Raw genomic sequence first — 269856 nt, 5'->3', positions numbered from 1 at the left:
AATCGAGGGGCTCCCCCAGATCTTCTCCATCTTCCCCGGGTTTCACTCAATCTTGAGAGCAGCCGCACTGGGGTCGGAAAGAATTGACAAGATTGCTTTGTGGCATGCCATCTCCCGAAGCGCCTGATTCGTTGAGTGCCACGACCTGGTGAGTTGACCGCGCGCAAGTCTGGTGATCCACTGGAGGAGGGGCCGGGGGGCGCGGAGAAAAACGCCTGTTTTGGAGACGAGGTCATTCGCGCCGACGGCTGGACGGGCGACGAAGCCGCGCGCAAAGAGCCTCAGTATGGCTGAGAGTGATGGCGATGGCTTCTTTGGTGGCAGTTGATGAGAGCAATTGAGTTGAGAGAGACTCAATTGAGAGACGTGGGCGCGGCTGCTGGATGCCGGATGATGAGTGGCAGAAACTTCGGGCGAGAAAGACCGGCTGACCGTTTCTCAGTGAGCAGTGTCGTGAACAGCATCTGCGATGTGATCGCGTACTGCCCGTGTGCGGGCGGTGCCTGATGACGGGAAGAGAGTGCAAGAAAGGGTACAAGTTTCGGGCACCCAAGCATGCGGTCTTCAAGGAGAGCCACAAGTGGCCAGCGCCGCCGAAGAAGCTCAAGTTCATCGATGAGACGCGCGGGGTAGAGCTCGGCGAGACGGCGGACGGCGATGAGCCCATCGAAACCAACTCATCGCGAGGTGATGAGGAGCGAGGCGATGAAGAGACGACAGCGACTTCGCCCGAAGCAGCGACCGTGGGAGACTCGGTCGTTTCTGAAGAGCAGCAGCTACGGCCGTCGCTCCAAGCAGCAAAGGCCGCCAGCTGGCCTCTTCCCGACGAGAGCCTTCATGGCAGCAGCGTCGTTGATGAGCCTTTGTTGTCTCAGCGAGGCTCACTGAGTACGCCCGGCGGCGATCACACCAGTCAACATGACAGCCAGCATGGCAGTCTTCGCGAGCATTCCAAATCCGTCGACATACTGCCGCCGCTGGAGCCTCTCGTGCCGCCAACGGGAGGCATCTACACTGACCGTCCCATCTGGCCGATCCAAGGACGCCAGGAAGCTACACTGTTTCGTCACTACGTGGACAAGTTGGGCTTTTGGGTATGTTGAAATGAATGCAATCGCTTACTGGAAAGACGCTTTTCTGACAATGTGCCAGCTCGACGCGTGCGACCAGTCAAGAAGCTTTGAGACGGAGGTGCCGCAACGCGCCGGCTCATGTCCCATCCTGCTCAACGCCATCTTCGCGCTGGCAGCACGGCATCTCAGCCTGACGAGCGCGTACGACTCGCTCGCGTCAAACAGATATCATGACGAGTGCCTCAACTACTTGATCCCGCTGCTGGACCACGCGGCAACGGTGTCGGACGAGAACTTGTTCGCGGCAACAATCATCCTCCGCGTCCTGGAAGAAATCGACGTAAACACAGTCGGCCAAGACACGCACGGCCATCTCCTTGGGATTCACGCCTTCGTCAACGCCGGCGACCGCTTCCTTATGCCGGGCACGCTGACGGCCGCCTGCTTCTGGGCGGGCCTGCGTCAGGAGATCTACAGCGCCGTCATCAACCAGCAGGTCGTCCGGATGAACTTGGGTCATGCCATTGTCGACCGATCAACCACCCCGGCAGACGACTTCGTCTGGGCGAATCGTGCCATAGTCCACTGCGCCGACGTCCTCAATTTCTGCTTCGGGGCCGAGGCGGGGTCGGTGCTGCGATGGGGCCAGCTGGAAATGGCAAACAGAGAGTGGAAGAACGCCCTGCCGCCCTCGTACACGCCCATCTTCTACCGCGAGAGGACAGAAACGGAGGCTTTTCCCGAAGTATGGTATCAAAAAGCGTGTCACAGTGAGTCTGCCTACCTACCTACCTGCACCTGACGCCCGCCGGTTTCCGGCCCGGCATTCTCGACGCACTCGGTGTCCGAAGGCATCGTCATGTCATTTGGCTTTGTTTGTCATCGTGTTTGGAGATGACTAACTACGGTGGCAGTCATCGCCGTCCAACACCACATTCTCGCCGAAATGTACCTCGTCTTGTTCAACCCGAGCATCCCGCGTGTCGGGGGAACGCGCAAAGCGGCGGAAAGGCGATTAACAGAGCAGATCCAAGTACTATTACGCAGTCTCTGCGGCATTGGCATGTGCAATCAGGGGTCACCTCCAGCCATGTTCACGGCATGTATGGGGATAGCAATTGGTAAGTTCTTTCTTTTTCCCCCTTTCGTTGCTTTTTCCCTTATCTGCAACACGGTTCTTGCAGGGTTTCAGCAACTGACTTTTCTGCCCCCTTTCAAGCTGGTGATCGCTTCGACGAGAGAGCCGACCAGGAGGCTCTTCTCAACATGCTCAGCATCACCGAAAAGGCCCACGCACGACCCACGACAGCGGTAAAAGATCAGCTGATGCACGCATGGGGGTGGATGGACGGGGAGGCGATGAGCGAGGGGTGAAGCGAGGTTGGCGCCCCCGGGGAAAAAAGGACTTTGTTGCCACGCCTGGACTGGCGGGCCAGTTGTCGTGAAGGCGTTTGATGAAAGCCCTCATGATTGGGCCGCGATAATGATTTGTTGGCAGGCTTGTTTTCCCACTTGGACGGATCTGGATCACGATAGACGGGCTGGAAGGGCCCCGGACTTTGGATTCCCTTTGGTTTAGCATCTGTGGATACCCGACATGATGGTGTAGGTAGTATAGATTTTCGTGTTTTGTGACGGCAGGATCTGGCCTCGCTTGGCTCTCATGCAATGCAGGGCCGAAGAATCGGACATATTTCGCGATTCCAGCTCCTTGGCTGAGGCTATCTATTTCAGAGTCTACGGCGTATTGTGTCTCTCATCCCCGCATGCCGCGTTCCGGAACACACTCGGGACCTGCGGTCTGGCGTCAGACAACGCATTCCGAGTCCTACGTTAGGTGTGCCCCGTGGCCTGAGCGTTGAATATGACAGCTATTCCAGAGTGTTGGTTGGCAAGACATTATCGCGGGGATGTCTGGGGCGGGCGGCGTGGGGTTGGGCTGGCTCGCTCGCCCTCAACTTCCACGAAGAGCGATATTGGGAAGGAGGCCCCGATGAGATGACCCAGAGTTGATGTCAGACTCTGCCCGTATTGGAGACGCAGTTGGCCTGGAAGAGATTGCAGACGTCTGGGACGGTGAGGGGCGTCTTGGCAAGGGTCCCTTCGGCAAGTGTGAAGTGTTCGTGAACGCCCAATCAGTGGGAAGCCATTACTGAATCCAGGAGGGGATCCCGCGGGGATGGAGATGCGCTGCATGGGATCCCGGGAGGCGTGCCTTGGAGGCACTTCGAAAGAGGGAATTTCAAAAATAGTCTGCGAATCCCATGATGATGCGGCGGGGCGTGAATTAAGCTTCGCCGCAGGGAGAGACGCAAGGTGCCGTCACATTGCATTCAGAGGCCTTCCCGGATGGCGGCTGGCGTGGAGGAGAAGCGGGATGATGGTGTGGAGGAAGCGTTGGAGTTGCAGGGATGTGGTTGAGGAATTTCGGGAATAATTTCCCAGAACTGCGAGCGCGGGATACTTGGTGTTTTCCAGCGGTCCCAAAGAGGCATGGCTTGGCAGACAAAAGCTGCGGCCACGTCACGTGATACTCGAAAGAGGGAATTCGTGAAGAGTTCTAGAAAAATTGGAGACGCTCTCGAAAAAAAGGATGTGCCTCATTCAGGAAATCTACCGGCGATTTTGCCCCTGTTTGTCCATCCAAAACCTGAAATTCCCAATTACTCGACGCCTCCATCGCAACGCTCTCCACAGATCTGAATCTCGCCCCGTCTTTCCTGCTCCACGGGCATCACCACGATGATCCACGAGGCACGGCCAAGCGGGAACATGGCCGTGGCGGGAAATGGTAGGTTTTCGGATTGCTTAGCCAAGTTGGCTTGACAGGTACGAAACTTCACGTCAAACCGGCATGAGGAGGTACCTGTCTCCCCCGCCATGCGTGCCCCGCGACACATGTCACTCGCTCTCTCCGAGATTTTCCAGTCTGCTATGGCGTTTCCGGGACTGCTCCTCCATCGTTTTGTCGTCCTCCATACTAATCTCTCATCTCTATCTGCCGGTCTTGTCTTGCCATCAACAACATATTTAAAGACTGCCTCCAGAAGAGCCTCTCCAGATCTTCTTGTTCATCACCAAGTCAGTCTTCTCATTTTCAGTGATACCATTTGAGAGGAAACCCAAATCTTCTTCATCTTCAGGGTATTGCTTTTTCTAGTCAATTTTCCATCTCCTTTCACATCATTCACAATGGCCGCTGCCGTCGCTCAGCCCTTTGTCAGGCCCACCAACGGCCACGACTTGGAGGAGACCACCGACTTCGTCGAGGAGGTCAACATTCTCAAGGACCAGCTTAACAAGCAGTCCGACGACACCACCTACGAGGACTCCAAGTTCGACTCCGAGAAGGACAAGACCGCCTTCCGCCAGTACGAGGACGCCTGCGACCGCGTCAAGAACTTCTACAAGGAGCAGCATGAGAAGCAGACCGTCGAGTACAACCTTGCCGCCCGCGAGAAGTTCGCCATCGACCTCACCGGCAAGAAGCCCTGCCGCGACGAGATGACCATCTGGGAGGCCATGGAGAAGCTCAACACCCTCATCGACAACTCCGACCCCGACACCGAGCTCTCCCAGATCCAGCACCTGCTGCAGACCGCTGAGGCCATGCGCCGCGACGGCAAGCCCCGCTGGATGCAACTCACCGGCCTGATCCACGATCTCGGCAAGCTCCTCTTCTTCTACGGCGCTGAGGGCCAGTGGGACGTCGTCGGCGACACCTTCCCCGTCGGCTGCGCTTTCGACAACCGCATCGTCCTCCCCACCACCTTCGAGGGCAACCCCGACATCCACCACCCCGTCTACAGCACCAAGCACGGCATCTACAAGCCCGGCTGCGGTATCGAGAACCTCATGATCTCTTGGGGCCACGACGAGTACATGTACACCGTCTGCAAGGAGCAGTCCAAGCTCCCCCGCGAGGCTCTTGCCATGATCCGCTACCACTCCTTCTACCCCTGGCACCGCGAGGGCGCCTACCGCGAGTTCATGAAGGAGGGCGATGAGGAACTCCTCAAGGCCGTCCTTGCCTTCAACCCCTACGACTTGTACAGCAAGAGCGACGATGCTCCCTCCGTCGAGGAGCTCAAGGCACGTGGTCCAAATTCTCATCTCTTACATGCATCACATACTAACATGCTTCTAGCCTTACTACATGGAGCTCATTGATGAGTACTTCCCCTCCAGGGTCATCAAGTGGTAGACAACCAAAATTGTCACATTACGACTGGGTATGATATCAGATGGGCTAGGCATTCCGCCCTGGGACACAATCAGTTGCCAGAGGCACGGCGTTTGGGATATACTGTGATGGATACACTTTGTGTGAATGAGCGGTCATTTTTTGAATAGTTAAAACAGGCCAAGAGGCCTTTGGAGAGTCTCAACGAGACTACTCGAGTTCGGAAAGTCTAGACATATCCAATGGTAGACCAGCGCTCAGAAGAAATTGCTTTGAAGCGCATGAAGCTCACACCTTGGCCCGTGTTCGTGTTCGTGTCTCCACTGTGACGTGCGTGTCCGGGATGTTAAGTGAGGGGGTTGAGATTACTACGCAGGAATGGCCAACCAACGTTGCTCGATTACTCTAGTAGTGAAGAGAGCCAATTGACTTTTGCGCTATGAACTTCGGCTCCGGTCTGATTGGGCTAAGCTGGAAGCGACGTGCTACAGTCGGCATGTTGCCGAGTATATGCTCAATGAACCCCAACTTCAGACGCAAAGGCCGTTGCTGTTCTTATACGTAAGCAAAGTCGATCTGAAAAGTTAAGGCTTAGTTCAAGCTCGATGTTATGCATCGACATAGCCACAACTCTTATTAAAGTTCGGGGTGCCACCTTGACCTTGTGCTCGTTAAGGACTGGTCTCGGTCCCTTCTGATCCCGCCCAAATTTCAGTAATGCGCCGTGTTCAGCTTTGAAGACCGCAGATATCTTGCAAATCCGAGCTACAGGTCATTCCTTTGGGCCTTTCCGTCGTGTCTGCGATCGATCAAGAATTCGCTCGCCAGTTGGCTTACTGTTTCATCTGTGAGGCAATCTATCAAGTCAAAATCGTTTTCAAAGAGAGAATGATCGTACAGAAATCAACAAAACCAAGCACAACCTATCGGACGAAGTGTAATCTTATTAAAGCGAAAGATCTCGCGGCCGATTCCAACCAGCTTGCAGCAATCGTTATGTCCTCGTGCGGCCCCTAGGCGAGAGTGCTGTCTCCTGTCTGTATTGATTGGGGTCTTTCCGGTTAACGTAGTGCAGAATGATACCATCAAAGATTCTAACGTTCCAAGAAGCGGCACGCTATCGTATCCGGGCGTGATATCAAATTGATAACTAGTAAATATAGATTCTCTCACATGTATTCGCGTATGTGATATGTCACTGAGTCCGCGTGAGCCCTAGACGGGAGTGTGTTGCTCTACCGTGTAGCAGATGTGTTTTCTGGGAATCTTGGCATCCGTCAACAGATGAGTGTGAGTAGCAGAGCGGGATAATGCAGCAAGCGATTGAGTGCATAGTAGCAATGAAAGCGTCATGGGTGGGGAACCAAAAGTGCTTTTCTAACTAGAGATTTTCGTACCACCTCTTCCACGCATTCCCGATATATTAGAGTGTCAGAACTGGAGGTGGGGCATCTAGAGTGGACAGATATCCAGATAGATGAAAGATATAATCGTAGTTGCTCGTGATCAGTTGACCATAGGCTCACAGCTCGCTCCAGGTTCATAAAATGGCAGAGCACGTCGTGTTTCACAGCGGCCAGCTTCCAAGATCGGGATACAGATTCTGAAGGGAGATATCACAAGCTTAATTCATCTGCCATTACTTTGCCTGGTTAAGTCTTTCCCTTCTAACTTTGTTTTCACAGTTTGCCGCCTGTCGGCGCACCTTTTTGACTGCCGTATGACTTTGCCTGATTGCATCAAAGGGTAGGCGGTCTACAAGGAAATCTGGTCCACAGAATAACAGAGCACGTTAAGTTCCACGGTAGCCAGCATTTAAGATCGGAATACAGATCCCGAAGGGAGACACCAAAAGCTTCATTTATCTGATATTACTTTGCCTGATAATGTCAAAAGGTAGGCGGTCCGAAAGGAAATCCACCTGGCATTGTTTTCGCTAATGCCGTCCACCTTAGCTTGGTGAGTTCCCGGTGAGATACTTCGCGAAAGATCGTCAACAATACTCTGCATGATGAGCAATTGAATGATGTACTTTCGTTGAAATTCCTCTATATTGAGTAAAGATACTCTTCTAGATACTTGACTTGAACCCCCCAGTCACTAGAGGAGCATTGTAGGGGCAACAAAGCAGGCGTTAGAGACTTGAAAATTGCCAAAGGCATTCCGTTAATGGAAAATTTTTACTTAGATGATAGCTCGTAGTTCTCACTCACTCGAAGCCTTTATCAAGCGCATGGGGAGGCATCTCCTTTCATGACAAACCTACTCCTGCAGATGCAAGATCATACATCCGACGCGCGTGAGGACCGGACAGAACTCTCAAGTTGTTCCAAAGCATACCTTGTCCAATAATGAGAAGCCCTTCGATCTGTAGAGCAGATTGATTACCTCGTGTTCAACAAGCGGAAACTATCGCCAAGATGACTGAGCATTTCCACGTTCTCGATAATCGGCTTTTCAGCCTGTGATGAGATCAGGGCTGGCATGGGTAGAGAAAGGTATATCCCGTAATTATGCGGTATTTGTCCGGATCAAGAAGACTAGACATGTGAGAACTACGGAGCGAGCTTCTTCATGGGGACGACCAGTATTTCGAGGGGAGATGGAAAGCTTGAGCAGTGGGCCTCTACCTCATGAACTGGGCAACGTGGGCTTAATTACCGATGGCTTAAGGTTCGGGATGATAGGGGCGGCTCTTCAGTTGGCAGCTGTCGGTCCCGATATCGCGGAACTCCAGTTGAACCATTGCACCCAATCCCAAGAACACATGACTCCTGGTTTCACCTAAAGCGCCAGAAATGCCATGGATAATGGCGCGAGATACAGGCATTCAAATGACTCTTGGCGCCGACACCCATTATTTTGTCTGCGGGATTTCCTAAAACGACATAGCGCTCCCGAAATTCGAAGATCGTCGGCACCTTATTACGTCCCGAACCGATTCGGTCTCAATCCAAATGTCCACGCCGTGCGAGGCCCACCTCCACCGTGGCCCGCCCCACAAGACCGGCGATGGCATCAACATGGCCCAGGTTGCTAGGGAGGATCAATGAGCCGGATAGAGACAGAAGGGACAGGGTTATGAGACATATAAGTCCCATGGAGCGCCTACTATTGATCACGACCTCTCGTTATCTGCACTGACATCCTCGACTTTTTCTCGTCCGCCATGACTGTCAAGAACTACGACGCTCCCAAACCAACCCACGACAGTGTTGTTGTTGATGGGGTTCTGCAGTGGCCTTCTACCGGGATCAACGTTCTGATCGTCGGCGGTGGCCCAGCAGGCTACTTGACGGCCCTTGAGTGTTGGAGAAAGGGACACAACGTTAGCATTCTAGAGAAGAGCGAGCAGAACTCGACAATCGGTCAGTTTTCTAAGTAACCGGGGTTTCACTCGCCGTGCTAACATCCTTACCTGAAGGTGACGTATTATTCATTGGACCTTCAGCATGGACCACGTTGAAATACTACCCGACCCTGCTGAAGGACTACCACGATCATTCATGGGACAACTTCTGCTCCTTCCGCAGACTTGATGGTAGTCTCATTGCGCCGCCACAAGAATTCGAGTACAACAGGTCTGATGTGCCGCACCATGCCGCCTGGCCCCTGAGAGTGAGAGGCATGGTCAGCCGTCCAGGGCTGAATGAGATCTTTTACCAGCAGTGTCGACGTCTAGGCATCCCCGTAACATTCGGTGTGAACATCGTTGACTACACGGAAGACTCCAATGGCGGAGTTGCCAGCACTGTCGCTGATGATGGCCGCACATTTACAGCGGATGTTGTCGTTGCTGCTGATGGCCTGGGCACCAAGTCGCACAAAGCCGTTATGGGAGAGGTGATCCGGGCTGTGTCGACTGGTTTCGTAATTTGCCGAATCTTCTACCGCCTGGACCCAGAGAAGAACACTGCTCTGCATCAAACGCTCGCGGCACTCAAGAGGCCTGACATGAGAGCCTACTCGGGGTAAGCAGTCTGTATGTTTATGCCGAAGAATGAAATTAACCAGATGTGTTCAACGTCTCAGCGATACGTTTCACTGTGTTGTTACAGCCGCTAGTGACGGCATAGTTGTAGGCGTCACGATGCCAGTAAGCTATCCTTATCCCCTTAAAGTTCCATATAGGTGGGCAACGTGGCTGACCTGGCTTCCAGGATGATGGTACGGCACAAGAGTCTTGGTCTGAGACCATCACTAGTGAGGACTTTATCAAGCAGCTTCCTAAAGCTTCCGACACAGAGCATTGGGACCCCTTGATCATTGAGGCCATCCAAAACATTCCCGAGAATAGCATCGTCAAGTGGAAATTGTGCTGGCGAGACCCTCAGACCAGGTGGACATCCCCTGAGGGACGCATCATACAGCTTGGAGATAGTGCTCACGCCTTCATTCCGTCTTCGACCTCCGGGGCTACTACTGCACTGGAAGATGCCCAGTCGCTGCCCGAATGTCTTCGGCTGGCAGGAAAGGCCAATGTTGACATCGGGACCAAGATTCATGAACTCTTACGGTATGTGTCTTGCTATAACCTTTTGGTATCTGGTGATAATGACTGACACTACGATAACAGTCTTCGCCGCGCATCAATCCTGCAACGCCTGGGTCATGAAAACAGGCGCGAGATGCATCGCTTTGGAGGCATGGAGGAAGTCATGAAGCACGCACCGCCTGGTGGACCAATGGGTCTTGGAAAATGGATCTGGACGCACAATGCCGAAGAATACGCAACCAAGAAGTTTGCGGAAGCGCGCGCTCACCTGCAAAACGGTGCGCCGTTTGAACACACCAACCTTCCTGAAGGGCACAAGTGGGAGCCGTGGTCTATGCAGGAAGAACTTGAGAAGGAGAAGCAGGGAATCAACACGCCCGAGTTGAAGTTGAATGGAGATTGGGGTATTTACTAGAGGGAGTCATAGCGAAACAGGTTAATAGATAGAAAGATCTTGTAACATAGATAGACTTCTCCATTCTGCTGTAATTCCTCTTCTTACAGTTTACATAACTCACTTGAGATCAGCAAGTTGCGCATGTCGGGCTCGTTCTTTTGGACCCTGATTCAAGAGAAATTGTACCTAGACCACTAGCCCCCTCCCGGCTGCTAATTGCTAAAGCGCATAGGTCTCAAACCTGCCTAACTCAGAGCAAAGACGCCCCTCGGCACTTTCAAGCCAATCGCATCTTCCCTCTTCATTCTGTTGATGAAGATTCTTAAGGCCGACTCGAAGAAGGTACGAGTAGCTTGGGGCTATAGTGAAGAAGGAGAACGCAGAAGAGCTTGCATTTCCATGTGCTTGAGCAATTTCGACAACCATCTTCGTCGCAGCACGAAGGGCAGCGCGTGATTGCATCTGCCAAGTCCCGAGCACTGATTCGTCGTCATTACAGTCGTTGGGGATTTGATGGAGTATGTGATCATGCAATTTGAATAACATTCTGTTTCCTTTTTCAGTATTGAGAAATGCGCAGGCCATACATATACTTCTTGCTTACCTCAAAGTGATTGAAATAGCTTCGCACATGATACCCCCGCTTCCTGGATGTTGTTGTAGAAGCTGAGCAAGAAACCCTTGAGATATTGCGTCAAGATCCCGAAGTTGAGTCAGGCGAGAAGTTGTATTGGATATTTTGAAAGCCATGAGAACCTTGTTCACTAGCCATATTGCTTGAGCAACTCGACCGAAGCCCTCAATACTGTTCACGGACAAACTCGAAACTGGGCATTGACTTTTGACATCGGACCAATTTGAACACCGGATCTCCACTGGAAGGTTGCTGTCATCTTTAGGCATGAGAGTGACAAGTGGCTGCTCATCTACTGTCACTTCACAAAAGATTGATCTACAAGGGCCTCGAAGTCAGCAAGTATGGCACTCCGAGATGCATTGAAACTTACCGCTCGCAAATCACAAGCGCCCACCATGTGTTGAAAATCTCTTGAGATTCTCCATGACGATCAGTCGTTTGATGGCTTGCATGGATAGTTGATATAGGCCCAGTCGATCTCAATGATGCTTGAGGCTGGCATTGATGAAGACGAGCAGCATATGCTAGTCGAGCACAGCCAGCTAGGGTCGCAAATGCTTGATCTGGACGCCCATCTGCATACTCGTATACAGATACCAGAAGTTTTGACTGAACCAAACGAAGTGAGCAAGGATAATGACTTTGGACCTGGGCCAGGAGTGATTTCGTAACCATGTAGAGGCTCTGAAGGTCAGTAGGCTTGACGGAGGGACTATGGCTGATGCGTTTCCCCAACTTTGGTGTAGATGTAACCAAGCACATACTCAAAAGAAGGACTGAGAGTTCTGCAGGTGGTGACACCCCTGAAAACATCAGGCTATCTTCAAAATGAGATCTGGAGATGAATGGCAGATACCGATGAAGGCCCTCGAAATAGCGCACACTGATCCCGTCCACATATTGACCAGTGTCCCGTATTAGGCCTTGGATTCGCACGAACAAGTGCAATTCTGAAGATGGAATATCCGTGAGGATCACATTCGCTGAGTTGCGGTTGCAGTGCGCCTCGACGAGCTTTGATTTGTGGGCTGGGGATGGCTCTCGACGGACATAACGGCATCTCAGCCCTTTCCTTTGTGGCGCGTTATTACTCGGAAATGTAGAATCTGTCGATCGAGCTTACCTTCCGCAATATCCACAACTGGGTAGTAATTTGTCACATTTCTTTTTCCGAGATTTGCAAGTCAGGCATACCTGGGCGGCGAAGGTAGCCCTGCGTGTGCCGCTGTCGGCCGCCATGATCAGAGGCAGTGCTGAGGACATCTCTTACCTTGATCGATCGAGCTTGGCCCATGCATCGAGAAGATATTCATGATGCGAAGAGGAGTGATGGATTCACATCATATGCTCTAAACTGCTGGCTTGATTTGTAACCGCTGGTCTAACCAATTGCAGCGGCGCCGCCGTCGGCCGTCGTCGGAGCTTGCAGCCGCCGCTAAGGTTCTGATGTAAGATCTATTCAGAGGCAAAAGATTTGATTGGTCAATCGCCCCTTGATCCTGTGTAACCTAGTCTACAGCTGAAGTCCGGCCATTGTCTTGAACATGTGGCTTCGGGTACCTGGGAAACGTCCGTTTCAATGATTAGCTCGTTGGGATGAGGGGGAACGGGTATATAACTGCCAGTGATTCTCGTCTTCGAGCGTGCAGTCAACAAAGGAACACAGAACAGACATCACCTCAACATACCCATCGGAACACCGGAAGCAATGGATTCAAGCACCCTTTTTCGCGTTGACGGCATGGTCGCCGTCATCACTGGCGGAGGCAGTGGTGAGTCCCAGCCACCTCAGCCACAACCCCCGCAGCCCCTTGTTGAATCATCATCGCAGGTATCGGTCTCACTATGGCGAAGGCACTGGCTGCCAACGGAGCCCAGAAGGTCTACATCCTAGGTCGCCGCCTGGATGTTCTGCAGGCGGCAGCCAAGGACAATGCAGCCTTTGTTCCGATTCAATGCGACGTCAGTTCCAAAAGTGACCTCCAAGCCGCTGTCGACCAGGTTACCACGGAGGTCGGCTATGTCAATCTTGTGATTGCCAACTCTGGTGTTTTGGGCCCTCCGGTCCGTTTCAACCCGGATGAGAACATCTCGGAGACGCGCAAGACAATGTTCGACAATTTCAACATGCAAGACATGAACGATGTGCTGAACATCAACGTGACGGGCGCGTACTTCACGATGACTGCTTTCCTTGAGCTGCTTGACGCTGGCAACAAAAACGCGCTCAAGGGTGGTTTTGGAAAGCCCGCTCCTGGTGGGAAAGTCCCGACTGTCCAAAGCCAGGTCATCTTCACTTCCAGCATTTCAGCCTTCAGTCGTCATCGGGTCTCGACGCCTCCTTACACGACTAGCAAAGTTGCGATCATGCATGTGACCAAACATTCCAGCACCCAGTTAGCCAAGTTTGGCATTCGCGTCAACGCTCTCGCCCCAGGATGTAAGTCATTTACCCCATCTCGTGTGAAGGAAATCTAGCTTGAGAGCCGCCAAAGTCAAAGGGAAAATATATCTGACCGTCATAGTGTATCCATCCGACATGGCTGCTTCAATCATTGGTGACAGAAAGCCAGAGGACGAGACCCCAAGTGATGACAAGTTCATCCCGGCTCAGAGATTCGGTGGCGATGAGGAAATGAGCGGCGCCATTCTGTACCTCGCGAGTCGAGCAGGAAGCTATTCTAACGGTTCAATTCTTCTCACCGACGGTGGTCGCCTTTCTGTCATGTCTGGAACCTACTAAGAGATAGATTAATATTGGATGCTTCTATCCGACGATAATCATTTTGATCTACATAATACAGGCATGCCTGGCCAAATCAGATATATGGTCGTCGTCTTCATACTTTTCCACTGATTCTTCCCATTCCTACAACTTGCTGCCACTCAAACCAACTCTGCGCACTTGATTCCTTCCAAAGCTTCCTATGCATTATTGCTACAGTAGGTCCCTCATCGCACAGATCTTGCTGTTCTTGTGAGAACTTCCCAGCCTGGTAATAAGTTGTTGCATCTCAATCAACATCGCGTCCCAGTCGGCAGGTGGTATGCAAGCATCCATGATTTCAGCCGCGAGGAACCGCATGGGTCGAAGTCTTATCTCGAATGATTCTGGCTGTCTCTCACTTGTTCCTAAATCTTTCTCATATACCATGCAGGATTGAGGAAAAATGGAAGTGGCTCGAAAACGGCCTATCAGATCAGCGAATGCAGCCGATTTGGTGGGATACAATTGCCAGGGCTCTAAGCCATGGCACATCCATGCTTGGAAAGAAAAGGTCAGGCAACTTTGGCAAACCCTGTCGCGTAGACGAATAATATTCGCAACGAGGTAGTCGGCGCGGAAGCACCACCGCAGTGGTTCGTCGACAATTTCGTTTGACCTTGTGGTCCCGGCCTTCAAAGCGTAAATATGGGTGTGAAGAAAAAGGTAAAACCATGGCTCACGCCTTGAGCCAGCTCTCCAGTCGAGTTCTGGAAATAGTTTGCAAAATAATTCAGCCCTGGCCAGCTTACTTGCAGGGGTGTCTCGTGCGTGTCTGTTGAAATGCCGCCACCATGAAAGGATACTAGATCCATTTGCCCAGCGTTTTACCTTTCTCCCAGCCCTCTTCATAAATGTCGGCTGATTTCGGAGTTTCCCAAGTTTGGCTTGCGCGGTTTTGGCGGCAACTTTCATTCGTAGCGAGTACAGAGGCTGGGCTGCAGATATATACATTTGCCTCATAATGTCAGTTTCCTTTTGCAGATATCTGACATCTGAAAGAAAGTAGTCGACCAGTTCTTCGCCAAAATACAGCTTGAAGAGCGGCAGGGCGACCTCGAAACTATCGCCGTCTCTCGACATCTCACTAGGTGGTGTGCGGTTCGTTCGATGGTGTGGCTCTGAAAAAGGCACTGCTTTCGATACTGGTGAAACAACCGGCGGCTGGAAGAACTGTATTCGGCCCTACCTAGTTCGCAATCCGAGCTCAAATAGTTCTTTCGTCAAGTCGGAATACCGCAAGATTATGAGGCACGCTTTCGGGTATGAGTGTCTAATGGTTTTGAGGTTGTGTTTGATACTTCTCGAAAAGTCGGGATTTGGTGGCGGCCCTCTTGCTTTAATCTGATCCATGGCATCACTTACCTGAGTGATGATGAATTCATTGTTCAAAGGCAAAGAAAACTTTCGTTGTCCATCTTGAATCCATCATCGCCTACCTAGCCATTGTTACGAAGCACAATGCTGTTTATTAGTATGTTTAGAAACAAGACATTCCAAAGTTCTTTGTACATCGTCCGGAGGATTCGTTGTCACGGAACACTCATCAGGTGACCGTACAATGTTTTGTTTGAATAGCCATGTCCATATTACCGACGACTTTATCGTAGCCAGGTCCACTCAGCCAACACGGCTATCAGCCACGGACGGAACACCGATGGTAAGCAGCAACATTGGTATCTTCAATACAGCTCTGTTCTAGCGATGTCTGTTTCTGATGCATTAGCATTGCGATTAGCATCAAAAGTTGAATCCTCTCTTTGCTACACTCTTCTACCAAGACTTAGAGCTCTAAAATGTTGTGACACCCAGACCAAGTCAGAAACCAGAAGCAAGCAAGAGGTCAAACTTGGCTATGCTAACTAATGCACAGTTCTTTGCAAGGGCAGAAAAATGGCTGCAATAACGAAACAATTTTTTGAAGATGTTTCTGTAAGGTTGCAAATGAGCAACGCGACCTGAATGTTCTGATAAGGGAAAAAGGCCTGGCGTCTACCTCATACTACAGCAGGCTTCTGAGAAACTCTGATCTGGTAATAGCGGCACCGTTCCCTTCTGCTAAGGTTTGTGAAAAGAACACGATACATTAGTCTCAGGAGTCGAGTGTCGATGCGTGGATTGGAAGATGCAGGCACTAGGGAGAACCCCTAACACCCTTTCATGACCAAACAGCGCATTCTTGGGTATCCATAGAGTTCAGAAACTGTGTTTAGATGTTCATTGTACACGTGTAAAACCAAGAAGCCAAGCCATTAGAGCTCCATTTAATACCATGGGGTTCTCCACCAAAAACCAGGTCAATCGGACCGTTGTTTTCAGCGACCTGAAAAGCGAGCCCCTTTCTCAATCGGACCGTTATGCTCGACTTTAATCTCATTCTGCGGAGAACGGGGCATGATGTCTGGGGCCCCGGACACAACTCCGGCGTACTAGCGGAGGAGTCCGGGGCCTCCGGAGTGGAAAGTCGGAGACGCAGCACTTCCTGCCATCGAAATATTTGGGGAAATTTGCGGCTGGTCAAGTACAAATGACATGCAGGCGAGCCTTTAGTATCTGGATTCAATGCCTAAAAAGATTCTACTGGTAGTGGCCCTCCACCACTTCAGTAAGCAGTAGCGTCTTTCAATCAGTTATGGAAGCATCGTGGCGGACTATCGATGTGAATGAGTTTATCACAAGTCTTTTCCTAACGTTAACTAATAGCAGCCTACAGTCTTGGATATCTGCATGGTTGAGTCTTGTTTGATGGAATGCGTAAGCAAGTCTGCCTCGGGACATGCTAAGACGCCGGTAAGGCTTCAGGGCACGTTCAGCTTTTAAATTAGAATGCAACAAGTCTGGTCGCACCGTTAGCTGACTCGCACGTGAGGGTCTCGCGATCGTCATGGCATCACTCCAGTCGCTCATCCCGAGACGTGGTGTTACACACTCGGCCCACGGTGCCGGAGCCGCTTGCCAAAGGCCAAGAGCGTAGGAGCGCAAGCGCCCTGTAGACATTCAGAATTCGAAGAGGATTTCTCACCGGATCCTGGCAACGCGACCGTGTGGAATTTGATCGCTCACCGCGACTCCGCCTTGGCAGCATGGTGGCTGTCTTGGCTTCGCGCGTCGATTCCGTGTGCCATGGCTCGCGTATCCCTGCGGTGCGGCCGGCAATGACGAGAGCCAAGCGGCCGATCTCCAAGCCGCACTCCTACCAAAGTAAGTCACCCAACCGCATGCTGCCAAAATGATTCTGATGAACAGGTGTTTCTGGTCTGGCCTGTCTGTTTGATCACAGTTCTGTCAATACGCCTGCACGATTGCCCGACGTTTGGGTGCCACATCCATCGCGTCTGCTCACTTGTTGGTTGCATCCGCCGCCGTGGAATGTGTTGCCTTTCCCCAGACTATGGATGCTAGGCTTTCTCGGCCTGTCGCGTGGCGTTTCTTCTGGATCACGCCCATGGAAGAAAAGGGAGACAGGACGTACTCCGTATTTTCATCCCGCACTCCGCTCCGCATCCCACCCCCGGTCCTCCCACACCTTCTTGGCCTTCTCGAGCTCCCCGGTCTGCGCCCCAGTGACAAGCAGGTAGGACCGACTACGAGTCGGACAACGTCTGGGCAACGTCATGGTAGCGTTCCTATCGCTGTTTCTGTCAGGCGACCACAATTAACCATATTTGCGACACTGCAGAATGTGGCTGCGTATAAAGTCATCATGGTGCGTCGGAGACACACAGACGTCATACGGGTTGAACTATTTGAATCCTATTGCTTTTGACAGCAACCTTACCCAAACATCTGGGCTGTCCTTTTTCTCGTCACATGCTGTCATCCTGAGGGTTAGGGGTCTCTACTGCTTCTGCATCATCTTATTGCAGCAGGCAATTCTTTGACTTCGGACTGACCACCAAAAACACATCCCGAAAGCGCATCACAATTATGGGTTTGGGGAAGCAGTAAGTGCATCAATCTGCCGATGTTTGTTTCTAGTATGTTATCACTAACTTTGCAATTAGATCGATACGCGTCAATGGCGCCGACTGCGGTGTCGAAGCACTTGTGCTCGGAGTCGTAACGTCCATAGGCGGATTCCTCTTCGGCTACGACACTGGCCAGATATCTGGCATGCTCCTCTTCACGGACTTCAGGAAACGATTCGCAACTGGCCCTGAAGAGAACGGGATTCCAACATGGATTTCTATCACTCAGTCCCTCATGGTCTCACTCATGAGCATTGGCACACTGCTTGGTGCTCTGTCAGGAGCGTACACGGCCGATTGGTGGGGTCGACGACGAAGCCTTAGTTTCGGAGTCTGTGTATTCATCATCGGAAACATCATTCAAATCACCGCGATGAATAGCTGGGTTCACATGATGATGGGCAGGTTCGTCGCTGGTTTGGGCGTTGGTAACCTCTCTGTCGGCGTACCCATGTTCCAATCCGAGTGCTCGCCCAAGGAGATCCGAGGTGCCGTCGTCGCATCCTACCAGCTCATGATCACTTTGGGCATCCTGATTTCCAATCTGATCAACTTTGGTGTCCGAAACATTCAAGAGTCAGACGCTTCATGGCGCATCGTTATCGGTCTTGGCATCGCGTTCGCCTGCCCTCTGGGACTTGGCATTCTTGTGGTCCCTGAGTCTCCTCGTTGGCTGGCCGGCAGGCACGACTGGGAGGGCGCACGTTTGGCCATGGCACGTCTTCGTGGAATGAAGAACGACCCCAACAATGAGCTTGTCGAGAACGATCTTCAGGAAATGTTCAAGGTCCTCGAAGAAGAGTCTAAGACCGGAACTGGAACGTGGGCCGAGTGCTTCACCGGGTCCTCCGGAATACCCAAGACCGTATACCGCACATTTTTAGGAATACTCATCCACTTCCTGCAACAGTGGACTGGGGTAAACTACTTTGTGAGTATCTATATCTATATAATTGCGCTTAGCGTTGTATCTAATATGGTATTTAGTTCTACTATGGAGCCACGATTTTCGAATCTGCCGGTATCGAGGACCCAATCATGACACAGCTCATTCTCGGAGCTGTAAATGTGGCTCTCACCTTTTACGGCCTGTACGTTGTCGAAAAGTACGGAAGACGTTGGCCGTTGTTCATCGGTGCCCTGTGGCAAGCTGCTTGGCTTGCGGTCTTCGCGTCTGTTGGTACAGCTATGCCCCCCGACACCAGCCGCACCACTGGTATCGTTATGATTGTATCTGCGTGCATGTTCATTGCCTCTTTTGCAGGCGTAAGTGTTCCCTGCTCTGATACTACCGACTTGCAAAGATCATACTAACTCATCATAGACATGGGGACCTATGGCCTGGTGCGTTATCGGAGAACTGTTCCCGCTGAGAACCAGAGCAAAGCAAGCATCGCTAGCAACGGCTGGCAACTGGTTCGGCAACTTCCTCATCTCATTCCTCACGCCTCTCGCGGATGACGGTATCTCGTATGCATACGGCTTTGTCTTCGCTGGTTGCAACCTAGCAGCCGCTCTGCTGGTTTGGTTCTTCCTGTACGAGTCAAAGGGTCTTTCTCTCGAGAACGTCGACCGCATGTACAGCGATCCGAATGTCAAGCCTTATTCTTCGAGCAAGTGGGTACCTCCAGGTTACATTACCCGCAAGCAGAAGGACGAGTCTGCTTTCCACCGCGCTTCTACAACCACAGAAGCAACCGCTGTCGGAGACGGCCAGCACAAGGAGAAGTCGGGCGACGAGCGGCCGTACTCTGAGCACCATCACACGAAGACTGAGCCCACTTCGAACGCTGTCTAGCTTCAGGTCCCATCAGAGTAGGAACTTCCGGCGAATCTATGGATATCGACGGCATGTTTCCAACAGTTGTACTATTAGTTCTTCATAATGAGATCACGACCTTCTAACATGTTCCTTATTTGGTGTTTGTGGCGTAGCTATGTGGCTGTTTATGGTAAATCCTGTCATACCTCCGCCAAGGTTCGTCGGCGATGTCAAGCTGACTCTATATCGCCAGTTCGCATGAAGATGTTTGAAGGTCTGATGCGCTCGGGGAAATCATCAACATGGTACTCAATCTCCGGTCCCTCCTGTTTGAAACCCAACTTCGAGTAGACATGTCTCCCCATGCTGGAACCCTCGAGAATGGCCTCAAGTCCGCCCCGTCGCTTGGCCTCGTCCAGACCCCACAGCACCAATTTCTTGGCAGCGCCCCTTCCTTGGAATTTCGGGTCCACGGCGCACAAATCCAGCGCAAAAACGGCCGGAGGGTTCGCCGTCGCCTTTTGCTTGATGACCTCGGTGCGGCGCCGATGAAGGGAACCGATGCACTGAGCCAAGTATCGTTGCTCAGTCTCGTTGTCGGGGTAGAGCGCGTCGACTCCGAGGCTCTTCTTTAAGTCTGCAGGGCTCGGCTCGCCGTAGCCCTCGACAGCCGAAGCCTGCAGCCAAATGGCCATACCAGCGATTCTGCGTTGTCCGGGTTTCTCGGGGTCCGGGACCGTAGCCTTGAGGAAGACGGTGTTCGGCTGACCCTGCTTGTTGGTCGTGACTGAACGCCAGCGGGCAGCCATGCGCTCGGCGCTGGCGGCGACACCTCCGGGCGTGTCCCAGCCTGGGTTCATGCCCATGTAGACACCATCGCGCGCTTGGTTGCAGAAGGCGTTGATGGCAGCCTCAGCGGCCTGGTGGAAGTCTTCGGCTTGTGTGATGACTTCGATGAGGGGTTCCTGTGGCCCCGCGCTGTTGCCAGCCATTGTGTCTCGTTGATGCGGGGTGCGGGGTTCAAACACGAGGGGCTTGACAGCTGGTCTGAAAAGATGTTACACGAAATGCAATGCAATAACTCGTCAAAGGGCAGAGATTTCTTTGTGTGTGGAGGGGTAGTACTGAAGAGATATCCAGGAACAGAGAATCGTCTTTCCTCTGGGCCGTCAAGGTCGAATACATAATGCCAAGCCGGCGAACGAGAGGTCCAAGCCGCAATGATCCCTCGATTTCCCCGCGTGAGACCCACTGAACTCCGCATCTTGGGGTCATGCGTGCGGTGTTCGGTCACCAAATCCATTGTACTTGCGGCCCTGAAGGGGACCTTTTGGTTTTCGCTGCATCTTAATGTCTAATGTCTTGATCAGGCTGCGTGGAAGAGCAGAATGAAGGTGCTTATGGGTAGCTGTTGTTGCAGTCTCTGTAGACAGAAGGCTCTCGTCTCCTGCGGCAACTACAGTCCGTTTTTATGTATATAAAACTCCCTTTCTCGTTGTCATAAGGCATTCAATCTCGCACTAGTAAACGTGTGTTATTTGAGTGATTGTTCAAGCTGAGTAGTAAAATTCAAGTTTCATTGAGTTGCACACATGATGTGTTGACAGAATACGGCATAGGTAGATAGAGAGAAACTCGCCTGCTTTCGACCTGATGAAAAGTCTCAAAGTGTCACGGGCTAGAGCCCGGATTGATATCTCCGGCTTCGCCGGAGCAGTTACCGAGATCCGGCTCCATTGGACCCACTATTCTGCCGCAGTACGCCGCCTAACCCGGCCTGCTTCACCGCTGTTAGGTGCCTACCCTTATAAAGTCCTTTCTTCCTTCTTCAGCTTAGAATAGTCAATCGACGGCACCTCTACGCTGAACAAGCCTAGGGGCCAGCCCCTTACACAAAGTCTGACAATGGGTTATAAAGTGAGTCGATCACCTTTGCATTAGAATCGTGTTGTTTTCATTCTGTTCGGTCTCAATTCCATCGGCCCCGTTCCGGTTGATTCGGACCCCCTCCGGAGGCTGGCTTTGGAAGCGGAACTTGTCCGAGCGAGAGCCTGCTAGTACACGCAGCAAGCCCCCCTACTTAGAACAGACGGGGAAGTCCTGAGAAACGAAACAGCGAGAGGGATTTCGTCTGGATTATTGTGAGCTTTCCTTTTACACCATGATCAAGCTAAAGCTAGCGGAGACGAACTCTGTCATGACACCGATCCAGCTTCCTCCGTTGGCATGGAACTGTCACACGCACTGCTTCGACCCAGAAAAGTACCCTTTCAAAGCAACTCGCGCTTACACCCCCGAACCTGCTAGGGTTGATGCACTCATCAAAAACTCTCTCACGGATCAGCTCATGTTGGTCCAAGCGACCATAGAGGATGGGTATTGTGGCCTGATCGGAAATCTGAATGAGTGTCGCGACTCTGATCCCAGCAAACGGGTATTGGGCACTATCTTCTGGGACCCAGAATCAGTACAGGAGCTTCAGGGCTTAACGGCAGCTGGCTTTGATAAACTCCACGACGCTGGTGTAAGGTCTGTTCGTATTCATGGTTCATACGGGGGCTCGGGTGGCGATCTGGACTGGGTCAAGAAGCAGCTCCTGGACGTTGCCAGACATTGTCCTGTTCACCGACACGACTGGAGCATCTCGGCTCAGCTTCCACTTTCGACATGGTCATCATTGGAAGCTACCTTGCTGCAAGAACCACTCCTTGAGGGCGTCTCTATCATTGCCGATCACAATGGCTGTGCCAACCCCTCCGACATAGGTAGCGCGGAGTTGCACAGCTTCCTACGTCTTCTAGAGTCTGGGAGGTTCTTTGTCAAGGTAGGAGCCTTGCATAGACGGTCGCCAACGAACATCAACTTAATGCGCCCACTGATTGAGACCTTTGTCAACCTTGCGGCTGACAGTATCCTGTGGGGAAGCGATTGGCCTCATATTGATGGAAGTGTCCGGGGTCTTAATCCCACGCCTCCTCTACTGGTTGATACACATTTGGAGCTAGCAGCGTTGAAGGAATGGCTCACGACAGAGCAATGGATGAAAATGCTTGTTCACAATCCAACGCGGGTGTTCGGCACCGTCAAGAACTAGACATGGGGAAAACCTGGGGTGAGAATGGGGAATGAGGGGATTTCGGATCGGCTCCGGACCGGAGGCCATTTTTGGTCTGGGGTATGGGGAACGTGATGTGGGATTGAAGACAAAGCGCGAGGGACTCCATAACATTTGCCAAGTCAAAAAGACCCTTTTTCGTCTCTGTCTTCCATATTTCTAAATGTTTCTTTAGAGCTTTGTTTCCATTGCTTGCAGCTTGGCTCGGCAATCGACACAATTCAGACGACAACCAACACAATGGCGATGAACAGTGTTCCTAAACCTGCTTTGAACGAGGTTTCTAAGCAAGGAAGCGAAGAAATTGAGAATGTTCCAACAAAGAACCTGACGTTGATGGACACATACCGATCCTACTCGCCCGAATTCTCAAAAGAAACCGAACGACAGCTTGTTCGGAAGATCGACGCCCATCTCTTACCTCTCATTGTTATCATTTATCTGTTCAACTATCTTGATCGAAATTCGATTACCCAAGCGCGTCTCTATGGCCTCCAGGAAGACACCCACGTCAAAGGGGCAACGTATCAAACCGCCATTTCGATATTTTCTGCAGGCTATATCGCGATGCAACTGCCGTCAACAATGCTCTTGACCAAGATGCAGCCGCATATCTTTCTGGTTAGACCTCCACGATGGAAACACTTGTGCAACAGAGACTAATTTATGATAGCCTGGATGCATTATCATCTGGGCCATAGTGAGCGGCTGCACAAGTGCCACGTCTTCTCCAGCCGGCTTGCTGGTCGTTAGGTTCTTTTTGGGAATCGTCGAAGCCCCCTTCTTCCCGGGAGCCATATACTACCTGAGTTGCTGGTACACGAAAAAAGAGCTCGGATTGCGCATGGCCCTACTTGTGTGTGGGCTCCTCTTGTCGAACTGTTTTGCCGGTCTTATATCAGCTGGCATTCTTTCAGGAATGGCTGGCGTGGGACACCTCGCAGCGTGGAGATGGCTCTTCATCCTCGAAGGTCTTGCTACAATTTGCGTTGGAGTGACTGCTTTCTTCCTTCTTCCCGACTACCCGGGAACCACGAAATGGCTGTCAGAAGAGGAGAAGGTCATTGCACAGGGCCGCTTGGCTGCGGACGCCGGCAGTGAAGAAGTTTTGGGCGAGGACGAGATTTCGATGCAACAGGCTATCTTGGCTGCATTGGCGGACTACCGAGTTTGGCTGTTTGCCTTTCTTCAAATGTCGACAACTGCTTCCATCTCGTTCTCGCACTTTTTCCCAACCTTGATTCAAGAACTTGGCTTCAAGAACAACACCATCGTCCTTCTTCTTACTGCACCTCCGTACTTCTTCTCTTTCATCTGGGCCTTGACATTGGCTTGGGACGCCGACAGACGACAGAAGAGGTCACCACACGCGAGCATCTCTGCCATTACTGCCATTGCTGGGACTATCACTTTGGTCGCCATGGGTGATCAACGTTGGGCTCGCTACGCCATGACCTTCCTCGTCAGCGCTGGAACCTTTGGCATCTATTCAATGACTTACCCCTGGTTGTCTTCCACCATCGTTCAACCAGCGGTCAAACGAGCAGCTTCCATCGGTATTGCGAACACCCTAGCGAATAGCGCTTCATTGTTCGCCAATTACTTTTGGCTTGATGAATACGGCCCAAGCTTTCGAGTGTCCTGGGCTTGTATTTTGGCTTTTCAGGTACTCGGTTTGTGCTGCATCTTCGGCCTTCGTATTTGTCTCAAGAAGGCGAACCACAAGTTTGAAAGGCTTCGAAGTGAGGTGGACCAATATAATGAGGAGGCAATGAACAGGCTCGACAAAGACTCGCAGAGAGCCGTTTTGAACGGGTTCAGATACATCACATAAGCTGGCGGCTAAGCTTGGCCGAACTGGTGCGATGAAATACAGACAGATTATGCGGCTTGTTCTCAACAGTGATTGCACTTTTGGTCTTATAAGTACCAATGAAAAGAATCATCGGGGCCTGGCCTTCAAAAGAATTGTCACTGTTTGCGTACTCGTAGCGCTTACCCCTAAGATTGAAGCAAGATTTCTCTTTGCGGTGGCTGAAAGCTTTCGTTGTTATCGTTGTGGCGGCGAGGGCGAAGTTCTCGATATTATGTGACGTTATCTCTCGTACTTCCAATGGTAAACCAGCTCTTAAGTAAAGACCGCTGTTTTCGCGAGTAAGGATATTTTATAATCTCATGAGTAAGAAGGTAGCGTGAAGGTGAAATGCGATAAGAAGTAATGGGCTTTAGTCCTGATGAGCGAACCTCAGTGGATATGTCCAGACCCACCTCATACCTCAATGATTCGTTCGGACAGAATACGACTGTGGTGTCCTTCAGGAACAATGATAGCTTTCTACACGTGAGTGGCATCATGACTAATGACAATAGTCACAGGAACTAGCCTTATCGGATCGTTTCCAGTCTCCTCTGGTTTGTATTGAATAAGTCGAGGCATGTAGAACACGGCCGTTTGTGGTCTTGGGACGAGTTCACACGTTGTTACTTCTATCGGTTCCTAGAATCACTCCTGCATTCTCATCATTATTTGATCGGACGGCTCAAGTCACCGCAATTTCCCAGCTACGTAGCACCACTGCAGACGATATGTGGATAACATGCCTGCGAAGGGAGAACTGAACGTATCAGTGTAACAAGTGGCCAAAACAACTTTGTCTCTTGGTTGAGGCCGAAAAGTCTTTCTGGTTACAATTTCAGATCCAATTTCGCTCTACTAGCCAGACCACACGCGGCTGATGTTGTGTCGAGTTGTAGACGCCAATAAGTACCTGCAAGCAACAATTCGCCAAAAGGATCATCATAGAATGATCGTCGACCATGTTGGGAGTCCTCGCTTTCGCAAACTAGATCGGGGACGTTAGAAATAGATCCGCCTGTGTGACATGTCAATTTCTGGGAAATAATACGGCTCATCTACGCTAGGGGATGATGCATCCCCCTGTTCACACCGCAATCCTATGTTGCTTACAGCAGGCGGATCGCATCGGAGGCCGAAGTTAAAGCCAATCAACACCCCGTACCTTGACACGACTCTCATGAACATATCGTGTGGTGTGCTGAAATGTCTGTTATTCCTCCCCAGAGCATTGTGTTACTTTTTGCCCTTTTCTTTTTAGGCTACTCCAGCCCAGGACAGACGACTGTGTCATCGTCCTTGGCTCGATGTTTGGAGACGTTGCTGCGGAATGGCGATACAGGGGTCACAGAATAACACGCGGGTTTACTAGGCGCGAGTTCTAGGGCGTAGGACCGATACTCCGCGACCACAAGGGGCGTCAACAGCAGGTCACACCTAACGCGTAATACCAACCCCGAGCCCGCTGGTTCTCTGCTGTACGGTATTAATTTAACCTCACAAGTATGCTTGATCCCCCTTTTGTGGCCAGTGGACGCCGTTGGCTACGGGCTGTTAATTAAGTCCAAGAGCATCAGCAACGTCATGCCGTTTCAAGTCAAGAACTAAGAGGCCGAATGCTCTGACCACTGATAGGTTGGCGACTCCTCCTATTTGCGGCTGCATGTGACTTGAATAGGAAGGCTAACCGCCATAGCGAAGAGTTTTCCAGAGTGGGCAGCAGCGCACCACTTGCCCCTGAGCAGAAAAGGACCCCAATGCGCTCCCACTTCAGATTTGCCTGTTTTTCGGACTCAAATACGGTAGCTCTCGCCGGGATCAGGAGGATACTTTTTCTCTTTCAGGCCAGGCGTGCGGCTTGCGCAGGGGATCGATGGGCGCACGCTCCACTGTTTACTGGGGCGGAACCCAATTATGAGCCCTGTAATTGTCGTATGGTTCCCAATTGAGGACGGGATTTAATTAAGTGACAGCTGTAGTCTGTTCCAGATAAAAGATCGTTCCCGCGGCGGCTACTGTATCCGCGGGCATAGATCGAGGCGCGAGCACGGTGGATTTATCAAGAGGCTTCGGCTCCCACATGGCAACTGCTCTTCGCAACTCTGTTCCTACCAAACTTCTTTCTCTTTTGGTTGTCACCTCTCATACCGTCTCTCGTTCCTTTGGCTTGTCACTCTAAGCTCTCATTCATTCATTGGGTTCCGGAACTCAACCACAATTTTCCAATTCTTTTCCAACGAACCAACATCAGCCTTTCACCCAGCTTTTTTAATCTTGGTTCGATCACGACAACTCCACAATGAAGTCGGCTCCCGCTCTCTTGGCGGTCTTGGCGGGACTTGCCAACCTTGTTGCGGCTCAGACTGTCTCTGGCAAGCCTGAAGGCTTTGCTACTGGTGTTACTGGTGGTGGCAGCGCAACTGCCGTTACCCCTGCGGATATCACGGAGCTCAAGGAGTATCTCACTGACGATGAGCCTCGCGTCATCCTCCTCTCCAAGGAATACGACTTCACCGAGTCTGAGGGCACCGAGTCCGGCAATGTTTGCGCCAGCTGGGGCACCGGCGCTGCTTGCCAGAAGATCATCCAGGACGACTGCGGAAGCAACCCTGCTTCGACCGAGACTTGGTACAAGGCCCCGACTCAGCCTATCGACGTCGGCAACAACAAGACCATCCTCGGCGTTGGCAGCAAGGGAGCCATCAAGGGCAAGGGCCTGCGCATGCGAGGCAGCAACGTCATGTAAGTGCTAACCTACGTTGGTGCCGCTTTCCGTGCACTAACAGACAACAGCATCCAAAACATTCAGGTCTCTGACTTGAACCCCAAGTATGTCTGGGGTGGTGATGCTATTGGCTTCGATGGCGCTGACCTTGTCTGGGTTGACCACGTCACGGTAAGTCACTTGATTGTAAATAACATGGTGTCGATGCTAACCCTTGAGACAGACTGCCCGTCCTGGCCGCCAGCACTACGTCTTCGGCTTCAACCCTAGCAAGCGCATCACTCTCTCCAACAACTTCATTAACGGCGAGTCCGACTACTCTACCGGCTGCAACGGATACCACTACTGGACCTTCGAGATGGTCGGCACCGACGACCAGATCACCATGAAGAACAACTACATCTACAAGACCTCCGGCCGCAGCCCTGCCCTCAGCGGTGGCACTCTCCTCCACGCCGTCAACAACGTGTGGGACGACAACGACGGCCACGCTCTCGAGGGTGGCGACACCAAGGCCCGCGGTATCTTCGAGGGCAACGCCTTCATCAACGTCAAGGCTCTCGTCTCCGACTACCAGGGCAAGCTGTTCTCCTCTCCCGACGCCACCACCAACGCGCAGTGCAAGACCGCCCTCGGCCGCGCCTGCGAGGTCAACGTCTTCGACACCACCACCTCCACCGACTTCTCCAAGCTAAAGGACACCTCCTTCTTCAGCGAGTTCTCCGGCTTCTCCATCGCTTCCGCCGAGTCCGCCAGCTCCATCAAGACCAGCGTCCCGAACAACGCCGGTGCTGGCAAGCTCAGCTCTTCCAGCAGCTCTTCCAACAGCTCTTCTGGCTCCACCAAGTCTGCTGACACCGTTGCCGAGGCTGCCGCCACTACCCCTGCCGCCACCTCTGCTGCTGCTCCTGCCGCCGCTGCCACGAGCGCTGCTGCCAGCTCCGGCTCCGGCTCCGGCTCTGTTGCTCTCTACGGCCAGTGCGGTGGCCAGGGCTACTCTGGCGCTACTTCTTGCGCCTCTGGCAAGTGCGAGGTCGTCAACAACTGGTACTCTCAGTGCGTCTAAGCAACTTCGATTTCTTGATCTGGGTCTCGTCAAGGCCGATGGACCGTTCTGTGATACCCATCTGTCAGTCTGAAGAGGCACACGCATTCTTGTAACATTGTCATTGCACATATATTCCTTGTAAATATCTTTGAGGCCAGGGGCCAAGCAAAATAAAACCGACCAGCGTCTTGCACTACCTCTATTCAGCTCCAGATCATCAGTGATGCGGCATGTGAATTGTGCGGCTATGTTTGTCTCAGGCAACTGATCCATTTCAGCCCTTTTCACGGGGAGAAGCGTTTGCTAATGTACCCATTGGGGCCACCCTAGGCAACTGAGACCAAGGCAGTCAGGCAGGCGGCAGAAGTGTTTAGCGACGGGAAGTGGCTTTTGTTTCCCTCAAACTCCTTCAGGTGTCACTTCAACACTTTTACCTGATATGGGCATAATTGTTAAAGTGATAGCAAATGTGTAAAGGCGTTCGGCTATGAGTTCGTTTGTATATAGGATGCCGGGCTTAAAGTTCATGTAGTTATTAGAGAGCTGATTGTGGCTGGAGACACTAAGTAAGGTGATGCATTGATGGCGGGCTGTCTCTGCTAGCCTCATGGAATGCAGGGATCCCACAGCTAAACCTCGACGCTTCATACTCTCAATGGGTTGGAAACGCAGACTGCATATCCCATGTCTGAGACTTCCACAGCCTGGCCCCAGGAAGCAGGGCACATTTGGAACAGTCTTGTAGTCTGCGAGGTAGTAACATGGCCTGCTAATGTCCAGAGATTCTGCAAGTATTCATAAAAGAGGCTGGTTATTGCGCGTAGACATTGGCAATCTTGATCACGGCCAAAAGATAATGATGAGCCTCGAGCTACCTTTTCAGTATCTTAGAGTCAACTTTAAATCTTGTCGGGATACGTCAGGTACAAGCCTTCTAAATCAGGTGCGATGGCTTTTCTAGTTCAGCTGTAGTGAGTCAGATTGTCTCTTGCGTGGCTCTCTTGCGTGGCTCTCTTGCGTGGCTTAAGCTAAGCTCAGCTTACATCACAGACATCGCGCGGCATGCGAATGCGCAATCATGAGCGTGATGAAAGCTTTTGATAAACGTATATTGAAGTCCTCTCGCAAAATCTCATGTCTACCAAATCTTCGCCATCTCATCAACAAGCGTGGCGACCAACACACCAGCACCCATTTTCTGATCTATCAACCCTCTCTGACATCTTCAAAACTGCTCCTGATGCGGTCTCAGCTCTATGTTACCGGCATAGTAGGCTTCTGGATTCTAGAACATGCAGAAGCTGTCTACTATCTTGACCAGGCGGACGGCTACAGCGCACTGCCGTCATGCGCCGAAGTCCCCATCAGCTCCATCGTGAGAGACATGGTCTCGGGATGCGGTGACGGAGGCAGGACAACATCCTACAGCTGCTTCTGCACTGAAAGCTCGGATAGATTCAGCAACATCATTGCCACTGCTGTTGCGAAGAACTGCGGCCAGTCGAACGTGGAGGTCGCGAGCGCAACGCAGGTGTTTGATGCATATTGCCAACTTGGCAAAGCTGATGCAGCAACAGGTTGTTATACTAAAAGTCCTCTTCCGTGTCTGTATGTTGCTAACATCACCGGTGGAAAGATATTAGTGGGCCAACTTCGACGACAGGCGGCAGTATCCTGACCTCATCGCCAGCCTCTTATACCGCTGAACCATCATCTGGTCTTTATACTGGAGCTGTCATCGGCGTCAGCACTTGTGTATCTCTCGTCACTATCGCAATGTTCATCGCTGCCTATTTCGACGCCGTGCCAACAGGAAACCCCCAAGCGTCGAAGCAGATACCGAAGTGTTTGTGGAGAACGGAGAACGGAAAGCAGCTCAAGGACATGATGGCACGGTAGAAAATTTCAAGGCAGAGCTGGATGCCAGGAATGAGATAAACGAGTTGCCAACTCCGCCGCCGCCGAGGGCCATGCACGAGCTCCAATGAGGGCAGTAATCGTAGTTATCGAGGACAGATTAATGCTCATCATCAAATGTTTCGACGTTTCACTCTGCATATTCCACAAACCTCGGAGTTGAAAAAGTCCACAGGAGACGCCAGCAATGAGGTTCGGCGGAAGCCCGACTGCAACGCTCACGCAATGACGCGAGAAATTGCACCATCGTCGAGGTCCCTGTTGACACACCAAACTGACAGCCGGACAAGCTCAGATGAACCAACCACAAATCTCGGAATCCGATGCAAGATAAGACGTCGGCAATAATGCCACGCGGTCGCTAATACCGTCGCGCTGGTCGGGGCCTAGGCCGGTGCTTGATGCCTTCGCAGGGACTCCGGCCCTTGTTTGCCGGTGATGTGCTCCGGTATTGTGCTGACGACTTCGGACGTTTCTCAGTCGGGGTACAGAGCTTCTGCATTTCTTGGGATACAAAGCAATGCAAATATCTGACATGCTAATTGGGAAATGATAACGTCCTGTTTGCCGCGAGTCTGAAGCATCTGCCCATCATGACCGAGCCTGCACGCCGGTGGTATCACTGGTTCTCGCCCAGCGATAGTCCCGAGGAACGCAAGCTGATCCTAAAACTGGATCTGCTCATTGTTCCCTATGCTTTCATCCTCTACTGGGTCAAGTATATGGACCAGACCAACATCAGTATGGCACCCTCAACCCATCAGGCCGAAGGTTATTGACACGTTGTAGATAATGCATACGTATCAGGAATGGCCGATGAACTCGGCTTCCATGGGAATGAGTTGGTTCAGTTCCAGACCATCTTTGTCGTGGGAAACGTGGTCGGCCTGCTGCCGTTCATCTACCTGTTCCCCCGAGTACCGATGCACATTCTGGTGCCGACCCTCGATTTAGGTGAGCTACGCCTCAGACTGCGAATCGTCTGCAATAACATAGGCTGACTTTTGTCGAATAAGGATGGGGACTGTTCACTCTGCTCCAGTACCGCGCCCAAAGCTATGGTGAGATCATGGCCTACCGGTTCATGGTATCTTTGTTCGAGGTTGGTCTCGGTGTTCCGCATCCCGACGTGCCTGCTGACACGTTTTAAAGGCCTCGTACTTCCCTGGCGTTCACTTCGTTCTTGGCTCCTGGTACCGAAGCGATGAGATCGGTCGCCGGGGTGGCACATTCTACATCGGCCTCACGCTCGGCACCCTCACGGCGTCCCTCCTCCAAGCCGCGGCAACGACCTACCTCGAGGGCGTCCACGGCCTACGAGGCTGGCGCTGGCTCTTCATCATCAACGCCATCATCACCCTCCCCCTGGCCTTCATCGGCTACTTCATCTGGCCCGGCACGCCCGCCAAACCAAACAGACTCGTGATGAAAAAGTCCGAACTCGACCTCGCGCGCTCGCGCCTCGAAAAGACAGGCAGCTCTGTCAAAAGCACACCCTTCTCCCTCAGCCTCCTCAAGCGCGTCTTCACCAACTGGCGCTTCTACCTCCTCGTCCTATGGGACGTCTTCTTCTTCAACACCAGCTCCAACAGCGCAGCCTTCCTCCTGTGGATCAAGAGCCTGGGGCGCTACAGCACCGCGGAGATGAACAAGCTCAACGCCATCAGCCCGGGCCTAGGCATCTTCTTCGTGCTGTTCATCAACTTCAGCGCGGACCTGTGGATCGGCAGGCCCGCGGCCATCACCCTCGCCTCGGCGATCAACTTCACCGGGCTTGTCATCCTGGCGGCCTGGAACGTGCCGGAGGCGGCGAAGTGGTTCGCCTTCAGCACGTCGTACTCTGCGGTGGCCGTGTCCTCGGTGCTGTACGGCTGGGCGAACGTCATTCTCAAAAACAACATTGAGGAGAGGGCGTTGACGCTGATTCTGATGACGGCGATCGCGACGTCGACGAATGCGTGGATCCCGCTGTTTGTCTATCCCACGGTCGAGGCGCCGAGGTTCCCGAAGGGATACGTCTATTCTGCGGTGATGGTCGTGTGTTTGGTGGTTACGACGCAGGTTGTCAGGGTGTTGTTGGGGACTCAGGGGTAAGACTCGCTGTTTTTGTCTGGGAGACTGAGTGGCTAACAGAGATGCAGGGAGAAACGCCAGCCCAAGTCGCAGGTTTCCCCTCTTGCAGAGGGTGCTTCGACATCTGTCGATGATAGTCATGATCGAAAGACGTCGTCTCCGCGGATTGAGGCTGTTTGATTGGAAAGACACGGGAAGGCTTCAGATGGGCATGCATGTCTTTGTGGCTATGTGAGCAACAACGAACGGCTCATTTGAGGTAGTCTTGAATGAGAGTTACCACATGTGTGTAGAATGAGTCGGTGTTCAAGTGGAAAAGTAGCCATATTGAGTGAGCCATGCTTAATACAAGCGCCGTTGAGAGAAACCTCCTTGTTCATCAAGAATGAGATCATTACACACGATCGCTGTCTGATCCGTCTACAATAAAAACAGTCTAGTAACCCTCCTTTTTGTTGACAACGTTGACAAGCCTCTTCCCCTGACTCAACCGCTCCAAATTCAGGTCCAAAATCCCCAGGATCCGCTCCGTATAACTCGTCGACATACCGCTGATATGCGGCGTAATCAACAGATTCTTCGCCTTCCACAGCGGATGCCCCTCAGGCAGCGGCTCCGGATCCGTCACATCCAGCGCCGCGCCGCGGATGAGCCCGTCGTCCAGCGCCTTGATCAGGTCGTCCGTGTTGACGATCGGCCCGCGCGCAATGTTGGACACGAACGTCTTCTTCGCGGACAGGATGCGGAACTCCTCCGCCGCGAGCAGGTGGCTCGTCTTGTCGGTCAGCGGGGTCGCGACGACAAGCAGGTCGAGCCCGGAGCCGAGGAAGGCGTGCAAGTCGGCCTTGGAGGCGCCCGAGAACCACTTGGCGGGGAACTTGCCCTCCGGGTCGCCGAGGCCGGGCGGCGAGTAGCCGTTGTCGCGCTTGGACTCGGGCGTCGGGCGCGGGTGCAGGGTGTAGGCGTGCACTTTGAAGCCGAGGGCGGTGGCTACGCGGGCGGTTTGGCGGCCGATGCTGCCGTAGCCGAGGATTCCTCTGGGGATGAGGGTTAGTTAGATGCTCTGGTGATAGGAGAGAGTGAGGTGGGACTTGCATTGTGCGACCGACGGCGTCTTCTACCCAGTCATTTCCGCGAGACCACTTTCCTTCGCGGAAGTTGTCGATGTATTTGGGGACTGTTGGGTTGATGAGCACTCACGCGGTGTAACCTGAAGGGTGAAGCAACTCACGTTGATGCTGGAACGAGAGGTAGGTTGAAATGATCCATTCGGAAATCTGAGGTCTGCGCGGGTATGAGTTTACTGCTCGTTTCATCAGTCACTTGAGAAGACATACCCGTGGACACCATTCGCCGTCGCAAAGACTGCATCCGTGTCCGTGAACAGCGGGTGCTTCAAGATGTGGTTCGCGCCGGCGCTCTGCAGCTGCACGTACTGCAGCTTCGGCGCCTGCTCCGGGTCCGGGAGGGCGCTGCCGGTGAGCAGGATCGTCACGTCCTTCCACTCGCTCTCGTTAAAGGTGCTGCCGGGCTTCTTCTCGGGGAAGCCGAGCTCGTGGTAGACGACCTTGAGATCCGGGAACTGGGAGTGCAGCTTGGCATAGAAGTCGTCGTCGGGCTTAAACTGGGAGAGGATCAGGAGCTTCTGGTCCTTGAGGGTCGGGTTTGGCGGCGGGAGGAGCATGATCATTGGTTTTTGGTGTTGGCGTGAGGAATTACTCGGTAAGAGGAATGAAGCGGTTGTGAGGCTTGGTGTTGTTTATGAACAGATGTGAAGTATTGATAAGCAGGAGTTTGAGCGCGGACAGGATTCAGGTTGGCGGGTTTCAGCTGGTCGGATCACAAATAATGGACAGAGGAAGCTCTCTCTCTCACACCGACCCATCCACCAGCGGAAGTCATGGCATAATCGCAGCAGTAATGTACCCTGAAATGGAGGGGCATTGGAGCTGGTGCGGGGGGTCCAGTCTTCCAATGTTTGGTTCGCTGGCCTCTGAGCGCATCGCAGGGCCAGATGGCGCAACAGGAAGGTCGGAACGCCGCCGATGCGAGTGTGTGGGGGGGGGGGGGGGTTCAGACGGTTGGCTCAAGGGAATTGCGTATCTTTTGACTCGTCAATGGCGTCTGCGGCCAAGGGTTCTCGCATCATTCATTCCTTCATCCAATCTTCGTTGCTCGCTCCTTTCGCGGACTGGGGGACTCCGGCCCGGTGTCGGCGGCAATCGAACATGTCCGCCGGAGCCTGGCTGGATGTGTCTGCCGATAAGGCCGGTGACGCGGAGAATAGCTGGCAGAAGTGAGTGAGCATTGTAAATTGCGTCAAGAGCTGTCGACTGGGGAATGCAGCTCTGTTCCCTGTCGCTACAGATTGATGATAAGATACCGATAGATGATTGCCATTCCCCTACCCCTCATCCCCTCACCACCAGCTATCTAGCTGGTCCAGTCTCTTGTTTCTTGGCGGTACTTTGCTCGAATCTCCTATGAACAATCTGCTTTTGAGGCTATAGATGTTGTAGATATGCTTGCCTTGACGCATCCTGACTCATTCTGACTCGGCCCAGCTGATGAAACACACAAGTCCCGAAGACGGTGAAAACAAACATAAATCTAACATTGGTTGAGGGGCGCATGCATAATTCCTTCTCCACCTTCGACATAGGCGCGCCCTTTGAGAACCAGGCTGAGCCGTATAAATAATCTTTTGTCTGCGATTGAGGCTCTGCAACAAGCTGTCTTGTGCCCAAGACACTACATACCGGCAACTCATTCTCCAAAATGGCCCCCTCAAACTCAACTGTCCGCCATGCGCGACGTGAAGGTAAGCCAGTAACCTGTCTTGCTGCCATGCAGGCGGGGGGACATGAACTGACACTGCCCCAGATATTCCCATCATCCTCTCCCTGATTAAGGAGCTGGCGGAATACGAGAAGGAACTTGACAGCGTCCAGGCCACCGAGGAATCACTCGGAAACACCATCGCCTTCGCCCCGGATGACCAAACCGCCTACACGGCGGGCAAGCCCGTGACGGAATCCACATCCCCCAGCAGACCCGCGAGGTGTCTCATTCTGTTCAACGAAGCGGGCGAGGGTGTCGGCATGGCCCTGTACTTTTACAACTACAGCACATGGCGCGCCAAGCCCGGTGTCTACCTCGAGGATCTCTACGTACGCCAGACGGAGCGCAAGAAGGGCTATGGCAAGCGCCTCTTGGTTGAGCTGGCCAAGGAGGTCGTCGCCATGGACGGAGGCCGACTTGAGTGGGTGGTGCTCAAGTGGAACGAGCCGAGTATCAAGTTTTACGAGTCCATCGGCGCCAAGGCCATGGACGAGTGGGTTGGCATGCGTGTCGATGGTGACGCCCTGCCGAAGCTGGCTGGCTTGCTAGACTAGATAGAGTGGGAGCTGGGGTATAATAACAGAAACAAATAGACAAGGCACTAGTTTCCGCCAAGTATCTGTCCCTGGGCATCGACGCCCTCAAAGATTCCACGTTGAGGGCCCGATGCGATGGGCGGGCTAGTCAAAGGGTTACCCCAGACAAACTCACGCCTGTGCCGCCCCTTTTCATCGCTTTTAGTCTCCTCCACGTACGATGACGCTTGCCATAACCTGCTGAACTCCCTCCGAAGCTTTCTGTCGCTGTATGGAACCTCGCGCACCAGCTGTTGGGTCTGCGAGTATGGGCCGTCATCCGTCTTGCCCGTCAACCGGGTTCTCTTTCGAGACCGTGGTCTCTCGATTTCGCGGACGGGAATTGAGGCATAGGCCGACCACGGGAAGTCCCTCCGCTCACTCTTCTCCGTAGCAACTGGCCTGCGTGGAGCCAGTTTCCACAAGACCTCAGGCGCATCACCGCTGACAATCGAGCGCAACAAATCCCATTCATTGCGCTCCACTGGTGGCACAAGCCTGTCTGCCGTCCTCTTCCACCAAATACGTACTTTCTTTGTTTTCCTCTGGGCTGCTGTCTCTCGGCCCCATACGTCGTTCTCAGGGACGAACTTTTCAGGCTTGAAGTTGTCAAGTTCAGTTCGGGGCCAGCAATCCGATGGCGTATCACGTTGCTGCGTCTTTTGGGAGGTGTAGAACTGGGTGAGCTTTTTGATGTCCCAGTTGTCTTCGATGGGACTGAGCTTCTGGCGAACCCAGGGCGTGGGATCGGTCCGGTCGAACACGCGCCTCGTCGGGGGAATCCTTTTGAGTCTCTGCAGCTTTCTGGCCTTCTGGATGTCTCGTTCTGAGTCAAACACTTGCATTTGTTTCTCGAGCTCGTTGATGTCCACGGGAGGATCGGGTTCCTTCTTGACAAAGTCGGCCATGAGCTCACGGCGTCGCCGGCCTAACTTCCCAAACACGAGCCATAAAACCTTGCGGAAGCGGTCTGTGTCGCCCAAGAGCGCGGCATTGAGGATGACAAGCTTCCTCTTACCTTCCCCGAGGGCTTTTGTGCGCAGGAAGTGTTCTTCTTGTTCTCGGCCATGGTCGCGCCCACGAGTGGGCAATTTGGCTGCTGCCGAGGCAGCTCTCGCTCGCTCTCGTCGAAAGCCGTCCTTGACCCAGTCCTCCAGGTAAGAACGGCAGATGAGCGGGAAGTATGTGGTAGCGCGGAGGAGGTGGCGGTAGAGGTGAAGGGGTCGGATAGGCCTCGGCAGGGGGATAACGGCGGTGGAGGTAGCGGTCGCGGCTTGGAGGTGGCTCCAGACCTTCTTTTGCGGTGTGGGGTTTCGGATCGGGAGGCGGACCTTGGGCATGGTGATGGTGGAGCAGCAGGAGGCTGGTAAGAGACCGACAATCAGGAACAGGGCGGCAGGGACATTGTTGTTGCACTCGGCTGGTGTCTCGCAGTCGGGCAGAGACGCATGTACCGTTGCCGGAGTCGGTGTCGGTACGAGTATCGATGTCGAACAGGATGCATGCAGGACGGAGGTAAGGTACGGTGCAGAAATTTGGAGATTTGGCTGCAGCGGTGACGGGGACTGGCTGGAGCTTCATCGGATCTGCCTCAGGAGCCGAGGGCAAAGTGGCCCAAGCTTCCTGGGATGGGGGGCAGTTGCCGTAGAAAGGTATTATTTTATTTGCAAGGCAAGAACAACAGAGCTTCGGTTTGTTGAAAATGGCATGAACTGCCAATTGAATATTGCTGAATACTGATATCTAAGAAAAGGTCTAGTCAGTCTTGTCATCTGCTGCTCAGTATCTCAATACAGCATGGCCACTTGAGAACACCAATCGAGGCAAGACGGCTGGCTCATTGACAAAGTACCCAGCATAAGGTGTGAACCAACAGTCATCAACTATCAACAATTAACTGCTCATCTTAAGGAAATCCTCAACTGTTTACATGATGGGTAAGATACTCATCGTGACTGGCTCTGGTAATGGGACTGGAGGTGGACGCGATAGTGTAAGAGGCCCGGTCTGCGATAAGGCCACCCGCGGCACGTCGACTACGCGTCACCGACGCTCCTCCCTCGCAGGCCGACGTGAATGCCCTTTCACTTTTCGCGGTGAGCAGGGCCGGTACGTACCGTCAGTGCCCCACCTTCCACCAGCAATCCAGCAGTCTGAGTGGCCCGTGCAGCTCGCTTAAGCAAATGGGAAGGCACGAATTCTGGCTCGCACCTGCTTGCTCTGTGTGTCTCTGCTGCCAGCCCCCTCCAGCAAGCACACGGTCCCCCCCCCCCCTCGCCGCCCTCTTCCCTCTGTAAATTGGACGCGACACGCTCAAAAGACCGACACGCCCTTTTTCGCGAAAACCGCGAATCGACACGTCCACCACTTTTAATTGAAATTCCATTTCGGGAACCCGCTGCGGACCTTTTCCTCATTTTCGGTCCCCGGACGACGGCTGGGCGACAGGACCATCTGCGAATACCTGATATCCACCTCCAGTCCGATAATTCAGCTTTCTGCCGAATACCCTACCGATACTCTGTACTCTGTACTGTGAACTCTGCCGGCGTGTCGTTTCTGTTGCGAATACCAACTTCGCACTTTTGCACTGCCAATCCTCTTATTCTCCGTCTCTCTCCTCTCCTCTCTCGGTCTCTCCCCCCAGCACCTGAACCACCACTCTCGGATTCCGGTCTAGACCCCCTTTGAGACGACCACCCAACCCTTGACGGCATATGAAGCGCCTATCCGCCCTACGCCATTTACCATTTACGCCATTCCGACTATTACTCTCAACCGTTGTTCAGTAGTACATTGGTTTCCCTTTGGCGTATCCCCCCAACCATCGCCTGTCATCCTTCCACCACTCAAGTTGCTTGCGTTGCCGCATCAGCATCGCACAAAGCTGCCAAAGCACCGAGCCGCCGCGCAAAGCGATCCGACAAAACGCTCGTCTGCCCATCCACGCACACCAAGAAAGCCCCGGCCGGCTGCACGCATTCACAATCCGACTCTTGTCGACCCCCAAAGCTGTCGCAACCACAACTATCTCATCCCGCGACCCTGCTTCCTCCATATCTGGAAAGCCACAGCCGCCGCCGCTGAGTGATCGACCATCCTCGCCCACCACCTCTGCCTCCCTTCCGAACCCCCTCTTGATCGCATCGCCTTCCGTCGCAGCTCCCGCCTCCAATGCCCTAGTGCCAGCGGCACATGTCTTCGACCACCGTCACAGCTAGTCAACCCACTTTACATTCCTTCCATCTTCCCCGCGACTCCTCCTTTTCGGCTGCGCAACCACACGACTACCCCGGGAAACCAACTCCCACCGCCATGATGCCTTCAGCATCACAGTCCCAACCTTCGTCGCAACAGTCTTTTACCATGAGCCAGCAGAGCCAGGGCGGCTACCGCGGCTATGCCGACGCCAGGCTCGCCAATGAAGCCCCCCAGATCTATAGCGTGAGTGAAGTCGGCTCGCATTCGTGCTACCCTGGCACACCTACCTGCCTTTGGGGCATTCGCATTGACATGACACATATAGGCCGTCTACTCGGGCGTCGATGTATACGAGATGGAGGTCAACGGTGTCGCAGTCATGCGCAGGCGGCAAGACAGTTGGCTCAATGCGACCCAGATTCTCAAGGTTGCCGGCGTCGACAAGGGAAAACGCACAAAGATCCTCGAAAAGGAGATCCAGATTGGCGAGCACGAGAAGGTCCAAGGAGGCTACGGAAAATACCAGGGCACATGGATCAAGTTCGAGCGCGGTGTCGAAGTCTGCCGCCAGTACGGCGTCGAGGAGGTTCTCCGTCCGCTGTTGACATATGATATGGGACAAGATGGTGGTGTTGCCGGCCGAGGAGACTTCAACACCCCAACCAAGGAACAGGCCATGGCTGCCCAGAGGAAACGTCTGTACAACGCCGGAAACGAGGCAAGGTCCAACGGCATGACTGGCATCAACGGCACCTTCTTCAAGAACATCTCCACCACTGCGTCTCACGCTGTCGCTGCTATTAGCAAGGCACGATTCGACTCTCCCGGACCTAGGGGTCGCAATGGACCCACGAAAGCACCCAGCTTCAGCCGCCAGAGCTCCATGCAGAACGGCGACGACTTCCCCGGCAACTCCCAGCAGAGTTATGCCTCGGACTACGGCCAGCACGTCGACTCGGCGTACTCCACTCAACAGACCAGCCAACAGTTTGACGGTCCGGAGCCACCTCGCAAGCGCCAAAGAGTCACCATGACCCCCGCCGAGAGCTTCGGCGGCTACAACAACTCGATGGAAATGTACCAGGGCGCCTTCCCTGGATCTCCTACGGAGCCTAATGAGTCCTTCATCTACTCTCAAGCGAATGTGCCTGCACATGATGGCCACAGCCCACTCACACCGCTACCCTTTGAGATGTCTCCGGACGCCGAACACAAAAGGAGCATGTTGATGAGCCTGTTCATGGACTCTGCGGCTTCGGATCAGTCCAAGCATGAGATGCTTCGCTCATTGGCGCCTATTGAGCTAGATATGCCCATTGACCAGCAAAGCCACACAGCCCTTCACTGGGCTGCTACGTTATCGCGTATGCCTCTCTTGCGCGCGCTCATCGCTGCCGGCGCCAGCCCCTTTCGTGTCAATGCCTCGGGAGAGACTGCCTTGGTGAGAGCTTGTGTAGTTACAAACTCGATGGATCTCGGCTCCTTCCCTGATCTACTGGATGTGCTCGGAAGCACCATTGAAGTCCGCGATAGCAAGGGACGCACTGTTCTGCACCATATTGCCATGACTAGCGCCGTCAAGGGTAGGAACGCGGCCAGTCGGTATTATTTGGAAAGCCTTTTGGAGTGGGTGGTAAGGCAAGGCAGCGTGCCCAACGGTCAAGCGGCGACCAATGGCAACGGAAGCAGTGCACCAGCCAGTTCCCAGTCCCAACCGCAGTCGCAACCGAAGATGGGCATCGCACGCTTCATGACTGAGATTGTCAACGCCCAAGACCACGCCGGTGATACGGCTCTCAACATTGCGGCAAGGATAGGCAACCGCAGCATCATCTCGCAGCTCCTCGAGGTCGGCGCAGACGGCAACATTGCCAACCGTGCCGGTCTCCGGCCCGTGGACTTTGGTATCGGAGTCGAGGCTGCAGATGAGGGCAACAACATGACCAATGGTGCCGAGCTGAATGGAGACACTGAGAAGAACCGTGCTGCAAGCAGCGAGCGCGCAAAAGAGAGCAGCGATGATATTGTTTCTTGTGAGTAAACACCCAGTTTCCAGTACGAGATTTTCCCACTGACCGCCCCCCTAGCCATCACACATCTTCTTAGCGAAGCAAGCTCCACCTTCCAGAACGAAATCAAGACGAAGCAGGCCGTCATCGAGTCCCTGCACTCAACACTCCGCACCACATCAGCACAGCTGGGCGAGGCAAGGCGAAACCTCGAAGCCATGCAGGCGACGCTGAAGAAGCAACAACTCGCCCGCCAAAAGATCTCGAACCTCAGACATGCCCGCGAGGAGGAACAGGTCCGCCTGATGCAGGAGCAGAACCGGGCAGGCCGCACCGACGCCCTCTCGTCGTCGTGGGAGACGGAACTGGGCGCGGCGCTGGAGACGGCCGACAACGGCGAGGAGGCCGCCATGCTGCCCTCGGCGGCGGTTCTGAAGGCAAGGCTAAGCGCCGTCTCGGCGCGACGCGACGTCACGCGCAAGATGGCCGCCGCGCTCAAGGGGCGAAGCAAGGACGTCGAGATCAAGTACCGCCGCGTGGTGGCCATCAGCACCGGCGTGCCTGAGGACCAGGTTGACGCCGTTGTGGATGGTCTCCTCCGCGCGGTGGAGAGCGAAAAGGGCGAGTTGGAAGTCGACCGGGTCAGGAGGTTTCTCGGCGGCGTCGAGGGCGTGGTGCATTAATGAAGCTGCTGCGATGATGTTCTAGATGTTCGTTGTGTTGGTGTCATACCCCGTCGGAGAAGCCCCCTTTTTTTGAAGTAGGAGAAAAGGGGACCACGGACCGGCCCGTTTATTGATGTTTGTTTTTTATATACTACAAAGAGGAGGAAGGCATAAAACCCAGTGCTTTTTTCTAGGGGAAAAAGAGAGGGCGTTGGCAGGCTGTTTGGCATTATTGTATGGCTGCACGGGTGGATATCTGATGATTGGAACTTCATACGATTTCAAAATTTGATGGCCTTGAACGGAGCAACCTGTGAAGTGTGTGAGTGTGCGCACGCAGTGCGAGCTGAGCCTACAAATGCTTTGCTTTGATGCGCCATCCTAAATCCTGCTTGATAAAAAAGCTCCCTTCCCCGAACGCCGTGCAATGCTGCTTTGGATACGATTCCGGCAAGATCTGTCTGTTCATATATTACGTCCTCGGGACATATTACGGGCTGTCTTTTTCACCGCGTGATACCGGACGCGTACAGCCCCTCCCACCGCTGCTCGACTCCTCCCACGAGCTTCTTGGCCTTTTCAATCTCCCTGTCGAGCTCCTCCACGTTACGAGTGAGGGCGCTGACCTCTTCGAAGCGCCTCGCCCCGCGCGCCGAGTCCACCATCTGCTGCACCATGAACTTTTGCTCCTCAAGCACAATGAGGCGCTCGCGGGCCTCCTTCTCCTCCGTCTCCAGCTGCGATACCGCGGTGCTGGTCTCGCTGGCCTGGCTCGCCGTCTCGGATTCTGCGAGTTCTCCGTTCCGGAGGGGCGAGAGGTGCAACGATGACGAGGAGCCGTTGGCGCTGCCCTGAAGAGCGAGCAGCCGCGAGGAATGCGACGACCGGGAGCGGAGGATCTGAGGGACGGACTTGAGGGTGAGCATGTGGGTATGCAGGAAAGTAGATGCGGCTGCGTATACGGCTTGTTGCAAGCGCAGCTGTGTCTTGGATTTCGTCTTCATGTCGCGTAAACGGCGCGCCGCCGTATCGTACTTGGTAAAGGCATCGGTGAGTCGTTTGCGAATCTTGGAGGCCTCTTGGATCTGGGCGTGAGTTGGTGGAGGCTTTGGTGCCTCAGACCCATCCTCGCTTTCTGGTTGCAGTGCTAGCAGTGTGCGTTGGAAAATAGGCATGAGCTGCCGGATGCCGCGCTCAAACTGGCGAAGTGTCTCGTAGGCGCGCTGATCCGGGGGTTTATGCATAATGGTAGCGGCAAAATCACGTTTTGAAAAGATGGTGTGGTTGCAATCGCGGCACATTCGCACATCGACACTCAGCTGGCCAGGCTGAGCCGTGGTCGGGGGCTTCTCCGTCGCCGGGTTCGTGGCTGGTACTGTTAGGCGCGATTCTCGGAGTGACGCCGATGCGCAAGACTCACGATTCGCTACGCTCAATCCCACTTCGCTCGAACAGCCCGTCAATGGGTCGGCGCAAACCACCCGCCCGCATATTCGACAATGGTGGCGCCTAAATGTCCATGATCCAAACTCTTGCTGGCAGAAGGGGCATTGTGTGACAGAGGCGTCGTCCTCCCAGGTAACCACCGACTGCTCCAATAATTTCCTCTGGTTTTTCTGGCCCGTCAGCGTCGCTACTGGGGCCAGCAGGTTGTTGCTGTTGGTCGTGACGTCTTCGGGGGCATTCGCAAGCAGCTGCGTAAGCTTCGTTAAACGCTTCTCCAGTCTGGCCACCTCGAGATTCTGCCTCTCCACCCTCTTTCGGCGCATTTCCGCAAAAGCCGACGTGTGGTCGATTAACACGCCATTGTGGTCATTGTAGCCGTCCCTCGACTTGTAGCACGTCTCGCACACCCTAACCCAATACCCCCGCACGGGGTCGTGCTGGGCGGACCTCGCCAGCCTCATCTGGTACATGGTGTGCTCCTCGCAGAACAGCCTGCCGCATTTCCTGCAGTTGATGCTGCCGTTAACAGCGCCCAGGCCCTTTGCGCATGTCGGGTCGGTGCATCGGTCGTTGCTTGTCTGTCGCTGCCAATGCGATCGGGTGATGAGCTCGTCCGGATCGATCGGGCCCTCGACGAGTCTGGCGGTGGTGGGCGGGGCAATGGGCAGGGACTCGTTGGATTCGAAGACATCGAGGCCTCTGAGCTTTTGGTTGATTATGGAAAGCGGCTGGAACTTTTTGGCCTTGAGGACCTGCTTGTCGAACCAGGTCCTGACTTCATCCTGTTCGACCTCGGGAAGCTCTTGGTGGTTGTCGTCGATGTGTCTGAGGAGTGTCAGAGACTAGGGTCAGAGTCGCAAGACGGGCGGCAATGGTCACCTGTTTAGTTGAAGCAGCGTCAACTGTATGGAGAGATTAGCAGTGCGCCGAGAGGCATCGCGAAGGAGAGATGACTGACCATTTCCTCGTCGCATATTGGGCAAACCAGCTTTGAGCTCGTGGCGGAGGACCTGGAGGGGCCGCCAACGCTGATGTTTGACGTCAGGTCTTGGGAATAGTCGGGGAGTGGACTCGAGACTGGCGGCGATGCCGAGGAGGAGTTGAGCGACAGGGTGCTTTCGGAGGGAGCAAAAGGACTCGGCGTTCGCTGATGGCCACGACCGTGGACTGCAGGAGGCGTGGGAGGGGCAAGGCCTTTCCCGCTGCCCAAGATGCGACCGCCTCCCAGCTTGCGGCCGGACATGGTGGAAGAGAGGGGAGCTCACGCGACCATCCAGGTCGAGGAGGGAGGGGTTTCCGGCGACAAAGGCGGGTAGGATAAACAAACAAAGAAACGAGGTCGGGAAGACGGTGAGGGGGGAGACGAGGTTGAGGAGGTGACGATGGCCAGGACGAGGCGAGACGAGACGAGACGAGACGAGGAGGGGGTCCGAGTATCCGCGGTGTGTGCTGTGCAGCGTAAGGTAGGTAGGTATTCGTAGGTAGGCACGTAAGGTACCTATCCGTAGGTTGTGCAGGCAAGCGAGGCAGAATAGAGCAAGAGTAAAGCAAAAGCACAGCACAGCACAACACAGCACACGATGTGCTGTTTGTTGCAGGATGCGAATGCAGAGCGAATGCAGATGACGGAGGAAGAGGAGTGGTTCGTTGTGGTCCCTTGGTGGTTCCTGCTGGGACCTCGTCGGTGTCGCAGCGTAAGGTAACTTGTAAGGTAACTTAACTTGTAGAGTAAGGTCAGGTAGTAGAGAGGTGACAGCCGCAGTTGGTTCCAGTTCCAGGTTCCCGTGCTCGTCAGGCACTTTCCCTGCTGGGGGGGGGGGGAAGGGGGTCTTTGGGCAGCCTGCCAGTGCTGAGTGGCTCTCCAGGTGCAGTGCAGTTGGTTGGGGGCAGAGCTGGAGACTTGATGACTGGGCATTGAGCGGTCACGATGCAAGGAGGGGGGTACGTACTGCTTAGACCAGGACCTTGTAAAGTAGATGCAGTAGTATTTTGCAGGGAAAAGTACTTGCCGAACCCCTCCCTCTCCTACGATTTATCCGTAGATAAGGTACGTACCTCCAATTATATGGATGGTTCCCCCTCGCCCTGTGTGCTCTGTCCGCCTGCCAACGATGCATTCAGCGGTCATGGCGGCGGGGAAGACAAAAAGGAACGGCATGGGGTTCGCGGAGTGCAGACTCCTGGACGCTAAAGAGCTACAGAAGATGAAGATGCGCTACTGTGTAAGTGGCTAAGAAGAAAGCTACGGATACACCAACGACAACATGAGAAGGGCAGCAGCCGGGCAAGGCTAAGGCAAAGATGAGATCCACCAACAGGGGGCACCTACAAGTACAAGGAAGACACACTGCACTGCGGTGACCTCAGGGGGGACGCTGTGGAATGGCGGAGCGCTTCCGTGCCGATAGCCTGGAGTCGACTGGTCGGAATGGGTTCAACGCAGGTACAAAAGCAGCCTGCGAAAAGGCGGTGAGTTGGCAAGTATCTTTTTTGCTGTGTTTCCCTTGTACAGAGGATGGTCGACGTCTTCTGCGACACACCCTGGCCTGTGCGCTGTCCCTCCTTCCATCTGCTGCACCTGCAGTCCGTCCTGCACCTCCACTCGACCACTGGACCACTGGACCACTGCACCCGACCGCTGCCGTTCCCGCCGCTCCCCTGTAGCATCGTGACGGGTGACTCCCTCCAGGTGGTTGAGGTGGTCTTCCCCCTCCACCGTCGGGCTTCCATTGCTGTTCCTTAAGTGGGGCCCAGCCTTATCGGACTGCTTTATCGCTACCCGTCGCCTCGGCCTTTGAAAGCGCGCCATCTCTAGAAAAGCTCTTCCACGTTCGTCATTGACAATTCTCTATCCTCGTTGCAGAATACTCATCACCTTTTACACACATACACACTTTACATTCTTCTCTCTCTCGCACACACGTACTACGTGCGCGTAAATCACCCCCTCCTTCTCTCTACCTCTCTCCTACACACCACACACGCACATACACACCATGGCCGACAAATCCAAAAAGTTTCCCGACGTCGAGGGCGGTGGCAGTCTTATCCTGGCCTGGCAGATCAAGGGAAAGAAGGTTTTGGTCGTTGGAGGCGGCGAGGTATGTGGCTGCGCTTGCGATGCGCCCCAATCACAACTCCTAAGGTTGTTTGCGATGCTAATTTCCTCTTCCACCTCAGGTTGCCGCCGGTCGAATCCTCAACTGCCTCAATGCAGACGCCAATGTCACCGTCGTCTGTCCCGCCTCTGGCTTCAACCCCGAGGTCGCTCATCGCGTTGCTCGCGGCGAGGTCACACATGTCGACCGTCTCTTCGAGCCAACCGACCTCGATGGCGCCGACATGGTTCTCGTTGCCATTGACGACCCTGCCGCCTCTACAACCATCTGGAAGCTGTGCAAGGAGAGGAGAATACCCGCAAACATTGCCGATGTCCCTCCCGAATGCGACTTCTACTTTGGCAGCGTCCACCGCGACGGCCCCCTCCAGATCATGGTCAGCACCAATGGCAAGGGCCCGAGGTTAGCTGCCATCATCCGACGCTTTGTCGCCAAGCAGCTCCCCAAGAATGCTGGAAATGCCATTGAGGCCATTGGCACCCTCAGAGGCAAGCTGCGCAAGATTGCCCCCACCCCAGAGGAAAGTCCCAAGCGCATGGGCTGGTGAGTTACACTCAAAGATTCTCAACATTCATGTCTCGTCATGCTAACAGCGATTGATATTAGGATGACAAAGGTCAGCAACGCCTACGACTGGGGCGAGATGTGCGACCTCACCGACGAAGACATGGAGAACCTTCTCAGGTTCTATTCTTCCAATACCGTTCCCACCATCGACGACCTCATGTCCATGAGAGAGGAACCGGGCTTCCAGGCGGACCTGTTTGACGGTTCCTTTGGCTTCTGCGTCGGCGCATAGACGACTTGCGTGTGTAAATACAAACGGATATGGGTGTTTGAGCGATTTTGGAGTCATTTGCATCGGCGGTCATCTTAGAATGCGTCATCGGCGGCATCACACGAGTTTTTGGGAATCTTGCATACAGGTCATCATCAGCAGTAGCAGCATCATCTTGGCGCAATATGGCACATCTACTTTCATGTAAATCTACGCGGAGGAATCGGGTTTGGAAACTCAAGAGAAAAACGAGGAAGGAAGCTGCAGTCACGGCCAAGTTTCAGCTGGCTCTGGCTGTGGTCTGGCCAACAGGAAAAATACAAACATTGAACTCATGTCAAAACAATGTGCACAACAGCCGAGGCTTTCCATGGCTGTGAGTGAGTCAACAGCGCGATTTATTCTCGTGATGCATGAGGTTCCCCGCGTCAATTGGAAGACTTTGGGACCGCGTCCGACGGATCCACCGTCCGCTCCGTTCAGTGTTGTCAATGCATGACCGGCCGAGCCGCCGATGGGCCGGTTGAATGCGGCGTAAATAGAAACAAGGACTATCCCAAGACGGACAGGACTCGATCACTGGAAGGCGCAAGTGATGGGAGGAAACCCAGATGCGATGAAAGGAGTAATGCGCAAAGAGGCACCATTTCTCGAATAGACACGGATTGTAATTGGTACACTGTTGATTGTCGGAACTTGATTCCAGTCGAAATGGACTTTGGTTGAAGTATTCCGGCAACGGCGCCTACGGCAGCTACAGGAAAGAAGGTACCTTCCGTGGGCGCCTACTAAGTTCGGTAAGGTTGCGACAGCGAATTGACACCTGCTCGCCTGGCAGATCGCACCTGGCACCACTCCCCGCCGCCAGTCGCAACTTCCTCCTCGCACCCCGCGACAACCGTCTTGATCGCAAGACCCAAGAAACGACGACAAATACCCAGATATCGACCCAGAAACACCCTTTTCACGCGTAATTTCACCTGCAGATCTCGATTCATCCGAGACATACGTTTACCCTCGCTGGATACTTCCGTTTCGACGCGTCAAGCATCCTCATTCAGCGCTCCAGCGACCACATCCAGCACTGCGGATAGCTCGTCGCAGCCGCCCTCCTCCACTCCGTGGTCGATTGTGATCCCATCGCAAGATGCCTCCCCGCCGCCGCAAGCAAGCGGCAGAGCCAGACGTCGAACCCGAACCCGACCGGCAGACGCCTTCGTCCCTTGAGGACCGCGAACCCCCGCCGCCATTCTTCAACACCACCTTCTCTACACATCGCGCCTCGCCCCTCTACGTTGGCGCAAATGCTCTTAACTACCCCCGACTGCAGACAATTTCCCAGCGACTGCGCGACACCCTCGTTGGAGATGTGGTCAGAGGAGTACAAGTCGGTCTCGAAGGAAACGACAGCTCCCTGGGGCGCGCTGGTCCGCTTGAGAAGGTCGGTATCCGCTGGGTCGGTGTCGATGCGCTCCTTGGCGGCGCCGAAGATGTCGACGCAGACCTGAGTCGAGACCTGAACCGAGATTTTGGCAGCGATTCCGTCGAGGGAGGAAGCCAAGGCAAGAAGAGGGTCTTGGTGTTTGAAATGCGATACGAGAATGCGCTATGCACAGCTGTGCTACTGCCCTTGTTGACGAACACGACTCCAGACCCGCCGAACGGATTGCAGTCCAACGATAAGATCGAGATACCCGGGTTGCTCAACGGCACTACGTCTACGGATGACCGACACTTTCTGCATCTCCCGCTGCTGCTCCTGCGCATGCCCGCGCCTCTGAAGACAATCATCACCGACTTCCTGGCCGGCACCTTTGACTGTCGCATCAGCCCGATGAGTCTGGGCACAAAGAGCCTTACTGGGGCCTGGGAGAGGTGGATCCAGGACGCAGGTCTTCCGTCGAAAGGGCCCCTTGCCAAAGACATGGTTCTGACGCTGGGCTTTTACATTCCCCCTCCCGAGTCCGCCGAAGGTGAGGACAAGCAGGACCCGGAACCCCTTGGCCTCAAGGCTATCGACATCATCATCCCATCAGACGAGCTTGAACGGTTCACCAAAGAAGGAAGGGCTCTTGGCAAGGCAGCGGGTAGCAAGCGAAAGGCGTCCGCGCAAGGCTACGAAGACGATGAAAGGAAGCGGAAGAGGCTCGCAGGCGGCAAATCTGACGAGGGCTGGGCTTGGAGAGAGGAGGGCAAGAAAGAGCAACAGCAGCCCTTTATCGAAGCAATCGGCGCTTATTTGGACAAACACCTGGCATTGAATCTCTTCCACCCTGGTGTGAGAGTCACCAAGATTGCCTGCGGTGGGTTCGTGTTGTCTGAGGGGCGAGTCAAGGTGTTTATGCCTCCCGGCGATGATGACGAAGTATTTGAGCCTGTGAAGCATCTGGTTGGAGACCTCATCGCCAGCGCTACCGGTTGAATGCGGTGCTGGCTCTCACATCAATACAACTTCCACTACGGCGGTTTCGGACCCGATATTCCAAAGCATGACCACTACCTTACCACGAGCCGATGACAGACAGGGTACATTGGAGTTTATCCATCAATTGGGTGTTTAGAGGGGTCTGTCTATGGCATCTGTCAAGTGGAACACGACTCCCCACTGCCACGTCAAATCTAGGGATTGCAGCGGCCAACTCCATCCCATCGACCGGGGGGCACACTGCTCCCCAGCGGCCAAGGATCATGTCTAGCTTATTTTTTGGAGCGCAGTACGATCCTCAACGCGGATACACGCAATAGCCCGCTTTCTGCAAGTTCAAGCTGCCTGAGGACACAAAGTCAGTTGCCGTTCGATCCATCTCGCTCCCGAGCACAGAGAGAGATGCGTGTCATCGAGCAGCACCAACCCCGTCCATGTTGCCTCGACGAAAAGACATTCCGCAAGTAAGCGCCCCGGCTTTGGGTAAATTATCCAGGGTATCATCCGGCACTCGCCAGGGTTGCATTTGGCGGGGGTTGGCATGGGAAAACCAGAGGCTCGCAAAACTCGGGTCTCGCAAGCCTCGGATGCTACTCCATCGCCTCACTGTCAGCCGCTCTAGATGAGGTTATGCAATCTATTTGAGGTGGCGTCACTCCGCCGCATGACCGACCGGGACTCCGGGATTGAATATGCTTAGATGCCATCGCCTCGTGGCTAATACCAGAATCCCTCTGCGGCCCTGGCATGGAGTGCATTCAGCCGCTGGTTCTGTGGCTTCTTCCCCGCGCCAAGAACGCTCTTCCTACGCTGGCCATGATTTGGTCACGCTCTAAATGGACTTAATATGGCATCCAGTCTAGTTCGGGCCACCACAGTTCAATTGAGAACCCCGCAACGGATTCAGGTCGCAACATCTTCCAGAAAGGGCATCTCAACGAAGCCCTACCCTCTACTGTGGAGAATCGACAATTATCCGCCATGGCGAGCTGGTCCTTTCATCTCGAACCTGCTTGGTCCCGGGGAGCATTCTCGGCCATCAATCTTCCGCTAGTCTCAAATAAGTGTGTAGCAAATAGAACCACTTGACGGCCTATAAAGTTGCCGGCCCTGATAATTCAACGTAACTTTTCATCCCCTCGGCAGCCAAGCCTCATCCGTCTCAACTCAAGTCTGTCGTTCACATCAAGAAAAGCCCGTCATGAAGTTCTCCGCCTCCGTCGTCTGCCTCCTGGCGCCCCTCTCAGCCCTCGCCGCGCCCCTCGAGGAGCGCCAGGCCGCCCAGAGCATCGACGCCCTCATCAAGGCCAAAGGCAAGCAGTACTTTGGCACCTGCAGCGACCAGGGCCGTCTGACCTCGGGCAAAAACGCCGACATCATCAAGGCCAACTTCGGCCAGGTCACCCCCGAGAACTCGATGAAGTGGGACCAGATCGAGCCCAGCCAGGGCCAGTTCAACTGGGCCGGCGCCGACTACCTCGTCAACTTTGCTACGCAGAACAACAAGAAGATCCGCGGCCACACCCTCGTCTGGCATTCGCAGCTCGCGGGCTGGGTCAACAACGTCCGCGACCGCAATGCCTTGACCGCGGTCATTCAGAACCACATTAGCACCATCATGGGGCGATACAAGGGCAAGATCCTGCACTGGGTGCGTTCTGTCTTTCACAGTTATACTCATCAACTATCTCGGGGCCTCACAAGCCAACTAACCATCATGACACCCACAGGACGTCGTCAACGAAATCTTCAACGAGGACGGCTCCCTCCGCTCCTCCGTCTTCTCGCAGGTCCTCGGCGAGGACTTCGTCGGCATCGCCTTCCGCGCCGCCCGCGCCGCCGACCCGGCCGCCAAGCTGTACATCAACGACTACAACCTCGACCAGGCCAGCTACGCCAAGACGCAGGCCATGGCGCGCAAGGTCAAGGAGTGGATCGCCCAGGGCATCCCCATCGACGGCATCGGCTCGCAGGCGCACCTGCAGGCGAACCAGGGCGCCAACGCCCTCGGCGCGCTGCAGACCCTCGCCGGCAGCGGCGTCAAGGAGGTCGCCATCACGGAGCTCGACATCGTCGGCGCCAGCGCGGCTGATTACTCGGCGGTGACCAAGGCGTGTTTGCAGGTTAGCCAGTGTGTTGGTATTACCGTGAGTTTGCCCCCTTTATGATCATGTTTATTCTTGAGAGGCCTGATGTTGACAAATTCCTGATTTAGGTCTGGGGTGTGCGTGACCCCGACAGCTGGAGGGCGCAGAACAACCCGCTCTTGTTCGATGCCAACTTCAACCCCAAGCCCGCATACACTGCGGTTGTTCAGGCCCTTCAGTAAGTGGTTGTGGTGCTGTTTGCGGTGGTCGTGGGGAAAAGGGGGCGATGAGGGTTTTGTTCGTGTACATATTGAGTATTTTCCAGGCTATTCTGGACGTGAATATGAAGGTGATCCTGCTTCTGGTCAGGTCAGGACGTTTGTGCATATTGGTCGAGGCCCATGTCCAACTTGGTTCGCCAGTGAACATGTCTCATGACTTGGATTTTGACTATCAGGGACAGATGTTCCGTCCAGCATCTCTGCCTACCTAAACTGAATGAGAAATAGGAAACAGGTTCGAGATAGAAGGCAGCTCCCTCTCGCGTGAACTGGCGCCTTCAAACCGCTGAAGTAAACACACCAATTGTAGCTCTTGCACCAAGCTTGTATTAAGGAAGTTTCAAGCCCACAGTAAAGTTAACGGCATCGCCCGCGTGATCCACGCTGCGAGTGCCAGAGATGGGTTCTCAAGGTCTTCAGCCACGGAAAAGCTTATTCTTGGCCACGTACATAAGACGCCGCTGCTCGCCAAGCCTCGAGCCCATTTCTCGTCCTCAACCCCATGTCAATACCACTACTTGTTCATACCAAGCTTATAGATCGTTCTCCTATCTTACAAACAACAATGTCGCTTCATAACACTTTTTCCCAAATTTCCTTCCGGTGGCCCGCGCCGATTAATATCAAAACTCCTCATAACCGTCCCCAATCCAGAACCATTTCGCAGCCGGTGTTCTGAGCCATGCGTCTCTCTCCTTCTTCTTTCGTTTCAATTCCTCTTTCCGGATCTTCTGCGGGCTGTCCGTACTATCCGAATCCCAATCGAGGTCACTCAGACCATCCATGGGCCCGTCCATGTCCGAGTCCCAAAGCGAGTCCATATCGTCGTCAAACGCCCACTCAGAGAACGATTCATCCCAATCTTCGTCCGTCAGGTAGTCCTCAACTGGCAAGCCTCCCTTGCGCTCAACGCCCTTCCGGAAGTGCTCTACGAGGTACCCGTAATCCTCGAGTCTGCACTTGACGCCTGCGTTGAGGAGCTTCGTAAAGCAGTACCGCACCGAATCCGCCTGCTCGCATTTCTTCTCCGCCGACCGACTCGTCTCGATCACGTCCAGCGAAATCTCCCCGCGCATGCTGTAGCTGCACACCGGCCCGTGCGGGCAGGTGAAGTGGTCGAACAGCACCCTCTCCAGATTCGGGTACAGCCCGCGCCTGACCGCGTGGCCCAGCCACTTGAACTCCTTGCCGTCCTCCTTCTCGATGAAGTTGGAGACGTGGAGCACCTTGAGCGACGTCGGCAACGTTCGCAGCGCGGACGTGGACCCCTTGCCCATGGCCTTGAGTGCGAAGGTGACCTTCTCGAGCACCTCGAAATCGACCAGGGAGCCGATGAGGTTGCTCGTGTTGCGGGGGCCGATGTGGTCGTCGCCGAGATCGAGTATCTCAAGGGTGCCCTTGTGCCGTTCCCGCAGGGCGTCGATGATGGCCTTGATGCTGATGCCGTGGATCTTGTCCTGGTCGTCGAACCTGAACTCGCGAAGCGCTTTGCAGGACTTGATGATGGCGGCGAGCTGGGGCATGTGGATGTGGATCCCCGTCAGGCCGAGCCTGCTGATATTGCTCCAATCGAACTTGTCGCCCATGTCGTTGACCCTTTGCAGGTGGACGGTGTTGAGATTGGGGGCCAGACTGAAGAGGCGGTACACCTCACCCAACGGGACCCTACGGGGCTCCCCGTTTAGGGAAAAGAAGCGGATGTACTGCAGGCTGTTGAGGCGAATGTCCGTCTCTTCTGCCGAGGGAAACTGCCAGAAAAAGGTTTCGGGGTGGCGGCAGCAGGCACTGGCCTGCACATCGAGCAGCTGGAGGTTCGTCATCTGGAGCACGGCGAGAACCGCCATGAAGCGGGTGGCAGACGGGCTCGGGCGGGGCCAGCCGGCCGGGGGCCGCATGTTTAGCCTCTTGGCCGTCCGGTTGCAGGCTTGTATGGCATCTGGTGTGAGAGGGCTCATCATGTCTTGGCTGGAGGCGGGCATGCAAAAGTAAACCGTCCTCGCCATGGAAGCGACCTCCGGGCTCTGGTCCATGATGATGAGCAGCTGCGCGATCTTGTCATTGTCGAGGTCGAGATGGGACCTTTCCCTGTTGAAGTCGATGTAGATGTCGGTGAAGAATGACCGCCTCCCGAGGTGCCAGAGCTGAGGGCACAGCGACGCCAGCGTGGTTGATGCGCGCTTCGCGGAGCCCGGGAGCTTGAGGAGCGGCTTCTCGATGTGAGCCCCGCGCGAGTGCAAGGGTGCCGTCAGCAGCATGAAGATGTGCTGGATGATTTCCGGCGGGAGGTCCAAGAGGTTCGCCATGGTGGGCCGCTGGCTACGGGACTGGCACGTAGGGACCGATGGAGTGAGGAGCACGTGTTGGATGAGATGGAGCGTTAACGATGCATGCAAGCTGATGTCGTCGCCGGAAAGGGGGCGAGGGAATGAACTCGTCTCTACCTTACTGCCCCCAAAGCTAATTAACGCGTGTCAACCGGTGCCGGCCCGACGCGAGACGCGATGGATCCACCTTTGGCACTTAAACCCCTTGCAACGCATCGTATGCATCTATCGCAAATAGAGCGCGAAGCAGAGTGTTCGTCTCATGTCTTCATTAAACTTTTTGCTTTTTACAACCTGTAATTTGCAATTTGTTGACGTTTGTCGGTCATGAGACAAGTCTGAGTACTCACTGTGAAGTAACATATTGTATTAAAGTGTACTTTTCAGAAACTCTACTAGTATATAGGCTACCCTTATAACTACCCCCTTTCCCTCTTTACTTCTCTTTTCCTACTTTTAGTAATTAAGAAGGTTATAGCTATTACTATACTTATATCGTTAATATAGTTCTTATATTATTAAATTTCCTCTAATTTATTATTATCCTCTTTAAGCTCTTTATTATTAGGTTCTTATAAAGTTCTTATTTATTAATATATTTATTAGAACTATAAATAGATATACTTTATACTTAATTTACTACTCTATAAATATAAAAAATATATAATAATTATAGGATATAAATAAAATATTTATAGTAGTTTTTATAATTATCCTTAATTATAATATTAAGAAAAATATTATTAATAAACTATTTAAGTTTATATTTATTTTCTTTTACTATTTAGATAAAGTAATACTTTACTCCTATTTAGTTATTAGTTATTCTTATAATTATTATTTTAATTAATATAGGTTTGAATATAATAAATTAATCTTATTAAAAATAGTTAATAAGTAGAGGAAGAATAGACCTATGTTCTTCTTCTCATATAATTTTATATAATAAGTTATTTATAAACTATTAAAGTTATTAATAATACTTTTATAAACTTAGATTAAGTTTTCTTAGTTATTATAAATAGTATTACGATATATAGGAAGTATCTATTAAAGTATTAATAGAATTTTTATAGTATAGCGTGAGCCTCTATAAATTAGATGTGGCTAGGCTTAAAAGGTGGAAGATAAAGGTGGAAGAGATAAGTCTGAGTGCACAAACATGATCTGGGGGGGATTCGCCCCGATCATGCCAAATGCGAAGCCCAACGATACGACCCCGCTTTCTCTACTTCTCCTCTGGGCCTCATCAATGACGTCTCGACGTTCCCGTTGAACATAGTGCCGTTCATCAGGAAGAGAGGAGATAGGCGTTGCGAATATGTACCGGCTGCGATGTGAGCAAAATGAGAGGGGATTTCGACGTCATTCCCGCGCTTTCAAAAGCGTTAAGCTTCGGCAATGAGGAATACGAGATTCCAGCAGCCGCACATCTCTCCAAATACCGACCACGAGCCAGCCTAGCACAGCTTCGCTTTAGCGCTTGAAAGAGCCCTTGACATCGAGGAAACACCGACTTTATCTGCCTTTGGTGCGTGCCTGATCCATTGGTCAATGGTCGGTCTACAGCAACGTTGCACCCATCCCCGGCTTTCGGCTCCGGCGCCAAGCAGTTGGCTCGGGGAATTCTTCGCTGGGCATGCGAGCTGTTGGTGAAAGATTTTCAGGCACTCACTCAGACACTGCCACGTTTGCCACGCTGTGAGTTCTGTCAATTCATTGTGAAAGTGAAAGACGGCGGGGCAATACTGTTTTGTTTGTCTTCGGGGTCCCCAAAAGCTTGCTATTCTTGGAAACGGTCACGGGCAATTAGTGCGAACAGTCAAAACTGACTCGACTAGTAGGGAAACCGAAGGCTGGGCCGGTAGCCTCGGGTCGCCCGCGTGGAGCCGGGAGGTTGGCCGGGCGGCGGGTACCCGACTGATCGGCCGCTTGAAAGCAATCGCCTAGCCCAACATTGGCTAAGACTCTCAGGGCCTCGCTGGGGCTGATTGGCACGCTTCTTTTCAATGTCCCGACTTGGCAAGCCTTGACTATTCCCAGCGTGTTTCTGACGTCAAGCAGAACTGTGTTCGGAACCGTCAGCTCATTTAGGGTTGGGTTGAGTCGAGGTCGAGTTTCCCATCACAGACATTGTCAATAGACAACAGACAACAGACAACTCAATGGCAGCGGCCCAACACTCCGTTCCAACCCTGCCACATTTATGGGTCTCCCCACACGCTAGAACAACCATGAGATCATGGGAATCGTGGGCCCATTGACCTGTCAACTTTGTTCGGGTCACTTGCCGAAGCCAATGCCTGCGGCAAACGCTGAATACGAGAGGCTAGAGAGTTTTCCACCGACTCGACCCCACAAGCCATGGAAACAAGGTGAGGCGAACACGAGATGGTGAGGTTTTTCAGCTAAGCTTCTTCAGACTTCTGAGACCTCATGATATGTGATTGATTTGGTATATAAGCTATTGCGTGCTCCTGCTGTAGTCCTTCTATTCTCATCATCACTCTCATCTTCAGCCTCAAGCTTCACTTACAAAGCCTCAATCAACTACCTCCTCTGCCTTCGCCTTACTCTCACCAACTCCTACGCAAAATGTACAATAAGCTTACCATTGCCTTGGCCATGGCCTCGGCCGTCTCTGCTGCTCCCGCCCTCGCGCCTCGCCAGGACCCTTGCCAGGACGCCTACAAGGCTTGCATCGCCGCTGGAACACCAGAGGTCGCCTGCTCTTGCACCCTCACTGCTTGTCTCGGTGAGGACAACGCCCGCAACCGCGAGTACTGTGCTACCGCTACGGCCAACCTGCCCAAGCCCACTTCCACCGGCATCCCCGGCGGCTGCAACCCGGCCCACCCCGGCTCGTGCCCCTCGTCTTACTTCACCTACCCCACCGCCTCGGCCAGTGCGGCTCCGTCCTTCACCTCTATCCCGGGCATCCCCGGAGGTTGCAACCCGGCCCACCCCGGCTCCTGCCCCTCCTCCTACTTTACCTACCCTACTGCTTCGGCCAGCGCGGCGCCAACCTTCACGCCGATCCCGGGCATCCCCGGCGGCTGCAATCCGGCTCATCCTGGCTCTTGCCCCTCTTCCTACTTCACCTACCCCACCGTCTCTGCCACTGCTGCTCCTGCTCCCACCGGCGGCAGCTCTTCTGGCTACACCGATCCCAAGCCTGTTGAGGGCAAGACCTGGACGATCAAGGACCTGACCCGCTACTGCGGCGAGGACAACTCCGGCTGCGACTACAACTTCAAGATCGAGGCTGACGGCGTCACCGAGGCCTGCACCGTCATTCGCATGCCTGGCTCCAACGCTGCCACCGAGAGCTGGTCCAACCAGCCCTGCACCTCCGGCTCCAAGTACCAGATCTCTTGGGGCTACGTTGCCGAGCCCGCCCCTGCCTTCGCTGTCCTCAGCGTCGTCGACGGCAAGGAGATTGCCTGGTTCGGTGTCTCCAACGTCAACGGCCAGCCGGTCACCACCGCTCCCTCCAACCCCTTCGGCTCTGGCCAGTTCGGCAACCTTGGCCCTGAGCAGGTTTACACCTACTAAGCCATTGCCCTGAAAATAATTGCATTTCACCACGATCATTACCATGAAGAACGAATCGACGAATCATAGACATGTCACTCCTTAATCTAATGTTTAAGCATATGCATCATATTACAATAGAATTACTGTAGATAGATAAAATGCGATGAGCTTGACTTGAGTCGAGCATATTAATTGTCTAAACGTCACATATTGTCGTCATGAGATGTAATCAGATTAAGTTTTGTGCGCCCTGGGCGAGGGGCTCTGAGGCCCACGCTTGGGATTTGGTGTAACATGCTCAATGCCCCACGAAACAATGTCCACCTGATTCTGTAACACGGGCACCTCTTCCCTCAGAGTGCTGAGCAAAGAGTATGAAACGGCGGGGGAGGCAACTTTGATATATTGCTGTAACGTATAGTTGTCTCCTCATATGATACACGACAGCGACAAAAGTTCTCGATCCAAATTGTAATCGAATCTTCGTTTCCACCGCCACGGATACCCAGTCATAAGTGCTCTTGATTCGCTATTAAGAGACAGTGAGCCCTATGACGCTGATGGGAACGCCGCTTGCATATTGAGACTCTGCCTGGCTTTGTGACATCCATTTTCTTAATCAGGCCCAACTGACGCTGATCCCGTTTGAGCCCTACAGCCTTGGCGGTGGACCAGGCATAGCGGGAAGAGTATATGATCCCCCTTGGAAACTCCGAATTGGTCCGCCTCCTCGTCGTTTTGCTCCATTTTGTACAGATTCCCTCTGTTATCTTCGTCGTCCAGGAGATTTGTATTTAAAGCGCAACACAGGCTCAGTCAGGTATCAATGGCTGTTATGTCCGGAAACAAGACGAATCTGCTCAAAGATGAGACAGACCGTTCACACGTCCCTGTCTTTCCATTATGGTTGTCAGGCATTAGGATCATACAATTTGTAAGTGTCAAGGTCACCTCACACATGAGTGGCAGGACGGGTTTGTGGCAGCAGATTCTCAACGAAGGCCCTTCGCTAATGGTGCTACGCTACAGATGCAGTCAACAGTGTTATTATTCTGGACTGCTTGGGCCCTCATTAGCAGATATGTAAAAGGTCATGAACTGCCGTGCGATTTCCGTAAGTTGCAAGCCCCTCTAAATGTTTCCGTATTTCCTATCCATCGTTCCCCTCCGTCACAATCTGTCACTCACTGATAGTGTCGAAGTTTATTCATTATTCGCATTTGCCTGGACCTCATCAAGTTTAGCATGGCTCGGTGTCGCCGTTCATTTTCGTCCAAGCATGTACAACTGCTGGGTACACGGGTAAAAGGCGCCGTACAGATCATCCTAAATGACATTTACTAACAAACATTCACAGTGGCCTGGAAATAATCACAGTTAGGTGCTATACAATGGGTGTGCTCAGCTTTGTAGAATCACTGCAAAGCGTTTGACACCGCTGCGACTTCCGGGGGACCGGTATATCCAAAGCATAGCGCTAGACGACCTCGGTTTCGAGAGCATATCCTCAATTCTTTCTGGGGCTCTTTAGTATTGCGTTATGAGACACGATTATGATTAAAAGTTTCGAGGAGCTGCAATAAAGTACAGCGACTTATGTTACGAGAAAGGGTCGAAGGCAATGTTTTCCTTTGTATGGAGCTCAAAAATTTTGGAATAGAAGAATAATTCGGCGCACGCGGAATGCTTATTGTAGCATCAAGAAAAATAAGTGACCCTTTATGTCTTTGTGAAACGTCCATTCGTCTGTTGCGAAATTTCCGCTGGACACCATCGCGATAACAACATCGCGTGTAGTACTCGAACGCATTGCGATCGACCGAATCTTTTCGAAAGCTGAAACTCGATGGGTTTGAATTTAGTCAGGTTAGCAATTCTTATCAAGCTGTTCGACCTGCGTTCATTTCTTCTCTTTATACACTTCTAGATATAATTTTATATAGCATCATAACAGATGCTGCTAGCAAACACGCACTAGTCTACTAATTCTGTGGACGCTAGTTAGGTTGTGAATTGATCGCCTAAATGACAGAAAACAGAAACTAGGGAGAGACGTGCCAAGAGAATAGCTGAAAGCGCCAAGAGTTTACAACGTCATTTGTTTGATGCGAGTAAGATACCTATGTTAGGCAGCTGAGACAAAGCTGCTTAAAGTCCAGTATGAGGTGCATGGCCAAGCAGCGCTTGCGCCCAATGACGGCCACTTATGCATCGGGTCTTGAACAGCCATGAAGATCGCGATATTACACCACATGCATTTCTTGTGTGTGATTACGTGTGGTATCACAGCATATTCTTTCCTCATCGGGCATAGCTGATGTTCATTTCATATGGGATGCCCATCATTGTCACCTTTATGTCCTAGTTATAGACTCCGTCCCCCTCTTCTCGCTCTCCCGTTTGTCTTCTTCCCTGTACGGCTAATAACAATATTGAAACAACATTACAGACTTCATTCGGCGCTACGATTCTGATAGTTTTAGCACGAAACCACCTCCTTAAGAAAAATCCCCGCATCGAAGAACACGAGCGTTCATATGTATATGGCTATTCTAACAAGAGATGTCTGGCCCAAAGACGGAAAGAAACGTTTCCACATTCCCAGAATGCCAGTTTGGGTGGCAGGTCTCAGGATAATGCAAATGGTAAGTGGCACTGTTACTAGTTGTCATCTAGCGTAGGTTAAACATCTGCTCGTCGGCAAGTAAATAATTCACGTCAACCATATGTTAACTGCAGTTACTCAGGCCGTTGCGATTGTGTTAGTAACGTTGACTATTTGGGGACTCACCACCATGCAACAAGCAACAAATTATCGTAGGACAACAGTGGGTGTTCTTCCTAACTATCCTCTGGCCGGATATATTTTCAACCCAAGTAGCTAGCATTTGTCGTACTTGCTGACATTTTCTGCTATATATGCAGTCCTTCAGTGGGACTGAAGGTTTTCGTACGTTATTTACTTATTAGGCTCTATTTCTCTATTTCTCTCTCTCTCTATCTCTCTTTCTGTTTCTCTGATCCTTAGCTGGTACCTATCTATTGACTATGAACCAGCTTTCTCTTGGTTCGCTTTTGCCTGGACCTCGACATACATTATATGGCTTGGACTCGCTGTGATGTTCATTCCTATTATGTATAATCGTTGGGTACACCTGTAAGGCTCAACTAGTATGAGGCATTAAGAGACTCTTGCTGATTGATTGACTTGACAGTGGCCTGGAAATCATCACAGTCGTCCTCTGGATGGTTTGTTTTGCCCTTTTGGCCAGTCACGCAGACGATCTCGACTCACTTGACGCATTCATTATAACATTTGGCCCCAAATATGAGGTATACTACAAGGAAAACATTGAGCCCTTCGCCCAAACCTTTGTTGTTGCAACATTCGCAGCCACGGCTGTCTCTACGTTTAAATTCGTTCTCTTCGTAGTGAGCATTACTGTATTCGGTACGTTGTCATAACTTATTCGAGATTCCGACAGATAATGTCAGCCACGATAAGCTAACTAGTCTAGGGCGCGAGCTCCATCGCCATCAACTAAGTAAGCTGAGGGCCACGGAGGACGGCGCCAAGCTGGAATCTATGGACCATCGCAAGAATCTTGATCTCAGCTCTCATGGAGATGACGGTAGATACCATCATCAGTATGCAGCAGAATTGGGTCACCATCAGCCGACTATAGAGCTGCCGGCTCGTGATCCACGTTATCATACCGCAGAGCTGGAGGGTTCGAGGCAAAGAATAGAAGTAGAGTAGTATTATGGCTTGCGACCCAGTATAGGGAACACGGCTACAGAGCACGATAACTTACAAGCTGTGACTTCATGCTTTCGTTGTCACGATACTTTCGATGGCAGTATCGAAGTGAGAAAGCGTTTGGTGCGCGAAGGCCGAGCGAGTGAGTCTGGATAGCTATCGCCATTAAATTCAAGCCAGGTTGAATACTTTCGTGGGCTGGGCCACTACAGATAGTACGAAAGAAAACTATGGTACTAAGATCTAAAATATGGCGATGGCCCCAGGTGGACTTCCTATTCCTCCTTTCAAATGCAAAGGTGCACTGGTCAGAAAGAAGGACCATCTTTCATGCTCCTCGCATAGTTCCGCCAACGTCTCAAGATCCCACAACTCTCCGAGAGGCGTTCCCCACCAAACAAGCGCAAACTCGTGGATTACAAACGGAGTCCCTACTGGCGGTGGCCAAGCTTCAAAAGAAACAGTGTCACCTGCTAGCGCAGCGAAATGCTTGCTGTACAGCCACCGTACCGTCTCTTCGGTAGATGCAATGCCGATGGCAGGACCCCCGAACTTCATCCCTTTGCGACGCTCTTCTTCGGAAGACTCATTGTACCTCTTGATGTAGCCAGTGCGCATGATTAGGATGTCTCCGGGTCGGCATTCTGTACCTTGCTCGGCAAGAGCCGCCTGGATATCGTTGACCGCGATCGGGCTTGTAGACCAGGCGTCTGGTAGTTTTCCATCGCGCCTTTGGTAGTATCGAACCTTAAAACGCAGTATGTTAGTACCAATTCTTCTATTTGAACGCTTGCAAAACCATCTTTTCTAGCCTCACATACCATGTCGACCAATATACCACGGCCTGTAATGCCTCCGGCCTGACACCAGGTATGAATTCCATTGGTATGTGTCTTCTTTGCTTGTTCGTATGTCAGACCTCCGTAGAAGACCCGGCTCTTTTGATGGGCGAACTATGAGCCGCGTGAGATCTTGCTATTCGTATGGCCTTGTCGTGTACCTACGTGTTTCAGACTATCCCATTGCGAGCTGCCCTGAGTGTTGATGTGTATCTCATCATCCAAGACGAAGGCATTGATGTCTGGATTCTTAGAGGCATCCAGTATCGTGTGCTGTAGTTCTCTTCGACCGAAGCCTGGAGACTTGAATGAATCCAGAGGCCAATCGAGTTGAACCCGGCGACCGGTTTGAATCTCGCAGGCGGCTTCTTTCACGACACAAGGCGTCAGAAGGTTCAAAGCTACAGTTCTTTAGCAGACGCCAAAACCACTCTCTACCAGACATTCTTACAGCCAAGCTCGTCCTTCTTGCCATTCCTGTCATAAAAGCCCCAAAGACATCCTTGAGGCGCACCTGGAACTACAGGAAGTTCATCAAACGCTGGGAAATGGTGTTCCATTTTAGCACAGACCTGCAATCGCCGCTCAAGACGAGTAACTTTGACGGGTTACCCGGGTGAATAATTGAGGCTTGGCGCGAAGATGCGAACCGTGACATTCATATACTAGATCAAATGACTAGATTTCGGGTAAAGATTTCCCCAATAGTGCAACCACCCACCACATGCAGCGATGATTGTCTCGATGCGTGTGCTTGCATGAAACCCCGCCCTGAGAACCACTTGATGATGATGTTGATGTCATAAGATCGCCCGTACAACTTGTTTCATTTGGCTCGCAGATGTTCACACAAGTGGCATTGAGTGATTTTCGAGCAGTTATGTGTTTGAAGCCCGTCGGTTTTTTTTTCGCTATTCTGTAGACTCAGCTTAGTCTTGCTACTACTATTTTAACGAATATGCAATTGAAGGTCCTTGTTTTGCGACATGAGTCTTTCGAAATTCAATCCTCTTCTTTGCCATCCTTCTCTGACGCGTTAAAGGCGAGTAACACTGCGCACTACGCCTTTAAGCGTGCATCTGGGCCCCTTCAGCATGAGCATCTTCAATTGCACTAATGCAAGCCATCTGTCGTAAAGTATCGTGGCACCTACCAAAACCCTACTTAGTAGCTCTGAGCTGTTGGTTTCCACGCTAATCGGGTAGAACTCTGCGTTGTGCAACAACCGCACTGCCAACTTCATGTCACGATGACCTCTTCAGTTCGCTTGGGAGTACGATCAGGCTTTCTGCAGGTGATGACTCATCCAATTAAGAGTCAAGGTTGCGTGCAACCTGCAGGTCCTGTGACACTAATTAAACGTTGGTTCGTGCCATCACCCTACTTCTTCCCCGCACAGGAAGATGGTCTGATCCGTGCTCCTCGCCGAGTCTCTCTCTCATTCAACGTACGACGACTTTCCGTCAAGCAATGCTCGCCGAAATCATTGGACGGCCGCTTTGCACAAAACAATCTCTCATCTCGGACTTTAAGAAACTCGGAATAGTCGAAGGCGAAACGCTCCTGCTCCATTCGTCCCTTAGCCGCCTCGGATGGGTGAACGGCGGCGCAGAAACGGTCATCTCTGCTCTCCTCGAAGTCTTGGGAGATGAAGGGACGCTGGTAGTACCGACCTACACGGGGGACAACACCGATCCCGCGGAATGGAGGTCTCCACGCGCGCCCCGTGAGTTGTGGCAAACGATCCGGGACACAATGCCCGCGTATGATCCGCGGATCACCCGGACTCGGGGGGTGGGAGCAATTCCAGAAATGCTGAGGAATTGGCCCGGCGCCATGAGAAGTGCCCATCCTCAGACGTCGTTTGCTGCTGTTGGGCTCCAGGCAGGCGAAATCACTGCCGGACATGCGCTCGATTGTCGCCTAGGAGAGAAAAGCCCGCTCGCCAAGTTGGAGCAACTTGAAGCTCGCATCTTACTGTTGGGCACCGGATTCGATACTTGCACGGCGTTCCACTTGGCAGAGTACCGTAATGTCGCCCCGCTGGAGAGCAACTCATTCGCTGCGATAGTGGAGGGCTCCCGGCAATGGGTGACGGTCAGAGACATCACTCTTAACGATGACGATTTTGGGTTCATTGGTAAAGCTCTAGAAAGAACTGGGGCTTTGAAGAAGGGATTGGTTGGTGGTGCATATTGTGGGATGTTTCCATTACGAGAGGCAGTGAGCTTTGCGACAGACTGGATGAGAGCCAATCGGTAAAGAATGCTATATAGAATGTCTCGATGGAACACTCTTTACACATGCCGTATATAACTCTAGTGAGTACCTACAAGAAACGGGAAACAATGAATTTCAATCCATGGATCTATTTTGCATACGCGGTCAAATGCAGCCCATCGAAACTTCGTTGTTGGTCTGTACTGAAGGGCGCAATGACATGTTCAAGGGCGTAACGACTGGTCGTTAAAACCGGATAGCCGGTCCGGATCACCTCGACGTGCCGGCCGGACTTTGTGGATTTCATCGGGTGAGATTAATAATCCTCGGAGACGTCTTCCGAGCAGATTAAAGACATTGAGGACGATGCATTCTCGAGAAAGGCACACAGCTCTAAATTTCAGCATCATGGACGGCAAAATTGACGCAGCGCCCAGGAAATTGCGGCCTCTGGGTAAGTCTAGCTAAAGGCCGAGCGTAGAGGAAGGCAAAGTAATTCAGTTGACACCTGCAGGCCTGTTGGAGCGATACTCGACAGTCAGAAGCCACCTCGGAATCTACAACAACGTCTGCGTCACTGCAGTCTATAGATGTTCCTACAATGGAGATCTTCTGCAGGCTCTATGGCGGGCTGTTGGTGACGTGGTTGCCCAGCACCCGATCTTGAGTGCGACACCCGTTGATATCGATACCAAAGATCCTCGGTTCATCTCTCTGCCAATCACCGAACCTGAGCAAGTCGTTCAGTTGAGAAAATCTCAAACGGTCGTCACCGACCCTCAGTTTGAAGCTGAAATGCAAATGACGCTAGAAAAGCAACACAATACGCCGTTTGAGCACGGCGCGACCCCGAAGCCCTTCTGGAGATTAGAGGTTCTGGATGACCGGACCAGCTCTAGAAGCTTCGTGGCTTGTCTATGCTTTCATCACTCTTTGATGGACACCAAGAGCGCCCTAATCTTTCACGAAGACCTCGAGAAAGCTCTAGATCAGTCGTTGACAACGACCCGTTCTGTAGATGCAATGCTTCCGCCACTGGACGCTGTCTATGATCTACCGGTTTCGGAAACCTTCGTCCAGCAGGCATCAAACTACATCGAGCCATCAGCCAGAGTCTGGAGCGGCGCACTGCAGCAACTTCCAGTAAGATCCCGTGTCAGACTGTTTTGGGTCTCGGGAGAAGTAGCCGAAAGCTTCAGAAAGCACTGCAAGGGAGAGAAAACATCTGTCACGGCTGGTATGATGGCCCTCATGGCAGCAGCATTCTTCAAAGTTATCCCCGACAACTACGATACGTTGCAGGGCGACTGTGCTGTTTCCCTGCGCCATCTACTGCCGGGCCCTATCAACGATCGATCAACAGGATGTTATGTTGGATCCTTCAGCGAACAGTATTCCCGGAGCGCGGATCCGGCGTCGATGTGGTCCGACGCTAGACGGACAAAAGCGACGATTGATGAGGTTACGAGAAAACGTGGAGCGGATATGCCTGTCGGGTATCTACGCCACGTCGCCGATGACATGTCGGGATGGTTGTCCGGAAAGCTGGGGAAGAAGCGGGCCGCTGCGTGGGAGATAAGCAATGTCGGGGTTGTCGGCTCCGCTGGAAAAGTGACCGAGACTGAGTTCAAAATGGAGCGGATGCTGTTCAGTCAAAGTGCCAGTGCAACCTCTGGGGCTATCAAGGTGAGCGTTGTGACGGGGAGAGACGGGCAACTCGGGTTTGCTTTCTCGTGGCAGGAGGGCATTGTGGAGAAGCGTCTGGCCGAAGAGTTAGTCTCTACGTTTAGAGAGTCTTTACTAGCACTAGTATCTGAGGGCGGTCGCTGAAAAGACTAGATTCGATACTATGCTCATTGCATCTACTGTATCAGCCAATCATCTTCCAAGGTACGATCAGCAATTTTGAAGTTAGCCGGCGCCACAACCGGCTAGACGTCGACTATCATTTCAATGAACCGGGCCGGTTCTCCAAGACAGATTTCCGGTCCGACACAGCACAATGAGGTAGGTCTGTAGCTGACTCATGCGGACACAGGTTCAACCGCTAGTTGTTAAACCGGGAGCCAAGTGGTTGGTTAAGGCATTCTTATATACTATGTTCAAAATATGTCCAAAGAATATCCGGCATCAAATTATGTACACCAGTTCAAAGACCGAAGAACTTCATGTCATCGTCACCCCGGATAGGGACAGTGTGTCCCACACCAACAGCCCAAACACCGGTGAGGTGGTCGCCAAAGACATCTGTGCGGTAGTTGGCGATGGGCGTGTTCGCAGACGAAGTGACGGGCTTGTCGGGGTTGTAGCCAAAGACGCCGGACCACTGCTTGATGGTCTCCTGGTAGTTCTTGGCGTTAAGCGTGGTGTCGACGCTGCCGTGGTAGATCTGCATGCGGGGGCGGGACCCGGTGTAGCCGGGGTAGGCGTCGGTGACCCATTTAGCCCAGGCGGCGGGCGTAGCAATGGAGTTGCCCTGCGAACAGGTGCTGTTCCAGCCGTTGACGCTGCCGGTGTAGAAGCAGCCGGCCGGGACGCCGTTGTAGACGATGCCGGCAGCAAAGACATCGGGGTAGGTGGCGGCGAGGACGTTCTGACAAGGTTAGCAGAGGACGACACTATTGACAGGTTGCGGTCAACTTACGGTCATCATGGCACCGGATGAGGAGCCAGTAACGAAGACCTTGGACTTGTTGCCGTTGTACTTGGTGAGAGTGTACGAAACCATGTTCGCGATGGAGTTGCTGTTAGCTCCGCCATTGTGAGTGAGGGTCGCCTTAGACGAGACATCCCAACAAGTTCCCGAGTAGGGCGACTCGGGGTAGATGACGATGAAGCCCTTGGAGTCGGCGAGAGTCTTGTAAGGGCTGTTGTTGTAGTAAGCCTGGGCAGTGCCGGTGCAGTAGTGAATAGCGACGACAACGGCCGGGTTCGCGGCAACTTTGTCGGGGACGTAGATGTACATCTTGACGCCGCTGGGGTTGGAGCCGAAGTCGGTGACCTGCTGCAGCGAAGCAGCGCTGGCGGCGCTGGCCAGGCCGAAGAAGGAAAGAATGTTGCTGAACTTCATGGCTGATTTGATTGGATCGCAAACTGCTTGACAAAATGCTGATCGTCCAGTTCCCACTTGTCAAACTCGACTTGGCTTCTGGGTATTTATGGTTCCGTGAGGATCAAAAACGAAGCTGATCAGACAATCGCCTTGTTGTGCCGCACCATGCAACTTTTGTAGACTTCCCTTCAGCCGCTCATAGACGACGTCAGGGGTCGCAAGTCGTTTGTGTAAAACCCGGTCATCTCGGTCCCCCACATCCAGGGTCGTCTTGGAAAGGGGGGCAACCACCAAAAGAGTCGAATTGGGTAGGGGGAATAAGAATTTAGCCGGAAGAATTGGCCATTAAGCGGACTCTTCGTCCGAAGAGAGTAGCCCGCAGGAACGGGTTCATCTGGAAAAAAAGCTTCTTCGGCACTTGCGGAAGCCTCCGAACAGAACCTGGTATGGTCTCAACTTTAGATGCCGAGAGCCGCTGCTTAGCGTGGCTGCATGGTTCCTTTTGCGAGAAAGAGTCCGGGGGTTGCCTTGCACTTTTGCGGTGGTTGCGCATTGCCGATCTGCTGGATAATCTGGCTGTGCCAATTTGCCGGCAACACCAGCCACGGAACATGCCCCCGTGCTTGGCGCATTGAACCGGGAATCCCAGGCCAGAGCAGTGAGTTTTGGGACATAATTGATGTGGCAAAACCTAGGCTGAAGCTTGAGCCACGGGGTTGATGTTTATAATTCCCCCAATCCCAACGGTTCGTTGGCGTGACAATAATTTGGATAAGGGTATAATCGAATGGCGCACTATTTCTCCGCGATTCATCGCGATGCCGACCATCCGAGATATCCGGAGTCGGAGCTGTGTACCACGCGGACATCCTTTCAGCCGCCTGCCTACGATGTGCAATCGTCAACCGTACGGCGACGCGACTCCCGAGGGCTTTCGCTAGCCGTTCCTACGATTCCATGTGTCCAACTTGTCGGTGTCTAGGAGGCGATCGGTCGTTCAGGGAGCGGGCGGCATCCAGAACACGGGAGCGCCCTCGAAGTTCGAAAAAGTGGCGAAGGCCTGCCGATTCATCAGCACATGGATTTTAAAATGCGCGAAGGTAGCGGTATACCGAAGAGTCTAGATCTAACCAGTCTGTAGTCTCCCAGCCTGCCAGAAAGTTCGTCATGCCTTCGAAGCCCTGTGTCTGGAACACCGCGCCAATGTCGCCCGATTGTGCCACGCCGAGTGCCGAAGGGTCGTCAACTTGCATAGGATCCGCTGCCTGTCCACTCTCAGCCTGTTCAGAGGTCGCTCCTTGTTCCGGTCCTCGTTGTCTGGCTTCAGGCCCCTTGGCCTCTTCTCGCAACTCCTCCAAGATGACGCTGTACCGCCTGCTCGGGCTGTCGGACGTCGTAGCTTTGGCCAGGTGGTTTTGGCATCGGTCCGCGAGCTCGAAAAGTCCTTTGTCCTCGTCGTCTCCTACCCTTTGTATCTTCCAGACATAAACCACAGCCAGAGCGCAAAAGGTGACGTAGGGTGTCCACCAAAACGCATGGAACAAAGTTCCGTCGCTGGCCATTGCGTCGACTGTCTCGAGTGCGGTCTTGGCGGCGTTGATACATTCCTCTACACTATCGTCGAGCGCAGACGGCTGGCTGTCTCCTCGAGAGGTCGTTGTGCCGAGAAGGAATGGACGGTTGGCGTGCATGATGGCGTGACAGTATGCCAGCTTCAGTGCAGTGTTTTGTCGCCTAAAGGATGGAATCAAAGACATCGGGCGGACGGTGCCAAGGTGATGCGGTAGAGATTCGCGCCACTCGTGAAGAGCGCGTCCGTATCGGTGAGCGGCCAAGAGACGATCGTGTTTCGGTATGGGTTTGATCGAGTACACCTCGCGCGAAATCCCGTCAATCAGCTGGGCAAGCTTCGCATGGAAGATGAGCGATTCAACGTGGCAGTCCATTTCGGGTTCGTCGCTCGATCTGCCCTGGGGAGTCATGTCTTCGTCGTTGACGCAGTCGGGAAAGTCCTGGTCAATGTCTTCGTCGTGGTACATTCTCGGACGACCAAACACTACCGCGAGGTACTTGTCGATGGTGTAGGCCACCCAAAAGGTTCTCTTCCGACATTGCGACATAATGTAGTCGACTGGAGGGGCCTGGCCGTTGCTGGCTCTCTTGCGACTTGCTTTGCGATGCAGACCCAACGCCGACACGATAGGTAGTACACTGCCAAATGTGTACCAAGCCTGATTCATGCGTGACGTCTGCAACAGGTACAAAGTCTGCAGTAGGCGCGCCTGGGCGGATTCAAGCTTCGGAAGGCCTGTTTCCTGGTCCGTTAAGCCCGTGGCTCGGCAGAAGTAGGAATCGCTGCGTCGTAATTCGGAAGCCTCGTCTGGTGATGGCTCGGTGCCCCTTACCTTGATATTGCGCAGAGTGACGATGGCAAGGATGGTCAAGACAATTGACGCTTTTGCGTGGCCAATGTCACGGTGTAACGGCACATTGTCTAGCGCATTTGTTAATAGGACATTAAACCATTCAACCACGTAGCCCTGGTGAAGACAGCGGTAGGTCACCACGCAAACGTCAAAATAGAAGCGCATCATCTCCAGACCAACTGATCGCTCGGGGAGCGGATGGCTCTCGTGGGTTGCTGATGCAAAAGGCTTGTCGCCTGCCCTTGTCATGGTTTGGTGCTGTTCGTTTGTACTAGAAACATGGGGAACGACGCCACCAGCTGGTCTCTGGGATGACAACCGTTTCCATGCGCGGTGGAGGAAGGTTAAGCTTGACGTGGTGTCGAAGTACTGCCCCTCGATCTCGGCGATCTCGACCTCTGGTGATGCCCTTGACACTGGCTGGAGGACGCTCTCCTCAACGGCTGGCGAAGATTCAAGGGTAATGGGCTGCTGCGAAGGCCTTGCTCGAGGCGTACCGGTAGCGACAGGACTGTAGTTTGTGAGCCTTCTTTGCGCAGTGCGTGTGTGCATAAGCCAGAGGAGCACTTACAATTGCGCCTGGTAGGATGCTGGCACTAACCTGGCGTCGGTCGTTGGGGTCGCAACTTCGACTCCAGCTGACGGAGCCGGCGGCGGGGTCGGGGGCCTCCCGCGACGGTAGCTTGCATCGTAGATGCAGGCGAGACGCTTCTTGGTGCAGACGTCGCAGGGGATGGTGCCGGAACACTTCAGCTTTTTGGCCTTGCAGTAGTCGCATGCGCGGCTGACTTTGTGGCTCCGTCGGCGGTTTGCGGCGGAAGCCACGGCGGAAGAGGGTAGAACTGGAGACACGGACGGACCCGACTCCGACTCTTCGCGGAGGTAATGGCCGGAGGAGGGTCTTTCGGGTAGTGGGCGCGACCGACGGGAGGATTCCGACGGCTCGGGGGAGGGGCCCGTACTTGGACGACCTTCAGGTAGGGTGCGCTTCTTGCGGGATGATTCCGGGGGTTCAGACAGGGTCGGGCCGTCGTCAGGACGTCCCTCCGGCAGTGGGCGCTTTCTCCGGGATGGCTCCGAGGCCTGGGACTCCGACTTGCCGTCGTCGTCCGCGGGTCGACCTTCGGGGAGTGGGCGTTTCTTCCGCGGAGGTGGCTCCGTTGGGGTGCCGCTCGAGGGCGACGGCTGAGAGACGTTGGAGGACGGGGTGGGCGCGGTGCTGATGGATCCAGCTGGTTCTCGGGTACGAGCATCGGGGGGCGCGGTGGATGGTGTTTGCTGTGTTGTTGGTGTAGGCGGATCGGGGTTGTCTGCCATGATACTCTGGACGGTCATGGAAATCCGACCCTCCGACGCGTTTGCTGACATGAGTGCGGTGCGGTATCCACTGAGTCAAGTCCGTCTTGTCCGGGGATGGATGACCGCGTCAGGTGTCGCACAGGTGTCAGTCCAACGGGGAGCGTCAGACGGCTTTCTTTCTCTCTCTCTTTTTCTCTCTTGTCGGTCCCTCACGCTTCCTCTCCCCACGCCGACAACTTGTGTGGGTCGAGAGTATCGTCACCAATGCTCTCCAGAAAAAGGGCGGCTTCCTTAGATGCGATTCATAGTTGCCGAGGCCTAGGGAGGAAGCGAAAACGAGGAGCAAGAAATTGGAGACGGGCGTGCGCGACGCGGTGCTACGTCGGGCGGCAGAACTTTTGATGTGAAGCCAGCAGCGATGGGTTCGATTCGGAAAAGCAACAAAACGCCAGGGAGGCTAGGTTTGGTTTGGTGGTGGTGTGTGAATGGAGTGAAGGACTAACTAAAGAAGAGAGAGACTCCACCGCGGAAGCCACGGCGGGACAGCCACTCGGCAGCACAGCAGCAGCAGCAGCAGCAGCAAAAAGAGAAGATTTCTGTGCAGCAAAGCCACTTCTCGATTAGCCTTGGACCGATGTGGTAAAAGGGGGTGGAGGTGGCTGATGATCGGTTGAGTTGGATCGATTAGCTAATCGAGATCCAAGGATCCAAGGATGCGAGACGAGACGCGGCGCCGGAACTGGGGGGCTTCGGCTGGAGATCGCGGCCGAAAGACTTTCTGTGTGAGTGTGAGTGTGTGTGTGTGTGTGTGTGTGTGTGTGTGTGTGTGTGTGTGTGTGTGTGTGTCTGTCCCTTTTCTCTTCTGTTTTCTTTCCTTCTTTTCTGTACGGATACAAGTGTATGTCGGGCATGTAAAAGGTACAGAGTACAAGAGTATAGAAGTACAGACAAATACATGAAAAGACGGGAAAAGAGTCAGGTCGCAGACTCGACTTGGCCCCCGTCCTAGGGGGAGACAGCTACTTTTACGCGGCAAAACTACCCCTTTCACCCGTCGCACATACACCTGGACCCCGGACAACCTACAGCAGAAGCTGCCCAACCCGCCGAGCAGCAGGAATAAAGCTCCCGTCCTGTCTCAACACGGCAAAGACGCAGCTCTCGGGTCTAACCCTCTACCTGTGCATGCCCGCAACAACAAAAAGGCAGTGCGGGGTGTGTCTTGCTTCCCTACCTACATACTAGCTCTCGCTCTCTGCTCTGGCTCTGGCTCTAGCTCTGTCCCCTCTGGCTTGAACTCTGAACCTTGCTGCCCTACAGTGAGTCCGAGCACAGAGTTGGATTCCGACATCCTCCTCTCGCTTCACATGCCTCACATCCAGGTTGTGGCTTCTTCCGTACCGCCTGGGACCAATTGGATTTGTTTCCGGCCATCTGCGATCGACTTAGCCACGTGTGGAAGCTGCTTACCATCTGATTGTGTAAGTTCGTCTTGCAGCTTAGAAAACGCCCTGACATGTCTGGGCCTGGGCTGGGCCTCTGGGACACAATTAACAGTAGAACCCAAACAGGCAGAGAGAGACAAAGTGCCCGTTGTGTCGGTAGCGGCGTCCCGTGTGTCTCGGTATCATATCTCGGCTCGGTGTTTGACCACGGCTTTGCATATCTTCTGCCCGCCTGCGAAGGGGGAGGCACAATTATCCATGGATGCCCACAAGAGTTGTGCAAGTCTCGGGTTCACTAACCGTAAACAACACAGGTCTTCCCGGCCCTTGAAAACCAAGCCCCTCACAGCAGCCAATGACAAATACCTCGGTATTGATTGCTGCTCTTGTTCTTGAACGTGCCACCGTGAGGACCGCGGCACGTAAATTAATTAGCTGTTAAATTCTCTCTCGACTGAAGCTCTGATCCCTGCCGCACATCGCTGCACAAAAAGACAAACCGGTAGCTGAAAAAAGTCCCGCAAAACCTTCATCAGGCATACCTACCGACACCTCACACACCACCACCACTCCACCATACACATACACGAGTCTGGCGGCGGCACATGAACCACCCCGCAGATCAACGCGCAAACTCACTGATGATGACTGATGCTCGCAATCCTGTCAAAACCTCAGAAAGGTCAAAACGCCGCCCGGATAGTAGATCTGCCCATCGGACGATCGGACGGACGGACCATCTCTCCTAAATCCGGGAATTCTTCGCAGTAGTGCCCGCTCTCCTCCGTGACATCCGCCCGGTCCCTGTCCGCTCGCCCCTCTAGCCACGGACGGCGGCTCAGAGAATTGCACCGCGTCGTTGCAACCGTTCGACCGTCTCCCCAGCTTTTGACCCGCTAAGAGCTCTGCCGCCTCAATCATCTCAATTCGTGGTGCCGCCTTCTCTGCCGTTGCTGTCCTCGGAAACTCTGTTCCTGGGTCCTGACGTCAATCTTGCGACATTTGGCACGGTCCAGTCGCCCAAATCTCCGACCTGCCAGATCGATATATATCAGACGGGGAACCCCATGACTCTACCTTGACTCGTCCAATAGTGCAATCCGGCAAAGCTTTTCCATTTCATAGCATCATACAATAATTATCAGCCATGTCGCTCGAAGTTTTCCATCTGGGCCTGTCTCAATCCGAGAGGATTGTGTGGTTGTTGGAGGTGAGTAGTCCGATGAGCGGTCTGCGCGCATTGCGACCTTACCCAAACTAACCCCGCATAGGAGCTGCAAGTCCCCTACAAACTGAACATCTATGAGAGAGATCCCAAGTCTGGACTGGCGCCACAAGGCTTGAAGGATGTTGTAAGTCTCGCGAGGGTCAGGTGATTCTGTACAGCGTCGATTGACCCCACGCAGAACCCCGCTGGCACCGCGCCCTACTTCCGCGACAGCACCGTCTCACCGCCAGTCGAAATCTCGGAATCGGGCGCCACAGTCGAGTACATCCTGACTGTGCATGGCCAGCCCAAGATCGGCTCCGGCGCGCCCAGACTGAGCCGATCCCCCGACGACAAGGACTATGCGGCTTACCTCGAGTGGTTCCATTTCGCCAACGGCTCCCTCCAGGCTGCGATCGGTCGCGGCATGACCCTCCTGTTCGCTGGCGCATACAACACGCCCTTCGGACAGCGATGTGACCAGAAGATCCAAGCCAGCCTGAAGTTGATGGATGACCGGTTGGCGAACAACAAGTGGTTGGCGGGCGAGAACCTTAGCGCTGCGGACATCATGACGGTCTTCAGTATCACAACCATGCGTGGTTTCTACCCTGTGCTGGACCTGTCACCGTACAAAAACATTCTTAGGTACCTGAAGGATGTTGCCGAGCGTCCTGCCTACCGCAAGGCTTTGGAGAAGGGCGACAAGGGCATGGAGCCGATGATTGGTCCCAAGGCCAAGCCTTTCATGCAATTCGAATCCTTCAGCGCATTCTTCAAGGACTTGCAATAGACTAGAGTCTTAGAACATACCAGCACTTACAACTACGTCAAGGACTCTCAACTCAATCTCACATCAAAACCCATTGAACATCCCACTTGATGGCGAAAAAAAAAGGACTCGATACACCTGTGGAAGATTGTGTCGACATGCGCCTCGGTGGTCAAAAAGATATTCACTTGACCAGCCTGGGGGTCGAACCCAGAATCTCCTGATGTCACGATTAATCGTAGTCAGACGCCTTGCCATTGGGCCAACCGGCCGTGATATGTGAAATGTGTCTCCACAGAGGTGGATTCTGACAGCCGGTCGCCGGAGCTGACTTGAGAACTCGGACCGCTCGTGCGCGGACGGCTTTGCGGACCTAAACTTAAGATGAATGTCTACGTTGAAACGTCTTACAGGATAAGATATCCTCCACTTTCTTTGTAATAAGCAATCGAACAAGGCAAGTGCCGTTCAGGGCACGGTCTGGCGGTATCTGGTCTTTGAGTCAGGGCACAATCGAAGCTAACTACTAGGTAGATTTACTAGCGACCAAGTGCAAGCCACCGGGAGCGATGAGATTAATTAAAGAAAAAAAGACACAGAATCCATTTTAGCCAACACCCAATGCTCACAGAGCATACTTGAAGAGCGGGCTCTTTTCTCCCATGCGATCAAGTTCCTCGTCGGAATGTCTTTGTCTGACTTCGTCTTCAGTCATGAGCCTCTTCTTTTTGTTCCTCCTATATAATAATGCCTCCAGCGTGATGACCGCAATTATTCCTGCCGACGCGAATCCGAATGAAGTCCCATACCCGGTCAGGTACCTCGGAGCCTCCTTGTCCATGTAGATATAGCTACCGATGAGGCCACCAATGTTGCCGACACAGACGAGAAAGCCGATGCTGATTGCTCGCTTGGTAGGACTCGGGGTGTTGGCGACGTTCCAGGCGTTGACTCCTGGAAGAATGGGGTACATTCTGGACACATTGCTGTTAGTTCCTTCCTGCTTATACTTGATGTTTTTCATGTGCATGTGACGTACCCGAAGCACGCTAGGCAAATGGCAAAGTAGTTTACAGCAATGTTGTTCTTAATGTCCTCGCTCTTAGTGAATAGAATGGTGAATGCAACAACCAGGAGCAGTTGCGGGCCGAGGATGAACGGCATTCGCCAAGAATACTTGTCCGCAAAAACCGAAAACAGGTACGCGGATATAGCACCCACAGCATACGGCGGGATTGTCAACAGCTGAGCGTTGGCAGATGTGAAGCCCATGTTCTTGATAATTTGAGGCATTGTAAATTTCAGTGCGTAATTTGGGACAGCCTAAACTTGAGAGTCAGTAACGTCCAATGGTGTTTTTCTGGGCCACTAAGTCTTTTTACTGACGTTCGACCAGTTGGCCAAGATTAGGAGATAAACCTTCCAATCTGTCAACACGGAGAGAAATGCGTGCTTATCGAAGTGATGGTCTCGGAATTCGTTGGGTCGCACAACCCGCCGGGCTTGTTGTCGTAGTTCCAGAAAGCGGATTTCTTCGGGGTCGAGCCACTTGGAGAGGGCAGGAGAATCCACAAGAAAGAAAAAACACATGACACCTATCAGGACCGTAGCTAACCCTTCGAGGATGAAGATCTTGTTTTGTCAGATGATTTGTACGGCCTGGAAGGATGAAACCAACTTACCCATCTCCAGCCCTCGTATCCGCCCACTCCATCCATCTTGGCAATTGCAAACGCCAGGAGACCTGAAAATGCTCCACCAGACGCGGCGGAGGTGTAGAGAATAGCGATGCGGGTTTGTGTCTCGTTGGGGAGGTACCATTTGGAGATGATCAGGATCGCACCGGGGAGGAAACCGGCTCTGGAATGTTTCGTCAGTTTTGATGAGATCTTTTCGGTTCACGTTTACATACTCGAACAGACCAAGGAAAATCCTCACGGCAACCAAGCCCCCAAAGTTTTGGACAACTCCATTGCAGGTCATAACGACACCCCAGCAAGTAACGATTCCGCCAATGTAGAGAGATGGTCTCTTGAACATGTGCAGCACCATGTTACTGGGGACTTCGGCCAAGACAAACGGGATGAAGAAGACGGACAACGCGATGTTGTAATCGACTCCCGTCATATGGAGACTGTCAAGGAGGCCTTCGATCTTGGCATTTCCAATGTTGGTCTTGTCCAAATAGGCCATAAGGTAGAGGAGGACAAGCATTGGAACTAGTCGAAACTAGGGATTCAATATTCGTCAGTAATAGGTAGGCAGAGAGAGAGAAGTCGGGTCGAGACTCACATCAACTTTGCGGACAGCCTTCTTCTTCCTTTCCTCCGGGAAATTGGCGAGGAAGTCTGCATCCTCAGGGCTCATGCCGCTGTTTTGTTGGAACTCATTATGGGCAACAGAGTCCTTCTCTTGAGCAACGTGCTCGATGTCGGAGCGGTCAGACGATGCTCGTACAGCCGTCATGTTGACGGTTTCAAAAGCAAAAGGAAATGTTCAAAGAGTAGAATATCCTCTAGGCAAGCTAAAGAGGATGACCGAAACACCACCTTGTGTACGGCAGGAGGCAACTTGGTAAGAGGGAATGCTGAAATGTGTTTTCTTTATAGCCAGAAGACTCCTCAACAACTTGTCTGGGGAAGATTTCCTGGGGAAAGGGGATTGGTCTGCCCAGAATGTTCCGAGCTGTGCTGGAGTTGCGGGGATAAACAAGGAGGAATCTGGGGAAATATTCTTGGCGCCGGCGTCCTCCGCACAAAAGGACTCGGATAAAAAACCTGTTAGTCCCTCTAGCGTAAGGCCACACGATTCGAGGAGACCCGGAGAACCGGAATACTCTCGTACTCGGAAACATACAGAACATGACAATCAGGCGCAAGGAATTGAAGCCAATTCCTCAACAGTCGTATCATGCCAGGGATTCGTCCACTTTGAGCCACGTAGCCGGGTACCTTTTACCACTTGTTATTACACCAAGCTTCCGGGGTGCATCGACTATGACACACGTGTTGCGTGGGGATGGGGTCACATTCCAATTTCTCCAGTCAAGAACGATCCGTTATCTCCTCGGGACCCGGTTAGGGCGCAAAAGTCAGCCCAGGGCTTGCTACAGGGCGTGGTGGCGCTGGTGTTTCCAGGTCACGAGTCGCTATTCCGAGATATCTCGGACTTGGTGTCCGGACTCTTCCCGGAAAACTTGGCCCCCCGCCCCGGAGACGCGGGGAAGCGGGGGAGGATCAACCTACACGATCATGCTTTCCGGATGGCACATCATTACATGAAACTGCTAGAGGCGCTTCAAGTGTCGATAGACGCGACTTCGGCTTTTCGTGAAGCGCGAGATTGTCGCCGCGAGGGTTATCCTGAGAGGCTCTTCGCATTATAAAACAGACAAGATGTGACCGATATCAAGCTCGTCTCATCTTCACTACAAGCAAATCAAGCCCATTCGAAATTAATCAAATCCTCATTAACTCCTCCTTCACAAGAAAATAGACCAAAATGGGTTCTCAGTCAGTCAGCCTTGACCTCCGCGGCCTCACCCCTGCCCCCATCACTCCCTTCACCAAAGACGGCAAGGTCGACTACGATGCCATCCAACGCCTTGGCTCCTGGCTCGGCAGCATTTCCGGCGTCAAGGGCTTGGTTGTTCTCGGCCATGCAGGCGAGGGCACTTTCCTGACGCAAGACGAACAGGTCGCCGTCATCAAGGCCTTCGTCAAGTCCGTCGACAACCGCATCCCCATCATTGCCGGCATCACCGGCGAAGGTACCGAAGTCGCCGCTCTCGAGGCCAAGCGCGCCCGTGAAGCCGGTGCCGCCGCCGGCCTACTGTACCCTTCTCACGGCTGGCTCCGCTTCGGATACCAGCCGGGAGCCCCGCAGGACCGCTACAAGGTCGTCTACGAGGTCAGCGGGCTGCCCCTCATCCTCTTCCAGTACCCCGACAACACCAAGGCGACGTACAACCTCCAGACTCTCCTCGATATCTCGGCGCAGCCCGGAGTGTTCGCCATGAAGAACGGCGTGAGGAACATGAGACGCTGGGATACGGAGATCCCCGTCATCCGCAGGGAGCGGCCCGACCTGCAGGTACTCACTTGCCATGACGAGTACCTCCTCCACACGGTGTTCGACATTGATGGCATGCTCGTCGGATACGGCAACATTGCGCCGGAGCAACTCATTGAGATGATCAAGGCCGGCAAGGCAAAGGACTACCCCAAGGCCCGCGAGATCCACGACAGGTTGCTGCCCGTCACGAAGGCAGTGTACCACAGAGGATCGCACATGGAGGGTACCGTGGCGTTGAAGCATGCGCTTGTTGCGCGGGGTATTCTCGACCATGCAACTGTGAGGTCACCTCTGTTGCCTTTGGAAGACGGCGCGGAGACGGAAATCCATGCTGCTGTGTCGTCTGCAGCCCTGGCGCGGGTAAAGGGACTGTAGTGAACGGTGGAAATCAGAGACATGTCAACGGCTAGAGATGTTGTACGACTCGAACAGATGACAATACAACCACTTCTTAGATTGAATCCGATGTTTACGCGATTGGATGCCTCATGCACCCTGCGAGAGTGAAGCTCACCTCCCTGTCCCGCGATGCCACGCCGAGGAGAGAATGAAAAGCGATTTCCCTGTCTGCATGGTGACCAAATACTAGTGCCCAGACAATTCAATGATTCGCCCTGACGAAGATCTAGATTCCTGGGGGCCAAGCCACCGACGGAGACGGTGTGCTCAGCCCGCTGTTAGCTTGCTGTTAGACCACTCGGGACTGAGACATCCTCCTTAGTTCTCTGCACATCATTTCCGTCGCTTGAACCCATCAAAGACGTCGTGCATGAGACCCGAACCCAGGAAGCCGGTAATGATGGTCATTGACACGCCACTTTTGCAGGTCCCCATCGCAATCGCCAGAATCATGCATTGATTTTGTGCATCTAGCTTGAAGCCAAGTCTCGGGAAAGATCTAGTTGCATGCTCCGACAGGGCAGTCATAGCTCCAATCGCTGGCCCTCACCTCGGAAAATGAGTCGAGCCCACGAAGCCTCTTGTGGCGAAACACTAAGCCAGGAGCAGCTTACATGGTGGCTGCCGATAGCACGAGAGGAGCACATGTTGGGGCTGCAGCGGGCGTCGCCAGTCCTTTAGCACGTTGAGTTTCTCCTTTGATGCCATTGAACACACGCAAGACAGGTCCGGCAGATCAGAACTTTTGCAGTCCACTACTTTAGAACACATGAGGCCCTCCTCATCCATCCTCTTGCCTCGAGGGCCTGCTTCCATTCAACTCTCACTCATCCAAAGCAACAATGGACGGAATTCGTTTGGTGCCAGACATCTCCTGGGCAGGCGTTTCGTGGCCCCAGCTCCTTGGCGTCGGGTTCGCATTGTGGCTGCTCTATGGAGGCTTGCTTGCCATCTACCGCGTCACGCTCCACCCGCTGGCAAAGTTTCCCGGACCGAAGCTTGCCGGAGCAACTTTTTGGTACGAAGTATGGTATGATGTGGTGCTTTGGGGCCGCTTCACTCATGAGATCAAGCGAATGCACGAGAACTATGGTATGAGGTTTCGTTGGTGACGTGGGGAGCTTGGCTAACGAAACTGTCTAGGTCCCATCGTTCGAATCAACCCTGACGAGGTGCATTGCAATGACCCAGAGTTCGTGGAAGCCATCTATGCGAATGGCGCGAAGAAACGCAACAAGTCAGAGATGTTTGTCGCTGGTTTTGCCAATGAGTGAGTTGGTCATGAACCCCGTTTGGGAAGATGTCCCCTACTAGATAAAAATATGCTAACATCTGGCCTCAAGTCTGAGAAACGTACGCAGCCACTGAACGTCAACTTGAGAATTAGCTTCTAACATGTAAGATAGGGAGGCTTCGGAACCGTAGACCACGTGCATCACAAGCTCCGACGAGCAGCGGCCAGCAAATACTTCTCGCGAACCCAGATTCAGAAGCTAGAGTGGGTGATTCACCAACATGCCCAGCGTTTGGCGGACAAATTCCTTGCATATCGAGGACAAGGTCCATTCGATGGCGCCTCCGCATACAGCTGCTATACTGCCGACATCGTCAGCGATTTCTGTTTTGGCGAGGGGCTCGGGTTTCTCCAGCAGCCCACGTGGGAGCCGAACTTCAAAGAAGCTGTTTACACCATGTTTCATTTGATTCACATCATGCGACACTTTCCATGGACGACGAGACTGATGGAGATGATTCCTGTGTAAGCAAACGAACACCCAAGAGTGGTGGATGGATTCGAGTGGTTGAGAGACCGTGACTGACTGACGAGAAATAGTTGGGTGATCAAGCCGCTCTCTGCCAAGATTGGGCTCCTCATGGAAACGGTCAAGATCAAGCTCCCAGAGCTGGTTAGGCAAATGAAAGCAAGGCACGAAAACGGCATCAAAAGAGATCGCGTGACAGTGCTGCACTCGTTGCTCGAGTCGGATCTGCCACCGGAAGAGCTCACCGTTAAGCGACTAGCCGGAGAAGCAAATGTGTTCCTTTCTGCAGGAACCGAGACAACGGCATCGGCTCTTACCATATGCACGTACCATCTGCTCAGAAATCCTGACGCCGTCGCCAAGATCAGGGCGGAGCTTGCAACCGTGAAAGCCGACCCCAAGGAGCTTCCCAGCTGGGCGACACTTGAAGGCCTCCCATATTTCAACGCTGTCCTGATGGAATCTCTCCGGCTGATGTACGGGTCGCCATCAAGACTGCCAAGAGTCGCACCCGATGAAGACGTGGTGTACCAGGGCACGTGGACACCTCCGGGCGGGTCGGCGCCGGTCGACGTTTCTCACGTCATTCCGCGGGGCTATGCGTACGGCATGTCGGCGTATATCATGCACACGGATGAGCGGCTCTTTCCGGAGCCCTCCAAGTTCCTCCCGGAGAGGTGGCTCGACGAGAATGGCCAGCGAAAGAAGGGGCTGGAGCGGTTCCTGCTTACGTTCTCCAAGGGAAGTCGGCAATGCCTGGGAATGCAGTAAGTTTCCCCCGAGGTCATGGACCGCATGATCCGAAGTTTTCACACATGGATGTCTGAGCTTCTGCTGACCAATGCACGCTTTGATTCTAGGCTGGCGTACTGCGAGCTTCATGTCGCGGTCGCGGCGGTGGTGTTGCGCGCGCTGCCGTACATGCGACTGTACGAGACGACAGACGTTGACGTGGAGTATGATTTCGACCTTGCTGTCTCAATGCCGAAGAAGGGGAGCAAGGGTGTCAGACTGGAGATGATTTGATGACGACGTAGCATGCGGCGCTTACTGGCCAGAGCTCCATTAAGCTTTGGTTCTTCTATTTCGGATGGAAAGGTGTGAGTTTGGATGAGATTGGGAGAGACACAAGCTGGGCACTGTATGTGTGGCTCTTCGTGTTCAGCCCTACCCTATCTACCTATGTTTGGTAATGACAAGCAATTCTTCTAAGCTGACACGACGATGATCAACGTTTGACGTGGCAGAGCCAAGAGACGGAGCCAGAGTGACGGGACTGATGGATGACTCTGCTGGGAAGACTGAGAACAGAAACCTGACACTCAGAGAACAAAGCGAGGGAGTGAGTGAGAGTGAGAGAGTGAGTGAAAGAAGCGCCGAAGGCATCCGTGCGGGTGTTAGCGCCGTACTGTGTCTCCCGCCCAAAACACAGCAGCCCCACACGGTCCCGAGCGCCGCGGTGGCCCGGCGCCGACTCCCCCCACCCAGCCAGGCCCCGATTAGTGCAAAATACGCGGCGAACGGGCTTTCCCACCGCCGACGCCATCTATCCATCGATGTCGGTCCAGTCAAGGAAGATGCCATGTCCAATAGAACTTAGCAGAAAAGGGACAGAATGCTCCCGTTCCAATATGGGTTACTACCGCGCGCGAGTATTACCAATGCGCCGCCCAACCCCCTGACTAAGGCTCTCTCGCGCTCTCGTTGAAAGCCATCAGGCTCTGTGTCTGGCAGTCTGCCCCTCCCCTGGTTAATGATCTGCTCCCCTAATGCACCGGCGGCATGGGCCTAGACTCGATCCGACTTGGAGAGTCGCACAGAGGGGAGAGACCGGTAAATGGCCTGTGAACACTGAACACTCGACACGGGACATCTCCCGCTGCTTGGCACAGTACGGCGGGTGATCAAATTACTTACTCACTTACTAATTGGATATCGATGGCCTCACCTGGCTCATCCCAGCACCTCTTCGTTCTTCTCAGATGACTCCATCCGCGGGTCTCCATACAAACTCTTTTTTGCAAGAATAAGCTTAGCATGGAGCCACTCTGTCTCCATCTTTCCAGGTTGCCCTCTTCCTTCGACCTTCACGCACCGCGCGCGCTACGCTAATGCCGTGGCACCCGCAGCGCCGTTGCCTTGACTCGGCCAGTCGGACCCCTGCCGCACCAGCGCCAAAGGCACCAAAAGACACCAAAAGACACCAAAGACACCCCATCCCTGTCCAAATGCCGTCCCCAATGGGATGCGGATTCGCGATGCTTTTTCCCAACGCGTGGCTCCGAATCTGACCTCTGAAATCCTGCCCGTGGTCTGACCACTGTCCCCCGAAAAGCAAAATGCCTGGTGACTAAATCAATCTCGCTTGTCCCGCCATAGCTGAATAATCCGAGCGCTCCCTCGTCTGAAACATTGGATTGCTGGTCCATGAAGGGTCCAGAAAGGAAAAGCCCGAACCGCAATGCGTGTCCCCGTCACTGTTCGGCCGAAGTCTCTTCCTTCACATTGGGGCAGGTCGGTGGTGGTACATACCCGCCGCCCTCTTGCTTGCTTCCTCTGTGCTTACATGGGTTACAGTCCTAGACTTGTACGAGGCGCCAGCTAATTAATCCTCTGCCTTTGTGTCGATAAAAACATTCATTATCCCCTCCGTTCCCCCCAAGCCCAGCTGCGCCCATATCTCTTCGTACTTCCTTTGTTCTTCCCGCATCGTTTGGCGTTGTCATCTTCTCCATCGCCCTACCATCCGCACTCCCCCACGGCTTCCCCGTTCCGCTCCTTAGCCTGCCGCCGATTAAATACCCCAACAAGCCGACGACTTTCATATCTCTCCCTTGAGGAACAGCATAACCTGTATTCATCCCGCCAGACCAATTCGCTTCTTACCCTCTCAACAAACCTCACACTCTCCGTCCCGCCAACAAAATGGTCAAGCAGGTCGTCATTCTTGGCGCTGGCTACGCAGGCCTCGGTGTCGCCCACAAGCTGCTCAAGTACACGCAGCCCAAGGTCAAGGACCTCAAGGTCATCCTCGTCTCCCCCTCAACCCACCTTTACTGGAACTGCGCCGCCGTCCGCGGCCTCATCCCCGGCGAGTTCTCCGACGACACCCTCTTCAACCAGATCAAGCCCGGCTTCGACAAGTACCCCCAGGACGCCTTCGAGTTCGTCCTCGGCAAGGCCACCAGCTTCGACCCCTCTACCAACACCGTCCAGGTCGAGACCAACGAGGGCCTCAAGTCAATTGAGTTTGCCGAGCTTGTCATCGCCACTGGCTCCTCCCTCGCCAGCGGCCTGCCCTTCAAGACCGTCGGCACCCACGAGGAGACCCTGACTGCTTGGCACAACCTGCAGTCCGAGGTCAAGGCCGCCAACTCCATCATCGTCTCCGGCGCCGGCGCGACCGGTGTCGAGACCGCCGGCGAGCTCGGCCACGCCTACGGCTCCACCAAGCAAATCACCCTCATCGTCGAGGGCGACGCGCCCCTCCCCGGCCTCCTCCCCAAGCTCGGCAAGATCGCCGCCACCAGCCTGGCCTCGCTCAAGGTGAAGCTCGTCACCAACGCAAAGGTCACCGAGGCCGACACCTCCGGCTCCCTCAAGTCCATCAAGCTCTCCAACGGCGAGACCCTCACCGCGGACCTGTACCTGCCCCTCTTCGGCGTCCGCCCCAACACATCCTTCATCCCGGAGAACCTGCTCGACGACAAGGGCAACCTGAAGCTCAAGCACGACCTGCGCGTCGAGGGCCTCAGGAACGTCTGGTGTGCCGGCGACGCCGGCAACCTCGAGGCGAAGCAGCTCATGCGCGCCGAGGGCCAGGCGCTGCACCTCGCTGACAACCTCGACGCCGTCCTCACCGGCCAGGAGGCCAAGGTCAAGGACCTGAAGCTGACGACGAAGCCCCAGATCTTTGTCACGATCGGCAAGAAGAAGGCGACTGGTCAGTTCAACACGATGAAGCTGCCCGGCTTCATCGTCAGCGCGGCGAAGGCCAAGACCTTCTTCACGGAGAAGGGCCCCGGTCTGGTCGCCGGCAAGAACATTGCCAGGGCGTCGATCTAAGGGGCCGATTGACATGGATGATGAGAGTCAGATTGAGATGTTTATGCTTCAGCTTTGATATCCCGGGACGCGTATTGTCATTGGCTACTCACACATGTGAGCATACGACTTGTAATTACCTATTGGACCTATACCCTAATCACAGAAGACGCATAATGTTCATGAGATGAGTTTATTGTGCAATAAAAGTTTGAGGTGTGTAAATTTGAAAGCTTTGCTTTGCCAAATGAGATGACGTTCTAGTTTCAGTCGCTAGCGAGTGAGGCGTGTAGAGTTCATTGTGAACACTCACATGTTCCACTGCCCCTTCTTTCTTCATGAAAGCTATGATTCCAATTCGCATCTCATCATGAGTTATCGAAGAGACTCGGGATCAAAAATCCGCACTCCTTTGTCGTCCGGGATCAGCTATACCTCTATCTTACATATGGATTGCAACCGAAGCCCACGTTTGGCCGTATTCCCGTCTAACCAGCACAGTACTGACTCTTGCTCCTCAGCCAGGCACCCCACTTCCACATGACCACCGGCACAATAATGCCCATCACAAGAACGATCCCAGATAGAAGCGCATTCCCCCATGCTATGCCCAGCGCATCATACAACTTGGGTGCAAACAGAGGAAAACTGAAGCCAGCCATCGTTCTCACGAATGCGGCTGCTCCAGCAGCGCTCGCAGCATACCTCTCATACGAATCAATAACGTAGGTCTGTACACACTGAAAAGATAGAATGAGCCCCGCGGCCAGGATCGCTGCGCCGATGTTTGGGACGATCCAGTGAATTTTGAAATGTGCCGCTATGCCGTAAATAAGAAGACCAATGGGCGTGACTATGGCTGTCGGAAACATAAGAGGTATCCTGAATTCCGGAAGGCCAGTGTCGTTGTTTCTGGTTTTGAGCGTTCGGTAAACCTCGACGGCATCAGTGTGGATCTTTGAACAGTATAAGGAAAGCTAATATACCTTGTCGATAAGAGGTCCCGAAACTTGAAGTCCGATGACGAAGCCGACGCCGAGTGAAATGTAGTTGAGACTTGCCGGACCAGGTTCTTGGTCGTATTGCTCGCTCCACACAAGTGGGAATGATGCGAGGCTTGAAGTATATCAGCGATTGACTTCTTTCAGCATTTAGGTTAGTGGCCCAAGCTTACACGAGATACATCAATCCGTAAAGGTAAGCTCTGTACAGCGCCGTGATCTGCAATGCTGGCTGCGTGAAGAGCATTCTGAACGGCCTGACCAAATTCTTTCCCAGTGTCTGGCCAAAAGTTCTATCCGGCCGTTCATATTCAGTGCGAAGATTTTTGTTGTCGGTGAGCTTGCGCAATTTCTTTGCCTTCACCGCCAGGATCTTAGGTGCGTATGTCTCTGAGAGAAACAGAAATGCGAGGATTTGGACGACTGCATCGGCGATCGAGACTGTCCAAAAGATCCAGCGCCATGACATGTATTGGGTGAGATATCCAGCAGCTTCGAAGTGTTAGTTGAGACTTTCATGTTCGAGAAGTGATGTCGTGGAACTTACCAATCGGCCCAACCGCTGGGCCTAGAAAAGGGGCAAGACTGTATATGGCGGTCGCCGTACCTCTCTCTTCCGCTCTAAAGCAGTCACTCAGTACGCCACCACCAAGCTGATTCTAACGTCAGTGTTTGCTACCTCTTCAAGAAAATAAAACCTAGTAGAAATGTGCTCACAGCTTGAGGTGCGCTTCCGCCCAGGCCGCTTAGAAATCGAAATGCGAGCATCTGTTCCTTTGACGTGGAGAAGCCACACACAGTATTGAAGATGAGATAGAACATGTTGGCCGACTGAAGCACGACCACTCGGCCGTACATCTCTGATAGCGGCGCCAGAAAAAAGGGTCCGACCGCGTAGGCGAGGAGGAAGATGGACATCAAGAGGTAGGTCTCGATATCTGACTCGACGTTGAGGTCATCAGAAAGAGTATCAAGTGCTGGCGCCAGCATTGTGGAAGACACTGGCGATATGAAGGTGAAGCAGGAAACTAGAATGGTGGCTGTCCATTTCTTGTGCTTGGGCCAGTTCTTGGGGTTCGTTGGGTCTGACGGCCCAGACCATGTTACCTGTTGTTCGATTAGCGTTTAGTGTGAGGAAGAACAGGGTGCATCCTACCAGGTCTGGATCCTCAGGATCATCAGAATGATTGCCCTGTTCATGACTTGACTTTTCTGGTCGGGGTATCATTGATGGGCCGTTTTGTGAATTGTCATGGGAAAGCAAGTGAGAACGGTCTGTTGGGCCAGGAGTCTCCAGAATAATATCGGAATGTTTGTTTCCGTGATTTTGTCGAGAGAATGAGCCGTCTGGATCTTGCAGCCATGGAAATTTGTATGCAGTCCGTTCGTACTCTGAGAAAGAAGGGAGTCCCGGGCTCCATCCGCGCCACAGGCTGGACCGAGGCCGGGTCAGGGTTCTCTGGAGGCTCGGGGCCATCTCTGGATCTGAGACTGGCTTATGAGGAATGAACTGATAAGCATGAGATTGAGACATGTTTGCGGAAGCGACTGTCAAAGCGAGTGTATGGAAATACGATCAATGAAAAAAGTGACGATCACAACGCTATTCTGGTCTTGATGGTTTCATATGCGCTTGGACGTTCACTGGGATACAATTAAGCGTTTCTTTATACTACAAACTGTCTTCGTGACATTTTACACTTGGCCAGGCAGAAGAGCATAGCCTCATGCACTTATGACGGCAGCGCCTCTGATGATGAGTATGGCTGGGCCGGAGACCAAAAACAATCAGCTCATTCCGGATTTCGTTTCCCTGTACTGAGGTCTAGGGTCAATATCCCTAGATCCAGCGGATCAGCTGCCAAGGGGAGAAGGATATGACTAGTCTGGGGCAAGCTGGTGTCCTGCTGGGAAAGTCGGCCGAAGCTTTCTTGGCGAGCCGATCAGCGGAGTCGTGGACCGCTACGTCAACTGTGGCTGATGATGCACGTTGGAGTAACATTCTTCTAGACTCCGCCTGGGGCTGCATTTGCACACGCTTGAACCCTGGGAAAACACGCCGATAAAGTTGTAATCCTTATTTATAGCCCAGGAACGGGTTATCTGATTGGAAGATACAGTTCGAGATGACGCCTCAAGGGTTTGTTTCACCCGGTCGAGATACGAGATCTGGGCAAATCCTGATCGTGTGCTCACTCGTCGCCGAGAACAGGCTGTGATAGTCACTGTGCCAATGAAAGCAGTTGTTTCAACGCCTACTTTGATTTACAAGACAAGCTATCTAGCGCCTTTGAAGGCTGTGCTGGGTGCTACTTGCGTAGACGATGTTACACTATGATGCTGTTGACAGCTCAGGAACGGTTCAGTCGCCAGCCCATCGAGGCAACGGACACGTGCAGGGCTGAAGACATCACCGTCCCTGAACATCTCGCGTGAGAAATATCACGCGACCGAATGTCTGTTTGCAAAATAGCAACCGGCGAAGCATCTCATAGCCACCCCGCGGCAGCTGGTCGCGGCAGATTGGGGTTCTTGATTCTTTTGACGGGGGATGAGGCCTCAACGCTTGGGAATTCGTCACATGGCAAATGCAGAAGATAGACACAGAGAGGGCGCGTTGATCAGCACCAATCGATCTAGGGTTTCTGTTCCGAAGCAATATAAGAAGATTCGCAAGGACGGAGCATTTATTTCGACAAACCAGGTCATACAAGTCTTCGTTGACCATAACACTTACCCAATACATATTTCACTCGCTTCTCAACATTCGCTTCATCGTGTTCAAGTTGTGATAACACAAACCCTTATTACCATCGTTTAACATCACAAACTACCAAACACATCCACATGGATTCTTCGACGCCCCAGGGAATGAGAGTTCTCGTCTGTCCGTCCGGTTTCAAGGGAAGCCTTCAGCCAGAGGTTGCCGCTGATTGCATCGAGGCTGGTATTCTCTCTGTAATGCCAGATGCTTCTGTGCGCAAGGTTCCCCTGGTTGACGGAGGCGAGGGGTTCACTAGTGCCCTTGTGTCCGCGACTGGTGGCACATTGCATCCAGTCGTTCTCACCGGCCCCGTTGGCGCTCCGATTGCGTCTTTCTTTGGCATATTGGGAAGCAAAAGCCCTGATGAGCCAAAGACAGCTGTCATCGAAATGGCTGCTGCAGCCGGATTAAGCCTTGTCCCAACCCATCTTCGCAACCCCGGCGTTACTACCACCTTTGGAGTGGGCGAGCTTCTGACAGCTGCAGCCGGAGTTGGCGCGAAGAAGATCATTGTCGGCTGCGGCGACTCTGGCACTTGCGACGGGGGCGCGGGAATGCTTCAGGCCCTTGGCGCTCGACTGATAGATCAAGATGGGCTTACGCTCCCTATCGCCGCAGGGGGCGAGAGCCTGCTGCGTTTGGCAAATATCGATCTTGGCGGAATCGACAAGCGCATCAAAGATGTCGACATTGAGGTCGCGGTCAACTGGAACAATGTTCTTAGTGGTCCTGATGGTGTTGCTAGGGTTTTTGGCAAGCAGAAGGGGTCGAGTGCCGAGCAGACGGAACGCCTTTCAGCAGCTATGGAGGTCCTCTCTGTAGTTGGTGGACGGCTTCTCTGCGACAGCAATGTGGGCACCTCGCCCGGCGGAGGAGCATCTGGAGGGTTGGGCACCGGTTTGCGGCTGGTGGGCGCCAAGCTTCGGCCAAGATATGGGGTGGTGGCGGAGTATGTCGACTTTGAAGGGCTGTTTACGGACTGCGACCTGGTTCTCACGGCCGAAGGAGGCATCGATGACCAGACGCCGAGGGGGAAAATTCCGGGTGAGATTGGGACGCGGGCGAAGAAGCATGGCCTGCCGGTGGTTGCTATTGCTGGGACCATCGGACCAGGGGCTCGGGTCAACTACGACGTCGGAATCGATGCTTACACGTGTATCCTGCAACGACCAACCACGCTGGACGAGGCCATTGTGGAGGCGGAGAAACTGACGCGGGAGAGTGCCGAGTGCGTTATGCGAATGATTGTCGTGGGACGGATGTTGGGGTCCAAGAAGCCCTCGTCAACGGCGCAGGCGAAGCAGCCTGCAGCGTCGGCATGGGTTTGAGTTCCGAGTCACGGATTGATTGCAGTGAAGATGGTATGAGCCAAGACCGCAGGTAGAAAGCTAGATGTGTTAGTGTAAGCGAGCCGGAAGGGGTTCTGGGGTTCTGGACCAACAGATGAATGAGAAATGACATTGGCACTAGCATCTTGGTGCCCTTGAGTGAAAAGAAGAAAGCCTTGGCATGAATCAGGAATTGGTTTCTCGAAACGAAGACATTACTGGCAGGAAATCAGGCCAGCCAAGCCGCTTGGTGTGGCGGTGCATATTTGCGATATGTCTATCGCCGGATCGGACGGTCTTCGAGTTGTAGCATCAGAGGAGCAGAAGAGACGCAGGTAAGGTACAGAGTAGTTGACGTTGGAAAAAGGTTCGTCCCAAGACCCAAGACGGAAGACGGAAGATGGGAAGGTCTAGACGGCACACGGGACGGTGGATGGACGGACGATCGCCATCGCTCGCTCGCTTAAAGCCTTAACGCCATGTTGCTTATCGTTATCAGATGAGGTCAAGCCAGAAATAGCAAAGAACCCACTCCTCGACCCACAACTTGCCTTAAGCGAGTAAATCGTCACGTGTTTCTGCCGTCAATTGGCAATCTTGGCCTTCTGATTGGCTTCTGCACCGCCGCAGCTTCGTCGAGGGCCAAGTTCAGTGGACGATCCGGGATGCTTCAGCGAATCATCCCCTGAAGAGCATCATCGTCATCGCCGTTGCGCAGCGCGTTCGTCCAGTGTCCTTGTGCTTCGTGTCACTCAGGCGGGAGCCCTGCCCTTCACTGCCCCGCCCCCGCTCACTTTAAGGTGCCTACCTTAGTTGGAGGTACCTACCTTAACCTTACCTCAGCTCCAAGTACTGTGGTAAACTCAGGGGCACATGCCACCTTCACCTTCACCTCGCCTTACCTGATCCATCACCGCTCTTTTTGACTGCGTCTCTATTTTTATTCTCGCCTTAGACCATCACCACCATGCCCAAGAACGCGCCGGCTCCCGACGAGCCTGCCGTTACCTTCAGCTCTGGTTCCGACGCACCCGTTGCCTTGCGTATTCTCCACCTCAATGATGTCTACCACTTGGAACCCTCCAGTGCTGAGCCCGTTGGCGGTGTCCCTCGCTTCATCACTGCCGTCAACGAGTACCGCAGTCACGAGCGATTCAATGGCCAGCCCGAGCTAATTACTCTATTCTCGGGAGACGTCTTCAACCCCAGTCTCGAGAGCTCCGTCACAAAAGGTAATCCCTCACGTGTCCTCCGCCTGTCATGATGCTGTGCTGACGCGGACCCTAATAGGTGAGCACATGGTGCCCGTTCTCAACAAGATTGGCGTCGACTGCACCTGTGTTGGTGTAAGTGAGCCCGTTCTACCTCAATTGGCCGTGCCATTTTATTAACGCCACCAGAATCATGACTTCGACTTTGGAGTCAAGCAGTTCGAACACTTGACCGCCAAGTGCAACTTCCCCTGGCTGCTCGCCAATGTCCTGGACCCAGCTCTCGGCGAAAATGTACCCCTCGGAAATGCCAAGCACACTCACATGCTCACATCCTCCAATGGCATCAAGATTGGTCTCATTGGCCTCGGCGAGAGAGAATGGCTCGAAACAATCAACAGCTTGCCTCCCGACATCATCTACAAGTCCGCCAGCGAGACCGCCAAGGAGCTCGTTCCCCAACTCCGCGCCCAGGGTGCCGACATAATCATCTGTCTCAGCCACCAGCGTGAGCCAAACGACAACAAGCTCGCCGAGAAAACGGACGGTCTCATCGACATCATCCTTGGCGGCCATGATCATTACTATGCGCACAGTTTCATCAACGGTACTCATGTTCTCCGGTCTGGCTCCGATTTCAAGCAACTCAGCTACGTTGAAGTCCGGAGGAAAAAAGACGGTTCAGGAAAATGGGACTTCGACATTGAACGACGGGACATTGTCTCTTCCATTGCCGAGGACCAGGAGACTTTGAAGCTCACTGAGGAGCTGACATCGAAGCTCAAACACAGCTTGGCTAAGTCAGTTGGCTGGACAGCTTCTCCTTTGGATGCACGCTTCACGACAGTACGAATGAAGGAGAGCAACATGGGCAACTTTGTTTGCGACGTAATGAGACACTACCACAACGCTGACTGCGCTCTCATGGCAGCTGGCACCATACGAGGTGACCAGATTTACCCGCCCGGCGTAATCAGAGTTAGGGACATTACCAATTGCTTCCCCTTTGAAGATCCCGTCATCTTCATCAGAGTGACCGGCCAGCAAATATGGGATGCCTTGGAGAATGGCGTCTCGCAGTATCCAGCACAGGAGGGTGAGTCTACTTTCTGCCCTATTACAGACTAAATATCCTAACAAATCAGGTCGTTTCCCGCAGGTATCCAACATTACGTATACGTTCGACCCCAGCAAGGAGCCTGGCTCGCGCATCGTCGAAGCAACCTTGGGTGGAGGCCCGATGGAGATGGACAAGAAGTACACCCTCGCCACTCGTGGTTATATGGGTCGAGGAAAGGGTACGTTCAAGACCTGAAGAACTCTGTGTACACTGCTAATGATGACAGATGGTTATACCAGTCTTCTTGTCGAGCCAGAAGGCGGCACGGCCGAGGAGATCGTCTGCGAGGAAAACGGCATCCTCATTTCAGCCATGCTTCGCCAATACTTCATGAGTCTGCGCACTGTTGGCCAGTGGAAGAATCTCAGTGAGCACTGGGTTCAGATAGCCGAAAAGTGTCACACTCCTGTCGAGCCGCGCAAGATGTGGGAGACAACCGCCGCGACAGGCACCTCAGACCCCAAGCCCGAGGTTCATTCCAAGTCCTGGGCTGAATGGATGGTCAAGAGACACGCTCTCAACACCAAGCTCCCCAAGGACGAATCGGATGAGTCTGATACGGAGGACGAGGCGGATACCATCGCGCAGGTCGACATGGAGATGCTTATCATGCGCAAGTTCTTCGCCAAATGGGCGAAGGCGGCAGGCGTGAAGGCCGAAGTGTGCGATCCCTTGCGTGAGGGCGAGTTTACTGTAGACTGGACACGGGTTATCGCACCGGTGTTAGAGGGGCGCATTAAAATGATCAGCTAAAGCCTAAACAGCATAGAAAAGCAATAGACAGCATGCCTACCAGTACACATCCAGCTAAACTAGGACACATGACCAGTTCAGATTAACTTTGAGAGTAGCTACCTAAGTCTCATGGGTGATGCCCGGCAAAAGGATGGACAATCTAGGAATCGAACCTAGGACCTACCGCATGCGAAGCGGTTGTTACACCCCTAAACCAATCGCCCATTCTAACTGAAATATGACTGCCTTCGACTTGAAGATGGATCAAGCGATGCTGCGGATGTGGTGTAGCCTGGAAATATTGTCTAGGATTTGTGGCGTCGAGTCTGGCCGCTGTGATGGTGGCCGCATGTCTTTCAGCTGCGGGGTCATCAGGGATTTCACACCGAAGCTGAACTCCCCGGATCGTCGCATAAGGCTTACCTGCAGTCATCCCAGGGATTCAAATACCTAGAGAACGAAAATTGTGTATGATTGTAACGTCACTTGCTACGGACTGTCGCTGGTGAGCTGAACGATCTTCACAGCTAAGTGGCGAAGAGCGGGAGGACATCTTGCCGTATTACTAGCGAGCTGACCTTTCCCCAAATAGCAGGCGGGACAACCCTTGTCCAGGGTTCAGCTTTAGGAAACGGCCACGAGGGGAAACGTGGGTTCAGTTGTGTCTTGGAAAATCCAAGTTTGCTTCGGCGGTTAATCGTCAAATGACGCCATTCTTCAAGCTTCAAGACTTGCATGATCTGCAAGGGGCAATAAAGCTTGACAAGCTCTGATGTCTAGACAGATGTTCCTCCAGATTATACAAGACGGCGATTGCGAGACTACGGGAAGCTGGGGTACTTTCCGACTTGTCGACGCAGTGATTTTTGATGTTACAACTGATGATTAGGAAAGGGGCCCAAAGATACCACTGCAATATGCAGTGATAATTGATGACCTTCGTCGTTAAACAATAAGCAATCACCACTACCACTAACAGGCAACTTCGGTAGACTAAGTGGTCGATCTATCACCTATGACAGGGGAGATCGCGCCCATTTCTGTCATCTCCCGTCATTCTTGTCCTACAGTAGGCCGGAGAAATCCTGTCACTGTCTTACACTAGTTTCTGAGTACGTGAACTAGGTTCATCCCGTTGCTTATCCTCCATTCTGGCAGCGGGAGTGGCTAACTTCTAGAGTAAGTGGCTTTCTCAAACCCTGGAGAGTATCATTACCTCGTCCAAGTCAGTTTCAACTCAGTCCAAAGTCATGATAGTCTTCAAAATAGCCTTAGCTGAACTGCAATGACGCGAGCCAAGAACCAAAGCACATGCAATGCAACCCAAGGGAGTCGACTTTGGACGCTCACTTCGGTTGCCTTGTGGTTATACGGAGGAACTCCTGCGCTTGATCTGAGTTGCTGACCCGAATCAATGACTCCCAAAGATTATAAATACTGCTCTCTTGTACGCTCGACTAGAAAGTCATCTTGAGCATCATAAACCTCAGTAACCCATCAGAAACTCATCGGCGAACAACTATCAAACATGCAGCTGCAATCTTTCCTCGTCGCCGCGATGTCGGTACCGACAGTATTCGCCGCCCTGAACGAGCCATGCTACGGTTCAGGGGGCAGAGCTGGTTCGTCCTACTTCTCAATCCCACCTACACTTTCACTGACAAGAACATCAGGCGTTTGCGTGACCACCAGCAGCTGCTCATCCAGCGGCGGCACCACGATCAACGGCGCCTGCCCCAAAGACCCGGACAACGTCAAATGCTGCACCAAAGCATCCTGCGGCAGCGGCGGCAACTGTCGCTTCACAAGCGACTGCGCAGGCACCTCTGTCGCCAATCAGTGCCCGGGTCCCAGCACCTTCAAGTGCTGCGACTCATCTGCCTCCGGCTTCGGCGGCTATGGCGCCCCGAATACCCTGACTGTGGGCGCTTGCAAGTCGGTCGCCGTCAACGGCGCCAAGAAGATTGTGGCGGCGTTCCCGAAGAGGGTTCGGGAGATCTTTTGCACGCGGGACTGTACTTGTCCTGGCGACTCGGATCACTGCTGTGGCAAGGCGACGGATATGATGTGTTCCGATGCTGGTGGTGTAAGTGGCAATGCTCTAACTATACTTTATTCACGTGATGTTGACCAAGTGACAGACTCCCACCACCTCCGGTAAGGAGATTGCCGAATGGGTCATGAATAATCGCGCGACACTTGACTTGAAGTATGTCATCTGGGGACAGCGTATCTGGAATCCTTCTGTGGACTCTGTCAAGTCTTGGTCGGATTGGAGGGGGATGGAGGATCGGGGTGGTGTTACTGCGAACCACTGGTGAGTCCTGATCTCAATGTCCTTGAAGAATGGGATGCAAACTGACAGTTCTCCAGGGATCACGTTCATGTGAGCTACAACTAGACGTTGTTGGCTGGATTCATTGGCGAACTAGCTATTGTTGGTGGAAGGCAAAGTATGAAACCAGCCAGGGTTGTGGTCAACGGGATAGTAGGGATAGTGTTTATCCTCTGTATTTACATGCTATCAGCAGTCAATGTTAATCCAGTGTTGTGATTGTGAGGAAAGTCCGAGTTTGCGACGCTTCTGGCACTCCAAACATAGTGATGCACAAAACAAAGAGAATGGGGGACTATCTGCGGGTCAGGTGCAGCATTTTGCCTTGTGAGTAATTTGAAGTATCACAATCGTGCGAGGCTCAGCACATTGAGGGTGAGCGGTTCTGTATAAATTTACATCGTTCTTATACTTTCACCATTTCTAATTTCGAGTGCCGAAATCCACGCGACTCAAGGCGCCCAAGATAGTGTTCCGTTGGAAGTTCGCCTGTTGGTTCCCCTGCATACTCGACAAACAACATGCTCTGATACGTCGGAGCATATCACTTTCTGGGAGTATACTCCACGCTCCTCTTCTTGAATCGTATGTTGACCGGAAACCTGCATAAAACCTCGAGCCAAGGAGAGGGGTAACTACATGGGCTTTTCAGGGTCTTGGGAGCTTTTAAAGAGGCGGCAACCAACCCAGCCGTTCGTGTGGTGACAAATTCGATCCAACACATTTTCTCAAGCTCCTGAACACAATTGATTTGGCGATACCACGGAAGGCGGAAACATGTCGGAGATCAACGAAAGTGAAACTGCGGATGGGGCGGGAAATGTCCCGAATGCTTCTACCGCGGACACAAACGCTGCAGACAACAATCCGGCCGTACTTGTTGCCCAAGACGTAAGTTGGGAATCTGAAATGTTTTGACTGGGGCTGCATACAATTTAACCTCTTTCGTAGGTGTCAGATGACGAGTCGGCTCGAGGAGAGGTCAGTGCAATCTCATTTTCAAATTCTGCATCTGGCCTCTGCTACAAACGATCTGCTAATCTGACTCGATTAAATCTAGAGTGTTGCTTCCTCGAGCACAAGCGTAACAGACTCTGTTCTTGGGTATCGTATAGAGAATGGCAGAACTTATCACAAGTACAAAGATGGCAGTAAGTCGGGCCAAATCTGGGGTCGAAGGAGGTGCTGCCAAGGTCAAAGTGTCTAACGACTTTTAGAATACTATCTTCCAAACGACGAAAGGGAGAACGAACGGCTTGGTTAGTATCCCAAAAGAACAACAAATGCGTGGGCAGTTCCAGCTAATTCTTGAGAAGACATTCAGCACAACATGTGGCTCCTCACCTTCGACAACCGTCTGGGAACTGCACCCCCGAACGACCCAGAATCCAAAGTCGGCAGAGTTCTTGATGTCGGCACAGGTACCGGCATTTGGGCCATGGAATTTGGGGAGGAACATCCGGATGCTGAGGTTACTAAATGTCTCAAGCAGCGTTGGGTATCTTACTAACATTTCGTTCACGACAGGTTTTGGGCGTTGACCTATCAGCAATCCAACCGGAGTTGTATGAGCGTTTACTATCCGCGGAAGCCATTTGTTGTGTTTCATGCTCACTAACTCTATTGCAGCACATACACCAACGTCAAGTTCGAGATTGACGATATCGAGGAACCTTGGACTTATTCTCGGCCCTTTGACTATATCCACAGTCGTGCCATGACGTCCAGTGTGGCGGATTGGAAGGAATACATCAAGAAATGCTACGAGTTTGTTGCCGAACTTCTCTTCTTCTGATTTTGAACTTTTCCCTAACCTCCGACAACAGTAACCTGAACCCGAACGGTTACCTCGAATTGAACGAAATTGACCTGTGGCCGAAGTCCGATGACGGAACTTTGAAGGATGATTCTGCTCTCATAAAGTTCATCCGTCTGTGGGGAGAGGCTGCAGCCATGTTTGGAAGACCCTTCCAGGATATCAGAGTTCTGAAGGATGTCATGATTGAGACAGGCTTCAAAGATGTCTACGCTCAGATGTTCAAGTGGCCTTCAAATGCGTGGGCCAAGGACCGGAAGCACAAAGAACTTGGCTTCTGGAACCACGATAACTTCTCAGCTGGACTCGAGAGCTTCATGATGGCACCGCTCACAAGGGCTCACAATTGGACCAAAGAAGAGGTGACCGTTTTTGGAGTCCAGGTTCGCAATGACATGAGAGACAGGAACATACACGCCTATACTACCGTGTAAGTGTCTTCTCTATACGCATAATGCTACTTTTATTGACCTCGCGTAGATGGTCAATCTACGGGCGAAAGCCAGGCGACAATGAGGCCTAGAAGTAGGCTCGAAAAGCGCAACATAAATATCTAAGGAGGACTTCATTATGGTCATCTGTTTTCGCTCTCATATTTGGACTCGCTGCAGCAATTGGATCATAGTGGCAGTATATGTACATAAATACACACTCGCTTGGCCTAATAATAGCCCTCAAAGGTATCCTCATGATCCTTTGCTACTTTTGCAACGGCTTGCTTGATTGGCAGGCTTCCATCACCGGGCCCCAAGATATCGAATGCGAGTCCGTGAGTCTTGTTGTTCTGGATGGACGCGTAGATCACCTTTGCAACGTCTTCGCGTGGAATGATGCCAACTGTTCCCACCTTTCCGGCTCGGATGACGCCCTCGCTGGGACCTTCTCCAAGACCACCCGGCCTCACGATCGTGTAGTCGAGTCCGCGAGCCGCATTTCCGACCCTCAACTCCGTGTCGGCCGCGAGCTTAGCTCGGAGAATGGGACCAATGATGCCCCACATACGGCCACTGAGCTTCTCATCAACTTCCGTGTACCAATCCGGGACGGGCTTGTTCTCGCGGTCGCGGACGTCGAGGGCGCTGACAACAATGTATCGCTTGGTTGTGACATTGGCTTTGGCTAGGGCATCCATGGCGCGGATGGCGCCGTCGCGGTCAACGGCCTCGGCGGACTTAGGATCCTTGCCGCCGGCTGCCCACACCACCACGTCGGGCCGGGTGCCCTCGATGATTTTGATGAAGTCCGCCTCGGAGCCGGTTGCGATGTCCTGAACGATTGGTTTCGCGCCGATGGCTTTGAGATCCGGGATCTGGTCCGGGTTTCGGATGACACTGAAAACGGTGTGCGGGGTGGGGGCGCCCAGAAGGATCTTGGTCAGCTGGCGGGCAGTCTTGCCATTGCCGCCAAAGATGAGAGCCGTTGGCATGTGGAGGATGGATGCGTCGCCCATGGTTGACTATGTTTTGTACGTTTACTGAGCTCGCAAGGTGACCTATTACACTACACGAAGCAATACACTCGGAGAGGCTTGACTATTGTCACGCGTACATTAACTTCGATGACGGCATTATCCTTACAGGGTCCGTGGAACGGAAGAAACCCCGCGCCGGACAAGACTCTCGGACAGCTGTTTTTTCCGTCTCCTATTCGCATTTGTCACAGGAGAATTCTTCTCCACTTTTGACACTTTTTGTTCAGATTGCTCGGCCTTCATTGTCAACAAGAAATAGATGTGGCTATGGTGAAGTTTATGCACACAGATGTCGCCGGAGCTCACCATGTCGGTCCCTCTGACAGCAAATACAATATGTCATGGTAACTCGGATGACGGCACGAAAGCCATGAATGTCGAAATCCGCCATCGGCTCCGAATGTTGGGCTCTCGCCTTACCTGCAATGTCTCCGATGTCACCTTCCTATCAATAACAGCACCCCTGATTGGTGCTGTTCCAATTGGCCGATGTCCTGCCAGCTAAGCTCTCGGTCTAACTCTGCACACGAACACAATAATGTTTCATGCTACGGAATTCGAGAGACCCTCGGATTTCGGTATTGCCGCTGGAAAAGTAATCGAATATCCATGTTTTACCCCAAATCCCATAAAAAGTCGGAGACTTGATCATAGGCGCATCTGACCACCAAGCCACCAGCCCCCTATGCGTTATTGCAACCGGCCGCCCACTGCACCGTTGCGCTGATCGCCCGTATTCAGGGCTGCGTGATGGGTAATTCCAGCTGCCTTATTGGGCAGGAGGCGCTGCTCCACGCTTCGTTGGGGTTAGACTGGGGAGGCCTGGTCCCGGGAAATGAGCTAGACAAGCACTTAAGAAGAAGCATATCTAGGCGATCCACGACGGCCTGAACCGATTGGAAAACAGCCTTCCTATTCGGCCACTACGGGTGACATTTATAGCATGTCTCCAGAAGAATACGAGATCGCTCGCTTTCGACCCGTCGTTCATGGCCCCATGCCTGCAGGGACCAAGGGTCGCCCCGTCCAACGTTGCATTGCCGGATTCCTCCAGAAGGGCGATAAAGTAGACTCTTCCCAGCGAAAGATGAGAGTGGAAGGTTGAATCACGCACCCGTCAGTCACTCGTTCAAGCCTTCGATCATGAAGCAGAGCCTCCTCGCCACCGTCGCTCTGGCGACACTCGCATCCACGGAGTACATCTGGCCGTCGATTTACGATGAGATCGAGGACCACCTCTCCCTGCAGTCCGGATACCTGCGCAGGGGCTTCATTGATGGTTGGGCTTACTTCCTTGAATTAACACAAACTCACATGTACTGACATTGGCAAGGCGTTCTCACATGCGGTTTTGGTACAAACATCCAAGGCCGTCAAAACTCGGCTGAATGGATTCGGAGCGCCTTCCACGATATGGCGACCCATGATGCTGAAGCTGGAACAGGAGGTCTTGACGCATCCATCTTCTTCGAGCTAGAGCGGGCGGAAAACATCGGCAAGGCTTTCAACAATACGTTTGGCTTCTTCAGCAGCTTCTACTCTGCGCGCGCGTCAGCCTCTGACTTGTTGGCGATGAGTGTGCTTGTAGCCAGCTACTCCTGCGGCGGCATCAAGATCCCATTCCGTGCCGGCCGTGTTGACGCCCAAGAAGCAGGACCGGCAGGCGTTCCAGAGCCGCAGACCGACTTGGAAGCCACTCAGGCGGCTTTCACCAAGGCTGGGTTCTCAACGCAGGACATGATTGCCATGGTGGCCTGCGGTCATAGCCTCGGAGGAGTACACAGCACCGATTTTCCTGAGATCGTCGGCGTTGAAGCGGATCCCAACAACGACACCGTCGCTCATTTTGATGTCAAGTTTGACAACTTCGACAATGGCGTGGTCACGGAGTACTTGGATGGGTCGACGAAGAATCCTTTGGTTGCGGGAACCAACGACACCCTCAACTCCGACAAGCGCATCTTCGGCGCTGATGGTAACAAGACGATGCAAGCGATGGCCGACCCGAACACGTTCCAGACAATGTGTGCCGATATCTTCACTCGTATGATCGACACGGTCCCCGCGAGTGTCAAGCTCAGCGACCCTATTGTCGCGACGGACATCAAACCCTACATTAACGGCTTGTATCTGAAGGACGACGGGAACATCTCGTTCGCTGGCCGCATCCGTATTCGCACTTCAGCCGAGACTGGACGAGACCCGACAGATCTTTCCGTGCAGTTGACCTATGCCGACCGCAACGGTAATGGATCAGAGGTGATCACCACAAGAAAAGCGACCTTCCAAGGCGGATCTGCTTCCGGACTTTGGCGCGAGTCCTTTGCCTGGTGGGAGTTTGACACCACTATTAGCCCTGAAACGGGTATCAGCAAGTTTTACATTCACGTAACCAAAACTTCCACGAACGAGACGATCACATACGACAATGCTGGAAATGCATACCCCATGGATGATGCCCTCCTGTACCAGGAAAGCCAGTCTTGTCTCGATACCAATATTGTTAACGGGCAGATGGCTCTCACTGTCAAGGCCTTTGTGCGCAAGGACCGTCTACCCGCTGCAGCAAGCGACCTGACCCTGGACCTCGTCAACGAATTCCGCCGACAAGGTGTTATCGTACCAAGACTGGAGACGGAGAAGATTCCTTTCAAGGCCGCAGGGGAGGAGAAGGAGCAGTGGGTCGCTTACAAGGCCTCTGGTAAAGTCAATGCAGATGGCTGGAACACCAGCTTTGATATCAAGCTGGGTGGAGACAAGGCGGTAGAAGTCGCATTCAAGAAGACCGGTGGCTTGGGATCAAATGTCTGCTCTTAGATGTCTATCTAACCATAGTAATTATAATATGATCGTTTATTCTATGCTTAATGCACCTTGTGTCTCAACGCCTCTATAAAAGAAGATCTTGTGTGGTTGCACTTGTTCAGAGGGTGTACAGGTTCGGAGATGTGCCCAAGCCGGCAAATCTTTCTAGAAGCTTTTTGTTGTCCCGTCTCAGAGTCCACTTCATCAGCATGCAGCCCAGTACGCTTGCGAGTGAGAACGCGACCATGAGTATCATAGCCTTGACATAACGTGGAGCATCCCCGGGCGAAAAGAAGTATGGGCTCCAAATATTGCCAAATTGACCAAAGATGTTGATGATCGCGGTCGCGCAAGCTCTCTTCTCAGGTGTCTGACTCACGGAGGACGCTGCCCAACCGAAGAGGATCGCGTTTCCTGAGAAGGCTCCTGATATGTAAAGGAATGATGCAAAGTATCGGGCCGGAACGTTCAAAGTAGCAGCAGAGATGATGAAACCGACCGCAGACATCATCATCGGAAGGCTGATGTGCCAACCGCGCTCGTTCCGAATGTCGCTCGAGTACGCTACAAGCAAAGAGAATATAGCACCGACTAAATACGGCGGAGCTGTGCAAAGAAGGGTGACTGTCCTGCTTCCGAGATTGAAGCCCTTGACGATGGTCGGGTAGAAGTTGTTGAATCCATACGCAGTGTGGTTGCAGCAGAGAATGAATGCCTAAGTAGAAGGAGGATGTCAGCAAGTCGCAATCCGACAGTGATGATAAGAAACAAAGGTCGTTGTAAATGACTTACAAATACCCAAACTCGGTAGTCCTTGACTGCAGTTTGGAGCCCGTACCAAAGCGAATTATTTGACTCTTGGTTTGAAACTTGATCCCTCGCCATTCTCTCAATCGCCACTTGTCGTTCTTCCTTCGTCAAAAGCCACGTTGCCGAGCCAGATTCCGACGCTGGGAAGTCTGGCAGAAGGAACATTGCCATAACTCCGAAACCGAAGCTTGCGACCCCTTCAATGATGAAAAGCCACCGCCAACCACTCACCCCATGGACCCCAGTCAGGCCTGAGTAGATACCAGCTGCGAGCAATCCTGAGAAGCTTGTAGCCAAGCTGATACCTGAATACAGGATCGCTGTGCGGAGAGCTAGTTCTTTCCTGGTGTACCAGCACGAGAGTAGGAAAAACGCACCAGGCCCAAAGGGTGCCTCGCTCACTCCGAGAAAGAACCGTACGGCGATCAGCCCGGAATAGCTATGAGTTGCGGCGGTTGAGGCTGATATGCAAGACCATGCGCACACCCAGAATGGGATATAGAGTGATGGTCGCACTCGGGTAAGGAGCATGTTGCTCGGCAGCTGCATGAGCATGTATCTAAATGACAGGTTAGTCACATTCTATGATGGGTGATTTTCATAGCTGTAACAAATATCTCGGCATTGAGCTGATAGATTAGCAAGACAGAAGGGCATGTTCTATCTTACCCGACGTTGAGAATGGAAACTGCTGTATTAAAGTTCTCGCCTTTGAGTCCTAAATCAGGCTCAAAAGTGTCAAGCTTTGCTTGGCTGCATTCGAGTCAGTGCTTGGTCACCCGATACAAGCGGTCTTCATGGGTAGCCTACGCGATGTTGTTTCTATCAAGATAGTTGAATAAATATAAGACCCAAATGATGGGCATGAGAGTGAGGTCGAGCTTGCGACGAAGGCGTTTCTCTACGGCCAACCAGGCGTCGTCAGTGACTGGGATCGCCATCTCGTGCTCGTCTGCCTTGGCAGTTTCCGCATCTGTAGTCGCAGACGCTTCGGCGTGGCCATGTTGTAGGACTCTACTCTCGTCGACGTCTTTCGCCATCTTGGCAATGAGAGGGGTAGTCTCCCCCGGCGTTAGGTGAAGTTGGGGTTGCCGGGGCGCAGAGGAGTCGGAGTAGAGAGGACGCATGGTTTTAACGTGTTCTTCCGGTTGCTGAAAACTTTATGCGGAGGTTGGAAAATCCTTTGCTTGAGGTGTGTTAGGCGCCTCAGGCGGGGGTAATCCGGGGAGTGGTCGGCCGGGGAGTTTCTGGGGTGCAGCCGGTCGGAGTAAATGAGGGGTCTATTGGAGGAGACCCCTCTTCTAGTCTCGGTAGGGCCAGTCCGGTATCGCAATCGGGATCGCTTCCAACATGTGGAGATTTTGCTGGCCCGTGGTATTTTGGAGAACTTAATGTACTTTCTTAAAGTTGGAGAGGACGGGATGGTCTTGTTGACATTTGATAAAATAACTTCTCATCGGGAAGAGCGACCACTGCGGCTCTGCCGTGCAATCGCGCAGCGTTAGGATCTACCATTCACGTGAAATTTGATGTGAATGGCGCAAAACCTACAGAATGACAGTCGCTTTGTGAGTGGGAGACTAACGGTCAGCAATTGCCGAATTAGCACGGCTATTAGTGGTAATGCCGTCGTACCGTCGATGCGACATCGGCTCATTCTTGCTATGCTGTCTCGTCATCTGTGACGAATAGTCAAAGTCAATTTACGAGCACGGATGTGTGGTATTATTCACAGATTGGACTGGACGGTGAAAATTTGAGTTTTGATAAATCATTCAAAAAAAAAAAATATTGACACTCGATTTTGAAAAACATTTAAAAGATAGTACAGCACTTCCCCTGATCGGGAGGTTAACGCGGTCTGATACACCATACACCACATCACATTGTAGACCCAGGCTCTATGAAAGATCTGGGTTCTCTCCCCCAAGCCACCTGTAAATCACCTTAGAATCTTTACCCTGAAATTCCTCATAACCGGCAGCGGCTCTGTAAGCCTCGAGCATGGGCTTGCCCAGCACCGTTTTGGCTCCAACGTCTTCAGCGGTCTTGAAACCTAGTTCTAGCACTCCAAGACACAACTCAATTGAGAAGCCTCCCACATAACCGTGGCTAGCGGCGTTTGCTGGAGTTATTCCTGGAACTGGATTATTTATCTTGGAGTTGAAGTTCATTCCCGAGCTCGCGTTGATCACACGGTCAAACTTGCGCGCGTCTAGGCCGCCTCGTAGGCCGATATTGTAGGTCTCTGCTGTGGCCATTGCAGTAAGAGCTGACAGGTAGTTGTTTAGAAGCTTGATTTGAAGTCCAGAGCCCAGTTCCCCGCAGTGGAAGATGCTGTCTTCACTTCCCATGAGTTTGCAAATTTCGAAGACTCGAGGATAGAGTTCGTCGCTGCAGCCCACCATGAAGGACAGGGATCCTCTCTCAGCACCCATTGCACCACCCTGAATGTTTGTAGAAGATTAGAGGTATTGTAAAACTGGGATAAGACAAAAAGACAACATACCGAGCATGGGGCGTCGACGAACTTCCCCCACTCTCCGATATTGATTGCGTTTGCTACTTCCCTTGACGCCTTCGGGTCAATGGTGCTCAGCTCCAAGAACAACATCTCATGGCTCGGTCTTTTTCTGGCAGAAAGAAGACCATGATCAGGGTGAAGGAATACGTCTTTGACGTGTGAAGCTTGAGGAACTGAGGTCATGATTACGTCCTGCCTGGTGGTCAGTTGCTGTCGATGTCAAGAATCTGAAACCAGATCTTCGGAGGTCCTCACAGCAATTTCAGCGACTTCTCTAGGAGAAGAGACAGCTTTGACCCCGACACCATTGTGTTCTTGGACAAAGCTGTTAACAGCTTGCTTGTTGACGTCGAAAACAACGAGTTGATTGGTTGGGGGTACTTTAACCCTGATGTTCTTGGCCATTCCATGGCCCATTTGACCCAATCCTAACGAAGTAAGAATTCTGAATGCGAAGAAATGATCCTAAGTCAGGCGTATTACCAATGAAGCCGTATGTGGTGGGAGCTACGCTGGCCATGCCGTTGATTTGGAATGAATGACCTCCAAAATTGCGTAGTGTCCCTGACTAACTTTCTCGTAAATGTGTTGCCTCTTCCAGGTTTGGTGGTGACAGACCAATGTCGGTTCAAGTTGTAGACTCGGGTGGTCTGTGAACTACAATATGGATGGAATTGCCCTTCGAGATATGAGAATGCACAAGTTGCTGCATGCATGCGATTCATTGAATTAAATCAAAAGACATTGCTACCAGTCGGAACTCGTTTTCCTTCGTGTGAGCAGGTAACTGAAGAGACTGGACTTGCCGAAATGTGACTTCTTGATTTGATGGTTAGCTGGCCCAAACACGGCAAGGCCTAAGCTTTTTGTTAAAGGCTTACATTCAACATGAATAACGTCATCTGTTGGAGAGAGTTGGAGACTTGACGTGTCGGGGAAATATCGCCGTAGTTGCTGCATATGGAGGTGTTGGAGGTGGCACGGGGTTCGCAGGACCATTCCAAAGATCTCTCCAACGCCCAAAGCAGCCACCTCGGTCAGAGTATAGTTCCATTCCTTGTCTTTGGAAGTGGTAAGACTAGTATATGTAGTGACCTTTCCTTCCCAGATTTACAAACGCTGCTCAGCAGTCAGCACCCCCATGTGAACGACACAAACATCGTTTCTCACAAAAACAAAAATCATTATTACACTTCCCAGTTCCATTTCATCATCATGTCGTCCACTTCAAATCGCGCCGACGCTCAGAAAGCCCTCTATGAGGTAGGCATGCCCATCCGGCGAAGCGTTCTCAGCGACACATACGTCGACAACGCTCTCAAGAACGGAAGCACCGAGTTTGCCAAGGCCATGCAAGAGTTCACTACTGCGTTCTGTTGGGGAGCTGTGTGGGACCGTCCAGGTCTGGACCGCAAGCAAAGATCATTGATCAATCTCTCTATGCTTGCTGCCACTGGAAAGGTCCATGAGCTTGCTGTCCACACCCGTGGCGCCGTCAACAACGGCGTGTCCGCCACCGAAATTCGGGAGGTTCTGGTACAAGTCTGTATTTACATGGGTGTTCCTGCCGGTATGGAAGCGTTCAAGGCGTCGGAGAAGGTTCTGATTGACATGGAGAATGAGGGTATTCAGATCAAGCAGTAGAGGGGTGATACTACGAAGACATTGCTTCAAATTGATTCACATAGTAAAGCATAGCTCGTGGTCTATGTCATCCGATTAATAAATATTGCCCTGCATCGCTTTCTTTCACATCAGAGTTGTATTTACGTCTTGAAATGTACAGTTGTTCATACCATTTACACATCGCATTCGTTAAATTCTTCGAGTGACGATCTTATAGAATCGGAATACAGGCTTGCTGACCAACCCCACTAGGCCGTTGCTTCTCAAATTCTAACCAACGTTTAGTCAGTAGGGGTATTGGAAAGCGTGTCTGCGTAAATCTCAAGAATTCGCGCCATTTTGGGCATTATTTGCCAAACTGTGGTGTTCTCTGTCTTAAATAACTCTGCCCATCTCTTCAAGACAAGAACGTCTAGATGCGTAGACGATTCTTCTGCCTGAGAACTTCCATTATTTGGATCGATAGTTTGTTCCAGCATTTGCTTTATCCTCCTTTCCTCATCAGAAAGATCCGATGATTGTTGATTAGCCTGTAACCACTTCGACAGCAACAAAGCGCATTCAAAGTAAGACAAGGCATGTTGGACGCTCCACACCCAGAAGCTAGTGCGCGCTATCATCTTGAAGCCCAGTTGTGTCGGAACTCTAAGAGCGAGGCAGGCTTGGATGGCTGCTCTTGTTGTGTCTGGACCCCGAATCGGGGATTCGATTGCTGTGATGGAATTCGCTATTTTGTCCTCGGAGCATGAAGCGGCAAAACTCCGTCGGATAGATGAATAATCAGAAACCAAACGGATATAGGCTACCCTGAGAAGGGCGGTGCAGTTGAATAGAATCGGGCCTTGGGGGTGGTCAGGAGACAGCGATGCTTCAGGCTCGCTCTCCCACATGAGCTGCCACCTCTGAAGAGCTCGTATGAAATAACGTCGGTTTTCAAGATAGATGACGTCCTGTGTGGGACATGATCGACGCAACAGAATGATCTTCTGTAGTAAGAACGAGATGAGGACATGGCAGCCAAACATGCCGATGTGAGACGGGACCGGTAGAGACTCGTCTACTAGTCTCTCGACAATGACTTGAGCTGACGGCCATGTCTTGTTTCCAGCACACCGCATAGCCTCAGCCCAATCAACCTCGGTTCTCGCGCACCACTGCTTCTCATGTGCAGGCATGCCATGCTGGGCTTCTAAAAGCAATGGTGATGGTATATCGTAGGCGATCGTCATCAGGTTCATGAGAGTAAAGATGCAGAAGGCCACCCTAGTCATTGTGAGTCCGAGAACCTCCTTCATATTCGGTGACTTATTTACCTCTTGAGAGACTCTCGCGCAAGCCAGGCTTCCCACGCGGTGGTCTCTGCGCCCTCGCCATATTCTAAGAGTGCCCATTCCTGACGTATAGCAAAAGCAAGACGCCCATGAAATTGCAACGCAGTTCTCAGGTCCTCTTTCGTGCCGCTCCACGCAGCAAATGCTGTGAGTAGCATCATCGTCTGCAGTGCGTGAATACCTTCATCTGCAAGACTGGTCATCTGGACAGCCATTTTGTACAGTCCAAAGGCAGTCGGTTGCTCGAGGCTGTACAATGCTCCGTTTGCGCAGACTGCAAGAACCAGCATGACTGGAGAACGGCTCGCCGACCACGTCGGCTCGTGAAGAAAAGGCTGATGACGATGAAAGCTCCCGAAGTAGCGGGCAATAAACCGGGAAAGTTCGTCTTTCGATGGCAAGACGTATTGCGGATCTGTCTTCCTGGTCTCCAATTGCATGCGTCTCCAACATGATTCCGTCACATGTAGATGGTCTTTTGGCATGGAACGGTTATTGATAGTGTCATGAAGAGTTGGCGAATCGGGTTGGGAGAGAATATGGTTTCTTGCTGCCTTGTCCCCAAAGTCGACGTGCGAGAAAGGGGTTGTTGTTTGCGCTGAGGATGTATCCGCTAGGGTTTCCAACGTGTCCAAGGCGCCAAAGGCAGTGGTATCAAGATTGTCGAGCCAAATACCGGTGTCTTGAAGTAGATAGTCCTGCATAGACTGTTCAACTTGCCCAAAGGTGAATTCAGGCACCGTCGCGACCTCTTGCAAAGCGTCCACGGTGAAATTCGCATTGAGAACGTCGTGGTTCGCTTCTTCGCCACCTGCCGTTAACGTGTCTCGAGTTTGCAATGCATTCCAACTGTGTTGGAGTTCTACATCCATGATCTCAACATTCTGTATTGATCCTTTTGGCGCCAGGCTCTGATTTCTTTTGGTAACTTTGCGTGGAGGCTGTCCGCGGCGATGGGCCTTGAGCTCATGCCTACGGAGCAGATCTCGTCTGGCAAAGGCATGCGGGCAAACAGTGCATTTATATGGCTTCTCTTTCGTGTCTTGTATGGGTTTTTCATATTAGTATCTGAGTCGCTGCCAAACATATAGTCATAGGGTTGCTCACGCGTGCGTTCATGCCTTACTAGATGCTCTGAGCGGTTGAACTCGCGAGAGCAGTGTACGCAGCGGTGAACTGCAGGGTTTTGAGTGGTCATTCTTGGGCTCTCAATTGCTTTCCTGTTGATAAGATAACATTAAGCGTTGTTTCCGTATGAAGTGAGGTCAGCATAGACGAAGGGTGTAAAGTGAAACGGAACGCTGAACAATCGGCAAGGAAAGGAAGATGAACAAGTTTCCCCGCAGCCCCCGCGTTTGCCCCGCTCCGCAGCATTAGGGCCTTCGGGAAAGGCTGAAGATCGCCGAAGTCAATGGTATTGCAACAGCAAGTCTCAATAACTATATCTTAGTGGGTGTGGTTGATTGCAAGTTTGCCAGGATTCTGCAGAGATCCCCATTTATAACGCATGCAAAACCCATTCAGGCAAGGCGATCACTCCGTTCAACCGGCAGATCAAGGCTTTAAATTAAGTACCAGATTTTGAGGAGGAGACACAGGTATGTATACCATATATGAACTAATTCTGCAGCGTCCTGATGTGAGATAAACATCGTGCTCCGTGCCGTCTCTTCGTTCAGGACTCTCAGCTTCATGACTTGTAATGAGAGAGTCTGAGAGTCCATTAAGTCAGCAACGCCTGGCGAGCGGTTCGGATTCGGGGTCTTACTCGATGAGATTTCCGTCCGGGTCCCGAACGTAGACACTCTGAATAGGGCCTTGTGCTCCAGTCCTGGCGACAACCTTTTCGCCTTCGAGCACCTGGATGCCATCTTCTTGGAAACCCTTAATAAGCTCATCGAGATTTGTGCCGTCTTGTACAAGGAAGCAGAGATCCGCTGTGCCGGGCAATGCCGTTTTCGCTTTGGGCTCGAACTCCTTGCCTTGCTGATGCAGATTTATCTTGTGTGGGCCAAACTTGAGTGCTGTCCTCTGAACCGAGGGATCTAAGGGTGAGGTGAATGTCTCGGCCTTCATTCCCAGGTACGTAGTGTACCAAGATACTGTTTTGGGAACGCTCGCGCAGGTGAGCACGAGATGGTCCAAGGTCTTGACAATGGCTCTAGCACCTGACATCTTGGCTCTTTGTAAATATCTGGGCTAACCTTAGGGTGTGCTGTCGTAGATGGCCGAAGTTCTTGGCGAGTGTAGAATTGCAGGATGATTGCTATGCAGCCCTTGGAGTTTGTTGTGTGGTCAAGTTGGGACGGGGGAGTGGAAGTAAACAATGGGATGAATTGGAGCGAAGCAAATACGTCATTGCCGCTAAAGCTGACTCACCTGTCTAGTAGTTTGGTGACAGCTGCCGAACTCCCGAGATCTTCGGCTTCCACAGCCGGCGCCGAAGTCGAACTCGCCGGAACTCCACATCCGACGCCCCGCACATATTCAAGTCCGCATGAAGACCTTCGCGAGAATACTTTGCCGCGAATCAAACAAGTTGGAGAAGCTCGAATTGCAACACTTCTCCAAACCCTCAACCAACATTGTCCATTCAGTCGTTGGAGGTTGTGGACCTCCTACGCCTGTGCTGGTGCTTGTTGGAGACTCGACCAATGAAATTGCCCGCATGTCGAGGCATCTCCATCTCTCCAACTCTCTCCAACACCCTCCACAAATCTCCAACAAGCGAATCCGCGGCTTGACTGTGCTGTGCCTTGATGCTCTGGGTATGATGAGCAACCATTACCACTGAGGTCGTGTTCAGGTGAACTTGTAAGGAATCCAAAATCTGTGTCGTGTTACTATCTTCTCCCTCCATGCAAAATGGCCGAAAACAATGGTTCGACGTCATTTGTGAAGCTTTCGTTGCTTCCCAGTGGATTCCTAACTCTTCCGGAGCATTTCTTCTGCGCAGACCAACGTGACCAAACGGCCAGAAATCTTGTCCCGTCCATGTCGTTTCTGCTCCAGCATCCCGTGACTGGAACCCGTATCGTGTTCGATCTGGGCATGCGAAAGAATCTGAAGGACTACCCTCCCGACATTCAACCGCATCTCAAAACCAGGCAACCCATCCATACGGAACCCGATGTTTCTGATTCGCTGCGCAAGGGTGCTTTAGGACCCGACGATATCGACGCGGTTATTCTGAGCCATGTCCACTATGACCATGTGGGAAACCCTAAGGACTTTGCTCGGGCGAAGTTCATCGTCGGCCACGGGACTCGCCACCTTTTAGAACACGGTATGAAGTACCACTCGGCGGCGAAATTTGAGAAAGCTCTGCTCCCAGGCGAACGAACCATTGAACTGGGAACTCAAAAGAACAAAATGAACCCTCTGCCCAGCTATGATACAGAGCTTGCGCTTTCAAACACCCTACCAACACAAGGGCTTGACGCCATAGTCCCGAATGTCGACCATGAGTGGCGGCCAGTCGGCCCCTTTCCCGACGCGGTAGACTTGTTTGGAGACCGGCTTGTCTACATTGTCGACAGCCCTGGACACCTCATGGGACACTTGAACGTTCTGACGCGAGTGGCAGAGAAGGGATGGGTGTACCTTGCCGGCGACGCTTGTCACCACGCCCGGATACTCGATGGGCTGACGGACATGGCTTCATGGTCCGAGAATGGGATGACTGTCTGCATCCATGCCGACAAGGAAGTGGCAACGGACACTTTACGCAGGATTCGAGAACTGAAGACGCATGGATTTGAGGGGAGTGTGGTAGAGGTTGTTCTCGCGCATGATGCGAAGTGGTTCTGGGAGCATCAAGATGCGATTTGGCCGCGAACTCTCACAGTCACATAATAGACTCCCTTGGTCTTTGCAGTGATTTGTAGTCTCGCAGGTGATGGGCCTTCAAAGTCGTCATCTTCGGCGTTGACACAAATGAATGTCCCAACGATATCGAGCAAATTCGCCCAGTCTTTTGGCTGGCATATTATGGTCGGAATGAATTCGCACCCAGTCAGCCATCTCTTTAGTTGAAGCATGAACAAGTTCATGAACAGATGGGGTTGTTTCCTCGGTCCGCTCTCTATTGTTCATCAACCTGGCTTTCCTCTCTAGCTGCCGGCGGTGGCGACTGCAGCAGTGTATTGTTCTCATAGCCTCATGTGGACAGGGTGGTTGATGGTAGGCCATGGGTGCTGAACGCTTATCTGGAATACCTTCGGGTTGCTCTTTTCGTGATGTCGAAGGAAGAATTCTGACTCGTCGTCGACGTTGGGTGTAGGTCAGGACAGTCGCTAGCGTAATCAGAGACTCATTTCTCAAGACATTCCGGAAGTAAAAGGCGGTCCGTATCAGGTATACGGCAGGGCGCGACGAGGCTGCAAGGCGCGTTCGACATCCGAAAAGGCAATCTTCCCCGAGCGTTCCGGAGACATTTGATGGGTATCGTTGATTCGTTTGGCGCGGGTGTTAGTCGCAGGAACATGACATGTCGGGTCGTGGCAGGGCGTGGAGGACGTGGAGGACGTGGAGTTGCAATGGACTCTTGCACCGGGGTTCGTCCCGTCGTTATCAGGTCCATGACGTTAGGCTGCGACGGAAAAGCAGAGCAGCTGAGTCAAGCCACGTAAATGTTTCGTATCTCTCTCGCGGGGGCACCAAGAAGTAGGTCGTCTGAGCCGCGATGGCGGTATTAGGCAGACAGGCGGCAGATATCACGTCAAAGTCGGGATCGGGATCGGTATGGGGCTCCGACGAACGCTAGTGTGTCGTCGGTCGACCATTCCGTCTCCCTGTCACTCGTGGCGTTGGACGGACGCGGAGGAGGACCGGGGAGTTTGGGGTTCTGTACCGGGCCGTGTCAAGGGTGCTGCACTAAGGCAGGCAGAGGCTAGAGCAAAGCATGCGTGGGGATTGATTATCAAGATGCCGATGGACGGTATGGATGCGAATTGTGCATGTCTGTGTTGATAAGCTCTTAGGGGCCCTGGTCTAGCATTGACTTTGCACGCGACAAAATGATTCTTCTCACGGAAACTTGAGTTTGTATCGTTCGCAGGCGTGGGACTACAGCTCATTTGTGAAAAGTGGACGGCAAATTGCGTGCTAATCATGCGATTCTTATCGAGAGCGCGGCTCAAGACTTGTACCCAGCGAACAGGGCGCGACGCGATTCACGTGGAGTAGACATTCAGTTGACAGTCAGTCAGTCGGTTTATCCTTCGGCGATTGCAGTTGTCGGACTTCGGGCGCAACGGTGAAAGCTGGAGATGGGCCAATGAGAAGATGGATCGGTTTCCCCAGGGCCGAGAGGCAATTGGGTTTGAAGAATGAGCGATTTGATGAAAAAAACGTGGTGCAATTAACAGGGACTCTGGAGAAGGTGGTCAGAAATGTCAAAGTTTTACGTGATGCTTCTCCAAAGACGCGGCAGTGAGCGGGTACCATCGGTGTTTCCTCCGTCTGGGACCCACCCTTTCAGGGATCAGTAAAGCACGTGATATGGGGTTCACTGTGTTTGAGGTGAGGGGTAGTCTTATGTAAGCCATGCAGAGATTGTGGATAAGGCCAGCCTAGCGTCCTTGGGCGTTCTTGGTTCCCGTCTTTGCCTGCGTTTTTGGTGCAGGTACGACAGCAGAAAAAAAAAAAAAAAAAAAAAGGGCAAAAAAGAAAAGGAATCGGATGCCGGATCGGGTGACCTTCTTGACGCTAAGCAAAACTCTCCGTTTCCTCGCCTCACCCATGCCATACCAGGGCACTCGGTCAGTTACTTTTACGGTCTGTCTCTTCGTCGGTCAGCAGCATCAGCAATGAAATGTTTCTTATCGCACGTTTTCCCGAGCGTGCGACCGAGGTGGATATGTCCGTGGAGCTTGGCACCAGCACGAGTGGGCATTCTGGCCCGCCAAGTAGATAAGCCTTCCGTCCGAGTGCGTTACCCCATGGGTTCACTGAAAACGTTACGACACAGAAACAACTGATGGCTGCCACCGTTGCCGTTTTGGGCTTAGTGTTTCCCCGTCGTGAAGCTTGCCCGCGTCCACCCACCCAGTCAGTGCCGAGCATCTTCCATCCACTTTTACGCAGTACCTAAGTTTTCGACAAGCAGCCAAGCACTTGCAGAGCCTTCAAGGGTCGCACTCTCGACTCCAGATTCTCTACGTCACCCAGCAACACCCTTCTGGCTTGAATATCCTACTACCTTACCTGCTGGAGTGCTCCTCAGGCGCGACACAGCTGCCAGGCAATCCCACGGGAGCGGGTTCCGTTCCTTGGGTCAGTCCCGGTACAAAGGTCCTCATGTCTCACGACATCCACCCCGAAGCCAACATGCACTCGACCTCTTGGCCAAGTCGCTGCCCCCAGACTGAGACTCCATAATACTGCAGCCCAATCCCCCTCTAGTCCTTTGACTAAAATAATTAGTCCTCTCTCTTCTGTTCGCGCTGCTCTCCGCGTTGTAGAATCGTTCCGTGGTTGCGCCGGGGACGCCCACCGACACCATTTGCGACCAATTTTTTTCAAATAAGACAGTCCCCGTCCCTCGTCCTCTCCTTCACTCCATCACCACCACTCCGAATCTTCTCTTCTTGTTCTCGCCTGGCTGAGCAACAATGGAGAAAGACTACAGAGGCGGCGGTCCCATGGACGACGTCGAGTCCAAGCACCAGGGCGAGTCCTACCCCCGCGACGTCAACTTCGCGGCTCTCGGCGGCGAGCCCAACCTGCTCGAGGACAATGACCAGCTTCAGCGTGGCTTGAAGAGTCGACACATTCAGTTCCTGGCTCTGGGTGGCGCGTGAGTCTTCCTCTCATTCCCTTTCCACCAATTGCGCCTAGAAACGCAAGCTGACCTCACTCCAAAGCATCGGAACCGGTCTCTTCGTCGGCTCTGGCAGCATTCTCTCCGCCGTCGGCCCTGCGCCGCTCTTCATGGGATACCTCTCCATGATGTTGCTCGTGTGGAACATCATGAACAACCTCGGCGAGATGGCCACCTTCCTGCCCCTCAAGGGCATTTCGATCCCCTACTTTGTCGAACGCTTCGTCGAGCCTAGTCTGGCTTTCGCCGCCGGTTGGAACTACTGGTACGCATACGCCATGCTCGTCGGCGCCGAGGCCTCGGCCGGCGCCATCCTCCTCGATTACTGGCAAACACCCGTCCACCCCGCCGTCTGGATCACCATCATCCTCGTCGTCACCCTCGCCCTCAACATTTTCGCTGTCGAGATCTTCGGCGAGGCTGAGTTCTGGTTCGCCAGTATCAAGCTCATCACCATTCTGGGTCTGATCCTTGTCAGCCTGGTCATCATCCTCGGCGGCGCCCCCGACGAGGGCCGCATTGGCTTCTTGTACTGGTACGACCCTGGCGCAATTACACCATACCTAGTGGACGGGAATACAGGCAAATTCCTGGCCTACTGGACCGCCTTCGTCCGCGCTGGATTTGCCTTCATCACCTCTCCCGAGCTGATCGCTCTCGCCGCCGGTGAGACCGTTGCTCCCCGTCGCAACATCCCCAAGGCCGCCCGCCGCTTCGTCTGGCGTCTGGCTATCTTCTACGGCCTCGGCTCCCTCATGATCGGCGCCATCACCCCCTCCAACGACGAGCGCCTCCTCAGCCCGACCTCTAACGCCGCCGCCTCCCCCTGGGTCATTGGCATCCAGCGCGCCGGCATTGGCGGTCTCAACCACGTCATCAACGCTGCCATTCTCACCTCCGCCTGGTCCGCCGGCAACGCCTTCCTCTACTCCGGCAGCCGTATCCTCTACAGTCTCGCGCTCAACAAGCAAGCCCCGCGCTTCTTCACCAGGACCACCAAGCGCGGTGTTCCCTACACCGCCGTCCTCGGCACCTGGTCCATCGGCCTGCTCTCCTTCCTCACCGTCAGCAGCGGCACCTCGACCGTCTTCACCTGGTTCATGAACATCAGCACCATCAGCGGCTTCATCGCCTGGATCGTCGTCATGATCACCTACCTGCGCTTCCGCAAGGCCATGATCTTCCATAACATGATGCACCGCCTCCCCTTCAAGACCCCGCTGCAGCCCTACTTCACCTGGTTCATCCTCTTCATCCTCTGCATCCTCACCCTCACCAACGGCTTCCAGGTCTTCTTCCCCGGCCACTGGAGCGTCTCGGACTTCCTGGCGGCGTACATTACCCTGCCCATCTTCCTGGTGCTCTACGTCGGTCACAAGATCTGGTTCCGCACGCCGTTTGCGAAGCGTCCTGAGGACGTCGACGTCATTACAGGCGTGAAGGAGATGGAGGACATGGCGGAGCTCGACGAGGAGCCGATCCCGAAGAACATGTTGCAAAAGTTCTGGTTCTGGCTAGCATAGTGGTACCAAGAGTCTGCGGAGTACATATTTTTGGAAATTTGACATCTAATAGATAAATGTTTGAACGTATCTTGTCTTCGTTATGGTCTTCTTCGTAAAGTCTGTTCCCTCATTGCCGATGATCAGAACGGTGTCAAACGAGGGAATCTTCGTCGCCGGGTATGGAAATATGCATTTCGATACCTTCGTCCCAGGCGCGTGTCCGTCCCAATGACCGCCATTCTTTAATGAGCACAAGAACTACCCAGAGAAGCAGGAGTATGACTAACGGAGGGAGACATATTGCCCAGAAGCCAATTTCAGATTCCTTGCCTTGAAGCATTCGCGCTGCAAACCCGATGACGACCCATACAATACAACAGCAAAGCGTGAAGAATCTGAGACATATTGAGGCTTCCGTTATGCCTGGGTCAAAGACTGCAACGATTCGCATGCATTCCGGCAGGTGAAGCCGATCTTGAACAACACGGCCGTGACGACTGAATGCTACTGATTGCCCAAAGACGAATTTGTCGTACACGCCCGAAATGATTTCCCCCAACACCCGGGCACAACATTGGCCGCACAGATCTCCGCAATGGTCTATCATGGTGATGGAAGTAGACTATCGTGAGGAGATCGATGGTTAGTCGAATCTCGCACTCATAGACAATACGACGGGTCCTCAGAATCTTGGTCCTTGTCGGCTATTGTGTTAAGGTCACTTCATCTTCTTTCCAGTGTGTCTCGATTCGTTATGCAAGGAAGGACGACAGGGAAATGCTAACGCATGCGAAAATTGACGTTGAACGTCCTTGGCGTGGGTAGGTAGGCTCTGGTACGTCGTTCGGGTCCAGGTTGAACTTAAGGAGAAAAGCCATAACAGTGAAATAGTCAAGGAGACACGTATCATGAGTGGACTGTCAGCCACTTCCGTAGGTTCGGTAACTCTAACTTCTAAGGTGTTGGGGACAGCCAGCCATACATGTTCTCACTCACGTGTTCTGCGTTAACAACTGTGAATCAACTCTTGACCTTTACGGCCGCATTTGACTTGATATAATCCTTACTCAACGGCACCAGCGACAAAAAGCCTACGCTGCAGAAGTTTTGTTCCTGGCCCTCACGGGAAAGAGGTAGGCAAAAAGGATTTTCATTGTGGAATAGACTACTAGTATCTGATAAACCAAAAACACATGTCAAAATTCACTTTAACTGCCTCCGCCGCCAGTTCCAGCAGACAGAATGCCCTTCTGCACAGCTGCATCACACCATGTCAGTAGTCATATCTGCGTGGTCTGGCACTCGCGAGTCTTACCTGCTCTTCTAACCGTGGTCTCGATGATGCGCCCCTGCTCATCGATATGATACGTCTTGCCCTCAGTGCTAGGCAGCGCCTCGACCGCCTTCACGACGGGCGGCTTCAGCATGTTCTTGAGTTTGCTGAAGGCCGAGTTTGGGTCTGCGGGTGGTTTGGTGGCGGACTTGGGGATTTCCTTGACTACCCGCGTTGAGACGATGTGGTAGTTGTCGGTCGCGACAGGCTGGCGATCAGTGCCGCGGAGAGGAGCGGAGCCAGCGCCGGCGTCATCGGCGTCGCGGATAAGAGGGCGGATGGAAGCGGTGTCGGAGCCGACGATGGTGTCTTGGCTAAAGACGGAAGGGTCGTAATCCTTATTCTGAGTGCTGCTCATGGCCGTTTCTTGGCGTGCTAGTTCTTATGGAATGAGAGTATGGAGGACTTCTCTCTTCCATCGCCAAAAGTATCGCAAGAGTGGATCACTGTTTATAAGCTTCTACGGCGAGGCGATGCCTAGGTACATTGTTCGAAGAGGCGCATTATACCACCAATGATTCGATAGCCAAGTCTTACTAAATCCTGCGGATAAAGCGTGATGAACGTTGCTGCAGCTGGTCGGTTAAGCTCCTTACGCCCTGCCTACGTGACGGGCCGCCCCATTAGTCCCAGAAGGGATTGAAGAATGCTGACAAGTCACAAGCTTTGGTGGCTAGGCTTACTTGGCTTTCGTGTTCTTGGCTGATGATCTGGTCATGTGAGCCCTGGATTCTGCCTTGCCCAACTACGGACCACATGTTGTAAGTAAGGCTTTTGCGGCACAGCGGATCTGCTAGGTAGGTCAGTTGCCATTATTCTGGAAAGTAAGAGGGCAAAGAAATGAAAGTCATCAGCGATTCTAGGCGAGAAAAAGAGTCAATGCATCAATGTCTCCTGGGTTATGCTAATGAAGCCAGCGTTCAAAAAGACCACAAGTAGCTCGCCACATCCGGATTCTCCTGCAGGCTCTCAAAAATCCTACGACACTCAATCAAGCCAGGAAACTCCTCTATGTGCCTCCGAGCGTAGTCATCGTCCAATTGCGCCGAAAAGTCATCCAAGATTATGTCCACATATAGGGACCCAAGCCCGGCCCCCTGCGGGAGCATACTTTTATTCACATTCAAACGCGCGACCTTGGGAAGATCTTTCGCGAAGCGCTCCATGATGCGGACGCAGAGACGGAAAACGGCGAAGAAGTTGAGGCGCGCGACTGGTTTCTCACCCTTCACTTCTGGCAGAACTTTGTTCTTGACGCCCTCGATGATCATGTTCATAGGCTGCAAGCTGACCCATCTCTCAAGCCGTTTCGCCTCCTTCTCTGAAGCCTTCCTGTCTGGATCTCCAAAGATCTCGTTCCAGAAACTCCAACGCTTGGGTGTATAGTCCCACATGTGGGCGGTATGGAACAGAGAAATGGTCTCCGTATCCATGTGGCTTTTGCGATAGGCGTCTTTGGTGAACGGTTGCGCCAGTCCAGAGGCATACCAACCCACGAGGTCTTTGTTTTTCTGGATGCCACATCCTTGGGCTCTCCGGAAGTACGTGCTGAACTTCTTCTTCGGAAACGCGCCGAAGAACAGACGGTCTTTGAATATCTCGCAGAGAAAGTCCAGGATAGGGATCGACTTGATCGGTTTGTTGCCCACTTGGCGCAGGGCGTTATACATATGCAGCGTTGCGCAAACGTGACCGCTCACACTGCAGACATAGACACCATCGTGCATCGCAAGGGTGTGGAACTCGAGCATGTGGCATCCCGCGATCCAGGGAGCTTGATAGTACAAGTCGAAGCGCTTCTCACGGCAGAACATGTCCATCTTGGCGATCATTGAAATGAGACGGTCTTCGTGTTCTTGTCGGGTCCGGCTCTTTTCAGGACCAGCATCTTTCTGCAGGATATCGAGAGTTTGCGCCAAGTTCGACTTGACATCCTGTGCGAACTTCAAAGCAGCAATGCGACAGTTGGTGTTGTTCGTCATGACGTCTGGCCAGAGGAAAGACTTGAAGGTCGACAATACCATCTCGAGACCGAACACCAGCTTCGCGGACAGAGGTTTCTCGGGCTCATCGAGGGCTTCTTTCCAGAGCATAAGCAAAGGCTCGCATGCCCGGCCGGGCCCTCGGAATGATTCCACTCCGGCAATGCCGCGGCCGTTCTCAAGAAGCAAGCGCATGTTCTCCTGGAACATGTCAAATGCGAGGTCGTCATGGATGACATCCGCTTTCTCTTGAGCTTGCAACCAAGCCCATGGAGGTTGTATGATGGTCACCGGGTCCCTGCGGTCGGCAGCTTCACGGCGAGCGACCTTGTATTTGCCCTTGGTACGACGATACTGCAGCACTTCGCCCGGGTGGCAGAGACCGTTCAGGTTAGCGAAACGTCCACGGCCTTGGTCCAGCAGACCCTCGTCGTCGTCGAACATGAGATCGATGCCCTTGCTTTTGTGGTACATCCACTTTTCCACAAGCTCGGCGTAGGTCTTGACTATTTTGGGAATCTTGCGTTCGAAAATCTGCCCAGCCTGTTTGAAGGCCATGTTCGAGACCCAGGCAGCCATCAAGATGGGAATCTTGCCCTCTGCTGCTTCGACCCAGCAGTCGTTAACGACTTTGCAGATGGAGTCCCATTCCTGGTCTTTGTCAGCACAAATGGACTGCGTATTCGATACGTCTTGAAATTCTTACGTAGATGAAGTGCGTCAACTCAATCCACTCTCCTATGTCGTCATCCTTAAGGACAATACCATCATATCCCAGCAACTCTCGATGGCTGTCAGATTCATTCTCGGAGACTTCTTCGGCAGGTTCCTCAATTGTCGAGGGCTCTAAGGGACCGTCGCTACTGTTGCTCTCAGAGTCGCTTGACTCAACATCTTGAAGCAGATCAAGTCCCTCAAATCGGTTGATGGTTCGCATCATGCGGGCCTCATCTGGTGAAAGCACAGGGTTCGCCGCGTTTGCTGCCCTGAGCGGCATCAGGATCTCGAGAACATTGGACAGCCTGCGTTTGTCAGTGAGAGGAGCAAGATCACAAGCGCCCGATTTGCATCCAGGAGGGGAGAAACTCGGGAAAGATACCTACCGTTGGATGAATGCCGCATGTGTGCGGTCGCTGTCGGCATCATTTTGGCCGTTTGCAGATACCTCTAAGCCTCTGACAATCTCAAGGACCTTTTGCCGGGTTTTGATGGCATCTGCGAGTGATGCAAGTACAGACTTAGGAACTTCCTTCTTCAGGTCCCGAACTCTTTTGGCCGCGTTGATGATTTCCGCCGTGGTTTTTAATTTCTCTTCTGCCGGTACAGCCTCGCTCGGTCGGCAGTTCAATCGCATCCACCCAAGTACGTAGTTCGTAGAATCCTTGTACGAGTAGTACAAGTCTGCCAGAGACGGCGGGAGGGGCGCCATCGTGGCGGCAGGGGATACAGGCTGGATAGAGGACTGCGGTGAAACTGAAAGACGAGGACTGAGGGAGCACGAAAATGAAAAGGAAGAAGAATTCATGCCACTTTTCAAGAGCTCTCTGCCGTGCAACCCCCTTTCTTCTATGTGCCGATGTGGCAGGTACTGTTGTTTGTCAAATTGTCTGTAGGTAGCCGTTGCCAAGGTCTCAAAGCACCAACAATGAGGGGGTATTCCTGCAGGTTCTCGAAATGGGCGTCGCGTCAAGATGGGTCTTCTCTTTGCGTTTCCCTTTTTGAGTATCAAGTGTGATCAGGCTGCATAACAATCTATTTTTGTTGGGTGGTATGTTGTCTCTTTATTCCCGTTGATCCGCAAAGAATTGACTGAAGGTTGCAGCTCCAACCTTTTCTAGGACCTGCAGAAGAAAAGCCATGTCTTGACGCATACATGTGCGTTTACTCTAAAGCTTTTGAGCGAGTGGTCAATGGCTTTGCGAACGAGGTTGCAATTATTTGATTTGAGAGTGGGCTCGCTTACTCGATTGAAAGAGAACTTATAGCTGCATTGGCGATGTCACCTGAGGTGACCGTTGAGGTCCGAGCTAAACGCATCCAAGATCTCATTCATTTCACAGGTTTTGATTGTACTCATATTAATCCAAACCTTCGCTGAAAACGACCATTAATAGCCCAAAAAGGTCTAGGCAAGAAGCTCACGATTAGCTCATCTTGTGTCTTGAAAATGTATGCATCTGCAAGGACGGATTACACCAGGAGTTCAGGGGTGTTTGTTTCCCAATCAAGCGGTGTTTTATCTGATCGTATTCTAGAGCTCTTCTGAAAGCCAGCTACTCAATTCAATAATAGACCTCATCCGAAGGCTGGAAGTTTCCTTCTCTATTTGATAGTTTCAGTGGAAAGATTAGACGAGATGCTGTCAAATATCTCGATCTACTAGGAATGAAGTGAAAAATGTTTCCAAGATGGTCAGTTGCTTCTCAAAAACATAGGGAGACTCAAACAGATTTACGGAGATGGGCTTGCTTAACATGGGCGTCTCAGCTTCTATTAGAATAAGTCCAGGGCAATTGACCCCTTGCGCAGTTTGCAAACTTGACTCTTCCCATAGCTCATGTTCTAACCCAACTGTCTCCGTCTTTGTAGATTCTAGTGTACGGCATCAATGTTTGAAAGCCAGAGATTAATCAGAGCGAAGCCTATACTTATTCTAGTAGTTAGTCTCCCGGTAATTACTTTCATGCCAAATAAGCGCTCCAAGGGAGTTGGTTAGGTTAACTTCTAAGCACAAGTAACGATAAGATGAAATTGATTCGATGCATATATACATAAAATAAAAAGCCTTAATAGTCTCTCTAGGACGCAGTTCAGGCCGGAGTAGGCACACCCGATGAGATCGTCGTCGGAGTCGACCCCGAGAGGCCGATGCAATACCACGTATCAGCCCACAGGTTGGTGCAATCGGTGCCGACCTGCGGGTTCCATGTGTAAAAGTCGCTGAGGGCGATGCCCGCATATGAAGCGATATCATAGCAGTACAGGGCAGCTGCATCGCTGCTGCGGAAGTAGAACCTGACACATCCGTCTACCATACCCGGCATGAACGGCGACGGCGTTGTCACGGCAGTGCTGGTCGTCGTCGAGGCGCCAGCAGACGATGTCGTAGACGAAGATGCAGACGCTGACGCCGAGTTTGAGGCAACCGTCGTGCTGGGTACAATGGTTTGGCCGGCCGAGATAGTAACAGTGCTGATGGGGGCGATGGTCTCCCACTCACTGGTACTGACACAAACGTAGTAGTCTACCTTCAGGCCAGCACAATCAGACCCGACGGCCGGGTTCCACGCGTGAAAGATAGTGGCGTTGGCGACGCCGCTGTCCTCGATAATGGTATCACACGTGTCGGACGGCGACACAAGCCAAAATTGAGTACAGCCAGACACGACACCCGTCTGAGTCGGCATGCTCGCGGGCACAGTTGTCGTCACGGCGTTGGAGCGCGTCGTGGCCGTTCCTGGAACACCTACGCAGTAATACGTGTCCTGTTGGATGTTGGCGCATGATGACCCGACACTCGGGTTCCAGGAGATGAAGTCGGACTCGGAGAAGGTGCCGAACCATGCGGCGACGGCGGCGCAGTCGTCGTTGACCCGGGTGATATACCACTTCTCACAGGTGCTAATGGTTCCTGTTGCCGTGGGAGACGCTCCGCTCGTGACTGTGGGAGGCATAGGTACATCGCTTGCGGCCGCAAAGTTGGCAACGCAGTAGTAGTAGCCGGACCAGAGACCCAGGCAGTCACCGTTGAGGGCCGGGTTCCAGCTAAAGAATTGCTCCTCCGTGATGTAGTCGTATACATCGAGAACGGTCGTGCAAGTATCGTCTGCCTGGGCCTGGTAGTAGTTTTGGCAGCTGCTGGGGATGCCCGTCTGCTGCGGAGATGCGGTGTAGTTGGCAACAGCAGTGGCTACATAGCCAGGATAGGGTGTAGACGCCGGCGCGGTGAAGTTGGTCTGAGACGTGTACCACTCTATCCTCGAAGAGGTTTGGGACTGGATGCCGACGCAGATGTACCAGCCTGTATACAAGCCGCTGCAATCTTGTCCAATAGTAGGATTGTACTCGAGGCTTGGAAGCAAAGAGCATTAAGTCAGTCGCAGTTTGAGCCAGACGTCTAGAAGATTCAGACTTACAGTTGCTCGAGCGTCAGTCTGTTGCTGTAGTAGTTGACAACATCCTCACACGTCTGGCCTCCCGCTACCATGTGCCATGTATTGCAGTAACTCGGTTGACCAGACAGAGTCCGCTGTGGAGGCAGGGCCGTAGCTGTGTACGGCGCCGTGAGATTGAACGAAGTGACGGGATAGCGTGTCGAGTACGGAGTCGTTGTGGTGTTCACGCTCGTCCTTGTGCTGCTTGTAATAGCGGCAGTCGAAGTGACAGTTGCCGAGGAGGCACTGATGGTCGTGGAGCCTTGGTTTTCGTTGATGCCGACACAGTAGCTGTAGTCTGGCCAGAAGTTGGTGGCGCAGTCAGTCGATACAGCAGGATTCCACTCGAAGAACTGATCAGCCGTAACGCTGTACTCCTGCTCTATGTTGTAGCACGAGTCTCCTGATACGACGGTGTGCCAGGCATCACAGTTGCTTGCGATGCCTTCCATTGTCGGGCCCGGAGCTCCGACCCTGACGCAGTATGAGTAGTCGGGCCAGAAGTTGGTACCGCAGTCGCTAGACACGGCCGGGTTCCACGCAAGAAATTCGGCCTCTGTGATGCCGTACTGCTGCTCAATGGAATAGCATGTGTCGCCAGAGACGACGGTGTGCCAACCGCTGCAGTCCCAGGCTATTCCGTCCATTGTGGCGCCGGATGGCGATGTGTCTTGGGCGAGGGCATGCTGATAGCCCACGGCGATGGCCAAAGCGGCAGCTGCCCGAACTCTGAGGCTCGGTATCATGTTGGATGGCGTATTCATGTCGACTGTGAAGCTAAAAGAGTGAAAGCAGCCAGCCGTCGGTGAAAGAGTGAACAGAATTGAGTTGTCCGGTCGCCAGAGAACACACCAGAGAACTTTGAGTTCGGCGGGACGACACGGGTATCAGTTCGAACATCTGCAAGAGCTTCGAGGCACCATCTAGTGACAAAAGTTCTTTTCGTGAACCATGATGCCGCGTATCTCCAGATGGTGGTCCTTCGCATCCATACCGAAAGTAACATTAATCTCACGCCTCTGGCGCGTTGTAGGATTCGGAAGGACCGAATTTTCAGCAATCGGATGTGCAATATGGAACTATTGAACATCTGCATCGTGTGTGCCTGATGTGCAATTCTGCGCTTCTGCAGAGAATGTTTTGTCCCAAAGGATGAGGAATCTTACGACGGTATAGACTTGGCGATATCTCCGGCGAAGGAGCCGGGAAGGTGGGTGGGAAGCGGGGCATGTACCGGTACAAGACCGGGGCCCCCTTGACCGATAGAGCCGGCCGCTATGGAGATTACGCGGGGACGGGCGGGCTTTAAACGCGATGATGGCCCGCGATGTCCAGGCTGCAGTCAGCAGGGGTTGTGTGAAGAAGCAAGCAGGTGAATCTATCGGACGAACGTCTCCGAGTTGACACACAAGCTGCCGCCAGCTCACTTTACCTCTCCTGGCCTCCCCTTCGTCTGCTTTCTGTGCAGCATCTTGTCTCGACACCGTCGTCACATCAGTCTCTCGTTCAAACGGCTTTTTTTCTCTCTTCACGCAAATAATGGTGCCCCTTACGATCTTTTTATCTCTTTTCTGCCTCTTGTTTGGCAGCCATGTGCTGGCTGGAAGTTTCATCTGGCAACCGGCGCTCGTCAGCAGAAGCAATAGCTCCATGCTGGACAAACGGTACTATTATGTTACCAGAGACCAATCATTGACGTCGCAAAGGCCGTGGCCCAACCGCGTGATTCGTTACTGCTTCGAGAAGGAGACGACCGCGGCGCAAAAGAGCACGCTGAAGAAATATCTGAAGGATGCGCGCAAAATCTGGATCTCCAAAGGACTGGACAGCAACTTCAGAATCGAGGAGGTCAACGACAACGTGTGCACATCCGAGGCCACTGAAGTCCTGACGGTGCGTTACCGCGAGGGTGTCCTGGCCACCACCGTTGGCTTCCCCAGCAGCACGATCGGGGGGGTTGGCCCACAAATGTTTCTCAGCGACAGCACTGAAATCGGCATGCTGGATGTCGTTGGCAACTTTGCTCACGAACTTGGTCATGCCTGGGGACTCTATCACGAACACCAAAATCCCAAGTTCTGGGCGGGTGTTGCTGGCGCCGACGGTGGCGAAGTCTTCGGCCCCAACAACCCGGGAGGCTGGAACTGTGACAACCTCAAGGACTACTACACGGCTGCGAATGGTGGTCTTCGCCTCCAGACCGGTGGAGGCGGATTTCGAGATATTACAATCCAACAGTTGTGCAGTAATTGGCAAATTGCCAAGAATAACGGGTTCAGCGCCAGTGAATACCTGCCTATGCCAGGAGTCGGCACCCCGCACTCTAACGGCCACGGCGAGAACGACGTCGACTGGCAGTCTATCATGATCTACCCCTCGGGTGCTGGAGGCAACTCAAATGGCCAACCCACACCTGAGAACGACAATCGAGATGCTATCTTGATGAAGCCGGACGGCAGCAGAATCCCCATCAACTTAGCGCCCAGCAGCTTGGACATCGCCGCCTTGAATACCATGTACGCCAACGTTGAAGGAACCAAACTCGACCTTCTCAATTCCTTAACCAATTTCAAGAAGGTGTACAAAACCAGCCAGTCTGGTCCCTCTGGCGGCTCGGGGTGCTTGTGATCATGGTCGGTTGCCGAATGGCATTAGTGTATATACTTAAGCTTCGTAGATTGACTACCAATCTTTCTTTCCACGTCAATCTGTTCAGATTTTCAACACGCGAAACAAGTGTCGTTGAATCATATTCCAAGGCCTGATGGCATTCACAATCATTCATGTGATAACACAGAGGCACCTTGAGGACACGTCCATTTCGAATAGAATATTAAGTAGGGATGAACAGAATCAATTGAAGATGTCAACAGCTTTGACTGAGGGTAGACTACAGGACACAAAAAGAGCACGCCGGTTGACCTCCCAGCCCAGACGCCTAGCTACTCGCATCCGTGACGTTGCCGGAGATGTCCTCCAACGTGGTCCCGAAGCAGGCCGAGATCGCCGGAGGGTCGTCGAGTATGATGGTTGTCTCCCTGCCAGTTTCCGACAGGCTTTTGATCAGAGTGCCATCGTCAAGATCGACGGCCCAGATCATGACGCCTCCCAGACATCTTTGGTTGGCGTAGTCCACTTTCATTTTCAGTGTCTCGGTATCATCCCATGAGACCCACTGATTCGAGTCCCAGGTGACAATTTGCACGCCAGCCACGGGGTCTAAAGTCATGGTCGCGCCGTCCTCGATGATCTGCATGATTTCATGGGCAGACAAGACGCCAGCAGTCCCAGTGCAAGCTCCGCCGTTGCCACCTTCTGAGAACTCACATCCCGCGGCCATGCAGCTCGGGTCCTTCATGGTGAAAGAGCGGCCGTAGAAGCCGAGACCAAGGTTGACACGGCTCGGGTTGATATTGTTTCGCCAGAGAAGCTTGAGAGCCTCCTCAATCTCGGTTAAGTTGGTGTGAGCGTGGGCGTAAGGACCCAAAGATTCAATGGTTGAGTCCCAGACACCGTGAATGTCATAAGTCATGACGTTGAAGAAGTCGACATGGGGCTCCAAGTTGATAATGTCAAAGCCTTTAAGGTACCAGTATGACGCAGGTAGCGTCATGGACAGGCCCTTTGGCGTGCCCAGGTTATTCAAGCGGTTGCGCAGACGTGAGATGAAGTTGACAAAGTTGTCAAAGTCGGCTTCTATACCACCACGGTCTTCGGCCACAGGGTATTCCCAGTCGATGTCGACACCGTCATAGTTATAGGTGGACATGAAGGTGACCAAGCTCTCAAAGAACTCATCCTGAGCACTCTCGCTCGCGGCCAAATCCGAAAAGCTCGTCCGCCACGCGCCCGGGTCGTTCATGGCCCATCCGCCAATGGCGAGCCAGACCTGCAGCTCTGGTTGCGTCTTTTTCAGGGCAGACACAGAGCCGTACAGACTGCCCGTCGTGTCGTCCATAGGTTCCAGACGGAAGGTTTCAGGGTTGATGAGCGAGAAAGAGTAGAACAGATGGGTATAGTAGCCCTTGGGAATCTCTTCTGGGGTCATGGTGCCGCAGGATCGTTGCGAGTTCCAGCCCTCATAGTAGCCGATGGTGCGGCCATTCGAGCTGCCGGCCGCGATATCACACTGCGGCGAGGACACGACCTCGCCGCCGCAGAATCCGGGATCGGTGCCACAGAAGCCATACTCACTGCAACATACGTTCAAGGGGCAGGCTGTGGCGTTGGACCACTCGATGCCCCAGCCCGGATCGCACTCAGACTTGTAGTGGCACGTCGATGTGCACCCGTCGCCGCAGAAGTCCGGGCCCAGGCCGCATACTCCATTTCCCTCCTCATCTCTGCCGTCTTGCGTGTCAGTCCAGATCCTTGACGGACAAAGGAGATTGGATGCTCGCTCAGCGAGAGGGAGTTGATAGTTGACTTACAAGGGCCCGCAGCAGCCAATATCGCAGCCTTTGGTGGCGGTGCATACGTAGTCATCGTCACCTTCATCCTGTCTTTTGGCTAATTTTCCAGTTCTATGGAAACGCACTTGTCTGGCCATGGCAGCCGTATGATTTCTGTCAATGATGGCTTGGGCGATACCTGGAGCCAAGACCAAGCACGCCAGGGCGAGGCGTCGAAGGGAGCAACTCAAAGCCATGGTTGACGAAGTAGGACAAAAGAGTAGCAATCGCTTTCTTCGTTTTCAGGAGAGAAGAGAAGGACGTAGATGGCGGAATCTGGCTGAAACGAAGAGAGAGAGAAACGGGGGAAAGGGGTTCTCGCCGGTGCTCTCAACTTGGGCAACGACTAAGATCATTTCATTGAATGCATCAGAAAGTGTTCTTGTCGCCAGAAACTGCCAGGTATCCATCAAACGTCCCTATCTTTGTCGTGGGCTGTTGGTGATTCGAGGGGCGGTGGTCATGCTCGTGGCTTGTAGGATCCTACCCCTGCTCGACACTTGAATGCGAGCTTGTATCGGTACTGTTGCCCATAACCTTGGTCGACGGACCTGCATATTAAGAATCCCCCACAGAAGCTTATCTGAAGTAAGCGCTAAGGCTCGTTTTGGGATTTTCACCGCAGTTGTGGTGAACCCTTACAAAAGACCCTTTTGTTAACGTGGTTTGATGGCCGAATTGGCACACGTATCCTTGGGGCATGCTTTTGATCCCGGCTAGACACCACGTGGGTGCGCGCAGCGCAATCCTATGATCGGTGCCTGACTACGGATAAAATTAAGCATTGTGGCTTCCCCGTCAGCCCTAGCTTCCTTCGGCAATGCGTAAACGACAAGATGGAGGTAAACCGATGCCATGATGATGTGCCGGCGACCGGGGTGCGGCCCGAAGTGCTCTCCACGGCTCGAGCGGCCAACGAGCAGGCGGCGCATTCTTCAACGCCAAGAACATCACGCGTAACGGCAGTCGACATAATGTGGCCGTTGTTGCATTAGGCAGCCAGATAGCCATGAGTTCGAATGATTGTGGCGGCAAAGCGCCGAGATGAACTATCACACAGATCCTGGCTTTGGGATCCTTCGGGAGGAGGGATACCAAAGTCCCAACCCACGACCGCCGACCCGCCCCCGACGTTCCGGTCGGAATATCACCGGCATCAGGTCTGGATAACATTGCTTGGACTGATACTGTGAATGTGAAGTTGGTTTTCCATTTCCCGTACCTATCCCTCTCGCAGCCTGCCGTAGCTCAAGTTTGGGAGTTCACTTCGATAGCCGTCCTCGCGCCCTCGCGCGACTCCCGTCCTTTAGGCATTCTGTTTCTGAGATCACCTTTGACTCTATCTCACTCTTTTCAAACATCGTTTTACTAGTTCCAAGCCCTGACTGCAGAGACACCCGCTCACTGTTGCTCTGCCTTCTCGCTTGTACGTGCTTCTTTACTACAGCCATGCGGATCGCGCTCCTCTTGGCTGCCCATGCTTTCGGGCTAGCTCTGGTGGAGGCCTATGTTGTGCCCTTCTCTCAAGCCAGCAACGTATCAACATCTTTCCTCGCTCCAAAGAGACAGAAGAAACGTAGCCTTAGCAAGCGCGATGACAACCCCAGCGACTATGGCTGGATCAAGCGTTGGGCCGCCGTAGGCGATAGTTACACGGCGGGCATAGGTTCTGGCAAGCCTCTCGGCAACCCCATCTTAGACGACCCGGAGAACACCAATTGGTACTGCTCCCGCTACGACACAGCCTGGCCGATGATCGTCAATGACGCCCTAGGCCCCAGCGTCGAGAACTTCCAATTCGTGGGATGCAGCGGCGACAGAACGGGCGGCATCTACAACCAGATCAAGGCTCTCGAAGGCGATCTGGACTTGGTCATGTTGACAGCCGGAGGCAACGACCTTTGCCTCGCCAAGCTGATCGAGAAGTGCGTCTTGGTGCCCAGCGGCGACTCTTCTTGCGACAGCGTCATCGCGATCGCCCAATCAAACATGGAGTCCATCCTCAAAGGCAACATGAAGCAGTTGATGGCGGCTCTGGATGAGAAGATGAACGACGACGGCGTCGTCATCTACAATGGCTACGCTCAATTCTTCAACACCGAGACGGAAGACTGCCAAAACCAGCCCTGGGCGTATGCCACGCTCTGGCCGGGCAATTCGGGCCTGACCATTGAGCGCCGCAACACCTTTAACGACTTTGTGGTTCAGATCAACAATATCATCAGGACTGTCGTTGAAGAGACCTCCAGCAATTCTGACTATAAGTGGAAGATCGGCTTCTCAAACTGGGACCCGTGGGTGTACGACGGTGTTCAGGGCCAGATGTGCGATCCGGACGGATCAGGCGATTACCCCGACCCTGAGCAGCCCGACCTGCAATTCTTCAAGCCCGACACCAGCGTCAGCGACGACGACGTAGACCTCAAACGCAGGTGGGAAGAGTATGGGCCTCTGGCCGAGACCAGGCGGGCTGCCCTAGCTGAAGTCGCCCGTCGCAACCTTGAAACTGAACTATACAACTCACTTCTATTTAACTCGGCCAACCCTGGCGCTGAGGTCAAGCACAAACTGGACCGCCGAAACCCCTCACCTCCTGGATGCCCCGGAGACACGGACGACGAGATCCAGCCCCCGTCCATCGGACTGCCGGACTGGGTCGGCAAGAACTTCCACCCCAATGAGCTGGGTCACTACACCATCGCTTCCTTCGCTTTACAGACTCTCGTGGACACTCGTGCTGCCGTTCTGGACATTGAAGCCCCCTCATGCGAGGCGCAGGACAAGTTCACATGCTGGCAACATAATGGAGACGGGTCCAAGGCCTACGCATCAGGCGACCGACTCAACGAGGACTACAAGGACTTCTGTGATAGTGTGACTCGTCCCACAGGCCAGTCTGGGTGGAGCTACGCGAAGACATACCACAAGGGCACGCCTGACGAGACCGGCTTTCTGCTCTCCATCGCCGAGGGGAGCACCAACTACGACAAGCAGGAGTGTCTTGACAAGATGTGGGCCGTCATCAACAACTGCGACGGCAACGACCCGGAAAACCCTATGAACTGGAAGTTCGGCGGCGAGTACGTCCACGGCGACTACACATACCAGGTCAACCCCCAGAAAGACAACCGCCACTGGCCGGTCCCCAAGGAGGCCGGCGGCGACTGCAAGGGCTGGTACCATGGCTATTGGAGCAGCTATGTCATGCACGGCTACGGCTGGGCAAGCCATGATTTCGGTCAGAAGACGCTGATGAAGGAGGCCAAGGACTGCATCGGTGGTGGCCTGTCGATGTGGAGGTTTGAATATTTCGACGAGCCGGACGATGACGGCAATGAGTGGAAGGCCGACTTTAACACTCCTATCTGGGTCAGAGCGCGATGCTTTGGCAATAATAAAGCTCAATTCGCCGCTGGGGGGTTCACACATGGTTGTGGTGGAAATGACTAAGATGAAGTGCGATTTTATTGTGTAATTACACCCGAATAGTGTGGTGTTGTCTTGACGACTTCAACGGCAATGCATACCTGGTTGAACGATTAATATCTCACATCATAATAAACTGAACTGTGCCTTATAACTTCAGTCTTCCCAAGAAGCATAATCGCCTTTGTGCATGTAACTGCTTCGTCCCCGAGTCCACCCCGAGTCCACCTCGCGTTCGCCGGTGCTTTGGACCCACACCTCCGCTCCGGGTCTGAGTGTTCACTGTATCACAGCCCCGACGACATAATCAGACCTCTCTTTTTGTGCCTCAAAACAATAGCCTAAAGCGGTTGAGCCCTAGTTGGTGCCTCGCGGCCTGGTCTCTGCCCTCGACGCCTTTGGAAATTCCTTCCCTCCTGAACTTTCTTTCAGGTTTCTCTCCTGCTTCACAGTTATCACCACCTCACACAAACTCCAACTTTTGTGAGTTGGTCAACAAGCACTTCCGACTTGAGGGAAAACATTTCTTTCATCACAACCAATCGGCTACAGTCTAGTGAGTACATATCTACGTTTCTTTCTGCCTCCAAAGAACTTTACTGACAAGGGGGATAGAACAGCGATTGACGACGCTTCAGCAACGCCCCGAAGACCCTCGAAGCAACAGTCTGAGATCCAAAAATGGCCCCATCTGCCTCGAAGCTTATCGGTGATACCGGCGCTGGTGATGGTACCTCTGGCGGCCCCAAGGTTCCCGGTCCCGGCGAAAAGAACGAGCTGTCCACCTACCTGTTCAAACTCAAGAACACCATCGCCCGCATCGGCATGATGTCCCGAATCAACAAGTCCACTGACAATCCTTCCGTCATCCTGCTCAAGAGGGAGATCTACGACTTCTTCAACTACTTGGAGGATTGCCAGGATTACTACGACATGAGCATCACCGCCGACCAGGCTAAGCGCCATGGAGACTTCGCCGCCCGCCTCCTCTCCATTTCCGACGGAGAGCCCCCCGAGAAGCAGCGTCTCTTCACCGCCGGTGACCAGTCTCGTGCTCTCAGTCTCCGTCAGTGGATCGATGATAGCGTTCGTGCTAAAAGAATCGTCGATGAGAAGACCGTCAATGAGGAGACCCACGATGAGATTCCCAAAACCACTTCCGTCATCACCTTCACTGACAACATTCCACGTCCCCCCGCCAACCATCCTATCTGGGGAGTTGACGGTATCATGCATGGCCTGACCATCATTGGCATTAATATCCGCTTCAATCCGGACTACAAGCACTCGCGTCGCCAATGCAAGGAGTACGGACACAACGGTCTCAAGGTCGGGGCCTAGTATCCCCGCCAGCTTTCTGCTGTGTTCCATGGCGCCCATGGACAATCCCAGGCCGGCATCCACGGCAATATCACCAGCGGCGCCTACAGTATTGTGATCTCGCCAACCTCGGACTCTACGGACATTGACAATGGCGACGTCGTCTGGTATTCCGGCTCGGGCTCCGAAAAGCACCAAGATGTTGAGAAGGTTCCCGACCGAACTATGGGCACCAAGGCCCTTGTCGCCAGTCTTGCTACTGGAAACATGGTCCGAGTCATCCGCGCTGCCGCCGGAAAGGGCAAGCAAATGCTCTTCAAGTATGCCCCCAAGGTCGGCTTTCGCTACGATGGCCTCTACCAAGTTAAGCTCGTTACTACCTCGGTCAATAAGCATGGAGGTCGTATCGAGCAATTCAAGCTCGTTCGGTGCGAGGATCAGGATCAGCCCGGCCTGGATGAACTCCGATGTATTCCCAGCCCCGGCCAGCAAGATGCCCACGCGAAGATCTTTGAGAAGTGGTGAGCGAGGGACATCGAGGGTTCGGTTTCCATACCACCGACAGAAGATCTTGGGAAAGATTGATTGGTCTTTTGATTTTGGTCGTTGAGTATGCGTGACAAACACAAATTGCTCAGGAAAGCCCAGGGAGAGGCAATCAGCTAGCTTTACGAGAAGAACGAGACTTGCATTCCATCTTCCTTTCCATTTGATGTAAACGGCTGTCCTCGACTGCTGTGTAAGTCTCCGTGGGCTTGCTGGATCACCTGCCCTTGCCCAAGCCTCCCTGCCGAGTGGCATTCAATTACATATGGTAAAGGTGGGTGTTTCTTGAGGGACTACGTACCTCAAGTGGCGCGAGCATAAGAACAGGATATAGTCTACTTTGCTTTCCCAAATTCAAGATTTCGTGGAGGTTAACTCAAATGCATTTCTATCATAGTGTGCCGCCTCGATTATAGAACCACAGCCTCGTATCATCTATGCCGAGAGCTCCTACCATTAGCATCCTGCCAAACAAGTCAACATCATCCGCGGAAGCATCCCTCAACGCCTCATTGAAGGACTGTTGATTAATCACAAAGTGCTTCTTCTCTCTCCAAGCAATGGCAAAGTCGACAACATTCGGGGCGCCCCAGAGGTGAGCCGACATGGTCCATGACTGGCAGAAGATATACCTGTCCGAACACCCATTGGGCGGCTCTCGTCCTATCAGCATCTGGTGTGTGATGAGAAAGAAGCACGTGAAGAAGATGGTGCGACGAGCTGACTCTTGCCAGATCCATTCTTGCCAGAACTCCTTGGTGGGACAGAATGACTGGTCCTCTGCTGGACCTGTCGTTGGTTGAGATGACTCCCATTTGACGAAAGGCAGCAGAGCGAGCATCGCGGGCTCGAGGGCCGTGAGGCTTTGTTGGGCTGAAGCCCGCATGGGAATGTCGCCATCGAAGATGCGGATGATTTGGTAAAGGAGTATAGCATGCAGGCGCGCGAGGGCTTCAAGCCTGCCTTTGGGCGGCGGAGCGGCGAGGACCTCATGCGCCCTGGCTTGAATAGTACGCAGGATCATGGCGGCGTTGTATTGGTTCTTCGCAGCATATAAAGCACAGCACGCTTGTGCATCTGGCAAGAATATTGTTAGTAATGCTCCATGACCACCCGCGAAGTGACATACCTTGCATCTCCCTGGGCATGTAAGCTCTGTACAAGTGGGGATGTGACCATGGGGTCTGGTTTTCAGACACCATAGATGAAGGCACTTTCTTGATGACGTCGAGAGCATACTGGATTCTGCTTGCTATCATCTCCTCCAGAGAGGTTTGCGGGTGGTGGCGAGAGGGCACCAACATTTGGTCGGGCTTGGGTGTAAGTGCCACCGGCAGGGATAATGCTCCATCCAAGAGAGCGTCGGTATTGATCAAATCCTCGAACCCAACATCGAAGTTGACATCTTCCAAGTCCTCTAGATCCAGCGGAAGAAGGTCTGGGCCCTGTGACCACGACACAAGAGAATTATCCGTACAAGCGTCCAGAGTGGCGGGAACAGGGGTCGCAGCGGCGGGAGTCGGGTCGCTTTCCGGCAGAGGTGATCTAAAGCTCTGCGGAGTATGGTGTGCTGCCGATGACTTCGATCTGGCGGAAGGCGGACTTGGATGCACGCAGTCGATTTTCCGCCGTGAACACCGCAAGCATGAGGGTTGGCCATGGTCGCATCGTCGCTTGGCTTTTGTGCAAGCTACACATGTTTTCCGCCGCGGAGGCGGGTTGGCCCGCTCGAAGAATGAGTTTGACATTTGACAGTCTGATATACGGAGATTTCTCGTCTGATATGTCGAAACCTTGAATGAATTAGATTCGCGATGTCAGTGTGAAGGGTAAACGGTTGAGATGGAGCGGAATGCGGGCAGCGATGCTGCAGGCAGGGAGATGGAGTGCTTCAGGGGATTTGCAGCGCTGAAGAAGCGCTAAGCAGGTCATCTTTGTGCTGTTTGTCCGCTCGGGCTGACTTAGTCATCTGGCGGGATTCCGCCATCATTTTCCACCACCAAGACTTTCATCCTTCACCCTTCGACCGACTTCTTTGTCACCCCGCACCAACTTCTTCCCGGCAAAATCTACACCGTTAAGTATAGTATTAGAAGTAGTACGTGATAATGACAATGGCGGCGGCGGCGATAACGGTAGTGACGACCACTAATGACGACGATGATGGATGAAGAAGTCAACGACAATAACAGTCGCAACAACAACCATAGCAGCAAAGTAAATCATAGCTCCGCAGGTAGATTAGTCGCTCTAGCACAGGAAAAACAGGCAGTCTCCTACAATATGTTCTCCGCGGCGCCGCGGCGCGGCTCCGCGGATCATCCTGTCGGTCGCCCTTCTTGGCCGGCAACATAAGTCCCTTCGGCGCAAAGCCGCCAAGGGTATGTAAGCTGGATATCGACCACGTGAGATGACAAGAACTGATCGCTGAAACGTAGTATATAGGACTTTGGTAAATACTACGATGACGGAAACAGATCGTCCAGTTTCATCAAAGCTACCTGGGCATCCGAGAGTCACACTCAATCTACGTCCACGTCGATAGACACTATCATCATGTCTCAACAAACCATCTTCGTCAGCGGTGCAACAGGAACAGTCGGTGGCGCAGTTGCTCATAACCTCCTCAAAGCCAACATTGCCGTCCATGCCCTGGTTCGTGATCCCGATTCGCCAGCCGCCAGAGCCCTCGCAGATCTCGGCGCACGTCTCACTAAAGGCGGCTACGGCGATGATGTGCCCCTCAAGGAGGCGATGAAGAACGTTACCGGCGCCTTTCTCAACCTGACGCCCGACTTCATCGACCACACCTGGGAGCTCCGCACCGCGAAGCGAATCATGGCAGCTGCCAAAGAGGCCGGCGCCGTCCACTTCATCTACAGCAGTGGCTTCGCCGTCCAGGCACCCGAGAGGCTGGAGCACTGTACCCCAGACAGCTTTGTTTCCATGGTCCTCCATTCAAAGCAGTCCATCGAGAAGGCTGTCCGAGAGGCTGGCTTTGAGTACTGGACCGTCTTGCGGCCGGGAAGCTTTTCGTCAAACTACCTACTTCCTCAGGTTGCCCCTTTTCCGGATCTGGTCAACAAGGGAAGATTCGCGAATGCTTTCAAACCGACCTCCAAGATACCGACTCTGGACCCCTATGACATTGGGAGGTTTGCTCTGGCAGCTTATCGCGATCCTACGATATTCAATCGCCAGGAAATTCCCCTGTCATCGGAGATGCTGACGGTGGATGAGATCATGGCGAAGCTGTCCAAGACCAGCGGAAAGGACATACGGGCGGTCTTCTTGACGGAAGAGGAGATCGACTCCCAGAAGGCTGGGAATCCTTTCATTGCTGGGCAGCTGGCCGCTCGCGACATGGACCAGTTCGCGGATGAGGAGAACACTCGAAGTTGGGGTATTACTATGAGTACTTTTGATGAGTTCCTTGAGCGGGAGAGAGAAAGAGTCCTACAGACCTATGCCCAGCTTGCCTGAGCTTAGGTTGTCATTCAAGTCTCAAAGAAAGCGGATCTCATGGATCGAAGGACAGAATAGTGCCAGATGAACCTTTGCAAGAACTTCGTTCAGACTTTGGTGACAATAAACGATATTAGGGATACATCTCCAGAATCTTCCCCTTGTCTCCGTGCTTTTCGCCCCATTTCGCGGTACCTTCGGCCAATGCCTCTACCAGCGCGGAGTCATACTGCTTCCCATTCTCTGCCCAACCGACCTTGACAGTTCTCCAAGTCAACCAGTCCTCCGCCAGAACGCCCTCCGGAGCCCGAAACAGCCCCACTGCAACGTTGAAGAGTCTGTCGCCATCGATCAGAGCGCGTTCTGGTCCGCTGTAGAAGGCCAGTACCGAGGCGCCACAGACTCCGCAAAAGGAACGAGACACCTTCTCCGTCGAGTGGAACATCTTCGAGGTCCCGAGTGTAAGGTCCTTTGGGATCTGGGGCGTGATGCACGATTGGGGTACGAACGCCCAGCCGGTGATGTGGGCGCCTGTCTGAAGCCTGCAGTCACCGCAAGTGTCTGTTCCGGCCATCCATTTGTTCGGTTCCGTGGGCGAGATCCAGTCCTTGTACGATTCGACGCCGGCTGATGGTCTTGAGATTGTGAAAGACACACCTCCGCAGTGGCATTGAGCTCGAAGCACTTCCTTGCCGTCGTCTCCAACTTCAGGTCTGCGAAGTTTGAGCTTCGTATCTGGCTTCGGGTTCCAGACTTTCAACTCCTTGCCAGCGATACTTGGGAGCCAGTCGTAGAGCCCCCCTCCCAGCGCCGAGTGCGTGTTGACATGCTGCCTAATATCCCATACCGAGGGAACATCGTCCTTGTTGGCATCGAAGATGGATGCAGAAATAACCCAGTCGTCGTCTTCAATACCCTGGTCTCCGATGTGACAGCTGCAGGTGCTGCAAAAGTAGCGCGTGCTTGATGCAGTGGCGTGGCGGTAGGCGGTCAAGGCCGAGAGCGAGGACGGTGAGATGAATGACGGGGCGACGCCGGATGGGAGTGGTGCATGGAAAATGCAGAGTGTGCCGTGGGTGTAGCGGCAGATGCTGCAGTGGCATAAATGGACTTTGAGCGGGAGGGAAGAGGTCAGGACGGTGATTGTGAAGTGGACGGCTTTGCAGTAGCACTGGGCTATGAGCATCTTGCTCCCGTCCGGGTGAGTGTCTTGATCTTTCTCCATGGTGTATGTGAGATGACTGGAAAACTCGTAAGTGGAAGTGAGATGGGAAGTCGATTTTGGGATGAGTTGAATTTGAAGATGAAGGACGCGGTGGGCTGAGGGGAGGTTGGCCGTGGCGCGCTGACTGCCAAGTTCTCGTTTCAACCCCGCGATTCTGGTGTCAACGGCAGGGCGTACAGGCAGCAGCGAGATGTAGAAGCAGTCACTCAAACACAGGCCCCAGGAAAATCATGCTACGGGGCGGGGTTGAAAATTCGGCGAGATCTTAGATTGGTCAAATTTCTATATAAATGTCTCGGGTATCATGCTACGTATCATAAATGCAAACAGTGGTGGTATCACAATTCTCAAGCAGTGCCTTTCTTCTGGAGCTCCTTCTCCTTCGCCGCTTTGCGCCATTTGACTCCCCAGTACATGACGGCTAGCAATGACGGGCTAAACACGATGTAAAGGAGAGCCAGGAGCGTGAAAGCCCAGCCAACTCCCATTCCGTTGATCATGGGCAAGATGGCCGCGGTCGCAGCGGCTCCCAGCAGGCACCTGGTGAAGTTGTTTGCCGCTGTAGCTGTGCCTGCTTTGCCTGGGTGAATGTCGACGATGAGAGTGTTGGTGGTGTTGTTAAAGCCGATCATTCCGACTCCAAAGAGGAAGAGGAGTACGCAGGGAACCGCCACCGGTGCACCAACCTGGAGAACCCATCCCCAAATCAAGAGCAGAATCGAGCTGAAGAACAGCAAAGGCAAGCCTATCTCGAGGCGGGCCTTCTCGATGGGAAAATCAGACAGGTCCTGCTGGCGAGACTTATCGTACGGGATGCCCAGGCGCCTGCAGTGCCGACGGTAGTTCCAGTTAATAAGGTGTCCAACGACGAACCCCGCGACAACAGACCCTCCAGCCAAGGGCAGGTACATGAGCCCAACTTTCAAGCTGTCAAAGCCGTACAGCTGCGCGAATTGGGTTGGCATCGAAGCGGCGATGGCATAGAAACCGGCGAAAACGATGGCGCTGAAGCCCAAAAGAAGGCCCATTTCCTTGTGAAAGAGAAGCATGAGGGAGGCGAAAGGGTTGATCTTGAACGAAAGGGATGGTCTTGCGGTGTTCGATGTTCCTCCAGTTGTCGTTCTAGTCATTTCGTCGCCATGAGTCCTCTTAGATTTGAAGTAGTCCTTCAATAGCTGGTAGCCGGTGCGGTACAGTCGCGGGGGTCGAACGGAGCCGTCGTCCACAATTCTTCGACAGGTTTCTGGGAAGAAGAGTAGCAGGGCAATGAAGAATACGCCGGAGAGGATGGCCAGAAACCAGAATATGGCCCGCCAACCCAGGAACTGGGTCAGGATACCACCGAGAACTGGGCCAAGCGCAGGCGCAAGAACGATTGGAACAACGGTTATTCCAATGTACTGGCCCCTCTCTGCGCTTGTCACGACGTCGGCAACGACGGCGGAGGCGAGTGCAACTGTGCTACTCGAGCCGGCCGACTGTAAACACCGGACGACGAGCAGAGAGGCGTAGTTCTGTGACAAGGCGAGGCCGATATTGGCGGCGATGTAAACGACGAAGCAGATGACATAGGCTGGTCGTCTGCCACTGTTGTCGGCTAGCGAACCGATGAACATGGGTACAATACCCTGAAAGATCATGTAGGTCGTAAGGGTGAGGTTCATGTCGGAGTCAGAGACGTTGAAATCCTCGGCCAGAACCGTGAGGGCGGGCAGGTATATCTGGGCGGTGAAAGGAGAGAAGAAGGCGGCCAAACAGGCACCTAGCACGATGAAACGTTTCTCCCATGTCGTGTAAATGGAGTATTGTGGAGGTTGCTCTGGTTGCTCTGAAGGCGGTGCTGCTGTAGCCTCGACATCTTCCAGATCCGACTTTGTCGAACCGGTGGGCGGTACTGACTTCTCGGAAGGTATAGGACTTGAAGGTCTAGACATCGTGAGTGGGCTGATGGTGGTATCGCTTCTTCTGTATGCCAAGGGAATGGACCGTGGAGAGCGGGACGAAGTCCAATTATAGTCGCATCTTTGTCCGGCAATAGGACTTTAGGAGATTATGGGAAAAAATGGCATTTGAGGCTAAGAACCTCGCTAAACAGCGACGGCGATGAGATAATGGATCATCGCCTCTCATGGCCTATTATCGGTCAGTAGGGCGGCATCACTATCGAGCGACGCTGCATGTCGGTGCCGAGTCGGCGACCGCCTGCGGAATCCTGTGGCCATAATGGAGACGGTATTCTCCACGGCGGTATCACGTTGGCGGGCCATTCTGGGATTAAGCGTCTGGTTCCTGAATGCGCCGGTGCTTGCTTTCTTTTGTACCGGGCGAGGCTGGTGGTAAATCCGATTTCGTCAAACTGTGATCAAGATGCAATCATGAAGAGTCACCGGTGCTCGTGAAGCTACTAGCGGTCCGCCGTCGGCGAATATGTGAGAGCACTTCGGTCGAAATGCTGGTTCGCAGCGCATTCCATGTAAGCACGCATGATGCAAGTCGAAAAGAACTGGCCACAGGTGCTAGAAAGAGCAAAAGGACAAACGGATGTCGATATAGGAACCGTCAGTATGTACGATGCTGGAAATAAGGTATCAAAGGTAAGGACCCTCGCCGTCGCGATTGCCTTCCGGGAAGGACCGTGCATCCCGCATCGTGCATGTACTGTTATCACACGGCTTGTCGCACTGGGCTGCCCCTTCTTCCGAATTGGAAGGCGGTGACGTGTTTTCCTGGGCGACTCCCTTGCCCGAGAAGCCACTTGTTGTAAGTAGATTTAGCTCCAGCTTGTCGTCGGCAAGGCAAAGGGGAGCTGCGCAATCGAACACCTTTCTCTCCAACTACAAGTCTAGTCCTTGATCTTTCTTCGATTTTTGCAGAAGCTCGCCCAGAAAAGTCGCCTCGCGCAGACTGAAACAGTATGGTTAGTCGGGACCCTAAGCACCTGTTTTGCGCCTGCACTGCTAACTGTTAGCTGCAGAACGTCCAGTACAACTCGGCCCTGCGCCAAAGCAAGGCCATCCGCAAAGATCTCGAGAAGCTCTCCGACTCCGCAGCCCAAGCCGTCGCCCTGACCCCATCTGAGATCGGCAACGTCTCTGCATCCCTCGCCTCCTTCTCCAAGACCATCGATGAGTACAACCAGCTTGCGCGCCAGGAGCTCGTCCCCAAGAAGCAAGAAGAGGCCTTCGAGCGTGTCAAGCGGTTTCGCGACGACCTGGCCGACTTCCGATCCCAAGTCGACGACCTCAAAAAGGCGCGCGAAGATGCCGTCCACAGCAACAACCGAGGCGAGTTACTGGGCCGTCGAGCCTATGTCACTTCGACACCAGAGAACCCCTACGCCAACGTCAACAAGTCGTCCTCGTTCCACAGCAGAGGCGCTTCAACAGGAGGCCAGACCGGTGGTTTGAGTATGGGTGGAAACGATGTCACGAGAGAGCAGCACGCGCTGCGGGAGCAAAACTTCTTTGCGCAAACGAATTCAGCATTGGACGAGTACATTGCTCGCGGCCAGGCTGTCCTCGGCGACCTTGGAACACAGCGCGAGATGCTCAAGAACACCCAAAAGAGGCTATACTCAGTCGGCAATACGCTGGGCATCTCCGGTGACACTATCCGGATGATCGAGCGCCGTGCGAAGGAGGACAAGTGGATTTTCTGGGCTGGCGTCATCGTCTTCTTCCTCTTCTGCTGGCTGGTCCTACACTTCCTGCGATAATTCGTTTGTTTCTTCATTACGTGGCGTTGGGGGCGGCAATCAAAAGTCTGCGACATCTCAGGGCATTTAGGGGGGCATGGCGTCTGGTGTCGGTGGCCGAGTATTCAGAAACACCGTGTACAGCAAGCGACAGTCGACGTTGGTTTATTCTATTCCCGCGAGGGCAATCGTGAAAAGCACAGTCTCTGTTGTCCCGATCTTGACCACCTTCGTCTCGGGTAGCACATGGTTGCTGGTGCTCATATGGCCTCCAAACTTGGTTTCCCAGTCCACAACATCCCACTCGAGCCCCTCGGTGGTGATGTAGCTCGTTCCTCCAATGGGAATGATGCCGACATGTTTTCCAAAGACGTCCTCGCCGCCCTCCCGCACTTTAATGCTGTGGATTCCTGGCTTCAGCAGGAAGGTCAAGCTCTGGCCGGACACCAAGTACATCTTGCCCTCATCATACCCTGGTCCCGGCTGCGAGAGATATAGCTGGTGTACCTGACTGAGGCCCTGGTCCACTCGGCCGCCGAGACCTCCAAGGGCAACAACGTCGACGTTGGGGTGTTGTGATCTGATCCAACGAATAGACTTGCCGAAGTCTGTCGAAATCTGGTCGGGCATATGCACGATCTGGGTGGGCTTTTCCAAATTGGTGTAGAAGTCTTTGGCCACAGGATCTAACGAGTCCAAGTCTCCGATAATGGCGTCAAGATTGGCCTGCAGCGATTAGAACGGCTCACGTCGGCATTCAGAGGTTCAAACGAACATAAGGAGTGGTCTGCGACTGCGACTGCGACTGTGTCGCTTTGCTCAGATCAAGAAGTCGATTCGCGCCACCATCCGCAGCAACTCTTACGATGGCTGCGAAAGGCGTCAGTATTCCGCATGAAGAATATCAGATATCAAATCGTACCATTCTGCCACAGCAAATCAAGTACCGGGGTCTGCTTCAGTGGCTGGTTGAGAACAATGAGAGCAAATGCAGCAGGCTCGGCATCGGGCTGCCTGTCTCGCAGAAATGCAATGGGGCGCCACTCGAAGCTCGGCGATGACATCTTGTGAAGTTACTCGTCTACCCCGCCAAACGACAGCAAGTCGAGCTTCTATGTACAAATATTCCACCTGCACAGGTAGCCAAAATAGTCCGAAAAGAAAGTCAGTCAGAACCAAGCATCACAGGTGACCCAGAACAATTTGAATGAAGAATAAAAATGTTCCCCTCAGCTGTATCACCAACGTCTACAAGGGGTTATCTTTTGACAGACAGCTGCCTGCGGGATATGTAGATGTCATGTGCAGAGCACCAAAAAAGGAATCAACTGCATAAGTGACCCAACCGACTTGATGACCAGTAGAAATGCTTGAATGACCCCGATTTTTCCTCTGATTTCTTTTTTTCCTGCTGGGCCGTCCGATCGGCCGAAGCCAGCCAGGTGCAAGGGTGCAGATTGCGCCGCGTAAACCCCGGCAGAACCCGAAATCGAAGCTTCAATTTTCTTTCCGAATCTGTAGATTACCAACCAAACTACCGGCTCCTGGACCGCGCCCTCCGCGAATCTAATTGCCTTGCCTCTTCCCCTTTGTCTTCTTACCCCGTCTTTGGTTTCTTTGGTCACTGGTTTTCAGCATTCACAATGTATCGCAGCGCTGTCCGCTCGACGCCCCGCGCCTTGAGCGCCGCCCGCCAATCCGCAATTCGCGCAGCCCCTCGCCGATTCGCTTCGACAGCGCCCGCCGACAAGCCCCGGACATGGAAGAGCTCGGCGTTGAGATGGGGTGCCGCCTTTGGTGCGCTCTACTGGTACAACACCAGCCCAGTCTTCGCCGAGGAGCCCGTCGGTACGTCTGGCATCGCAGTCCTTCTGCAAACGCAAGGGATACATGATTAACTCTGTCCGCGACACCAGCCCGCACGATTCCCGCGCCCTCCCAGTTTTCCGATGCCGACCTGACCACCGTTGACGCCATCGTCGAAGAGAAGCGCAAGCGCGCGATTGTGAAGGCGGAGCAGCCCAAGCCCGCTCCTGCGGCCGACAACGCACAGGCGATCCAGACCGAGGGCGAGCCGGCGCCCGGTTCTCCCGAGGCCCTGGAGGCGGAGGCCGACCAGCAGGGTGCTTTCAATCCCGAGACGGGCGAGATCAACTGGGACTGCCCGTGCCTCGGCGGCATGGCCGACGGACCCTGTGGCGAGGAGTTCAAGGCTGCCTTCAGCTGCTTCGTCTACTCCAAGGAGGAGCCCAAGGGCATGGACTGCATTGAGAAGTTCCAGTACGTTTACATCAATCCACATGGTTATGGTTATACGGATATGCTAACCATTCGTAGGGGAATGCAGACATGTTTCCGCAAGTACCCCGACGTCTACGGTGCTGAGCTTGCCGACGACGAGGAAGGCCCCGCCCCCGACGATGCCCAGCCCACTCTCGACGCCAACGCCGATGCTTCCATCCCGCCCGCCGCCGAAGAGAAGAAGGAGGCTCCCAAGGAGGCCAAGCAGGAAGCACCCAAGGAGACGAAGACCGAGGCCCCCAAGGCCGAGATCAAGAGCGACTCTGAGATCAAGAAGGTCGAGATCAAGGCCGAGCCCGAGAAGAAGGAGACGGAGAAGAAGACCAAGCCCAAGAAGGCTGTCAAGGTCGACAGCGTTGACCTCACCAAGTCCAACACCGCGGCGACGGATGCCACTGCGGCGAACGACAACTAAACAAAAACAAAAACATCTCCACACCTTTTTTACCACTGTAGAAATCTGTGCACGTGGACGGCAGGGATTAGATGCGGACCTCGATGAGGAAAGATGTGGACGCAGCAAAAGAGGCAGCTAATGACGAGCATGACGGGAAAATCCGGGCATATTCTGCGTGTACCATAATCGTGTACAAAGTGTATCAGTAGGAACCAACAACCACGCAAAACAACCACAACCAAGAACAATAGACATACACACACACATCTCCAAAGATGTTTTTCTTTTGTCTGAAAGTAGTATGTCAATATGTGTCATTTATGTGACTGGGTGGGTATTCTTGCGGGTGGGAATAGCCTCACATCGCCCAGCAACGAACACGACAGCATGACTCTTTCGTCTCCCTCTGGGTCCATCAGCCCAGAGCCGTGGGTAGCAGCACGAACAACACTGCAAACCTCTGTTATTAATGGGCACCCGTCCACCCAATCCCACGCGGGCCCCCGTCCTTACAAGGCCCGCTGCATGACAGCGTTCCTGGCCGTTTCCCGGCTTGTTCCCCGGGTCTAGGCCGAACACCCCCATCGCAGAGTGGAGGTATGACGTTGTGATTGGCCGGGAGCTGCACCAGAGTGAGGTGTCCCAAGCTCCCGAGCCGCATACGTCATTAGTCTCCCAGGTTTCCCACGCGCCAACCAAGATCAAGGAAAGCTCGAATCTGTGAGGGGGAGCGAAATACCTGCACCTGGTGACTTGGCCGTGACCAGCTCACGGTGCAGCTGAGGAGCGTGGTTTGACCACCACCTCACTTACCGCATCTAGGTACCTACACTACTGCGTCCCTACCTACCTACCAATCAACCTGACGACCTGACGACCCGCCCCGGTGCGCCATCGTTTTACCGCGCCTATTGCCCTTGGCTTCGCAATTTTCCCTCCTCTTCTCCCGGTTTTCTCCTTCACATGGCAGCCACCTCTTAAAAGGCACCTCCCATCATCTATCCCACGTCATTTGCCAGCCTATCACACCTTTTTTCCTCTCGCACACCACCACCACATTCGAAGCTTGCTCTCTCCCATTCAACCTCCATCTCTTCAGCTTCATCCCGCACCAGTAATACACAAGTAGGTTCCTCTATTGACATATTGACATCAAGCGCCTTCTCGTGTGGACTAACGAATAATGCAGTGTCGTACGCCGCCGCCGCAGCCAAGGGCCCCAAGCAGACTCCCGAGGAGGTACGTTGCGAGATCGCGTGATGCTCCTCATCTCCCCTCCAATGTTTACAATGACGCAAAACTGTACAAGCAACATGGATAAAAAAAAAACCCCCAGCTAACCCCCTCTCCTCCAGGCTGCCGCCCCTCAACCCCCTGAAGTCGCCGTCACCGACTCCGCCGCCTCCACCTCCTCCCTCGTCGACGTCGACATGCCGAGCGTACACACCGTCCCCAACGACTTCCTCGAGCAGGAGATCCAGACCGAGACCCAGGCCGACCGCCGCGACCGCGAGGAGAAGGCCCGCGCCGAGGCCGACCTAGCCAAGAAGAAGGCCGCCAGCAAGGCCCGCAGGGCCGACTCCTGGCTGAAGCGCCAGTTCGCCAGCCTCAGCGACGGCAGCGCCAGCGCCCTCGTCGTCTCCAACCTCGTCGGCGTCGTCGGCCTGAGCGCGTTCCTCGGATACAAGGCGTGGGGTCTCTACGAGCGCGGCCGTCTGTCGTGGCAGAGCGTCGGCCTCGGCCTGGGTATCTTGGGTGTTGTCGGTCTTGGCGAGGGCGTTCTTGGAAAGTAAGTCGCTGGCTCCTCCTTTTTCTCCATGGTGTCATAAAGATCCGATACTGACTATCTTACTTTGCAGCTACCTTTACAAGACCAAGGGCAAGAAATGAAGACAAGTCTGTTGTAATGACACTTGGACTTTTGCGGATGGCTTGGAACTCTTATAATTCTACTCATGGGCATGACATGATTGCAGCGCGGACTCGGGCGCGGGGCGAATTTTAACGTCTTTGACGATATACACGACGTGGAAAGGCTCTCCGCTATGTATGTACTTGGCGTTCAGGGCGAATACGGACACACATGATACTCCTCACCATCTCAACTGAGCTGTCCCACACCAGAAAACATTGCTCGCTTGAATGACTTGCATCTAGGCTCACACACACAGTGTCTTCCCATCCAACCCATCATCCCCATCCCCGTCTACTACTCATATGAGTCATACCCAAGGCTCACTAGTTTCATAGCATCGTTCCGGATTACTTGCCCACATTTTCAATATCGACAATAAGTATTGAATATACTATAATAGAAAAAAAGGAGACCTGACCTGCCTCACTCTCTTACTCTCCATCTCGGCCCGATAATTTCGCCTCCGCTGCTCATCGCTGGTAGTGGTGGTAGTAATATCGTAGAATCGTACAAGACAACAAAAAAAGTAAGGTGTCGCGAAAGCTCAACATCCCAGTCGCTATGCCGTTTGGTTGCTAACTCCTCCAGCCCCAGTTTGAACCTGCCACCCCAGACCGGACACCAAAGAACGCCCTCGCACTTCTGTCAACTTGCGCTTGATCCAGCCTTTCCATCTTGTTCAAAGTGCCCCCAAAAAAGCCTTTGCTAGCCTAGCCTGCCTTTAAAGCCCTGTGCCCCCTGCTGACCATCGCGTACGAGAGGGTCGTCTTAACATCGAAACGCCGTGTCACCACGAATCCTACACTGACGGATCAAGGCTCTTTCGTTTAATCGGCCTTCACCGCCTGCTCTTCTTCTTTTTTTTCGTCACACTCCCCCTCTTTTCTGCCCTGTCCCCCTCATGCGTTGGGTCGGTTGTTGTGCAGCTCTCTCAGTCGCTTCACCCAGTGGTTGCGCAGCGGCGGAGGCATCTTGCAGAAGATCATGGCCTTGTTGTCATCCGTGAGAGCCTTCTCTGCAATCTTAAGCTGGAGATCCATATCCTCATCGGAAAAGTCACGGAAGAAAATATCAATGGCTTGCTCGGGATATCTGGTTGGGCCCCGGATGGCGTCGGCGATCTTGACCAGCCCATCCTCGAGTAGCTGCTTGCCAACATTCATCATCGAGGCCGTCGTCGCGTCCAGGTTGCTTGCAGACGATGACGCCGAGGCGGAGGCCTGGGCGGGGTTGGCATAGCCAGAAATGCGGCGCCGCTTCTCCACCGGCTGCGCCGTAGGGTGGCCCATTTGCGCCGTCGGGGCCTTGTCGGTTGTCGGGGCATGTTGGGGGAATCGCTTGCGTCCCGTCGCCGTCTCCTCGGGTGGCGTGAGGGCGCTGGTGCCTGCGATGTGCGTCCTAGGCGGGATGGTCGTGGATGTGGGTCTTTGTTGTGGTTGCTGTGTTTGCTGTTGGGGTATCATGGGCTGGTGGATGTTTGCTGCGGGGGTTTGGCTGACGGAGCCGCGGGACTGCGCCGGCTGTTGGTTCACGCCGGACTGTGAAGGCGGGCGATATGGCGGGTCGACCTGGAGATCCAGGACGGCGGTACCCGGCATATCCGGATCCTCGGAGCCCTGGATCACGTCGGGTCCTTTGCGCTTCGGCTTCATGATGCGCTTCGGAGCGCCACCGGAACCAACGACATCCGGATAAAGGATTTCCATGTACTGCTCATGCTCGAAGGGGCGCCCTCGTAGTGCGCGCGACAACGGCTCTTTCTGCGGCAGACGGTCAGCGATAAGGCCCAATATCACAAGAGGAGGTCAAGAACAGCCGGACGGCAGGGGAGGGGAGGGGGGGGGGGAGGCGGAGGAAGCGCGCGCGCGCGCGTGTGTCGACTTACTTCGATATGCGCTTTCCAGGCCTCCTCGGAGGCGGTGACAGTTCTCGTGGTCGGGTTGTAGAGGAACTCGGGGTCTTCGCGCAAGCCGCGCCAGAGGCGAAACTTTTTGCGCGCGTTGTCGGACTTGTTTACGAGATGGCTCTTTGTGGGGTATGCGCCATGTTTCTCGCGCAAGGCGGTAGCAGCGCGATCCCAGGCATCAGCCTTGAAAGAGTGGTTCTCGCGAAGGCCCAGCTGGACAGAATCGCAGAGGGAGCGGAAGAAGGTGGCCTCGTAGGCGGGAGTCCAGCTGAAGCGCGGTGCGCGCTTGTCGCGATCACCTCCGGCGGCGCCGGATGGGCCGTCAGGGCCGGTGAACTCGTCGTCCGACATTGAGACCTTTTAAAGGGAGAGCGACGAGAGGGCGTCGACGATGAGTCGGGGAGAGGTGGAGGGACAGCTCGGGGTCTAGTGGCCCCAGAGATGTCGACGGGAACGGATGATATCGATAGGATGGCAGTGGGAAAATGGATCCGGGTGTCTTGGACCCTGAACGGCGATGTGGCCGTGTGCCGGGTTCGGAGATTGAGGAGTCGCTGAACGGGGGGGGCACAACGGTGGGCGACGTTTGACGTGAGCAAGACACACCGAGACCGACGACAGGACGGTCAAGTCTCGACGGTGAGGTGCGGTACGGATGGTCAAGTCGAAGGTCAGACAGGACCAGTAGGTAATTGTGTGGATGGATGGAGGGACGGTGGATTGGGGGTGTGGGTGCGGTGCGGTGCGTTGCGGTACACGCCGTGTGTGGGCGTGGACGGGACGTGACGAGTTGAGTGGGCGTGTGACCCGACCGTAGCAGGTGGTCCCCTCAGCAAAAAGTAGGTAGCACGTAGGTAGCTACCACCGTTGGGTATCCGTAGGGAGGGACGAATAGGTACGGTATCCGTACGGATAGTGTTCGTCGAGGTTTGCGCGGGAAGCGAAGCGAAGCGAAACGAGCGGGCGGGCGGGCAGCAGGCAGGCGTTGGAGCGAGCGAGCGTTGCGCGTGGGGAAGAACAGCGTGCGAAACGAACAACGACAGACCTCCCTCTTGTTTGGCTGGCTGCAGATGCCGCTGCGTTGGCTAAGGCATGGATGTAGAACGGTACGGATAGATTTCTGCCAAAAATGCGCAATTCGATGCCTACATTAGGCGGGCAGATTGGAATGGAACGGGCAAGCAAGCAACAAATCAACGAGGCTGGCGGTTGGCGGGCTGGAGGAGGAGCTGAACTGTGAACTGTGAACCTACGGATCCATAGGTAGGTGGTACCTACCTTAGGTTCCTTACGGGCTACGGATAGGTTCTGCTGCCGCTGCTGCCCAGTGCCCCGCCTTACGTCCGGGTCCGGGAGAGGTCAGGTAGAGAGGGCGGCACTCACCAGTCATGGAACACCTCACACAGTCTGGCGCGAGTCGGGCGCAAGTCACGCCTTCCCTCTCAGTGGTTCCTTCCCTTGGGCTGCAGCGGGTGGGCCAGTCACAGTCAGTCAGTCACACACAAAAGTGACCTAAGAGGGCCCGAACGGGGTTGGTTGGTTGGGACTCGGTCCAGAACCAGTCATGTGTCTGGACCCTCCCTCGGATGCTGGATGGTCCCCGTTTCTCGCCAGACTGACGTGCCCTCTGATTGGCTGTTGCAGGGTTTCTTTCCCGCTTTCCGCGCGAACCGAGCTTCATCCGTGGCACGGGCCAGATCACGTGGGGGCCAAGGCCCTGATTGGGATGCAACACTGGCAGTAATGTTTGTCATCCCGTGCACAGACCACACCCAATGGCTCTTACTGCCTGAGGTGTCAGGAGAGGACCATCCAGGTGTCCTGCTGTGTGGCGGTGCTTCGGACCTTTCTTTCCACTTGCCACAATGAGGCTGACGCTGTCCCTCCTCCTCCATCCCCCGGTGCCGAGGTGCTCCCCTTCCCCTCCACATCCCCGGAGGTCACATTTCCAGCATTCGACCGGTGCATCGCCTCCGCCTGCCCTGTCCTCACTGCCGGCTTGGCAGAAACACCAAGACAGATCGCTCAAACATACCGCAGACGTCTTATTACACTCATTCACTTTCCACCGGCCACAGGCACCGCACCTAGTAATGTGGGTGCTATCCTGCAAGCCCGTTTCCTCCCGCCTGCTTTTTTATCCTTTCCACTTTAACGACCTGTCCTGCATGTCTGCATGTCAGTCAAGCTTTTCTTGTCGTCACCCCCGCCTAGGTCAATCCGGACGCAAATGGCCAAGAGAAGGAAGCTTCAAGGACCGTTGGTTTCCACCATTGGAGGCTGGTCGGTCGTAGTCCCCTGAGTTGGATCCCTCATCGCCCTGCAGATGATCACCATCGCCAAGCGATCGCAGTCGCAGTCGCTCGCAGTCGGGGTCGCAGTCCGCCGGAGCCGCATCAGCCATATGCCTCACGTCACCACCTCACGTGCTTCGACGACAGGTAAATAAGCAGCGACATCCTCGGGCTTTATAGAATACATCGGATTTCCGAACACGAGAATGCCAAAAACTGCCACAACCGGTGCCACCCAACGACCGGTCGGTTCTCTGCATGTCGCTGACTCTCTTCCCCTCCTCTCGCGACACCGAAAGATACCCCCGACTACGCCCAGTGACCTGCCTGCCAAGTTGCCAAGCGATTCGGTCTCTTGAGTAAGTCCGGCCTTACTAACGTTCGAACGACAAACGACCGAATTACTCGATAAGAGCCTCCACGGCAGCCACCCACCACGCCTCCAACCATCAGCACATATAACGACATCATCGTTCAATGACTCTCCGAGCCTAAAGCCGAGGCGAGCCTGGCTGGCCCTTGAACGTCCTCCACATTCGCCTTTTTTTAGGTTGGGTTTTAGAGTTGCTTCCTCCGACATGACAACCTACGCGTACTGATCCCGAGGCACGCGGCTGTTCAGATGATGGCGGCCAGCGAGCCCACTCATGACTTACCGCCGTACAGAGACACCCAAATTACGGTTGATCTCATCTTGTCCAATGCCTGCCGCAGGGTCCGGTTTCTGCGCAACGTGACGGGCCAACCTTATAGTCGCCTGTCTTGCCCTACGGAGTACAGGTTCACTATGCCATTGCCAATTGCGCGCATGACATGGGCCGGAGTCCTTGAACATGGCAGCGAAGCAAGGCAAGGCATGGCTCATGCAGACCTTGCCTATGGAAGATGAGATATTATTTCCTTTCCAGTAGTTCCATCTGGTGGCCCTTGATCGTCCCTGAGATGGGGCGCTGCGCTGAATAGCAGGTCGCAACAACGTCGAATCTTTTGAGGCGAAGCGCATCAGGTTCAGCATCAGCCGCCGCCATCGTCACAAACATGAAATGGGAACAGACATCGGTTGGCCCTTCGAGGTTCCATCCTCAGCCAAGCCGCGTTTCTCGAGAACAAACAGAATTGCAAATCGTGTTGCAAGGCCATCACGTCTCTGACACCTCAAACCCAGTCAACTGAGAGCACATTACTCTGCGGTGTGGTGTGTGGGCAGGGCATGCCCATGTTGGAGGCGTTCATAGTTTGTCATCCTTCTTGGCTGCGGCGCAAACATGCAGCTGCACAGCTTGACACTGTCGTGCTCTCCCTCTACTAAGTATCGCTTTCTCGGTGGCTGCGGCTCAGAGTTCTGCCTTCAGTCAGTCAGTCATCGGCAGACTCAGCAACTGCACTTCAAAGTCAGCAGCCACCTCATATTTCGCATGCCTATTCGTTCTATCATTCGCACGCCCACGAGGCCCCATGCATGTCGCTGCCCGGGCGCATGTGCCGCTCGGAACATTTGGCCGGCTCGGAAGGGCGAAGTGACTGGGATTCCGCCGCACAGCGCTGTCTCAGAATGTTCAGTGGACCGTTTCAGGGCCTGTCAGCCTGTCCACTTGGGGACGTCGACCAGAGAGGGACACACACAGGACCTCCCCACCCGGCCTGGCCGCGGCCTCCAACTAGGCGTTGCCATTGCATCCATGTTGGATGATGTGGATGATGGATTTGCATCTCTGCTGCAGCAGCACCATCAACCGCCCGCGAACTTGGAGAGACCCAGACGCCTCTGGCCACCATCGACCGATTGGGTCTCGCTGCCCCTGGTGCCGTCTCCGAAGGGACCCTCACCCAGGGCTACGACGACGCTGCTTCCAAACGTTCCAAACGATGGCCGAAGAGGCCGTTTATCCGGGCCCTGCGTCAGCAGACTGTCAGTGAGTTGCCGAGTTGCCTGTACCTTTCATATCGCCTCTCCTGAAGCTCCCTGTCCAAGACAAAAGGCCATTCAAGGGGTTTCTTCTCAGGAGACGACGGTCGCCGCAAGATGATGAGAACGGGACTCGATGATGGGGACACGGCTCAAAGGGAGGGCTCAACTCGTGAACTCAGGAGGAGCCCACCAACCTGGACGGTAGCTTGACACAAGTCGTGCTGCTCCAAGCGCCTGTCACCTGGCTTGCCTGTATGGTGCTGGCAATCGAGTGGCTGCATGGCATGGCTGGCAGGTTGCGAGAACGACGATGCTTCCCAGAGGCTGTGCTGTGCCTGGCGTGACCTGGGAACAGAGCCCCGAGTTCCCGCAAACACTGACAGTTTTGGCTTTCATGTTCAGCAGCGACGCTCGTTTCCTTTTCGTCCGATTCATGAATACCACTCAAATATTTGGTAGTCGGGACCTAAAAATGTTCGGTATTCCCCTTCCGCAACACCAAAAGCTTAGCACGCCAAGCGTATGGGGGCGTGGATAGATCGCCCTTGGCGACCCAGGCGCGCAAGTCTTGGCTTTCGCCCTCCATCGCTGTTTGCCCATGCCCAGCCAAACCCAGCCAGGCACCATGAGGCTTTCGTTAGCGGCGGGAGAGCAACCATGGGGATCGCTGAAACGCCAAGCGGAAACAACTGGGAAGGCTGTAATTGAACCAACCGACCATCTCAGTCAAGAAGGCCAATGACGAGATTAATCCGGGATACCGTCTGGATGGGAATCTTCCGTCGTACGCGCCCATCTGTCGCCGCTCTCCCGCGCTCGATCCCCTTCCCCTGCTGCGACTGGAAACTGACGTACAGTGTGTCCACCCCCGTCGCAGAAAACTGCCTCTACTCTCTCATTTGCCTTTTCGTTTCCAACCGCCAAGGGAACTTGGCTGGACTGCCTTTCCAGTCGCAGTCGCATCGACAAGTGGAAACCCGGTTCGTCCTCGCCAGCAGGAGGGATGCCCGTTCCAATACGCAGCGCCAAGAATAGCATCAATACCGCTTTTTCTCCCCTACCTCCCTCCTTCTGCGTTCCTCGTCGGATATCCGCCGCCGTCCGCCTTTGTCAGTGTTTTATCTGAAGAAAAGAAAAGCAGCCCAAAGTCGACTTAAGCACCTGCAAGGCAGGCATCCAGCATCCATCCAATTCGACATCTCAGTCAATTAATTGGAATAAAGCCTGTGGAGACCCTCGTGGGACACATCTATCTGTTACGTCGTCTAAATGCTTAGCCTCGCTTACTTGGACTAAGGTCAAGGTCAGGCTTCTGGATCCCTTGATCCAGAACAACAACAACAACACCAGCGACTCTGCTCGGCTCACCGACGCCGCTCGGTGGAGAACACGGGGTCAGGAACTTGTCTGGCCATCTGCAGCAGGACTGGAGAAAATGCAACGGCCCGGCTAGCAGATCCCGAGTGCTTGATTTCTCCTAAGCCACGGCGCTTGTGATCTCTCGAGCAGCACGCTAGCCTACTTGCCCACCCCTACGCAATCAATCTAGCATTGCAAGGCTTAGGTTAGGTCTAACAACGGCGCTGGCTCCGAGGATTTGATGTTGACAGGCGCCTCGCTTTCGTCTTACCGTCGCTCTTTTCCCCGGCGCCCATCTAATCCGCGGTGTTGCCTTCCTCCTACCTTCACCGGAGATGAGTACAGAGGAAGAGGGGCCGGGATCACGTCGCCAAGCCAATCTGCCAAAGCATCAACGCTTAATTGGTTCGAACTGAGCTAAATGAGACCTCAACTGACAAACGGCCTCCACGGTCTCGCAGACTTTAACATCCGAAGCACCAACATTCCTTGGCAACTCAGACCTTCCAACGGTTCACAACCAAAGAGAAAGCGAGCGCAAGTACAACCGCGTCGTGTTAGTGAGTAGGAAGACGCATGCCTAGAGGCAAACCACACACACACACACACACACCTACACACGTCCCTTCTCCCTCTCCTCCCTGCCTTCTCATACACACCCACGCACACCCTCAACCCACAGCCCCTGCGCTAGTCTCCCGGCACCGATCGACCGGTATCCCTGTTCTGGATCACAGCTTGGCTCACTGTGGGGTAAGGGGACTCCCCTGCTTGCAACCGATCTACTCCTCGACGTATTCGCAGAATTCCAAACATGCTGCCAGATCCACCCCGTTGCCGCAACTCGTGTCTTGGATCCCGACTGGCGGGAGGGACTTCGACCACCGCTGTCTCTGAGATCCTGATCCCAAGCAGACACACACACGCGCGCACGCCCCTTTCGCCTCTTCTCTCTCTGCGTGTGTTCCTCGCCCCTCCTCCAGTCAGGCCCTCGCAGTAGTTCGACCGGTCCAACGCCAGATCCGTTTCCTCCCAGGGCTTGCCCGGCCTGACATGGACGCGCACGCCCTTGTCGACCGGGACAATCTGTGACCAGGGCATCACAACTTGAGACTTGGCCCGCCTGGAGGCTCCAAGCAACGAGCGCACGACGTCGTCGTCCCATTTTTGCAACATGTATAATCCTCGCAACCCATGCCACCCAGTGGCCATCTCTTGAGTTTCCTACTTTGAACATTAACTCGGCCTTTCCACCTCTTCTTTTTCTCTTCTTTGCCTCCGTCCTGGGTCACTCTTCTCTTCTTGGCCACTGCCGTCACCAGTTCCATTCATTCGCGAACTCTTAATTTCTCTTTACTCTTGAGGGCTCCTGGTGATAGCCCCTCGTCCTTCCTTGACAACCGCGAGCCGCCTGGTGTGGCCTGTTTCTTCCCTTTTTCTTATACTCCCCCAAGTTTGTAAAGAGTTGTGTCCTGGTGACGGACGATAGACAAGAGACATCATGGAGCCATCTGTATTGCGGACGTTGGTCCTTTTCTTCGGCTTCCTCGCCCTGGCCGACGCCTCCCCGGTCGACAAGCGCAGCACTCTCCAGAAGCGCGGTTCTTTCCTCGTCCCCCGAGTCCCCAACGAGAACTTCCAAGGCCACAATGGACCGAGACAACTAATCAAGGCCTACCGAAAGTACAGCATGCCCATCCCCCAGGGCCTCCTCGACGCCATGGACGCCATGGATGCTCAGGCCGCCGCCAACCCTGCACCGGCAGCCCCCGTCAAGGCGGAAGGCTTCAAGTCTCTCGCCGCCGGCGCGAGCAACCAGACGGCCGCCGCTGGCCAGCCAGGAACCGGTCTCACCACCGCCACACCGATCCGCAACGACGTCGAGTACGTTTCGCCCATCAAGATCGGCGGCCAGGAGGTCAACGTCGACTTCGACTCCGGCTCTTCTGACCTGTGGGTCTTCACATCCATGCTTGATGCCGCCTCCCAACAGGGTCACCAGCTGTACGACCCTTCCAAGAGTACCGGTGGTGCCACCATGATCCAGGGCAGCTCATTCAGCATCCGCTACGGTGACGGCTCCGGTGCCCAGGGTGTCGTCGGTACTGACCGCGTCGAGATCGGTGGCGCTGTTGTCGAGAAGCAGGCCATCGAGATGGCCACCGCCGTCTCCCAGCAGTTCGTCCGTGATACCGCCAACAACGGTCTCATGGGTCTCGCCTTTTCCAAGCTGAACACCGTCAAGCCTGACAAGCAGAAGACCTTCTTCGACAACGTCATGCCCAGTCTCGCTGAGCCTGTCTTCACTGCCGACCTCCGCAAGAAGGCCGTCGGTGCCTACGAGTTCGGCCGCATTGACAATACCAAGTTCACCGGCCAGATGACCTGGATCCCCGTCAACACCACCAGCGGTTTCTGGCAATTCCCCTCCGAGAAGTTCGCCGTCGGTGGTGGTGCCGTCCAGCAGGGTACCGCTGGTGCTCAGGCCATTGCCGACACCGGAACGACCCTCATCTTGGCCAACCCTCCCATGGTCCAGGCCTACTACTCCCAAGTCCAGGGCGCCCAGAACGACCAGACTGTCGGTGGTGTCACCTTCCCTTGCAACGCTCAGCTTCCCGACCTCATGATGGATATCGGTGGTGTCTACATGGCCCGTGTCAAGGGTAGCGACATCAACTTTGCTCAGGTCGATGCTCAAAGTAAGTTCTCCAAATTTCGTGCCCTCTCCGTCTTCGCATAATACTAACCTCGATCCTTCACAGCTTGCTTCGGTGGACTCCAGGCAACCACTTCCAAGCTCCAGATCTACGGAGACATCATGTTCAAGTCGCAGTTCGTCGCCTTCAACGGTGGCAACATGTCTCTGGGCATGGCGGAGCACATTGTCAACAGCCAACAAGCGGCACCCGCAGCTGGCGCAGCGGCGTAAGCACCTGCCACCGAAAGACATAACACGAGCGAAACCTATCCTCTACCACATCTTCATTTCTCTTTCTCTTTCAAGGCATAAGGATTCACTAGTGATTTCTCCAGGGACATCAACACAAACAACGCCGGCTCGACGACGATGACGTCCGGGAGTGAGCGGAGGGTGGCTGCTACGGGGGGCTTAATAGTCGCTCTCCATGCCATGTTAATCGCAGTGGTCATGAGCGTCTGAGACGACAGCCGAGAAACACTTTTTTTTTTTTTAGCAAATGACAAAAAGACGATGGTGAATCCCCCATTTTTTGTTTAGCTTAGATGTTCTGAGCTTGTCTAGCCGGCATAGTAAATCAATGGCACCGTGATGAAAATCAGACGTCTTGTCTTCTAAATTTTGCCCCCTACAATTGGGTATTCGTGACTATGATCAAGACGGTGTCTATCCGGTTTTGGGCCTGTATTCTTGGTTCCCGACACGCCTGCATAGCTCTTTCAATATGTGACCTGCCCACTCAAAGTCTTCCTCGTCGAGGTAGACTTGCGCGCTTAACCGCATGTACCACCGTCCATTGTGCCAAAATAGAGCGACGAAAGTCTGGTACTCCTGCACCAAAGTCTCGACCATCCAGTCGACAATGGGATAAGCCAGACCTTCCGGCACCGTAACCGTGCCGTCCGGCCCGGTCGAAGGGGTCTCGGCATGCTCACTCATCACCATCGGCAGCGCCACGTTGACCAAGCTGCACTTTGTCATCGTGCCCGCCTTGTTTTCCATGATGAACGTGCCGAGAACAGCAGCGGCCCTTTCGCCCCCGGCCCTGGCCAGCGTCCACGTGTACTCGATAATCTTGTCCTCTCCGCCGATGCTCTTCCTCCACTCGATGGCATCCTTGACGCACAGATACGGGCTGTTGTCGAGGGTGCCCACGTACCCAAAGTTGGCGACGAAGTGCGACTCGGCGCTCGCGGGCAGCGGGTTGAACCGCGGGGCGCCGGAGCGCGGGACGTAGCCGTGGGACGTCGGCACCGTCGAGGCCATAAGGTGCTGGTTGCGCTCCGGCACGTAGAAGACGGCGCTCCCGCGCGGGGCGTGCAGCCACTTGTGGCAGTTTGTGAAGAAGTAGTCCGGGTCGAGGGCCGTCAGGTCGATCGGGATCATGCCGATTCCCTGGGCGCCGTCGACGAGGCTGGTCACGCCCAGCTCGCGGCACGCTGCCGTCATGGCTTCGAAGGGGAAGCGAACGCCCGGGAGGCTGGAGACGACGTCGAACACGCAGAGGCGGGGGCGCTTGCCCGCTGCCTTGCTCGCGGCGACGGCGGCCCGGAATTGGGCGATGATCTCCTCGTCTTCGAGGGGGTACGTCAGGGTGATGCCGCGGTGGGAGATGAGGCCGTTGCGGGTGTCGACGATGTAGTCGATGGTCTTGCCGCAGGCGCCGTAGATTGTGTTGAAGTACAGAATCTCATCGCGGGCGTCGGGGTTCCAGGCGAGGTTGCGGAGGACGGTGTTGATGCCGACCGTGGCGTTGGGGACGAATACGACCGTTGAGAGGGGTGCGTTGAGGAGGTCCGCAGCGGCTTGGCGGGATTCTTTGAGGTGTTCGTTGTAGGTGAACCGGATGAAGGGGTCAGGACGCGCCTCTGTCTGGTCTTGGTAGGATCGGAGAGCGTCTCGGATATGCCGTGGAATCCCACCGTATGATGCTGAGTGAAGTTAGTTGATGATCTTGCCGATGCAGGTCCGAGTAAGTGAGGGGGTGTTGCATGTGGTCTCACCGTGGTTGAGGTTGCGATAGGAGGGATCAATGAGAAATTCTTTGAGGAAGGGCTTTCCAAACGTCGTAGACGCCTGGATTTCGTCTGAATCTAAGATGTATTCACCCATGGTTGCCTTATCGTGCTGTAATTGAGGATGAAGTTGAGTGAGAGACATGTCAAGCTGCTAGCATCTGTCCAATGCCGATAAGATTCTGATGGAATCGGTGCTCAATGTAACGCCCCGAACACTCAAGCTTTTCACAAGTACTTCCAGACAACAAGTAATATAGGTAATTTCATATTATATCGAATGTCTTTATTTTATTGACTCATTCTTGGTGACTCTTCTGTTGAAGGCGCCCTCGGTTGTTATTAGCCGTAGATGAAATGAGCGGACAGCGGACAACGATGGCCCGCTGGAGTTCAGTGGGGATGTTTGTAGTTCAAGGGCGCGCCCGTGTTCTCTGAGCAATTGACATCAACGTTTGATGAATAAGATGGGAGGTCTGGTGTATGCTGATACCTCATTAATAAAATAAAATGGAGCAAAAGAAATCATTTTGTTCTCTGATCTTTGTGTTCTTGAGCAGGCAAATCTATGAGCCTATTTACTTTGCAACGGTCAGTTTCCTAGCTCTCGATGGAAGTGGGTCACCTGGGCTGTGGCGGGTCTTAGTCTCCGCATTCGCATAAGTTTGCAACGAAGATCGTGGCGGACATAGCTCAGTTGGGAGAGCGTCAGACTGAAGTCAACTTCAATCATTTAATCTGAAGGTCGTGTGTTCAATCCACACTGGCCGCATCTTCAATTTTTGGTGTTTCAATCAGATGCCTTCAACTTGTCCTTTATCTTTTACGACTTGGGATGTTGTGAGTTTTTCTTGCTTCTGAACAAGTAGCATGGTGTATTAACTACCTGATGTAAGAGTCTTCTTGGTCATGCTACTAGGTCCTGAGGAACAGTAGGTCCTTCATTTCAGCAAATCAGTTCAGAGCAAGCAGCCTTTCCAGCAGTAACTAAACTCGTAGGAATCCATCTTTGGAATATGCTACTGGCTCAAGCTGCCGAGAGTTTTCAAGCTACGAAATGACTCTTCCCTAAGTAGAGCAAGTCCCCGTCTCACAAAGACATTTCTTCCCAGAACTGGTGCACTCTGCGCCCTTAGTCCACTTCTTATTTTCGCTACAATACATCTAACATTTGAAAGGTCACACGTTAATGACGACATCTAATATCTCAAATTGCAGTGAAGGGTAAAGTATGCTCTGGGTCACCTACCATATGGCCTCCATTGAACTCGCAAGCGATTTGACCGACTTGAGTGCAGCTTGCGCCATTCGGAACGCCGCACTGGGCCACAGCAGTGGCAGCAAGCCATGCAAAGGGGAGTACCGTAATCTTCATCTTGAAAATTGTCCGTCAAGTTGATTGATACAGAGTGGGTAATGAAACAAGAGGTTGATGAGTCTGGAAGATACCCTCGGGGATTTCAAGGGGGAGGGAGACTGGGGTTTTATACTTGATCAGGCTGAGCCGCGTCTCCCCTTGAAAAGCGTGAGGAGGGGAATTGACTATAGAATCATTTGTAATAAGGCTTCCTTCCATGATACGTAGCTGGTGGACTGATTCGACTTTGTACAACCTCACAAGACTTCGACTTTTTGGCCGTAAGATGGTGTGCAGAGACTACTGGTAGCATGAAAATCCTTATAATACTACCACACCAAGGCCATTAGAGGCAAAGTCGGTACAGTTGCACATTGGTTGATCTTCATCGTATTGCTCTGACCCTATAAATCAAATCACAATTCGACTAGGTGCTACTTGCATTCGCAACCACATGAGGTTGTGCTACAGTGACCGCGTAATATTGGAGGACGTCAGCGGCACCACGAGGCTCTGGGTCTCACAAAGCTTACCTTAGGTAAGAGGTCAATTCCAAAGAGGAAGGTCAGATGCTCACAGGAAGATGTGCACTTTAGCGAGAATCCTGAGTCTACACTAATATGTTCCCGTATCATTTATAGAGAGCCTCCGAAGCGGCGAATGCAACACTCCGAAACTCGTGACTCTAGCCCTTCTCTCTAGTTTGGGTGTTTGTCCCTTCTGGCTTTTATGTCTGTCCACGCTATTCCTAAATTGAGGTGGACGTAATTCTATCAGACTCTAGATAGGCTTTACAAGTCAGCAATCATTATAAGAGGAAATAAGAATACTACTTGAGAAGCCCGAATTCATCGATATGACTGCGCAATGAAACAACGGCGTCCGAAGCACTGCCTTCGTGAGTGTGGTAGGGGATATGGAAGATAAGAATTTGCTACTCGGGGAAATAGTGTTCACATGCGACGACAAAGAGAACAATAGGAGTGACGACAGGATGGATACTGTTCAAGACGTAGGAGACAGTGACATAGTTGAGACGGCAATGTGAATATGAGGAGCGACGAGGTTAACCAAGTCGCGACAAAGCCAAAGTGCCAGTAATTCGTTATCAAGGAGTTAGGGGTAGTCAGTTTTAGACTACAGCATCCAGAAAATAGGCGTTGACAAGGCCATTCATGAATAGTAAACACTCCGACGTTCGTGACTAAGTTTCCCCTTTCAGACTCTCATGAACCCTCAGGCGGAAGTCAACACCCGGCATCGGAATTTCGTGCCATGGAAGGGAGCCAATTGCCACCACACCGCCGGAACCAAGTAATCGGCACCCTGATGCGGGGTGTGGTGGTGCGGCGGCCCGGCGTTTAATATATGTTTAAGTTGGCAACGTCATTTAACATGCTCCGAGCATGCAATTCACCCGCGGCGACGCGGATTGGACATGTCCTGCAAAGGACCGCCCGATGTTTAACCATAAATGCGGCAGACGGCATGCTGGGGGCCATTCATTCGCGGGAATATATTAACTTCCCCTCACATTGAATTGGGTTATTCTCCAAAAATTTCCCCATGTCCCAAGAGATTTTGAATGCAACCCAAGCTCTCTACCGTCAACGTCACATGGGCGAGAACGATCCAACCACCAGGCACAGAGCCGATCTCATACCCCATTCCGCATCGGAGGGGGCATCTGCCGCATGACATGGATACCCTCCCCAGCGCGGGGACGAACTCTCACAACAGACGAACAGTAATCAGCAATTGGATGCCGCAGCAAATACCAAGCCCAGCGAATGCTACTACCGACATGCCCGTCATTAGCAGACCGCCGACGTGTCGCCTCACAATAGAGTGCGCCAAGATGGACGGAGCAAGGGTCGACAGGTGCGTTTTCCTGCCTGCTGAACCAGAGTCGTCCTCGCCGCGGGTCATGAGATCATAAGACAACTGCAATTCCCGTCTCTGCCGGATGGACGGCCAGTCTCCGCCCTCGGCATCTTGGCTGGACTGTCAGCGGGGTTCGAACAAATTGGACACGGCGGATCGTCCTTGCAGCACGCGGGGGAAGGCCTCATTTTCATAGAGTGCTCTCAAGGTTCGACGGCGAGTATAAGTGTTCTCTTCCCACGCGGAGGGCCCCCCAATTGATCTGACCACCTTGAGAGAGAGTCAGTCCTGCAACTTGCAACTTGCACACACACACACACCACCCGCCATGCACTTCTCCAAGCTAGCAGCTCTAGCTGCGGCAACGGGCCTCGCCAGCGCGCAGGAAGCCGGGCCACGGCGCTCCCCCGAGTGGGAAGCAGCCTACGCCAAAGCGGAAGCGGCCCTCCCGCGCCTCTCACAGAGCGAAAAGATCGGTATCGTCTCGGGCGTCGGCTGGGGCAACGGGCCCTGCGTGGGCAACACCAGCCCGGCGTCGTCCATCAACTACCCGCAGCTCTGCCTGCAGGACGGTCCACTCGGCGTGCGCTATGCCGAGAGCGTCACGGCCTTCACTCCAGGGATCCAGGCCGCGTCGACATGGGACGTCGAGCTCATCCGGCAGCGCGGCGCGTACAAGGCGGCCGAGGCGAGGGGCGTCGGCGTGCACGTCATGCTCGGCCCCGCGTGCGGCGCGCTCGGCAAGATCCCCGCCGCGGGACGCAACTGGGAAGGCTTCGGGCCGGACCCGTACCTCATGGGCGTCGCGACGCACGCGACCATCGAGGGGATGCAGTCAGCGGGCGTGCAGGCGACGGCGAAGCACTACATTGTCAACGAGCAGGAGGTCAGCCGAGAGACGATCAGCAGCAACGTCGACGACCGGACGATGCACGAGCTGTACCTGTGGCCGTTCGCCGAGGCCGTCAAGGCCAACGTCGCGTCCGTCATGTGCTCGTACAACAAGGTCAACGGGACGTGGGCGTGCGAGAACGACGCCGTCATGAACAAGCTGCTCAAGCAGGAGCTCGGGTTCCCTGGGTACGTCATGACGGACTGGGCCGCGTCCACGGGCACGGCCAGCGGCGCGAACAGCGGGCTCGACATGATGATGCCCGGCAGCGACTTCAACGGCGGCACGGTGCTCTGGGGCCCCCAGCTGCAGAGCGCCGTCGACAACGGCCAGGTCGCACAGTCGAGGGTGGATGACGCTGTCCGCCGCATCCTCGCGGCGTGGTACCTCCTCGGCCAGGACCAGGGATACCCGGCCGTCAACTTCGCGGCCAACGTCCAGGGAAACCACAAGGAGAACGTGCGCGCGGTCGCCCGAGACGGCATCGTACTGCTCAAGAACGACGGCGCGGTGCTGCCCCTGAAAACGCCGGGCAAGATCGCCGTCATCGGGTCCTCGTCCGTCAACAACCCGCAGGGCATCAACGCGTGCGTTGACCGCGGCTGCAACGTCGGGTCGCTGGGGATGGGCTGGGGCTCCGGGACGGTTGAGTACCCGTACGTCGTGGCGCCGCTCGACGCCATCAAGGAGAGGGCGGCGCAGGACGGCACGGAGGTTGCCGCCAGCAGCACTGACGACGCGACCCAGGGCGCCGCCGCGGCCGGCGGAGCGGACGCCGCGTTCGTATTCATCACGTCCGACTCGGGCGAGGGGTACATCACCGTCGACGGGAACCAGGGCGACCGCAACAACCTCGACCCATGGCACAACGGCAACGAGCTCGTCCGCGCCGTGGCTGCCGCGAACCAGAACGTGGTGGTCGTGGTGCACAGCACCGGGCCCATCATCCTCGAGAGCATTCTGGCGCAGCCCGGCGTCAAGGCCGTCGTGTGGGCGGGTCTGCCGTCGCAGGAGAACGGCAACGCCCTCGTGGACATCCTCTGGGGCGCCACGAACCCCAACGGAAAGCTGCCCTACACCATTGGCAAGGCGGCAGGCGACTACGGCACTGCCGTGTCGAGGGGAAGCGAGGACAACTTCTCCGAGGGTCTGTACATTGACTACCGCCACTTTGACCAGGCCAACATTGAGCCGCGATTTGAGTTTGGCTTCGGACTATGTAAGTCGAGGCGCATCCCACTTGAGAGGATTGAGAGCATCACTGACATGGGGAACAGCTTACACGAACTACACGTACTCTGGCATCAGCGTCACCTCGACAGCCTCGTCCGGGCCTGCGGTGGGCGACGTCGTCCCCGGCGGGCGCGCCGACCTCTTCGAAGAGGTGGCCACCGTGACGGCGACGGTGACGAACAGCGGAGCCGTGGACGGAGCCGAGGTTGCGCAGCTCTACGTGACACTGCCGTCCGGCGCGCCGGCGGCACCGCCGAAGCAGCTGCGCGGGTTCCAGAAGCTGAAGCTCGCGGCAGGCGAGTCCGGCACGGCGACGTTCATCCTCCGGCGCAAGGACCTGAGCTACTGGGACACGCGGAGCCAGAACTGGATCGTGCCGGCCGGGACGTTTGGCGTCAAGGTCGCGGCGTCGAGCAGAGACATCCGGCTGGAGGACACCTTGGTTGTGTCGTAGTCTGGAGACTGGAAAACAGTTTTGATAGAAAACAAGCAAAAATAGGCACGGAAAAGTTGAGATTGCAATGTTGCAATTCTCCGTATCACGAATGCAATAAAATCATGGCATTATGAGATGGTGACCGTTCCCTTTGCTGCGAGACCCAAGGAAATGCTCCGCGCGTCGGACCGAATGGCACGGTGGTGAACTTGGCGGAGGACGCGATCTGCCAGGACGATTTCTGGGCACCGAGGCCGTGATTCCGGACGTGGAGTTTGGGCTTCGGGAATGTGGGCGATGGCGTTCCCGTCCCGGCGCGGCGGCGGCGGAGTGTGGCGGGATCCCCAGCAAATGCGACCATGTTCCCTGCTTTCTTCTTTGGCAGGAAATCCATCTTCATATCCGAGCAACCTAAAAATTGTTTCAATGGGTTTCTGGAAGAAAGCGGGGACGGCTCATTTGAAAGATCGGACCAGCCTCATGCTGGTCATGACTTATGATGCCGGTAAGCATATCGCGAATGGGACTGCCGTGGCCGTCTTGGCGGGTTGGGCCGTGGAGAAGCGAGGGCGTAGGGCACCGTGGTTCGTTTGTGTCCCTGATGTATTGGACATTGCGTTCATGTTTGCGACAGCGGTGGCTTGGATGCGTCTGAGTTGAGGCCGTGAAAGCTGGGATGAAAGGCTAGAGACGGGCGGAATCGGCAGATGCGAGCCGGGTGTGGGTGATGACGATCAGATCAGGGCACCGCGCGAATTGGTGCCCCTTGAAGGTTGAGACCGAGCCTCATTGTGTGACGACATTTTCAGGCGGGTTGGGGTTGGTTGTCGCTGCGCTTCATCAGCCTTGAATATGGATCCCAGTGACGATGATGTTGATTGTTGATGTTCGCAGAAAGACGGCAAGCGACACGCAAGCCGTGGCAGTCCCGGTGGATTACTCCGTAGAAACCACCTAATGCCACCGTTAGTAGGCCGGACTCGCCGATTACCTTCACTAACTGTAACGCCGATGCCGCCGACGCTGGAGCGGTGGGGTCGACCAGGGTGGGGCTTAGCGCACCGCCTCCCCCGAACGCTCCCCAAGCCTCACCACCCGTTGAGGAAATCGAATCTCGCATTCCCCCCGCCGAGTTCGCCCAACGCCCATTCATCACCCTAGCACTTCTTCAAAAGCACTGCTGCAGCTGCGGCAGCGGGCAGCCACAGCGGCCGAGGGGGGGGGGGGGGGGGGGGCCATCTCCCGCCCCTGGCTCCCCTGTTGTCTCTCTTGTCTCTGCCTTACGAGGTCCAACTTGCAAGGTGAATGGACGGGGGAGGATGGTTGGACGGGTGCTCTGTCGCTGTCAACTGCACGAACCTCTAGCTGCCGTTTGGGGGGAGGAACAAACTGTGTAACCATGACGTGCAGCCAACACCACGCGCAAACAGGACGTCGTTGCAGACTCAGGACAGAGCCCTCGTGACTGCTCTACATTGGCCACTCGGTATCGTAACCGTCTCTTGTCTCGGTACTCGTGCTGCATGCTTCCCTTAACTCCAGGCGTTCCCGAGGAGACCTGCGAACTGCTAATACCAGAGCGTGACATCCAACTTAAGCGTACCAGCGCCTGTCCCGATGACAGTGTGGGGATGTGGTGCCGCCCCCGGTGAAGGGATGGACGTTGGTCCCCCAAAGACGACGGAACCTTGCTCCCTTGCAAGTTGTATGCCGCAGCGCAAGGGGGGGTACGCAAGACGCCGAGCCTCCGCCCCAGCGCCGCCCGGGATCCATCGTCCTCGAAGCTTTGCGTGCCCATCCGTGCAAGATTTGGCCTGCGCTGGGCTGATGGACATGCAATACTTAAGTTGATCGTTGCCCCTTACCTTAGTTTTGTTTCTATCTTTCTCGTTTCACAGCAACTTGCAACAAAACAACATACTCTATCGCAACCTTCACCTCGTCGAAACAACACGTACAACCTCAACCTCCACCCACTTACACCTTACACACTTACACCACACCGCACACACCCTACATGTCAGCCAACGACTACTACGGCGGCTCCCGCCGCAACAGCCACACCCCAGGCTCCCGCTCCTCAAAGACCTACCTCTCGACCCCTCTCGTAGACCAAGCAGGTTACTACCCCGAGCTCGACGTCCCCCTCGGCGAACGCCCCCGCTCCGCCATGGCCAACCGCTCCAAATTCGGCAACGGCTACCACTCCCGCTCCCGCAGCACCGGCGGCGGTCCTCCGGGCTCCGACGCCCAGCTCGGCACCGGCAAGGAGGGCGAGCGCGGCCTTCTCTCCACCATCGGAGGCGGAGCCGCCGGCGGGTTCGCGGGCAAGAAGCTCCTCGGCGGCGGCAAGCTGGGTACCGCCGCCGGTGCTCTCGGGGGTGCCGTCATCGCGAACAAGATCGAGCATCGCATCTCCGGAAGCCACCACCACAGCAGCAGCCATAGCAGCAGCCATCACCACTCTCACTCATACGGTGGCGGCCACCACTACGGCGCTCCCCCTCCTCCTCCCCCTCCGCCTCCTTACCACGCCCACCACCACCACCACCACCATCACGGCCCGCCGCCGCCCCCTCCTCCTCATTACGGCCCTCCCCACCACGGCCCCCATCACCACGGCGGCCCCCCACCGCATCACGGCGGCCACCAAAGCTCCGGTGGCTTCGGCGGGATGCTTGGCAATCTGATGCACAGGGGACACAATGAGCCTCCCCACCATGGCGGCCACCATGGCCAACACGGGGGTCATCACGGAGATGGTCACCACGGAGGTCACCATGGAGGTCACGGCTGGTGAGCGACAGCCCTCCATATAAGTGTTTCCATAATGACTGGCGTTTGGGATGGTTTGATTCATGAACTTGTATAACTATGATGGGATGAGAACGGTTTAAACCATATATACCTGTACGGATTTTGTTGTCAGTAGATCGAGAACAGCTTAGAATAAGGCTTGAATGCGTCATAAACGCCTGTAAAATCAGAATTTGGATATCAGTATATTTTCAGCTCGCTTGCACTGTGAAATTTGGTCGCCCCGTGTTCACGTGGACACGTTGATGAGATGCGAATGCAGCCGTAGCCATGCGATGCAATTAGATCCTAGATATAAAACTCCCCATACTGGCGCCGTGTCGGCGCATGACATGACATGCTATGCTCCCATATAAACTCACTCCTTGTGCGAGGGTGAGTAATGACGAAGAAAAATGCCTTGGTAACGAAGTAGCCTACCCCCATCCATGACTGCGCCCCCGTATGCAGCTATGTACTGTACGTATCCAAACGAAGAAAAGTCGTCATCATCATCCGCTCTAGACTGTTAACGAGGTGGCCTACACCATGACAGCTAGGGGTTCCATGCAATCGAAACAGCGGATGGTCGCCGGTAGACCAACAGAACACGAACATGAAAAGTACTCAGACACCGACCGCACCTTCTGGTCTGTTTCTTGACGGGATCTGGATCTCGCCCTCATCGTCATCCGAGCTATCGCCAGCCTGGGCAGCCTGGTCAATCATGCGCTCGATATCGGCGTCTGCTAGCCGCTGTCGCGGCCGGGAGGTACTGCCTAGTGCTGCGGGCAGTGACAGTTGTGGACGCAAGGTGCTGCCTGCAGAGAAGCTGGCGCTGCCATTGATCCGCCTCCTGATGGGGCCCCGAGACTGAGGAGAGTCCATGTCGACATCCATATCGCTTACTGTGGTCATGCCACTGGGGCTCTTTTCAAAACCTACGCGTTTTTGTTGCACCGGGCGTTGTGAAGGCAGGCTCTTGCGTGGTTGGGAGCCGGGTAATGCGTGGCGGCCGGGCAGGGCCGAGGCCACGGACTGTGAGTAGTTGTGCTTCATGTTGGCCGAGTTTCCGGGGCTGCTCATGAAGATGAGAGACTCGATGGCGTCCTGCTCTCTAACGTTTTGGTGGGGTGAGAAGAGAATAGGGTCGATGAGTGGTGTCCTTCCTAACCTCTGATTTGGCGTCGCGCCCAGGTTTTGCTGGCCCGGCGTGTGGGGTGACGCGCTGTGGGAGTGCGAGAGGAGGGTTGGAGTGTAGCGTGGATTTGAATTACGACGAGGATTTTGAGAAGCCATAGATCGCGCTGGTTGGATCGGTGCGGGAGGAGCAAGCGTTGGACCATTCTGGACAGGAGCTGGAGGCGAGGCCGAGGTGTGGTTGGATCTTTGCCCTTCTTTCCAGAAGGATTCATACGTAGCAGGACTTGGGCCAGAGCTTGCCGTCGTGGCGGCACTGGCAGGTGCGTAGCGGGCCATGTTGGCGCGAGGGCTGGCCGAGGACTCTTGACGGCCATGTAATGTGGAATTGCTCGAGGTGGGCGAGGCGGCCTGGGAGACCATGTACTCGACCTCGTCTATCGAGCGAGATTGCCAGCCATGGTTCACCTTGTGCATGGCGTATGTGAGACGCGTCTTCAGGTCGCTCGACCACTGCGAAGCGTTAGCTACATGAGGTTTCTGGGTGTATGTGATGCTGGGTGAACTTACATCGCCAATACTGCTGGCAGTCGTCGAGGCCGTGCTTACGGTGCTCGTGTTCCTGGAATGACCTATACGGACGGGAGAGGTGTCTTCCTTGACCATGCCGTCGGCCATGCGTTTCCGCGATGTTGCGGCAGCGTCATTTTCAAGCAGCTTGTCCTGGGCGGCGGCGATATGGGACAGCTGGAGCAGCTGGGATTCCTGGCTGGAATTATGGCCGTTGGTATTCGCGCCTGGCATATCACCTTGGCTCGCTGGCGGGGTAAACACGGTGTCGGACTCGGCGGACGGGTTTGAATCTTGCGAATGGGCGGAGGGGACCGGTCGGGGCCCAGGTTGATGGTCCTGGGAGGACGCGACGGAAGCAATTGGTGTCTTTGTTGCTGGCTGGACCTCTAGTGTGTGCGAGGTGTAGGGTGAGCGGGAGACGGGGATCTCTGGTTGTTGGTGTTGTGGGTGATTGCGGTGGATATGATTGTGGTTGTGGTGGTGGTTCGCAGTCGCGTCGCCCGAGGTTGATTTGGCGGCGTCGGTGGGAAGCGCGTCGGTCGACTTGGTCTGCAGGCGGGCAGTCTCTGGCAGTGCATGGCGAGCAGCTTTGTCTGGTAATGATCTCGCGTCGGACACGGCTGGGCCTGGGTGCATTTTGAAATGTTCTCGGTCGGAGTCGAGCAGGTGTCCCAGCCGGGGAGGGATCGAGGCAGAGTCCATGGCGGGCAGGGCAGACTGGACATGCGCCGCCGGATTATGTTGTGTCGTTACAATAATAGGCGTCGTCGGCAGACGCGACTGGAGCAGACGTGTCAGCGGCGGGTGGCAGCGCCGGTAATAGAAGCTAGAGACGGCAGCGAGGCCGGGGCGGACGTGTGAGAGCTGCACGAGACGGAGAGGTGCGGTAGATTGAGGAGGAAGAAGAGAGGAGACGGAGGCCGGGTGGTTGCGACGATGCGGATGTGCGATGTGTGGAAGTGTCGGTGGGCTGTGGTTGCATACGCGGACGACACTAAGCCGTGGGAGGTCGAAGCCAGTCACACACACACACACACACCAGTGACCACACACATACACTGCCCAGGTGCCTGTATTGCCGCCGCAGTGATAATTATCGCGGGTGGGAGTACAGAGTACCAGCTAACTAGTCAGTCACTCAGGGCACCCTCGCTTCAGTTATCAGCTGCCTAGACAGGTCGGTCCAGTGATGGTGGTACGGACTACGGAAGCGCGGGGGAGGCAATTGGGTAGGTAGGTTCGACAGGGGGGGAGAGCGGTTTACGCGGTCTGCACATTCACTCAAGGTGCTGTGTCGCGTTTTTCTGCCCACAGGCGTGCTTTGTGTCGCCTGTGTCTCTCGGCTTTCCATTCCATCTCAGCAAGGTACCTACATACCTAAGGCTAAGGTACGGTACAGCGGGGTCCCCACCTTGGGCCCCTGCCTTACAATGAACAATGGACGGCCAGCGTCTTCTTCTGGCAGCGACCGACGACCCCTAAAAAAACCGCACTTCGTCTCAATCTGCTAACGCTGTGTGGTTCGCTAAAGACCCCGCGGATAAGGTAGGAAAAAAAGGCGGGAGAGCCCCAACCACGTCAATCACTCTGCTGGGGGAATCCTCGGTCGGGGAGGGGCTCTCTTCATTTACTCGGTATCAACAACAAACATTCACTGATGAGGAGCAGGTGAGGCGACATACGCACGCCGGAAACACGCGGTAAGATGGACTCGGGAGGCTGATGTCAGAGGAAGAAATCTGACAGCCGCAGACCACCTTTGCTGCTGCGTAAGACAGATACCCGACACCTGTTGGTACCTCCCTAAACCAAAAAAGAAGGCAACAGAGGGGAAAAAAAAAAAAGTCGCATCTGCACTGCGGCCCTGCGACACGCCCGGCTGCCGCTCGGCCTGACTCAGCAGGTCAAAGACACGTGGTCACGTGAAGTACGTACTCCCCCATCACGAACATGTACCTCGGTACCTCGCCCTTCCCTTACTCGACGGGCCGCCTCTGCGCCCAACACTCGACCTTCAGGGCCCTCCTCACCGCTGCTGCCCACCAGTTTATGTACGACAACGACCATGTTTGCTTTTCCCGCCATCGACTGCTGTTCCTGGTCTCCAGAGTCGCCATGATTGGATCAACTCGCAAGAACCCCTGGATATCATTCGACCGGCCGTGCGTCTAGCCTCCTAGAATGAAGCCATCGCGAACTGCCCCGTGTTGCTGCCCAAGGCCTGCCTGCTTGCTGGTCATGTTGAGACCAATCCTTCCAGCACTGTCGTGCAAATCTGGGCAGGAACTGCACCCCGCTATCCGCACCCGCACCCGCACCCGCATGTCTCATGTCTTGTCTATTGTTCGTCTATCATTGACCCGCTACTCCTGATTTCCATGCAATCAACCGTCGCCACCCTCTGACAATGCCTTGTTCTGCGCCGTCATGACACGCTGAGGAATGTTGCCTCATGCCAGAATTAACAAGACGTCTCATCTATCAAACGTTCTGGTCCAACCGTCCATCCCTCTGCCCATCATTATTCGGTATCAAGCCACTACCAGCTTGCCCTCTCAGCCACAGGCGGGCTCATCAGCCGTGACAGCATGTCCGTGGGCACCTCCGTCTAGAATCACCGCTTCGTTGTCGTTGAAATCGTCCTGTACCCTCCTCCACTGTGTCTTTCTATCCTTCCGTCCCTCGAGCTGGCTGCCCTTGCCCTTGGCATCCCACACAGGTCTGATCAGCGCCCCGAGCAAAGGGTTGTGGCTGAATGCACCACCTCCTCCGCCTTGCCGCTGCCCGACCCCTGCATTCTCGTCCACATCCTCGTGGACAATAACGTCCTCTTCGTCCGGCGTCGTTGGCCGTTCCACCGCCGCCATCTTCCTCACCACCTTGCCCCTGACCACGTCAATACTGACGACTTGCCGGCGCTTCTCGTACTCCGGCCTGGCGTTCCATTCAATCTCGCGCAAAACCTTCTGTTGTCTCTTGAGCTCCCGAGCTCTCTCCTCCGGCGTCGACCAGATGTTGCCTCCTGCGCCGGCCATAGCCCCCGATACGTCAAAGTCTGCTGCCTCGTCTCTGACCGTCGTTCTCCGCGCATTCTGGGCCTGGAAGTTCAACAGCTTATCGCGGTGCTCCCGCGCCTTGGCTTCCGCCTCGGACATTTTGTTCTGGCTGAACGGCGCCGGCTTCTTGCTGACTTCAGGACGCTTGTGAGCCTCGCGGTCCGCCGCCATACGCTCCCGACCTCTCTCGGCCTTGAGCTCCTTGATCATCCCTTGCACATCCTCTGACGACAAGAGAGGCGCCCCGCAGTAGGTGCATGGCCCTAGCCCTTCCTTGACGCAAATCACCTTGCCGCAGGACAGGCAGTTGGGGGCGGCAGTCTGGAGCGGATGTCTGGTAGCGACACAGTTGCACCTCCTGGCTTTCGGGTCATCACCCAGGGAAGGATTTGTTGTGATTTCCAGAGAGCGAATTGCTGCGTCCAGGTCGTTGAGGGCTGTCGACGCGCCGGCCATGGGGGTCCCGCCAGCAATCGAGATCTTTGTTGTGGTTTGTTTCGTCGACGGCTTCGGTGTCGAAGATCGCGATACGGGGTTTGACTTTGGCTTCGCTTTGACGTCAGATATCAGGTATCCTCCGGCAGTCCTTTGCTGTTGTGGAGGCGGAGTTGCGCTCTTCTGCGGTTGTTGCTTGAAGCTTGCTGATGCGCTGCCGCTCCCTTCCCCAGCTTGGTTGGGCTTCTTGCCGCCGTAGTAATCTTCCTCTGAATCCTTCTTCGTGTAGCTAGTGCCGGCGAGCGGTGGGAAAGCCTCAACCTTTCTTGCGACTGGCGTGTGGATGTTCGGCTGCTTCTTCTTCTTCTTCGGTCCAGACGTCCTTGGCGCTGGTTCGGCAGGGCCAGAGCTGTTCGATGCGGCCGCGGGTGGTGATTCTTTCTTCGTGTCTTTTCGCCTAGAATTGAACGAGGAAATGAACTCGACAGCTTGCGGTGAGTCGCCCAGCAGGTCGTTGAAATGCGCCGCGGCCTCGGCCTTGGATAAGGTGGACGCGTAGTCGAGCATCTGCTTCAGCTCATCCTCCGGCAGAGGCAAAAGCCGGGAGAGCTGGGCTATCGACATTTCGGCGGTCGTAATTGTGTCGCGGCGGCCGTCGAGGTGATGTGTCGGGGAGGTGATGTCTGTCGCAGCAATCAAAGTGGTGATGAAATGAAAGAGACCCCAGGGAGCTGGGTCTGACTGGCGGGGCTTTTTTCTGGTTCGGATGCTCCTGGAGCTAGTGTAGCGCCACAGCTCCCCCGCGATGACAGCAGCACAAGTCTGGTGGGGTCACCACCACTGTGGCTAGCCCACCCCGCCAAAGCTTCGCCGAATGACTCTTCGGCGTGTCATTGCTGGTTCTGCTGTCTCATTTTCAACTTGCTGGCGGCGGGCTTCCATTGGTTATGGGCAGGAAAAACACAGAAAATTGATGTAATAGGTTGCTTGAAGCCTCACTTACTCCTGCATAGCAACAATATTTAGAGCACGCCAGGCTGCCAGCACTATTTACCTCATCGGGCGAGATAAGCTCTGCAATTGGACCTGCCAGCCACAGCTTTCACAGGCGAAGTAGGTTGCGTCGTCTGAACTCGCGAGCAGATCGACAGCCCAATTCAAACTTGGGGACCAGCTAGGAAAAGTGGTCGCTCTAGTAGAGAAACAATTGGAAACTACCCGCGATGACACCGCGCACGACTCACAAAGTCTGTCTGCGATGTAGATTCCGTCTTTCGCTTACCAGTTCAGGATTGTACCCCAATGGCTTGGCCATTGGACATGAGACCATGGTCTCTCGCATTCACGGCGTATGGCGAGTCGTAACTCATGTCGGTGGACGTTTGATGTGCTACTGCTGTATGCCGGGGAATGCTGTGTACCGGGAGGTGCCAGTCGGAGACGGACGGAACCCCGGATGCAAGGGGCGGCCCGAGAGACGGGCCATGAGGTCATGGACACGGCGCCGGTAGCGGAGATTCACACAATCTCTTGGAGAAGGGGCATTTAAGTGTCTTCTTGCAGGTAGCATACGCGGGTGAGACATTGGCTAAATTCTTCACTGGCATTGGTTGCATCTGACAATCGGAAATCGAGGCCGTCGGAGACGGGGAAGGCCTTCACATGAAGCAAGCCGGTTCTCGTCGACAGTGTAACATGTTCTCCGACGCATGCTGGGACATCCCGGGACAGGTGGCAGACATGAGGCCAGCTTGCGTCGATCCGTCCACCGAGGTCAATTGGAGATTGGAGTAGCTGGGCTGTCCAGTTGCTGCTGTTGTGGTTTGACCTCGGGTCGAGGGAACGCCATGTATGGGGGCTGGCTATCAAGATGCAGCTGCAGCACCAGTAGATGGGCACGTGCTCGTGATCGCGCATCCCTCCATCCGACGGTTCCTTTGCATCATCTCTGGGTAACCTGGGTGCCGGCGAACAGTCGGGGATCATATGTCGGGGAATAAGCAGAGCAAGATGAAGGACGCCGGCTCTTTGGGAGAATTGGAGGTGATGGTGGTGGTAAAGGCAAGGAAGTTGAGGAAAAAGAACGTACCATCTCCGGCGTTTCCCCGGGGTGTTCCGGCACCCCGTGACGCTAGCCCCACATCGGGGTTAGATCCACCCATTACCTCAGCACTGTTGGCCAGCGAGGTCACCGCATTCCCAGCTTGTTGCTCCACAACAAGTCAACAACCACTAAGGTGAGCTGTGTGGAACTGGCTGCCCGGCGGCACCGTCCCATCTTTTTTTGCGCCCACCACACAAGCAACCAAGCCGCATCTTCCAGTCCCGGTGTGGTGTGTGTGGTGTCCAGTCCCTCGCCGTGCCAACTTATTTCGCGCGCCTCTAATTTTTTAACCTCTCCTCTGTCTTCCCTTCCTTTCCCTCCCATCCATCTACCAATTGTACCATCTACCCAACACCTCCCCCTCCGTCGCAAACATGTCTTTCGTCCAGCGCCGCATGTTCTCCGCTTCGGCGAGAAACGTAAGCACCGCCCAATCTTTTTCTTTATGCTGGAACACACATAGCTCCGCTGCATCCACCAAGGTGCCAGCTTGCCTCTCACTCCAAACTCCGAAAAGCCGACCTCGGGGCGCGGCATAGAGGGAGACAGCTTGAAGCTTCGTGAACCACTCACTGCCTGGTCTACAAACGTGCCTCCAGGAACACCAAGCATAGACTCAATGGCTGACATGATGCCTCCAAACAGCTCTCCAAGGTCACCGTCCTCGGTGCCGCTGGCGGTATTGGCCAGCCCCTCTCCCTGCTCATGAAGCTCAACCCTAGGGTCACCGAGCTTGCCCTCTACGACATCCGCGGAGGACCTGGTACGATCTCTGCCACTTCAGCCCCGTTGTTGCCGCGTCCAATTGACTAACTCTCGCTCTCCCCCAGGTGTCGCCGCTGACATCTCCCACGTCAACACCAAGTCCAACGTCAAGGGCTACGACCCCACCGCCACCGGTCTTGCCAGCGCCCTCAAGGGCTCCGAGATCGTCCTCATCCCCGCCGGTGTCCCCCGCAAGCCCGGCATGACCCGTGACGACCTCTTCAACACCAACGCCTCCATCGTCCGTGACCTCGCCAAGGCCTGCGCCGAGTCCTGCCCCGACGCCAACATCCTGGTCATCTCCAACCCCGTCAACTCCACCGTCCCCATCGTCTCCGAGGTCTTCAAAGCCCGCGGCGTCTACAACCCTAAGCGCCTCTTCGGCGTCACCACCCTCGACGTCGTCCGCGCCTCCCGCTTCGTCTCCGAGATCAAGGGCTCCGACCCCAAGGACGAGAACATCACCGTCGTCGGTGGCCACTCCGGCGTCACCATCGTCCCCCTCTTCTCCCAGAGCAACCACCCCGACCTGAGCTCCAACGCCGAGCTCGTCAACCGCGTCCAGTTCGGCGGTGACGAGGTCGTCAAGGCCAAGGACGGCGCCGGCTCCGCCACCCTCTCCATGGCCTTCGCCGGTGCCCGCATGGCCGAGTCCCTCCTCCGCGCCGCCCAGGGCGAGAAGGGCGTCGTCGAGCCCACCTTTGTCGACTCTCCCCTCTACAAGGACCAGGGCATCGACTTCTTCTCCTCCAAGGTCGAGCTCGGCCCCAACGGTGTCGAGAAGATCCTGCCCCTCGGCAAGGTCGACGCCGCCGAGGAGAAGCTCCTCGAGGCCTGCTTCGCCGACCTCAAGAAGAACATCGCCAAGGGTGTCGCCTTCGTCGCCCAGAACCCCCCCAAATAAATTTGTCTTGTTTTGACCAAAGACCAAAACAAAACATGAAGATGGGGACAGAGATGTTGTAGTAGATGGATACACATGGTTGAGTAGGGTTGAAAAATTCAGCTCTCGGCCAGTTCTTATCCCGACGAAGAAATTCCAATTGCGTTCGTTGGGATGGTGTACGGCTGGGATAAGGGTAAAGATGGAGGCGCAAAAGTCGTTTCCAAACTCGTGGCATCGCCTTTAGGCCTGCCTACTGTACCATACAATTTTAAACATGCTTGACTTCATGACTACCCAACGTGTCCCTCCAGACGGTTCGCAATATGACGTGGTTGTGTTACGTTCAATCTCATCACCATCGCCAAGTTCAAAATCGCCTGCCAGAATTTCACCGCATCTTGCTACACTCATGTCTATTTTAAGGGACAACATCGCTTATGAGATCTAGGCCTGGTCCAACCCTCCGACGTATGTCCCTCGTCTCATTAACAAGAATCGTTGCAATGAAGGCCCTTACTGGTTGCTAGGAGTCTTTGCCGGTGGCTTCGAAACGGGATCATTATCCTGCCACTCATCATGTCCCAGGGGTAGATTTGGAACAGGGACAGAGACGAAGAGGGACAGAGATAGTAGTAGAGATAGAGACGGAGCGGGATGGAGACAGCTTAAGTACGGGTAGGAACGTGTGGTTTTACTTATACGAGAATGAAGCGCATTACGTGTCATACGTGTGAATTCATGACTTTATATGCTGATGTCATCTCCCTATCATACACGTCCAATACATCTCGCTATCTAGACATCACCTTTTTTCTTCTACTTGACACGAAAACTGGTCTAATCTATCGTCGGCCCTGTCTCCAGGCCTCGAGCTGTTGGCGGCGCTCCTCAACCTTGCGCTCGAACTCGGCCACCTTCTCCAGACGCTTCTGCTCCTCCTCCTCGTCCTTCTTCTTCTGTTCGGCCTCCTTGCGAATTCTCTCACGCTCGAGCTGCTCCGGTCGGCGGGCTGCGATATCACGGGGACGGTAGTCGGAGAAGAGGCGCTTGAGGACGACCTCGATGATCCAGCAAGCGGCATAGTCCAGAACCATAACGCCAGTCATGGTGGTCTTGAACTCCTCAGTGAAGGGCACAAGCTTCATCTGCTCGTTGATTTCGGGAACGAATTCCATCGAGCAGGAGAAGGCCAGGGCCGAAACACCGACAATGCCGTAGAACATACCCTTGTTCTCGCGAAGAGACTCGCGGAAGGGGCGTCCCTGGTAGTTGATGGCGAAGGTGCTGATTTGCTGGATGAGCTGGAGTAGGTACACAGCGCTGTTCAACAGACTGGGAGCGAACTCGGCCTCAAGGTCAACGTCACCGGAGCGACTGATTTTTGTTAGTTACTGTTCTCCTACGCTAAGACATGAAAACTTACGGCTCAAGCTTGTCACAGAAGCGGGCAATGTAGATGAGGGTTACAACGTGGACAGCAAACTGTCCCAGGATAGATCCGATGATGTAGAAGTTGAAGATGTTGGGCTGAGGACGCTCCTTGGACAGACCCTCAACAACACGGGCGCGAGAGATAGACAGGAAGCAGACACTCATCAAGATACCGCTGATAGTGTACTGGCCATCACCAAACTTGATACCCTCGAGGTAGAGGACACTGAGACTGTAGGCGCTGATGAGGCAGTTGAGGGCGAGAATCTTGTACGTCTGGATGGTTGCGACGAGAGTGCAGCGACCCTGGCGGATGATGTTGGGGACGGCAATGACGTTACGAAGCTTGCTGGTGAAGGGAGCTGCCACGGAAGCGTCGCCGAGCTTGAGGGTGGGAGGCTCATCGTCTCCGCCCATCTCACTCTCCATCATCTGGGAAGTCATCTTATCGGCAAAGCTAGCGGCCTTGGCTTGAGCCTGCGCCTGACGAGCAGCCTTGGGGTCCTGATTGTTCAATAGTTGCTGGGCACCCGGAGAGGTGACGGTCTCGATGGTGGAGACGCCGTTGGTCTTCATCCACTCCTCGGGGCTAACGTTCTTCCTCTTAGCTTCGCGCTCGACAGCCTTGCTGAAGTGAGGGTTGCTAGGTCCAGGGGGGTAAAGATGGGCAATCATGACGGGAACAGGAGGAGCCGGCTGGTTGAAGCGCTTCATGAGGTCAACCTGCTTCTGGTAGATCTCCTTCATCTTCGTGTTGCGAGAATGCTCGGCAATACGGGTGAGGTCCTCAGGAGTGCCGTTAAGGAGAGCGATACCAATATGAGCCTGCTTGAGAGCGCCAACGTCGTTGGTTCCGTCACCAGCCATCAAAGTGTAGTATCCCATGTCACGGAGGCCAACCAGGATATCTTCCTTCTGCTTGGGAGAGACACGCGCATAGACCCAGGTATGGCGCAGAATCTCGTACCAGCCGACTTGATCCTTGAACTTGGCGAGGGCGTAACCTGTGACACAGAGGTCGTAGGACTCGAGGATCTTCTTGTCGATAGGCTTGGACGGGTCAACCGGGATGCTGATCTTCTCATCAACACTATGCCAGATGAGCTTATCGCCATCGGCGTTGTCCTCGGGGGCATCCAAAATCAAAACATCGCGGTCGACAATCTCTACGTCTCTGGCCACGTAAACGGCGGTAAGCGGGTTGTCTCCGGTAATCATAACAACGCGGTGGCTGCTCTCGTTGAGCATCTGCACAGCCTGCTTGGCATCATCCTTCAGGGGGCAGGAAAGAACCAAGAATCCAGCAAAGGTAAGTCCAGACTCGACGTTCTCACGCTTCAGGTCGTTGATCTTGCTGGCTCCCAACTCGTTATCAACGGTAAGCTGCTTGTAGGCAAGCGCGAGGACGCGGGAACCACGGCGAGTAAAGTACTTGAAGGTCTCCTCGTAGTCGGCGGGAACAGTAGTCAGTCTTCTCTGGATGGTCTCGGGGGCGCCCTTGACAGCGACGAAAGTACCACGGATACGGTTGCCCTGCTTATCCGCACCGTTGACGGTAGCAACTGAGGCCTGTCGCTTGAGAGCCGAGGAAAACTGGAAGCGGCGCTTGATCTGAACAGTTCCGCTGACACCAGTAGTAGCGGCAGTAGTGGGCTTGCTGGCGAGAGTGTCGTTGCGGCCGACAGTCCATCCCAAAGAGGTCAGAGTAGCCTTCTCCATGGGGTCACCAACAACGTCTCCCTCATCAAGCTTGACAAGAGCGTGCGCGGTAGCAAGAACCAGGGTGGTATCCAGACCGATCTCGTTGACAGGGGTCATGTGGGAGTGTGCGCCATCAGACTCGCGAGGGGTGCTAGTGCCCGAGTGTCCAAGGCCCAGACCTGCAATACCCTCAACAACCAGGTCCTCGCCGGTGAGAGTACCAGTCTTGTCAAAGCAAGCAACATCAATACGTCCGGCGTAGGGAATGCGGAAAGGCTCGGTGCAGAAAATAGCGAACTTGGCGAGGGCAGCCAAACTCGTGTTGACCGCCAGACTAAGCTCCATGGGCAACTCTGGGGGGACGACACTAGTGACGATCAAGACGCAGTCGAGCAGAAGCTTGGAGCGCTTGCGGTCCTTCTTAACACCCTCATCCCAGACATACCAGGAGGCGGCGATCGCGAAAATGAGGAGGAACAAGATGAAAAACAAAGCCTCAACATTGTTGGCAGAGACGCGCTCGGTGGAGTAGATCATGGTGCGAACCAGGCTGCCCTGAGAAGTCTCGAAACCAGTCTTCTGCACGATGGCCATGGCGCCGTTGTCGGGAGGGGGAGGAACGCCAGAGGCAAGCTTGGGCTTCTCCTCATCAGGGTTGCCGTGGGTGATCTGAAGAACCTTGGTACCACCCCAGAGGAAAGCGTTCTTGTCCAGGGCTTCGGGCTCGAGGTTAGCATCGGCAGGGCGAAGCCGAATGGATTCCTTGAGGAGAGGAGTACTCTCGCCGGACAGCATGGCCTCGTTGACAATGGCAGTTCCTTCAACAAGGAGCATGTCGCAGGCAACACCGCTGTCCTCCTTGGTGCGGCCAACGGAAACCAGATCGCCGGGAAGAAGCTTGTCACTCTGGATCTCGGTCCACTTGCCCAGACGGTAGACGTAGACATCGTAAGGCTTGATGCTCATTCCACGGAATTCGTTAAGCGTCCGCTGACGCTGCCAGACGACGGTGCTCTCGAAGGCGACAAGCATGAAAAGGGTGAAGAGGGAGTAGTACCAGTACTCATCGAGCATCCACAAGCCGACGCAGAAGATCTGGAAGACGAAGAAGGGGGCGACGGCGTGCTCCTTGAAAAGCTCGGTGAAGGTAGGAACGGGAATATCGAAAGCGTTGGGGCCATAGTGCTCCTCAATCCTCGTCAACTCCTCCTGCGTCGCGATACCTTTGGATTGCTGGTAGCGTGCGATTTTGGGCTTGGGCTCGAGGTCGATGTCGTAGGTGAGGGTTCGGAAGGTCTTCTCTTCGGGAACATAGATGAAGCGTCGCTTCTGGAAGAGGAAAGAGGTGTTGATCTTGCCTCCGACCTACGAAAAGAGCAGCTGTCAGCGACTGCAACGAGAATGCAACACGGCGCGGGGCGTAGCGTCTTACCTTGTCGCGAACCAACTTGCAGATTTCGGCAGACCCGGCATTAGCGACGGGAATGATCTTGATGAGCTCGGCCTCGTCAATTGACTTGGCGCGGGTCGCGGTGAAGAGGGCCTGGAGGTTGACGCTCCAGTGGGTGCTCAACCAGAAGAGGGACTGGAAGGTGACGATGGTGCCGATCCACACAAAGGTCCATTCCTCGGATGCGATGTGCTTCTCGTACAGTTCTTGGGTGAGGTAGTAGCGTAAAAAGATGGGCCAGATAATGGCAAAGGGCCAGACATAGGCGTGGAAGTGCGTTGGCAGGGGCTTCCACAGCTCAGCCAGCTTGATCTGGTTGTTGTCCACGAGGGGCGCCATCGTGAGCGAAAGCGCAACGCGCGGGACCAGACGTCAGGCGAAAAGGGAACAAAAGCTCGTGGTCGGTGTCAATCTAGTGTGTGTAGAGGGCATCGAACAAGACGGAGACAAGAGACACCCGACGACGGCAAGGACGAGGACGACGACGAGGGACGAGGTCGGACGACGGCGGCGGCGGTGGGGTTGGTGATGGAGTAGAGAAACGAGAGGATTTCTGGTTTCTGGTTATCTGTACTTTTTCGCGATGGCGAATTGGGAAGGCCCTTCTGCTCCGGTACCTTCCACCCTCTGTAATAGGCCTAGGTACACTTCATGGGGAGCCAGGGTCCACGCACCTACCCCATGGGCCACTGTGAGTGGCCACATCAGGCCAAAAAGGCCCCTAAGCAATCTTTATTACCTGGAAGGAACCTTAGAGTGACGCTACCACAGGTGCCTGCCCCAACGCACCTTTCCAGATTCCGGATTTCCATGATGACTAAGCCGCCATTATCCGACCTCGGTGAGAGCTCCGTGGGGAAGGTGAGGCTATCGCAACTTCCCCATGCTAGCAGTATTTAGCAGTGTGTATAAGAGCTGCTTTAAAGCCAGAATAGGTAAGTCAGGACCGATGAGGTGCAACGACAAAATTGGCGACAATCGAGGAGGATGAGGAACAAGGACGAAGGAAGAGGAGGAGAACGACGACGATGGAGAAGGAGAGGAAAAGACGGCAGAGGGCGCCAACGAAGCATGACAAAAGATTGTGACAGGAAACACGGCGAGGAAGATATGGACGAACAGGGACGGTAGAGAAGGACGGTAGAGAAGGACGGTAGAGACGGGTGATAGGGCAAGGGGGCGGGGAAGAAGAGGGACGACGAGGGACGACGAGGAAGGACGAGGGCAAGGACAACGAAAGCGACAATGACGCCAAAAACGACGGGCTAGAGTGGCGCCCAAGGCATAGAGAGAGTTTCATGAATTATTATGAGGTGGAAAAAAGAAAATTGTTTGTTAGGTATGTCTGTCTAGATGTTCTACTCATCATCTTCTTCTAGGTAGCCTTGGATATCATCGCCCTCGTCTCCATAACGCCTTCCAAATCATCGTTTATCGTAACTCATTTTGACCACGACATAAATCTGTCGTTGAAAATTTCTTCACTCATCACTCCTCTGCTACGCCTGCAATCACGCTTCTGCGGTTTGCCCGTCCCGCCATCCAGTCCTCTGGAGCGGCCTCTTGGCCCGACTTGGATGGTTTGATGTAATCGGCAATGCGTTTGGAGATGCTTCCCTGGTGCTTCGGGCCATTGTTGTCGCCTAGTGGCTGTCCGTACATGAAGTTGCGCTCGTCCTCGGCAGCCGTGGTCATCATACTCGCCCGCTTTCCAACCGAGTAATACGCACTGTCCCGCTTGCCACTCTTTTGCGTGTTAGCTACGGCGCTCGGATTGGTTGAGACCGGATCCGGCCTGTATGCCGTGTACGGGTTGTAGGTATTGTCACTGTATCCGTAATGACCGGAGCGACGGGCGAGGTTGCGCCATATCTGTGCATGATGTTCACGCTCGGCGGCCTCAGCATCGGCTATGAATCGCTCGAAGTCCGTCATCTCCTTGCGAGGCTTCTCTTCGGCCTGCTCTTTGGAGTGTTGAGACCGGCCATGTGAAGACTTGTCCTGCGTGACCTGTCGTGGTGGAGATGCCTGCTTCGGGACGTATTGCGATGTCGGCTCTACCGTCTGTTGCTGCGCGTGACTTGGCGGATCAAAAGGAGCCTCCATCTCCACTGGCGACGCAGACTTGGGAGGCGTCAGGTCTCTTGCGTAAGGATCCGCAACCAGGTTGAAGCTGTGCCGTTGAGACGATCGTGGACGGGATGGAGGCTGCGCCTTCGCGGGTCCCTTGCCATTTGCCGATGAGGCATTCGAGTTGATGTGCGGCAGCTGATGCTGTTGAGGCTGGTGATCGACGGCAGTGGGTTCTCTGGTGGTCACAACCTCAATCTCACTGCTCTTTACAATCTCAAGTCGGCGGTGCAGTTCCTGAGGAGACGGTCCGTCGAACTTGGAAGAGGACGATAGCTCTCGTGACCTGCGCTTCTCGGCCTTCTCGGCTGACGGTGTACGGTTTCTCTGCTCCGGTGCGACCTGACGTTGAGGCTCGTCCTCTGAGGCTTCGGCAGTAATTGTGGCCAGGGGGCGGACGCCATTCTCGCCGTTGCCGAGAGAGAAGCTGTGACGATGATGGCGCGGCGGGTACGTTGTGCGCGAAAAGTCTGATGCCGCATGCTTTGGCACATACACCGGCCGAGACACCGGGGCGGGAGCAGGTGTTTCGGCATCGGCGTTGGCTGCGTTGTCGTCGCCAAAGTCATTGGCCCCAGATCTAGACCAGAAACGCTTGCCGAAACTCGGCTTCGCGCGCAGCTTAGGTTGCGCAGACGGCGTTGAGGAAGACATGTGCTGCTGGTGTTGAGCCTGGGAAGACTGAGACTGCGGATTGCGCTTGTGTGGGGTGATGGCGCCAGTAACCTGGTTCGGGCTGGCTTTCGCTTGCTGGGGTTTCGCAACCTGTCGTAGGAAACGGGGGACAGACGAGGACGATGGGTTTCGGGCATCCGAGACAGTCTGGGCCTCCTGTGTCTTGGTCGTGTCGCCTAGCTTCTTTTGAGAAGCGTGGGACGCGGATAATGGCATAGACTGTGCCTGCATTTCGTGGTCTGTGGTCTCATCGGCATTGGCCAACGGATCAGACGAGTTGCTGTTCTCGTGATCGGCTCCGGCAGACTGGCTGGTATTGTCGGCGCTCGTGGAAAGCGACCGCTTCTTATTATCGTTTTCGACGTCCTTGTCCTTAGGGGCCAATCGCCGGCGCATGAGGCGGCCCAGTATCCCTGTATCGTCTGCCGAAGACGTGGGAGCTTGTGACGACGTAGCACCGGGATCAACACTTGTCGCTGCATCCGAAGCAGGCGCGGCACGGGAGTCACTGTCTGTTGGAGGAGGCAGTTGCTCCTGCAACTCGGGCTGCTCATCAAGCCCTGGCAGCGGTGCAGCCATGCGACCGTTTTCGATGCGACCCTGGCCTTGGGTCTGGGCATGGGAGGCAGGGTTGGCAGGGGATCCTCCACGGAGGGTGTTCTGGGGATTGTGGAGTTGGGGACCACGTCGCATTGAGGATTGCATGGGTCCTGATGTTTGCTGCTGCTGATGCTGGGATGGCGGGGGTACTGGCTCAGCTTCGCTCTGTTGTTGCCGCGGTGTCTTCATTTGTCGTTTGCTGAACTTCCGAGTGAGAAACCGGCCGAGGGCTTCCTTAACACCGGCCGAGGGCTGGGTAGTCAGGGGGCTCGGTTGAGAGGGCGATGGCAGGTTTCCAGTCTCCTGTTGCTGTGCCTGTTGCTGGCGCTGAAAATGCGAATAAGACGGCGCTGATCCGAAAGATGCGCTTGCAGGCGCTATCATAGACAACGGTCGTGGTCGCTTGGTGGGAGCGGCGGCATCCAGGTTTTTGTTGATTTTCGACAACCGACGACCATTCGATGCTCCTGACTGTGTTGCTTGGCCCTGATCTTCTCCCTGCTCCCTATTTTCCGAGTCGTCCTCTTGCTGGTCCTCCAAGGTGGCCGATATGGCTGCATCTGGCCGCCAACTCCACCGATTGTAAGACAGCCGGCGCGATGAGACACCACCCGCAGCGCCAGGCTGCACCTTTTTCTCGGCTGGGACACTGCCCTCGCACGAATCGGGATTGGTGGTGGGTGGGATCAGAGGCTCATTGCTGGCAACGGCATTCTCTCGGGCATGGGCTTTTCGCGGTGCTCCCGACCACGACCAGCGATTAGGATTGACCATTGCTATATATCCCGGCTTCTCGCCGCGAACTGGCTGCCGTCCAGCTTGGTCTATGAAAACCTGTCAGTCCACGCCAACTCCTAGGATCCAATACATGGAAGGGTGCCCACCCTTTAATTTTCAGCTCAGCGCAGAGAGGAATCTTTCCTGCGTTGGTATTTGCCGAGCCGGCAAACGCAGCGCTGCACCAGCAGATTGAGGCTTGTCGGCAGGCTGGAAGGGGGGGCCAAAGTGTGCTCCGAGGCGGCGAATCAGGAGAAGAAGGCCGTGTAAGCAGCAAGCTGAGCTGGCAGCCGGGCGATTCGAGATGAGAGATGGCAGTCGGTAATGTGCCTGGTCCAACGATGGACAGAAAAAGAGAAATGAAGGTATATGAGGACTCGGCGCATTTAGAAAAAAGGCGAATCTAGGCAGTTTTAGAGGCGCCTGCGCGGGCGGAGGCCATGACATGGAACGGCGGCACATCCACAAATCTGCAAGTACTTTCGAGGTACCCTTCCAAGAAGCATCCATCACGTACCTTGGGCAGGCGTGGAGGCCAGATGTTCCTCCTCGCGCCGCCCCGGTCTTTCCATGCATTAGGTGTCTGCCATGTAAGCACAGTAACTTTGCTGATACTTGACGGCGCAAAGCAAAGTGGACGATCAGGATTGCTCGCTGGGCGACAAAGAAAGAGAACGCGAGTCCCGTGTGGTTGCTTAAGCTTTGACGTGCTTTCTGTCTGAAGCGCGGCACAACAATAGAATCCGATCAACCAAACGTGTCTCCTGAAGCGTCCAGGCGGCGAGTTTCGGTAATTTGGGTGGCAGATGGACTACTCGCAAGCCAAAGCGCTATTCCGCGCGGGCCCGGATTAAGAGCCAACTGCACCAGCCCTGAGTCAAAGTGTTGCTTAGCGTCTACTCAGGAGAGCGTCACGAACTGTGACGACTATTGTTTTTGTGTCCGCCATGTTCTTGGGGTTCTTTTCGTCGCTCCGGCTGGCCGGGAGAACATCGGAGACAACGTCATATCAACACGGCCAGATTATTGCTCACACTGGTCATCTGGGGCCGCACAGATTCAAAGGCGAATGCTGTTGAATTTGCGGAGACGTCCGGGGATGAAGATGCTCGCCCCACGGAGGCTTCATCGGGCGGATGGACAAGCATTTCTGTGGCGGAGAGGGTGCGCCGCAGTAGATGCGGTGAGAGGGACTAAAAAGCCATGTTGTGGCCAGGAGTTGCGTGTCTGAGGCGGCTTACTGCATACCAGCCAAGGCCGGATATGGGCCATGATCGACCAATACAACGGCGACGATGTATGTTTGGTTTCCGACAGTAGGCCAGGGACACGATGGCACAGAGGAAGATTCAGACGGAAGGCGCCGTTTCAATGGCTCAATCCATCCTGAGTGTAATTGTCGAGACAGGCGTGTTGATTGGCCATTCACAGGGCAAGAGGCTTGTTTTGGAAGATAGATCTGGTGGGCGCGCGGGGTTTCTTTGTCAAAATCAGGCACATAGGGAGGCGCAAGTCCCGGTAGTCGATGGTTGCGAGATACAAGATCCAAGCCCTGACCGTTGAGTGACGGGAGAGGAGATGAAATTCTTTGTTTCCATGAGCTTGTCTTCTGTAACGCAAGTCCGGGGCGCAGTGTCTGACCCCAGACTCGTCTGAACACGCGCCGCAGTGGCTTCTGAACATGTCGATGAGGTAACTGGCTTGGGAAGGCAGCAGCCTCTCCCACAGCCACTTTGCAAGAGGGGACGTTTGGCTGCTCCTGGTCGTGTTTCTTGATTTTGATGGAAAAAAAAGGCAGAAAGCTTTGACTAAGAGGGTGTCCTCCAGCAACACCATTGATAGGTGGCGCGCGACTATAGACATGGAGGGTGGGTTGCGGGTGGCCGGCTGTATGTCTGAATCAGCGGTGGACTGCCCGAAAGAGAGAGGCCATGTTCTGAAAGGGGAATAGAGCTTAGAGGGCGTCTTAGTCGGGTGATCGCATCGTAAGACGAAGAACGAGTAAGGGCCGGTCTCAAGGGCGACTTTGAGCGGGGAAATTTTCCCGACAAGCGCCGGGTTGAAAAATGATTTGGGAAGCCGCAAAGTGGGAGGAGAAACGGCTCAAACTCGTGTACCTAAAGTAGGTGGATGAAGATTGAACGAAGCCGGGAGAGAAGAAGTCAAGCAGTCTGAATAAGGTGTCGGATTACCAGGAAGAACGAACGCTTGGTCCGTGGCCGTAAGGGGAGGGGATTGAATCTCTCCCACAAGGCAGGTGTCGATCAAGATCGTCCCTTCCTTGCTCAGATGGAAGCAGCCAAGTCCTTCCTTCCACCTCACTTTCAGGACCTTACCTAAGGCAACGAAGGTGAGGGTGGAACTCTCGGTGAAGGAAGGAGCCGATTGCTGCTTCCTTCAATACCTAGGTTGGGTTCTGAGGGTGGTGCCTGCCCTCTGCCTGCCGGCGCTCGCGGAAGTCGCAGGTGCCAAGGGGGAACCTAAAAAATTGAACTTGGACGAAATGCATGGAAGTCGCGACGGGGGTGTTGGCTCAAGGGTGCCTGCCCTACGGTGGCAACTTCCCCAGGTTCACGCACTGCAACACCCCCTGCGCCAATCAACTGAGAGATGCGCAACGAGCATGGAGTGGCCTGTGCTGCATGGCCCTGGCCCTGTATCCCTAAGGGAAGAAGGCACCCCGGATCGTCATCTCCCACGCCACGTTGGAGCTAACAACCGTCGGGACCACCAAACGCCAACAACACCACGGCGACGGGACCGAAACAACAACAGAATCTCCAAACGAGACTCCCCTTTCTCGCAAGCTGTAGCCTGTTTGTGCTAGCCTGGTTATCTTGGCTGGTCACGCGGGAAAACGGCAGTCGAGAAACCAAGGGCGCCCCGCACTGCCCAGAGCCAACGCTTCCGGGTGTAAACGCTCTCTTCAAACGCAAGCCATCTCTCCCCTTCGCCCGCATGGCCGCCGTAACGCCTCGTGCTGGACTCCTCGATTGCTTCACATCCAGCCATGTCTGCCGATCTCTAACCGAGTAAGCTTATATCGAGATCAAAAAACTTCACCACGGATTTCTGTCCATGCCACCTCTAACGCTACGGTCTAGACTACGTCTTTCCCCAGGTTTTGCGCCCTCCAGTGACGTTTCTTCCGTTTGTCCTTCGAAACGCTTATCAGTAATACTGCAGCTGAGCCCAGTGTGAGGGGGCGTCTATGGCTCTCCTCTTGCATTGGCGAATCGCAAATCGTCGTCGCGAGCTGAGCATGGTGGTGTAGGTGTCTTCGTATGCGGATCTTGCCATGTTCTCATGCAAGCCTCGGCATCTCGATCGATGATTTTTCTGCCACAGACGTGATCGTGGCGGATGTTCAATCAAAGCCTCGAGCAAACATTCCAAGTTATACCTCAATTCCTAGCTGATGCGGCGTCGCCGCTATCATCGTGGCCGTCTCCTGGTCAAGGAAAGTAGTGCCCCCTCACAGACGATAGCGTGCTGGGAACGCATCCTGTAACCATGCCTCGAAGCTACTGCACCCTCGGCCCACGAGTTCGTCTCACCACGAAGGCAAATCCAAGGCTTCCACGCCAAGTTTCAGCCGCATCTCCGATCCCACGGACAATGGATCTCGTCTCGGAGAATATTTCATTGCATTTCATGTACGCTGTGGTCTTCGGAATCCAATGAGGCCTCGTGATAAATCTCTGCTGTTGCCCGGGCAATGCCCTTAGGAATTCATGACTGCCAATCTGGACCCTGAATACTGGACCCTTTCCACGGCCCATCCAGGCGTGCGCAGACTTGAATAGAGCAACGTCAGAGCTCGGCGCCCACCTGACTCGGCATGGACCGGCTTGAGCACTGTGCATGTCCCTGTCACAGCTACATACACATGATCGGGTTCGGTTTCGTAGATGCTCGTTCCTAGGAGACGTTTTCGGGGTGCGTTCCGGTTGATGTGAGTGGCTCGTTAGGTGTTACACAATTTGGTCACCTTAGAACGCATCGTGGGGGCGGGCATGATCATGGAGGAAGCAGTTGCAGGCAATAAAAAAAAGATCGTCATTATCATGAGATGCGCCTCTGAGCGCAATGATATTTATCTATGGGGGTATAATTCAACGCTTTCCTATCCATGCAAGAGATGCCTTTGCTAAGCATCTTTCAATATCAATGATCCCTCACAACGAATGCTGGGCCACTCGAGTTCTTCAGTCCCTCCAACACCATGGCGGCTTCTGCCTCCTTCTGGGACTGGGCCTCGATCTGTATGCACTGCGGGACAGTCCATCCAGGCGCCCGCACCAGCTGATTGATAAGAACGTCGCTCAAATAAAATGGATCCGAGATCGTCCGTCTTCTGTGAACCACGCGACTCTGCGAGTTAGGCGAGATGTCTGTGAGAGGTCCGGGGGGAGAATGTACAGGTTCCATCGCGGGCGGCTTCGATGGTGTCGCCTCCGGCATCTGGCTCATGCGAAGAGGCGGAAGCTTCACCGAATCCTCCGTCGACACACGTTGAATGTCGGAGAGAATCTTGGGCGACACTACCGACGGCTTGTCCTTGCTTCGCGAAACTTTGACTTTCGGAGTCGGTCGTGGGAGAGCCCTGGCTGATGTTGAGCGGGGTGTGCCCGTGAAGGAGACCTCTACGCCGTCGATCGTCTTCCGCTTCCTCTTTCTAGGATTCAGCTTGACGGCCGCGACCATGGAGTTTACCTCCACTCCCGACATGACAACATCCTCGACGACCAGGTCGCTCCGTGGCAAACCACTCGTTGCGATCGAATTGTGGGCGTCCTCCAATGTTCCGACCGGCACCTCCTGAGAGCCTTGCGCATCATCAGGATTGATGTTAGGTTGCGAGGGCTCGGGTCGCGCGGCTGGTGCGGACTTCCTGGACCGCTTCGTTCTTGGCTTGCTGACTTTTGAAGGTGCAGAGCAGGTTGAGGGCGGGGTTTCGGTGCCACAAATGCGGCGAAGCTCCATCCTTATCTTCCAGGTGAGGTAGGCCGCGCTGGTTTTGTCATCTCGCACTGCCATCGGGCGTTGAGGCGATGACTTTGGCGGGGTATCTTGGGAAGCCTTCTTCTGCTGCGGTTGTTCGTCCTGCGTCGACTCGACCTTAACTGAGCTGTTTGCAGGTCCTCGACTTTCCGCGAGCCCCTGGATCTCCGTGGTCTGTGTTTCCTGCTCTTGGATTTGCGGCTGATGCTTTTCGGCTGGATCTGTCGTCTCGATGGTCCTTTTCGGTATTTCTGGCATCTCTGCCTTGACGGCCGCCTCCGTTGTAAGTACTGGAACCTCGCCGCATGGCCCAGCCGTATCCGGGTTTTTCTTCCCGTCTGTCTTCCCGTCTGCATTGTTCTGGCGCTTCTTGGCCTTATCGTTGACTTCCTTCTTTTTCTTTGGCAGCTTCGTTCCTGGGGGAAGCCACATCAATGGAATTCTTTCCTTCAGGTTGGACACCCAAGCGTCGCAATCCCACTGCACCCAATAGTCGATGATATCCCCCCATGAACTTTCAGGAGGCTTTGTAAAGTTGACAAAAACAACCTTTCCGCCTCTATTGTGAATGGTCTTGGCAAACTCTCTGACCAGGACCTTCAGCCCGTGCACCTTCAGCGAGGTGCCAAGGATGAGAAGAAGATCAGGACAGAGTCCAAGGTCATGTGTGACAATTGGGGATATCAGGTGGGCATTGGGATGCTCTTCGCCGTAGAGGACAATGTCTGGTCTCAGCTTGCCCACACCTAGTGCTCTCTTGCCCCTCTCCTGCCTCGCCGCGGTGGCACCCACACAGTAAGGACATTCGGGTTGACGGCCAGAGAGGGTTTCGTGCGCCCGTCCTTCGTCGTCCCAGTCACAGATTTTGCCGCAAAGAAAGCATCGCAGAGACTCGAGAGATCCATGGAGGAACACACATTCAACGCCACTGGACTTTTTTTCCTGTCGTGGAGGTTGTTGCTCAGTCAGGCCACGAGCCAACACTTGCTCAATCCCCTCCCCGTCTTCACTCGTCTGTGATTGAGTTGGCTCATTATTTGCTTCCCGGGAATTTCCAGCGTCCTTTGAAATCTCGTCGTGGCTGGGTGGCGTGGGTGGAGTCGGCACTTGTGTCGTCGACTTCCTTGAAAAGCGACCCCGGTGGCCAGGCCCATCATGAAGTGAGGTCGTAAGCCCCACCTTCTCCTCGATCTGATCAATATTCTGCGTGTAGCACCGGACCAGCTTGCCACGGTTGCGCAGGTGGCCGATGAAGTGATGAGACGCTGTAGGCTGAACATCCTTGACCTTTTGTCGTAATGTAGTGGCAAAAGTGTAGAACACCGAAGTTCGTAGAGGGTCAGCCCAGATGGAGGCGTCGAAAAGGTCCCTGCCTTTGATATTGGGTAATGCCTTGGCCGGGTTGGAAGATGGAGGTGTTTCGTCGATTTCTGAAGACACTGTACTGCTTGCTGTACTGGAAGATTGCCGGCTCGTCGACGAAGAAGCCTCCTGGAATGGGTCGGATAGAATTGTTGGGGGAGATGAAAGGGGTGACGAGGAGAAGCCTAGGGGTGGTGATGAGAGAGGTGAGCTGAAATCGGAGCGAAATCTAGTGGTTCTAGGTGTGGTGAGTTGCGCGGCGATCAGGTCAGCCCTGAATGACGAAGCCGCCGGGGGAAGAGTTTCCTCAGACTCGTCATTGGGCCAGGTCTGGCGTGGTCTCAACGGGCTTGAGGCGAAGCTTGGAGGCTCAATGTCGGCCGCTTGCATCGAGTTCAGCGAAGAGGTTAGGAGGGACCTCTTTCGCAGCTCAGCGGAGTTCGTTTGGTACGCATTTGGTCGCCGCCTGGGATCGGGGCTCGCGGAGCGCCCTCGGACGCGCAAGGAGGTGCGGATGGGGCTCTGCGCTCGAAGTTCGGCTGCTGAAGGAAAGCTTCGCGGCGGTGCCGCATCTCGTGGTGGGCTCGGGGGTAATGATTGCGCTCTCCTGGAACGTCGAAGCTCGCCCTGTGCCTTCGCGGGTGTGCTCTGGCGGCTGACGGTATATTTTGTGAATTCCAATGCCTTCTTGGCCCTCGACCTAGTACTGGGAGGGCTGGGCATCAGATTCACTGCACCCTCTCCTGCAGAACACAGCCTCTCATCGTCGGATTCTACAGTCTCTTGTGCGTTGGCTGTTTGCATGTCTCCCTTCGGTATACATATTGCCGAGTCCTCGGAGGAAATCTTCTGTCGCTTAATGGGTCGTTCTGCCGGGGTGGTGTCTGAGCATGACGATGCAGAAGATGATGACAGACGCCTGCCTCCTGGAACATTTTCTCTGCTTGCGGCGTCGAATTGAGCTTGAATTAGAGAGTACAGTCCATTTTCGCTTCGAAAATCCTAGAATATTGTTAGAAAAATCGAGGAACTGTGGCAGTTGCGGTTGCTCACAGGTATGCCAGAATTGGTACTAATGCCGGCACCGGTAATGACCACGACTTTGCGAGCTTTGAAGAGAGCGTCGGCAATACCCTGCAGAAGCACATCTTCCGCGGGGGTTACCTGAGTGGTAGGCATGTCGATACGTCCTCAAAGTCGGCCCATTGGACTGGTTCGCAGTGGTTGTCGAGGAGGCTCGCTGACGGCTTCGGCTCGGATCGTGGGCGGTTTTGGCAATGAGCGACTGGGGCAGCTACTCGCAGAACAAGCAGGTGTCTTGTGAGGAATATCTGTGTAGTCTGAAGAAAGCCGACCGAGAAGAAAAGACTTCGTAGCTGCCTTGAACGAGCGTTTTGCGACGCGACTGCGGAAGAATTGTGGATGGTTGCGGTACCGACGCGGTGGACAGAGCGGGAACTGACAGTTGACCGGGGTTCGCGACGAGGAGCTAGTGGATGAATTTCGCGACGGGTTGAAATCGGTCGCGAGGCTCCTAGGTCGATTGATGTCGCTACCGGTTCGAAGTGCAGGTTGAAATGCAGTCCGTCAAGAGGCGGGTATCGCGGGTTTGGAGAGGTGTTGGAGGCGAGAGGTAGGTGAGAGAGGTGGTGGTATGGTGAGGCGAAAGGGAAGTTCCAGGCCCAAGCTTGACCTCGAATGAACAGACGCGTCTCAGAACGGGCTCGGGAAGACCAAAGCTTTAAAGCTTAACGGGGTAAGCTCCAGGTAGCGTGCTGCCCAATTCCGGATCTCGAAAGGAGGGGAATCATGTAAATTCGATGGCGAAAAAGGACACACAAAAGACGGAGGCGCGAGACTGGGTGGTGATTTGGCGTTATTGACGGAAGGTTGGAAGGTACGTTCACGTTCGTTCGAGGATCTTGCTGAATCGGATGTTGTTTTGCAACCGCGACTGGCCGAAGGGACCTCTCCACTTTCCATTTCAGTGATTCGGTTCACTGAACGAACGAACGGCGGCCGGACAGACGCCAACTGCTTAGCGCAGATCGCTAAGTGAGATCACCGAAGCTCCATCGACTATCGATAAGATAGGCAACGATAAGAGCCCGATAAAGAAACACGGAAAGTGGGGATGCATCACAAACAAGACCTTAAGGTAGGCGGGCTCTCTCAAAACACACACTGCTTCCCGTACTCATACTCAAGGTACCTGGGCACCTCGGTTTGAGACTCCCGACCAAGCCAAGATATGAATGTTTCTCGCTCACGTCTCCATATCTTCTTGCGGGGCAAACAACACCTGTCCAGTGCTCAAAGAGAGTCTTCTCAATGCCATGCCAAGCTAATGGGGAGCACCGGGCGGGACTTGGGTCTTTGCAGTCATACTTGACCTCTCCCGATGACAGGTGCCACAGAACGAGGTCGTGAGAAGAGGATGGGAAAATGGCGAGGACGATTGAGTTATCAACAGGTGGCTGTCAACTTCGCCATACCATCAGTCTTGCTTTGGGCGGGCGGGTCCGACACTCCTCATGAGAAAGACAATCACCATCCAGAGACGCGATGCTGCTGTCATTGACGAAGCGCATTGGATGCCTCCGTACGCCGCAGATTATTATCGCAACAGACCCGACGGCTTGGCATCGGGATATTTCCAGTCTCCACGCACCTTCTAGAAGCTAATTCCGGGAAAATGAGTCAGGTCCAGAGCCTCAATCTCAAGCTGGGCTGAACACACGATACAAGTTACCACTCGAGACGGCTGCATCACAGGCAAACAACCGCCGCTGCAAGGATTCCCAGCTGGTCCCAACGTGGCATCACTTGCACCCGCCCGTCGGCATGGTCCATCTGATCTTTCCGTGCTTCGCGGCATCTTCGGGCGAGACCACAGTTCGGTCCCTGAGACGATGCTGTTTGATCGTCTTGCCCCCACTCCCTTGTGACAGTTCTGACGGTCTTCCTCTGCCACCGCCGGTTGGCTAGCCGGACTCGTGTCAACCGCATCTCCGGTTTCCTCACCCCACGAAACCCCGACATGGAGAAAACCTTCCTCAGCTCGCCGCTCATTTTAGTCTCTGTATCCTTTTTTTCGCCGGTCCAATGCTACCTTGCAGCGCCCTATTCGTCTGGTTCCGAAAGTCAACACTCGATGAACCATACCAAACAAGTGCCAAGAGCGCATGATTCGACATTAATCGGTGCATCATATGAACTCGCCGGCCAGGGTTTGCTGTCAACCCAATAATCAGGATGTCTACAAATGCCACGATGCTTCCGACCCTGTCAACTGCTATCTCTTCTCCCATCCTATCAATTCTTGTCCAATATCTCACCTGAGCGTCTTTCTTTTCTAACTTCGCACCACTTTCACTCATTGTCCCATCCGGCAGGTCCAACTTCATCATGGTGTGCATTCAGTCATTCACTCTTCTCTGGCTTGCTTCGACAGCAGCTGCCCAAAAGTGCAAGATCCAATTCGATGGACGCATCCCGTCCGGGACCGCACTCAAGTCTCTCGATGCCAAGAACAACTTCTTCAATCCTCAAAACGTCTTTGGCAAGGGCTTAGCCTTCAGCCAAGTTCTCCAACTGCCCAAGCAGGCCGGCTCTCCTTTTGACGGCACGAAGAGCGTGCCCGTCGAAGTCACCATCAGGTACTGTCAATCGGCTGTGATACTCCAAACTGCAGTTGGACTAACAGGCCTTAGTGACAAGTCGATCTTTAACAACCAGACCGGTTTCCGCCGCGCCGAACTCATCCCGTCCAGCAACTCCGGCACGGACCCGTCTACCACAGGCGTGAAGACCCTCCACTTCAGCATCGCAAAAGATGCTCAACGGCCCCTCAATGTCTCCCACGAGTACCAGATGGCTTTCCTAGAGAGTAACGACTTCAGCACGAACCAGATGGTTCTCAAGACTGGCACTATTCTCGGCGGAAGTAACGCCAACCCGGACACGCTCCAACTCTTCGGCAATGTCAACACGAAACCTTCGCCTCCTGTCTTGTTCAGCACCCCCTTCACTGAGGGTGTGACGCACAACTTTGCCGTTACATTGGATTTTGGGGCCAAGTGAGTACTGCCACATGCTTTCGACAGTCACATCACTAACATAAGGATAGCACGAGCAAGGTCTTCTACTCGACTGGCAAGGATCCCCTCAAGGCCCAGGGTGATGCAGTTAAGAACGACGTTAGTGGACAGGGCCAGTACCACTTTGGTCTTCTCAAGAAGCCCGTGGGAGGCACCGGGGACATCACCAAGAACGGCTTCCAGCCCTCCGGCATTAACGAGGGAGTCATCTTTAGCGGTATCTTCCTCGAGGACAGCGCCGACGGATGCATCAGCCTGGCTCCGTAAAGTAATCGAGTAAGAGCGAAACCCATTGCATCACGTCTCTGACCGCATAGAGGTTTCTCCTGGTTCATAATAGGCTCAGGCAATAAAAATGAGACCGCCTATTTTTCCTGTGGTAGAGCGACTACTTTTCTGTGGCTATACTCTAATTACTCCACCACCGTCGATATCGTCGTCCTCGTCGCTTCTATTGTTATCGTCGTTATCGTCGTCCTCGTCCTCGTCCTCGTCCTTGTCCTCGTCCTTGTCCTCCTCGTCGCTGTCGCTACCATCGCTTTCGATAGTAATTGTCAAGTATACAGGAAATATAGCCGCGCAGACACAGGAAAATTAGGCGATCTCATAAAAATAATCTCGATTATTGAATAACAAGCTAGAAATAGCCAGCCTATGAGTGTGCAGTGTCTCTGGACTAGCCCATTACCAGAATTGGAATTAGTCCAAGTCCATAAACACTTTGAAGAACTTCTCAAAATCGTTGGGCACACCAAGCCCGGTGATGGTATCGAAACCCGGCTTCGCAGGCCACCCTCCAGGCGCGTCTCCGTTCCAAGCGCAAGACTGGCTTTCTCCCTCAACAACATCTTGGAGTACGGCACGCATCTTTTTAGAGTAGAGTATTGGATTCAACCAGCCAACTGAGCCTTTTCCCGCTCGTAGACGTCCGTCATTGACCAGAGCTATCATGGCTGCAACGACAGGACAACTGGCACTGGTTCCAAGAACGTTGCTCTCTTTGCCGGCTCGTTGAATGACAAAACCGGAACCGATGGCGCTGATGTCGGGGAAAGCACGACCGGAGGTATTGTAACGACCGTCGAGAGTGCCATTGAGGGCCTTGTTGTACTTCTTCACCACACCATCTTGCCATTCCGGCCTTTCAAAATAGTTGCTGAAGCCACCAGTACTGAACTTAGCTCCATTGACGGGCGGCCCAGAGTTTGTCGTAGCCCCGATCGCAGTAACGTACGGACACGAAGCTGGAAAGGTTGGCAAAGTCATCTCGGTCATCTTGCCGTCGTTGCTGTAGCACTTGAGGCCTCCCGTACCCCGTGCACCGCCATCTCCGCTAGCGGCAAGGACAGATACGCCTCGCGCTGCGAGAGAAGCGAACATGTCGCACGTCCTGATGGCGTACGGCTGTGGGACACTCAGCTCATCATCGGCGTAAGATATTGATATGACATGGGGCAAGGTGTCGTCTGGTCGGGCGAGAAGATACTCCAGAAACTCTAGGTAAGGCTCGTTGTCTGACTTTTGAGAGTCATCCGGCTTTCCATCCTTGTCTAATTTTGTTCCGCGGCCTCCTGTGGAATAGTACACAACATTGGCAGGATAACCCAAAGCCATTGCGTATTGGACATCAAGTGCAGCTTCCGAGCCGGCGACATTCGCGCTTTGCCGGTTCTCGCCGCCGTTGATGAGCTCGACGCTGAATTCGTAGCCCGTCTCCAGAATCTCGGGTGCGAAACGCTTTATAAACGTCGTGGTGTCTTCTTTGTTGATGTACTCCTCTAGGAAACCCGCAATGCCGAACTTGACAGGCGAGTTCCCGATGGGGGCTGTATAATTGATCTTGTAAAGGAATTTGATACAGATCGGGTCAGTGCCGTCGTTGCAGGGGCTCTTTGATTTACCGGGAGGTATTTTTGGTTTGTCGGCGAGCGGATCCAGCTGCAGTGGCTGGCGGGAGGTGGCCATGAAGTTGGTAACAGGGTGAACAAAGTCGATGGCCGAGGAGATGTTCTCTGGAACTGAGTAAGAGAGAGCTCTAATAACTGGAGCCCCGCCATTGAAGCTGTATTGGTTGAACTCCGTATTAAGAAGCTTCTCGCCGTTTGCAACCGTCGTATTGAAATTGATCCAACTCCGGGATACTTCTAAGTCGACGATATCCTGAGCCGTAAGCCACGAACGTACGACATCCACATCCTCTCGGCTGGCGGCACGGTAATTCTCTACGGATTCTTGAGAGAGACGTTTTGCGTAGTCCTTGCTAGTTGGGTTGCTGATAGCCTTGAGGCGAGATTTCAATTCGTCGAGCTTGGGCTGCTTAAGGGCAACGGAAAGGGTGATCCTATCCGATTGTTCGGGTCTACCCTGGGAAACCCATCCTTCAGGGACATTGACAACATTCTCGACCTGAGTAAGGGCGCTTCCGACAGAGATAATTGCAGATGCTGAGATCGCATACAACGTGAAATAGTTGGCGATCATGATGGCGGCAGGAATATTGAGAAGAACTCGAGTGAGAATCCACCAAATTCAACGAGAAAACGACTTGCACAAAGATTCCTGTCGGCTTTTAACCTTACCGGTGCAGGAATTACGAGGGATTAAACTCGTTGCCGCGATCCTAGTTAGGAAAAAAGTGAGGTCGGACGACTCTTGCATTTACATCCCAAGAGCTTGGGCGTTCATGTTGTCTGTTCTCTTTGACCAACCTAGTGTTTTTGGGATAATTCTTTGGCCTATGCGGCCGGTATTTCCTGCGGAGACCAATGCAATACATCATTTTCGGCACGTATCAATGGCAAAATCAGTGGTACCATCAGTTCAGCCATCCACCCATTCAGCCGTCATGCAATGACACGATGTTGGGGAGCGCTCCGGTTAACCACTTTCGGCATCGGCACATGAGTCAACCTGTACCTTTGCGGAACATTTTTCAAAATATGCCGAGGGGACTCGTTAAAGATTGTAGATAGACATGTAATATATAGCACTCGGCTCTGCAAATGGTAGTGGCATTGCGGGCATGAGGTCCGGGCTTACACAAAACACGGTGCCTAAACTTCGTGCTCGTGGTGGCTAACCACGGCAGCAATCTTCTCTTGACGGTTGGCAACCTCCTCCAACTGCGGTCTTAAAGCATCGGCTGCCTCTTGCGAGAAGTGACGAGCGCTTACCCGATGCTCGAAAAGCAAGTCAATCTCCGAGTACGTGAGACCAAACGGCTCCGGCAGTCTGAAGAACGTCCACGCGAGGAACAGGGCCGCAATACCAGCCCAAAAGAAACCACCCTTGGCGCCCCAATTCCAGTCGTTTGTTCCGATAATCTTAGGCTGAATGGCGTTGACGATGAAGCCACCCGAGTTGTAGAAGGCACGGGCGAGTGCGACAGTCTTGACACGCAGCCGAGTGGATGGCATCTCAGCCACGAGGGTGTAGCAAGATGGACCGACGCTGAGCTGGAAGAGGAAGAGCATCACGACGATGAGAGCTCCTACACCCCAAGACTTTGCGTTCGATTCGGCGCCGATGCCGAGTCCTCCGATGACAATGAGAATGATAACCATGGACGACAAGCCCGCCAAGTAAAGGGTGCGTCTGCCGATGTGGGTCATGATGTACCATGCGATGATGCATCCGATGAGACCGATGCAGTTCTGCACCAAGCCCATTGAGAATCCGCTTTCTTTGCTGAGACCGGCGCTCGTCATGAACTGCACACCATATCCCATGAAAGGGACTCCGCAGAAGGACTGGGTTAGCCAGACCATGCACGCAATCTCGGTGCGGCGGAGGTCGATGCCACGGAAGCAGTCCCAGTAGTGAGTTCCGGAGCTGACCTCAATCTCAAACTGGTTGGTAAGTCGCATCATCTCCATGTGGGCATCGAGATCAAAGTGGACGCCACTGTGAGGAGATGTCAAGCTGCGGACCGCTTCTCTTGCCTCCTCCATGCGGTTCTGGCGAACGAGCCACCAAGGGCTCTCCGGAGCGAACAAGGTGCCGATGATGATGGGGATAGGCCATACCCATTGAATCGCAAAGGCTGTATGAAAGTCAGCGAAGCGGTCGATTGTCAGTTCTTTTACCACTTACGAATGCGATAACCCCACTGATTATCAATCTGCAACAGACCACGAAGCATGCCGCTGCTGATGAGTCCTCCGATGACCCAGCACATGTTACTGCGCCCATTAGTTAACATGCGCGTCATCTGTGATGGGAAAAAAGACTTACACCCAGGACGTCATGTAGCCTCTGAGTGCCATAGGGCAGATATCGGCAGCATAGGTGACAGCCAAGGTCTGGAAGATGCCCCATGGTATACCCTGAATAAGAGCACCAGCAAGAAACATCGGGAGACCATTAGAGAAGAATGGAATGAAGACGGCACCAATCATCGCAACCATAGAGACGATCATGGTCTTCTTGTATCCAAGCCACTCGGTGATGAAGCCATTGAGGATGAGGCCAAGGATGGAGCCGACTTGGACACCGTTGTTGATGATTGTTTGCCACCGGGACGAGACGATCATTTCACCCTCGGAATTGATCTCGTCTCCATAACGGTTCGCAAAAGCCGGAAAGACGTAAAAATTGCTCATCAAGTTAGTGTCGTAACCCTTTGCGTGTTGTTAGTACCTCTCTATGACTGAGTATTCCAGGACGGGAGACAGCGTACCTCCATGATGATGGCCAAAGAGATGATGAACGAGAACATCACGGCCTTGGGCCAGAATCTAAGGGAGTCTCGAACGCTCATCCCACGCTCGATCTGCATCGCCGTGATGGCTTCGCCTTGGTTATGATCATTGTGGTGGCTGGCGGCTGGCACCGCATCGGCGCCAATGGCCTTGTCTTGCGACATGTCGAATCAGATTGTAAGGAATCGCCGAAGAAACCGGGCCGTCGAGAATGAGGTTATTCCCACATCGTGACAATAGTTGGAGAGGGCGCGACGTCGCATTTATAGACAAGAACGCGGGGGCTGTTCACACCCTGCAACGCAACACAACAGCTGCCATCTGAACAGGCCAGAGCCCAATCCAATCTCCTGGTATTGCCGAGGATGTGCGGAGAACCCAGACGAACCCATGATGGGGGCAGCGTTGGCATCGCACGTTTTGAGGACGAAAGCCGCACATCGAGGTGCTGATGGGAGGGTCCCATGGGGAATTCTCCGGATTGGAGACGATGGTCGGTCGAGACTTTTGGGGAAGCAACCAGGTGCCATCATTCGTCAGACGATTGTGGGTGACACGACTCAATGTTCTGAGCCGGGGTTGAGGGAGAAAACCGTCAGTATTCCGCCGCTAGCCCCAATCAAGCGTAGAATACCGACAGGGAGGGCCCTGGTCACTCGAACTCGGCCGGGTAACCAACGCGTGGTGAAATAGAGCAGCCCTGGGACAGTGGTTTTTTGGTGCCATTTTCTCACTGCCGTCAATACCAAACGCCCCGTCTGTATCTGTCCAACACTCGTTGCGCGCCGCTTGACGAGCACAGCGGCCTTTGCTCCGAGGTAACCTCCGCGGCATGCGGAAACCTTCGGCTTGTGCTGCATGTCGGTACATATTCGGTTGCCCCATCCTCTTCAAAGGACGACGTCCCTGCGCTGTAATTAAAGAGTTGCCTGACATGATCCTGCAGAGCCCGGCGGCGCAAATGCCACTCCAGGGAGGGCCTCGAAGACTGCATTTACTGCCACGAAAGGGGAATCAAATGCGTCCAGAAACCACCTCAAGGCGGGTACTACGAGCAAAGAGAGAATGAGCGCAAGAAAAATCAGGAAGAACAGGAACGGCAGCACCAACACCAAGGACAGACAAGTCCGTCACCCGGATCCCATGCCAGTGGCTGGTGCTCCCGATGTGAGACCACGCCGCATGCCACTCTGCCTAGTCTGCCTGTCCGGCTGGATCTGGTGAGACTCTACTTTGACTACATCCATGACCAGTTCCACTCCCTCTTTCACCGGCCAAGCTTTATTGAGGATGCTCTCGCCGACCGGGTGCCTCACGGACTCCTTTACGGCATCTGTGCCTTGTCTGCCAGGTGCGTTCCCCATGCGTTGCCAAGACTCATTGATAATGAAGACGGGCAGAGATCTGATAACAATCCAGATTCTCGACCGACCCCTCCTTCGCGGACATTGACCCGCGGGACAGAGGTCGTGTATATCTGACAGCTGCTGAGAAGCTGACCAACCTTCGCGATGTGTCGTTAACAACCATCCAACTTTGTGTGCTGGTGGGAGCCGCGGCAACAGCCGATGGGGATGGGGAAACGGAAAACATCTACTATGGCGTAGCATGTCGCATGGCACAGCTACTGGACCTCCCCAACCGACCAGCAACCAGCCTCTTGGAACGCGAGATCAATATAAGGGGTAAGACAATCCTCCGATGCCAAGTTCATCTGCAAGGCACAAGAAGCCCAACTGACAGGTCCCCAGTTTGGTGGTCACTCTGCATGATTGACGTGTGGTCATCCACCGCAGTCAAGCTGCCAAAGTTGCTACCGGCGAGATCCGACATTCCCCTGCCGATGGACGATCTGCCGTTCCTATCGATGAGCCGCAGCGTTCCTGCAGCACCCTTGTCGAACCAGAGCTCGCAGCATCTCTCGCAGATGGTGAGGCTGAATAGGATCTTGCTCGACATTAATGACTTTAACCAGCGTTGCGTGGCCGAGAACCCTAACTGGGACTCTCTGGAGCAGGGCGTGGAGACCTTGAGCTCTCGTATGGAAGCCTGGCTTGCAGATCTCCCGGACAATATGAGAGATACACCCGAGAACTTTGCCTGGTTCGCGGCACGAGGTCTCGGCCGGACCTTTGCTGCGGTGTACTTGGGATACTATCACTTTGGGCAGCTGCTTTACTATCAATTTCTGTACGGCGCAGCTGCTACAACGGCCATCAACCCTACGGCATCCGCGTCCGTCGCGCGCCGAGACTCGTATGCAAACAAATGCAAAGACCATGCCGCCCGGCTGTGCGACATGGTGTACCGCGCGCAAACAACAGCCGGCGCTGACGTTAGATATACCATGACGGCGCATGTACTGGTCATCGCATCCACGGTTCAGATCCACACCCTGTTGTTTAGCGGCAACGAGGCAGACATAAGCGTGGCTCGCCAGCGTTTAGAGAGAAATTTTGAGCTCATTTTGCAACTACGATGCTACTGGCCAACGACAGACCACGCCATCAGCCGCCTGCGAGCATTCCACGAGACGGCGCGGACCAGCATCGACACGAGCTTCGTCCTAGACCGTTGGATGCTCCGATTTCTGGTTGAGTTTGCGGAGCCAATGGAGGAAAAGGACGTCGGAAGTATCCGGCGCGGGGATGGAGATGAGATGGAGTCACTGTGGACGATGGAGGGGCTCCGATGAGGGGGTGGATTGTGTGGTGAAGTTGGGGAGCAGATTCTGGACTCTTGGCCCGTCGGCGGAGACTGAGCTCTTGGGTACTACATAGTGGACTTATTCGATCTTGCGCTCTCACATGCCACACACACGGCCATGAAGCCGTTCATATTCGTTACCTGGGGTGAGGTGAGGGACTCATCTTCCGAGAAATACGCCGGCAAGGGTTGCAAAAATTCTCATGAGCCAGTGACCACACGGCATAGCAGCGGGGTGCCTCCTTGGCAGCAGTTGCAGGTATTCCTTCCGATCATTTGCCAGGCCCTCCCCCCGAGATGCAGTGCTCAGGCCGTTTGACCAGCGGATCCGAATGACTCGGGGGGATGGTTGGTTGGAAACTGGGAGTGCGGAGAAGGCGGCGGGAAACTCGACGAGTATTCCGCCCCCTGTCGGCAACACGCTCCGTTTACACGACCTCACCGGCCAGTTGCCCCTCCGTGCCCCTCTCTTGGCGGCCGGCATCATGTAAGTCGGAGTCCGCGAAACGTGATGTTGGAGGCCACGACGGCGGGGCTGAATGGATCTGCTATGCTACCTTTGCTGACCGTCTGCTCGGTATAAGAACGGAAGCCCGAACGACTTTGTGCCTCTTTCATCGAGCCGAGCGACTAACAAGACCCATTGCTATCTCTCTGATCACACGACTGTCAAAATGACACCAAGATCGCTCGGTTTCGTGGCCGTTTTGGCATCGGCTAGCCGTGTCGCCGCTCTCATGAATGGGCTGGCTGATACACCTCCAATGGGATGGGTAAGTCTTTGGCAGCCTCTAGGTCTATGAGATTGGATGATTGACCACGACCAGAACAACTGGAACGCATTCGCCTGCGACGTCTCCGAGCACCTCTTGCTAAGCACGTCGGAACGCATCGTGAGCCTTGGCCTGCGCGACTTGGGATACAACCACGTCGTTCTGGATGACTGCTGGCAAGATGAGAACGGCCGCGATGCCAATGGCAAGCTTCAGCCGAACCTTGAAAAGTTCCCCAATGGCCTTAACCACGTATCCGATCATATCCACAAGCATGGCATGAAATATGGCATGTATTCCACAGCTGGCGAGATGACCTGCGCCAGATTTGGTAAGTTTATGAGTATGTCTCTATTCGTCTGACATCCTGATTGACCTTTTCAAGCCGGCTCTCTGGACCACGAGAAGGACGATGCTGAGAGCTTCGCCTCCTGGGGCGTCGACTTCCTCAAGTACGACAACTGTTTCCATATGGGCCGGATGGGCACGCCCGAAATCTCCTTCAACAGATTCAAGAAGATGTCCGATGCCTTGCAAGAGACTGGCCGACCCATTTCTCTCAACCTGTGCAACTGGGGCGAAGACTATGTCCACACAGTATGTCTGCTTGATTGCTTCTTCCTATGCCCCCATGGTCCCTGTTATTCCCGTCGTCCACAATGTCCTCTTCATCTCTTGTTATATCGGCTGATCCGGGAATCTGCTGACAATTGATCAGTGGGGAATGTCCATCGCCAACTCCTGGCGCATGTCCGGCGACATCTACGACTCCTTCACTCGCCCCGACGACCTCTGCAGCTGCAACACCGCCGCGGACCCCTTCTGCATTGCCCCTGGAACCCACTGCTCCGTCCTGTTCATCATCAACCGCGTCGCGGCCTTCGCAGACAAGTCCATCCCCGGCGGCTGGAACGATCTCGACATGCTCGAGGTCGGGCAGGGCGGCATGACGGACGAGGAGTACAAGGCCCACTTCGCGCTCTGGGCCGCGCTCAAGTCGCCCCTGATGCTCGGCAACGACCTCCGCGACATGCCCGCCGAGGCGCTCAGCATCGTCAACAACCCCGCCATTATCGCCATCAGCCAGGACCCCCACGGCCGTAGCGCTCTTCGAGTCAGGAGGGATGTCGGCGGTGGCTTGGTGCCGGACGAGTTCGGCGTCGCGGAGGCGCAGGTCTGGAGCGGACGGTTGGAGAACGGCGACCAGGTCGTCATCTTCCTCAACGCCGCGGGCGCGGAGGTTGACATGGAGTCGACGCTTGCGGAGATCTTCGTCGCTGATGGCCCTGGAGGCTCGGCGCCGCAGGTTAAGTACAAGTGGGCTGTTCACGATCTGTGGGCGGACCGCATGCCGACGGAGACGGCGCAGGCGCTCTTTGACGCGGAGAGCGACGACGCTCGGGTCAAGATCTTCAGGGATGCGAACTGGTATAACGCCACGGAGATTCCGTACGCTGTCGGACTGGAGAAGGAGGACCCGAGGTTGTTTGGCAAGAAGATTGGCGATGTTGAGCCGAAGGGGGTGTTGAAGGCCACTGTGCCTAGCCACGCGGCGAAGGTCTTCCGGCTCAGGAGGATCGCGCAGCCTGGGGATGGGTTCAAGGCGAAGAGCCATGACCGCACAAACAGAGCAATCAAAGACGAGCTCTGAGGAGTTCGCGTATGAGCCATAGGTAGGTAAACGGATATGGAAACTTCGCATCGGGTTTGTCAGATTTAGTAGTCGTTGCGGAGGAAAGTGTTGCGACTTGTACAGGGTCGATAGAGAGAATATCGAGTAACATCATAGATGGTTGACATTCACCCTGGCCAAACGAAGAAAGCTAATACATGATCGCGGTTGAGACGACCGTGGAAACGACGACCCGGTCTACGAGAAAACCTTGATTAGGTATTTAGATCAAAGATCAAAGTGATGAAGAGACTATGCCATAAAAAGCCGACATCTTGTTTTAATCAATCCATCAGCTGTAAAGGGGCAATAGCGAAGAAGGACAGTCGCTCATGCTACAGCTCATGCCACAGTCGTAGACGACTGTTTCTCAACCCTGTACACAACGGTCTCTCGTTGAACATGCGTCCAATATCGAAAATCACGAGTTGCAGGAAGGCAGCATAGGACTCCGACAGCAAGAAAGAGAGAGACCATGGCGAGCGATCAAGACATGGGCGGTTCGGGCAAACAGCATCACTCAGACACTACGGACTGGCTGAGAACCACGGCCGACAAGACGAACCATAGACAGAAGTCTCATCCACCTCAAAGGAGGCTGAACACTTTCAAAACGCTTCGACCGAAGAATTCAAGAAGCATTCGGCTGCCTGAAGATGGAGGCGAGTCTGGAAGCCAGCCTCGATCGGCACAGCCCGACGACTCAGCCACCGACCGCTTGCCTATCATTGGGCCTTAGAAAGCCGACAAGACGATTCTGCTGCCATCAGGACCCAGCGAGAATCCGAAGGTCGTCATAATTGAGACCAGGACTCGTTCAGCAACGAGCCGTGGGACAGAAGCGAAGCCCCTTGATGCCGAGCACCCGCGCTCGCCTATTCAAGCATGTCGTGTCTCGATCCCCAAGCACCCCTGAACGTCCACCGTGGCCATCGTGCTCCTGAATCGGAAACCGTTCCCATCCAAGTTTACGGGGGCCGGAGGAGAGCGAAGAAGGACCTAGGTTTGTGACCGGAAGAGGCCGCCCCCATCGGTGGTCGAGTGTCTGAGCCACAGACGCGGGCCGGTTCAACATCAGGCAGAGACCGGGGGGTCCGATCGTCGTTGCCGTCAAGCTACATAGATTAATCCTGTAGGATGGTTTCGATGAAGAAACTTCTAGGTTCATGTCGCAGTTTAGCATGTTGATGGCGGCTAGAAAAGGTTCCGTGGCTTCGAATATTCTCCTTGTGTCACTCCATAACGTAGCGGAAGCGCATCATCGCCAAATCCTGTGACCAAACGGATGCAGAATCTCGCCAAACTTGATTAGATGTGACCAGAAGACGCCCGCCTCGTGCAGAAATGCCGCGAGAAGATTGATTGTTCTTCTGTTGCCTGTACGCTGCTGTGCTCAAAATCGCTTCATCCTCGTGCTTCTCGTGCGCTGCTCTCAGTGCGTCTCTCGGAGCACCAGAGCAACGCAAATTCTCAACCCCGGTAGATTATCCGAGGGACTTGCAGCCACAGACTCATGATACGCCCCTCCTCCCTGGTAATTACGAGAATCACGCCTCGAGGGATGTCTGGGATGACCCCCTTCCCTCCAGCCTAGGACAATCTGCGGGTGGATCCGTGGAAAAGGAAAACATGGAGAGGATGAGAGAGAGTGAGAGAAGAAACAGGGCTAGATCGCTGCGAGCGCACGGCAGGCGCCCCAATCCCTCGGGGCTTGGCTACGAGAAGGGGTTGGGCCAATAGAGGATCTTGACGAGCGAGACTGACTCTGATCGAGACCTGCATGGGGTGGCATGTCTGGCCGAGAAATTGGGTGGCAGAGCGCCCCCTCATCCCCAAAAGTGATCAGCCACGGTGACCAGCTATTCTTCGAACGATGGAAGAGAACATCATTACAGGACTAGGGTGGAGGGAGTGGCACCTCGTATGCTTCGCAGCAGTGCAAGGCCTTATGTTAGTGAGCTGCGACAACGTCGTGCGGTTTGGGATTGAGTGGCCAGACATGCAGTGATGTCGTCAGTCTCGTATCCTTTTTTGCAGAAGCACCGCTGTGGTCACCAATCTTGGGTGTTCGTGCAGGAAGCCCAGATATTATTAACTCCTGTCATCAAATTTCAGGCTTGTATTGGTACGTGGTCGTGGGAAGCGTCAAGAATTGAAGCTTCAAGTGGATCGTGCCGTTCGTCTGGTGACATAGCCTCCAGTAAGCAATGCTGAGCCAAACTCGCACAGAGCACGATTTGCATCCCGTTGCTTCCTTCTCGGGGGCTTCGAGGCAGGAGAGAGGCGCCTGGTTGGTTGCCAGTTATCTGGATCCAACGCCTCACGGCTCTGGTGAGATCATCGCCCGATGATACAGCATGGGCTGGAACTGTTCAGGCGGATAGGTGATCCGCGACCGCTGCGCGGGTTGTCAATGACGCTCGCTCGCTATTCCTACCGGGAAGCCGACACTGACAGAGCTGGGCGAACGAGGGTGTAGCAAGCAACCACCGTGTGCTAGAGCAGTTTGCATCATCTGATGAGTATTCACACTCAAGATCATGCAGCTTTCCACTGCTCTCTGTCATCGTTCTGGTCGGTGTACGGGTGCATGCATGGATGCCAAATGGGGGGGGGGGGCCCTCGGCGGGAATCTGGAGAGTCTCTGGTCGCCAAGTCTGGTGCCCATCCACCTCGAGTGCGACGGTGCGGTGGGAGATGTTCTCCCCGGAACCCTGGTTTTCGCAGTGCAAGGTCGATCGGACGGGGACAGCAAGGTTATGCTTGCGGTCGATCACTGATCGCTGGCTATCCCCGGCCAGAAGCCGCCGAACGATGCTCCGACGGGGCGCGTCGTCAGTGTCGTTCGTCCGAAAGAGCGCGAGGACGAGCGTGGCATAAACAAACATGCGGCGGTATGGGAGGGTTGCGAGCCGCAGCGAGTAGACGTACCCAAGGCGCGAGCAGCACACAAGGATAGGGAGAATGAAACGAAACGTCAGGTTGCCTCTGTATCGTAAGCATCCAGAGTGGATGGGCTGAGTTTAGGTCATCCGTCATCTCTTTTTCCACGTGGTTGCGAATCAAACAGACCAAATGGTACAGTTCATAAGTTGGACAGGTCCAATTGTAGAAGAAGCCGCTGGGAATGGGACTGAAGACGGGCAGTCGAGATTGTGACCGGCAGTTTCACGGGCCAGCCAAGCCATTGGGTTGGTGACCCCGTTCGCCCGCTTCCCCGTACGAGAGCCAGAAGCGACTGGGATCCTGAAAGATCTGGGACCACGGCAGGCTGATTCTCTGTTGCTCAAGATATCGCCGTCAGTCGCACGGTGGCTCGCTGCGTCCGCGACCATACTATGGCCTGCCATGTTCGTACTGCAGCCAGCCGTGGGGGCCTCCCCTGGTCATGTCAACAGGTGACTCTCGGTGGGTTCGTGACGAAGGTGATCCTTGATGTCAGGATAGACCGAGCGTTAACCCGGAAAGAATTGCGTTGACCGTGGCTCTAGCCATAGCCTGGTCGTGGAAAAGGCCAAAGACTGAACTTCCTCTTTCTTCCGAATTTCAATATCAAACATGATGGGCCGGGGGCATCTCCACGCCATGCCAGCTTCTTACAAGCCAACCAACCAAGCTGACACCATTTAGCGCCACGAAACGCCCTCTTTTCTTATTTCAACAACCGCCCCACTCTGTTAATTATTTGGAAGCTTCTTCTTGGCAACTGGCCAGGACACGAAGAAGCCGAGTCCAGCATGTCCAGTGTTCTGGACATGGCTATGCCCCGTCCAAAAAATTCGGTCGTGTCACACGCCCAGGCTTGCGAGACCGTAGACGACACAGCACGGTGCCGGAGGCACACAGATCCTCTGGAAGTCCTACGGCAGCCGCTGTTTTTCTTTCTTCTGGTCACTGATTGGTCGCACACGCCTTGCTGCAGGATCGTGGAAAAAACCGAGATGAGGTATGCCGACGGCAACTCGCAGGATGCCACAGAGCCATCCTGTGCAACTAAGCCATTTCCACGCCAAAATGTTGTACCAGAGACATGGCTCTCGTTCTGGTCGTCATGAGATCGTGTGACAACTAACGTTTGCCATATTGGTGACAGAGGACCAATCGATACAGACGGGCGAAACTGGGGGTACTAGGTAAGTTAGACCTGAACCTGGGGATGTTGAACCTGGGGATGTCAGAAAACGGGGGTTGACTCTGAAAGCCCCCGATCAACTTGTCCTCTGTCACATACGTAGGTATCATGATGCTAAGCGCGTTCGGAATTCTGGGCTTTGCCAGCAGAGTAGGACGTCCAGTTCCAGTTCCAGTTGCTTGCGCCTCGTTGTTGGCAGCAGCTGTGCTGGTTGATTCGAGAAACAAAACCCAACAAACGGGAGCGCACAGGATCGGGTGCTCCATGCACCCGCAATCCAAGCTTCTTACGCTGGCTGCGAGCCAGTCACATCGAAAGTTGTCTGGAGCCCAGGTCAGAGCATCTTGTCGACAGACGCCGGCACAAGCAAGCCGAGTTGGCACACCCAAACCCAGCGGCCGGGAGCAAACAGTTGAAACAAGTCTTGCTGTGCCTCTTGTCTTCGATCCACGGGGACGACATCCAGACATCCAGAGGGCTGGGTCGCGGGAGAGAAATGGATTGGTCACGCCCTACTGCTATTGTTGTACAACGGCCAAAGGCGCAAGCGGTATAACGTCTTTTGGCGAATGCGCATGAAAACGTTGGTCTCGCCTTGGATTGTTTTCGAAATTGCAATCCGCACCGACTTGGCAAGAAGCATGGACGGCATGCTCGTCGTAGTGTCAGTTGGTTTTCGGCTTCGCTGATTCCGTGCGTGATGGGCAATGACACGCCCCGTTGCAGAGGAAGCGACCCTCCCGAGCTGATGCATGCAAGCGAGGCGTCACATTTGGCAACTTCTGCCTATCGTTAATCGGGGCAGAGTGGCAATCTCGATTCCGAACTGAAGCAATGTCACTGTGATGATGTGCTTCCCCTGTGAGGGCAATGTCAGATTGTTGTGATGAAATCCGTGCATAGTGGTGACCGGAACCCGAGGGTATGGGTGTGGCTGCGGTGCTGACCACAAGACCCGTAAATGGAACAGATTAGCGAGGACCAGGACACCACAGCAACGAACATGCGGACGCGCGTTAGGGAAGGCTGTACGCCGTTCTGCAGCGGCACGAAGCCAGTCCAAGCTGAGCTCGACTTGAGCTGAACATGGGCTAACACAGACGACATTTCTGTGATACCCGGGGCTGTGAGCTGGCCTTCCCCAGGTTCCCAGCTGGCCGACACCCCTGGACGGCGAGCCAATCGAGTTGCCCCAAGCATCACCGGCAATATGGCAGACTCCCGCACCTGACAAAGAGGTTGTACAGCAGAGTTGGGTGACAGACGTTGAGAAGAGTGTAGCAACGGAGAAATCAGGTCCTATGGTCGTGTAGGAAAGCGCGAGATCTGTTAGTGAAATGCTATGTTCGTGCATGATCTTGAGAAGTGAGACCGGCTCTCATCCTGTCAATCACTTTGGCCATTGCGGGTAATGGGTGGCTGCAGGCTCGATTGACAATGGCGATGCCGCAAGGAATGACGGTTCGATTGCTGCATTTCGCCAGCGTGACTGGAATCGCGTTTCTAAGCTATGATCCCTTGCTTCGGAACCGATGTATCAATATCATTGTAAGAAGCCAACAGATTTACGCCGTGCACCGAAGTCTTCGGCTGGCCGACGTCAGGGTATTACCGAAGCCACAACAAGGGACGTCAATGACCGAATACTGATTGGCAAGTTTGAAGGATACTGCGTTCGCGCAGAGAGTTCTGGGGATAAGGCGTCGTTGCAGTTGCCGTGGTTGTGCGACTGACTGATAGACGCACGTTGGCATAGGTAGGGTGAGGGGCCTGCGCGACCTGGATTCCTTAGTGGTAGTAACGGGCTGCCAAGCTAGCTGGAGTGATTGGCCTTTTGGGACCTGAGCCCGTGGGCTTGGGCTTCCCGCCACGAGGTGGGCCAGAGGAGGAATGTCTCGCAGATGCAAAACATGAGAGTGCGGATCGTAAGGTACTCCGTAGTCGACAGTGAATCTGCAACATGCGGGCCCAGAAACCGTCAACTTTGAGAGATGGAAAGACCGATCGGTGAAGTACCTGTGTGGTACTGCTGACGGCTTTACAACAATGCTTCTTCCCCCCTTTTCTTCCTTTTCCCCCTGCCGGGATGACCTGCAGAAAGGGACGGGCCAGTTGCATGACAGGGAAAGGTCGGGGTGCTGGACCCGAACAAGACGGAAGGAAAGGCAACCGAAGGCAAGGTCAGCGGCGGCAGAGAAAACTTGTCCTTTGGTTGGACGAGAGATTGTGCAGAAGTATAGTTGGGCGAAGTGGTACCAAGATTCCAGTCGTAAGACGGTAAGAAGCGAGAGAGGACGACGGTTTGGCTTGTGGCGGGTGAGATTGCCGGGATGGCCAGGGTTTCCGGGGCCATGGTAGAATGTCAGGCCAGGACAGACAACAGGGCGGGCGGGAAACAGAGACAAGCGAGGAGACGTCTCAACTCAATCAATTCGGCTCCGGATCCATCCATCCAGACAACGTCAGAGCGGGAGAGGCGATAAGCGGCTTTGTGAGGCGGAAGAGGTACGGGAACGAGAACGGACGAGTGTTGGGACGGCGTCGGGGCCCAGGGACGGGGCGAGCTCGATTCGGCGGTTGGCGGCGACTTCTGGTGGTTGTGCCAGGAGGTGGACGAGGAGTTGTGGGCAGTGGCTAGTGCTCGGGGTGATACGGCCGTACCCGAGGTGGGTGCGGTGCGGTATCCGGGGGTGTTGTTTTTGGAGGTCGCTGGCGGTTGGCGTTGAGGGTGATTGCGCTGGCGGTTTTGGGCAGTCGGCCGACTGGCGTTTCCTCAAGGAGATGGAAGCGACAAAGTGTCGGTATCAGCAGTGGTGGAATCAAGTGCCGGAGAGACGCATGCGGTGAGGCTCGAGGTGTTTCCGTCATGGTGGATGCTTCACGACAACGGGCGACGGAGAGAGGCTTGGAGGTGACGAAACGAAATACGGTTATTCGTAGCGAGGGTCGAGGCCATCCAGGGATCAAGGGCACGACGGGTGCAAGTTTAAGCGCGATGGCGGTAGCAAAGGCAATGTGAATAAGGATTGAAACGGCGGACTGCAGAGGGCAGTTTCCTCCCTGTCAGTGCTCGACATGGAGCCCGCTCTTTTGCGCAGGTGCTGTGGTGGTGGTGGTAGTGCATGTGCAGGTGAGGGTGTGTGGGTGGTGTGTTTGCGCAAAGCACGAGCTCGCTCTGGCTCTGTCCGCAGGCGGGGTGCGGGAAGACGAGAGATGACGGTAGTGTCGAGGGAGTGGCAGAGGCGCGTGCCATGGCCATTGGACGGACATAAGACGCTGGACCAGGTTGGGAGGATGAGGATGGATAGTGATTCGAATGGTTGAGGCCGAGGCGAAGCCATGCTGTGTGGTGATGGTCGAGGCGGAAATGCCAGGGGGGGCCCTACTGCCCGGGACCTGCAGGACGGGACTCGATGAAGGAAAAAGAAAGCATAAGAGGGGGAAAATAGACCAGACGTTTGATGGGCCGTCGCCGGTCAGTCGCGGTGAAGGCTCTGCGTGCTCTGGGATCGGTGTAAGGATACGGTTGCTTCTCGCGGGCAGGCTGCAGCGTTGAAGGTGTGGGATAAGAAAGTGAAGATGAAAAATAAAAATAAAAATGAAGGGATTCACAGAAGATGACGACAACCTAAGGCCGGCGAATGGGGAGTGCATGGGAGGGAGCGATGGGCTGAGAGGGCTGAAAGACCAGGCAAGCCAAGGGGAGGAAGGTACGGACGGATACTGTACCTTCCCTCTGGCACCTCCTTCCTCGACTGCTGGCAGGCAGGCACACACCACACCGCCCCTGCCTAGGCCTAGGTACCTAGTGAGGTAAGGTAGGTGCAGAGCAGAGCAGAGAGCACCTTCCATTCCATTCCTGAGAAGGGCCCCCCATCCACAGTCTACAGATCATACCAAGCCCAGTCAGTACCTTAACCACCTACCTCACCTAGGTTAGCAGCCTCCATAGCACCTCAGCCAGAGCCTTGATTAGCGCGCCCACAGCGGCTATCCTGAGCCCATGTTTGCTCAGACTGGTCTGATGTCTAGCACATGCTGCCACTGTATTTGGACGACCTCGTGCCTCCCGTCCCCGTCCCGTCTCTGATAGCGCTCATGGCGCTCATGTCTGTGCGTGCTCTTCCCACGCTGCCACGGAAAGGCAGGTACCAACCTACGTACCCACCTCACCCGACCTTAGCCTTCCCGTGCCTGCCGTGGAAGGTGCGGTGCGGTGCCACTGGGTGCCTTCCTTACCTGCCAAAGCAAGGCGAGGACGGCAAGCAAGATGGGATCTTGCCAGGAAGGAGCCACAGAACCTCACCTGCCTCCTCCATCGTGCCTGTGCCTGCCTGGTAAACCGTAACCTGGGTAAGCCACACAACATGCTCAACCACACCACCAACTCTGCACTCTTACGCCTCCTCATGTCCCAAGGCTCTCTCTCTATGGCTGCATTGCAATGGACCATCTTCCCCTCACCTGCGGTGCAGACAGAAATTCCACTCTCGACTCGACTACCTCGCATTACCCTACAGGGCCAACGCCAACAACGCAACACCCACGAGAACCGCCGTCGACTGCTGCACCCTGCTTGCTGCTCACTGGTCGCCTGACCCTCGTCACCGCCAAAAGAAGTCCCGCAATTGCGTCCGTCTTCCTCATCACGGCCGTATCACCATCCTATTCCATCTCGGAAATCCTGTCATCACCATTCGATCCCTTCTGCACCTCTGCTGCCTCCAGGTGCCCTGTCACTCGCACCCTGCCTCGCCCTGTCTTCCACTAGCAAGTCTGGGCACCAATAACTCGCCTGGGGTACCCAGCCCACCTGGCCGATCTCTGGCAAGGGCCGACCCTGCACCACTCTGCTAGCCGTCGATCTACGAATAATCCCCTACGCACTCTGCCTCCTCTGCGCCTGGACCTCACGGAGAGGGGAGGTCAGACGCTCGAAATCACAAATCACGTCTGCTACGAAAGCAGAAAGTGGAAGGCAGAGTGCACAACACCAAAGCTTGCCTTACCTTACGCACTCAGCCATTACATTACATCCACTCCGCCTTGGACCGGCCACTTGGACAGACACACGGAGAACCGAGGTGGCTTTATCTGGGCGTGCGTGGGGGACACCACCACCCGCTTCTCACCCGCTCGCTCTCCTGGGCTTCGCTACCTACCTTACATACCAGCTACCTTACCTTAAGCTACCTACAGCCATCAAGTACCACCCTCGCTCAATTGGCTGCCTCTGCTCTGCTCTGCTCTGCTCACTCCCTCTCCCTCCCTCTGCCTTCTCCCTTCAACCCTCGCACTCGTCATTTTAGTCCAAACTCACAGCCTGCCCGATACAGATTGACCTAGTACATACTTCATACACTATCAGAGCAAGCCTACCACGCATATGCCATGGCAGCATGAAGATACGACCCATCCTCATCCATTCGCTCCATCACACAGACATCGGCCCCAAATACCATGTTTGGGCCCGCGAGGAACGCAGCAGCCACCTAGCGCTATCTCGAGACACACCGAGATGGTCCATTTCGATTGCGACTTCTCCTCTTAGGGCTGAAGGACTCGCTGCCTTGGCTTCCCTCACCATGTGAAATCCGCTAACCGGCCTCTGCCGTTGGCTTAAGCGGTGGCCGGTTCTGCTTGGTCGTTTTCCTTACCTGACCAGTCCGTCTACCATATCACCACCATACCTGACTTACGAGAACCACCGAATGCCTCGGACCTGGTTTCATGCCCTACTACAGATCAGGTGCCGCCATCGCCGCCAATCTCGTCATTCTTCCAATGACACTTCTTCCACTCCTCAGAGGGTGTGATCCTAGCATTTACCGCCGTCAACTGGAACTCCATTTGCGTGAGCATCTCGGATCTTGTCCCACCCAGCCTGCCGCCACAGCTATCCACACATGCTTGTACGTACACTCGCACGCAAATTCTGTCTTTGCATGCTGGGGAATGCCCAATTGCCCGTGCCGCTGGAGACACAGATGCGTTACCAGTCAACGCTACATTGTCTTCGTCTTCTGCCTCACCCCGCCTTTTCAACTGTCGCTTTCCGGTACTTTCTCCCTCGTCACTGAACACAAAGATTAGACAACGGTGGAAGTACCCGGCCAGACGAAAGCAGTGTGTTGCTGGGTTGTCTTCTCGCGCGGGAAAACTGATCGTTCGCTAAACTACTAACAAGTACTTCCACTGCGACATCTAAACACTGGTACTCGCTTGTACCGCAGTGAGTGGCTACACCAAACTTTCCGAGAAGACAGCACCCATATCAACACCATATTAAGCAGATTAAGCATGGCGAGTCCGGGTACTTTTCGCCGCTTCCAAACTGTCTACGTCGAATATAAGACTGCAACCGTTCCCCGGGTATCGTGGACGTTGAGCCATCCGTTGGCCGTCTGAGCACTAAAATCTCTTCGCCGAGACTAGCAATCGAAAATCAGATCTTTGAACACTTGTTGGAATCGATTCTTCCTCCCACCCCATCATTAACTGGTATCGGACGTCTGCCAAACACCCCGGCACGCCTGGGTTTCTGTCATCGGCCCATTCATTATATCCCAGTACGCGCCTCACGCAGGCATCAGTATTCACTTGCATCGAGCAATTCCCATCAACTCAAATACTCGTGCATCTGCCTCAGACACCAGTCTCACTCTTGGTGACTCTCCCCGATATCCACTAGGAACCGGCCGACGCCAGCGCACCCACATTGTTAGTCGACTAGATTTCATCTCAAGAGATCTCATCCAACAGGAGCAGAGAAACGAACAGTACGTCCGTGCCTGACATGACAGCGAGACACGGGCACTACGGATAAAAGTGAAGTTGACACGCAGCGGCAGACAGGAACAGACCCGTCTATTCCCGGACGAGACAGCGCGAGGACCACAAGCCTTGCCGAATCCGTGAGTCTTGAACTCTCTTTCTGGACACCCTCCACGTTCCCCCCTGCGAGCCAGGCCAAGTGCTGTGTCTGTTCAGCTGCGCCTGAAAGAATAGAAGCGTCGTGATTAAGAGGGGCAGCGGGCATCGTCGTCGACCGGCCTGAGAAATGCACTCAACGCAGCATGGCAGCCCGTGGCAACAAGTCCGCCATGCCATGCGCGAGACCCGTAACGACACCGCCGTTGGTCAAGCTTGAGCATCATCGGCGTCAGCGGCATTGCGACCTCGGTATCCGCACCATGCACTGGCATTGAGGAGGCTTGCTTGCCTCGGTGACGCCACGACTGGCCCCCAAGTGTGGGATCCTCTGCAGCTGGGTCATTGAGACTAGGCCGTTGTGGCCGTTCAGCTGCGCCGGGGGCCCTGCTCGGGCAGAAATGACGGGGATTCGATCTTGTTCAATTTCCCGGGTCGGGAAGATGCCAAGCTTTATTCTGGCTGTCCAACAGGCGTCGCCGCCTGGCTGCTTCCCGTCGATCATCCCGTCTCTGGTGCAGCAGTGTGCCTCATCCTGTTGGCTGCAAGGGGGTGTGGCCTATTGTGCGCGAGTGTCAACAGTCCACCCAAGGCAGAGGAAAGCCGGCTTGGGTCTTGGCTGGACAGGCATTTTGGGTACGCTCGATCAAGCTTTGGCTGGCTGGATGACTGGCAAAAGAGACAGAGGCAGATGCAGAGGCTCACCTGCGTCTTTTGCCCCATCGCCTGTCAGTCAGATGATGCTCTGCAATGTCAATCTGCGTCGATGGAATTGTCAAATCATTGACTTGACCCAGCGAAGCTCTTATTCACCAGCGAGGTTGCACCCGCGCTATTCTCCAGCGGGAGGATGAACCCACTGATCGCCACCGGGGCCGAGTGCCTCACCTGCACTATTAACATGTTGGGCTGACCAATTGGTAGTGATAGGACGCATCAAGAGAAAACCAACCTAACAAGACGGGGGGCCCAACAAACGAGACAGACCAGGGAAGGCAAGGCAAGGCAAGGCAAGGCAGGCCAGGGAAAGCTCCGAGATCAACCCCAGGCGGAAACCGAAACAGAAACAAGAAGAAGCAGGCACTCTTGCGGGGGCACCAGATACAGACCCAAACAGACAGGCTCACTCAAACTCGAAGAACAAGACCCTGGAAGAGAAACGGCGCCATTTCATCCTTGGCTTCTCTCTATTGATTTCAGAGTCTTTCATTTTTCTGGCGTTGCGGGTCAGTGCGTGCCGCATCCCATTTGCAACTGGGCTTCCATTCGCTGATCGTGACCAGAAGCAGACACAAGAAGAAGGAGGGAAATAAGCACGCAGTCGGGTGCGGTACAGTAGACAAGACGTCTGGCGCATCTAATATCTTTTGACAGCCCTTCTTCCCGTCGGGGATAATTTGCGGCCGCTCCACACCAGCATCAGAGATCGTCATTTGGCAGATGCGCCCCGGGAGGCCAAGTATCCGAGGCGAAACTGACGATTGATTGGACTTTGATTCCAACGACTTTTTCTTTCTAGCTGCCCTTGAGGTTGCGGGCTTGAGATCTCCATCGGCTTTCATCTCGGCCGCGAACAACGCCGGACGAACCCAACGCTCTCCGCAGGCTGTGTCTGCTGTTGGTTGCTGGGCGCTTGATTTGCGGTACCTGTCTCGTACTTTTCGCCATCTGCCAGAACACGAGCAGAAAAAAAAAAGAAGCGAAAGGCAGAAAAAGAGTGCTTCAGAGACACACCAGCTACATACACGAGAGACAAGCTCTACGCGCATCTCGGGATATCTTTGGTTGTATCAGATGTACGTCTCATCTTCACTTTCATGTGTACCGCGCTGTACCTGGTCACGTCCCTTGGTGCGGATCTCCCGGTCTCCTCTTTTTACTCAGGCCTACCTTACTTCCACCGGTCCCCATTTACGCGCCTAGGGTATTCGCACCCTTCTACTGCCCTCTTCAGCAAGGCAATTTTCCCTGTTGGGCACCGTCCTTCCCCCCATCCTCACATTGCATCCCGTGGGAACCCTGCTTGGGGGCTTCCTGACCTTGTCCGCAATGTTAACCTTACCACGCACGCTACGTACTGCTCTACGTCCACTGCATCATCCATTTCCCCTCACGTTCCCATCCCATCTCCATCTCCATCTCCATCTCCATCCCCATTTGTTCCCCAGTCGAAATGGAATGGCAAGACGAATATTTGTGGCACCCCGGGCATCAGTTGCAATGTTTTGTGGTGGCTTCTCTGTGATAGGTCTGCCGGTCTCGTGTACATGCACTCTCCTTGGTGTATGCACATCGTTGACAGGTCGGCCTGGTGCAAGGTTTGGAGGCGGACGGACGCATGCAAGGGTTCAGCCGGTCGGTAGTATCCAAGCCAGATCCAGTGACACTGGAGCACGCCGCTTGAGTCCCGATTGCACAGGCTACTGCCGCTCCCTCCTTGCCGTTAGACGTCCCCCGGTCCGCCCTAATTCTGGCCACATGCCATACGGCCATTCCCATCCCTCTTGTTCATCCCATCCCACCCACTTATTGGGCTCGCTGCAGCTGCTCACAAGAGCTATGGCCAATCACGCTAATCCATGGTTCGCAGACGTCGACACCGACAGCTTTCATCTCGCCATCCGTCCACGCCCATTCTCCAGCTTCAGACGCCCCCTTTCCTCACTCGCTCGCTGAAGCTCTTGCTTTTGGGCTCAAGCTTAAGCCCTGCCGTTGTACCTGGCTCAGTCAGTTGAGGTGCCAAGCATAGAGCAACCAGCCGGGCTGCCCACCCTCCTCCGCTCCTTGGCCTGTCGACTTACACGGCAATCTCGCGCCAGCAGGACTTCCGTGTGTGAAGTGTGAGTGACTAGGCCACCAACTCTGTACATATCTGGACGTATACGTACCGGGGGTGACAAGCATTGTCCCGGTACTGCGATTTTTGCTCTTTCCGCTGCGGTGCGTTGCCCATCACGGCGATCTCAAGTAAGTGCCATCCATTATTCCTTTTTTTTTCCCTCGTCTTGTCCTCACCCTTCCTCTTTTTTTTTTTTATTTTTTTTTTTTACCCTCACTCAAGTCGTTCTCCATGGATACCTAATCCTCCGTCTGGATTTTTGCGGCCCCCATCATTTGTCATTTCCCGCTTTCTCGCTGTCGGCCGTTGCCTTCTGCCCTGGCACGAACGACTAGTTCTTCTCCTTCAGTCTCCTTGCATGGGGGCCCCTCCATTGCTTCTGTCGCCTCCTAGAACGACCACCCCGTGTCCGGCCCATGAAGGGCACCGAACGCTCAAGTGCCTTTACGGTGTCCAAGTAGCGTGCCAAAGGTACACTTGAACATAGTGACAGCCCTGTTCCCTTGCCCACCACTAGCCCCTTCGGCCTTACATCCAAGTATCCCCAAACCCCATACCACCTTTGCCAGCTGAAGCGGTCCCACGTCCATCATCGTCTATGAGTACAGCCACTCAAAAACGCGCAGCATACCTCCAATGAGCGACTGACTACCGTTCCCCCACCCTTTCTCTTCAGATCAATGGAACCTTGCAGCTCATAAGACACCTGGAATCTCGCATCTCAACGGCGGCCTTATCCCTGCCTGGCACTGTCATCCTCTCTCCTCTCTACATCGAATACAACATAACCTTTCTCTCGATACTCACTCCATATTCCATACTCGTACGCCCCTCTCTCTCCCCTCACCTCCCATCCCCACAAATGTCATCCGGTCTTGGAGCCTTGCTTGGCCGTCTCCTCTTCCTCCACCACCAAAAGTCACCCGCAGCCTAGACTAACTGCACTTGCCAGGGCAGAAAACAGAGCCTTCTCTAAAAAGAAACGACGAGGGGTGATACCGTAAGGGAGGGCCGTCGGGAACCCCAGAGCGGAGCTATTGGTGCGTGAGCTCTCTGTTAGTGCGGCAAGCAGAGGAAAAGCAATATCCATCTTCGCAAGGTCCCTGTTCCTTCCGCGTGGATCTGCCCATCCGGACTTTTGTGTCTATCGCCACAGACTCGTCGTCGTCTATCCTACCTTGCGCTCATAACGCGTACCTGGGCCTGCAAGGAGAGACCGGAGCAACTTGCTATCTATCTGTCGACCTCTCCAAGAAATGCAACACCACTTCCCCGTGCCTCACCAACATTCCTCATCTACCTACTTCACCCCCGCAACAAAATCAGCGACACAGTCTGACTTTCTGAGTCTGCGTTTCTCCCTCTCGCCTCCCATCTCTTTCTCCCCTTCTATCATCATCCACATCTTCGGCATTGTCCACCGTTTCTGTTCATGCTCGTCTAATATCCTTGCGCACCACATCTCCACCGGCTCTGGTAGGCCTCGCAAGTTGCCTCTTCCTTTCATGCCAAAGGAAATGCAGTAGTACTGCGAGACCTTAGGCTTGTTTCCATTGAGGCCTGTTTCTAACTGCTGCGCCTTGGTTTTGCGAACAGGTTCGTTGCCAGTCTGCAGAACGAACGAACGAGGCACGGCCCAGCTCCACGGGTTCGGCATCGCGAACCACAGCAACTCGTTTGTCGACAACTCCGAGCCGTGATTGGGTCTACTTCTCGCGAACACCCTGGTCTCAACGGTTGAGTGCGTGATCCCCTCCCACTGCGCACACCAGCTGCAGGACCGCGAACTCCAGCAAGAATCCGATGCGGTTCGTGCTGCGAGCTCCCGTGTGGCCAGCAGTTCCCGCCAAGCAATGTCGACTCTGAATCTTTCGCAATTTGGCTAACTTGCATTCCAGGAAACCAGCCCTGGCACGAAGGCCTTTCAGTCGGTTACCACCGCGCTGGCATTTTTGGATTCTCCCGAAACTCCATTTCAGATTTCGGTTTGCAAGCACTCCAGCGACCAATGACAGGTGCATCGGTCTGAGTCTTTTGCACGCGTTATCCACCGTCAAAGACGTGGTACTGGTTTAAGATCGCCGCCTCTGAGCATTTTCTCAGCCTTCTCAGATCGCTCGTCTTCCCAACCTGCACTTTTCGTCTCTCTCAACCTGCTACTCAGCCGCAGCGACAACTTTGCTCCCTGGTTCCAGTCGCGTCAACCCTCCGAAGGCCAATACAGCCGATCTACCAGTTTCCTAGCGCCACTCGCCAGCTCGGAAACGCCATCCACATATCTGAGTACGGTGTCTCAAACCACTGCTGGCGGGAGAATCTCCTAAGACTGACTCGCCTCTATTAGGGATCCTCCCTTTCCTCGCACTTGGCCTTAATTTGGTAAACAAGACTGGGCTTCACTTTAATCACAGCAATCTCAAGACATATCTCTCCCTTTCTCCCTTTGTCCCTCGACGGTCCCACAAGGCCATAGTCTCCTCCTGTCGTTGCAACACCGCTCCCGAAACAGTGGTTTGCATTTTCCCGGCACCAGACCAGACATCTTTTCCCAAGTGCACCCTTCTCAACAGCTTGAATGTCTGCTGCGAAGTTTGAGTGTGCTTCCTACAAGCATTTCGAAGTGAGTCAGCCCATCACCAGAGCACGGAGCCGATCCGCCCCTGAGACGTTGCTGTTGGTCGCACGCAAGCTTGTTCTTGCCGACGGTATAGAAGTTTGAAAGACTGACAGCTCCTCTCTCCCTGAAGCAGCCCGACTTCCACCCCCAGAGGCCAATTATCATCGGTGAGGAAGGCCTCGACTCACCCGAGACGGTGACCCTCAAGTACGAAGAGGCGGTTGCGAGGGCAAACGGAGACCTTCGGGGTGATTCCCCGCCAGGTGGTCTCCTCCCCATGTCGCACTACGGGAAGCACCAGCCAGGCCCAATCCACGGTACGTTTTCTTCAAGCCAGTGAGCTGCATCAATCCTCCTGAGTTGATCTGGAGGAACGATTGTGTCGGCGGAGCTGGCCATCGAAATAGTGCAACTTAGCTGACATGATGTGATGTTCGCAGGGTACGACTCAGCTCGCGGATATGAGGAGGCGGCCTACCAGCCGTATGGCGCGCAAAACTATCCCGCCCAGCATGGCGGCGCGGCTCAACTCACAGCGGCTCAGATGAACCAAGGAGCATTCGCAGCCAACAATGCGGTTGCACCATACATGGGAGTCGGCAGTGTCGACTTGTCTGTGGCCTCATTTCAGCCTTCCACTGGTGGCGCCGGCACGAAAGTGCTGGTAAAGGTCTCTTCGGCGTATGATCTGCTTGCGATGGCACCTTACTACTTTCTCGTTTTCGGAACGAAGAAGGTCCCAGCAGATCCCATTCAGGACCCTCAAGACAACGGCAGCTTGTTGACTGTCTCGGCGGATGCGCCGCCTTTTGTGATCACCGGCTGCCCCAACGAGAACGTGCCAGTCTCGCTGGTGATTGAGACGGAAAACCATGAGCACTTCCAGAGTGCGCCGGTGGGCCAGTTTGTATATCACGAAGCACCCCTTGGAGGTCCAGGTGCTAGCTCAGAAGTCATCACGAGGAAGGTCTCCAAGTCACCTGAGCAACAACATCAGTCACCCAGGTCAGCAAGCACACAGCTAGGCAACGAGTCCGCTACAAATACCTACGACTTCGCGACAGCTCCGCAACAGCCCACGCAGTCTCCCTATGGAAGCAACTTTCCGCAAGACAGCAACAACACCAACATGCTCAGCGCATACCGTACCAACTCCTTCACGGATCAGCATTATCCGCGCGCCGTGCCGCCGCCATTGCGACCACCGATGGCCGGCTGGCAGGCGTACGGCCGAACACCGGGTCCACCCATTACGCACACACAGATTTCGCGCCCTAGCTTGACTCCCCTTCCCATGCCTTCCGCTACGACCCCCCAGCTCGTGCGAACCAGCTCTATTCCCAGCTCCCCCGGTGGAGGACAGGGATCAGGATATAGCCACTGGGGCTCGTACTCCAACAAGGCTGTGTTGAAAATCATGGGAAAGCTCGACAGCATGGCCGTGGATTGGTCTCCAGAGGAATGGTCCAACCGGAGACGTATCGTTATGTTCAGCAAGAAGCAGTCGGGCTCGACACTAACGGCGAGCTTCAGGGCCGTCAATGTCAATGAACGGCCGCCCAACAGCATTTGCATCAGCTGCATTTGGTGGGCCGAGAAGAACGAATGCTACGTCACATCCGTCGACACCATCTATCTGCTTGAGCAGCTGGTCGTGGCTCCAGCAAGATTCACTGTCGAGGAGAAGAACCGCATTCGTCGTAACTTGGAAGGTTTCCGCCCCTTGACGGTCAGCAAGGCCAAGGCGGACTCGGAGGAGTTCTTCAAGATCATCATGGCTTTCCCGAACCCGAAGCCGAGAAACATCGAGAAGGATGTGAAGGTGTTCCCTTGGAAGATTCTGGAGTCGGCTCTCAAGAAGATCATTGGCAAATACAGCGCCAGTCCGTCATCGACGCTTCCCGCATCTCACCTGTTGACACCTACTCCCGTCAGTGCTTATCCGCCGCTGCCGACCCCGCCAGCTCCAACAGTTGCATCGGACCATATCAGCGCTTATGGTGTTCCATCGCAGGTGCACCATGAGGCTTTGACATCACCGCGCTCGATCACAGGCAGCACCCACAGTTGGCCGACTTACTCAACAGGACCGCCGCGGACACTGTCGCCTGCGCTTACAGCCGTCTCCCCGCGTCAGTCCGGTCTACGTTTGGCGGCACCTCTCCCAGCTGTCACCGGCTATGATAGCCGATCGATGACTGCTGGCTCATACGGCAGCGGCCTGCATACCCCGATTGGAAACCAGCACACGCCTCCACCAGCTCCCGGCCGATGGGACACTGCGATACCTGCCATGCACGCTCCCACGACGTACGCGGAGCAGTACCAGTCCATGACTTCGCACCATGCCCCAAGCCATCAAGTCTATGGTGGTGTCGGGTACGGGGACGGGGCGCAACGGGCATGAAGCCGCGAGGCCCATGGTCGGGAGGAGAGGGCATTGCCGTGGACCAAGTGAGCGACAGCTCTAGAGACGAGAGAGGTGGCGTGCTTCTGCCTCGTGTCTCCTGAGGCGCAAGCGTGATAGCCTGGTATGAGAGGATCCCGCCAGGGTTCTTGGGAGTGAGTCACTATTACTGCTACTGGGGTGTGGCATCAAGACTGGATGGTAGCCGCGCGTGGACGAGGCAAGGGGACAAGAGGAGGACGGACAAGAAGCTCAGATGGAAGAGGAGGTCTCGAGAGACGTCGTTGGAGCGAAGTCGTACGTCGTCGACTTGATTGGGAGGGCATTTGGCACCCTGGACGGCATGGGCTGCAACGCAACGAGAGGAACAGAAACGAGTTACACTGCGGCCAAAGACAATGAGGGTGTGGTGGTGGGACACTGCGGTAGGGGGTAGGGGGTCCACGGGTTCCACCCCGATCTCCCCTCCGGTGTCGTCCTGTGTTTTCGGTGTGGATGGGTGGGTCCCGAGGGGCTGTCAGGTGTTGTGGCGCAGACCAATCGACTCTCCCGAACGGCGTCCACCTTTCCCGAAATAGACGGTCAACGCCCCGCTTTGGCCGGCCGATGTGCCAGCCCCACTCCCCCGAACATGAACGGCGGCCTTGTGGACATGGGAGATGCCACTTTCTCCGACGCAGCATCCCTCTTCGCCTTCCATATCCCATCTCTGTCGTCTGCACGAAAACTTTAGTTTGGGGAGGCGGGGTCTCTCCAAGGTTGACGGTTTGCGTCTGCAGCTTCTCGCATCGACTTCAACCCCCCCGGAACATACTCACCGCCATCTTCAACCACACACGCTCTGGACTGGATTCTCCATCACTCTGCGTGACACCTCGACTGGGCTTATCGCGACCGACCACCTTCATCTGCACCTCGATAACGCGCATTCGATCCCAAGCCCGCGATACAGCTTCTGATTGGCTGCAGTATTCGTGCATGATGGGTTGGGGGTGTATCTGGTGATCGTCTCTTGGAGGGGTAGCCTGCATCCGTCCGGCCTGCATGACGTACATCATCTGCGTCAAGGACCTTTCAAACCGACACCGCGCCAAAGCCGCCTGCCTCTAGCACCAGATAACTCCCGTTCTACGCCGTGTGTCGCCTGAGAGCACCCCCAAGTCAACTTGTTTCCGACCACTCGCTTGCCTTCCCGCCATGCCTTTTCGGCCGTGCATTGGCGTACCCGTATGCTTGTCGATGGACCCAAGGGCTCACCCGGACCATTCACATGAGGTGTTGAGCTTTATGTTGACACCCATCTTCAAGTCGGTTGCAGGTCGAGAACGATCTCGTCGCGGGGTCAACACGAAGCGCCAGGCCGCCGAACAGTGAATAACGTAGGTCGGAGCAAACAACCACACCCATCAACTGAGAAGAATCTACCTTGGCATGTTGTTGCTTTACGAACGCGGGTGGCGCGGCTCACTTTATTCTGGCGCAGCTGTTCCGACCCTCCATCTCCAACTCCAGCTCCATGCTTGAGCGACGCTCTCGACCTCGAGATCGACACTACCGGGGCGCGAGCTGATGCACCTCCCGACAAGGACACTCTCGACGACGCGTATGATGATGGCTCGTCTTTCTTGGCACCTACTTCCCACACCAACCAACCTCTCTGCCCTCCACGTCCGCCCATCCTCGTTTCAGAACTTACCACAGCCGGCGAGCTGCTTTCTTCGTCAATAGAGGGATACACTGGCGTTTTAAACCCGGACCATTCGGTGATAGACTTGGCTGCATGGCGCGAATCTTTACCCTACACAATCACTCGTTACCACCTTAGACGCCAACTCAAATCGACTCGCTCTCCAACATTACCACCTTCCTAGCTCTCGCGGCCCCGTAGTCGTACCATTATCGGCATACCCACGGCATTTCGTGAAACCCTACATCGCTTATCGACACTACCCTTCGGCAATCTCATAACTGCGCAACTATCATCGCTAACTACATCGCGTCACTCACTTAAACCCCTCGACCATCGCACCACATAACCCCCATACAACGATCTTCTCTGCACCATTCGCTCTCTCCTTCTTTCTCGATACATTTCATACCAATCTTGCATTCATCTTGGCTTTTGATTATTTTGTGTTTTTCAAGCGGATGCTCTGGTGAGCACACCGCCGGCGTGTTTCGGGGACCGGTGATAGAATCGGGGTAACCTCTGGATAGGGTCATGTAAGAGGGGAAGGTCTCCCCTCAGGTACAGGTACAGGTACAGGAACACGGACATAGGTACAGGTACGGCACGGTACGGATCGGCGGTTTCGGGACATGGGATACGGGGCTACAACATCTGGTGGGCTGCACATAGCATTATACCCTTCGCTTTTGCTTTTACCGGCTTGGGAATTGGGTTTCTGGTCTTGTCACATATGGGATAGTCTCCTGATAATCATAATCGATTGATATCTTTACATCTCGCCCCTTTTCAAGTGAATTTCAACTTTGTCGACGATGCATGTACTAGCGGATCGTGATGACTGCCTCCGCCGCGACAGTGAAGTTTGTCGCACTGCCGCCGGCCGCTGAATCACGACCATGGCCCCGAGGCAATTTGCGGAACCGGGCAAAGGGTTATTATATAACGACGGTCATCAGCAGACATGAAAGTTGAGTACTCTGCACCTTCAACTAGGATCCTCATGCAACGTCGACGCTGACACATCTTCAGCATACACACCTCTCAACCTCCACCGAAAGCACAAGACTAACCTTCAAGATGGCGTTCGATGGTATAACCATCCTACTTCTTACCATGTACATTGTTATGACCGTCGCCTTCATCGGCCTCTTCACGTTTATGCTACTGAGAATCAAGGCCGAGCGAGCAGAATTCGACCGCCGGCTACAACACATCGTGTCTGACAACGACCTAGTTGAGGTTTCCGAGAGTGTCTATAGACAGGGCCAGGCTACTGAAGCGGTGCCTAGCCAAGCAGAGAGACAGGCCTGATGTCTTGCAAAAGGTTGACGGACAGCGCATGGGAGATTAGTGATGCCATTTGCGGGGAGATATAGACAACAGTGAGAACACGCCTCCGCTGAAAATCAGACAAAGTCTAGCTAGATTCAAGTCATTCGTCTACACGGTCTCACGCCCCCATAATGCTCCTTGTCCGATTCCTCGCCCCCAAGTTCACTCCTGCCCCAATTGCTGATCATCCTGGCCGTCCTTGTCGTTCTTGTCGTCCTCGTCGTCCTTGTCGTCCTTGCCGTTCTGACCGTCCTTGTCGTCCTTGCCGTTCTTACCAGTCCTCGAGTCTGAAACCAGTTCATACTCCGGGCCCGCTCGTTGGTAATACGTTTCGATTGTTTTTTGAGAGATACCGAACCAGTCTTCTAAGAGTTTCTTGAGGCTGCTGATGAAGCTTTCATTCAAAGTGTCGGCCTTCCTGTGCAATGGGTGGACTTGAGAATCCATATTATTCAGCTTCTCTCTCGGGATGTGAGAATTTTCGGTCCATTGAAGTTTCTCCCGGCTCCCACTTCCATCTCCGAATTCGAATCCCAGGCGAACGAATAGATCTTCGACATTTTTGTACGTGATCTTTCGTTTGGTGCTATGATCCCCATAGATGATTTCCATGGTCCTCCACTCTTTCTTCCTGATCTTGTTCGTGCCTCGAAGGGGGTCGGCTGCCATCAGATCATTGAGGTGCCTCTTGTAGTCATCGCCTCGCTGGCACTTTGCAAGTTCCATGGTCACCTTCTTGAGCTCTTCTTTGCGTATCATGCCGTTGCGAGTAGGCATCACGAACTCGGTGGGGGGTTCTTCGTAGTTGGCAGGCCGGAGGTTGGTGATCTTGCCGCAAATCTTTGTGACATTAAATGTGCCTTCCTGAAAGCGGATACCCCCCTTGTCGAATGCTTTCCAGGCTTTGAAGAATGTGGATGGATGAGAGGAGTGCCGAGCGGTCGCCTTGGTGACCTTGCCCTGAGCATTGGTTCTCTTTTTCTTTCGAGCCGGCCTCTTTCCCCTTTCCTTTTCCTTCTGCGGTTGCGGAAAAGTGGTTCTTGCTATTATCTTCTCACCACATTCATATACGTAGCCGGTAATGTCTAATAGTTTGGAGCCTGGGAAGTCGTCCTCACTGATGATCTTGACCTCGCCATAGTTTACTATTGGTGCTGTCAGTGCCGAAGCGTCAATGTGCAGTACCTCGGAGTAGTCGACCATTGGCTCGTCCTCTATTTTCCCCTCAACGTCGAAAACATCGTTCTGCATTCGGAAGTCTTCGTCGATGTCTTTGATACCGACCGATATCTGCAGTTCGTTAAAAGCCTGGCTCAAGATGTTGACCGAGGTCTTCTGCGGACGCCAAACGTTTCCAGATTCCAGCCATGTGGCAATCTCGGTCCAGAAGCCGTCTAACCATTTCTGAACCAACCCAAAGGGTCTGCTCTGCGACTCGGGCAAGCTTGGATGGTAGTATGTCACCCCAAGAAACCAGTGAACCAATCTCAGCGTCTCTTGATCGATATGCCTCTCGAAGGGAAAGTGGTCGTACTCTTTCAAGAACTGCCAGATAGGACTTTTCTCCCTTAGATCTGTCATATCGTCGGTGGAAAGGTCGCCCCCGAAAGGCTGCATGGCTTCCATTCTCTGACTCAGCAAGCCAGCCTCAAAGATTGCCGTGTAGTCCTCGCTGACCATCGGCTGAACTCCGAGAAGGGCGTGGCGACGCCGATCAGAATGCATTTTCTGGATTATCTTGGGCAATCCGATCCGGCCTATGGAGTAAAAGGACGAGAGGCCTCTGTGAACCGCATCGGTTGCAAGTCTGACATCCTCCCATCCCTCAACGTTCAACGGTTTCTTGTAGCCAGCCACCGCAGAGAAGTCCATTTTGATACGGCCTTCCCTCGGGAGTATCCACTGATCTGATGGAGCTTCGGGTCTTAGCTGATCCCACGTTTGAGTACGGCGGAAGTAATCCCTGATGGAGTGAGTCGCGAGCAGACCGCCGTGATCGAACAGATGTCTGACATGTAGTGCGGCGATCCAGCGCGCATGGAATCCCAGATCAACCCAGGCGTCCATGACGGGCCCCTGCACGTCCAGTTGCTCGATCCTGTCGTCCAGGTTGATGTTCTCGTCCTCGGCAAGCTCGCGCAGTCTTATTAATTTGTCAAGCAGGCATTGCCACATTTCAACTTCGAATACGGCTCGCCTGACAACTCGTCGGATGAGATCGTTGACCAATGCCTTCTTCGCGTCAATATCTGTGTTCGTGATATGCGGCAAAATGCGATATTCATCGTTCCCATTGTCTGAAGAATCCGTGATGTGACCATAGTGTTGATCGTATTGATTCTGAATGCTGCGTCGGAAAACGGCCGGATCATGACACAACTCTCGCAGTTGTTCCTTTGCGAAAGCCACTCGCTTCTCCAAGCGGGACTTGAATTCGACACCCCAGCTTGACGCAGTAACAGAGGGCGGGAAAAACTGGCCGCTGGTAACCAGCCCCTTGCCGACGGCATCGAATCTCAGAAGTTCCGTCGGAATTGTTTCCCAAGTATGGGCCTTGCAAATGGGAAGATGTTTGGACACCGGTTGACCGTTGAGATCTTCGCCCCGGCTTCGCAAGCCATCAACAAAAGCCGACAAGTCCTCGGCTACGACTTTGACGAAGCGCAGCGTCACGGCCTGTATTGCGAGGACCATGATGCCTTCTTCCCATCCAAACAGGAGGCCAGCCTTCTTCAACCGCGGGAACAGTCCATCTTTCGTGTCCTCGCCTGTGGGTCCCTTGAAGACGACAGCATAGTCGTGAAAGTACTCACGTCTCTCGTGAGGCTGTTTCATCTCCAGTAGCTCAGCCTCTGGTGGGAAGCCCATGAACCAGTTGTCGTGATAGGCCGGGACACAGAACTTGCCAGCCCTTCCAAGGTGACAGCCTTCCCAGTCTGCACGAGCAAAGACTCGGGGGTGGTTGGCGATGCGGTTGAGAATGAGCGACCGAAGAATTTGGGGGTCCGAAAGGTCCTCTTGGTTGAGAAATGGGAGCATATTTACTCTGTGTGTACCAAACCATTCTTTTCCCACCTGCTCCTCGGCGTACTCGTGGAAATGAAAGAGTGAATTCCAACGCTTGCCATCGCCGGGTCTTGAGAGTGATTCCAGATATACGCTGTCGTCAAGCGACCTGCGAAAGCATTCGGTGACATCGATATCGCGGCCTTCGGGGAGAGGATAGCCCGTGCCAAACCAATATGCAAACCAAGATGCGGCACCTTCCTTAGTCTGAGTCGTGGGAGATGATGCAGTCTGGCGCCTATCTGACGCATTAGAAGCAAAGGACCACCACTGATCGAACAACTTGAGCCAAGACCGATTGACAATATCTTTTAGCTGAGCAGCGTTGACGTGTTCGAGAAGGCCGGTAAGAATGTTTATGTTTAGCGAATTCTTCAACGCGCTGGCATCCCCCCATGCCGTTTCTGCCTCTGCCATCAAAATCTTGGTCAAGTCTTGTGCAGTCTCCTCATCGGAGAGAAGTTCAAGAATCCACTTATCGATGAGTTGATTCGAATCCTCTTCGTCGACGGCTTGATTTGGATCCTTGGCATGCGGATATGCGAGAGCGTGTAGATCAGAGCCAGGGTAGTCGTGCTTGTATGGACGGTTACCAACAGATTTTGTCCATGGGTAGCCCGTGAAGAAAGCGTACGATGTGTGTGACTTGTCCATATATATAGGTTCCAGATATCTGTGACCCTCAGGGAGAAGCAATCTTAGCGGCTTGGACTTCATCGTGGGACGCCTCGTTGGGGCCATGACAGAGAGAACGAGATTGCGAGGGTGCGGTAGGGTGATGCGGCGGTAATATTGCAATGGCTAAGTGAAGCAATGCTGATTTGTAGGGGTTGCGAGACGCAGCAGAATGGTGAGTTTACGGGAAGAAGCATGTTTGATGGATGCACAGATGTCAATCCTGAGAAACCGTCCTTATGTATCATGATAGAGAGGCGGCCGACAAGGGTTGTAGAGATGGCATTCAGGCCATGGCATTGGCAGCAACAAAAGGATAGAGCCTCGACACACAACAATGGTTCCACGAAGTTTAGAAAGGCTTTGTAGGAGGCGATGACTATTTCCGTCGACTTGATCAGACGTCAGGAGGGACATGATGAGGAAATGCCTGCGATCTGGAAGGTAGTTTGACCAGACAAGACTTGGACCGTAGTTGATGGCTCAGATAACTAAGGTGTGGTGAGGCGGCGAAATTCACGAGCAAAGCGATAAGAACAGCGAGGTCTCAGGTAGGGCAGATAGGCTGGCCGAGTTTCAGACACGTGAACCAGGTTTTCTGATGGTGGGCGTTGAAGAAAAGCCGTTGCAAATCGACTGGGACGTTTTGACGCAAGGGAGACTTCTCTGATGCGTCGTCACGTTGAGGGAGGCAGAAGCCATGCGTGTGAGAGGAAGTGGAGGACGACCGCACGCAGTGACAATGCCTTTGCTACCTCCTTCAGGCACGAAGGCAGAATGATTGATGGGAAAGATGAAGGCCGACCAGATAGATTCAGATGACGGCGTGGCAAGAGGAAAATACGGCAGGGGTACGTATCTGTGCCTTTGAGTGGGTGTTCCTAGGGCAGTCAATAGTGCGATTGTTGGCGAAGAAAGAGCAGAGCAGAGGTGGCAGGCAGCTTGGTGATTGGGACAGGAAGGAGGTTTTCGCAGGCTACCTTACGGGGGCCGGATCCGGGAAGGCAAGGGAAGGCCACGCTTAATCGAGTTTAAGCTGAGGGTCTGGTGGGTCTGGGCCCAAAAAAAGCTGATTCTTTCACGGGCAGGCGACACTCGTGGAGTGTTTGATTGTGTGGCGCCTGGCGCCCGCGCAGGGACCACCGTCCGGCCCACCTTCCGCGTCGTATTCCACGCGGGAGGCAGGAACCACACACAGCAAGGGAAAGAGGGAAAGAACCGCAGGCACCACAAGGCAGGCACACAGGGCAGGGGAGGAGGTGGACGTGAAAGGGAAGGAACAATCGCGTTTCCATCTTTCCCGTTTCTTTCATCGCGGAAACAGGGAAACACGCACAAAGAAGAAAACGAAATAGCGGGACAGCATCCACCTTCCTTCACCATGAACCAGAACACCACCACCACACCCCTCGTCCCTTGCCTCGTTGATCACCCACGGTGACCTCGCCAAGGCTGTATGCCCAGGCCTTGGTAGGACACCACGAATTAACGCATCACTCGCTCGCTCACTCTACGAGTCCAGGTCTCATTGCCAAGGCCAATGGACAAAGGCTGCAGGAGAGTGGGATTTATTGGCACTGGAGAGGCGAGCTGAGCATCTCGCCGCCCAAACCGGCAAGGACGGCGGTGCCGCATCGCTCTACCTAGAGACTAGGACTTCCAGCTCCCTTATCGAGAGGCGCTAATTGCTGCATTATTCGTCCTCGACCTGGCAGTATTCCGGGCCCCTCGAAACCACCATCCCGAGCACCGCCAGCGCCATCCTGCTCACCGTCGACGCCAGCACCAACGCCAACGCCGCCAACGCCAGCCAGATCCGACGCGATGGGCCGCTAAACTCCGTACCTTGCCTTGCCTGACGCCCTGCACCGGTGAAAGACATTAAGACATTCATCAGACACCTTTTTTTTTTGTTTCCTCCTTATTCTCCCTCCCTCCCCCCGGCTTGCCTTCCTGTCCTGCGATTCCAATCTTTTTCTATCTGTATTCGACTCACCTTTGCGTACCTACTATGCTCCATTGAGCATCTGGCCTTATCCATTGTCACTCGTTTTATCGCCAGATTCAAGTGCTCCGAACCACCACACTCCTTCCATTGACGCCTTCGAACCATCCGTTTCGATAACCCGACCGCAACTGACAATCTGCCTCGCTGCCTTTGCATCATCGCGAACCAAAGCGTCAGCTTCTGTCGTGTCGAAACACGCCGGAACATTCGTGGATTGACCCCCGCAGGTCGCCGTGACCGACGTCGTCGCATTTGCCCCGACCGCCGTCGAATCGACCCGAACCGGCTGGACTGGAGCTGGAAACCCGACTGGAACCCGGTCTCACCCACTTCTTCCGCCCGCGATGCTCTCCACATTCCTCCTGGCCCTGTTGCCCCTCGTGGCCGCCCAGACCAAATCCTCGAAGCGCGGTCTTGTCTTCACTCCCAATGCCAGTTGGCCCCAAGACAACCAGGTCTGGGTTCAGGCCGGCTCCGATCTGACCTGGTACTACAACTACCAGGAGATCCCGAGCCCGGCCTTCTCTTCCAAAACCCAGGCCGAATTCGAATTCGTCCCCATGATGTGGGGTGTTTCCTCCAACCCAGAGGACACCACCTTTCTCAAAGCTGTAAAAAGTCTGATTGAGGACAAGAACATGAACATCACCCATGTTCTGGGCTTCAACGAGCCCGATGGCCCCTCGCAGTACGGCGGCAGCGACATTGCTCCCGCCATTGCTGCCAAAGCCTGGGTCGCCAACTTTGTTCCTCTGGGTGAGATGGGCGTCAAGCTGGGCCTGCCTGCTTGCACTGGCCAGCCCGCCGGTCTGCCATGGTTGAAACAATTTCTGGGTAACTGTTCCGACCTGATTAGCACCTCGGGTGACAAGAAAAACTGCACATACGACTTTCTTCCCGTGCACTGGTACGACAACTTCGCCGGCCTGGCTAGTCACATTGGCGAGCGTAGAGCCAAGTAAGTCTTTTGATGTGATATCACAATGGCATCCGCACTTGCTGACAGTAGCCCAGCTTCCCGGACGCAAAGATCTGGGTCACGGAGTATGCCTATGCCCACCAGGATCTCGCTACCACCCAGGAGTACTACAACCAGACTGCCGATTACTTCGACAAAATCGACTACATTGAGCGGTACACTTACTTTGGCGCATTTCGTTCCAAGACGAGCAATGTTGGAGCTAACGCTTCATTCCTCAACAACGATGGCAAGCTGACCGACATTGGCTCTTGGTACTTGGGCTTCACCGCTACGGGAGTGAATCCCCAGTCTGGCAACAGCGGTAGCACGCGGCAAGGACCGCCAATGCTTGTGGCTGCCGCGGCGACATTTGCTGCTGTTGTTTATGCCTTTAGCTTCTGATCATGATCAGTAATCTGCGAGCGCGATAGATGACGCAGGGCACATGAGAGATGTGCCGTTGCGAAGGTATTTTCAAACATATAGACGGCTAGAGGATCAAAATGTCTCTAAAAGCTACCGACATATTTCTAATGTATTTTCTTTGGGCTGGTTTTGATCATAGACTGGGAAGAGCATGGGTGCTTGACGACAGTCACCAACTTGACTGGAATGAGAAGACGACGGGTATCTGTCGAGCATGAATTTGAATGACATTCTGAACACCTCGAATATCCTGCGCAGCGTTCGCGTCTTACAAGGTGAACTTCTTTCCCGTGCTGTTGCGACAACATTCCACGTTGCCTCTGCTCTCAAGTGCATTGGTCCAGTACCACGCAGAGCTCACTCAGGGTCTCAGACAGTGGGGAGGAACCATGGCTGCGACGATGTGAGAGTAAACAATTTCTTGGAGGATGAGGCTTTAGTACCGAGGACCAAGGTAGCAAGCACCAGCCGGGGCATTTGACTTTAATAATGCACATGGCAAGGACTCTTGTTCAACCCAAGGCCTCGTCTGATGAGTCTTGCCGGTGTGATGACAGGAGCTGTCAATCGGCAAGACCGGGAATGGGTGCGGCAGATGGACCGAAGAACGGCACAATGCCCCAAGGGGTCCTCGAGTGGATGCAGATTGAGATCGAGCTAGCTGCTGTTAGGCATCGCGAGGGCATCCACGCCTTTGGTTAACAGATTCCATCTGCCGCGCTATTGCACCCCAGACTCCGCGGCATCCCCATTACTCGGGGCACTGGATTTCTACTGGCCGGTTCGCTGGCCGAGATGCCTCGGCCCAATTGCCTCCCCCACAGCCACTGGAAGGGCCTGGAGCGCGCGGGTCTGCGCAGTCTGGGGGCTGGGACAGGCCTACGAGGCCCGAACCCGACGCGATTGCCGGCAGCTAAGGCCAACCCCGACGCAAACCATGTCTACTTTACCGGTGCCCCCTCCTTTCATGACCAGCAACGAAACTCTCGAGCTTATTTCTCGCCCTCTCCGTCTCTCTCCTTTCCTTCAGTCTCCGAAGCTGCAAACTCGCCTTGCCCGTCGTCTTCGAATCGCATTACCCGCCCGTAATCAGCAACCATGGCCCTCGAGCGAATTGGCTCCATCGTGAAGCACCTGGCTCCAGGTAGCGCCATCAACCAGATGTACGTGCCACTACTCCCATGTGATCGTCGCTCACAGCGATCCGGACTTCGTTCGGCTTCTCGACCAAAAAGTCTCCGACCCCGAAACTGACAACATACTCTTCTTCTTCATAGCCAGTCCAAGAACCCCGATGATATCGTCATTACGTTAGCTATCCGCACTCCGTTGGCCAAGGCCAAGAAGGGTGGCTTCAAGGACACGAGCCTCGAGTACATGGTCTACGCCCTCCTGAAGGAGGTTCGCGAGCGATCCAAGATTGAGCCTGCAGCGGTGGAGGACATTCGCATGGGAAATGTGCGTAGCAACCTGTTCTTCCCGAACCCTTCCGACTCGGAAACACTCCCGCTGACTCTGCCGTTCTCCAGGTCTCCGATGGCAAGGCCGCCTACAAGCTCCGCGCCGCCGCCCTCGCGGCTGGCTTCCCCAACACCGCCGGTGCTTCCTCCATAAACCGATTCTGCTCTTCCGGCCTCCAGGCCACCGCCGATATCGCCAACGCCATCACAACTGGCTCTATTGAGGTCGGCATCGCGCTCGGCGCCGAGAGCATGAGCATTGGCGGCGACGCTCTCGAGAAGCCCTTCGACGACGCCGTCGTCAGCCAGTCCCAGGAGGCGGCCGACTGCATGCAGCCTATGGGCTGGACCTCGGAAAACGTTTCGCACGACTTCAACATCACCCGCGAGGAGATGGACAAGTACGCCGCCGAGAGTTTCCAGAGAGCCGAGAAGGCCCAGCAGGCTGGCCTGTTTGACGATGAGATTGTGCCTATCAAGACCAAGGTCGTTGGACCTGACGGAGAGACAAAGGAGGTTATCCTTACCAGGGACGAGGGCATCCGTCCGGGTACCACCGCCGAGAGCTTGGGTAAGATTCGGGCGGCTTTCCCGCAGTGGGGTCCCACGAGCACGGGAGGCAACTCTAGCCAGGTTACTGACGGAGGTGAGTTCTGTCGTCCCAAAAACCGCCCTAAACTCAATTTATTTTGGCATACTGACTTTGTGGGAAGCTGCCGCTGTGCTTCTGATGAAGCGTTCCACCGCCGTCAAGCTCGGTCAGCCCATCCTGGCCAAGTACGTTGGCTCCACCGTTGCCGGCCTGGCTCCCCGCATCATGGGTATCGGCCCGTCTGTTGCTATTCCCAAGCTGTTGGCTCAGCACAACCTGTCGCTCGCCGACATTGACGTCGTCGAGATCAACGAGGCCTTCTCCAGCATGGCCGTCTACTGCCGTGATAAGCTCGGTCTTGACTGGGCCAAAATGAACCCCCGTGGCGGTGCCGTCGCCCTGGGCCACCCTCTCGGCGCCACTGGCGCGAGACAAATTGTTACTGGTTTGAGCGAGCTCCGCAGGACAAAGAAGAAAGTCCTTCTGACTAGCATGTGCATCGGCACTGGCCAGGGTATGGCTGGCCTGTTCGTCAATGAGGTTGTGTAATATACTGGTTGATAATGTACGAGAAATATCAGAATGGAAATGAGTGTATGATGACTGCGTTGGGAAATGTCTCTCCGATGATATTTTTCATTTGACATCGGACTTTGGTCTAAACTTCTGCAAGACTCCCAGTCAACCCCCCAGATCAGCTGTGAATTAACCCCCAAGTCACAAACAGCATCCGCTCATTGTTGCTGCACTGAACAGTTCCCTGCAACCCCAGCTTCCCGCTTTGCTCCAGCACCGCGTATCGGTTGGTGTAGAACCGGATGTCGTTTGTCCCAATCCTCATGGGACTCGCTGCGCTTCCGGTGTCGGCATACCTCGCAGCGAAGCTACACGTTCCAGAGCTGGCGACACGAGCCCAACCGCCTGCAAAGTCGCCTGGCTGCAGGGTCCAGAAACCGTTTCCCAGAGCGTTGGCGAGGGCCTTGCAGTCTGCCGCCAGTGGTGCCGAAGCCGAGAAGTCTGTTGTTGGGTCTTGGGCTAGTTCACCGCACCATTCGTCTCTGCCGGCAGAGAACGGGAACCGCTTCGTCAGCCGGACTGGGCGGGTACCTTCTGACCCCCGAGTGAACTTCAGTCGTCTGTTGACGTAGATGTTTGAAGTAGTTCCGTCGACTTGGGTAATGGCCCGAGGCACCATGTCCGAGAGGTCAACTCTGGTGGGAGTGACCAGAGAGAAAAGACCAAGGGTGACGACCCATAGCAAGACTTTGGTGAGCGAATGTGTTGTCATATTGAAGGTATTGAGTAGGTAACGAATGGATTGTTTATTATGAGTTTGAGTAAGTACAGGCTTCCAGAGTCTGAAGGGTGAGCAGCTTGATAGATAGCATGAGAGTAGATAACGCAAGGGAGCGGTCGCTTATATGTTAATCGCGACAAACGCCAGGCGGACGAGAACCCCGACGTGAAGTGGGCACAACCAAGCACGAACGATACTACTGCGCACACCACTGTGCATGCCATCTCAGTCAGTTTGGCAATTTCGCCAATGGCCATGCCGTCTGCACTCCTTCGCCCGAGCTGACAAGCGTGTGCCAACTCCTGCAGGAACCGTGGTTACAGGGCCAAGGCGAGTGATTCGTCAGAAATGCACACATGCAAGCCACGGCCCCCGCAAACATTGATGAATGAGACGGGGCTTACATTGTGATGTCGGTGAAGAAGTTTTCTTGCGATGCCGTTGGGTCGGCGGGGACCCCTCCTTTTCTGAAGTTTAAGTGATGGGGCCGGAATGTGATGTGACGAGAAACGGCCCCCGAAGGGGGCGGGGATTGGCACCGGAAGCGCCCAGCTCGGGGGTGACATCAATGCGGCACTTGAACGTCACCCAATCACAGCACACGGCGAGGCTTGTTGGTTAGGCTTGGGATCTACGGGCGTCCACTTGTTCTGCCGGTGACAGAATGGCGCTGTGATTGCATGATCACGTTGGACCTGTGGAGCGTGGTGATTGACAGGTTGACGATAATCTCAGATTGGCTGTGTGCGGGGCCAGGCTTCAGGTCCTGGATCTCGCGCATCCTTGTGAAATGTCTGGGGGGCTAGACGCAACCCTCATGATTCGATGTCAGGATCATGTTCGCATAGATTTCTTCTGGCTGGTCGGCAAGCTTGCTCTTATGGTGCACATGGGATATGGAGTTGCTGTACCAGGCCACCCGGTGATGGTGGCTACTGAGATGTGACGTTCTCACACTGCCGTTGTACAAGAGACAAAGCAAACATTGAAGCAGCAAGTTTTGTGTTAGGGGACACGCAATGATGGGCAGCCTTGGATGCTTGGTGAAAGGGTTGCTGTTGACGGTTACATACCTATCCGGCCCTCCTGTTCGGGACTGCGCCGTAGAGATGCAGTGTCATCCGGCTCGGCCTCGCCCGTGTCGAACGACAAAAGATCAGCCTAGGCCACACGAGCAACGTCGGCCTCGAGGTTCGAGACGGCTTGCCTTACTGCGTCCATCCCGTCGACGTCATCCTCGAGAAACCTGGTGGCTTCGTATCGGTGCGGCTGGCCTTCGGCGAGAAACAGTTTGGCCTTGTCTTCTCCCAGACATCCAACCATGTGAGTACTGACGGCGAGATCGACGTCCTCGTCTGAGTTGCCTTGGATTATGGTCGTCAGTGGCCAAGCTGCGACCTTGTCTTTAGCACTTGCTGCTTTGGCCCATTCATATCCCGGGTCAATATCTCCGACGAGCCCAGGGAACTCGTTCCTATACAAGTAGTAATCGTAGAGACACCCGCGGGGAAACTCATCGGTGTTGTCATCTTCTGTGATAGGGGCCGTGGTGACATCAAAGTTGGCGTTCTTGGTCCCGTCAGGCAAGAGCTTGTCGAGATGAAAGACTTGGGGGTTGTTGGCCGATGTGGTTCCCACAGAGACGGCTGCCGCAAGATGGTGCGACATTTGCGATTCAGCGATGGGCTCTGGCGTGAGCAAGACTGAAGAGTCGAAGAAGCGATGGCGGAAGGTGGTGATACCGGTGACTGAGAGCAGTGCAATGGGGGACGGTGTGAAGTGGTGGGCGGTCAGAGAGGCCATGAAGAACCCTATTCGACGGTCAGCTATCCGACGGTCACAGACATGTCTCTGCCATGTGCTGCTCACCAGCGCTCCCTCCGCCGGCAATGACCTTTCGTTCGACAGCATTGCTGGACGCGGCTAAGTGTCGCGCGAATTTGTATGCTGCTCGAGCATCCTCAAGCAAGCCTGAAGCTTTCGCCTGTGGAAGCAGACCTGGGGTTGCTGTCAGAATGAGACGGTGCATGCAGTGAGACGATGCAGGACTCACCTGTGCAAGCCATGGTGGTACACAAGATCTGGAGCCGGTGACTAGATGGAAGTACAGGAAGACGGGTGAGGTAGCGGGGTAGTCCTCGGCCGAGTAGACGTCGCACTCGAGGGGGATAGTGTGGTGACCAAAGACATGCTTGGTCTTTGTCAAGCGATGGGCGCCACGCAGTGCTTGGGATGACATGCTGTCTCAATGCGGGGGTTGGTAAATAACACCAGACGGAGCGATGGCAGGCTTAAGCTGAATCTCACAGAGGATGGCTGGGCATTTTGTGGTTGCACGAGCAGGCAAGGAATCGCCTGACGGACCTGACAGTGACATATTTGGACAGCATTGTAGAAGCCACCGTGGCGTTCATCATGAGATGTAGCTGAGGAGTTGTGGTTGGTTGGTTGGTTGATTGGATGTCTTGTCATGTTCAGACCTTATGCCCGCTGCGGGGCCTACCCACCACCGAAGGATTACCTAAGGAATGAACAAGTCTTCCCAGACAAAAGCTGAAGTACGTCGGCTCCTCCTTCGTTATCTAGACGACCGGAGAGCACTCGAGATCGGTGGTGCAGCGCTCTGAACCCCTCTATGATCGGCATGAGGTGGCCGGGAGGGGGGCTGAGAGTTTCCCGTGGGTAAGTGCGGCGACAGACCGGCGCTGGGCCGATGGATTTGAAGAAAAGGGTCGGAGAGGGGCCGGGGAGCGGGGTAGACTGGTGGCTCCACCGTGTTTTCTGCATTGCAGCTGTGAGAGGCAGCAGGGTGCATTATCTAACACAATTCGAAGGCGGTGTGCTTCTTTGGGCCTAGCGCTCGTGTTCGGCGCGGATGGATTTTGCCGATACCCCGGCCGGTCCAAACACTGCGGAGCCAACCTAACCCAGGAAGGAACCTTGGAGGGAACATGGCAATCAGTACGTAACACGCTGCATACCATATCGTCGAATCGAGTTCCGCTGACACATAATTTTAGGCCCGACGCATTGATGTCACTCCCCGGTTTGCTTGGTCTTTGCTCAGCGACTGCGGAATGCTTAATCCTTGCAGGGAAAAAAACAAAAAAAAAACAAACGCACCTTCGCCCGCCGACCGCTCTTCACCCCCCGCAGCCGCAGTCGCAATCGCGCAGTCGAGGCCGAAAGCCCAGCAGCACATCTTTACCTCGCTCTGGGCTGCAAGGTCCCTTGGCCGTCGCTTCCTCGGTTCGGACAAGATCCCAACTCGCCAATCCATGCCCCAAGAGATTTGATCTCTGTCGCCATCGCCTGAACAAGGGACGAGTCAGCCAGCGCTGTGACAAATCCTCTTACCATGGTCTGGCCTGGCATCCCACCACCGAACTGATACAAGCCATCCGTCGACCGTCTGTATCACCGTCTTTTCCGTCACGTCTCCCGTCTGTGGTGTCTTCTTCCTTCCGTCTCTACCCGCCGCCCGACCACCCATCCTTCGTCACCTCGTGCAGACGTTGGACCCTGAGACGTTTGCTGCGACTGCAACCTCCCGGGAACACACACCTGCGAGGTCTTTGTAGGTTGTTGACGACGACAGAAACATAATCTCCGAATCCATCTAGCCTCTACAGTCAGCCTCGTCGCCCCGCCAATTCGACTGTCGTCATTTCGCATGTCTCCCGCCGCATTCCCGTAACCACGTCTTTTCTTTTTTCTGTGCTGCTCTCTCGGTTACGAAGCGAAAATGTCAGGCGGCCGGCCACAACCAAACCGCAGTCCTTCTTCACAGCAGCACCTCCCCATGAACCCGAGCGGCCTGCGCCAGAGCTACACCATGGGTTCACCGCCTGTCCAGTCGCCTGGCTCTATCGGCGGCGAGTCTGAGTACATGAGCACTCGCGAGGACGCGACTCCTCTGGCGACACCGCTCCCCAACGAGAACGATAGCGGTCGAGATACCCCGCGCGCCGGTTCCAGCCTCGGTCGACCAAACACTTTCCCTCCAAGCGAATCCACGAGCCTCCTGCAAAATGTCCTCATCGATAACTCCGCGCCGACTAGCTACACTCATGGCACTTTTTCGCCCAGGCCTATTAGTCCTACGGGCAGCGCCCGCAGCGCTGACATGGACCGACCGTCCTCCTCTGCCTCCTCGATCCCCATCCTCGATTCGGTGCTTACGACCATTACCGGCGACGACCACTGGAGGAAGCGCTTCATCAGAAAGTTGAAAAGCAAGAAGATGACCTCGTCCAGGACGCTGGCAGAACAAGCGGGATTCAAGGATACCGTGTGGATGTAAGTCGCCGCCCAGCATGCCTCTCCTACAGGACCAAACTAACCATGATTGCTTCCAGGTACCTCTCGTACTACATCCCGCTCCTTACCTGGCTGCCTCAATACCAATGGTCCTACTTGAAGGGAGATCTCGTCGCAGCGCTGACGCTTGCCTCTCTGTACCTGCCGATGGCCCTCTCCCTCGCCGACAACCTTGCTCACGTCCCGCCTATCAACGGCCTGTATGCGTTTGTTTTCAATCCCTTCATCTATGCCATCTTTGGAAGTGCGCCGCAGATGGTCGTCGGACCTGAAGCCGCCGGGTCTTTGTTGGTCGGTTCTGTGGTCCGAGGCAGCATCGACCACGACAAGGACGAAGAATACAACGCCGAACTACAGGCGAAAATTTGCGGTGTGGTTGCAGGCATGGCTGGAGCCACCGTCTTGCTGGCTGGTATCGCGCGTCTTGGTTTCCTCGACAGCGTGCTCAGTCGCCCGTTCTTGCGCGGCTTCATCTCTGCTATTGGCTTCGTTATTGCGGTCGATCAGGCCATCCCTGAGCTCGGTCTCGCGAAGTACGCGGCGGAAACTGGTGTTGGCCATGGTAGCAGCATGGATAAACTGGAGTTCATCTTCACCTCCTTCGACCATGTTCACAAGCTTACTTTCATCGTGGCCGGAGTCAGTTTTGTGATCATGATGGTAATGCGTGAGCTCAAGAAACACATGACGCCCAAGTATCCCGGGGTCGCTTACATCCCGGATCGATTCTTTGTCGTCGTTGTTGCAGCCATCCTGTCCTGGCGTTTCGATTGGGCGAGCAAGGGAGTTGAGATTCTCGGACCCGTTAAGGCTGCGTCCGGTCATGTCTTCACCTTCCGCTGGCCCTTCCAAACATCGCATATGGAACACATTCGCGAGGCCATGGGCACTTCATTCTTGATTGCTCTGCTGGGCTTCTTCGAATCTTCCGTCGCGGCGAAGAGTCTGAGCAGTTCCGACAGCTTGCACGGCATCCAGCTCAGCCCCAACCGAGAGCTTGTAGCGTTGGGTGCTGCCAACGTGGTTGGGGCTTGTTTCATGAGTTTGTCTGCCTTTGGTGGTTACGGCAGAAGCAAGTTGAACAAGCAGACTGGCGGCAAGACACCTATGAGTTCGATCTTCCTCAGCGCCATCAGTCTAGCAGCCATCATGTTCTTGTTGCCTTACTTCTACTATCTACCCGTAAGTTAACACCCGTACACCATCGCAGGAAGACAACCCAAACTAATCCTGGCAGAAACCGGTCCTGTCATCTATGATTTCTGTTGTTGCCTACTCATTGCTCGAGGAAGCACCCCACGATATCGCCTTTTTCCTGCGCATTCGCGGTTGGACCGAGCTGGGTCTGATGACCATCATCTTCGTATCTACAATTTTCTACTCCCTCACTCTGGGTATGGCTATCGGCGTCGGCTTGTCTTTGCTCCAGGTCATCAAGCACTCGACTCGCCCGCGCATCCAGATTCTTGGCCGCATCCCTGGTACGCATCGTTTCGAGAACGCCGAGTTGAACCCTGATAGACTAGAGTTTGTCGAGGGCTGCCTCATTGTCAAAATTCCCGAGCCTTTGACTTTTGCCAACACGGGCGAGCTCAAGGCACGTCTCCGACGTTTGGAGCTGTACGGCACGAGCATGGCTCATCCCGCGCTTCCAAGGTTGCGTGGCGAGCATCACAACAAGAACGTCATCTTCGATATCCACGGTGTTACATCCCTAGATGGTTCGGGCACCCAGGTGCTTGAGGAGATTGTGCGAAGCTATAGAGAGCGCGGCGTTAGAGTGTTTTTCAGCCGTGGACCTACTAACCCACGCCATCACATCTGGCGGCTCATGCGCCAGTCTGGCATCATCGACCTCGTCGGCGGCGAGTCTCATTTCGTTACGGATGTGCAAGAGGCTCTCAAGTTGACCGAGTACGAGCACAGCATCAACGAAGCCAACAACCCTTAGATGAGAAAGAGAGCGTATTTTCAGCGCTGCACATACGGATCGATGCATAGATAGGGCGTTTGGTTTTCTGGATCGATGCGAGATGGGGCACCACTACGATCTTTGGTTCTCGCACATCTGTTAGTTTCACGACGTCAAGCGTGTCATGTTTATAATGAACTTGTACGACAGCGGGTTTATAGATCGTAGAATTCAAAAGCGATGCATTTGTAGGTCATACATCAACTTTACCTCACACATCCCCTGTGCAAGGCTTCGGTGCCACACCCGCCCGTGTCTAAACACCCTGACGCCTCTGAACTATGAATGAGGTACTCTGCACGTTTCCTCTTTCCCAGACACGCCGTCTGATTTCAAGCAGTCGAGGCAATTAAACACTCGCCTCTGTTGGATGATTTTTCTCGCCTCTTTTTCCACCTCACTTGCCAGATTGCGATTGATGTATCGGTTCGACCGACACTGGCACACACCTACTTCTCTCATGCAAGGGAAATCCTTCATTGAGATCTTCTGTATGCTCACTGCCGTATCCAGGAGGTTGCAGAACTTGTGTTTTGAAAAGTCAATGTCCCTGGGAAGCAAGTCGGACTTGTGGAGGGTCTCTACGTAGTAGCCAAGAGCCTTCGACGCCCTGGAACAGGCTGCGTCTGACGTGTCCCAATCCCACATCATTGGGCAGATGACGCCTTTGTAGAACGAATTGCAGGACTCATGTCTTTTGATCTCGAGGCACTCTGGCTTGCGGTTAACCATCATAATTAGGTCTAGGATGGGGGGTGTACCTACTGATGATGTCGGTGTGAAGCAAAGGATGGTCCACGAGCATCTTCACCTGCTCTGATGCCGTCGAGAAGGGACCTTCATGGTATAGGAATATCCGCCATGAAATTTCCGAAAACTCAACTGGAAGGTCTATCACATAGGCGAAAACCAACAGATGGCAAAAATCGCTCATCGGGGGAACCTCGTCATCAAACTGATGGAGCCAATCCCTGATCCATACGATGCCGCAGTACTTGAGGGCGTTGATGCATTCGTACTTGTCGCAGATATATGCCAATTTCTCTAATGACATGGGCTTCGGAATCTCTGGGACGTAGACGTTGTGAAGAATCTGGCACAGTATCGACATGGCTTCTACATCGTCGTCTGGGAGCTCCAAGTCGTACGGCTCTGGTCCGGTCCTTTCGGCGAGTTCGGTCCCTTCTTTGAATTTCCCTCCCAGCATGGCTTTAAAGACAGGCGAATTAAGCTGGAGCACTTTTGAAGAAACTCGCAACTCGTCGTTTTGCAGGGTTTCATCTTCATCTTCAGCTTCTGCATCCGCATCGGCCAGTCTCATTCTGCTGAGCGTAAGGACGAGGTCGCCATCAACGTCGATTTCGTGCCTGTTGGCCATCCCGAAGCAGTTCATTGGCGAGCGAATACGTTGAATAAATTTAAGCTTGACGGAAGGCTTCCGTTTTCATGGCGACTTGGTCATTGGGAAGAGATTTCATCACCTCAGGCCCGTGTCCTTACGGCTTGAGCCTCCTTTGTGTCAGCGTTACGACCCCGCGGGGCTGATGGCGGCATCTGTTGGTGAACGGGCCTTCCCAAGTGCCTCTGGTATGAAGTAATGTTGCTCTGCTTGTCCGGGAGTCCCGGTCGTCTGATGTTGTCACTCGTTGGCACGTGATACTTGAATCGGAGCCACACAATAGGATAAGGATGTTGGATGGATCACCGCAAGGGATCTGCCTCCAAATAGTGTCTACATACGCAGACATCAGGCTCGGGGAGAAACAACCTAAGAGTAACGGGATATAGCACAGAAAGGTAGCAACTATTGTGGAAGTATCAAGCGTCCAGTAACGGTATCCACCGGCGACTGGTACTGATTCCGTCGAGGTTTCCGTGAAATAGCAATGATCTGCCGAGGCATTCCGAATAGGTGTTGGAAATAAAATGAGGAAGGTGAAGAAGGTGACGTTTGCGACTTGGACAGTGGTAGTGGAATACATTTATGATGAGAGCACTACTCTGACATGGTGGTGTGAACGATCTTCGTCAAGAGATACCCCGAATCGTGGAACGTGCGGGTCGGTCAATCCCGCCCGAGCAAAGGTCAGCTTTCCGGGACCATGCGGGGATCTTACTTTGCTGACGGAGTGTTCCTGGCGGGAACGGGGTAGCTATTTGCCAAAATGGGATAGTATTGTTGGTATGGGAGCTTGCTGAAAACCTAGATCGATTGGTGCGATTTCATTTCCATGGGTTTCATCGCACCCCGAGGGGCTTGTAGACGAACATTCCGATTGATTCATGCCGGGAACACCTTTCATTCTCACGCAGTCCTTCTAAGCTGGCCATTGCCGAGATGCACCATCTCGTGAGAACGGTAGACGACAGTACTACCCTTGACTAGAGCCAACTTTGAAAGTCATCATAGCTTCGGAAAGAAATCAGTCGCAGCGAAGGATAATAATGCCGGACGATCGTGAATAGAATGGACAGCTAGGTCGCTAGGCGGATATCTCACACATTTCCTTGGCCGGCCGAGATTCTCCGCTGTTGTTATGCAGCGCATGTGCAAGACTTGAGCGAGGACCAGATTTCGACCGTGTGTCTAATACATAAAAGACGTGTTCAATCTTGCCGAAAACTTCCACATTGGGATCAAATATCCAAAACTAGATTCCACAATGAGAGTCTCTTTTGTATTGCTGGCTGGTTTAGTATTCGGTGCTCTGGCGAGCGGCGGTGGTGTGGAGGTAGCTATCGTCCACGGTCGACCCCAGTGCACAGTCACAGCCAAAGGAAACAAGCAGAGTGATGTCGACAATGTCCTGAACGCCTTTGATCGATGCGGAAATTCAGGGAGCATCATATTTCCTGAGAAGCAGAACTATTGGATTGATCAGAAGCTGAACCCACACGTGAAGGATGTGCAGATCCAATGGAGAGGAGAATGGACGGTAGGCACACATCTATGCTGAACGCTACACCTTTCACTGATGCTGCGTAGTTCTCCGACAACATCACCTACTGGAGGTCGAACTCCTACTTCATCGAGTTTCAAAACCATCGCGCCGCATTCATCCTAACGGGAGATGGTATCCACATTGATGGTCATGGAACTGGAGGCATTCATGGGAATGGTGATACGTGGTACACTTCCGAAGCAGGCGAAACGGTCGAAGGACGTCCTATGGTAAGATTGAAAGCCTCGAATCCTTCTTACTACTTTTTCTATTCTTTCCACTCACGGGAAATCAGCCTTTCGTGTTCTGGAACGTCAGCGATGTGTCTGTTCGGAACTTCCACATTAAACAGCCTCAGTTCTGGGCTTACAACATCATCAATGGGACAGACATGGTTTTCCAGAATATTAGTAGCAATGCCACAGCGACTAAGGCTCCTGGGAGATACAATTGGGTCCAAAATACTGACGGTTTTGGTGCGTTATCCAGAGGATTCCTCACGAAGGACTTAAAAGACTAATATGGAGTCTTCAGATACCATGGATGCGCGCAACATTAGTGTCAAGGGATTCGAGTACTCGGGCGGAGATGATTGCGTCGCTATCAAGCCTCGATCGTACGACATATATCTGGAAGACGTTACTTGCCATGGTGGTAATGGCATTGCTATCGGGAGTCTTGGGCAGTATCTCGAGGACTCAAGCGTGGAGAACGTGATGATGAATAACTTACAGGTAATCGTGGACAGATGCTGATCTTATCAGTGACTAACGGTCAAGCAGTTGAAGAGGTCATCAATTGATTTACGCATTGGGGTCTACATCAAGACATGGATTGGAGAGCTTGCACCTCAAGATCACTACGAAAGTGCCGGCAAGCCACGAGGAGGTGGCTGGGGCCGCGTTCGAAACATCACGTTCGCCAACGTCTACTATGAAAATGTCAACAACGCTCCCTCGATCAATCAAAACAACGGGAATAATGGCTCCTTTGCCGGAACGAGCAATATGGAGGTTTCAGACGTCGACTTTCTCAACTTCACGGGCACGTTATCAGGTTCTACAAATCGCGTCAGTCTTTCGTGCAGTGCCAGACATAAATGTGGCAACATCAAGTTCGAGGATATTGACCTTCTCACGTCGAGCAACGTAACAACCACTTGCACAGGAAAGTGGACGTTGCAGGATACTGTGACAGGACTTCCGGGATGCTGAGTCAAGGCACTCAAGCAATGGGCTGTTCCACCATCTGAGGGCAATCTAAGGATAAGCAGGATGAGTTATAAGGATTGCATTGATGATTTCTGCTTATCCACTTCGCTCTAGATAGCGAGGCATATCTAAATGGACTTTGGCTAGAAAAACAGTCAACCGTTGTTGCCCCAATACTTTTAATCCATCATGGTATCGGTGAAGTTTTAAGCATCGGTATCTTCAGCGATATCCTCTGTGTCCGACAAACCGAAAGCCGCCATCTGACCAGCTGTCAGTTCTCCGTGCCTACGTCGCTGCCAATTGATCCCTTGTCCAGCCTTTCTAGATTGCCGAGCTCTTTTGACCTCGGCTTTGCCAGACACCAAGCGACCCTTGGAGCGACCCTTGCTGCTAGGGGTCGGAGTTACCGTCTCTTCTGACGAAGATACTGATGCCCTAGGCTTGCCTGCGTGGGTGATCTGCTCGCATTCATCAACGTTAGAAGACTCTTCGGAGGATTCATCCGTGTATGGCTCTTCAATGTCAATGGATTCCAGTGACTGACCTAGACATGCGAATTGATTTGAAGTCTGACCAGCATGTCGGTTCAAAGGTCGGATTGGTTCCTCGCCAAGGGAATTGACGGTATCTGCGTATCGATCATGAGGTTTTGAAGGATTTGAAGCAGTGCCTCGTTTCCTTCTCTCCCTTTCCTGAATGATCTTGCGCTCAACCTTGTTGGCTTCAATACGAACCAGGATCTTTTCCCTCAACTTTTCGTTCTCCTTCTTCTGCTCCGCGATTTCAAGCGCATACTTCTGTGCATCGCTGAGGTTCTCCCTTGGGTCCCACCTCTCAACAGGCTTGCGATCTTTGGGGACGAGAGTCTCTATGCTCATCTTCCTTCTGTCGGGGACGCGGTACACTTGGATAGATTCGAGAAACTCCGCGAACGTGTCGATGCGCTTTCCATCCCACGTCATGGTCTGCGTCGTGTATCCACCATTGATGAACTTATGAGGTGTGTTGGTGACGATACTGGAGTTGATCTTGTTCTTCCCTGGAGCTGCCTTGGACATGACCGCCTTGTTCCTTACATCGCGGGTCATCTCACCGTCGGGGGTATGCATACCAACAAAGCCCGCTAGGCGCAGCTGGCTGAGATCGGTACAGGTCGAGTGAAGCTTATCTTGAATGAAAACAGCAACGTCATCTGCACTGTCACTCTTGCACTCGGGGAATGACGACATAGCCTCGTGAGCTGCCTCGGCAGTCTCTCCCTGCCCACCAAGAATCACGCGGTCCAGACCACCGACATGCTCAGCCTCCTGGAGGACGATCTGGGTGATGTATGGCATGGAGCTTTTGGTCATGCCGACAGCGGCTCTGTCCTCAGGCGACAGATTGTTCCACGGGCGAGGAGTAGCCTTCCCGAAAGGAAACACAAAACGAACGTTGGGGAATTGTTCGCGAAGGGTCTTATGATTTTTAGTCAACTTCTCGGAAAGGACCTTGGTCTTTAGCTCCTCGTCGGTGGTTGCCTCCTTGAAGCGATGAAGGAACACAACGGTGTGAGTATGCTGATAGCCGTCGGTTACATCGTTGACCAGCGGCCTGGTGATTTGCTGACGAAGGGACATTTCGACTGGATATCGGCAGGATTGATGATTAGTAGAGTGTTGTTGATGTTCTTGGTTGAGCAGAGGTGGAAGATTCAGAAACGTCTCACAGGACGACAGCTAGGCTGTTATAAGATACTGGTGGGCTTTCTGCGAATGTCCCTCATATTTTGGACCTCTTTACGTTTGTCTTTTAGAACTTTCTTTTACCGCGCGAAGCTTGACCGTCAATGGAAATACCTACCTGATAGATGCCGGTAGATGGCAGACCTTGCGACGTGTGAAGTGGCCCGTGCTTTGGAGGGCCTCCTGCATCTTGTCTCGATGCAAGTGCTTTCATTGGCCTGCACCGTTGAACTCGTGTCTTATTCCCTTGTTAATGAAAAGAAATCTGAGACCCCAGAAGATCCTTTGAGTGAGCCACAATGCTGTCGCATGCATGGCTTGGAGAAGAGGTATGGAGAAACAACCGAAGCAGGCTGAAGCGCGCTTCCACGACCTTGATGGCTGAAATGAGCCATCAAATCATTAGGCATGGATATCATAGTAGACATTGTCGTCGGGTTTGCTTCGATTATCATGAGTTTAGGAGGAGGGGGTATTAGATGCGAAGAACACCAGGAAGACATCCAGGTTGATGCTACTGTGTGTGGCTTTTGTAAATTACTTCGCTAAGAGAGGAGAAGAAACAGTAGGAAATTGTAAGATATGCTGGTATCCGGTTTCTTGATTCGATGACACGCCTCAATCACTTTTATCTTTCTCGACCTAGGCAGAAACGAAGACAAAGGGATCGTGTCGTACATTCTGCCTTGCCCTCAGAGTGTTCGATGAAGATCCGTCTCGCTGATGACGTCGTAAAGCCGTTGAGAGTGGCTGGGGGTGGATTAGACACAAGCCCTGGCGTGCTCAACTGTGGAAGAGCTAGGCTCACCAGCTCGGCGTCACACCTGGGCCGTTAGTGCAAGCCTCCGGAGCCTCTAGATTGTCGGTGCGGCCACGCTGCTCGTGGGTCCTCCAATTTTCCACGTCCCAATATTTTTAGATTTCCGATCAATAAGAACACCGCAAACCCCAAAATAAAACGGGAGATTTACGATTGCCGAGCATCTAATGCGACGAAAGTCAAGCCTTGGGTTTCTGTGCGTCTGTTATCAACCCCTGTCCTTCACCGGGGTCCGGCCCCACTGTCCCGAATGCTGGTCCACATGCTCCGAGTCACTGGCCGAGCGTGCGGGGATTCCCCGGAAAGGTCAAGGCGAAAAAGGTACTAGAAACACCAGCACAGTACGGGAACAATTGGCTCGAGCAGTTCATGAGCTGATGAATGGGGTGATGTGAGCTCGTTGCTGAGCTCATCTTTTGGGTCTGATGGGGCGGTTGCCAAACGGCAAAGAGCCCTGACTAGTCTGCGGGCCAGGACCGTTGCTGAAAGAAAATCGCTAGTTCGACGATGGCTCTTGGCTAGGGGTTGATCGGACAAACCTTGCAGGACACAGAACGATGGGGACTCGCATGTCATTTCGAGCGACAAAGAGAACGAGAGTTGATGCGTTCCGCCCGTCCGCAGAGGGTCAACGTTGTTGACAAGGAGCCATAGCTGTCTGGGCGTGCTGCATCACGCGGTTGACGTTGTCAGGATGATCTCCGTACGTAATGAACAGCTGTCAAGCTGGGATATGGAATTACAAACTTCATGAAAAAAAAAGAGATTGGTATTACTGGCACTGAAAGTGCCTTCGTACTGGACATCCTTCCCCGATTACAAAGAAAATAGCTATTCAAGGCGATGTGTATCTCGCTCCCCGTGCTGCTGTGCTCCAGATATAAGACTGCCTGCCTCATCAGGTGGTGACATCGTAATAGCACGAAAAGATAGGTCTCAAATCTCGTTTGCTGACGCTCTCACTCGCCGCTCTCGCGTGTACGGCAGCGTTGCTTGAAGTTGTGTCCTTGCGGGCGGATGCCGAAGTCATGTTTTCAACGTACTCCTTGAGCTTGTCGGCCAAGAGAGTGGCCCTGGCTTTGCGCTCAAAAATGACGACATCATCGAAGTCGTCCGACTCTTCCTCGTCCAGCTCATCCACTTGTCGGCGGTGTATCGCGAAACGCAGGGGTGTCTTGGCGGCCTTCACTTTGCGGACAAAGTCTCTTCGGCGGAGATGATATCTCTGTGATCTCGCACTCCAAAAGTCTTTGGACATCTCCCCAAGCTCCTGAGCACGAGCGCACGCAAGACCGGCAGGGGAGACGTCAACGTTGCTCTTCCAGGCCGCCGCGGCCGGCTTACCAGCGATCAAGAGCGACTTGACGTGCTTTCGAATACGTGTGTCGAGGAGAGCCCCAGTTCCCGGGAGAGTGTGGTCGACGAGGCCCATCATTCGCGCGTCAGCCGGCGACAGCGGTGTCATGTCGCGTAACAGCTTCGTGGCGCCTGCCGAGCCACATCGTCCGGGGTAGGACAGAGAGTGATATTCGGAACCGTGCAGGCCAATGGCACGGTAGGCTGGATTAAGCACCACCTCGGAACCGGAAATAACGACGTCGCATGCGGCAGCTAGGGCGACACCGCCGGCCGCGCAGTTGCCACGGATGCCGGCGACCGTGAGGATGTTTCGTGATGGGAACTCTTGCAGGAGATAGTGGACCACGTCATCGATGCGGTTGATGTTCAGCCAGGATTCGAGAGCGGGATCCGAGGCGGCCTCGATTACGTTGAGGGCGATTCCGTTGCTGAAATACGAGTCGCCGCCCATAAGCACAACTGCGCTGAGGGGTCGTTCCACAACATGGCTGGCTGTGATGAAGTCCAGCGCGTCAATCATGCGAGAGCACTGCTCGGTGCTCATAGCGCCGTTGTAAAAGTCGAAGTAGAGGAATGCCACCCGCCTGGCACCTGAAAAGGTTTGGAAGTCGACCCAGATGTCCTGCTTCGTGTTGTGAGGGGATTGAGACCAGTCAATGGTTGCTCGGGAGACTCGGTTTTCGGAGAAGAGGTCACTGTCTAGAACATCGAGTTCGTCCAGGCCAGAAACGGCGGGAACCTTGGGCCACAGCATCGAGTCCGTCTTTCGCTTGAGACGTCGAATATGCGAGATCCAAATACCCTTCTCGTCGCATGTTGCGACGCAAACAGCGTCGTCACGGCAGGCAATGATATCTCCAGGACGCGCTCCAGCCGTGAGCTCCTCATTCTCCTCGATGGTTCCCCCGTATACGTAGAGGCTGGGCCCAAACAGCTTCGTCAGACAGCCGGGCTGGGAATCCGATGACCGAATCCTTCGGGAAATTTCCCGAGCCGTGTGTGACTGGACATCGAAGTCGCGCTGAGCTGCTTTGAGGAGTGGCCGATGACGCGTGACTCCTCCGAGGAAGGCTTTCTGTAGTGTCACCGAGGCGTCGCGGAAGGTGGGGTCTGCTTGAAGCAACGGGTTGACAAGGTGGGGGAAGAACTTGTTCTTGCCCGGAGAGGGCGGGGGAGTGTAGGGCGAAGCAGCCTGTATAGAAGCTGCCTGGATTCTGTCAATAGCGGCGAGGGTGGCAGTCAGGGCGGCTCTTGTAACGGGGCCACGGTAGAGACTTGATTTGGTGACGGTGGGTGAATCGATTTGTAGAGGAAACTGCTCGAAAGCCCACACTGGTCCGGAATCGAATTCTTCGACGGCTTGCAGGACGGTGACACCCCAGTATGGCCGTCCAAACTCGCTCCAAGCATTGGTCTGTACCAGGTTCTCAGAGTCGGCTTCTGAGCCATCATCTCCCATAATTACCCAGTCGAGAGCACTTGGGCCGGCGTCGCCCGGAGGGCCGGGATGGATAATGAGCGTGAGAAAGTTGTCGTAGACTTCCCGTGGGACCCGTGATGTCAGAAACGGACATATGATGAGATTGGGCTTGGCCAATTTGGCCGCCTCGATCATCGCATCATCTGAGAGAGCATACTCGATGGTGATCGTATGAGTCTTGGATAACGCCAGGTACAGGCGCTGAGAAAGGGAGTTATGCGCGGTGCACAGGAAGAGGATGTTCATGGCGGTAGTGGAGGCGATGGAATCGGTCAACGCAAGAAGTAAGGATGTAAAAATGGGCGTTTTTCGTTCAAGTCTTCTCCAGGAAAAGCAAACAAGAGGGGATTAGAGGCGAGGTGGTATGATATATGCAAGTCCAGGCAGATGGGGTTTGGGTTGGGCATCTATTGCACTACCTGGGTCTGTTACATGTGCTCCCCTCCAGTCTACTAGACATGCACCCTTCGGCGACCTCAGGATGCGTAAGTGGCCTCCCCCCCCATTCCTAGTCGACTGTGTGTGACCTGAAAGCTTAACGGCCGACTCCTGCGCTTACCTCAAAAGCCATGTCACGTCTAATGCCTTATTCGCTTCTGGAGTTGGCTGCATTTGACTCCGACCCGACTTGAATCCAGCAAAAGTAAACGTGGTGTTGATGCCATCGCAGCTTTGACTCCGGCTCAGCCCCTCCCTGCACACCACGCCGGACGAAGCGAGCTTGGACCTGAACAACCCCAATCAGGATTGGGCAAGTTGGGATGAACGACCGGAAGTGGCTGCTCTATCGGCGAAGAGCTATTCCTTGACTCAGGGGCGCTCTATGAATGGGGCCATCACTCGTGGACGCTAACGCCTAGCTCGAATGTTCTGGACTAGCGCCTCATTCTCTATCCACGACCAGCACCGACCAGATCTTCACGGCTAGTCGGCGCGTTTCGACCTCAAAGTCGAGCTCGAGGATCAGCCAAATCGTTTTCGCTGATCCTTAGCGTGTGGGGTCAGTGCAACTGTGCAGGTTGAGACATCGAGTCGACTGGGCGAGGGCGCAGCAAGGCGACCGAGTCTCTTGAGATAGGCGGACGAGGGAGATAGACATGGTTGACTTGTTGGCTCTGGAGCTTCGACTGACTCTTCCCCTCATAGACATGATTCCATCATCCTTCGATGCCGACTGGCGGGCAGGAGATTCATGTCAAATAAAAGGCCAAAGTAGGCAATCCACATGACTCTGCAGGTAGCTCCACCCCATGAGGTTCTGCATCCAACGCCACAGCGTGATTCATTGGCCGCGACCTCTCTCGGCGCCTCCATCACACTCGCAGCCGCTGAATACCTGCATTAGGTTGATGCATTGTCAAGTGGCCGGCAGCCATCAACAACTCTCGTACCATGCGGCAAAAAGGCGTATGGGAATCGTGGCCACCGTGGCGTTTCCGCATCCGTTTGGTATTGACAGGTCCATGGTAATGGCACATGGTTATCGCAACCACCGCCACATGAACCGTGCTCGCACGTAGTTCGGATGCTTCGCTCCAAAGAACAGACGCAATGATTTCGGACGGTCGCTTTCGTCTGGACATGGACATGATGCAGCCCGACCTGATGGAACTCATAATTACTTTTACACGCCAAATGACTCTGCTACGCTGTCGCCTTCGTCTGGAGTGACGCCAATCTCGAGTAGTTCGTGAGCTCTGTCGACCGTGTCTGCATCAATGCCCGCCTCATAGACTAAGTCTTCTTCGGAGAAGTTGAGTCGCGAAAGCGAAAGCATGTAACGCTGGGAGCCGCCGTGTGACACGGACAGTTTCGAGAGGATGTTCGCAACGTTGGCCGTGTTCGGATCGGTCGCTAGGGTGTGCAGCAGCAACACGATCTGAGATATCAGCAAGGAAGAACCGCTGCGGCCATCGTCCCAGTCGTCGGCTTTATCGCGGGGATCACCTGGGGTAGCGTCCACGGTCCCGTCCTTGCGCCAGGAGCAAGAGCCACCGCCTTTGCCGTCTATAACAGGATCAGAGAGGTCATACAAGCCGTCGACAAGCTCGCCCAGCGTTGTGACCAGTCGCGGTATAACACTGACGTGGCTCGCAATCTGTCGTGCTCCAAACGGTGAACGCGCAAAGTTCATGAGCGTTCGCAGAACAGCGAATCGTACGGCGTGTTTCTCGCTGCCGGTGACGGCTGCTCGCGGTAATTCGACAAGATTCATAGAAACCCTATCGATGAGGATCCGAGCTATGAACTCGGGCGGTTTTCCAGGAACGATGGGGCCAATGGAGTTGGGCAGGACTGAGGTGCAAAGCATGTCGAGCATTCCCACAACATCCTCCAGCCGCTGCTTAGATGTCAGCAATGCTAACACCATGTCGACAGTGATTAGCTGCCAAATTTCAGCTTGCCGAGTTTGTGAACCGTTTTCGGTATCTTGTACAACGGTGGCGCAGGCGGCGGCAGAGGCGTAAAGCAGTGACAAGATGTAGGTGGAGTCAACATCTTGCTCCAAGGCTTCTGCGGCGGACTCAGTTGAGCCATCCGTGTCATTTCTCTTGAACCGTGCTTCGGCAACCATATATATGGAGTTCACAGCGACAGGAACCAGGTCGTCGATCACTAAGGGAGCCACTGACATGGTCTGAAGCTGCAGGGTGAAGGAGAGCAAGGAAGTGAGATCCCAAACGGGACGCAAGTAGGTCTCATCAAGACACTGGGCCCACATGCGAATGACGAGGCGTGCAAAGTCCACCAGGAGCTGGACAGGGTTTGAGGGATTGCCCATCAGAGGCAGTTCGCGGAAGATGAAGGCGGAGAACGAAGTCGCCGGATCGGACGGAAACGCATAGCGAGACAGGATGTCAAAGGTTGGCGGCTCTCCGTGCAGCGAACCATGATCCAGAATGACCTGGAGAAACTGTAACGGCGTTAGTGAGCATGCTGTGCCAACGGGCGGCATGAATAGGCTTACCTCGAACGGAAGCACGCTTATTCCTGAAGCGAATTGCTGAACAGGCAGCGCCGCCGTAACGGTGGCATCGTCAGCCATAGGCACATCGCCCGCGTGGACCTCTAGGGCCATCACAGGGCTGTCAACGGTTGGACGTTTGCGTTTGCCTTTAGTAGGCGTCCGTTCCGACAACGGAACAGCCACTGCGCCAGAATCCCTAGTCTTGCCTCTCGTTTTGGTAGGGCTCGGGGCGATATCCATATCGTCGAACCCATCGGCCATACCCCACGTCTTGGTCGTCTTCCTCGGGGTTGTAGTTCCGGGCGCAGGAGCCTGTGGTGCGGCGTCCTTTCGGCGTGGTCTGCTGGCGGCATCCTTCAAATCGCGCTGCAAAAACTGCAGCTCGGTCGTGGCCTGTCTTTCTTTCGTGATGGCAGCCTCAACAGCGCTTTCTTGCTTTGCGGCCTGCTCGGCGTTTTGTTTCTTGAGTCGCGCAATCTCGGCAGCGTGATCTTGTTGGGCTTTGGCGGAGTTTGATCGGATGATTGTCACTTCGCCGCGCGCAGCGTTCAGATCAGCCTGGAGGGCTTTCAGCTGTTGCTGGAGAGCGGCAACGACGCTGCCCGCGGGCCCTACCGGGGCAGTAGTCTGTGATTGCGGGGGGTTGTAGCGGGTCGAAGGAGGGGGAGGTCGGGCATATTGGGATGGCTGAGGGCGATGAGGTGCGCCAACGGGAGGCTTGAATCGTTGCGAGGCGACTGGAGGAACAAAGGACGGGACAGGTGCAGGATATCTTGGTCGGGCAGAAATGGCGGGCTGATTGACGGGAGCAGGAGGATGATTCCATCTCTGCAGGGTCTGGAGCGAAGGTCTTCTCGCGAGATGGGTTTGGTGCTGGGGTATCGTCTTGTCGGGCAGGGGGCGAGCAGCCGGAGGCAGCAGCTGGTTGGTCACCTCAGTATCATCGAGGTCGTCATCCTCGAACTCGATATCATCGTAAGTTTCGACCTGGGTGCCTTGGGCAGGCTGGGAGTCGTCAAACTTGCGCTGGGCCTGTGTGAGTTGGATGGCGTTGTTTTCGAGCTCTTGGAGGGCGACGTCGTTCAATCCATCAAATTCCTCGTCCGAGAAGTCGTCCATTGCGTTGGAGGAGCGTTCGAAAACGCATTGTCGATGGTGTGGAAGGGAGACTCTCAAGGTGTTGGGTTGGCTTTGGCTGTTGGGATCGGTCTGAATAGTGGCTTGTGTTTTCTTATCGTGGATGTCTTATCGGGAGCTGCCGCAGGTCCATGTTGCGGCGGGCAGCAGCTGTGCCGCGACGCGAAACAGAATGTGAACGTGGACGACGCGACTTCCCGTGAGGCCATCAGCCACAGCCACTCTGGACTGGGCTACACAGCCACACATGACTGGCCACATATGACCAAGGTATCCACATGTAGAGTGTGTGTGGCCGACTTTAGCTGCATGACAAGAGACGAATGGGAGCTCGCGCCTCAGCTGATAAAAAGCTGGTCAGACCAGTTGCAGTTGGTTGATGAAGCTACGGGCAGCATGTGATGATGTCAACCGGCGCAACTGGCGTCAAGACGCATTGTCTCGGATTGCCCGGCGATTCCTGAACCTGATGTCCAATCTTGGAGGGCCAGCTGGGCACGAGTTTCGCCAATGTCCAATGTCCAATGTCCAATGTCCGCAGGTACGTTACCCAGCTCGGAACAATCTCAATCGCTGGACGTGTGTTTTTCTTCTCTCCTTTGCAGGTTATTTCTGGCATTGACAGATTATGGGGCTCGCTGCAGCCTATCAGTCCCCGAAATTGAGAGAGCTGACCAACTCAACAGTTTCGGTAGGCAAGGGATGGATGCTCTCCCACAGTGGAGGGATGGGAGCCGGGTGGAGGGGTTGGGCCCTGCAACGATACGCGTACTTGGGGCCACAGGGCATCCCATGCGCTCCCGGACATGCAGCAAGCGTATTTTAATTCCAGCACGCTCACGGGGAGTCGGGAGGCCAAGGTACATGGAATCTCCGGTTGACTACGAAGGACCGAGCCTTGAAGAATCCCGTACTACCTACCTACCTTACCTAGGTACTGACGGACAGGTTTTGAAGCAATTGTCTGTGGACGAGGGGGATGAAAGGACGGGAGCGTCCATGACAGCCACGCATCGGAGCGGATTCCACCATCATTCCGCTGCTCGACTAGCCCTGCCTGGGTGGGCGGATTGGCCGAGATCGAGGACTTTCTCATCTCGACCTGCGGCGGGTTACATAATCTCCGCTCGGTAGTCCCTCGTGGTGTGCGACACTGCCTTCCATGGGCGCCTCTCCCACGCTCCAGGGCGTCAGTCGCCAAGCCACAGACCTGACGTAGCTAGGTTTTTCTGCGCTATCTGACTTGTAGCGTCATCATCCGCCAACACCAAACAGCCCGCCTGCTCGAGCATCGAGTGGATTGCTGCAGGCTTGCGGTGCTGCCATCCGTCATGCCATACCTACCAACCTTACCTTATCTTGACCTACCTTACCTTATGTACATAGTAAGATATCTTGAGGCTAATTGCCAACTCACAGCGGCATCACAAGCGAGGAAAGCGCACTTGTAATCCTTCCGTCGACCCGCTGTCAGTCCGCCCGCTCGGCTTTACGTAGGTAGAGAAAAATCCACCGGAGGAACAAATTAAGAAAAAAAAAAAAAGAGTGAGAACCTGGGTGTTGGCACTCACTGACAACACCCGCCGGTACCACCAAAATTACCCACCTTATTTCTCCATCCCATCTCCATCTCCATGGCCCAGCTCCCCTGCACCACCACACTGAGCTACCTACCTAATACCTGCCCTGGCCTGAGGTGCCCTTCAACAAAACATCCACGTCGTCAAAGCCACTCTTACCTACTCCTGCCTTACCTCATTATTTCCCCCCGACTCCTTCGCTTTCTCGGCCCGTGACGCAGAACCCGCACCCCGTCCTCGTCACTTTTGAACTGGCCACATTCGCTTGTCGACTTTTTCTCCACGATACATACCTATCGCATTTTACCACCGCGACCATCACCGCGTCCGCCCCTCCCCAGTAACCCCAGCGGCCCAATTTGCGCCGACTCTCCGCTGCTGACCCTTCCCGCATCCGAACCACCCGCCTGCCTCCTGCGACGAAAACCGACGTTGCCCGTGAACGCCCCTCGCCCAAAAGAAAAAGCGACCGAACACCTCCCTCGACGCTTCCCACGACACGACCCGAGACCTTAGTTACCGGCTTGACACTTTTAGTCGACACCAGACACACAAAGACATGATGGCACGCACAAGGAGGGGGGTCAAGTTCCCCCACAAGACCAACGGCCACGCGGACGGCCGCCGCTCCAGCTTCAGCGACGTCAGCGAAGATGGCTCGCCCTCGAAGATCAAGACCGGCGCTGCTTTGCAAAACATCTCCGAGGTACCTCCCTCCCCTCCCCGATCCTCTCCTCCGGCTCTGTCTCGTCCTCCTCAAGCCGCGCATTTCAGACCAAGTCTGCCATCATAGCCATCTCACTACTAACAAAATGTCCGCATCCCAGCAGCCCCAGTCTCCCGAGGATGAGAAGCGCGCCGAGTACGAAAAGAAGAAGGCAAACTTCTTGACGCGCACCTTCTGGACCCTCGTCATGTTCGTCGGCTTCTTTGCTGCCCTCGTCATGGGCCACCTATACATCATCTGCATCATAACGGCCATCCAGATCATCTCTTTCAAGGAGGTCATCGCCATTGCCAGCGTTCCCAGCCGCGCACGTCAGCTGCGATCCTCAAAGAGCCTCAACTGGTACTGGCTGGCCACCACCATGTACTTCCTATACGGCGAAACCGTCATCTACTACTTCAAGCATATCGTGCTGGTCGACAAGGTCCTGCTTCCCCTGGCCACCCACCACCGCTTCATCAGCTTCATTCTCTACATCTTCGGTAAGTTCTACTTGCCCCGCGCCCCTACATCTTGGACGTCTCCTAGATCCTAACTCCTTCAGGTTTCGTCTTCTTCGTCACATCTCTTCAGGCCGGTCACTACAAATTCCAGTTCACCCAGTTTGCATGGACGCACATGGCCCTGTACCTCATCGTCGTCCAGGCTCACTTCATCATGAACAACGTCTTCGAGGGCATGATCTGGTTCTTCCTCCCAGCCGCCATGGTCATTACCAATGACATTTGGGCGTATCTGGTGGGAATCACCTTTGGCCGGACCCAGCTGATCAAGCTGTCGCCCAAGAAGACCGTCGAGGGCTTCGTTGGCGCCTGGATCATGACTATCGTCTTTGGCATGCTCCTGACCAACCTCCTGATGCGCTCCTCCTTCTTCATCTGCCCGGTTACTGTGAGTATACTATCGCTGCGTCTCCGGAATGATCTGCCACTGACCTACCTAGGATCTCGCCGCAAACATCTTCACTGGCCTCGAGTGCACCCGTAACCCTGTTTTCAACCTCAAGACCTACCGCCTGCCTCCGCTCTTCTTCCTCCCGCCCAACATGAATGAGAGCCTCTCCTTGACCATGGCCCCTGTTCAGTTCCACACCCTGGTCCTGGCAACATTCGCCTCGCTCATCGCTCCTTTCGGCGGCTTCTTCGCGTCTGGCTTGAAGCGCACCTTCAAGATCAAGGACTTTGGCGACTCTATCCCGGGCCACGGCGGCATGACTGATCGCATGGATTGCCAGTTCATCATGGGGTTCTTCACTTACATGTACTACCACTCTTTCATCGCCATCAATAAAGCCAGTCTTGGCAGCGTCATGGAAATGGCTGTTACCGGCTTGACCGTCGAAGAGCAGCTGGAGCTGGTAAGGGGGATGGGCCGCTATCTCAGCAACCAGGGTGTTTGGGGAGACGATGTATGTCTTGAGCAACCGTTTCTTGATATTGCGCCCGTTCACTAACCTTTGACCAGATTATCCAATGCCTGGACAAGGCTCTGCAGGCCAAGCGGTGAAAGGCCTAACCTGGGGGTTTCGCACTGCTAGTAATACCGGCAGGTTGCCTGCTATTTAATGACGAACTAATGGGTTTTTTGGTACATGTTCTGCCCGAGTCACGAACGCAGCGGCGAGTTCGATTCTTCAGGAAAGTGACGGCGAGCGGCGTGTTGTTGGGGAACCGTGTGCTGCGCAGCAAGGGTAAACAAAAGTATTCGTATAACGACGAGGACGGTCACTGTTAAAGAGAATTCCTTGGTTCAATGACGGGTGGTGGAATTTGCATGGGCTCGCTATTGTAACATACCCTCTCGCGACGTTTTGTTTCATCATACCACCGTTCTACTTCGTCCATTACAGTGTCGTCTGCCATGATGCGGAGAGTGTGTTGGGTGATAGTCTTGATGTTCACGAGAAGAATGAATGCTTGCGGGTGCCAGGCTGCAAGTCTGGTCTCCGAGCCCGCTGGTGCCGCAAGCTGGCCCTTAGCCGGCCGTCCGAACATTGGACCGGGCCGGTATCCGGTTTCCGGTCCTCTCTGGAGAAGAGATCCCGGTCGTACCTTATCTCGCCCCCCGCAACCCCGCTCCGACCAGACTTCCCCGTACAGAATGGCTGTCTGACATTTACGCCTATCGCAAGTCGCGCGTTATCAATCGGCCTGTTCCCGCTCCTTCTCCGATCATAACCTTGACTGCATTCCAGTGTGTAAACCGACATATTGCCTCGACACCTACTTCCAGTTCCGACGAGCATTTACAAGCCAGGCGTCTAGCATCGTCAACCAGAGATCAAAATATTCACGACAGAAACACACTTGGAAGGCCGCTTCTGACCCACGCACGACATCGAGTCCGGATATCGGCGTCTCTTTGGAAAACTTTCAACATGGCTCCGTCCGCCACTATCGACACCGCCCCCGCTGTCGGCGGTACAGCCGTCGTACCTAAGGAGGCATCGCACTCCAAGCATGGCCACGAGCTTCAGAACAAGACGCCTTTGCAGGCCATGTCCCATGGCGATGTTGTCCTGGCCGGTATCCCCAAGTTCCCTGACTTCGCCTCCCAACGGCAGTGGCAGCTTGAACACATGGCTGCCGCGTTTCGCCACTGGTCCCGCGAGGGCTATGTCGAGGGTATGAGCGGTCACATCTCTGTGCGAGACCCCGAGATCCACGACGCCTTCTGGACCAACCCCCTTGGCAAGCACTTCGGTCTGCTCAAGGCGAGCGATATGATTCTTGTCAATCTCGACGGCGCCGTCATCGGCGGCAACCGCACGAAGCCCCCCAACACGGCCGGATTCCTCATCCATGCTGCCGTCCACAAGGCCCGTCCTGATGTTCACGCCGTGTGTCACTGCCACAGCATGTATGGCAAGGCTTGGTCCGTCTTTGGACGCCGTCTAGAGATGCTCACCCAGGATGCCTGCAAGTTCCGTGGTGATGCCCACTCTGTCTACAACAGCTATGGCGGCGTCGTTCTCGGCCCAGAGGAGGGAGAGATGATTGCGGAGGCCCTTGGTCCCAAGGGCAAGGCATGCATCCTGCGTAACCATGGACTGTTGACTGTTGGTCAAACTGTTGATGAGGCGGCGTTCCTCTACACCTCCATGGAACGCCAATGTCGGGTGCAGCTGCTCGCCGAGGCGGCTGCGGCCAATGGACTGCCTAAGGTCCTTGTAACCGACGAGGAGGCGCAGTTCAATTTCGACGTCGAGAGCGATCCTGAGATCTGCTATTGCGAATTCCAAGTTTATTACGACCTGGAAGACGAGCTTTCCGGCGGCGCTTTCAAGAATTAGACCGCCTTCAACAGCTTCACTTAGTCAACCCATCTTGGCATTCATAGATTCCCATTCAATTGATACAGCGTTATGATCTTCACGATTCTCATTTAGCACGGCGCTTGTTCGCACAAAAGCGGGGGTGATGAGTGGCGGTGGTGGAACTTTCTCATCGAGAGCACGAGACTGATGGGACGAAGACATGAGCAGAGCCAAGCGCACAGTATACAAGATATTATTATGATTGATGTTTTTTAGAACTTAAGCTGACTTGACGAACGAACGTGGCGTAATTATTTCCCAACTTTTGTCTTCGCCATTACCGACTTGAGCGGGTTCTTTCCTTTGAACTTGAGCCAAGTCCCAACAAAGACGATGAAATAGTTGAATGCAATGAATCCGCAGAAGATACCAAAGTCCCGCCAGATGTTACTGTAGTAGACGCTGAAGCCTGCGCCAAACTCGTCTCCGGTAGCATACTGACAAAACTCGCAGATGCCCCCTTCCCCAGTCTGAACATATCCACCAGCTTGCGCAATGTAGGACTGGGCGTAATCTTGGCAGGACTGATTTGGAGGTGGCTGGAATCTTGCAAATTCGCCAGGCTGGCACTGAACGGGTTGGTCATGAATGGCGGCGCCAAGGAACGCTTCGAGGAGGTAATGAAACGGAGAAAGCCAGTACCTAGAGAATAGTTAGCATGATTCTAGCAACCTTTGCACCGGCTGTATAACTCACATCCAACTGCGCCAAAAGGTAGGGAGCTGCATCGGTGGCACAACGACACCGCAGAAGCTGACGACGAACAGGAAGAAGATGGGCACAAGGAGAGATGCGAGCAACTCATTGGGTGCAAATGCGGCGATTCCCTGACCGAAGCTGACGTAGTAAAGTTCAAATAAAATGACGAGAAGGAAGGCAAAGCCGGAAGTGAAGCCGGAAGTGCGCCAGCCGAACACCCCCCACCACCAGCAGTTGAAGTAGATGCCTCCGGCAACGATGGCGTAAGGAATTTCGGCGAGTACGGCAGCAGTTGTCCAGGCAAACCAGCTGTATATCTTGGCGTTATTCTCGCGCCACTGAAAGATTTGACGGGAATGTAAGAAGACTGGCTGAAGTTGCTGAATGAGGGGAGGACTGATGGTGAGCGTCATGAAGATCGAAAACAGTCGATTCTGATAGTCGATAGATGCGTAGCCGATCTTGTAGAATGTGAAGCAGTTGAACAGACCGGTGAGAATGTGTAGCATGAACTTGCCGACGATGTAGTTGGGGGTGCGCCAGTACGCAACAAACGACCGCTTCACCACGGCCATGGTCTGTGTCGATAGCGGCATGGCATACTCGCGGTCGTCCTTGAGATTCTTGGAAGGCTCGACGTCTCTCCTTTTGGCTAGCATCTCATCAATCTCCCGAGACCGCGCCTCTCTGTTCTTTGACTGAGCCCAGACATCGCTCCAATCCTTGCCTTGATAGTTGGGATCTCCAGCACCAATAGCTTCGAGCATGTACTCTGCAGGGTTGCTTTTGGGGGGACACTCGTGAGCACCATTGGACACAAAATAATTGATGAGCTCCTGACTGTCGTTACCAAGTGGGCCATGGTAGACAACTCGACCGCCGGCTTTGAGCAAGAGAAGCTCATCGAAGTGTTCAAATAAAACAGCAGACGGTTGGTGGATGGTACAAAGGACGGCCTGGCCAGCATCAGCTAGTTTGCGTAAAAACCGGACGATGTTGAAAGCGGCGCCTGAATCGAGACCGGAAGTAGGTTCGTCCAAAAACATGAGCAGCTCGGGTTTGGATGCCAGCTCAACTCCGATCGTAAGTCTCTTTCGCTGTTCGGCGTTGAGACCCTCTCCCACTTTCCCGATAGTTGCGCCAGCAATATCGCGCATCTCAAGAAGGTCAATGATAGTCTCGCAATAGTCGTATTTCTCTTTCTTGGAGATTTCTCGCGGCTGGCGAAGAAGGGCCGAAAACTGAAGAGCTTCTCTGACGGTCGCGGTTGGCTCATGGATGTCCATCTGCTCCGCGAAACCAGTGGCCCTCTGGAACGACTTGGGTAGAGGACGTCCATCAACGAGAAATTCGCCCGTCACGGTGCCAAACTTGAGGCGTTGAGCCAGTGCATTCAACAATGTTGTCTTGCCAGCACCTAAACGTTGTCAGTTGAGCTATCTAGAGCGCCCGAGACTCACTAACCTGACGCGCCCATGAGGGCTGTTAATTTTCCAGGACGGACATAACCCTGGACATCGGAAAGCAAGTTGCGACTACCCTTCTCCCACGGAATCGTGTAATTGACATCGCGGAAGGTGAAGACTGTCTCGTTCCTCGCGACCTGATCCAAAGTGTCTTCCTCAGTCTTCTCCTTGGTGACGGTGTTGTCCGCGATAATTTCCGAGTTGCTTGTCGGCCCAGATTCTACGTCTCTCTTCTTGTCCCGACCTCCTGTGGCAATGCTGTTTTCGATTTTCTTAGGGACCTGCCCTCTTTTGAAAACGGTGATGGCGCCTCCACCAGTGTTTGGCTTCATATGTTCCATGCCCAGGGCAGTAAGAACGACAAAAGCGAAGAAGAAAGCCCAGAGAAAACCGAAATTACGCCAAAGATGGGCGCGAGTATACGTGAAGGAGGCTTCGATGTAGCTGGAGCCCGGAACAATTGTCTGACCGGGAGGGCTTCCAGCAAGCGCACATCCTTGATACTGAGGCGTTGCATTGGGACCCTGGGGAACCAGGTAAGGTGCACTGCACTCAAGCTCGAGATTGTAGAACTCATTTGACATCAGGCACTCGAAGCCGTATTGAATCCAGTTAATCCATCGCAGCCATCCGAACCAGGGACGCATGGAGTCAGGAGGGATCAAATACCCCGTGTAAACCACGAGGATCTGAACGGCCACACCTGTAAACCGGGTGGCATCATCCAGGGTCTTGCACCAAGCTGAGATAGCCCGGAAGAAGGCGTACGTCACCATGGTGACCAGCCAAAGAATGAGTGTGGCGATGAAGAACTGAGAGGCTGTTCTCGCCAGGTTGGCCATCCAGTAGATAATGACATTAAACAGGACAACTTGGATAAAGACCAGAGGGATATCGACGACGGTCTGAGCGATGGCGAAGGCTCCAGGGCGGTAGAATGAAAACGACTTATGCTTGAGAAGAATGGGTTTCGACTCAAACGCGGCTGTTTGCTCGGCGAGCGCAAGCAAAGCATTGAAGAGCAAGAGAAAGAACAGGGTGCCTCCACGAGGAAAAGCTCCGGCGGCTGTGTTTGGGAGGTTGTAAAACAGACTGCCAACGATGAGGCCCTGGAACACCAGACCGCCCCATTTGCCGAAAAGTGATGCTCGATCGCCGGCCATAACCATGAATTGGCGTTTTGTGCAGGCGACGACCTGCTTATGAAATGGGATTTCATAGTTTTTGGTCTTTGTCTTCTCGGACTCATACCGGCGGCGCTGCTCGATTTGTTGTTCAAGTTGACCCTCAAAATCCTCAACGTCTTGGACGTTCCTGCGGTAAACCTCGCTATTTCTGTACGCAGAGTCGAATGCCTCGGGGGTCCGAGGAATGCGGTTTTCCCAACCCTCGCGAATATGACGCTCATGTTCATCGGTGACAGATGTAAGGAAATCTGCGGTGGTCCAGCGGTCAGGACATTCAAAGCCAAGGTCGATGAAGTATTTCTTCGCAGCCTCAGCTGGTCCATAGTATAGGCATTTGCCAGAGTCGATAAGTAAAACCTTGTCAACGAGGTCGTATAGAGACTCGCCAGCCTGGTAAAGCGAAACAGCAGTCGATGTCTCGGCCATATTGGTCATGGCTCGTATGGAGCGAACATATTCGACCGCGGTGCTGGCGTCAAGGCCCTTGCTCGAATTGTCCCATCCCTGAACGGATGCTCTCGTAACCATAGCCTCTGCGATGCTCACGCGCTTTCTTTCGCCACCCGAGACGCCGCGAACAAACTCATTGCCAACTTTGGTGCCGAGAGTGTGTTCTATCCAGAAAAGCTTCGTGGCAACTCGCATAAACTCGCGGATGTAGTCTTGTCGAGTTTCGCCTTCAAGTCTCGATTCCTTGCCCGGAGTGCGTGTCTGAAGGGCAAACTTCAAAGTCCTCTTGACGGTCAGAGTTGGATAATGCAGGTCGTCCTCCGGGTTGTAAATGACTTCTCCCCTGAATCTCTTCGCCATCTCACTAGCATCGATCCCACCGTACGTAACGTGGCCCTCGACAGATTCAAACCCAGCTCGTTGATTGCAGAAAGCCTTCAGAAAAGTGCTGCATCCTGACCCCGGCCGCCCAAGAACAAGCAAGAGTTCGCCAGGCCGGACGCAGCCATCGAAGCGGCTAATGAGCTCGCGGACAGGAGGCTTAGCAAATGCAGCCTTGGGGCCGCGAGTGAGGAGCAACTTGAACTTTCTGGGAAGGCCAAGGAAAATGTCTCCAACAGTCGGTTGGAGGCTTGCGCCCAGCCCGACGCCCTTCACAGTGAGGTTTCGAAACACGACGCCACTATGCCTCGTCTTCTCCTCTTCACTCTGTTCTTGACGTGCACGACCAAAGATTCTAGACATGAGACGTTCGACCTCTTGTTGCTCCTCCTCTTGACCTGCTTCGGACTGGTTGGTCGCATTCGTACGACGTCGAGAGAGGGCTCGGAAGAGGTCTTCTTCTGTCATCGTAGTACCTTGTCGTTTCGCCTGGGGCCTCTGCCTCTCGATGGTGCTCGTGTTGGTCTTAAGAGGCGCAAATTGGGTGCTTTCGACATCGAGTTCGTTTGAGTAATTGGAAGAAGCGCCCGATTTGTCAACTTCTTGTTGCCCCCGGGAGACTTCTGCCATGGCTGCAGACGTCTCATTTCGGTCGTTTGCAGCAGCAGAGTTGCCATCGTGATCGTGATTGTTGTTGTCGTTGTAGTTGCTATGGCCCGCGATGACGGTAGTGGACGAAGAGTTGCGGTGCGCTGTTGACGAAGTCGTGCCAATGTTAAAGTACGACGTGGAGCTTTGTCGCGTCGACTGAGGGCCTGGCTGGCGGACGTCGGAAGACATGCGCCTATCAACTGCTGATGCTGTGCATTTGACGCAACCATGAGCTTGGGAAGGTTCAACATGAAAGTCTTCTCCCTCTTGGCTAGAAGGTCCTGTTGGAGAGCAGGCAGCACAACTACTCGCCAATGCAACACTAGGCGTCTCAGGGAAACCCCCAGGGATGTCACTGTCTCGCGGTGTGGGTTTCTCCTCCATGACGGCGGTCGACGATGGCTTCACAAGACTTCTAGATCGGTGGAAAATGTTACCGTGGCGGTAAAATTGGTCGCGTCGGAACAAATTCGATGATCTTCAGTAAATATTAGCACGGGAGACGGGGCGCATGAATAAAGGGCGCGGTTATGGAATAGTCATATTTGTTTCCCTGTGAACCACATGCCAGACTACTAGGTTCTAGAGCTTCTGGGCCATTGTCGACGCGAACAACACGTCGAAGGTGCAAGAAGTACAATCAGTTTTTGCATCGGGTCGGCCGAATAAAATCTATGACGACGTACAGCCTGCAACTAGTGGATTGGTCGGTCGCGTCAGTTCTGCGTTAGTTCTCCAGAGATGGTGCCTGGTGGACCTATGGAATTTTTAATCAAGGAGCCTCATCTGGGTAAAAGCAATGTGATGCTTTCGTCATAGACACAGCATCCGCGAATTTGGTGCTGACGGTCCACGCGCCGATCGACACGCATCGGCGATTAGCCCCGGCCGCGGCCGCCGAATCCCTGACTCCCACACAGAAAATGGACATCGCCGGACATTTTCAACGTCCGAAGTGTGCGAACGGCTGTGCGGCTGTAGGAAGCCCGAGTTGTCTTACTTCCATGGATGACTTTCTGTGAGATCATTGAGACATCGTCATCTTGGCATTTCGCTGGCGTGGCGCTCGGTCCAATTCGGGCCCCTACGACGAGCCGGCCAGGGAGGTGTGGGCTGCCGACGCCAGTCATGGGCCTTCCCAAAATAGCTAGTGACTTTGTCATTAGGTAGTGGCTGAATTACGTGGGTCAATGTCGCATTTATCTAGATAATCGGACAAAAGAAAGACGTGCTTCTAATTTTTCTGACCAAGAGGCCGAAGATATCATCTGGGAATATCAGGAAGAATTCCCACTACTTTTCTAGAAATGACCTTGTGGTGCTGCCGCAATGGCCTTACACGATGTTTGTTGTGCCTTGTTTTGCGGCGTTGCCACCCAAGTTCGCTCATATTTCAGCCAATCGCGACGCATTTAATGGCCTGGAAAGCTACGAGACAGCGGCGTAAAGGTGGTCTGGTTGCCTTCAATCCAGACTCTGGGCTTTAATCCTGTTGCAAACATGGGTATATTTTCAGTAAGAGATTCGATGATGACGTACAATCCGTCCCGGGTCAGATAGTTTAGAGCATGTACCACGGGTTCTGGGTGAGCGTGGGACTTTCCCTATGCTGAATTTTCAACCGTCTCAATCCAAATGCTGTAGGAGTCGATTTCGACAAAGCTTGGCCTTACAAAGATGGGGTAGTGAGCGGAAAGATAGAAAGTCCAGCCTGATGATATGCCATTGGATAGAACAAAATCAGAGAGCAGGAACTAGACGTTTGTATAGGACCGTTTTCTCTTGGTCCATTATTTGTGCTTTGGTAAACTTACATGATTTAAGACTATTCCGAGAAGCGTTTTCATCCTTAAACGGTGGTATCAGAGCGCAGATAATCTACAACAACAAAGGCTTAACATTATACCTTGATATATAGCAGTAAACTATAATGCAGTCTATTAAAAAAATAATAAACGTGAATTGATGAAGTAGTTCGTAAAGCAATATGATTACTTTGAAGAGAGAGTCTGAGTTCTATAAATGACCTATATCAACTTATTGAGCATCGTTCATGTTACGACCCGTTATGCATGGATAACAGTTAACCGACCCACTTGGGCGTCGGGCGGCTAGGACAGGACATTTGTACTGCAGGATCACGGGAACAACAGGGACTCACTCGGAACGGAAGAACTATAGTACAGGTCACGTGA

General features: G+C 54.1%; 85 protein-coding genes and 3 non-coding genes across 88 annotated transcripts; 50 read left to right on the top strand and 38 right to left on the bottom strand.

Moving 5' to 3' along the window:
- Positions 1–506: 506 nt before the first annotated feature.
- On the top strand, positions 507–2447 carry COL26b_005514 (uncharacterized protein; the record flags this gene model as incomplete). The annotated part of the gene is made up of 4 exons (XM_053178358.1): positions 507–1094; positions 1153–1843; positions 1988–2194; positions 2293–2447. 4 exons carry the CDS (start codon positions 507–509, stop codon positions 2445–2447), a joined length of 1641 nt encoding a protein of 546 aa, XP_053037760.1.
- A 1818-nt stretch (positions 2448–4265) lies between these two features.
- COL26b_005513 (uncharacterized protein) lies at positions 4266–5277 on the top strand (the record flags this gene model as incomplete). The annotated part of the gene is made up of 2 exons (XM_053178357.1): positions 4266–5150; positions 5221–5277. 2 exons carry the CDS (start codon positions 4266–4268, stop codon positions 5275–5277), a joined length of 942 nt encoding a protein of 313 aa, XP_053037759.1.
- A 3148-nt stretch (positions 5278–8425) lies between these two features.
- Positions 8426–9231, top strand: COL26b_005512 (uncharacterized protein; the record flags this gene model as incomplete). The annotated part of the gene is made up of 2 exons (XM_053178356.1): positions 8426–8624; positions 8708–9231. 2 exons carry the CDS (start codon positions 8426–8428, stop codon positions 9229–9231), a joined length of 723 nt encoding a protein of 240 aa, XP_053037758.1.
- Positions 9232–9346: 115 nt separating this feature from the next.
- On the top strand, positions 9347–10166 carry COL26b_005511 (uncharacterized protein; the record flags this gene model as incomplete). Its single annotated transcript, XM_053178355.1, has 3 exons — positions 9347–9352; positions 9417–9772; positions 9833–10166. 3 exons carry the CDS (start codon positions 9347–9349, stop codon positions 10164–10166), a joined length of 696 nt encoding a protein of 231 aa, XP_053037757.1.
- Positions 10167–12493: 2327 nt separating this feature from the next.
- Positions 12494–13528, top strand: SAT3 (Short-chain dehydrogenase/reductase sat3; the record flags this gene model as incomplete). Its single annotated transcript, XM_053178354.1, has 3 exons — positions 12494–12557; positions 12617–13225; positions 13311–13528. The coding sequence occupies 3 exons, from the start codon at positions 12494–12496 to the stop codon at positions 13526–13528; spliced, it is 891 nt and encodes a 296-aa protein (XP_053037756.1).
- Positions 13529–17476: 3948 nt separating this feature from the next.
- Positions 17477–19315, top strand: COL26b_005509 (uncharacterized protein; the record flags this gene model as incomplete). The annotated part of the gene is made up of 4 exons (XM_053178353.1): positions 17477–17493; positions 17554–18448; positions 18505–18783; positions 18842–19315. 4 exons carry the CDS (start codon positions 17477–17479, stop codon positions 19313–19315), a joined length of 1665 nt encoding a protein of 554 aa, XP_053037755.1.
- A 115-nt stretch (positions 19316–19430) lies between these two features.
- On the bottom strand, positions 19431–20271 carry COL26b_005508 (uncharacterized protein; the record flags this gene model as incomplete). The annotated part of the gene is made up of 2 exons (XM_053178352.1): positions 19431–19452; positions 19520–20271. The coding sequence occupies 2 exons, from the start codon at positions 20269–20271 to the stop codon at positions 19431–19433; spliced, it is 774 nt and encodes a 257-aa protein (XP_053037754.1).
- A 6277-nt stretch (positions 20272–26548) lies between these two features.
- On the top strand, positions 26549–28040 carry COL26b_005507 (uncharacterized protein; the record flags this gene model as incomplete). The annotated part of the gene is made up of 3 exons (XM_053178351.1): positions 26549–26991; positions 27043–27145; positions 27198–28040. The coding sequence occupies 3 exons, from the start codon at positions 26549–26551 to the stop codon at positions 28038–28040; spliced, it is 1389 nt and encodes a 462-aa protein (XP_053037753.1).
- Positions 28041–30532: 2492 nt separating this feature from the next.
- COL26b_005506 (uncharacterized protein) lies at positions 30533–32033 on the top strand (the record flags this gene model as incomplete). The annotated part of the gene is made up of 4 exons (XM_053178350.1): positions 30533–30680; positions 30729–30893; positions 30956–31041; positions 31092–32033. The coding sequence occupies 4 exons, from the start codon at positions 30533–30535 to the stop codon at positions 32031–32033; spliced, it is 1341 nt and encodes a 446-aa protein (XP_053037752.1).
- A 415-nt stretch (positions 32034–32448) lies between these two features.
- Positions 32449–33702, bottom strand: COL26b_005505 (uncharacterized protein; the record flags this gene model as incomplete). The annotated part of the gene is made up of 2 exons (XM_053178349.1): positions 32449–33049; positions 33350–33702. 2 exons carry the CDS (start codon positions 33700–33702, stop codon positions 32449–32451), a joined length of 954 nt encoding a protein of 317 aa, XP_053037751.1.
- Positions 33703–34790: 1088 nt separating this feature from the next.
- On the top strand, positions 34791–35407 carry COL26b_005504 (uncharacterized protein; the record flags this gene model as incomplete). The annotated part of the gene is made up of 2 exons (XM_053178348.1): positions 34791–34833; positions 34896–35407. The coding sequence occupies 2 exons, from the start codon at positions 34791–34793 to the stop codon at positions 35405–35407; spliced, it is 555 nt and encodes a 184-aa protein (XP_053037750.1).
- A 47-nt stretch (positions 35408–35454) lies between these two features.
- COL26b_005503 (uncharacterized protein) lies at positions 35455–36768 on the bottom strand (the record flags this gene model as incomplete). Its single annotated transcript, XM_053178347.1, has 1 exon — positions 35455–36768. The coding sequence occupies one exon, from the start codon at positions 36766–36768 to the stop codon at positions 35455–35457; it is 1314 nt and encodes a 437-aa protein (XP_053037749.1).
- Positions 36769–38746: 1978 nt separating this feature from the next.
- COL26b_005502 (uncharacterized protein) lies at positions 38747–41321 on the top strand (the record flags this gene model as incomplete). Its single annotated transcript, XM_053178346.1, has 3 exons — positions 38747–38872; positions 38955–40662; positions 40717–41321. 3 exons carry the CDS (start codon positions 38747–38749, stop codon positions 41319–41321), a joined length of 2439 nt encoding a protein of 812 aa, XP_053037748.1.
- A 488-nt stretch (positions 41322–41809) lies between these two features.
- On the bottom strand, positions 41810–43992 carry COL26b_005501 (uncharacterized protein; the record flags this gene model as incomplete). Its single annotated transcript, XM_053178345.1, has 3 exons — positions 41810–42678; positions 42724–43591; positions 43708–43992. The coding sequence occupies 3 exons, from the start codon at positions 43990–43992 to the stop codon at positions 41810–41812; spliced, it is 2022 nt and encodes a 673-aa protein (XP_053037747.1).
- Positions 43993–45745: 1753 nt separating this feature from the next.
- COL26b_005500 (uncharacterized protein) lies at positions 45746–46667 on the top strand (the record flags this gene model as incomplete). Its single annotated transcript, XM_053178344.1, has 3 exons — positions 45746–45850; positions 45930–46411; positions 46475–46667. The coding sequence occupies 3 exons, from the start codon at positions 45746–45748 to the stop codon at positions 46665–46667; spliced, it is 780 nt and encodes a 259-aa protein (XP_053037746.1).
- A 1126-nt stretch (positions 46668–47793) lies between these two features.
- On the top strand, positions 47794–49068 carry COL26b_005499 (uncharacterized protein; the record flags this gene model as incomplete). Its single annotated transcript, XM_053178343.1, has 1 exon — positions 47794–49068. The coding sequence occupies one exon, from the start codon at positions 47794–47796 to the stop codon at positions 49066–49068; it is 1275 nt and encodes a 424-aa protein (XP_053037745.1).
- Positions 49069–50272: 1204 nt separating this feature from the next.
- On the top strand, positions 50273–51400 carry COL26b_005498 (uncharacterized protein; the record flags this gene model as incomplete). The annotated part of the gene is made up of 3 exons (XM_053178342.1): positions 50273–50722; positions 50802–51218; positions 51287–51400. The coding sequence occupies 3 exons, from the start codon at positions 50273–50275 to the stop codon at positions 51398–51400; spliced, it is 981 nt and encodes a 326-aa protein (XP_053037744.1).
- A 662-nt stretch (positions 51401–52062) lies between these two features.
- COL26b_005497 (uncharacterized protein) lies at positions 52063–53742 on the bottom strand (the record flags this gene model as incomplete). The annotated part of the gene is made up of 1 exon (XM_053178341.1): positions 52063–53742. The coding sequence occupies one exon, from the start codon at positions 53740–53742 to the stop codon at positions 52063–52065; it is 1680 nt and encodes a 559-aa protein (XP_053037743.1).
- Positions 53743–56358: 2616 nt separating this feature from the next.
- COL26b_005496 (uncharacterized protein) lies at positions 56359–57318 on the top strand (the record flags this gene model as incomplete). Its single annotated transcript, XM_053178340.1, has 1 exon — positions 56359–57318. One exon carries the CDS (start codon positions 56359–56361, stop codon positions 57316–57318), a length of 960 nt encoding a protein of 319 aa, XP_053037742.1.
- A 7209-nt stretch (positions 57319–64527) lies between these two features.
- Positions 64528–65949, top strand: COL26b_005495 (uncharacterized protein; the record flags this gene model as incomplete). The annotated part of the gene is made up of 2 exons (XM_053178339.1): positions 64528–64573; positions 64601–65949. 2 exons carry the CDS (start codon positions 64528–64530, stop codon positions 65947–65949), a joined length of 1395 nt encoding a protein of 464 aa, XP_053037741.1.
- A 319-nt stretch (positions 65950–66268) lies between these two features.
- Positions 66269–67189, bottom strand: COL26b_005494 (uncharacterized protein; the record flags this gene model as incomplete). The annotated part of the gene is made up of 2 exons (XM_053178338.1): positions 66269–66712; positions 66764–67189. 2 exons carry the CDS (start codon positions 67187–67189, stop codon positions 66269–66271), a joined length of 870 nt encoding a protein of 289 aa, XP_053037740.1.
- A 1067-nt stretch (positions 67190–68256) lies between these two features.
- On the bottom strand, positions 68257–70965 carry COL26b_005493 (uncharacterized protein; the record flags this gene model as incomplete). The annotated part of the gene is made up of 2 exons (XM_053178337.1): positions 68257–70108; positions 70199–70965. The coding sequence occupies 2 exons, from the start codon at positions 70963–70965 to the stop codon at positions 68257–68259; spliced, it is 2619 nt and encodes an 872-aa protein (XP_053037739.1).
- Positions 70966–73488: 2523 nt separating this feature from the next.
- On the top strand, positions 73489–74341 carry COL26b_005492 (uncharacterized protein; the record flags this gene model as incomplete). Its single annotated transcript, XM_053178336.1, has 3 exons — positions 73489–73551; positions 73613–73693; positions 73748–74341. 3 exons carry the CDS (start codon positions 73489–73491, stop codon positions 74339–74341), a joined length of 738 nt encoding a protein of 245 aa, XP_053037738.1.
- A 168-nt stretch (positions 74342–74509) lies between these two features.
- COL26b_005491 lies at positions 74510–74592 on the bottom strand. The gene has a single exon. It is a non-coding gene; the product is annotated as a tRNA-Arg (tRNA).
- A 353-nt stretch (positions 74593–74945) lies between these two features.
- Positions 74946–76786, bottom strand: COL26b_005490 (uncharacterized protein; the record flags this gene model as incomplete). Its single annotated transcript, XM_053178335.1, has 5 exons — positions 74946–75294; positions 75360–75643; positions 76003–76180; positions 76233–76549; positions 76613–76786. 5 exons carry the CDS (start codon positions 76784–76786, stop codon positions 74946–74948), a joined length of 1302 nt encoding a protein of 433 aa, XP_053037737.1.
- Positions 76787–77821: 1035 nt separating this feature from the next.
- COL26b_005489 (uncharacterized protein) lies at positions 77822–78769 on the top strand (the record flags this gene model as incomplete). The annotated part of the gene is made up of 1 exon (XM_053178334.1): positions 77822–78769. One exon carries the CDS (start codon positions 77822–77824, stop codon positions 78767–78769), a length of 948 nt encoding a protein of 315 aa, XP_053037736.1.
- An 866-nt stretch (positions 78770–79635) lies between these two features.
- On the top strand, positions 79636–81582 carry COL26b_005488 (uncharacterized protein; the record flags this gene model as incomplete). The annotated part of the gene is made up of 4 exons (XM_053178333.1): positions 79636–79885; positions 79937–80063; positions 80628–81323; positions 81417–81582. 4 exons carry the CDS (start codon positions 79636–79638, stop codon positions 81580–81582), a joined length of 1239 nt encoding a protein of 412 aa, XP_053037735.1.
- A 1899-nt stretch (positions 81583–83481) lies between these two features.
- Positions 83482–84621, top strand: COL26b_005487 (uncharacterized protein; the record flags this gene model as incomplete). Its single annotated transcript, XM_053178332.1, has 1 exon — positions 83482–84621. One exon carries the CDS (start codon positions 83482–83484, stop codon positions 84619–84621), a length of 1140 nt encoding a protein of 379 aa, XP_053037734.1.
- Positions 84622–88448: 3827 nt separating this feature from the next.
- COL26b_005486 (uncharacterized protein) lies at positions 88449–89693 on the top strand (the record flags this gene model as incomplete). Its single annotated transcript, XM_053178331.1, has 1 exon — positions 88449–89693. One exon carries the CDS (start codon positions 88449–88451, stop codon positions 89691–89693), a length of 1245 nt encoding a protein of 414 aa, XP_053037733.1.
- A 967-nt stretch (positions 89694–90660) lies between these two features.
- On the top strand, positions 90661–92777 carry COL26b_005485 (uncharacterized protein; the record flags this gene model as incomplete). The annotated part of the gene is made up of 5 exons (XM_053178330.1): positions 90661–90925; positions 90984–91039; positions 91094–92000; positions 92050–92202; positions 92251–92777. The coding sequence occupies 5 exons, from the start codon at positions 90661–90663 to the stop codon at positions 92775–92777; spliced, it is 1908 nt and encodes a 635-aa protein (XP_053037732.1).
- A 134-nt stretch (positions 92778–92911) lies between these two features.
- COL26b_005484 lies at positions 92912–92983 on the bottom strand. The gene has a single exon. It is a non-coding gene; the product is annotated as a tRNA-Ala (tRNA).
- A 1304-nt stretch (positions 92984–94287) lies between these two features.
- Positions 94288–95080, top strand: COL26b_005483 (uncharacterized protein; the record flags this gene model as incomplete). The annotated part of the gene is made up of 3 exons (XM_053178329.1): positions 94288–94381; positions 94433–94845; positions 94901–95080. The coding sequence occupies 3 exons, from the start codon at positions 94288–94290 to the stop codon at positions 95078–95080; spliced, it is 687 nt and encodes a 228-aa protein (XP_053037731.1).
- Positions 95081–96424: 1344 nt separating this feature from the next.
- COL26b_005482 (uncharacterized protein) lies at positions 96425–97344 on the top strand (the record flags this gene model as incomplete). Its single annotated transcript, XM_053178328.1, has 4 exons — positions 96425–96592; positions 96622–96659; positions 96724–96861; positions 96921–97344. 4 exons carry the CDS (start codon positions 96425–96427, stop codon positions 97342–97344), a joined length of 768 nt encoding a protein of 255 aa, XP_053037730.1.
- A 227-nt stretch (positions 97345–97571) lies between these two features.
- COL26b_005481 (uncharacterized protein) lies at positions 97572–98360 on the bottom strand (the record flags this gene model as incomplete). Its single annotated transcript, XM_053178327.1, has 1 exon — positions 97572–98360. One exon carries the CDS (start codon positions 98358–98360, stop codon positions 97572–97574), a length of 789 nt encoding a protein of 262 aa, XP_053037729.1.
- Positions 98361–99524: 1164 nt separating this feature from the next.
- COL26b_005480 (uncharacterized protein) lies at positions 99525–101198 on the top strand (the record flags this gene model as incomplete). Its single annotated transcript, XM_053178326.1, has 2 exons — positions 99525–99660; positions 99715–101198. 2 exons carry the CDS (start codon positions 99525–99527, stop codon positions 101196–101198), a joined length of 1620 nt encoding a protein of 539 aa, XP_053037728.1.
- Positions 101199–102435: 1237 nt separating this feature from the next.
- Positions 102436–103036, bottom strand: COL26b_005479 (uncharacterized protein; the record flags this gene model as incomplete). Its single annotated transcript, XM_053178325.1, has 2 exons — positions 102436–102555; positions 102848–103036. The coding sequence occupies 2 exons, from the start codon at positions 103034–103036 to the stop codon at positions 102436–102438; spliced, it is 309 nt and encodes a 102-aa protein (XP_053037727.1).
- Positions 103037–103897: 861 nt separating this feature from the next.
- COL26b_005478 (uncharacterized protein) lies at positions 103898–104610 on the bottom strand (the record flags this gene model as incomplete). The annotated part of the gene is made up of 2 exons (XM_053178324.1): positions 103898–104443; positions 104506–104610. The coding sequence occupies 2 exons, from the start codon at positions 104608–104610 to the stop codon at positions 103898–103900; spliced, it is 651 nt and encodes a 216-aa protein (XP_053037726.1).
- Positions 104611–105735: 1125 nt separating this feature from the next.
- COL26b_005477 (uncharacterized protein) lies at positions 105736–106164 on the top strand (the record flags this gene model as incomplete). The annotated part of the gene is made up of 1 exon (XM_053178323.1): positions 105736–106164. The coding sequence occupies one exon, from the start codon at positions 105736–105738 to the stop codon at positions 106162–106164; it is 429 nt and encodes a 142-aa protein (XP_053037725.1).
- Positions 106165–109241: 3077 nt separating this feature from the next.
- Positions 109242–109652, bottom strand: COL26b_005476 (uncharacterized protein; the record flags this gene model as incomplete). Its single annotated transcript, XM_053178322.1, has 1 exon — positions 109242–109652. One exon carries the CDS (start codon positions 109650–109652, stop codon positions 109242–109244), a length of 411 nt encoding a protein of 136 aa, XP_053037724.1.
- A 690-nt stretch (positions 109653–110342) lies between these two features.
- Positions 110343–111332, top strand: COL26b_005475 (uncharacterized protein; the record flags this gene model as incomplete). The annotated part of the gene is made up of 2 exons (XM_053178321.1): positions 110343–110358; positions 110434–111332. The coding sequence occupies 2 exons, from the start codon at positions 110343–110345 to the stop codon at positions 111330–111332; spliced, it is 915 nt and encodes a 304-aa protein (XP_053037723.1).
- Positions 111333–114091: 2759 nt separating this feature from the next.
- Positions 114092–115823, top strand: COL26b_005474 (uncharacterized protein; the record flags this gene model as incomplete). Its single annotated transcript, XM_053178320.1, has 2 exons — positions 114092–114276; positions 114344–115823. 2 exons carry the CDS (start codon positions 114092–114094, stop codon positions 115821–115823), a joined length of 1665 nt encoding a protein of 554 aa, XP_053037722.1.
- A 1190-nt stretch (positions 115824–117013) lies between these two features.
- Positions 117014–117496, bottom strand: COL26b_005473 (uncharacterized protein; the record flags this gene model as incomplete). The annotated part of the gene is made up of 2 exons (XM_053178319.1): positions 117014–117063; positions 117121–117496. The coding sequence occupies 2 exons, from the start codon at positions 117494–117496 to the stop codon at positions 117014–117016; spliced, it is 426 nt and encodes a 141-aa protein (XP_053037721.1).
- Positions 117497–118058: 562 nt separating this feature from the next.
- COL26b_005472 (uncharacterized protein) lies at positions 118059–120549 on the bottom strand (the record flags this gene model as incomplete). The annotated part of the gene is made up of 3 exons (XM_053178318.1): positions 118059–119771; positions 119827–120142; positions 120224–120549. 3 exons carry the CDS (start codon positions 120547–120549, stop codon positions 118059–118061), a joined length of 2355 nt encoding a protein of 784 aa, XP_053037720.1.
- Positions 120550–121930: 1381 nt separating this feature from the next.
- Positions 121931–124020, bottom strand: COL26b_005471 (uncharacterized protein; the record flags this gene model as incomplete). Its single annotated transcript, XM_053178317.1, has 2 exons — positions 121931–123191; positions 123257–124020. 2 exons carry the CDS (start codon positions 124018–124020, stop codon positions 121931–121933), a joined length of 2025 nt encoding a protein of 674 aa, XP_053037719.1.
- Positions 124021–124924: 904 nt separating this feature from the next.
- On the top strand, positions 124925–125902 carry COL26b_005470 (uncharacterized protein; the record flags this gene model as incomplete). Its single annotated transcript, XM_053178316.1, has 1 exon — positions 124925–125902. One exon carries the CDS (start codon positions 124925–124927, stop codon positions 125900–125902), a length of 978 nt encoding a protein of 325 aa, XP_053037718.1.
- A 310-nt stretch (positions 125903–126212) lies between these two features.
- On the bottom strand, positions 126213–127771 carry COL26b_005469 (uncharacterized protein; the record flags this gene model as incomplete). Its single annotated transcript, XM_053178315.1, has 3 exons — positions 126213–127403; positions 127479–127624; positions 127705–127771. The coding sequence occupies 3 exons, from the start codon at positions 127769–127771 to the stop codon at positions 126213–126215; spliced, it is 1404 nt and encodes a 467-aa protein (XP_053037717.1).
- Positions 127772–129174: 1403 nt separating this feature from the next.
- On the top strand, positions 129175–131175 carry COL26b_005468 (uncharacterized protein; the record flags this gene model as incomplete). The annotated part of the gene is made up of 1 exon (XM_053178314.1): positions 129175–131175. The coding sequence occupies one exon, from the start codon at positions 129175–129177 to the stop codon at positions 131173–131175; it is 2001 nt and encodes a 666-aa protein (XP_053037716.1).
- Positions 131176–131832: 657 nt separating this feature from the next.
- COL26b_005467 (uncharacterized protein) lies at positions 131833–132996 on the top strand (the record flags this gene model as incomplete). Its single annotated transcript, XM_053178313.1, has 2 exons — positions 131833–132480; positions 132544–132996. The coding sequence occupies 2 exons, from the start codon at positions 131833–131835 to the stop codon at positions 132994–132996; spliced, it is 1101 nt and encodes a 366-aa protein (XP_053037715.1).
- A 412-nt stretch (positions 132997–133408) lies between these two features.
- Positions 133409–134321, bottom strand: COL26b_005466 (uncharacterized protein; the record flags this gene model as incomplete). Its single annotated transcript, XM_053178312.1, has 2 exons — positions 133409–134094; positions 134147–134321. 2 exons carry the CDS (start codon positions 134319–134321, stop codon positions 133409–133411), a joined length of 861 nt encoding a protein of 286 aa, XP_053037714.1.
- A 1252-nt stretch (positions 134322–135573) lies between these two features.
- Positions 135574–136500, top strand: COL26b_005465 (uncharacterized protein; the record flags this gene model as incomplete). Its single annotated transcript, XM_053178311.1, has 1 exon — positions 135574–136500. The coding sequence occupies one exon, from the start codon at positions 135574–135576 to the stop codon at positions 136498–136500; it is 927 nt and encodes a 308-aa protein (XP_053037713.1).
- Positions 136501–136615: 115 nt separating this feature from the next.
- COL26b_005464 (uncharacterized protein) lies at positions 136616–137707 on the bottom strand (the record flags this gene model as incomplete). Its single annotated transcript, XM_053178310.1, has 1 exon — positions 136616–137707. The coding sequence occupies one exon, from the start codon at positions 137705–137707 to the stop codon at positions 136616–136618; it is 1092 nt and encodes a 363-aa protein (XP_053037712.1).
- A 347-nt stretch (positions 137708–138054) lies between these two features.
- Positions 138055–139641, bottom strand: COL26b_005463 (uncharacterized protein; the record flags this gene model as incomplete). The annotated part of the gene is made up of 1 exon (XM_053178309.1): positions 138055–139641. One exon carries the CDS (start codon positions 139639–139641, stop codon positions 138055–138057), a length of 1587 nt encoding a protein of 528 aa, XP_053037711.1.
- A 630-nt stretch (positions 139642–140271) lies between these two features.
- Positions 140272–141422, top strand: COL26b_005462 (uncharacterized protein; the record flags this gene model as incomplete). Its single annotated transcript, XM_053178308.1, has 2 exons — positions 140272–140301; positions 140682–141422. 2 exons carry the CDS (start codon positions 140272–140274, stop codon positions 141420–141422), a joined length of 771 nt encoding a protein of 256 aa, XP_053037710.1.
- Positions 141423–141566: 144 nt separating this feature from the next.
- Positions 141567–142465, bottom strand: COL26b_005461 (uncharacterized protein; the record flags this gene model as incomplete). The annotated part of the gene is made up of 3 exons (XM_053178307.1): positions 141567–142127; positions 142177–142271; positions 142324–142465. The coding sequence occupies 3 exons, from the start codon at positions 142463–142465 to the stop codon at positions 141567–141569; spliced, it is 798 nt and encodes a 265-aa protein (XP_053037709.1).
- Positions 142466–143044: 579 nt separating this feature from the next.
- MIA40 (Oxidoreductase) lies at positions 143045–144117 on the top strand (the record flags this gene model as incomplete). The annotated part of the gene is made up of 3 exons (XM_053178306.1): positions 143045–143249; positions 143318–143681; positions 143739–144117. 3 exons carry the CDS (start codon positions 143045–143047, stop codon positions 144115–144117), a joined length of 948 nt encoding a protein of 315 aa, XP_053037708.1.
- Positions 144118–145388: 1271 nt separating this feature from the next.
- On the top strand, positions 145389–145989 carry COL26b_005459 (uncharacterized protein; the record flags this gene model as incomplete). Its single annotated transcript, XM_053178305.1, has 3 exons — positions 145389–145401; positions 145480–145888; positions 145959–145989. The coding sequence occupies 3 exons, from the start codon at positions 145389–145391 to the stop codon at positions 145987–145989; spliced, it is 453 nt and encodes a 150-aa protein (XP_053037707.1).
- A 924-nt stretch (positions 145990–146913) lies between these two features.
- COL26b_005458 (uncharacterized protein) lies at positions 146914–148271 on the bottom strand (the record flags this gene model as incomplete). Its single annotated transcript, XM_053178304.1, has 2 exons — positions 146914–147774; positions 147900–148271. 2 exons carry the CDS (start codon positions 148269–148271, stop codon positions 146914–146916), a joined length of 1233 nt encoding a protein of 410 aa, XP_053037706.1.
- A 6712-nt stretch (positions 148272–154983) lies between these two features.
- Positions 154984–156414, top strand: COL26b_005457 (uncharacterized protein; the record flags this gene model as incomplete). Its single annotated transcript, XM_053178303.1, has 2 exons — positions 154984–156184; positions 156248–156414. 2 exons carry the CDS (start codon positions 154984–154986, stop codon positions 156412–156414), a joined length of 1368 nt encoding a protein of 455 aa, XP_053037705.1.
- A 435-nt stretch (positions 156415–156849) lies between these two features.
- COL26b_005456 (uncharacterized protein) lies at positions 156850–158295 on the bottom strand (the record flags this gene model as incomplete). The annotated part of the gene is made up of 2 exons (XM_053178302.1): positions 156850–158114; positions 158187–158295. The coding sequence occupies 2 exons, from the start codon at positions 158293–158295 to the stop codon at positions 156850–156852; spliced, it is 1374 nt and encodes a 457-aa protein (XP_053037704.1).
- Positions 158296–158880: 585 nt separating this feature from the next.
- On the top strand, positions 158881–158970 carry COL26b_005455. The gene has a single exon. It is a non-coding gene; the product is annotated as a tRNA-Phe (tRNA).
- Positions 158971–161767: 2797 nt separating this feature from the next.
- CEL3A (glycoside hydrolase 3) lies at positions 161768–164018 on the top strand (the record flags this gene model as incomplete). The annotated part of the gene is made up of 2 exons (XM_053178301.1): positions 161768–163550; positions 163609–164018. The coding sequence occupies 2 exons, from the start codon at positions 161768–161770 to the stop codon at positions 164016–164018; spliced, it is 2193 nt and encodes a 730-aa protein (XP_053037703.1).
- A 1999-nt stretch (positions 164019–166017) lies between these two features.
- Positions 166018–166800, top strand: COL26b_005453 (uncharacterized protein; the record flags this gene model as incomplete). Its single annotated transcript, XM_053178300.1, has 1 exon — positions 166018–166800. The coding sequence occupies one exon, from the start codon at positions 166018–166020 to the stop codon at positions 166798–166800; it is 783 nt and encodes a 260-aa protein (XP_053037702.1).
- Positions 166801–167423: 623 nt separating this feature from the next.
- COL26b_005452 (uncharacterized protein) lies at positions 167424–169211 on the bottom strand (the record flags this gene model as incomplete). Its single annotated transcript, XM_053178299.1, has 2 exons — positions 167424–168449; positions 168507–169211. 2 exons carry the CDS (start codon positions 169209–169211, stop codon positions 167424–167426), a joined length of 1731 nt encoding a protein of 576 aa, XP_053037701.1.
- Positions 169212–171064: 1853 nt separating this feature from the next.
- COL26b_005451 (uncharacterized protein) lies at positions 171065–172624 on the bottom strand (the record flags this gene model as incomplete). The annotated part of the gene is made up of 1 exon (XM_053178298.1): positions 171065–172624. The coding sequence occupies one exon, from the start codon at positions 172622–172624 to the stop codon at positions 171065–171067; it is 1560 nt and encodes a 519-aa protein (XP_053037700.1).
- Positions 172625–174478: 1854 nt separating this feature from the next.
- MDH1 (Malate dehydrogenase, cytoplasmic) lies at positions 174479–175773 on the top strand (the record flags this gene model as incomplete). The annotated part of the gene is made up of 3 exons (XM_053178297.1): positions 174479–174523; positions 174750–174867; positions 174935–175773. 3 exons carry the CDS (start codon positions 174479–174481, stop codon positions 175771–175773), a joined length of 1002 nt encoding a protein of 333 aa, XP_053037699.1.
- Positions 175774–176597: 824 nt separating this feature from the next.
- Positions 176598–180676, bottom strand: COL26b_005449 (uncharacterized protein; the record flags this gene model as incomplete). The annotated part of the gene is made up of 3 exons (XM_053178296.1): positions 176598–177129; positions 177179–180252; positions 180320–180676. 3 exons carry the CDS (start codon positions 180674–180676, stop codon positions 176598–176600), a joined length of 3963 nt encoding a protein of 1320 aa, XP_053037698.1.
- Positions 180677–181825: 1149 nt separating this feature from the next.
- On the bottom strand, positions 181826–183835 carry COL26b_005448 (uncharacterized protein; the record flags this gene model as incomplete). The annotated part of the gene is made up of 1 exon (XM_053178295.1): positions 181826–183835. The coding sequence occupies one exon, from the start codon at positions 183833–183835 to the stop codon at positions 181826–181828; it is 2010 nt and encodes a 669-aa protein (XP_053037697.1).
- A 4851-nt stretch (positions 183836–188686) lies between these two features.
- Positions 188687–191205, bottom strand: COL26b_005447 (uncharacterized protein; the record flags this gene model as incomplete). The annotated part of the gene is made up of 2 exons (XM_053178294.1): positions 188687–190962; positions 191199–191205. 2 exons carry the CDS (start codon positions 191203–191205, stop codon positions 188687–188689), a joined length of 2283 nt encoding a protein of 760 aa, XP_053037696.1.
- Positions 191206–194293: 3088 nt separating this feature from the next.
- Positions 194294–195252, top strand: COL26b_005446 (uncharacterized protein; the record flags this gene model as incomplete). Its single annotated transcript, XM_053178293.1, has 3 exons — positions 194294–194544; positions 194599–194964; positions 195015–195252. 3 exons carry the CDS (start codon positions 194294–194296, stop codon positions 195250–195252), a joined length of 855 nt encoding a protein of 284 aa, XP_053037695.1.
- Positions 195253–195387: 135 nt separating this feature from the next.
- COL26b_005445 (uncharacterized protein) lies at positions 195388–197466 on the bottom strand (the record flags this gene model as incomplete). Its single annotated transcript, XM_053178292.1, has 2 exons — positions 195388–195523; positions 195704–197466. 2 exons carry the CDS (start codon positions 197464–197466, stop codon positions 195388–195390), a joined length of 1899 nt encoding a protein of 632 aa, XP_053037694.1.
- A 572-nt stretch (positions 197467–198038) lies between these two features.
- On the bottom strand, positions 198039–199849 carry COL26b_005444 (uncharacterized protein; the record flags this gene model as incomplete). The annotated part of the gene is made up of 4 exons (XM_053178291.1): positions 198039–199027; positions 199078–199166; positions 199219–199604; positions 199664–199849. The coding sequence occupies 4 exons, from the start codon at positions 199847–199849 to the stop codon at positions 198039–198041; spliced, it is 1650 nt and encodes a 549-aa protein (XP_053037693.1).
- A 1604-nt stretch (positions 199850–201453) lies between these two features.
- COL26b_005443 (uncharacterized protein) lies at positions 201454–202380 on the top strand (the record flags this gene model as incomplete). Its single annotated transcript, XM_053178290.1, has 1 exon — positions 201454–202380. One exon carries the CDS (start codon positions 201454–201456, stop codon positions 202378–202380), a length of 927 nt encoding a protein of 308 aa, XP_053037692.1.
- A 685-nt stretch (positions 202381–203065) lies between these two features.
- COL26b_005442 (uncharacterized protein) lies at positions 203066–204815 on the top strand (the record flags this gene model as incomplete). Its single annotated transcript, XM_053178289.1, has 4 exons — positions 203066–203164; positions 203219–203495; positions 203550–203761; positions 203883–204815. The coding sequence occupies 4 exons, from the start codon at positions 203066–203068 to the stop codon at positions 204813–204815; spliced, it is 1521 nt and encodes a 506-aa protein (XP_053037691.1).
- Positions 204816–221312: 16497 nt separating this feature from the next.
- On the top strand, positions 221313–223761 carry COL26b_005441 (uncharacterized protein; the record flags this gene model as incomplete). The annotated part of the gene is made up of 3 exons (XM_053178288.1): positions 221313–221442; positions 221468–221671; positions 221795–223761. 3 exons carry the CDS (start codon positions 221313–221315, stop codon positions 223759–223761), a joined length of 2301 nt encoding a protein of 766 aa, XP_053037690.1.
- Positions 223762–226528: 2767 nt separating this feature from the next.
- COL26b_005440 (uncharacterized protein) lies at positions 226529–226762 on the top strand (the record flags this gene model as incomplete). Its single annotated transcript, XM_053178287.1, has 1 exon — positions 226529–226762. One exon carries the CDS (start codon positions 226529–226531, stop codon positions 226760–226762), a length of 234 nt encoding a protein of 77 aa, XP_053037689.1.
- Positions 226763–226945: 183 nt separating this feature from the next.
- Positions 226946–230590, bottom strand: COL26b_005439 (uncharacterized protein; the record flags this gene model as incomplete). Its single annotated transcript, XM_053178286.1, has 1 exon — positions 226946–230590. The coding sequence occupies one exon, from the start codon at positions 230588–230590 to the stop codon at positions 226946–226948; it is 3645 nt and encodes a 1214-aa protein (XP_053037688.1).
- Positions 230591–232876: 2286 nt separating this feature from the next.
- On the top strand, positions 232877–233895 carry COL26b_005438 (uncharacterized protein; the record flags this gene model as incomplete). Its single annotated transcript, XM_053178285.1, has 2 exons — positions 232877–233490; positions 233547–233895. The coding sequence occupies 2 exons, from the start codon at positions 232877–232879 to the stop codon at positions 233893–233895; spliced, it is 963 nt and encodes a 320-aa protein (XP_053037687.1).
- Positions 233896–235017: 1122 nt separating this feature from the next.
- Positions 235018–236520, top strand: COL26b_005437 (uncharacterized protein; the record flags this gene model as incomplete). The annotated part of the gene is made up of 4 exons (XM_053178284.1): positions 235018–235082; positions 235197–235377; positions 235449–236025; positions 236093–236520. 4 exons carry the CDS (start codon positions 235018–235020, stop codon positions 236518–236520), a joined length of 1251 nt encoding a protein of 416 aa, XP_053037686.1.
- A 1909-nt stretch (positions 236521–238429) lies between these two features.
- Positions 238430–239507, bottom strand: COL26b_005436 (uncharacterized protein; the record flags this gene model as incomplete). The annotated part of the gene is made up of 3 exons (XM_053178283.1): positions 238430–239079; positions 239138–239252; positions 239322–239507. The coding sequence occupies 3 exons, from the start codon at positions 239505–239507 to the stop codon at positions 238430–238432; spliced, it is 951 nt and encodes a 316-aa protein (XP_053037685.1).
- A 1563-nt stretch (positions 239508–241070) lies between these two features.
- COL26b_005435 (uncharacterized protein) lies at positions 241071–243539 on the top strand (the record flags this gene model as incomplete). The annotated part of the gene is made up of 3 exons (XM_053178282.1): positions 241071–241567; positions 241627–242770; positions 242826–243539. The coding sequence occupies 3 exons, from the start codon at positions 241071–241073 to the stop codon at positions 243537–243539; spliced, it is 2355 nt and encodes a 784-aa protein (XP_053037684.1).
- Positions 243540–244297: 758 nt separating this feature from the next.
- On the bottom strand, positions 244298–244938 carry COL26b_005434 (uncharacterized protein; the record flags this gene model as incomplete). The annotated part of the gene is made up of 2 exons (XM_053178281.1): positions 244298–244303; positions 244504–244938. 2 exons carry the CDS (start codon positions 244936–244938, stop codon positions 244298–244300), a joined length of 441 nt encoding a protein of 146 aa, XP_053037683.1.
- A 1285-nt stretch (positions 244939–246223) lies between these two features.
- COL26b_005433 (uncharacterized protein) lies at positions 246224–247716 on the top strand (the record flags this gene model as incomplete). The annotated part of the gene is made up of 5 exons (XM_053178280.1): positions 246224–246496; positions 246547–246732; positions 246855–246978; positions 247037–247236; positions 247282–247716. The coding sequence occupies 5 exons, from the start codon at positions 246224–246226 to the stop codon at positions 247714–247716; spliced, it is 1218 nt and encodes a 405-aa protein (XP_053037682.1).
- A 203-nt stretch (positions 247717–247919) lies between these two features.
- On the bottom strand, positions 247920–249335 carry COL26b_005432 (uncharacterized protein; the record flags this gene model as incomplete). The annotated part of the gene is made up of 1 exon (XM_053178279.1): positions 247920–249335. One exon carries the CDS (start codon positions 249333–249335, stop codon positions 247920–247922), a length of 1416 nt encoding a protein of 471 aa, XP_053037681.1.
- A 1823-nt stretch (positions 249336–251158) lies between these two features.
- Positions 251159–253345, bottom strand: COL26b_005431 (uncharacterized protein; the record flags this gene model as incomplete). Its single annotated transcript, XM_053178278.1, has 1 exon — positions 251159–253345. The coding sequence occupies one exon, from the start codon at positions 253343–253345 to the stop codon at positions 251159–251161; it is 2187 nt and encodes a 728-aa protein (XP_053037680.1).
- Positions 253346–254723: 1378 nt separating this feature from the next.
- Positions 254724–257186, bottom strand: COL26b_005430 (uncharacterized protein; the record flags this gene model as incomplete). Its single annotated transcript, XM_053178277.1, has 2 exons — positions 254724–256013; positions 256068–257186. 2 exons carry the CDS (start codon positions 257184–257186, stop codon positions 254724–254726), a joined length of 2409 nt encoding a protein of 802 aa, XP_053037679.1.
- Positions 257187–259346: 2160 nt separating this feature from the next.
- On the top strand, positions 259347–261017 carry COL26b_005429 (uncharacterized protein; the record flags this gene model as incomplete). Its single annotated transcript, XM_053178276.1, has 5 exons — positions 259347–259490; positions 259615–259993; positions 260056–260402; positions 260455–260919; positions 260976–261017. 5 exons carry the CDS (start codon positions 259347–259349, stop codon positions 261015–261017), a joined length of 1377 nt encoding a protein of 458 aa, XP_053037678.1.
- An 871-nt stretch (positions 261018–261888) lies between these two features.
- COL26b_005428 (uncharacterized protein) lies at positions 261889–262803 on the top strand (the record flags this gene model as incomplete). The annotated part of the gene is made up of 1 exon (XM_053178275.1): positions 261889–262803. One exon carries the CDS (start codon positions 261889–261891, stop codon positions 262801–262803), a length of 915 nt encoding a protein of 304 aa, XP_053037677.1.
- A 275-nt stretch (positions 262804–263078) lies between these two features.
- COL26b_005427 (uncharacterized protein) lies at positions 263079–267640 on the bottom strand (the record flags this gene model as incomplete). The annotated part of the gene is made up of 3 exons (XM_053178274.1): positions 263079–263469; positions 263524–264943; positions 264991–267640. The coding sequence occupies 3 exons, from the start codon at positions 267638–267640 to the stop codon at positions 263079–263081; spliced, it is 4461 nt and encodes a 1486-aa protein (XP_053037676.1).
- Between the last annotated feature and the right edge of the window lie 2216 nt (positions 267641–269856).

The sequence above is a fragment of the Colletotrichum chrysophilum genome (genome assembly GCF_026319265.1).
Source record: "Colletotrichum chrysophilum strain AFK26 chromosome Unknown scaffold_37, whole genome shotgun sequence".
In the NCBI taxonomy this organism is placed as follows: Eukaryota; Fungi; Ascomycota; class Sordariomycetes; order Glomerellales; family Glomerellaceae; genus Colletotrichum; species Colletotrichum chrysophilum.
Note: the sequence above shows the minus strand (reverse complement) of the source record. Positions and strands in the feature narration are given on the sequence as shown.